Source organism: Drosophila sulfurigaster, chromosome 3, assembly GCF_023558435.1.
Source record: "Drosophila sulfurigaster albostrigata strain 15112-1811.04 chromosome 3, ASM2355843v2, whole genome shotgun sequence".
NCBI classification, from domain to species: domain Eukaryota; kingdom Metazoa; phylum Arthropoda; class Insecta; order Diptera; family Drosophilidae; genus Drosophila; species Drosophila sulfurigaster.
Genome location: NC_084883.1, coordinates 21,481,562 through 21,728,659, shown reverse-complemented (window position 1 = coordinate 21,728,659; position 247,098 = coordinate 21,481,562). Strand labels below are relative to the sequence as shown.

The 247,098-nt window shown below is 38.2% G+C and overlaps 29 protein-coding genes and 3 long non-coding RNA genes across 48 annotated transcripts; 13 read left to right on the top strand and 19 right to left on the bottom strand.

Moving 5' to 3' along the window:
* Positions 1–435: 435 nt before the first annotated feature.
* Positions 436–4,642, bottom strand: LOC133846043 (uncharacterized). Its single transcript, XM_062280751.1, has 4 exons — positions 3,595–4,642; positions 3,123–3,533; positions 1,012–1,773; positions 436–949 (listed from the first exon to the last, which is right to left on the bottom strand). Exons 1-4 carry the CDS (start codon positions 4,311–4,313, stop codon positions 532–534), a joined length of 2,310 nt encoding a protein of 769 aa, XP_062136735.1. The 5' UTR covers positions 4,314–4,642; the 3' UTR covers positions 436–531.
* Positions 4,643–5,370: 728 nt separating this feature from the next.
* On the bottom strand, positions 5,371–6,683 carry LOC133841694 (odorant receptor 59a-like). The gene is made up of 2 exons (XM_062274367.1): positions 5,872–6,683; positions 5,371–5,810 (listed from the first exon to the last, which is right to left on the bottom strand). Exons 1-2 carry the CDS (start codon positions 6,588–6,590, stop codon positions 5,396–5,398), a joined length of 1,134 nt encoding a protein of 377 aa, XP_062130351.1. The 5' UTR covers positions 6,591–6,683; the 3' UTR covers positions 5,371–5,395.
* A 14-nt stretch (positions 6,684–6,697) lies between these two features.
* Positions 6,698–23,251, bottom strand: LOC133841695 (uncharacterized). The gene is made up of 3 exons (XR_009894329.1): positions 22,794–23,251; positions 22,603–22,691; positions 6,698–6,828 (listed from the first exon to the last, which is right to left on the bottom strand). It is a non-coding gene; the product is annotated as an uncharacterized LOC133841695 (long non-coding RNA).
* On the top strand, positions 10,629–70,528 carry LOC133841693 (uncharacterized). The gene is given in 15 exon segments (XM_062274366.1): positions 10,629–11,226; positions 25,470–27,692; positions 40,999–41,306; positions 48,970–49,144; positions 58,873–59,005; positions 59,087–59,230; positions 59,411–59,569; positions 59,571–59,612; positions 61,629–61,697; positions 62,819–62,928; positions 63,035–63,249; positions 65,349–65,487; positions 65,565–65,670; positions 65,747–65,909; positions 68,390–70,528. Coding segments are annotated over 14 exon segments (4,737 nt in total). The 5' UTR covers positions 10,629–11,226; positions 25,470–25,962; the 3' UTR covers positions 69,634–70,528.
* On the bottom strand, positions 43,921–47,470 carry LOC133845573 (odorant receptor 59b). The gene is made up of 3 exons (XM_062280061.1): positions 46,704–47,470; positions 45,225–45,582; positions 43,921–45,163 (listed from the first exon to the last, which is right to left on the bottom strand). Exons 1-3 carry the CDS (start codon positions 47,465–47,467, stop codon positions 45,095–45,097), a joined length of 1,191 nt encoding a protein of 396 aa, XP_062136045.1. The 5' UTR covers positions 47,468–47,470; the 3' UTR covers positions 43,921–45,094.
* LOC133845012 (uncharacterized) lies at positions 52,167–52,603 on the bottom strand. The gene is made up of 2 exons (XM_062279323.1): positions 52,464–52,603; positions 52,167–52,407 (listed from the first exon to the last, which is right to left on the bottom strand). Exons 1-2 carry the CDS (start codon positions 52,579–52,581, stop codon positions 52,229–52,231), a joined length of 297 nt encoding a protein of 98 aa, XP_062135307.1. The 5' UTR covers positions 52,582–52,603; the 3' UTR covers positions 52,167–52,228.
* Positions 70,529–80,608: 10,080 nt separating the features above from the next.
* Positions 80,609–81,533, top strand: LOC133845092 (uncharacterized). Its single transcript, XM_062279445.1, has one exon. The coding sequence runs from the start codon at positions 80,807–80,809 to the stop codon at positions 81,386–81,388; it is 582 nt and encodes a 193-aa protein (XP_062135429.1). The 5' UTR covers positions 80,609–80,806; the 3' UTR covers positions 81,389–81,533.
* A 13,305-nt stretch (positions 81,534–94,838) lies between these two features.
* On the bottom strand, positions 94,839–95,765 carry LOC133844888 (uncharacterized). The gene is made up of 2 exons (XM_062279164.1): positions 95,086–95,765; positions 94,839–95,031 (listed from the first exon to the last, which is right to left on the bottom strand). The coding sequence occupies exons 1-2, from the start codon at positions 95,677–95,679 to the stop codon at positions 94,933–94,935; spliced, it is 693 nt and encodes a 230-aa protein (XP_062135148.1). The 5' UTR covers positions 95,680–95,765; the 3' UTR covers positions 94,839–94,932.
* Positions 95,766–106,972: 11,207 nt separating this feature from the next.
* On the bottom strand, positions 106,973–110,638 carry LOC133846064 (uncharacterized). 2 transcript variants are annotated; one of them, XM_062280786.1, is made up of 3 exons: positions 110,245–110,637; positions 108,546–108,673; positions 106,973–107,725 (listed from the first exon to the last, which is right to left on the bottom strand). In XM_062280786.1, exons 1-3 carry the CDS (start codon positions 110,285–110,287, stop codon positions 107,117–107,119), a joined length of 780 nt encoding a protein of 259 aa, XP_062136770.1. In that variant the 5' UTR covers positions 110,288–110,637; the 3' UTR covers positions 106,973–107,116. The 2 variants fall into 2 exon arrangements, with proteins under 2 accessions (XP_062136770.1, XP_062136772.1); XM_062280788.1 differs by lacking the exon at positions 108,546–108,673 and having other exon boundaries at positions 110,245–110,638.
* A 1,640-nt stretch (positions 110,639–112,278) lies between these two features.
* Positions 112,279–119,512, bottom strand: LOC133846061 (forkhead box protein K2). 2 transcript variants are annotated; one of them, XM_062280783.1, is made up of 9 exons: positions 119,313–119,512; positions 115,660–116,338; positions 115,049–115,593; positions 114,634–114,731; positions 114,349–114,566; positions 114,094–114,278; positions 113,927–114,022; positions 113,761–113,863; positions 112,279–113,697 (listed from the first exon to the last, which is right to left on the bottom strand). In XM_062280783.1, exons 2-9 carry the CDS (start codon positions 116,301–116,303, stop codon positions 113,400–113,402), a joined length of 2,187 nt encoding a protein of 728 aa, XP_062136767.1. In that variant the 5' UTR covers positions 116,304–116,338; positions 119,313–119,512; the 3' UTR covers positions 112,279–113,399. The 2 variants fall into 2 exon arrangements, with proteins under 2 accessions (XP_062136767.1, XP_062136766.1); XM_062280782.1 differs by having other exon boundaries at positions 114,349–114,569; positions 119,313–119,511.
* A 277-nt stretch (positions 119,513–119,789) lies between these two features.
* On the top strand, positions 119,790–121,006 carry LOC133846063 (large ribosomal subunit protein uL2m). Its single transcript, XM_062280785.1, has 2 exons — positions 119,790–120,366; positions 120,430–121,006. Exons 1-2 carry the CDS (start codon positions 119,883–119,885, stop codon positions 120,846–120,848), a joined length of 903 nt encoding a protein of 300 aa, XP_062136769.1. The 5' UTR covers positions 119,790–119,882; the 3' UTR covers positions 120,849–121,006.
* Positions 121,007–121,341: 335 nt separating this feature from the next.
* On the bottom strand, positions 121,342–122,719 carry LOC133846062 (ubiquitin fusion degradation protein 1 homolog). Its single transcript, XM_062280784.1, has 2 exons — positions 122,492–122,719; positions 121,342–122,249 (listed from the first exon to the last, which is right to left on the bottom strand). The coding sequence occupies exons 1-2, from the start codon at positions 122,619–122,621 to the stop codon at positions 121,420–121,422; spliced, it is 960 nt and encodes a 319-aa protein (XP_062136768.1). The 5' UTR covers positions 122,622–122,719; the 3' UTR covers positions 121,342–121,419.
* A 595-nt stretch (positions 122,720–123,314) lies between these two features.
* LOC133846122 (sodium-dependent phosphate transporter 2) lies at positions 123,315–133,923 on the top strand. Of its 2 annotated transcripts, none has more exons than XM_062280884.1 (7): positions 123,315–123,468; positions 129,710–129,762; positions 129,827–130,902; positions 131,449–131,874; positions 131,941–132,111; positions 132,176–133,058; positions 133,124–133,923. In XM_062280884.1, exons 3-7 carry the CDS (start codon positions 130,710–130,712, stop codon positions 133,464–133,466), a joined length of 2,016 nt encoding a protein of 671 aa, XP_062136868.1. In that variant the 5' UTR covers positions 123,315–123,468; positions 129,710–129,762; positions 129,827–130,709; the 3' UTR covers positions 133,467–133,923. The 2 variants fall into 2 exon arrangements, with proteins under 2 accessions (XP_062136868.1, XP_062136869.1); XM_062280885.1 differs by having other exon boundaries at positions 123,394–123,484.
* Positions 128,204–128,669, bottom strand: LOC133842898 (accessory gland-specific peptide 70A-like). Its single transcript, XM_062276193.1, has 3 exons — positions 128,528–128,669; positions 128,423–128,461; positions 128,204–128,360 (listed from the first exon to the last, which is right to left on the bottom strand). The coding sequence occupies exons 1-3, from the start codon at positions 128,607–128,609 to the stop codon at positions 128,305–128,307; spliced, it is 177 nt and encodes a 58-aa protein (XP_062132177.1). The 5' UTR covers positions 128,610–128,669; the 3' UTR covers positions 128,204–128,304.
* Positions 133,924–134,037: 114 nt separating the features above from the next.
* Positions 134,038–169,262, top strand: LOC133846120 (brain-specific angiogenesis inhibitor 1-associated protein 2). 3 transcript variants are annotated; one of them, XM_062280878.1, is made up of 12 exons: positions 134,038–134,472; positions 152,385–153,121; positions 161,922–161,997; positions 162,110–162,193; positions 162,271–162,332; positions 162,762–162,959; positions 163,022–163,087; positions 163,186–163,395; positions 164,110–164,344; positions 164,404–165,074; positions 165,133–165,287; positions 166,190–169,262. In XM_062280878.1, the coding sequence occupies exons 2-12, from the start codon at positions 153,077–153,079 to the stop codon at positions 167,685–167,687; spliced, it is 3,300 nt and encodes a 1,099-aa protein (XP_062136862.1). In that variant the 5' UTR covers positions 134,038–134,472; positions 152,385–153,076; the 3' UTR covers positions 167,688–169,262. The 3 variants fall into 3 exon arrangements, with proteins under 3 accessions (XP_062136862.1, XP_062136865.1, XP_062136863.1); XM_062280881.1 differs by having other exon boundaries at positions 134,039–134,472; positions 168,525–169,261; XM_062280879.1 differs by having other exon boundaries at positions 134,040–134,472; positions 168,740–169,261.
* Positions 150,373–151,868, bottom strand: LOC133844180 (uncharacterized). Its single transcript, XM_062278058.1, has 2 exons — positions 151,264–151,868; positions 150,373–151,205 (listed from the first exon to the last, which is right to left on the bottom strand). The coding sequence occupies exons 1-2, from the start codon at positions 151,796–151,798 to the stop codon at positions 151,036–151,038; spliced, it is 705 nt and encodes a 234-aa protein (XP_062134042.1). The 5' UTR covers positions 151,799–151,868; the 3' UTR covers positions 150,373–151,035.
* Positions 169,263–169,531: 269 nt separating the features above from the next.
* Positions 169,532–173,295, bottom strand: LOC133846443 (uncharacterized). 4 transcript variants are annotated; one of them, XM_062281428.1, is made up of 8 exons: positions 173,063–173,295; positions 172,796–172,983; positions 171,972–172,672; positions 171,690–171,854; positions 171,509–171,634; positions 170,476–171,452; positions 169,705–170,408; positions 169,532–169,649 (listed from the first exon to the last, which is right to left on the bottom strand). In XM_062281428.1, exons 6-8 carry the CDS (start codon positions 170,894–170,896, stop codon positions 169,617–169,619), a joined length of 1,158 nt encoding a protein of 385 aa, XP_062137412.1. In that variant the 5' UTR covers positions 170,897–171,452; positions 171,509–171,634; positions 171,690–171,854; positions 171,972–172,672; positions 172,796–172,983; positions 173,063–173,295; the 3' UTR covers positions 169,532–169,616. The 4 variants fall into 4 exon arrangements, with proteins under 4 accessions (XP_062137412.1, XP_062137414.1, XP_062137413.1 ...); XM_062281430.1 differs by having other exon boundaries at positions 173,063–173,272; XM_062281429.1 differs by lacking the exon at positions 171,972–172,672.
* A 71-nt stretch (positions 173,296–173,366) lies between these two features.
* Positions 173,367–175,158, top strand: LOC133846442 (putative Dol-P-Glc:Glc(2)Man(9)GlcNAc(2)-PP-Dol alpha-1,2-glucosyltransferase). Its single transcript, XM_062281427.1, has 3 exons — positions 173,367–173,606; positions 173,679–174,149; positions 174,209–175,158. The coding sequence occupies exons 1-3, from the start codon at positions 173,454–173,456 to the stop codon at positions 174,932–174,934; spliced, it is 1,350 nt and encodes a 449-aa protein (XP_062137411.1). The 5' UTR covers positions 173,367–173,453; the 3' UTR covers positions 174,935–175,158.
* LOC133846440 (protein wntless) lies at positions 174,977–179,029 on the bottom strand. Its single transcript, XM_062281424.1, has 2 exons — positions 177,525–179,029; positions 174,977–175,973 (listed from the first exon to the last, which is right to left on the bottom strand). The coding sequence occupies exons 1-2, from the start codon at positions 178,831–178,833 to the stop codon at positions 175,594–175,596; spliced, it is 1,689 nt and encodes a 562-aa protein (XP_062137408.1). The 5' UTR covers positions 178,834–179,029; the 3' UTR covers positions 174,977–175,593.
* Positions 175,981–176,682, bottom strand: LOC133846445 (V-type proton ATPase 16 kDa proteolipid subunit c-like). The gene has a single exon (XM_062281432.1). The coding sequence runs from the start codon at positions 176,518–176,520 to the stop codon at positions 176,035–176,037; it is 486 nt and encodes a 161-aa protein (XP_062137416.1). The 5' UTR covers positions 176,521–176,682; the 3' UTR covers positions 175,981–176,034.
* Positions 179,030–179,145: 116 nt separating the features above from the next.
* LOC133846441 (uncharacterized aarF domain-containing protein kinase 5) lies at positions 179,146–181,589 on the top strand. Of its 2 annotated transcripts, XM_062281425.1 has the most exons (5): positions 179,212–179,561; positions 179,625–180,482; positions 180,548–180,713; positions 180,777–181,125; positions 181,185–181,589. In XM_062281425.1, exons 1-5 carry the CDS (start codon positions 179,547–179,549, stop codon positions 181,477–181,479), a joined length of 1,683 nt encoding a protein of 560 aa, XP_062137409.1. In that variant the 5' UTR covers positions 179,212–179,546; the 3' UTR covers positions 181,480–181,589. The 2 variants fall into 2 exon arrangements, with proteins under 2 accessions (XP_062137410.1, XP_062137409.1); XM_062281426.1 differs by lacking the exon at positions 181,185–181,589 and having other exon boundaries at positions 179,146–179,561; positions 180,548–180,717; positions 180,777–181,014.
* Positions 181,590–182,774: 1,185 nt separating this feature from the next.
* LOC133844509 (inactive ubiquitin carboxyl-terminal hydrolase MINDY-4B) lies at positions 182,775–186,569 on the top strand. Its single transcript, XM_062278539.1, has 8 exons — positions 182,775–183,179; positions 183,248–183,462; positions 183,532–183,700; positions 184,206–184,271; positions 184,361–184,431; positions 184,579–184,732; positions 184,798–184,869; positions 185,190–186,569. Exons 1-8 carry the CDS (start codon positions 183,123–183,125, stop codon positions 185,709–185,711), a joined length of 1,326 nt encoding a protein of 441 aa, XP_062134523.1. The 5' UTR covers positions 182,775–183,122; the 3' UTR covers positions 185,712–186,569.
* A 352-nt stretch (positions 186,570–186,921) lies between these two features.
* Positions 186,922–210,681, bottom strand: LOC133844508 (galactosylgalactosylxylosylprotein 3-beta-glucuronosyltransferase P). 6 transcript variants are annotated; one of them, XM_062278537.1, is made up of 9 exons: positions 210,486–210,681; positions 209,577–209,813; positions 196,262–196,297; positions 195,669–196,202; positions 193,909–194,427; positions 190,381–190,567; positions 190,144–190,301; positions 188,974–189,264; positions 186,922–188,904 (listed from the first exon to the last, which is right to left on the bottom strand). In XM_062278537.1, the coding sequence occupies exons 4-9, from the start codon at positions 195,861–195,863 to the stop codon at positions 188,791–188,793; spliced, it is 1,464 nt and encodes a 487-aa protein (XP_062134521.1). In that variant the 5' UTR covers positions 195,864–196,202; positions 196,262–196,297; positions 209,577–209,813; positions 210,486–210,681; the 3' UTR covers positions 186,922–188,790. The 6 variants fall into 6 exon arrangements, with proteins under 6 accessions (XP_062134521.1, XP_062134520.1, XP_062134517.1 ...); XM_062278536.1 differs by having other exon boundaries at positions 195,669–196,212; positions 196,276–196,297; XM_062278533.1 differs by having other exon boundaries at positions 195,669–196,297; positions 210,444–210,681.
* Positions 205,220–205,996, bottom strand: LOC133844422 (uncharacterized). Its single transcript, XR_009894606.1, has 2 exons — positions 205,872–205,996; positions 205,220–205,811 (listed from the first exon to the last, which is right to left on the bottom strand). It is a non-coding gene; the product is annotated as an uncharacterized LOC133844422 (long non-coding RNA).
* A 509-nt stretch (positions 210,682–211,190) lies between the features above and the next one.
* On the bottom strand, positions 211,191–220,654 carry LOC133844507 (procollagen-lysine,2-oxoglutarate 5-dioxygenase). Its single transcript, XM_062278531.1, has 10 exons — positions 220,483–220,654; positions 219,304–219,389; positions 217,101–217,240; positions 216,506–217,037; positions 216,190–216,443; positions 216,025–216,126; positions 215,841–215,966; positions 212,743–212,869; positions 211,826–212,260; positions 211,191–211,761 (listed from the first exon to the last, which is right to left on the bottom strand). The coding sequence occupies exons 1-10, from the start codon at positions 220,652–220,654 to the stop codon at positions 211,477–211,479; spliced, it is 2,259 nt and encodes a 752-aa protein (XP_062134515.1). The 3' UTR covers positions 211,191–211,476.
* Positions 213,128–214,123, top strand: LOC133844511 (immunoglobulin domain-containing protein oig-4). Its single transcript, XM_062278541.1, has 6 exons — positions 213,128–213,285; positions 213,351–213,457; positions 213,518–213,599; positions 213,657–213,724; positions 213,782–213,857; positions 213,959–214,123. Exons 1-6 carry the CDS (start codon positions 213,192–213,194, stop codon positions 214,039–214,041), a joined length of 510 nt encoding a protein of 169 aa, XP_062134525.1. The 5' UTR covers positions 213,128–213,191; the 3' UTR covers positions 214,042–214,123.
* On the top strand, positions 214,794–215,786 carry LOC133844510 (immunoglobulin domain-containing protein oig-4). The gene is made up of 2 exons (XM_062278540.1): positions 214,794–215,393; positions 215,455–215,786. The coding sequence occupies exons 1-2, from the start codon at positions 215,064–215,066 to the stop codon at positions 215,761–215,763; spliced, it is 639 nt and encodes a 212-aa protein (XP_062134524.1). The 5' UTR covers positions 214,794–215,063; the 3' UTR covers positions 215,764–215,786.
* On the top strand, positions 219,847–220,579 carry LOC133844512 (uncharacterized). Of its 2 annotated transcripts, XR_009894610.1 has the most exons (3): positions 219,847–219,949; positions 220,031–220,365; positions 220,443–220,579. It is a non-coding gene; the product is annotated as an uncharacterized LOC133844512 (long non-coding RNA). The 2 variants fall into 2 exon arrangements; XR_009894609.1 differs by having other exon boundaries at positions 220,031–220,451.
* Positions 220,483–225,888, bottom strand: LOC133844505 (ubiquitin-protein ligase E3A). The gene is made up of 8 exons (XM_062278529.1): positions 225,149–225,888; positions 224,783–225,076; positions 223,786–224,729; positions 223,484–223,731; positions 222,872–223,423; positions 222,483–222,664; positions 221,926–222,418; positions 220,483–221,863 (listed from the first exon to the last, which is right to left on the bottom strand). The coding sequence occupies exons 1-8, from the start codon at positions 225,244–225,246 to the stop codon at positions 221,525–221,527; spliced, it is 3,150 nt and encodes a 1,049-aa protein (XP_062134513.1). The 5' UTR covers positions 225,247–225,888; the 3' UTR covers positions 220,483–221,524.
* A 516-nt stretch (positions 225,889–226,404) lies between these two features.
* Positions 226,405–232,930, top strand: LOC133844506 (protein FAM91A1). The gene is made up of 2 exons (XM_062278530.1): positions 226,405–228,505; positions 231,492–232,930. The coding sequence occupies exons 1-2, from the start codon at positions 226,651–226,653 to the stop codon at positions 232,499–232,501; spliced, it is 2,865 nt and encodes a 954-aa protein (XP_062134514.1). The 5' UTR covers positions 226,405–226,650; the 3' UTR covers positions 232,502–232,930.
* An 815-nt stretch (positions 232,931–233,745) lies between these two features.
* Positions 233,746–236,460, top strand: LOC133846124 (pickpocket protein 28). The gene is made up of 5 exons (XM_062280888.1): positions 233,746–234,269; positions 234,330–234,596; positions 234,653–234,863; positions 235,438–236,023; positions 236,099–236,460. The coding sequence occupies exons 1-5, from the start codon at positions 233,938–233,940 to the stop codon at positions 236,257–236,259; spliced, it is 1,557 nt and encodes a 518-aa protein (XP_062136872.1). The 5' UTR covers positions 233,746–233,937; the 3' UTR covers positions 236,260–236,460.
* A 1-nt stretch (position 236,461) lies between these two features.
* LOC133846123 (uncharacterized) lies at positions 236,462–246,821 on the bottom strand. 2 transcript variants are annotated; one of them, XM_062280886.1, is made up of 6 exons: positions 244,738–246,821; positions 242,969–243,220; positions 239,238–239,543; positions 238,851–238,917; positions 238,016–238,786; positions 236,462–237,088 (listed from the first exon to the last, which is right to left on the bottom strand). In XM_062280886.1, exons 2-6 carry the CDS (start codon positions 243,125–243,127, stop codon positions 236,742–236,744), a joined length of 1,650 nt encoding a protein of 549 aa, XP_062136870.1. In that variant the 5' UTR covers positions 243,128–243,220; positions 244,738–246,821; the 3' UTR covers positions 236,462–236,741. The 2 variants fall into 2 exon arrangements, with proteins under 2 accessions (XP_062136870.1, XP_062136871.1); XM_062280887.1 differs by having other exon boundaries at positions 245,080–246,821.
* Between the last annotated feature and the right edge of the window lie 277 nt (positions 246,822–247,098).

Genomic DNA, 247,098 nt, shown 5'->3' with positions numbered 1-247,098 from the left:
CGCCTTCAGCGTCTTCAACATCAGATTCCCAGCGCAAAATTTGCATTTCCGACTCAATTAGCCCAAAACTCCAGCACACGTGGCGTATACGTATTACCCTTAAGCATTGCGAGCGGCAGAAAAGCCACTTTCAAATCAATTATCATACCAAGCTCGTATTGTTCTGCTGCTGCTGCTGTTGTGTTGTGTTGTGGTGTTGGTTGTTGTGTTGCTCTTTGTTGCAGCATTTGAGCAATCTCCTCACGGACATACATACAATACTCCATTCGACGCACCGGAAGCTAATCGGTTGCCATTTTGTGTATGTGTTTAGCTGCAGGATGCTAATTGGCTTCCGCTGTGCCATTGTGCGCAGTCTAATAGCTGAAATTCGCTATATTCTCATATATCTAAGTGAGGTGCATTCAGTTCTCCATAAAGTATTTTTGCTTTTAAGTGAGTAAATATAATATACGTAATGTGAAAGGTTGAAATATTTTTAGAAACATTAATAGACATTATGAGATTAATGTACTTCCATAAAAATGTTCATTACGAGTTTCGCATTTGCAGTAGGATTGTGAACAGAGAGTAGGCAAATTTAAGAGTAGAGAAAAAGGTGTCTACATGGATGCGTAGCATTCCACCAGCCATGGCTGTGCTTCGCTTTAGGGAACGTTCCACAAACAGCATCAGATTCCTCTTGAAACTGCGACTCTGATCCATCCAGTTGCAACTAAAAGCCGCATAGGGAAGCTTGCCAAACCAAATCTCATTGTCGGTGCCGTAATAGCAGGTGGGAAAGATTTCCAAAGGCATTGCCATGGCGTAAATGACAAAATAAGCACGAGTCATGGGAGCAGTTATAAAGAACAACACTCCTGCAATGCTCACGCAAACGTTTACGGCACTCACAACGATTTGGATAAGCATTGGCAAGGACATGAAGGACTCCAAGGTGTGGAACAGTCTGCAACAACAACGATATCCATTAGAAGTGAGCAATTGTCATCGAATGCTGTGAATACCTACTCTAGCAAGTGTTTGTGATCCGTTATGCAGTTCTCCAACTCAATCTGAACCGCAACGTCCTCTGAATCATTCAATCCCAGTTGCTCAACGCGTATGTAGAGCATTTTGATGTGGGCTGAGATGAGACACAACATAACGACGGGATAACAATCGTTTACATAGTTTTGCATCAGTTGATACACTGAACCAAGCATCTGATAAAAATTAGCAATGTAAAAATTGCGATTGGAGTTTCGCCAATCGAATGGAAACCAAGCTGGATTCAAGAGTCCACGTCCTTCTTGCATTAGGAATCCCAACTCAGCGGAGGCGGCACTAAATATACAAATGCCAATGAACACATAGAGAATTACATTCAATTGGATTTTCAGACGATGATATATCTTCATTTCAGCTGGGTATTTAACATGCGAATCCAATTGCATAAGAAGCTTTTCCATTCTCGTCACTTTGTCAAAGTTATAGGTGTATATAATAAACTTCAAGGAGCAAGCAAGGCAAGTGGCAAAGAACGTGAGGTTTCTGATGTCATCCGTGAGATTGCCGTTACGAAATAGGGTTATACCCAAATGCAGAGGATTTCCAATGGTGATTAAAAGGTGCATTATGGTGTTGTAGACTATGTAGAGTTTTATCCATGTCACTTGACGATATGCTGGGCCAAGTATCCTCCAGACGGTCCAGTGACTCCGAAAGAAAATCAAACTGTCGATTGCCATGTCGTTGTCCTGCAGCTTTTGTTCTACTGTTAACTCAATTTGTGGTTGGCGTCAATTTATATATATCCGCCCCATGGTGTGCCTAATAATATTAGTGTTAAAAATTTAACACGTAATTGACTAAAGTGTTACATTGACACATTAATATTTAATATTTTTCATTATTAATACATATGGGTCGACCCAATGATTTTCTCACGCTAATAATAACCGACATCAACTATGGCTGTGGTTTAATTTAAATAACTAAGGAGTTACAACTATTTGTGAAGCCCTGGCTGTGAAATGTTTGATTAATAATTATTTATCGATTCGCCGATGAAAATGCATCAGTAGTGTTCACATCGAAATGTAGACGTGGTGCTCTCTGGCGTTGCCACATGGATCATATAATTAAAAGTTGCCATAATTTTTAGAATTTCTCGGCGTTGCTTGAAAATGTTGCCGCAGTAATTAATAATAACATCTGCTAATTTTCGACAATTCAATACAACTTTTATTGATGCGGAACATTTCACCTGCCGTCGGTGTGCTTCAATGAACACTCAACAAACAACATCAGCCCAATTGCAGCTGAGGGCTACACAATGAAGTTTCCGGATCCAAAGCTCAGGGCCTTCTGTGCTGTAGTAACAGGTGGGATATACTTACAAACATACCATATGTACACAGTGTGTACTACACACTATGTATGTATTTTTTGCTAAGAAGACAACTGTCGGAATGCCATTCACGATTGCAATCAGCAGGGAATAGGAAATGAGAAATTGCAAAGCTTGAAGAAGCCTACTGTTGTTTAAAAATACTCATTGTGCACTTTTCAAATGCTACAACTTTAACAATTGCTAATTTCCTATCAACTCTGAATCGCCCATTGCATTAAATCCAAAAGATTAGAGGCTTTTATATACAAACTTGAAAATTTTGCGAAGATTGGGCATAACATTATGAGCGTATAAAAATCAATTGCAAACTGATGTATCAGAATACAATCCATTTCGATAAATGGATAAACGTTTGCTATGTAAAAGGTAGATGTAAAATTTCGTCTATTAAATATAAAACAGACGAAGCACAGACGGAAATGAGCGAAATAACATTCAATGCTATCAAATATACATATTCTAAAAATTACAAAAAAAATTGAGACAATAAACACTGCTCTCCATAATTAACTCCCATAATTCCCCATGAGTCTGTGGATGTCTCTAACTTTGTTTAACTTTTCGTATTTTACCGAGATATTATTCAAAGATGCTTTCTTCAATGATATCTCTTACGTGTTCCTATAGTTCAAAAGTGAGTTCAAGGTGAGATTTCTATAATTTCGTAAGTTTGCTTTCATAGACATATCTTCAATAGTAATAATAACATTAATTGCGTACAATTTACTTTTGCATTTGAAGCAGGATGGTTAATAGAGAGTAAGCAAATTTAATAGTTGAGAAAAATGTATCCACATGGATGCGAAGCATTCCACCAGCCAGAGCAGTGTTCTTTTTGAGTGAACATTCTACAAAAATTCGTAATTTCTGCTTGAAACTACGACTCTGATTAATCCAATTACTGCTGAAAGCGGCATAAGGAAGTTCCTCAAACGATTGCTCAGTCTCCGTGCCGTAGTAGCAAGTAGGAAAGATCTGTATTGGAACACCCATTGCGTAAAATAAGAAATATGTCCGACCCATTGGTTCAGTGACAAAAAACCAAACAGCTGCGTTGGAAATACAAAGATTAATTCCCGTCACAGCAAACTGAATAAGGATGGACAGTGACATAAAGGATTCCAAGGTTTGAAATAGTCTGCAATTGTAAATTAATCCATTAAAATTATGCAATATGAGAATCATTTAACGTATATTACTTAAGCAAGCGTTTATGGTCCGTAATGCAATTCTCCAAATCGCTTTGAGCTTCAGCATCTGATGGGTCATTGAATCCCATATTTTCAAATCGTCTGTAGAGCATCTTGATATGACCCGAGATCAGGCATAACATCATAGCGGGATAACAATCGTTGGCAAAGTTCTGTATGAGATGATAGCTAATTCCCGTAACCTGATAAGCATTAGCGACGTAATAGTTGAGAGTAGAATTTTGCCAATCAAATGGAATCCAAGCGGGATACATGAGGCCTCGCTCTGTCTGAAACAGGAACGATAACTCCGCAAAAATTCCGACTATTAAATAGATACCAGCAAATCCATACAGGATATTTCGCAATTGTCTTCTCAACTTAATGTAAATGTCCGTTTCTTCCTCTCCGTTAATTCGCAAGTCTAATAGCTCGATTATTTGCTCCATTTGTCTAATTTTATAGAATTTGAGTACGTAAATTGCCGATTTTAGGGTTCCAGCGAAGCAAACGGCAAATGTCGTTAGGTTCTTTATATCATCCGTGAGATTTCCATTGCGAAACATTGACATGGCCAGATGGAATGGATATCCGATGTTGAATGCTAGATGCAAGGTGACAATGTTGATGATTACCATGGGTTTCCAATTCACATATTGGGCGTCTAGTCCTAGTGTCTTCCATACTATCCAGTGAATCTTAAAATAACTCAAACTGTTGATATCCATGTTATTTTGCTGATGCCTTCTTCACGAATGAAAGGAATTACGTTAATCCCACTACTTTTATAGAAACTCAATTATATTTAGCCTGCGCTATTAAGTAATTAAATTTAAATGGAAGTCCTGCTCAATTATTGATATCGACATTTCGAGGATATTTTCTCTTTCCAATCTGGGAACTTTGCGAATTTAAAACGGTATTCTTGCTGATGGAGACATTCAGTTGGAAATCGAACTGGTGCTGAACTTGTTCTGTCTAAAATTATCCTAATTGCTAAAGCAATTATATTTATTAAGTTTGATGGCAAAGTTGGACAAAACAACAAATCATACATTTCATACATACATTAAATTCACATTTTGCTGTATTCTTGACCGTTTCGGCGTAAATTTATATTTAATTATTAATACAGTGTTTTTGTGAAAATTTTCTATTTGCATTTATGATATTAAAAGAAATATACAATTTTCGTATGATATTACTTAAGATTTTTTTTATGTCTATGTGATATTAGATTGTCCACTGCATTTCATAAAAAATGAGACATTTACGGTAAGTGATTCAATTGCGACAACTACTACAAACAAAATCAACATGCACATAAAGGATATCGTATTCTTGAAGAGCTTAAAAAATCAATTATTATTGATGGTGAATATATACATATGTATTATTTTCAATATCTGCTTTTAGTTGATTGAATATCTCAACATTTTGCGTTTCGAATGTATTTGCAATAAGTGAAGCAGATTCGTCATTTTATTCAATTGTTGATGAATAATACAAAGCAAATAATTAAAGTTATTAAGATCTTGCTTTCAAACGTGTATTCCATGGCAAATTTGATACATTTTCTTCAATTCACTTGTCAATGCTCAATTGACTTTGCTTAACAATGTTGTATCCTCATATTTTGTTCAGTCAACAATTGTACACAAAATTGCTAAAAAAAAAATGATATCAATTAAAATTGAGTGCAGCAATTAATAATGTTTTTTTTAAACCCCGATTGCTAACATATTTAAATAGAAAATATTAAAACTTTCATTCAATATTCGGCTTTCAATTATTTCAACTTTATTGCAGTTTACTTTCCCATTCGAAGCAAAATTGTAAATAGAGAATAGGCGAATTTGAGAACTGAGAAAAAGGTGGCCACATGGATGCGAACCATGCCACCAGCCATGGCTGTGTTTTGTTTCAGCGAACACTCCACAAAGAGCATCAGCTTCTTCTTGAAGCTGCGACTTTGATTTACCCAATCGCAACTAAAGGCGGCATAGTGAATTTTTCCAAACCAGAGTTCAGTGTCCGTGCCGTAGTAGCAGGTGGGAAATATTTGTAGAGGCATCGCAATTCCATAAAAGAAGAAATAGGCACGATTCATTGGCTCAGTCACGAAGAAAATAAAGCCGGCAAAGCTGACGCAGATGCTTACGGCAGTCACAGCGATCTGAATGAGCATGGGCAAAGACATGAACGATTCCATTTTCCTAAAAAGTCTGAAAATATTTAAATCAAATATGAAACATGGAACATATATGGAAAGTATTTAAAACGCACTCTATCAATCGCTTATGATCCGTGATGCAATCCTCAAGTTCACGTTGATTCGCAGCATCGTCAGTTTCTTTTACGCCAATCTTTTCGAAACGTTTGTAAAGCATCTTGGTGTGAGATGAGATGATGCACAGCATCACAGCGGGAAAGCAATCACTGCAATAGTTCTGCATCAGTTGATAGCTTACGCCAACAATTTGATAAATGTTCGCAATGTAATAATTCCGAGTCGAGTTTTTCCAATCCAATGGAAACCAGGCAGGATACATAAGACCACGTTCTTCTTGATAAATGAAGGACATCTCAGCGAAAATGGCAATGGGTATATAAAACGTAATAAAGATGATTAGAATGTTTCTCAACTGTGCTCTTAATTGACTATAGATGTAAGTCTCGTCCTTTCCACTGACTCGAGCATCCAATAGCTTCAACAATTCCTGCATTTCGTATACTTTGTCGAAATTGAAAGTGATAATTGTTACTTTGATGGAGCAGGCGAGACAGGTGACAAAGGTCGTCAGATTCTTGAGGTCATCCGCAAGTGTGTCGTTTTTGAAAACCGACAAACCCAGATGCAGTGGATAGCCAATGCTGACGAGCAGGAATACCATCAAAGTGTTGATTAAGTAGAGTTTTTGCCATCGAGCCTCTTTATATGCCACTCCTAATATCGTCCAAATTGTCCAGTGACTTCTGAAGTAGCTCAGACTGTTGATAATCATGGTGTCGTCCTTTTACTTATAAGTTTTTTTTTCCGATTTGTCTGCCTTATATACAGTCATGGTGTCCACTAATTTATTCAAGAAAATGACATAATTATAATTATGGTTTGCGTGGTCGCATCAATTATCCGTCCAATTATTTAATAGGCACCTGCGTTGACCACTCAGAATTCAAATTTTTTCTTTATAAGTATAAGAGCATTATTGCTTCTATACTCCAAAAAGTTTTGTAGTTATTCTGCAAAATCAAAATTCGATTTTAATTGAGTTTGTTGAATATACATTTTTATATTGAAATACCCATTTTCCGTGTTATCAAACTGCATGTAGAATCGTTTGCTTTAAGCTTATTACGTGCGTGAGTGTGTTGACAAAGTGGATATCAAGTGGTAGAGATATGTACATTTTGTTAGAAATTTGCATCTAAAGTGCATGGGAGTTGAAATGCAAAAATAAAGCACATTTTACGGTTTTGCATTTTGGCGACGCGTGTCAAATGGCAGAAAAATTCTATTCATAATTGATATGATATGACATGGCAATATATAGTACGAGTATGTCATGAATGAGCGCTTAGGCTTTGTTGCGCATTTTGCATATTTATTTTAACTGTATGGCAAATTTACGACTCGATGCTCGAAACTCTCCCCTATATATGATAATAGTCGATATGTCCATGTCCAACGATGAACAAGTAAAAAAGATAAAGTCGAATGTTCTCGACTGTGAGATACCCGCTACCTATTTTAAATATATCCAAAACAATGCGGTATTCATTTAAAATATACCGAATTGATATAACATAAAATACTAAAAATATTTCGGGTATAGTACTAGATTTAAAATATACCATAGAGTACAAAATATACCAGCTCTTTCTCTTATAGTCTCTGAGATCGAGGTGCGCATATGGACAGTCTCGGCTGTCGACGCTGACCAAGAATATATATGATATACTTTATGGGGTCGGAGATGCCTCCTTCTGCTTGTTACATACATTTCCTGGAGGCACAAAGCGATAATACCCTTCTAACCTATGTGTAGCAGGTAAAAACATACAAAAAGTTGCGTTGCAGTTAATAACTCGATGGTGGAATTGCAAAACTAAAGTATTGACTGACTGACTGACTACTAAGCCCGGAAATGTGAGGATGGGTCATGCAATTAGCACATCAGATACACAGACTATGCATGTAAAGTCACACAGCATGTGTGTGCGGCAAAAACATGATGCTATTTTCGCGACACAGTCATAAATTGTTGCATGCATATCAGAAATTGCCAGCAAAAATAGTTTTCGACTTTGTATTTTTGCGATTTTTAAATAGTATGATGTTCGCTATTTCATTTTCCCTTTAATTATTTACACATTTGCTTCATTTTATGTGAAATTTTAAGAACACTGTTAGCTGCAAAAGCAACTTTGTTATGACAATGATGGAAATATAATTCCCAGTGCGAATGGTTTTATTTTTATTAAATTATAATTTAACAACATAAAGTTTACTTCTTATTTTATGACAATAATAGTTATTTTTTATATTAAAATATGATGAAGGTTTTATCAGCCGCAAAAGCGGATTTACTTATTATTGAGCTGTTAGATGTAAAAGCAACTTTGTTATGACAATGATGGAAATATAATTCCCAGTGCTAATGGTTTTATTTTTATTAAATTATAATTAATTAACAACATAAAGTTTACTTCTATGACAATAACAGTTATTTTTTATATTAAAATATGATTATGGTTTTATCCGACACAAAAGCGGATTTATTTATTATAGAGCTTCGTTTCGCTTTCATTGTATATGTTACCATCTTTTGATGTAGTCATATCGTTTAATAAAAAATATACATATTTTGAATAAATAAGCACAAATTTTCTCATTGCAAAAATTCAAAACCCAATAAAAATATATAAAACTTTATTTATTTTAAGTAAACAATATTACATTTCAATCTGAAATAAATAAGTTATGAACCCTTAAATACATTGCAAGGTCGAATAACCTATGTTAAATGAGAATTTTATAATCTAAGTTGAGTTGAAGAAAGGAAAGGAATAATAATATTTGAAAAGATGAGAACTTTTTTACCTGATAATAGATAAATTGAAAAAAATAAGAATTAATCTGGAACTCTTTAATACATTTTAACGTTATTCAGCTCTTGTTAATTAAGAATTTTATAATCTAAGCTGAATAAGATACAGTTCTATCAACAGTTATCAGAAGTTGTGTTCAAAGAAAGAATAGGAAATTGAAATTTATTTTGTAGAAACGTGGAATATTTAATACCCGTTAATAATAGATAAAACTTAAACAACTTGAAATAAATGTTATTACTTTTTAAAGTGAAATAAATATTAACTAAGCTGCAACTCTTAAAACAATGGCTTGCCTCCAGAACGTGCTTGGCCTGTGGAAGCATGCTGCAAGAAGATGCGAAAAGTGTGCAGTGCATGCTCAACTATGAAAATCGCAGCAGCAGATGCCACAGCGGCGTGTTTAACGGAACGAGGGCAGTGAGAGTGGGGGAGGGGCCGGACAGCTGTCAGCAAATGAGCTCGACAACAATGTAATTATCATAATTAAAAGGCTGCCCCTGTCCTTAGCTGGCCTTGTCTAACTTGCGCCAAAAAACAAACGGTCACAGCGGCCGCAAATTTGCTATTAAAAGTAACCCCCACACCGCAAACAACAACAACAACAACTGCAGCAACAACAACAAAAACAACAACAAGGAGAACTGTGAGAATGGGGGCAAATATGAGGGGTCGCTTCTGCTGGCATCTGAGGGTCTGCAGGTGAACTGCATAATTGAACTAGTTCGCTAATTGTACGACGTTGCTCATTAATTGCGACTGCAGTGAAGCTCATTTAGTTGTACTTTTTACCCTCTCCCCCCTCTCAACCATCTCTTTGGCTTCACCCTCAAGCATAGCTTTGTGCTACTTACTAAACTTGATGCAACTTGGGGCATTCACACTGATTAAATCATAGTTGCAATTATTCATTGCACTCACACAAAGCGAATGCATATTTTTCTTTTGTTGTTGTTTGTGTTGTTTGACTGGCTGCTGCTGCACTTGTGGTCCATTCTTATCAGCTCTTATCAGTCGAATCCACTATTCACCACATTGGTTCATCCTTATCAGCTGCGACTTCTGTCGCCGACAGCTCTGCGCATGCTCTGGAAAAGAGAGCAAACTCACATTCCGAAAAACATCGCATTCGAATGTTTATTTAAACTCTACTTAGGCGAATTTGTTTGAATTCAAGTTAATACGGTTTAACTTGTTAAGTGAGTAAATTATATGGAAATTGCGTTGGTTTTGTACCAAGAAATATGCTTTAAAAATGGCTGAAAATATTTTCTTTGCTGGCTTGAATTCTTAGATATTTCTCTAAAATTAAAATAAAAAACAAAATGTAAAATATTTCATGAGGGAAACTTTATTTACTTGATTTTAAATCTTCTGAAGACCAGGGCTTATTTTAAGATTAAATTAAATTTAATTTACTGTACGATATTTAGTTGACTTCTTTAAGAATATCGTAGCTTGCAATTCTCAGTATTTTGCAGTGAAAAGTGCTTCTTGGAACCTTTATATTATTTAAAGAATTGTAATTTGTATTTTAGTATAACGTTTTCTTTTGAGAATCAATACTTCGTTTAATACTTTGCTTTCAAATCTTTATTTAAATTGTAAATATATTTATACACTGTTTTAATAAGTTTTAAAAGCTACGCTTTTCTGAAAAATACGTCCTAAAAATTGCTAAAGTTCCTGAAATTCTTTCCTGCTTAGTAATAGCTACATAAATTTATCTAATTTGATTTAATTTTCGACGATTTTTCTGAAACTATAACTCAATAGAGCAGCCTATGGAAAACTGAAGTTAAACGCACGCAACAGTTTATTTTAAAGCCTTTTGTTTGTTATCAGTAGCCAATAACATCGCACTTCCAGTGTAATCAGAAACATCGCCAAATCCTTGCGAGAGTGAGAGCGAGAGAGAAAGAGAGAGAGAGTCTGTGGCGAACTTACTAACCTGCCTCAATAACCTGCCCATTGCACGGGCTTTCACTTTTCGACTGTTCAGCATTCGCAGTTGCTCCACAGACCCAAATCGTCGTGTCCGACCGAGTGTTCGAGTTCGTGTCGTCGCCTCGTTGCTGCTCTTCGCCTTTCGCTGTGGTGAATTCAATCGCCCGAGTTTTGCCGTAAACGAATCTCAGACTTAGACTACGGTTTATGATTTGCAGTACGTTTCGAAACGCGTCGCGTTGTGGTTGTGTGCCACTCGAAGGGGATCCGAGAATCCAGCGTTTAAATCTGAATCAGCCTGAGGCTCAGGCCCCCTTAAAATAGACCAGATCAAAAGGGGCGAGCCTTTAAACTGGAAATCAAATCAAATCAAATCGAAACGGCGTGCCAGTGAATTAATTGAAATTAAAAATTGTGGAGATAAAACAAAAGAGAAAGTGTAAATGGCGATGACAATGCCTAAAGATCGATCGTGATAATTGAAATAGATGAAATCAATTCAAGTGTAGTTTCTCATTAAATAAAAGTTGCAAAAATAAATTCGAGTGCTGGCAAAATAACCGAGCTTAAATAAAATCAGTGGTAAGTAAAGATGCTCGATGGCAAGTTAAATAAACCGTGAAGAACATTTAAATGCTGAATAAATAGTGTCTTCTCAGATGGATGGAAATGCATACAGCATAATCTGCACAAGTGTGAAGCACCTTTGTGCTGCCTCGTTAGCTCTTTGACCCGTTTTGTATAATGCTCTGATATATCGATTGATCCATTTGCATAAGCAAATAGTATGTTATGTCCATTGCAATTCATTTTTGGACGCATCAACGTATGAGTAATGCAATTATGATGTGGAACTTCTGCCATTCTGGCAATGCAATTAAATACGTTCTTTTGGCTTAAAGTGCGGACATGTGTTATGAATGGTTATTGCAACATACGAGTACAAGAGGAAAATAACTGGTAATAAAATAATATCCTCCTTCTGGCATCTGAGCTGAACCCAATTCATTGAGCCGTACATTTTTAAAGGAGCGTGCAAAAAGCGTTGTTGCTGTCCCCATCGGTTGGTTGCTGCTGCTGGTTCTGTTGGTTGCTGCTGCATGTTGCATGCTGCTGATGCCTTTTTGCCGCACGCCTAGCTGAATAGCGTTGTTCAGGTTTCGATTCAATTCAATTACACTGAAAGCTTGTTCGCTTGTGAAAAAAACATATTGAAATCCCAGACAATATGATTTAAAAGAACACAAGTAAAAATAATATATATATGGAGGAAGCAATAATCTTGCTCTGTGTCAAGCAGAAATTAATTTACCGTGAGTAGCAAGGCTTGGTGTTGATATCATTTATAAGTTATATTTCAAAATTAAGAGCAACACTTCTTTTGAACATTTTGCTGTATAAAATCCTTTGTACTTAAGAACCTTTCAGCAGCAAATAAGTTCTTTAATTAACTCAATTTTTGCGCAAGTGTTTTTATTTTTTTAATTATATATGCGAGTGCTTGTGCTTGCATATTTGTGTGCAAAAATAAAGTTAATTACTTGCCAAGTAATTGTTCGAGCTCGAGTTAAAAGGAGAACTTGATACAATGGCCACTCTTCCAGCTGCACTTTGAGTGTCGCAACCGAGCGTCGAGGCACAAAGTGAAACGAAAACGCAGAGTTAATTTTCAAGAGGCTGGCAAAGCCAAAGTCAGGGCCAAAAAAATAAAACCCAGACCGGATTCTCTCTCTTTCTGGGTACAGCTCGAGCGTGGCAAGTCAATTAATTAGGCAGGCCCGAGACAAGCGAAAAGCATCCTCCCAAACAAAACGCAGTCAGTCAAAAAGTCAGCACATTAAACCGAAAGCAAAGTTGGCATCACAGCAGGCGATAGATACAGAAAACATGGAACATGGAGCATAGCAAGAAAAAATATACCCCATACGCCACGTGGTCCCTAGGGCGAATCGAGAAGCTAACTGTGTTGTACCCACAATGGCACAATGGACGCTAGACGAAGTGTGAAATTGTATTTGGCTGCCGTTGAGTGCGTTGCCAACTTTTGCTCCGTCTTCGCATTCCGTTTCGTTGTTAGGTAAATTAATTAAACTCTTTTGTTTGCTCAAAATTACAATTAACGCCTAATTAATTCCGCAAATTCGCAAATTCTTTCGTCAGCCCGAAAGCAGTCGATTCCTCAACCAAAAAAGAAGGAATTTCTTGCGCTTTCTGGCTACCAGCCAAAAGAAAAATGAACGACCAAAAACAACAACGAGGAAGTCGGAAATGGTCATATTTAATGTCATTAAGCGGATTTGTCTAACTGTGCGTTTAATAAGTGTGTGCGTGTGTGACTCTGAATGGGAATAGGAATAGGGGATAGAAATAGAAACGAACATTCGCACAGAATAAATAATTATACGCTTCATTCGTCTTAATTGTTTCCGTTGTTGCTGTTGCTGCTACCACTGATTCTGATTATGGTTTTAATTGCGAGCGTTTTGTTGCACGCACATCGTGAATGCGAACTATGCGGCACCTTAACATGCCCCGGGCCTGTTTCGCCCCTCTCTTCCTTTGCATACAAATGAGTGGAGAGAGGAGGAAGAAACGCTTTAGCTTTAGCTTTATGCATGCAAATTCTGTCGAGCTGTGCAATTTCAGCAAGTGGCTGACCTCATCTTCACTCTGCGCTACACATTTGCATTTCCGCAGTTTTCTTTTTTTTCATTTTTTCCCAGTTTTAGCAACAAATTTCAGAGGTGGCCAACAGCAACATGAATTGGCAAGTCAACAAACAGCTTTCCGAGAAAAGTTACTAGAAAATGTCCGAGCTGCCATTTGGCAGTTGTTTTCGGCTCCTCGCAAAATTGTGTAAAGTTTTACCGTTGAGCTAAGCCAGAAGTCCGGCAATAAGTTATCGCTTTAATATGTTTAAAAACGTTCAACAATCTGACAAGCAGTCGAAAACTTTTTGAGCAAGCGCCTCAATGTAGGCAGCACTTCAGTTTTCAGTCTTTAGTCCTCAGACTTCAGACTCCTCTCGGTAATTTGATGAGTTACCTGACCCTCTGCCCCCTACTTTTTGTTTTGCACCTGCTGCTGCTGCTGCCGGTCGAAAATTGTTTTGTATTTGTATTTGTGTAGATTTTGCCTGTCAGGGTCAGTAGCAGAAGCAACAGCAGATTTGCATAATTATTTCATAACTACTTAATCGCACTAGGCAGAGGCATTACGTATACGCCACGTGGCGTTGCCACAATTTATTATTATTTTATGTAAGCGCTTTATGCGTCGCAACTGTTTGCATAGGCAAATGTAATTAAAAACTCAGGTAAATCAACTAGCCGAAGAACATGTTTAATTCAATTTAACTGGCCGCAAACATTTCGCAATTAACTTAATGCCCACTAATTACAGAAGAGAGAGAAAGAGACTTCTCCTGTGTGTTTCATTAGCGAATGAAAACTTCAGATTCGTTTTTTTCGGATGTTGTGTTTGTTGTTGTTGTTGCTACTACATATTATGCTACTATGCAATTTACTGAGCCAAATCGGATTATGTGAACCGCAACCACTCTGCCACTTTCGCTGCCAACTTGTGGAATTATAATTTTTTGACGAATTTTCTGTGCAGATTACTGAACAAACAGCACACTAATACCCCCGAAAGGATACACACGCACATATATTGTTAATGGAAAGTGAAAAGCCGGACAGAAGTTGTCGTTATTCATCAATTAATTAGCAACAATTCGACGAATCATTTGATCCATCGACATTACCTGAATTGGCCTCGTTAATGTTTATGGTACGCGACAGCCGCAGAGTTTCGTGTAATCAATCTAATTGACTGAGTACATCGATTCAAGAGCCAGCCCCTGGCCAGCAATTAAAAATCGTAAATTTCATTTAAAGAGCGCCGTGAAGTGAACTCGAAGGTTTGGTCAGCTGGCGGTTAGCTTGGCACGCCTTGATTGTTAAACGATTTAGTTATTTTGACGCCACCATCAACTCGGACTCGGTCTCGGTGTCGGTCTCCGCCTTTGTCCTCGTCACGCCACAACAAGCCCAATTAGCAGCATGCCTCAAAGTCCTTTTCACGTGTGTGTGTGTGTGTGTGTGTGTGTGTATGTGTGGTTGCTCTTTGGCTTTACACTAAATTAGTTATGATTGCTGCGTGTTAATCATTAATTAACTGGCTTGATTGTAGCCCCTAACAAAACATTTCTATTATTAAACGGCTCCAAATGCCATTGCGCCCAGTTGATGGACAGACCACGTTAAGTGGACGCCCATAAGCCCATCCATCAATTACAGCTACAAAACAGCTTCGTTTTGCTTTGCTTTGCTTTACTTTGGTTTGGTTTGGTTTGACTTCGCTTTCGCTTTGATGTGGCCAATTGTTAGGTAATTACATGTACATCAAATGGCAACCTTCATCAATCATCTGCAGAAGATTGAGCCCGTTAAATTTCAATTCGAAATTATACAAGTTATGTCTGCAGAAATTGCCATTCGTTTTTGATGTGTTCAAAATTAATAAATGTCGAAAGAAAAGAATGTGCCCAGAACTTTTATCATTCATAAATTTGTCGTAGTTTTATATACATTTTCTTTAAGAATAGTTAACCAAAATTGTGCTTTAATTTTATCGTTTCAAATAAGTGCTAATAATTTTTGGCAGTTAAATTGAAGTCAAAGAGAAATGTGGAAGCAAACATTGATTCATGGAATTTCCTGAGCTGTCGAACAAAACGAAGTTTGACCCTTAAATTATAGCTGAATTCTTTTATGTGGAATGTTTTTTTTTTTTTGGTTTTGTTTGGTCTCCTTTCGAATAATTCTGCAAAAGGCATCCATTGTCGTCTGTTGAATGATTTTTACGTATTTTTTTAGGTGAGCTTTTCCTTTTGCCTTTTTTCTTTGGTTGTTTTTTTGGAGCAGGTGATTTGGGTTGCGTTGAGTATGTTTATGGCTTGGACTTTTGTGGCAGCACTGTGATTGAACATCATGGCAAATAGCAACAGTTCCCACAGAGAGTCTTATGAAAACAAATGGCCTACAAACTGAGGGTAAGACAGAGGCCGGGTAGAGCAGAGGAATGGGCTTTATTGCCCTGGCGTCGAAGGACGTGGATAGTTTCTATGGTTGCGGCTGCAGTTTTGGTCTGAAAGTTGTTTGGCCAAGTGTCGTTACCAAGTTTGATGCACGGAACACTGTTGTCGCTTTGTTCACTGCTTCTGCTGCAAGAGTGAATTATGGCGACAGTTGTCAGTTGTGTTGGGTCGTGCTCTGTTGCTGAGTTGCTGTGTGTTGTGTTTGCTTTTTGAGGAGAGGCAGAACTTTTAAGCTGCCTCTGCCACTGCGAAGAAGAACAAAGTGCAGCATTGTCTGATGGCACGGTTGCTAAACTCTTGGCGGCTGCCAAGCATGTCATTTATCAACACACGGTGCGATGCCTTAAAGCCTTCGTCGCCATCGCTGTCAAGTGTCAAGGTTGAACTACAGACGGCAACAACTTAAACTTTCACTTATATATGAATGTAAATGCTTGGCCTGTGTGTGTGTATGTGTGTGTGAGTATTGTGTGCAGTGCACAAAGAACAACAATAAACGTGACGCGACTGTAGCACAACGGCCTCACTGACTGACAATTCATGCGTGTGCTTCTGCGGTGACAATGGAGCCCACAGGCCAAACACAGAGGCACCTCCTTTTCCCTTCCCTTCCCTTGGCCGGCCCAAAAATGATTATTCCGTCAATTCTTGCGTGCATGACGAGCTGCTGCCTTTTGTGCTGTGGCTGCTGCTGCCTTTTGTGCTGTGGCTGCTGCTGCCCCAGTGTTTATATTATTTAACGTTTGCCTTGCCATTCAGTGAGCTTCGTAATGCTGTCATACTCGTAGTCGATGACATCCACGGTCTGTTTATTTTATGTCCTTATTGTCAGCGGAGTTTAGCATGGCCAACGATCGCGACCAGGCGGCTGTGTGTGTGTTAATTTACGACACGGCCGGGCGATAAAAGTGAAACCTAATGGACGCCAACTTTATCATGTTGAAACCATCCTTTTTTGGCTGTTAATGTGCTCGGCTCGGGGATGAGTCACATACATCAATATAATTGTGCTGCACTTGACACAAATACAACACAAACACACTCTCACACTCTCCCTTCTATGTATGCCTGCCACATTTGCTATGCATTTATGAATATTCAATTTACACTGACTTACACACACTCACTTCCTCACACTCACTTGGCTGTTTCATGTTCAAGGTCTCACGCTGACGGCCTGCCAGTCTACCAGTCTGCCAGCCTGTGCCTGCGCCTGCCTGGAGCATTGATTGACATGGGCAGGAAATTAAAATCAGCCATTTTGCATGCGCATCCAATTTGCGTTGCATACTTTAAGGCACAGCAAAAGCGCTGCGACAACAAATTCATGGCGAAATGCTCAACATTTTCTATTAAATATCGAACACAAAGTTGCGCCAATTCACAGCGCTCAACAAAAGCCATTAACCAATTGGATACGATTATTTATACATGCTCTACAATGTGGTAGGCAGCTAACACACACACACACAAAGACACACGCAGTTGGGCAGTGAACACAATTTAGTTGTGTGGCATGTAAAAAACTGTCAGAGCAACCGAAAAACGTTGCCATAAATCACGCCGGGACACTGCGAGAGAGAGATCGAATATTTTGTGAGCGGAAGTGTTATTGATGAGCGTTTTACTTTTGTTATTTCCGCTGTCGTCTGCTTTAAAATTTTCATGCGGTTGTCGGAAAATGCTGGCGTCATCACACCACACTCACACTCTAGATATGTGTGTGTGTGTGTGTACTTAGAGTGTGTATGCATTGTGTAGTCCTTAGCATTGTTTGCCGATAATTTACTTAATAGTTTGAGTTCGGCTATGTTTGTGCTTACGCGCGCTATTTGATTTTATTTCCATCACACACACATACACATACAGAGCACGCATACACACACACACATACATAAACCCAGCGGGCATTTTTGCATGTACACATTGGCCTTCAAATAAAAAGGCAGCCCGCTTTTGAAGGATTTGGTGGCTGCTGCTGATTTTGACTGTCGAAATACGCAATACGCATATCTGCTTGGTCAATAAAGTGCGACGTCATGTTTTATATTAGCCAAGTGCCGCTGTTGTTGAGCCTCTCGAGCTCATCAGTTTCGCCAGCAGCAGCAGCGAACCAAGCGCGCGCCTGGTCTGCCATAAATTAAGCCGAAATTCCATTTCACTGGCTTTTGGGCATTTGATTTTATGCCATTTTGTAAACTTCGGCTGTTGGCTTTCGGCTGTCGGCAACGTTGCCGCCGACGCCGCCAATTTATAGCTACACACTTTCGACATTAAGTATGGGCTTTGTTTTTGGCGACTTGGAAACATTTTAGACAACAAACGCCGCCTGCAGCTCAATAAAAGCTCAACTTGTGGTGTGTTCACATGGCGTATGAGTTATGTTCAAATGCCCAAACAATCAACTGGCGAGACATTGCCAAAGAGTTTAGCTAATGTAAACTATTATTGAATAATTTAACATTTCATTATTTAATTCAATTGCAATTTCCTGCCAAGTTTAAAGCGTGATTCGTTGTTTGGTTTTGCCATTTATGCTCAATTTACAGCAGCCAGTGCAATGGACACAATTTGCAGGCCATAATGAGACATTAGGATGTTGCATGTGACAGCAACCGCAAAGCTCTCTTTGACAGCACCGCAACATTGAAGCGTGAATTTTTGCTCATTTTAGAATAATTATGTGCATAATAAATGAGTGGCGGTTGTGGTTCTTATGGTCTCTGCTCTGTTTATCGCGCACATTTTCAAACATTTTTAAATTAATATTTGTTACTGCGGCCAATGCGACACAAATTGGACATGTGCCACAGACAGAGCTTTTAGCAATACTACACAGAAAACAAAAGGTTTTAAAATTAAAATTTTGGTCTTAGTACTAAAGATTTTCGTTTAAAAAGTGCGCCAAGAAAATGAAACTTTTCATGCTAGAAAATACATCTTGATTTCAAGAACATTCAAAATAAGACCAAGGACCAAGTAAGATCAAAAAAATATTACAATATATTTTTTCTGTTTTTTTTTACTATTTTTTTTTATTATTTTACAATTTTATTATTAAATTAGCATATCATCCAGTTATATGTTATTCACTAATTATGAAATAAATACCATCGATGATACGTAACATTTAATCCACGGACCTTATCTTTTAGCTAAGCTATATAAAAACTTTATAGGAATTTCGATTATTTTTAAAAGTAAATCTAGTATCATTTTGAAAATATGGGGTTTTTAGAATAATGTGCTAGGATTTTGTTCTTGGTCTTATTTTAAGAACACAATTTTCAAGACAAATGGTCTTTATTTTCAGTGAAATTCAGAAATTACAATTGTGCTATCTGCAATCGGAAAACAAGCTTCGCAAATGTTTTGTCACATTTTCTAATGAGCTGTTTTGAGTTGGCCAAAGGGCGCATCTAAGCTGCCTTACTCAATAATCTTGTGGCTGGACCAGAGAGTGTAATAATAGCCAACAGCTGATTGTTTAGAGGCTGACTAATTGAATCTCTATGTGTCACACATGCTACATCGACACGTGGCTTTTAGCGGGGAAAACCCTGAAGGATTGCCACCGCACGTTGCCCAAGCAACGCCGGAGGAGCAAAGCAAAGTCTCTCTGCTCTGTGTTGCTCTGTTGGCTGTGCCACGTGCAGAGAGGGAGAGGGCGGCGGTAGACATTGTTGTTGCGCTCTGGTAATGCCAGTACTAAATATCACTCGAAATAAACAGCTTGCCGCTGGCTTAGGCTTATGTTTAGCTTTGGCTTTCGCTTTCGCTTTCGCTTTGAGTTCCAGTTTGAGTTCGAGAGTTTGAGTTTGAGTTTCCGAGTATAGGTTTAGGTGTAGGTTCTGATTTAGGCGACTGCTCCATTTTATTGCCATTGCGCGTTTAACATGTGGCACGTTCCACTTGCCACTGCCTCTGCTGCTGCTGCTGCTGCTGGAGTCTGTAACGCAGGATACGGTTTGTGTGTTTGTTTGTGTGTGTATGCTCACAATTTATGCGCTCACGTATAAATAGAATTGATTTTGCTTAAGCATCGCATATTTTACCTGCAGCCAGTGATTTAATGGCTGGCGACATAATCTGCCATTTGGCGCTCAGCTTCGTTGGCATCACGTACAACACACACCCACACACTCGTACACACATTTGCACACTCGCACATACACACACATGAACATCGTTTTGTTCTTATCGCTTTGCCCGTAAGCTCTGCCAAAAATCCAAATCCATTTTCACCAAATTCCATTATGCGAATGCGGTACACGGTAACAAGAGGAGAGCAAGCAAAACCTAGGCAGACATCGCATCACCATCACCAAGTGTGTGTGTATAGAGTACGGAGTAGTAGTATGCAATATGTTGTCCCCAAGAAAATTTTCTTTAGAAAACGGAAAGCAATTATGTAGAAATATTATCTCAGTCCCGGCACGCTCCTTAAGTGAATTGTGCGCGTTGAGTCGATTGTTTTTATTTCGTTCTCAAGTGTTCCCGCTAACATCTAGGCAAAAAAAAAAAAGGACCTCTCAAGTACTCTTGTACTCTCATGTCTATAACGAGCTCTTTATCAAAGCTATTTCCCCACATCTTATTCAAAAGAAAAGACCTGCTGATGATGATTGATGGTTGGAGTTGACTTGGAACACATTCCAGCCAACAGTCGAAATATTATTGAGGTACTATATTAAATATGCGTGCGATGTTGTTGCTCGAACTTCAGGCAAATGCCAAACTTAAGCAAATAAATAGGAAATATTCGACAAAGGGAAACTCCCAATTTAAGTATTATTAAATTAAATAATGCTTTTAAGTTGCCAGCGATAAAAACAGAAAGCGCAAACAAATAAATAACTTCAAAATTGACATTTCAATCAGATGTTCTCAGATTTAAAAGACAGTCAAGATTATGAATTGTTATGAAGTGAAATTTTTGGTTGAAATATTAAGAATTTATAATAAACTTTAAAACCAGCAAGCGAACTCAATTAGCAAAGAGCAACTTTAGAGCTTGAATGTTATGCTCTAATCAAAATGTTTCTTACCAAAGTTATAAGTGAATGTGCTTGGAATATAGTATAAAATATAGTATATTTTATAGTATGTATGTAGTATATGTGTTTATACTGTGGCAGTTTATTCAGTTTATGCACACGTGCTTCAAAAGCTTCCTCTTTCCATTTTGCATTTTTGTGTTGCAAATATTTTGCAGAGCGTGGAAAACACGCTCATAAGAAAATCAACTCGAATCGCATTCGCTCTCTCTCTCTCTCGCTTTCTCTCTCTGGCTCGTTCGTCATACTAAAAGACTCGAGAATTGCCCAAGTGGCACATAATCTGTGCAATTTGTGTGCGTTTTATGCGATTTTTGTTACTAGCATTAGTGGCCATAAAGCACACCCCGTGGCATATACAACACACAGTGTGTGGCATGTGTGGCAGCATGTGTTTGTCGCACTGTTTGTGCAACATTTATATGCAAATTGAGAGCAGCCTTAAAGCACAACATGCAGTCGACGTCGTCGTTGTTTCCTTTTTGTTGTACGCTCAGGTATTACACACCTACACAAATACGCACACATATAAACACATATGTATGTATGTATTAAAGTCGTATTTTAGTTGCAACATTTCTGACACCACACAAATCTCCATTAACTTTAATGCTGGCAAAGATGAATTGAAGAATTAATCATTTCTCTTGTTACAGCAAAATTAATAAATGTTGGCCAAACAAATTGGGCTTAAACAACATTAAATTCATTTCGCAAAGGTCTGCTTCATTCTCTCTCTCTCTGTCTGTCTGTTTGCTTCTTCGTCTATCTATATATCTCACGGATGTTCCTATTTGGCTGTATCTCTGTCTGCTGATTGGCAGTCAGCCATCAAGCATCAGCCATAAGGAAGGCGAAAGCAGCATCAGCAGCAGCAGCAAAAGCGAAAAAAATTATCCAATTTAAAAGTCAAATGTCATTTTTTGTTTGCCGCCATCGCCATCGCCATCACATTATGTGAGTTACCTAACAAAGGTGCTACTGATGCCGCTGATGCTACTCCACTCCACTGCCACTGCTGATGATGAGTTGACGAGGTCGAGAATGAGGATAAGTCTGAGGTATGCGTCAGCACATCTACGAGGGGCTGTCAAAAAAGTTCTCCTTGCAGCATTGACTGGCAAGAGACACAACTTTTCATACTCTCCTCGCATGTGCAGGTGACAAAAAAAGAGAAGAAGAAAAGCTGTGTGTAAAAGTGTGACTTTTCCCGACTGCTGACTGTCGACTGGCAAGAGACATTTCATTTCAATGGCAACGGCAGAAAAATTACGTGAATTTCATTTAACGTAGCAACTTTGTCACCAAAAACATCGTTCGGAAGGACGCGCGTTGCCTACCACGTAAATGCGTTGAGTTTGTTAATGTGTTTGCATAAATTTGAAGCAACAAGGAAAAGTGAAAACTTGTCTTGAACAACCAGAAAGACTATATGGAAGCTAAGAAGGTTGTCTCGCTGGGTAAAGTTTTGGTTTTGGCATGAAAAGCGCAAAGCAATCCGTTCCATGACAAACTTTTATGATTCAATTTGTTTTGCAGCTTATGCTTAAAGGGGTTCGCCCTTTTAAACCGTGCATAGACAGAGGCACTGAGGCATTAATCAGACCAAGCGATGTGAGGCACACGTCATACTCAGGCTTGTCATGTTTGTTGCACGGCAATGTCTAGTTTGTTGCAAGCTCTCAATTGTCGCACAGCTTGTGCTAAAAATGGACAGAAACGCAAAGGCAAAGGTTAAGTGCACGACTTGCCACCATTGGGCTTTTGGTTTTGTGTTTGCTGTTTGCTGTTTTTAGTTACCTTCGGATCAGCCACGTGTTGCCCTTGTCGCAGTTTTTCTTCCTTTCGCCTCGTCGTAATGCATTAGCGCTGTGTGTGTGGGATTTCCACTTAGCCAAGTCAAGTCGATGGATGAGAGAGAGAGAGAGGTTTGCCAATGGGGAATTGTTAGCATCTGTTGCGCTGTCAATTGATACCGTTCATATACTTACCCAGAATCTCCACCTGATACTAATAAGCCACACGAGAGTGCCAAACTGATTCCTGCTGTCTTTGATTGTTTTGCAACTTTTGCTCTTTTCTTTGGGGCTGACATATCCCTGGCTTTGGGCGAGTTGCCTCTGCTGGCGCTGGCTGCGTCATGAATATACGAGTACACACAAGTATATCGAATAAGTCGAATTTCAATTTATTGTTTGATTTGTTTGTCTTTCAGCCAGTCAGCCAGCCAGGCAGCCTGAGAACATTTTGCTCTTTGCCGTGACAGTTGGCTTTGCCTTGTCGAGTTGAATGTTTGTGCTTGAAAACAAGTAGAAATCAAATATTTATTACTTTCTTTGTCTGCCACGGGAATTCGGACAAGATGTTTATGCGCTGTCAGTTCGCGATATTCGCAAATGTTAAAGGCAAATTCATTCCACAGTTGTTTTTATGTCTTAGTTCACAACCTTTGTTTTGCCACTGTAAATTTATATTTATAAAATATTTTGAACTTTTCTTGAAATGTCATATAAATACTTAATGTATTGATTTTATTATTTATTAAATCTTTTAACATTTTTGACCTTTGTTTTTCTTCTCCAAATTTATATTTATAAAATACGTAATATTTGAAACTTTTCTTAAAATGTCATATTCATTTTATTTATACATTTGTAGATTGTTATTTATGTACTTATGTGGCCATTGTTTATCCTCTCTAAATTTATATTAATGAAATTTACGGCAAAATTAATTTTGCTTCATTAATTTATTTATATATTTGAATATATGTATGTTAAATTTTTTAAAATTCCTTATTGATATTTATATGACATTTGCTTTGTTGTTTGTTTTTCCTTTGCAAATTTATATTTATAAAATTCGAGACTTCTTTTAAAATGTAATTTTATATTATGTAAATATTTATTGTTTATTAAATTATTTCAAATTGAAAATAAAAGTTTCTTTAAACTTTTCTTTCGCTTATTCAAATGTTTATTTAGCGATTTCCGGTATTTCATTAGCAACGTTATCTAAGTGTCTATCAACTTGTAGTACTTCAAGTTTGCTTACGCCTCTATTTGCTGTTGCTCTTAAATTACTCGGACACTATGTTTTTTCTTTGGATTTGTTAGGGATTAGCGAGTTTATACTGTATAAACTGAGCACACTCTTCAGCACTAAAATTGGGTGTCAATTTCTCATGTTGCTGCAAAGTCCCTTCTCTATTTATTCTACACACTCTCACACACATGCACACCAATTTCCACATTCAAGTGTGTGTGTGTGGCATGTGTATTTCCGGCTGCTGTTGTTTGTGTCGTCTTGGCGCAATTTTTATGGTTCATAAAACCCGAAATTAGAAACTGCCGTCTTCCACTCACACAAACACACACACACACCCACACACGCACACAAAGACATACTTTTTATGCTGTGTTCATCCGACTAAAGCGTGAAAATCTGGCAAGTCCACTGTGAGCAAGCGAGATGTGGGAGGAGCAGCAGCATCAGCCACGAAGTGGATTTTCTTATTAGTATTACATTTAAATGGCATATAATTTGTTTGCGTCATAATATTTATGTGAGTGCTACCCCAAAGGAGCATACTGCACACACACACACTTACACACAGAGTTCCACTTTGTATTTTGTATTTTGTTGTGCTGTGTACATATTTATGTTCACTTGGCTGCCGCTTCAGGGTCCCGCTGATGATGTCTGACAACGTCCGTCGGCCAAATTCGCATTTGTAACCATGGCTTTTGTGGGTTGGCGACGCAACGCAACGCTGCGAAATCCCACCGCGAAGCAAAAATCACGATTTCGTCTTCTTAGAAATTGTATACAATTTGTAAGTGCCTCGCTGACTGCTTGCACTATGCAGCGCACACGCGGCGTATGCGCAATGTTGTATTCAAAGTCTGTCTGTATGTGTGCTTGGGCGTGCACCAAGGGAAAACAACAACAACAACAACAGCTAAATCAACAGCAAGAACAATTTGCTATTTGTCTTAAACGGCGTTGCTCTTGTTTTCGCTGTGTTTGCGTGCGGAAATTTTTAATTGCCGCTTTAACGGGGAGTGGCCAAAATGGCTTTCGTTATTGTTGTCGTCTTTGCTGCTGCTGCTGTTGCTGTTATTTTCGTACGTTTTGTTGTCCGCGTTTCCGTGTTGTTCTTTTGCCTTTGAAAATGCCACTTGTCCTGTGTGACTGCCCTTTGCACATAAAAAATACGTTTTCTTTACATTGCCATTTATTTTCACATACACACACACACACACACACACAGGGTAGAAAAACGATAGACATAGAGATTGAAAGAGCGAGCAAGAGTGTGTGAGAGAAAGGGAGCAGACATAGTCACAAAGGAGCACGGCACGGAGATGTCCTTGAGCCCGTCTCCTTTCAGAATGCCAGCATAAGAACAAGTTAAGACCGAAAATAAAAAGAAGCAAAGGAAGAAATTCGCATAAATCAAAGCAAATATTTTGCTTACGTTTTGAAATCCAAATAGAGCTCCTTAGGCACAAACCCAGCTCCGCTTCGCTCGCAGTACCTTAGGCTTAGTCCTTGGCCTGACTCACCCCTCATCATCATCATCATCATCATCGTCGCAACAAAAGCGCACATTCAAAGTGATTCAAAGGCTAATCATTGGATTCTTGTTCTCTTCTTCATTGCAGCATCAAATTGACATTGCAGCAGCAGCAGTAGCAGGAGCGCCAAAGACAGAGATTGATATTGTGGAAACAACACGAATTTGACTTGTGCAGCTGAAGAACGATTGAAAAGGGAAGGAAATGAGCTCAGCAGCCACGAAACTGGTGCCCCAGGCTCCAAGTGGGCCGCTGCCTAGTAATGGCGGGCGCCAAGTTTACGCTTTGCTCTTTGAAGCTTGAAAATTCAATAGCGGCAACAACAAGAATCCCGAGCATAACTGCAACAGGAAGCAGAACAACAGCTGGCCAACAGGAATATGCGCTGGCAAAGGTAACCAAAATTCGTAGAAGAAAAACGAACGTAAATTGAAACGAAACGCAGATCAGAAAAGAAAAGCGAAGAGAGCTGAAATTGATACCGTAATAGTCGCTCAACCGTGAACAGCCCAGCTCCATCAAAGCCATCGGCCAGCATCACAGCAGTCACAGTCGTCGATAGTCGTCGACTGGCAGGGAGATGCCGCTGACAATGCGGCGGGCTTGGACCCACAGACTGTTGCTGTTGCTTGTGTTGCTGCAGCTGCTGTTGTGGCCGGCACGTTGCGAACTGGCAACGGAATCGAGTGTTGCACCGCAGCCGGCGAGAGCTCGCATCAAAACGAAAGCGGAAAGCATGGCATCAAACGTTGGCGACAGCTTCAATATACGCCATGGTCGCTCTAGGGCCCACATGCTGCACAGCAGCAGCCCCAACAGCCCCAACAGCAACAGCACACGCTTGACGCTGGTCAATGATGCTGCAACTGGAACTGGGGCTTTTCCCTTGCCATTGCCAGTGCCCACACAGCAATCGGGCACAGGCGGAGCGACAAGTCCGCCAGTCACGCATAAAATTCGCAAATTGCACAAGAAGAAAATCAACGAGGTGATACGTAAAAGCGTCGACAAGAGCCTGGGCGTGGTCAGGCCGGTGAAGAATCATCGCAGTCTCGCCGAGGCCGAACATCTGCAGGGCCGGCCCACAGATGTCGACGATGCGGACGATGATGAGACCGCGGCGGCACTCGATGAAGTAATGCAATTGGCGGATGAGATTGATTTGGAGAACTCATTAGTGTCAGCCTACCAGAATGTGGTTGCCGATGTGCCAGCTCAGTCCATGCTGCTGGCCACCGAGGCAACGAGTCTCGGCATTGACATCGACACTGAACCCACACCAACCAGAATGCGTGGGCAGAAGCGGAGTGACAGCGACAGCGACAGCATCACAGCTCGACAATTTGTACGCGGTGTCAACGGTGATGATGCCAATTACGAGGATAGCGATGAGGATGATGAGTTGCTGCTGTCAACAACTTCTGCTTCGCAAATCGCAACATTTGCGCCTCGTCCGGCTGCGTGGCAGCTGCAGCAGCAAACTCGCAATGTGGCCAGAACACGTCTGTTGCCAGTTATGCAGAGCAACAGCAGTAGCACTACAACTGCCAGCAGCAAAAACATTGTGGATGCCTCATTGAGAACACCTGTTCTTAATGTTAATGCGCCAGTTCATAGCGGAGACAGTCCACTCGATTACCGCCTTGATAGAATAGACTCTCGCAGCGATGTCAGCAATATGGACGATGACGAAGATGACGATGATGTCGATGCAGATGGCGATGGCGATGAAGATTCGGATGCAGATGCAGATTCAGCTGCAGATTCGCAGGCGGATGAAGATGTAACCGAGACGGAAGCAAGCAATGCCGACAATAGCACAGACTTTGCCATTGGCCAGTGGCCAGCAGAGTTGGAGTCGGAGCCAGAGGCGAAGGCACGCTCGCAGGCCAGCACAAGCGAGGGTATCGAGATGAAGCAGATCAACTTTAACTACGAGTCCGAAGCGGAAGCGGAGAACGATGCCGTGCAGGACACATCCGAGGTGACCATGGACGATGGCTATCCGCCGGAGGTGCTAATCGATGACAACAGCAAGCAGCTGGTGATTGGCGATGTCGAGAGCGATGCCGATGGCGACGATAGCGTTGATTCCAATCAAATAACAGCCGATGTGATTAATGCGCGCGATAGCAAAATTGACTTGGTATCCAAGTTTTTGCAATATATTGAACAGCAGCATTTGATGGGCTCGAACTGTGTGGCCGGGACTTCGCTCAATCTGGGCGAGGGTGTTGTTGACCGCTATGCCCAGGATCGATTTCGTGTCGAGGCCGAGGTGGCCGTCAATCGGGCCAATATGTTGACCAGGTGAGTCAAAAGTCAAACTTCCTTCACACACAGACACACAGACATACTTATTATTCACATGACAAACTTTTCCAATCGAAACTTGGCTGCTGGTCGAGTGTGCAGCCAAACGGAATGGCCACTGGCCATTCAAATTGTTTGGCATATGTATTCGGGCAACGTTTGTAGCGTGGGAGTCAATAGCCGCCATGGTCACCGGTTTCATGATCCAAGCATCGATGTATTGAGCTTTAATCACAAGAGCAAATGTTGCATGAGCAATATTTTTTTTGTCGTTTGCTTCCATTTTAATTGAATCACCAATATCGTGGTAACTATTAGTACTTTTACTTTAATATTTGCATATTTTGTTTAAACCAATCAAATTTCAAATTTTAACAAGTAACAAAGCTACAGCCGAGTGTGTTCGACTGTGAGCTACCCATTTTGAATAAAAGCAAAACAATGTGGTACTATTCTTAAAATATACCAAATTAATATACCGAAAAAATATTAAAATATACCAAAGGCTATAGTTTGTATATTGTTATAGTACTATTTTAAATAAAAGCAAAACAGTGCGGTATTTTTTTAAATATACCAAATTAACGTACCACACAATTACAAAAATATACCAAAGTTTTATAGTTTTTGTATTTATATAATACTATTTAGAATAAAATATACCAAATTAATATATCTCACAAATACAAAAATATGCCAAAGGCCAATGTTGGTTTTTTGATATAGTACTATATCCAAAAATATATACCATAGAATGCAAATTGTACCAAATATGCAGATCAAAAATATATACAATTTATAGAGTCGGAGATGCCTTTTTCTGCATGTTACATTCTACTCACTCGATTGCGGGTATGCAAATCATTAAAGTGGCTGTACAAAAAACTATGTTTATCTAATGATTTTTTTATTGAATTACAGAAATATTTATAAAATTCCAAAAAAAATTAATTTATTGAATAATGTGCATACAAATTATGTAGAAAATTGTATTTATTAGCAAATACAAAACATTTTTTTTAAATAGTATTTAGTTTCAATTGCAGCTGCAAGTTTATATGCGAAATATTCATATTAAAAAAAATGTTTCATCCAATTAAAGATAGAATTTAAAAACGACGCATTTGAACAGTGGCAATTTTTGCTGCTGATTTTGCTGAATTTTGACAAACAGAATTTTATTATCCTTTTTGCTGCGTCATAGGAGCAACAAGTCCTGGGGGTGGAAGCTAGTTTGTACAACATTTGGCATTTTGCAGATTGGCAAAGCAAATACAAAGCAAAAAAAAAGAATAAGCGAGAAAAAAGTTAATTGCGTATGCGTGATATACAAACAGGAGAAGAAAAGTTAGTTTGCGGACAATTAAGCAGAAGCACAAAGATAAGTAATTAGTTGTTTATATATTTAAGTTAGTTAGTTAGTGCAGACACAGAATAATTCCTTGTTATTTGTTCGTGCTCAAGTTAGCTCGGCGCACAGAGTGGACTACAATTTTGATAAAAGTTCAATTACTTAACCGAACTGTGTAACAGAAACCGAGCACCGACAACTGAGAACTAAAAGCTGAAAGCTAAGCGAATGGCCATTGGCCATCTAACCAACGAAAAAAAAAAAACAGCAAAAAGTTGGTCAAAACGAAAGCAAACGCAAACGCACGTCATGGGCCAAGGGCTTTGATTTACTTTGACAACCGCAACAATGGCAATTCTTCTGGTTTTTCTAGGAATTTGCAGCTGTCGCAGTGTGTGCGTTTAGTTTTTGTTCATTTCGCCAACGATTTCAGGCGTATCCCTGGCTCTGGCTCTCTCTTTGACAATCTCAAGGACATGCCATTTTCATCCACTCTCCGTCCCCCTTAATGCTCCGCCTCTATCTCAACTGCTTGCTCTAGTCCAATATCAACCAGCAGGCAATGTTGAGGCGACATTTGTTCGTCTCTCTTTTGGGCATTCAGCCACAATAAACACGAAAGTTTCAGCTATCCGTGCATAGACACAGACTCAGACACAGACAGAGACATTTTCACCACCGATACAGACGCAGACAGGACGCATATGTGGGCTACTGTCCATTACTTTGGAGCACTGTTGCTGTAGCCACCTGCATATAGCTCTAATTGTAAGTGTGTGTGTGTGTGTGATCATATCGATGTGTGTGTTTGTTGGGCATTGAATTTATGTCTCTGTGAAAAAGTGCTTCAACTTTTTGCTTCCTTTTTGGTTCGGTTAGCTTCGATTCTGACAATATTAAAAAAAATAGAAGGAAATACTATATATGGAGAGATGAAGAAAAATGTGAGCTAAAGAAAAGTCATGCATTGACATGTTTTTTCTTCGATTTGCCTTGATTGTTGCTACATAATTTTCTAGTGGCGACAAGAGCTTTTTTCGCTCTAACGATGAGAATCAACGTTGTTGGAGTCCAATAGCATTGATTAGACGACGCTCAAATCATGGCCATTTGTTCGGCCAAAGTAAAAGTAATTTATTAAAAGCCGGTCGGATACAAACATCAGCAAATGCCGAAAGAAAAACGAAAAACATGACAAGTTTCGTTAAGGTAAACGATATTTAAATACCCTAAGAAATTATCGAAATAGAATTGACTTTAATATCTTAATGGATTGTCCTTAGTTACCACGTAAATTTAAAATTAATCGGAATGTTTTCATTTCAACAACAAGTAACATTTGGGGCGATGAAAACCTAATAGCTTCGTCGGTCAAAGTACAAAGAATGTGCTGCAAAGACAAGCTGACAAATTTAATGTACATTTGCTGCCTGTCAATAAAACACAAATAAACAATTAACCACGCCGACAACATGACAAATTAAGTGGATCGTGAACAGAGGAACGACAAAAGCGACAGAACAGAACAGAACTCTGAATCGATTGGCCTGGAGAGCAATAAAATGGCAAAGTGCTGTTGCTAACGTCAAATGTCAATAAATTAAATTGTGTGCTGGCTTTCGGAACAGGATCAACATTATTGCATTTAGTGTCATATGTTAGACGTTTGTTTTCATTACAACTGAATACCCAACGCCAGTATTTGTTGTTGATGTTGTGTGTGTGTGTGTAAAATGTTGCCCTCGGGAGTTGTTGCTGATACTATGTACTATATTAGAGCGCATTTCTATTGACGTATATTAATGCCCAAGGCTGTCATGCGGCAACTGTACTAGGATCAGGCAGCTGGGCAACTGATTTATTCACTCAGGGTGCGGGTCAATTTGAAATCCCTTGTTCATAATACGGAGCGTGGATATTCATCAGTTATTTTAATCAGTTCTCGATAGGTCGCCAACGCAATTTATTTCATGTGCAAACATAATCAAGGACTTCCGGCCTTGCTCTGCCCGGCTCGGCCCACGCGGCACTCGAAAGTTTTGTTCTTCGAAGGGCAAACTAGGGAAATCGCACCCCGCAAAAATGTTGCCGGAGATATGAGATATAGGAGTATACGTTAAAAGAGAGCCGACGGCTGCAAAGCATCCGGCGTAGACAACAGTCATTACGGAGCCAGACACCGTTTGGAGGAGGCGTTGCACAGTGGGCTAAAATACCGGGGTTTTTGCAAAGTAACTAAATTTGATTTAAATCGTGTTTATGTTTTCCGCTCACACACAAACTTTTCTCATTTCCTTTAATGCAGACAAATAAATAATTCTGATTACAAACTAAAATTTATTGCATATTAAGTTTTGTTATTTTTTTGTTTTAATATTTTGCTTTACGATAAATGCATATATCATTGTAAATTTAATCATTATTCCTTGATTTCCAATAGAAAGGTTTCCTTTTTATTATTTAGCAATTTCAATTCGAAAAGTAAATGTACAATTGATGTCTTTTCATTTCCTGTAATGAATAATAATAATTTGAAATAATAGTAAGCATTAAAAGCATTTAAAGTGTTATTCGATTTTTCTGTTTGGCATAAAGATAAACAGAAATGGAATTTAAATATCATTGTGCGATTTCCAATAATGAAGATTATTTTTGTATTTCGTGTATTTATTTAAATTCTACAAATTTCTTTTATAAACTTTAAACTCATTCATTTCCTTTAATTTGTAATTATAATTTGAATTGATAACTAGGACATACTGAATTTTAAGCAACAAATTATTTTAATTTCAAATATGTTTCTTAAAGATATAAGCAAATCTATTTGAAATTAAAGCATCATTATTTTATTTCTTATAGAGATGTTTTTTATTAGCGTTATTCATTTCCTTTAATTCTAACAATTAAATTTCAATTTATTGCATTAAAATGCCATCATTTTGTATTTATTTAAACAAAATACAGATTTGTATTTAAACAACTTTGTGTAATTTCAAATATAGATGTTCATTTTTGCTACAATTTTAATTTTACAATTGAGTGTCACCATTTAAGTTTCATATAGTTTCCAATAAACATGGTTTCCCTTTTTTGTTTGGCAAATACTCCAAATAAATGTCAAATTAAATTTTATTTATATCAAAAAAAGTATGTAAATAATATGATTACAAATTAGTGTTTACTGCATTAAATTGTCATTATATTTAAACAAGTTTTGTTTAATGTCGATTTTAATGTATCTAACATTGTGTAATTTCCAATAGACATGTTTTCCTCTTGTTTTTGTCTAATACAATTCCCCAAATAAATGTCAAATTTAATGTTATTTATGAGCTTAGGTCAATTGTAGTTGCAAATGCATAATGAAATAATATTTTATAGATATTAATTAAATAGAACACCAGCGTTTGCCCTTTGGGCACCACGGTGCCTTCGATGGTGTGAGTTTAGTTGAATACACGTACCGACAAACTAATTGAAGTTATTGTTTTGTGATACATTGTTATTGTTGTTGTTGCCCGCCATTGTTGTTGGGCGTTCAGTTTTTGTGTCTAAGCATTTCCGTTTATTTGTTACGCAAACAAAAACAAGAACAGTTAACAAAGCAAAACAAAACCCAGCAAACAACAGCAAAGGGAAGACGAAGTGCAGACAACAAAGTAGAAAGAAAGGTGGCAAAAAACACCGAGAAGAGGACAGAAGAGGGAAAGAGAGAGGGACGCTGGCAGGAAAAACAATATCAATTCAAGTCGAAATTACGAGCTTCAATTGTTTTCTTGCCTTGGCCACTTTTCTTCTAGTTTTCCGTGAGCGCCGCAAAAGTGTTCGCCGTCAGCCAACTTGGCCAACAAAAACCAGCTAAACACGTACACATACACACTTACACACACCTTGAAGCCCAAAAACAAAGCGTTGAAAACGCGCAGAAAAGAGTTGGGCAAACTTTTAAGTACTTAAATGTGTTGTCGTCGAGCTTGAGCTAAAGTGTTGCCTTTCCTCTCTTAAAAACCAAAAAAAAAATAAAAACAGCCCCAACAACAATCTTTCCATTCCATTCCTTTGGCTGTACGACTTAACTGAAATTGAGTTTCCGGTTGCTTGTTGTTTGCCACACCATTTTGCTCAGCTACTGTTGCTTTTGCTGTTCTTCTTGTGTTGCTCTTTTGTCGGAACGTCAAAGTTGAAGGTGCCTTTTATGTTTTTTTGGTGGCATCTATCAGAACATTTCCCTGTCTCTGCGTTCGGTTTCACTTAAAGTTCGCCACCAGAGCGAAAGGCAGAGATAGAGGATGATGCACACAAATCGCCTGTTGTACAATCGTTTTCAATTTGTCTTTGCAAGAGTTCTTGCCTCAAAAAGCTCATATATTGCACAGCGTTTCGCTTCTCGCGAATTTATTTGCCACACAAATCGAAATCTGCATAAGCGATGCGCATGCAACAACATCGCAAACAACAGCAACGATGTGCGATTGCCTGTGGCAATAAAACGCGACTTTGGCGCGAGTTGAAGAGCTGGCGACGCAGACATGATGACAACAACAAGGTCAAAACGGATGCCAACATCAGCTTTCGTTTCCCCTTCGACACCCCTTCGCTTGCGCCCCCCGCTTTTAGCGCAATTGTGCCCATGTCATTGTCAACATCCTTCAAAGTTTGCCAGAGCAAACAAATAAATATGCAAGTGCGGACAGGACAGAGACAAAGAGGGAGAGATTGACTCGAACAGCACACACACAGAATCACAGATAGAGACACACAGCTCGAGATATACAACTAGATATATACATAGCGCAGATACTCATCAGAGAGGGCACATGGCTAACATCCGCGTTTGCTTTGGCTTTTTGTGCCGCTTGATTTGGCTCAGCGCCCAGCTCAGTTCACAGCTCAGCGGGTGGTGCTAATAACGCCCCCCGTCTCCGTCTCCTCCTCCGCTCCCGTTCGTCTGTTGCCACACCAAACCAAGGGCATCCGCATCCGTTTCGTTCCGGCGGCTCCCTTGGCTGCTCAGCTTAACTGACTGCGTTGTTGCGGTGCTCTTTTTCACAGTGCCGCAACAGTAGCAATTGCAGCAGCAGTAGCAACAGCGGCAGCAACAGTGGCAGCAACAAAATGGAAATTGTTTTCATTTCGCACAAAACATTCCTAATGTGAATTTCAACTGGCTGCGTGGCTCGCCAATCCCCCGCCTCCGCCCCATCGCTACACATTGCTGTGCAACAATACTTACACAGTAGTACACAAGTGCAACTGAAGGGAACGTGCAACATGCAGCAGCGTGGCGCTGCGGTTACAGTGGCGACTGCAACCACTAAGCTCTAGCCACTCAACTGTGCCGCGGCCTTTTTCCACTCGGTTGGCTTTTGTAAGCGCATCTGACTTTGACTTTTCGGATACAATTGCAAGTGTAAATGTTATGGCTTTGTTGCATGCATCAACATCAAGCGTATAACCCAAACACTCAGCTCTTTCTTTCTTTCATTCTCTCTCTCTCCCTCTCTCTCTCTCTCTCTCTCTCTCTCTCTCTCTCTCTCTCTCTCTCTCTCTCTGTCTCGCTCTCTATTCAACTATTCCATCTTTTCTTTGCCTGCAAGCTGTCTCAATGGTGCAACACATGTTGCCATAACTTAACAGCTTAACAAACTTGTCGACCACTTGGCGTATGCGTAACATTTAAGCCAAGCTCTAGCTGTAGCGCATACGCCATGGTGGCCAGTCTATTTTTACGCCATAAAAACCCCTGCCAGCCTGTCATTCTGCAGTTAATCCGCCGTCGAGTGAGGGGCCAAAAACAAGTCGAAAAATCATAGACATGCGCCGCATTGTGGCAGCAAAGTTTGCCCCGTAACTTTCGCTAGCCCCGCAGGGAGAGAGCGTCGTTGCCACAGTCGGCTCATTATGACCGGGCTGCGTGTTTGCTGCTTTAGTCTGGTCTGCTCTCTACTGGTTTGGGAGGGGGGAAGAAAGAAAATCAAAAGAAACTTTTTGCCCAAAAAACGCCGGCCAAGTTTTTGCGTTGTTCCGCAGCAGCAATAATAATCATCAGGCGCGAGCAAAGAAGTTAGCAACTTGAAAGCAATTAACGGACTAAATCAAAAAAACATTTTTCAAAAAGCCAACACACAAAAGAAATACACAAAAGCAACACAAAATGGGCGTGTTCGAATGGGAGTGGGAGTGTGTGTTCGAGTATGTGTTTATGTGTGTGTGTGTGTGTGTTTATGGGCTGCATAAACATGTCAACACCAACTGCCGACTCCTGCTCCACAGCTTCTCGCTTCCGCCTCTGACTCATTTAGCCATTTGGCATGAGCCACAAGCGTGTGGTAACCACCGCCGTATCCTTTTGCTGCCTTGGGCCAATTGAACGGGGCAAACAATTTTTAATTAATTTAACTCCTCATACCCCTCGGCTAATTGGGCACATATTGCACAGCTAATAAGGGGTATCCATTGGGGAACGCATATTAAGGAAAAGGTCACGGTTCGCATGTTACGCTTAAAAGCGTTGAGAGCTGTAGGAGGCTTAAGCTGACTTTGTACTTGACGGAAGTAGACCAAGGTAATGCAATATTTGAGATATTCATATAAAATCGAGTTTGCTCGACTGCGACAATATACCAAAGACTATGTTATTTATAATACTACATTCTAAATATACCATACAGGTCAAAGCAACTAAGACCCATAGTAAATAGGCGTTTTTGCCCATACAAAAGAATATTTTAAATAACTTTTATGATTTTTATTTGATAGCAAATTTTCAGAAATTATAAAGACCATAGTTATTATTGTGGGCGTCGCATAAATTCGCAACACAGTTGATCTGCGTGCAAGTATAACAAATGCTGTCGTAAAAATTACATCACTATTTCTTACAATCTGCGAAATTTAGATGTTCAAACGGACTGACAAACAGAAAGATGGACTATATCGTCTCGTAATATATAAACTTTAAAGAGTCGGAAATGCCTCCTTCCTGTAATAATACACTTCTTCCCTATGATTAACGGTATAAAAAGTGGCTTTTTCATAAATCAATTATTTAAATTGTTTGTTTTTAATTTTCTTTGACCTTAAATGAAGTATGAAGCATTAAATTTATCCCTAATCGTGCTCTATCGCCATTTGTTGATCCATACAACCTTTTTATAATGAAGTGCAAATCTGCATTAAATGTCGATTTTAATGATGAAATGAATTAACTGAATTCATTAATCTCTTTGAATGCGTTTTATGGCTATTTGAAGTTTCCATTAGCCGCCTGGCACGATTTCCATATTCATCTCATCAAGCCGATCTCTAATTTAAAATGAGGAAAAAGCAATTAGCATTGAATCACATTTCAATCAGATACGGCATTTTATCGGCACATGGCTGGCATTTTGTGTTTGATCATTTAATTATGGCCTAATTAAAATTGACAAAGTCCTTGCTGCTTATGGGCCATTAAAAAGCTAGCGGAAAAATAAACATTTGCCTGGCCTGCGCCAAAAGAAAGCCCAAGCTGGCCACACTAACAAAAGCCAAGCAACTTTGGGGACAAAAGGCGCTGTGCTTCAACCAAAAAGGTCGACGACGATAGACATTCAGTTACGCTATCTTCTTTTCTCCCTGCCGGCAGGTGTAGAACCCCTTCGGTGATGATTTGCAGGGTGTTGAACATGCGTTGCAACGTTGTGCTTTGAATAATTAAAGTGGAACATTTTCGCATTCAATTAAGACGTCGACAGCAACACACAAAACACTCACACACCCACAGACACACAACAGTCACAAAGTAAGGTGCTTGAATAATGCCGAAGGACAAGTTGTGTGGCCTTGTGAAAGTTGAAGAAAGTTTGTGTATTATAATGCTGAAAATGGCCTGCAGTCCCCGTCGATTCGTCGATTTGATTTGATGTTGTTATTCTTGTTGTTGTTGTTTTTCCCTTTTTCGTTTGTAGACCTTTCTCTTAGGTGCCGCAATGAGAATTTAATTTGCCAATTTCGCTTTTAACTCGATTTTCGTGCATAATTAATTGATTCTGACGCACAAAATGCCAAAGTACATTTAGTTTTCTTTTTAATTTTTTGAATTCCTTTAATGATATTTGTTATTTGTTGTTCCCTAAAAATCAATCTTTACTGCGGCAGCTCAACTCGACGGCGTCGGCCTTGTCATCGACTTTAAGGCAAATTGGCATTTGTAAATTATACTCGCTAATACTCGGGGACCAGTTCAGCTCTCAGTTTCTCAGTTTCCGTCAGATCTTCTGTGTGTCAGCCTTCACAAGTCAAATAAAAAGCGGCTTAAAAGCCAGCTCACTGATGATGCTTTGGCTGTTTCTTTGCTCCACCTCACTTCTTTCGCTCTCGCCTGGCTCACTTTGTTATTTGTTTCTTGCCCCTACTTATCCCCGACTTTCACAAGTTTGTAATATGTATTTCACATGCTGATGTCGCTGCTGCTGTTACTACTGCAGGGGAAAGGCGGACACCATATGCAAAACAAATAAGCAGCCTGGCCCGCGGCTCACAGCGGCTTAGGCGCCGCTGTGACTGTCATGGAGATTCACACAACTCACACAGCCACAAACATACACACATAGGAGTGTGTGGCAAGTGGGACAATGGGGAAGAAAGTCTTGAGCCATGACAGACAAGCGTTGTTATTAGGTAGCATCTCTTCTCGGCCTTGGTCAACGATTTTTAATTAAATGTCAGCGGCTTCAAGTGTATACAACAAATAACAAAAGATGCGGCAACTTTATGTAATTATCACCACACACACACACGCAGGCACATACAAGCTCTTACACTTACACTCACGCACACCGTTATAAGAACACATAATCTGGTCATTAAAAATTCTCACTCCGCAACATTAATACTCTTAATGTGTATGCTAGTGTTTCCATATTTCTTTTCACTGAAGTGCAATGCCATACAGACGCTCGCTTGTGTATACACTTTCTTATGAAATAAATAAGCAATATATTATATATATTGCTTATATATATTATATTATTAAAACGTAAATTAAACAATATTTTGATTCTAGTGTGTTTAATAAGAAGTCGCTTCATTATTTTTTATTTATTTATTTTATTTTTATTTTTTTTTGTTTTAGAGTCCACAAAAATCTGTCGACATAAAAATAATTTAAATCTTAAATTCAAAATTAGAGAGAAAATATTAGATCAAGTTGTCGATTAGATAAGAAGTGAACTCGATAAATAAAACCCTTTAATCAAATAAAAACACAAACAAATTAAATGAAATATTAATTCAATTAGTAAATTTAGTTTCCTATACCACGTTAGATAATAAAATATATCTTCATATTGTATAAAAACTCTTTCAAGGAATAAAATTGAGAACATTTCTACCATGTTTATATAACATATATCCTCAAAATTTTGCATAATAGTTATGCCATGCTTATTTGTGGAAGCAAAGTTTAACTAATTTTGTAACATTTTAATTGAAATTTTTGTATTATTATTATTATTAAGTACTTGAACCAGTATAGCAATAAAGTTCCACAACAACATCACATTTTAGGTAAAACTTATTCAGGTCAAACCTCATACACATCTTTAATAAAAAGTAACAGCTATCCACATATTAAGTAAATACTCAAAGGCTGCCCCAATAAGTATGCTATGGTTTTTTTCTAGGGGGAAACTCTCAAGGTGCCTGTCGCTGTCGCCGTTGCAATTAGCAAGGGTATTTCATTTGTGGCATCCCCCAATGCCAGCTGTTCTTTTAGTTGTTGTTGTTTACTCTTTTTCACATAATACACACGCACAGTGGGGCAACAACAGAACGGTTGCACTCGACTCTACTTACAGAGTTACTTACTCATGAGTGCACCAACAACTTCAGCTCCTGCTGTTCACCTGTCCTCAGTCTTTGCCCCTCTCTCTCGCTCTCTCTGTCTGTCTGTTTGTTGTCTCCGTCTAACTACCTGAATGGTTGACGCACCTAGAGGAGCTTTCTGCTTGTTTTTACCCTTTTCAGCACTTAAGTGAGGAAAAGTGTCTTTAACACACTTTGCTGAGGCGTCACACAAGAGGATGCAACGGGGTGGAGCTCTGGTGAATGCTGTGCGTAAGTGCACAGTTGCAGTTCTACGAAATTGCCGCATTTTGAGAATTTGCAAACTAAGAGTTCAAGTGGTCTGGCTGGGGAACCGAATACAGTTTGCCAGAGAGTGAGAAAGAGAGAGCTATAAAGTGCAAGAAATAGTGTTCACTTAGCTGAGGATAGCTAATTAAACAGTCTACAGCCAAACCACACACAGACCGCAATGCTCAGCATTTTTGACTACTTATGTATGTACTTGTGTCCCATTTGCACTTGAGAGGACATCCATTATATACTTATCATATTAGTAATTGCCCAAGCGAATTGTCTGGCCGTAAATCACATGTGAGTGTGGAAGCTGTCGCAAGATTACTTGCAAAGTCAGCAACACCATCATCATCATTACCCAGCCTCAAGTTTCGATCTTTTTTTTTTCTCTATTTGGCTTTCTTAAGTCTGCAAGCGACTTTTGAGCCATGAGACGAGACTGGGGCCTGGCCAAGTCGACTGACAAAATGCCGCTGACATTTACAAATGAAGCTCGAGTAAATCAACTAATTAATGTGCCACGCCCCGAGCGAGCGAACTTGTCAAATGCACACTTAACTCCGCTCGCTGTGTGTGTGGCGTTGACTTTATCCGCTCTATTGGAAAATAAAGTCAACCAAGCAGCCGCCTAATGTGTGGACAAACAAATACAAAAAAAAAAAAAAAACGAAATACCAAGGACATCTCTCTTCATGTAAAACAATGTGTCCCATGAGTAAACCAATGCAGCACTGGCAAGCACTAGGTGAAAATGGATGAGCATTAATATCTCTGGAGATATGAATTTGGGGCACAGTGAGACAATGAATAATGAGGCTTGTCAGATATTCGGCATTCTTAATGGAATCTACATTTACAAATTGTTTCATAATGGATCACAAATTAAACCATTGAGTTTAATACCTCAATTCGTAAATTTAATATGGCAAAAATATTTTTTTTTTACCTTCTTTCACAAGTTCAAGATCAGAATGTGATATGAGCAAATGAAGTGCAGCACTCTCATTGCTTTTTGCATATTTATATGCACTTTCAGCAGCTATTTTCATTTATATACTGCGCCAACCTTGACCATCGCACAGAGACTTTCTCTGGAATCAAAAGTTATCCGTAGAAATAATAAATGAAGCAAACAGCAAACACATACAAAACTCATGCAGGGACATTCAATGGTTTTTGTTAATGCCCAAAGTAACTATTATGTTAAAGCGACATTTTAATTAATGCTGGCCAGAGGAGACATCAACCAAACAGAGAGAGAGAGAGAGAGAGAGAGAGAGACTAAAGGCAAAGGAAGAGGAGAAACGGACGCCACTCAAGGCAATATCTTGAACATAATTTTCTCATTTCCTCACACTTGTACAATATAGTACACATGTATATATATAGCACACCTACATACAACAGCCGGAGAGCTGAGACGGCACAATAGCCATAGCCGACAGGCAGCAAGAAGCACACTTGAGCACAGCTTGAAGCAGCATAATGCGCTGCGCCTATAAGTGCACTTGTGTTTGTGCCCCAGTCCCGAGTTGTTGCAATCGCTTGCTGTAATGGGGACAGCTGCAGGGGGTGGCCAAAGAAGGGGCGGGGCAGTTGCCAAGCGGTTATAAAAATATAAATGACAGCCCAACACAAAATGAGTGGAAGAACCCGGGCAAACAATAATAAGTCTCGTATGCCTTTCACTTGACACCAACCCAGCCCAAAGCCACTTTCGGCCTGTCTACTATATATGTGTTTCCGCATGGATTTTTAATGCAATTTCAGTTCGTAAATTCAGTTGCTTTCTCACATGCATTCATTCATTCTCTCTCTGTCTGCTTGCAGAATCTTCAAGACAACAGCGCATTCGGTGCAGGAGGATGTCAATTTGCTGCACGCTTCGGTATTATCCATGGTGGAGTTCGACGATGATATATTTGCCGCCGGGAATTGCTTCGATTGGAATGAACATCCATCGCAACCGGGTCTCTTTTGTCCATTCGCATATCGGTTGCCACCGCCCAATCTGGGGGCCATATTCGCCAAGGATCTGGCCATGGAGTATCATTACCTGGGCAACACATCCGAATGGTTCTTTCTGGCGCGCAAAAATGCCGAGAAAGTGATAGCACGGAACGAACAGTACCTGAAGTGTAAGTGCCAACCTGATTTATGCTCAACTTGTGAATTGGATGAGGTCTGTTCTCGACTTATATTTATGAGCCGATAACAATATGGGGGTTTGGGTTTGGGTATGAGTATGACATTGAATATTTATATTTGCTGCGTGCTTTAATCTCTGACTTCATTAGTCACTGTCCAGACAGCGGGGGAGAAGTTTTGTCACAAGGAACCGGCCATAAAAGCAGAAGCTTCTGCCTAATTGCGTCGCCATTTCATGGCAAATATTTTACGGCTGCTTTATCATTGCCCTGCTCTCCAAGTTGGGCAAATTTCTATCATAGCCCAACAATTAAGCAAATAAATAAGAGGCAAAATGCCGGCGCACACGGACTCTAAATACCTTTGCGAGACAACGACGCCACTTAAAATGTAAATGAACGGCTCGCAATCTTGGCAACGTCTTTCTAATTAGTCCTGATTCCAAACGTGCGCAATCACCTGCCGAGAGAGAAAGGAAGGAAGAAATGTTTAATTTATGCATATGTCACAGTTGCTGGGCAGCCGCTTTCAATTTCCGGTCTGCCGTCTGTATTCATATGCGTTCAAGTCAATTAAACACACACGGAGAAACGATTCACATTCGCAGCATATTTAATCGGTATATGCTTCAGGGCTTATTACTTGAATTAACAGGCAATGCTGAAACAATCGACGCATTAAATGCAACTGGCAACGAAATAACATTTAATTATGCATTTACTGACTACCGATTTTCTCACTCACATTCGCTGTCAGCCAATCCTTCAATTTGTTTGACAGCTGCCACAATGCACGATATGCATAATTTGCAGAATTAAAGGTTACGTATACGCCACGTGTGTGTGTGGGGTGTGGTGTGCCATCGTGTGTTTAGCACACGAGCATGCAAATGGACTTGTTTGTTCGACTGCTGGCCCAACTAATATACACTATCCATGCCTCGTCGTATATTCCACATTTGATGAACGCCATTACGTTCGGAGTGAAAGAGGAGCTTTGGCTTTTTTGTAGCCTCTGGTTGCACGGCAAATTGCATGTGATGCACAAACATACAAATTCCAAAATGACAAACGGAATCGAAAACAAACACGCAGACTCTAAGGTTCCGAGAACTTCCGTAACCGGACTCCCCACCGCTTCTAAACACACATAGTAGAACACAGTGTTCGAGTTCATGCATACTAATGCCGTTTTGTTCGTTTTTTTTGGCAGTGGGGCAAACGGCACCAAATTGCAGCCTGTTTCGGGAGGCAAACAAAGACCTCTCTTGCCGGCCAACTATTTGCCACAGATAAAAATTCATTTGTTCGTTGCTCGTTCGCCTCGTTTGTTTGTTAGAAGAGGGAGAAATTGGGAACGATTTTAGTGTGTATGTGGGATATTGAAATTGATGGAGATGAACCAAAAAAAACAAACTGACGAAATATTATTTTTGCAGCTCAAATAATGAACATAGCCGCTTGAACTTTTGCATGTGTGTGTGTCTGTATGTATGTAAGTGTGTGTGTGTGTCTGTGGGTGTGTGGGGGGCTGACCACCATTTGACAAGGAGTCATTTATCTGTGGAAAACAACGACCTCGACTTGCATAAAACTAAGTTGAAAGATGCCTCACGGAATAACCGCAACTATGAACTATGATTTACGGTCCTCGACGTGTGTGTGTGTGGCAAATATAGAGTTTTAGGCTAGCGATGATTGCGTGCTACATGACAGCACAACTCGTGTTTGAGCCACAAATGTCAGAAGGCTAATAAAACCTAAATGAATAACAACAGGAACACACATGGCAAGCGCGAGTTTCCTATCAATTTATCATGGAATGTTAGATAAATATTGCTTCATTTCATCAAAATTGCCTTTGCATTTATTACACAGTGATTTAATCGTGTTGCTCGTGACTAAGAAAGCCAATTCTTGCTTGGCCCATCTCTAGAACGAAGCGTGTTAGAATGCGCCTTAAGGTCGCCATCGCCATCGCTGCTGGGATATCTGCAATGGCGTCGCTGACTTTCAATTTATATGCATTTGCATAGTTGCATCCTTCGTCTTCCTTCGACTTCGTCCTTAGTGGCTGGTGAAACTTTCTACTACAGAAATTGCTGGAAACTTTATTAAATTTTCAGCATTTTGCTCACGTCAACTGTGAACACATTCATGTATAATTTTGTAACCGCAATTAATTGGCGAGCAATTCACGTGCAATTAATTTGATTATACATTTGCGGTGCACTCGATTCAATTACAAATGTTTTTTTAATACCAGCCAATGTCCATGACTTTTTGCCAAAAAAAAATAGAGGAAAAAAATAAAAATTTAACAGCATAATACATTTTTTCATGAGTTTCATTAAATTTGCCGAGTCTGCAATAAATTGAACAATTATAGCCACAATTTATTTAATGTTGTTACCAAAAATATGACTGCAAAATAATGAAACAAATCATTTGTATATAATTGCCAAAATACAAAAAGAAAAACCCGAAAATATGCATCAATTGGAATTGAATTTTAATTCCACTGAAATGGAAAAATATTAAGTATCGAAATACAAATCGCAGCACACAAATTAGCAATTAAAATACAATTAACACATTTTCGGTACGTTTCAATTAATTTTAGAGTATTCAATTTAAATGGCAAATATTGGTCATGCTGATTTAATGAGGAATGCATAAATTTAACTGGTTAAATTAAGCGAAATATTCTGAGCTACTTTATGATGTCTGTTATCACACATATAGATTTTAGCAAGTCAATTCAATTTATTTGCACAATCATTTTTATTAAAGAAAAGCTTGTTTGACAATAAATTCAAAAGCAATCTGAAATTAGCTGCACTATCGCTGTCAGCGCACAGAGCAATTGTTGTGAGCAAACCGAAGGACAATGGTAATAAATGTGTATGTGTGTGTGTGTGTGTGTGTGTGTGTGTGTGTGTGTGTGGGCGACTGTGTGTTTGCACATGTGCGAGTGTGGTAAGTAAACCGCAAAAATATGTCATAATATTTGTTTTTTAGTTCAAACACAGCGACTTGTCCATTGTTATCCTTGCCGCCGTCATTGTGGCTGCCTCAGTTGATGCCATTCAGCTTCAACATACTCGTACATATAGAACACTCTCCTATCGTGTGTTTGTGTATGATATTTTTTTTTGTGTCTACCCCGTCACGTGTTTAACATAAAATTTAAATAAAAATCACATACAATATGTAAACAGTAATATGTGTATGTACGTACTTCCTGCGTTTCCTTCGGATTCGTTACGGATCTGTTGTGCCTCATGGCGCATGCCTCATTCCGCGTCTTGTGTCGATGCTTCAGGCGTCTTTAGAGTCTGCTCTTTTTATGCGTTCTGATTATTTCTGCTTGGCTGTTGTTCTTCTTGCTATTGTAATTTCCGTCTGTTAACACAATTTGCGCAAATTCTCGAGAGAGGCAGAGGAGAATGTCGAATTCCGTCCGCTTGCGGCTTTTCATTTCCATTACCATTTTGGGGACTCGCAATTGCGAAGCACAACTAAATCAGCTAAATCTTATGAGATAAACTATAACATATACAAATTCTATGCAAATGCCAGCCACAAACAATGTCGAGAGTGCGCGTGTGTGGGGTTGATTTTTTACTGAGTCGCTGGCTCTATAAAACAAAGGCAATTGCAGACGGGCACTTGGCACGCGCCGAGCACATTTGGGCCACAATAAATAAAAATGGAATTTCACGTTAATATAAAAGCGGATAAGCCACTAAAATGGGACGCTACACAATTTTTGCATTTCACTGAAATTGTTCGGCCAGATTCATTTGCCGCACTATGGTGATGATGCTGAATGCAAACTTGGCCACCTGCGAAATTTGTGAGTGTGAGCTAAATGAAGTCAGAGTACTCAATAAGTCGCATACTTACACTGATGTTACTGTTCATTGAGATGGGAAATATGCCACCAGCAATGAATATAATCGGCTGCTGCACATGGTGCATAAAGTGAACCAGTGTCGATTTATAGCCCGGCTCCGCATCGGCCCAGTTCGATTGGAAAATTGTGTTGGCCAAGTCGTCGCAGTCGTCAATCAGCAAATTGCAAGTGTAGCAAAAGGGAAATGTCTGCATCAAGATCGTAATAACGAACATAAAGGAGGCGAGACCACGCCAAAAGTTTGAGAAGAAAAACACGTTAATTAACGTCAAGCCCAGCACGGAACCAATCAGCAGAAATTGCACAAATATAGTGCGTGATATTATGGGACGTATTAAGTTGCAGCATCTGGCAAAGAAAGAAAACAATTAAGAAACCTATAGTACCAAATTAATATTCGGGGAAAAATCTAAAATATACCGAAAGGTATATTTGGGATATCGATATACTATACTGTTTCATACAAAATAAACCATAGAATACAAAATATACCATATTGTCAATTAAACAGCACCTAAGGCTACTTTTGTAATATGAAACGATTTCTTCAATAACTTCTGAAATTTGTATATACATTTGCTAAAGTTAATATTGTACTCAGAAGTCATGAATCTAGCTTAAAACAAGTAAGAAAGCTACAGTCGAGTGTACTCGACTGTGAGATACCCGCTACCCAATTTGATTAAAAGCAATATATTTTGCGGTATTATTCTCAAAAAATACTGCAAATATACTTAAAAAAATACTACGAATATACCAAATGGTATGTTTGGAATATCGATATAGTACACCATTCAAAATATACCATAGACGGCACAATGTGCTAGATTGTCGACCAAAGCAACTCAGACCCCTAGTAAGTAGGCGTTTTTGCCCATACAAAAGTATTTCTTTAATAACTTCCACAATTTTTATCTGATCGCAACCAAATTTTCTGGAATCATAACTACTATAATAATTATTGTATATACCAAAATTCGCAGCTTTAGCTTTAAAATTACGCTTGTTATTCGATTTTTTTGATTTGCGGGGGCGGAAGTGGGCGTGGCAAAAATTTGAAATAAACTTGATCTGCGTGCAAACATAACAAATGCTGTCGAAAAAAAAAATTATAGCTCTATCTCTTATAGTCTCTGAGATCTAGGTGTTCATACGGACGGACGGACAGACGGACAGACACACAGACACACAGACACACAGACACACAGACGGACAGACGGACATGGCTATATCGTCTCGGCTGTTGACGCTGATCAAGAATATATATACTTTATAGGGTCGGAGATGCCTCCTTCTACCTGTTACATACATTTCCTGTCGGCACAAAGTTATAATACCCTTCTACCCTATGGGTAGCGGGTATAAAAATACGCTTGCTATTAGGTTTTTCGAAATATATATATAGTATATACTTTCTGGAGTCCGAGATAAATATTAACCCGAACAACAGCCAACAACTCAAACATTACCTCAATATCAGCTTGTGATCCATGATACAGTTGACAAGATCCTGATAGTTGTCCTTCTCCGATCTCGTGGGATCCATTCGCAGATTTCGCACATGATCTTTGAGCACATCGAAGTGCGCGCGAAAGATGATCATGAACATCAAGGGATACGTGTCCGACAGTTGATCCTGAAGCACCGCAAAGGACATAGTAATATACTCAAAGATCGACTGAATCCACAAGCTACCAAGACCATCATGCCAGTCCACAAACGGATTGTAGACAGACCAAGGCGGACGACCACTGAGTACATACGAGAGAAATGTTGAGCCCGCATAGCCGCAGTAGATGAAGCTGTAGATGAGAAAAGCGTAGTTGCAACGTGCCACCATCTCATGTATTTTCTGCCGATCGCTATCGTTGTGCAACCGTTCATCGAGTCTGTCCAGCAGATTCTCAGTTTTTCGCAGACGCCAGAGAAAAATGTATGTAATGGTTGACTTCACGGAGGCGCCATACACATTGATTGCAACTTGCAACGAGGTGAGAAACTCGCCCGGGGTAAAGTTCTTAAACTCCTTCACGTAGCTGATGATGAAGCCCACGGGCAAGTAAAATACGCCAAATGCGAATGGCACACATGTCCAGAAGAGGTAAACATAGCGCCAGACCCCTTGCTTTGGAGGAATCCAACCAATTAACGTCATCGCCCGATACATATAGATGTTGCCCTCGCGGGAACGCACTTGCTCCGTTAAAGGAGCCGGTTTGATCAGCTTGAACATCGAATCCATGGCGAATTGTTGACCCAACAATAGCTGCGTTTCGCTTTTATAGTCGCGATTTCAGTTTGCAACATGCACATGCAGCTGTTTGTATTCACGCGGCACGTTACAATTGTTATTAGGGTCAAAAAGTTTTTGGCAATGCAGGTGTTGCAGGTGTTGTGGCAGGAATTAATTTTTGAAGTGTAAGCGACCGTCGACAGACCATTCAAATATTCAACACGAATGTTTCAATTGTAAATATTAGTTGGAAAGTCACGAGGTTCTATCAATAACATGCAAAACGCCTCCAGCTGATTGCATTAATTAAACATTTAGGGTTTTACTAGCACAATAATCATTTGCTTAACTGCCTCGAGTATTTTAGTTTGCTCAGGCTTAAGGGGCTGCACCTTATAATATGACGGGCAGTAAATAAGCAAATCTGTACATTCATAAATATTGATTCATTTACACATTAATAAATCATTATCAACATTGAGGGAAAGAGCAGCTCATGTCCATTTAATTGCGAATATTCTATCAATAAACCATTTTCGGCAACTGAAACCGAAATCAAACTGTAATCTAACAAACGTCGGATGCATGGTTTTGAAGTTAAATTATTACTTAGTAATTACCTTAGGCAATGCATATCAATCTCAGATGTACATTTCTCCATGCTATTTACACACATTTTAAAATGCTATTAAATACATAGATAAAATTTCAGTCAGATACAGATTCGTATTCTTTAGATACTTTGGAGTTTTATTAAGTCTGCAGAATATATATTTGCCTTAAATGAATTGTTCTTGGATAATTTAAGTTAAGAATGGGCTTTAACTACAGTCTCTATGATTCCTTTTAAAATAAACTTGAAAGTTATTTAAGAAATACTTTTCTAATTTAGGCTTCGCCCACTTTTGCCCCCAACATTCGATAAAAATAGAATAGCGGGAGAAAATTTAAAGCCAGAGCCGCAATTTTTAGTACTTACAAGAATAACTTCAGTAATTATGATTCCTGGAATCCTATAAGTATATTAAGAAATACTTTTGTATATCATATTTAGGTATTTTTCGGTATATGCATTTAACAGAAATACCGCCTCTATTCCGTGTTTTATTCAAATATCTATGACAAACTTTTACAATAGCCAAGAACAAAACATCAGCTAAACTTGAGTTTTAATTTGGAATTGATAAAGTCCATTTAAATTTTCTTGCATTTTTTGCATGTTGCAGTTGTTGGTTTCATTATCAAACCGTAAGCAAGTTGTAGTCATTAGCGGAAGCTGCTATCACATCCATTTTGACTTTGGCCGTACCCAGAAGTGCACTTAAAAAGTCATTAGCTTATTCTAAGAACGAAAGACAATGAAACCTGAAGGTCGAAAGACCAAAAGTTGTCACTGATCGCCTTTTGAATTCATATTGATTTATCGACCAATTGCATTTGCAGCTGACACAATAGAAAGCAACCACATTCAAAGATATATTCTCTCTGTTTTCCCTTTGTAGCTTTCCATTTGTACTCAAACCGCACCGAGGAGCGCATCGAAGTCGACACGCTGGCAGTTAAGTACGAGGATGGCAGATGGTCGAAACCGTATTACGACTGCGGTGGCGGAAATATATGGATGCTAACGTATACGGTGCCTTTCTTTGGCTACGAGAATGGCAGCTATCACTTCAAGTAAGTCGAACGAAGCACCACACAAAGTCAAAAACAATTGCCATACAAAAGTCGCCAGGGAAATCACTAGGGAAAAGGCAATACGACAGTGGATGTGGGTGTTGGGGGCGTTGGGGGCGTTGCAAGAGAGCCCAACCCAAGGAGCAAACAGACAGCAAGCCGTTCTATAAATAATTTGCACAAAAAGCGCCCAGAGAAACTGCAATGGCCTGTAAAGTGCCAGCGTGCAGCTTTATTCTGTCGTTTCAATACCTCGCACACATTTCAAATGTACAACAAGGGGCATGCCACACTTGGCTCAAGGCAAGCACTTACATTTCTTGACCGATTGTACCAGAAATTTGAAATTTGTTGATGCGGAAATGAGTTTCATTTTAAACAATTTTTTACTTCCGTTTACTTTTCATCATACTTTGATACAGCTTGAACAAGTTAGTGAGCAAAAATTATTCTCTAAATATTGTTTCGTTTGCTGCTACTTTTTTTTGCTTGTTTTCTCTTTTTTCCATTTGTATAGCGCTTATCAATACTACCTATTCTTTCCATTAAAAATATTTATTTTATCCTAAAAGTAGGCAACATTTTATGAAACGAAAATAGTTTCCCTTTCCTTTCGGGACAGAATTTAATTTTAATTGATGATGATAACGTAAACAATTAAACAGTTGACTAAACTAAAGAGTATATCAAAAATCTACATGTGTTTAACATTAAATTGTGACTCGGATTTTATTTTATTGTAACAACAATGTTGCCTACGAGAATCTTTTCTCCCGAAAGGGTAAAGTTAAATAACAGTAGACACTATTAAAGCACTAACATTTTACAGTATTTCTCGAAATATAAAAAAAGTTCCTACAAAAAATAAAGAAGTTTCCTCCCACTGACAGATTTATAGAAACACTGGACTATAGACAAATTTAGTAAAACGAATTTTATAGAAGGAAAAAATATAGAATAAAAATTCAAAAGGCATTCATTCTTAACTATTTTTTCTACAGACTATTTGCTAGTCGTGCAATTTCGCTTCAAGCTTGATAACTTGTTGTACTTATTTTTTATTGTTTCTGCATTTTTTTCGTTGTTGTTGTGTTTATAGTTGCTTTTTGTGATGTTGTTGATGCCGTGGAGCGGCGTTCAACTGTCAGCGACAGTCGCATCCTTCGAATGACTAAAAATGAAATGTAAGCAACATTTTTTTGGGTGTGGCAATGCTTTGGCTTTTGTCTCACCATGACCACGCCACATGCCCCAACTAAGCAAGAACAGTATGCTGTAAACAGTGTCAGTAATTGAATAGCGTTGCTTTTCACAGTGAAATGAGTGCCACAAGGCTGCACGTGCAACATCACAGCATCAGCACAGCATCAGAAGCAACTTTTTCTTCTTTAAGTTAAAAGCTGTTAGCAAATTTTTCTCACGCACACCGACAAACGGAATACGTTAACATGGATACGGACCATTCTTATGAAACTTTATGACGCCTTTCCCCCTTCCCCACCAGAAAAAAAAAAACGAAAACCTCTTTCACTTCACTCGTCTCTCCCGCTGTTTTGGGGCCTTTTAGTGAAATTTTTAATTTTTCTCGTTCGCCTCATTTCTTTTATTTTGTCAGACATAGTTCGCCTTTTCGAAAACTTTTCCGATTGAATGTTGAGGCGAAAAGTTTGCCAAACTGTGCGAAAAACTCTGAATGGACTCGGGACTCGTGGACTTCTGCCTTCAAAACTGACTCAGCGCGTGCAACGCGAAATAAGTTACACAGTTTAATGAAAATTTCATTGATCTTTCCCCAAGAGACGGTTGACCAAATCAATAAATTTCTTAAAACACTTGGCTTCGGCTTCGCCTTTATTTTGTTGGGGCCACTTTTGGAGATTTGGGAAGCGTGCAGTTTTTGGCCATATTTAATTAATGTAGTCGACAGCACAAAAAGGGGGATGCGGCATTTCATTAAATTTGCTAAATCAACTGTGAGTGTTAAACAAAATTTATTAGAAATATTTGTGAACCCAAATCTAAGAAAGCAGATTTCAGCATTAACGAGGGCATAACACAAATGCAACAACAAGAACGATGGCAACAACTACAAGCAGTTAGTTACAACATCAAACTGAGTGCCTCAATGTTGCATAATGACAGCTGAAAGCCATTCCATGTTTACGACCAAACGTGGGCGGCGGCAATTGCCGAAGCCAAAGACACAGAAGGTTTGGGGCATGTGGCAGGCAAAAAGGAGGTACTTAGTCTCTCTCTCTCTCTCTCTCTCTCTCTCTCTCGAGCTCTTCAGTTCTCTGCCAGCACATTGCTCTGCGCAATTAGCCAGTCGACGTTGCTGCTGTCCGCATTTCCACTTCGTTTCATGCATAATTTGTAATTATTGCTTGGCATCCAAGCAACAAGCAGCATACAGACAGAAAACAGCAAAAATAGACAGACATCAACTGCAAAACTACTGCCAACAAGCTGTTTTTTAATCAGTGGCTTTTAATAAACTCATTACCGTTAGAACGAACAACTGAATTAGCCACAAAGTGATAAGAAGATATAAATAGTCAACACATTATTTGCGTGTCTTTGTGGATGTACTCTGTCTATAAATATAAGTTATTATAAAGACAATGTTTTGTTGAAGGCTATTTTCTAAAATTATATTTCTTTCATTAGTCAAAGTAAACGATTAAATCGCACTCATTAAATCAATTGATTGATTTTCTCATCTACTAAAAATACAGTTAATATGCGACATATAAGTTGAGCTATACCATTTTATGAAAGGTATAACCTAAAATTTAGCATTTTTTTTCAAATTTCTTACAATGCATGCTAATTTAATAAATATGTAAAGTTATTGCGAATTATCTATTTTGAATAAACTTATTTTATCTTATTTTCTTCAATCTAATTGATATAATTTTCAATCTTTTAAATTTGGTCTTCCAACGGAAATCAATATTACACAAAACATATAATTTATTGATATCTATAATTGAAAATTAAGAAAAACAAACAAAAAGTAAAAAAAATATATTATTATTAACGTGACGTAAATTTTTTCCACATTACGAATACATATTATATATATTATTTATTTAAGAAAAATAAATCCTTGGTCTCTGTCATATACTTCTCATATTTTGGTGTGGTGTGACCTTCCTTTTGTGGTTTCGGTTTGTAGCAGTAGCAAGGATACACCTTACGTTCGACTTCCATAATCCTCTTTCTCTTGTTCGTCGGTTCTGTGAAATGTTTACGTTGCTGCCCTGCAAAAAATCGGCATTTAAGTATTGATTAAAACTAAACGATTTGTTGTACGCACAGTGAGACTGAAAGAAATTGCTCTGCCACCAAGATATATCCTGTTGTCCCGGATCTTCTATTTCTTGCAAAGCGAATACAAATTCAAGGGCCAACAGAATCTTCAGCCATTGCAACATTGTGACTAAAATGAAATTGAAAGCAAAGCTCTTGCCCTGAACTTGGCTAATGGCTTGCGTAATTATAACATGTTCCGGGCACTTTACTTGTCAAGCATTGAAAATTTCATTAACTTCGCCACCTGCTGCCGCCCAGCGACTGTTAAAGTCGCAGTCTCAGTTCGAATTCTCTACAGGTGGGTGGCAGGCAGAGTATTTAATGAAAGCAATCAATTATAAAAAGCGGCAAACTTCCAAACACACACACGCACACATACGATAGATAGACGCCAATTGATGTTCAATGACTTTGCACGCTCGATAAATTTCGCACATTAGAAACTCAAATGCTCTTATGTGTATATACAAACATAGCATATAAAGAGCATATTTATGGCCCAGGGCGAAGCCGCTTTCCACTCGCCGCTTTTGTCTTGTTCAAAAACGGAAGCCTGGCAAACTGCCTGCAATTAGTTGCAACATTAATTTTCCGCCATCTAATGGACGGATGCAACAAAATTAATGTCGAAATGTTGCAGCTTCCCTAAGTTCACTTGCCCCATGAGGCGGGAGGCATCTAACTGCAGCAGCCACAGAGTCAGAGGCAGAGCCAAAAACAAAGCTCATTTATTACTGCAACTTGCTGTGGAAAATAAAATAAAAGCACGAATAAGTGAAGCAAGTAAAGAACCGACTAACAAGTGCACTATTTTACATATAATGAAAGGTAATATACCATACTGAATAAGTTTGTGAACTTGTTCACTCTATTCGATCGTTTGATTTTGTTCCCAACGCTCTTCATCGATCTATTTTATTCATTATGTATTATTCGTTGAATTTCGATAAGAAAGAATAACTAATCAAACCAAAGATCACAAGTGATTAATTGAACAGTAAACAACGCTGAAGGTGAACTAATTCGGTTAAATTATTAACTTATTAAAATTAGTTCGGTTCACTGAATAGAGTGAGAACTATTGCTTACTTAGATTATTTAGCTAGTTCACTTAAGAACTATTATAAATATAATAAATTTACATTATTTAAATTTATTAATTATTCAATTTTTAAGTGAAACGCAAAAATATTAATTGCGACATCAGTGCCAAAAACTGAACAATAGTGAAAGAGAAGAGATCAAGAAATAACAACTAGTCAAAAAAGGAACAAGTGAATAAGATCGAAACAAAGATAAAAAATGAACAAAGATGAAGGTCAACTTATTCAGTTAGTTCACATATCTTACAAAGTTAGTTCACTTAACTAAAAAGTTTATTTTTATTTTATAGAATGAGAAATATCTCAAATTTTTAAGAGTCGTTTTTCATTGTCCTTTTTAATCAGAATTCATTATTTTTTGCTACTCTTCGTGTCCACTTCCTACGGTGATCAACCTCACATTATCACTGACTAACTTTCTAAAAGGGAAACACTAAGTCGAAATTGCAGCCAAAAAGTTGGCCACTGCATAACAACGATGGACGAGAGGCGTTTGTTGGGTCGTGTTAATAATGTGCTGCTATCAGTATGCCATTAGTTGTGGAACAGACCGAAAAATTAATTTGTTTACGTCGTGGCAGCTAACTGGCGGGAAGCAGGCAAACTGCCTGGAACGACGGCCAAGTCCGACTCATCGAGGAAGTTGATGCGGCGAAACAAGGCAGCAGAGAAAAGTTGCTAATTGATTTAATTTATGTATTACGCTGCGTTATACCATGATGAATGCTGGCTGGACAAAAGGGACAATTCGGGGGGGACAAAACAGAGCGGCGGCTAACCGGCAGCAAACATTAACTTAATAATATTAAAAATTATTTGGCACTTTGGATGCCAGCACTGAAATGGGCATTAGCAGCTGCCGGAACAGAAAAAACAGTAACTGGAAGATGGCCAGAAACTCAGCCCACAAAATGGGCCAAAAAAGGCAAAACGCAAATATATATATATATATATATATATATAGAAAGCACAAATCACATTAACCGCCCGCTGTGTGCCCAGCGAAAGCGAGAGAAAGGACACGACGTCTGGCTGAGCCGCTTGGTCTGAGCCTTGGTCTGTACTGAATTGCCTCTGGGCTGCCTGCTGGGGCAATAATTTTATTTGATTTCATTTAAGTTTCGCTTAGCGTTCGCGCTGCGTGCAACAAATTTTCAATATTAGAGAGCCAAGCATAAGTGTGGGAATGTGAGAACGAGCATTCAAATAATCCTGCCGTTGTATTTATTTGACTTTCTGCTGCTTCGTAAGTTTTCCACATACATTTACAGCGCACTCACAGCTTGAGCAAAAGCGGAGCACAGCATAATGAGGCAAACGGAAACGGAAATATCAAATATGGCAATAAGCATTGCTTTGTGCCAGAATCAAGACATGGCCAAAAGGGAGAGGGGGAAAGTGGCTTGTTAGACTGTCGAGTTGCACATTGTGAATATACATGATTATGGATTACATGACAGTGGCAAGAGTCAGTCAGCGTTGCGTTGCATGCTCACAAGTTGCTTACAAGTCATCATCTCTCGTATTTACGCTCCGTTTACAAGCTGGATTTGTGTCAGTCCGGCATGCAACTCGAAACTGCTGCTTGACGTGCACACACACACACATACACAAGTACATATATGTATTTAGAAATACACACAAAACGTTTTGACCCAGGTTGGATCGTATCGGATTTCACCGTGATGATAGATGCTGCTGCCAATCATGCGGCAGAAAGTGCATGCAACATGACGATTGACATTCCATGTGGCTGCAACAATGTCAATGCCTTGTCGACAGCCAATTACATGCAACATTGCAGCATTGACATCGACATCGACGTTGACATCACCATCGACATCTACATCGACAACAGCAACGACAGCGAGAACAGCAACAATAGAACTCTGAATGAAATACCAAGTGCTGCATTTCAATCTATCGCCAATAGTTAAATGACAATACCCAAGGTCAGATGGCTTCCATTTCTCTTAATATAAAAATCACTTCTGCAGCAGAAACAATTATTTATAGTTTCTTTTCAATGGTCCAAGTCCAAGTGAAAAGTGTAAATGAAGAAAACAATTTGTATGTTTGTATTTTAATCAAACACGAGTAACAAAAGTTGCTTTTAATTGATTCTTGCAAAATGAATGCGAGAAACAAATTGATGCTTTAGAGTAAACAACATATCAGATTAAATAATGTATTTAAGTAATGGTCATACTCAAATATATTAGTAAATATTCATAAGAACATGTCAAGCTGAAGTACTTTAGGGTATAGAGATTTTCTAGAGCATAGCAAATGCAAATCCTTCAAATGTTAAATTACACATTTTTGCCAGACTTAAATGGCTCGCTGGAGGTATTAACATGAAACGAAGTTCATCTGCACAATTTGACATTATGTGACCTCAATTTTGACCACACACGCAGTGAAATTTTGGTATTACATTTGTGGCATGTTGGCGCAGTTTGCTGGCTTATGCTGACTCTATCTCTCCTTCTCTCTCGGTGTGTCAGCGAGGTGAAAATTGCAAGCATAAAGCTGATTACGTACATTAGCAGTAACCTTCATGTGATATTAGTAGTGAAATGCGAGTGCGAGTGCGAGTGCATTGGAAACGTGTTGTTTGCTGTCCATTGGCAAATAGAGGAGCGCATACATGGCGTATGTGTAATGCGACAACAAATCCAGCCAGGCATGTTATTTACAAACTGATTCCCCGCGTGCGTGCCTTTAGTATTTTTTTTTGTTGGCCAAAATACGCACTAACACTAGCTTAATGTGACAACAGGAACGACAACAACAGCTGCAGCAGTCACATACCACACTGCGTATACGTATTAGCCATTTTTAAATGACGGGCACGTGCTGTAATATCTGTATCAAAGCATGTGTGTATGTGTGTGCTGCGAAAATGCATTCCATCTATGCACGTAGGAGTATTCCGTTAGCTAGAGAGTTGCGCACGTGCCTTGACTGGGTTAAAGTATTTGTTGCACAGCTCAATGTTTGCCACTTTGTGTATCATCTAGCGTGTAGCACTTTCCGGCATTTTGGCTTGACAAATATTTACTTTAAAGTCAGTTCCAAACACTTGCAACCCCGTTTGGAAATGTGCAAATTATATTTCCCCTCGCAGTTTGCGTGTTTGCCTTGAAGTTTGTTTTGGATTTGAAGCAGCTGCTCGCTGGCAGGCAGCTTTAGCCATCATTTAATTAGATGGCGCAGAGTGTTGGGTTAGAGAAGCGAAAAGAAAACCAATTATGCTAATCAGCTGAAGGCCAAACACGACTCAAACGCTTGCAGCTCATTCCAGAGGCGAGAAAAGCTCAATAAAATCCGACGACCCCAACTCCAAGCTGTGGCCGCGAGTGCTGTGGCTTTTGCTTTTTTGGACAACGAAATTGAAAATCAACAGGCGCAGCAGCGAACGGGCATTGAAATGGAATTGGAAATGGAAATGGTGTCGACAAATCTCACGACGAGGACGACAAACGATTAATTGGCAGCTCATTTGTAGGCATTGGGCGACACTTAATCAAAGGCGCATCAAGTATACGCCACCAGGCACAACACATTGTGCCGCATCAGCAATGCGACGAAGGACTATTAAACGGTTCGAACAGACAGAAACACATGCAGTCAGTCAGTGCTAAAGGCGGCAAACTAATAAATCAATATGAGAGCCAGCACCGAAATTCATTGGGACAGAGATAAGCTTATTTCTCGATATCCGTTTACAAATTATCTTCAAAACTGTCAACAACAACAGCAACAGCAAGAAAAGGGCGCTGACAAAATGAAACCACAGCACAAATAAAAGGCAAGCAAATACGAAAAAGGATCCCAGGAAGAGAGCATACATACAGACACAAAGGCGTTGGGATCAACTGCAGGAGAATTAACATAATCATTATTATAATGTAATATGGCCATTGTGTAGTCCTGCTACGTCCTGCCCAGTCCCAGTCGATATCCCTTTTTTTTTCTTTGCAATCAATAAGTTGTCAGAAACAATCAAATAAATACAAACTGATATGTCAATATTAACTGACAGGCGGACGAAACTCGAGACCGGATAAGCACAGCACACACGCTGCGGACGTGTATGTGTGTGCTTGTATGTGTGTGTGTGTGCATTAAGGAAAAAAGGTCTGCCAATTGATGTCAGACAGTCTGGCAGTCGGAGATGCGTGAAGTTTTATAGCTGAGCCCAAAACACACACATACACATACACTGGATACAACTTTTGTTTTACGTTTTCAATTTCAATTTGATGAACAAATTGGCTGAAACTTTCTTAAGAAAACGTAGATTAAAAGTTAGCTAGATTATGCATAGAAAAAGGTCAAACAAACACACTAGATATAGAGATAAATAATAATATAAATAAATAACTTTCAATTATCTATAAAACAAATTTTTTCAAAATTTTCATTTTGCCAGAAAGCTAAATTCCTTTGAATTTTTAATATAATTATTTTTTGAAAAGGACCTTCTTTTCCCGCATTTAATAGCGAGAAATACAATTGTGCCTCACTGTGCTTGGGGCCTTGGATTATGCGTAAAATTTCTACATGTGTTCCGGCTGCCTGAGCGGGGTGAAAGCCGGGACTCGGCTGTAGCTGCTTAGGAATGCGTGTAATTGGGTGTTTGCCAGCTGCCCTTGCCAGTTCCATTTTCAGTTCCAGAGACCAGATCATATAGAATATCTGAGATGGCAGAGTGGGTCAATGAGGGGTCCGCTTGGCGGCTTTGTGTGTGCACCCTTTTCATGGTTTTATGTCTTTGTAAAACGACAAGGCGGCCGTCCATTCGTCCGGCAAGTCAACCAAACGACAACGGAAGGACAAGAAAATAATTTTCTACTAGCTAGTTTTTTTCTCTCTCTTTTTTTTGCATTCATTTCCATTTGTGAAAGCGGAACCATAACACGCTTGTTAGTTTCCGCATGGTCTTTATCCTTTATCCCTTCCATTTCCGACGCTGTCGTCGTCGTCGACTGCTGCGATTCACACAGTAATCAAAGGCGGAATTTATTGTATGTTATCGCTGGCTGTACACAAGCAGCAACAACAACAAGATGGACTCTGTTTTGTCTGGACTAACAAGCAGACACACTCAAACACACACACAGCTGACATACATATAGTATTGTAGATACATAAATATCAGCCGCTGGCACGTTTTATTGAATTGATTTTATAAATGGCGCCATTTGGCTTAAGTGCCGCCCAGTTGATTGTTAAACTGACAAATTAATAACATAAATTTTTAACGCCTTGCAACGCTCTCCTTCTGTATCTGCTCTCTTACAGAGGCACATCTGGCATCGATATTGACTTGCGGCGCGTGGACATCGACCAGTGCCCGCAGCGTCATACGCCTGGCACAAAGCGACCGCTGAACATCTTTGCCGGCACCGACAAGTGCAAGCAGCGCACCACCATGGTGGGTACTTAAAATATATACACACAGCAATCAGCAGTCAATTGCTTTCACTTTCACTTTCTCTCACCTTTCTTCTCGCAGTGTGAAGCCATTATGGGACTTGGCTTTCGTCGTGGCTCCTACAAATGCCTCTGCCGCAAGGGCTTTTACTTTCCGGATGTTGTATCGCAACACAAGTTCTTCAACGGCAGCCTGCTGGAGGAGGAGTACGAAAAGTTGATGCTGGTAGGTTTGCTCTTCTTTTCTCCTCGTTGTTTTTTTCGACAGTGGTATAAATTACCATTATCACGGCGAGAAACCGCTGTGTCAGGTGGTTTCAATAATTGCCAACGCTTAACCAAAAGCTCTCATTAAATATGTATGTTGATATTGTCTGTCCAACGCTGTGTGTCTATGTCTTCGCAGGGTAAGAACTCCACGTACAACAGCAACAGCGAGTACGAGTGCCTTCCCTGCGCCGAGGGCTGTGACTCCTGTGAGGATGCCTCGCCGTGCATTGCGGCCCTCAATTGGCCCATGCGCACCAGCATTCTGGCATTGGCCTGCATTGTCATTGGCCTGCTGCCCCCCAGCCGCCTGGTTCACATTCCGCTATCAACAAGTCAAGGTAAGTGACCACAGCACAGCACACAAAGCACACACTCTCTGACCAAATAAAATATACTTGACGCTGTGCCCTAGACTTTCTCACTTTCCATTCTTTGAAATGGCAACATAACTTTTATTTCCCCAAGCCAAAGGTCGGAGCCAGAGTGCTGACTGGCTAGCTAGCTAGCTGGCTGGTTGGCTGTCAAATGCCTTAGATCCTGCGCAAGGCCGACCTAAGCTGCTGTCATTGGGATGCTAAGCTGCTTAGCATTGTTAGTTTCAAGTTAATTTTGTACGTGCTGCGTACTGCCTCCATCTCCAGTGTCACAATCGCCGGAGTCAAAGTCCACAACGCCACCGGATATAGTCGCGTATAAACGGAAGTGCAAACATTCACACAGTTTTCCACGAACTTCCTGTTACTTTTACACATAGAGAAAAAAGCTTTAGATTCTCAAATCATTGTTCAAACTGGACATATATATAAAACAATAAACCATAGCCTTAATTAAAGACAAATTAATTAATTTAAAGATAAATTCTATTCATTTAAATTCTTAATTCAAGATAATTCTTTTTGCATAAAAGAAAACAAATCTGAGCCACAAAAAATTAAATGAAATGAAGAACATTCACGATTTTTCAATAATGCCTTATTCTTGGATGCAAAAATATTATTCCAGTAATTTTTCCCACTCAGAATTAAATTTACTTTTTTAATATCCTTATGTTAACATCGTATTTCTATATTTTAATTCGTAAAGCAATTTTCTTTTCAATAATATTCTAGTCAATTTTCTAAATCAGCATTGAATTTTCTATTTTAAAATTCTTGTTTTGGAATCGAATATAGTATTTAAAACATTACTTATTCAAAATTTATAAAATAAATTTAAAAGGGTTATATTTAAAATTTCTTTCCAAAAATATTTTAGGGAGTTTTACTAATCAGAATTTAATTTTCTATTTTGAGATTCTTGTTTTGGTACCGAATATCGTATTTTAGAATTAGTTAATGTTTCAAAAAATGTTCTTCAACATAATATTAAAGTAAATTTGAACATTTCTATTTGAATTTCCTATTTAATGATTATTGTTTTGTATCAAATATCGTTTTTCAAGATTAGTTTTTAATTCAATATAATTTAATAAATTAAAAAAAAAAGAAAAAAATGGAAAAAAATTAAGTAACATATTTCTTTCCAATATTACGAGTTTATTTGTAAATTTTTCCAAATCAGAATTTTATTTTCTATTCTAAGATTAAGTTGTTCGTGTTGGTTTGAAATATTGTATTTAAAGATGGAAATTCCAAATACAAATGTAAAATTCTAGAATTAAGTAATTTCTTCCGTCTTTTTTTCTTAAAGTGCATCGACATGAACTTAACTGCATTCTGTCCAATCCGAGTACTCTTACTCTGACTCTCTCACTTGTGCACTCATTAAGTTAGTCCATAGACCAAGTGTCTCTGGCGTATAGTTTTAAACCGTTTTGAACTTTTCCGTTGCCATGCGAGTGCATTCCTGAAATATGAATGCGCAACTCCTATGTTACGTTTTACTGTATACATATATAGTATATATATGTAAGCATTGTGAATTATTCCATTTCCCATGGGGGACTTGCCCCTGCCAACTGCTGCTTTATCCTCGAACGAATCAGCGCAGTCAACCAACTAAACTGTTTTCATTTCTAATGCGATTCTGTCGCATTTGTGTCTACATCTCTACAACCGAGAGTCGAGGTCGATGTCGACGTCGACAAGCATGTCGAGTCTCATTCTCATCTCTCAACTCGTCTTCGCGTTCCAAACTAATTAAATGGCACTAAAGAGTCGCCAAGTGTGACGCTCTTTCTCTCCCTGGACCTCTTCCACTTTGTTCTCTACTGTCTGCGCAATTGTGCAGATGAGACAATTTTAATTTGAATTTCAACTAAGCCACGCCACGTGCACAACACTTTTCCTAAAACATGAATCTAGTTTAGGCTGGAAATATATCCCATTCTCATATACATATTTTGACATTTGCAGGTTGTTCGTGCCGCCAGCCCAGCTTTGCTGCGGGTCATTGCACTTGGGGCGTTCTTCATCTACTGCACGGTAAGCTAATCATTCATCCTTTCGCTTCCTTAAGCTTTATGCAAAGCAGCGGGCTTTTCGCAACGGGATTACAGCTTAACAGGCTTTACCCAAAATGGGCGAAAATGCTCCAAATTGTTCTTTGATTTATTAAATTTCAATGCCATATCTATGGCAGGAAGCATATTGAGCCTCTACTTCCGGAGCCAAATAGTTTTCAACAATGCCTGACAATACCAATATTTTTATTTTCAAAAGTCACGTCTAGCCGTTCTTTTTTTTCGGGTGTGTGTGAACAGTCTGTCATTTAGAGGTAAGCATATTTATTTGGGACAAAATGGATTCGTTTTTAGCCTTGGATCAGACTTTGTGTCAATCATATAACACAATTTGCATAGCTAACGGAGCAGGCTGAGAGGAAACCACAAAATTCAGAGCCGACAAAATGAAAATAGATTCCTCCTGCCATAGACTATATGGCAAAAATGACCAAACTCAATTCAAATCGATTTCTACGCAATTTAATTTGATTGATTTATGGTTCGTGACGAAAAATAATGGCAAACTGGCCAAATAAAGAACTTTAAACGAAAGTTCATCGCACACACACTCTTTGGCAGACAATACAAGAGAAAAAGATATATTGTGGCACTTATCTGAAGCGTCAAGCTTGCCACTTGGCAACACACAATGATTGAGCTCAGCTGAGGACCAAAAAAGATACACTCAACTCAACTTGAGAGATGTGCTATGTGGGCCAAGTAGGGAGAAGTATTTTGTGGCAATAGCAATTTTTGGCCCACTTTATGATTTTTTAATATGTGTGCTCACAATGTGGCAGGGTGAATGAGCCAAAGCCGAAGCTATTGTTACTGCTGCTGTCTTGATTTATTAATATTTGAGACCTAGGCAAATACTCATACTTCGAGTACAATATAAAGAAAATACTACTTAAAACACACTGTTTAAAATATTCGCATAAACTTGGTCGAAACTGTGGGCGATTGTCGTGTCGCAATGTTTGTGTCTGTCAGCGAAAGATGCTCGACTAATTTGCAATTCTAAGTGACCGGACAACGTTTTCAACACAAAATTATTTGCATTTTTCTCTTGTCATTCTACTCACACACACACACTTGCAGAACATTGTGATGTATCCGAATCCAAATCTGTATACATGCACCGCTCGCATTTGGCTGCGCGAAATTGGATTCTCTCTGACCTACGGTGCACTCATGCTGAAGACCTGGCGGTAAGTTCCCGACTCATTCTCTCTCTGTCTCTCTTTTGATTAGATTTGGCCATCGCTATGCAATGTTTTTTACATACATATATACTTCTACATATATCATGTGCAGCATTTCGGTGATATTCAGAGTGCGCTCGGCAAAAGCTGTCAAAATCACAGATGCGGCTCTGCTCAAGCGTTTGGGCATCATCTGTGGAGCCATCGGTACTTGTTTGTTGGTGCGGACCTTGGTATCGCCACCGGATGTCGTTGTTGGACGCACCGCCGATGATCTCAAAGCGTTTCTATGCAAAACCGATTGGTGGGACTACACATTCACCTCGAGTAAGTAAAGAGCAAAGAGAGATGAAGAGAGAATGAAAGATGTGAAATAATTTGATAGGACACGCATACGCATACGCATATATAGAGCTCCACTTGATTGGTCTTGAAGCCACTCAAAAGCAAGCAACTCAAATGCATACTGCAAAGCGATGCAGTAAAAAAAATAACTGCAGTCCATATATATTCCTTGCCACGTTATGTATACGCAGCGTGTGTGTGTACGAACTGAAGACTGTACGAAAAAAAACACAAAAAAATATAGCGCAAAAATATTGGAATCCCAATGTCGCCACGGGCAACACGCAACAGGCCCGTGGACAGGACAAAAGGACAGCAGGCAACGGATGTCCTCTTGGCTTAAACTCAAATCCAGTCAGAAGGCCACAGGCGCACTTCATGCGACCATATATGCTGTGCAGCAGCTAAATGCCACTTTTTTTCGTGTGTGTGCGCAGCTCTCGGAGCACAGTGAATGGCATTCAGTGACTTTCTGAAGCTTATTTGCAAATTGCAAGCCATCCATGTATCGTACAACATTTTTGCGCTATTCACCAAATTGTTCCATTGATGCGCTTTGCTCGTCAGTTTCAGCGGCCATTTCCAAGTACTATTGTTCTATTATTAAAGTGATGGATGAAAATATTGCTTAATTGATTTTTAAATAAGAAGACCGATTCGCTTTATCGCTAAATTTATTGCAGTTGAAAAAATGCAAGTGTATTCCCGCTACACAGAAAAAAAAAAAACATGCTAAAATCAAAAATAAAGTATTGAAACAAAATTATAGAATTACAAATTTGGACAAAGAAGGTTTATACTTAAATAAAGTTCAAAACTTCACAAAAAGTCTTGATTGCTCAATTTTGAAATTCAAGATTATAATCTTGTTTCAAGCATGGAAAAATCTAAAAATTGAGCCAAGAAGACAAAATCTTCAATCAAGTCGAACTTTCTAAGGGAATTCCATATAGGAAACAAGACAAAAATTCTTGAATTCGAGATCTTTTCGAGCTTAAAAGAAGATTTTTAAAATGCTTGAAAAAAATTTTGTTCCTTAAGACTTTTAAGCCAGAAATCCTATTTTAATAATTTGTTTCAAAGACAAAATCATCTTAAATCAAAATTGGTAATCTACATCTTAAATAAAATATTCTTGAAGCAAGACTTAAATCTTAAAATAATATGTTATTAATCTTAAAATGCAAGTATAGCTAAAAAATCTTGATTTAAAATTTGTTTAACCCAAAATCTCATTTCAAGATTGTTTGTTGTTTAACATCGTTAAAATTTTAAATTAAGATTTCCAAACTACTTTTCAATCTCGACTTTTTCTCTGTGGGCTTATTAAATTAGTTAAGTTAAACACTGGCATTTTTTTGTTGTTGACAATTCGTATGCTGCACCCAATATTTGTACGTTGCAAGAACCTGTCAACGCATAGCCGCGAGGGGGGGAGAAACAGTTGAAAAAGAGTTGCTGTCACGAAACGTGACACAGACACAAAACAACACACAGATGTGAGAGCTGTGCATATGTATGCGTATTGTCAGCTGTTGACTTTATTAAAAAACTTTAACTGGGATATATATTTGCAGAAGCATTCTCTAAATAACTTCATTTGCGCTGCAGCGCAAATGCATTAATATGAATTTATAAAACTATTTTATTTTACTCACTCTTTTTTTTTTGCGCGCTGTGAAATATTCAACGTACTTTTCATTTGAACTGCAGCAGGTTTTTTTGTTTTGTTCATATGGAAATTTATACGTATTTGACTTGCACTCGTGCCGTGCTGTGTGTAGTGTATAATTTTTGAGCTCCCCTTAATTTTAATTGCATGCGCTGATGTAGTAATATTACCCGAAATAATACATAATACATAATTATAATGCTCGCAGGCATTGGCAATTCAATTGGGCCAAGCGCACACGTCAAGTGCTGAAGTTTTTAATTAAAATTCAAACCAAAAACCAAAGTTCAAAAACCAAACAAATGCACAAAGGATCCAACTTACCAGCCAAAAATGTTCTGCTCTTTCTCCATTCTCCTTTCTCGCCTTCTACAATTTATCTGCTCAACTGATTCAACCGCATGCACAGTGGAGGTATTGTTCTTGGCTTGGGGCGTGCGACTCTGCATCATGGTGAGAAAGGCGCCCTCCGAGTTCAACGAGAGCCGCTTCATATCAATGGCCATCTACAATGAGTTCCTGCTCACCTGTTTCCTCAACGTGTCCATGTAAGTGCCTAAGACTCGCTCTCTTTCTTTTTGAATGTGTTTCTGTACTCTGTTTATTTTTCTTCTATTGCTGCCAGGCTCTTTCTGCAGTCGCCAGCCAATCCAGATCTGCTCTACATCATATTCTTCTGCCACACACAGCTGACGGTGACGCTGCTCCTCGCCCTTATCTTTGGCAGCAAGGTGTGTACGATATATAAATGCTTTTAACTTCGCAGACTTTGTAAAATATCTAAGTTGTTGTCTTCGTTATTCGCAGGTTTATATTGTGCTGCGTAGTGGGAAGTCGCATCAAGAGAACATCGGCCTGGGGGCAAAGGCATCGGGAGCCAAATTCAATTTTCGCCCGCAGGTGCGCACCTTTGCCCATCCCAGTTCGGTGACAACATCGACGGCGCCTGCAGCTGGCACCACCTCGGCAGGTAACTAATTGCATCATTATATCCCTAATATCGACTGCATATCGTCGCCGCTTATGACAAACGAGCGAACAAACATTCGCATCATTTGAATCGCAGACAGGCAACAGTTGCTGCCAACAGAACGTTTGACAAATGATGCATGATGTACAACGCGCCTGTGGACAGAGAGACAATTTATGCAGGACAACGTAGCAAGCGTCCAAGGATGCTGATTAAGTCATCTGTTTTGGCTGCGGCATTTTGACTTTTATTTATGGCACTTTATTTGCCAAATTAAAAAATAAACTGCCAGCGACTCGAAGTGGTGGCGTCAGCTTATCGCTGACATCGTTGTCTAGCCCCTACATGCGAATTGTATATATACTCGACTCGACAGGACTCGACTCGACTCTACACTTGACTCTGGTCGTGGATATCTTGTGTCAACCCCAGCTTTGATTTATGTGTGTTCCCCCTTGACGTCCATGCTTGATGCGGTTAACCTATGAATGTTCGCCAAGCTAAGACTGAGTTGAAATCTAAGCGTGAGTGTGTGTGTGTGTGTGTGAGTGGGAGAATGTGCGTGTTTTCTATGTATGTGTATCTCGCTGGCAACATCAGTGAAGCAAAAACTTCCGAGAAGACCTCCAGCCACATGCACTCGAATTCGTAGTCGTAGATGTTTATTTGGTTATCTCAAAACGTAGGCAGCGAACCAACAAGAAATTTGTTGAGGATTTATTCCCAGAAGCAACTCCTTTTGATATGAACTACGCAAACCATAACTGCTTGGATGCCAGCACAGAGCAAATCACAGACTTTATGCGGACTTGTCGAAATTTTGATAGAAACAAAAGTTTTTCCTAATAACTTTTAGCAGTTGCTGCAAAACACGTGTCGCACGGTCCGACAGCATTTGACATAGGCAACATTTTTGCTTGCTTTCTGCTAAAAAAGAGATGGCTGCCATCCCAACGGAGGTGTGAGTTAATAGGAAGTACCCGGCGTATACGCGATATCGTTGGCGGCATTTTAATTTGACTTTATCACCGAAAGCTGCGACGCTTTATGTTTTAATGCTTTATGAGCGAACAAGCGAGCGACCTTTTTTCTCATTGGCGCGCTGTTTTTCTATGTATTTTTTTTTATTTAATTTTTTATTGCTCGTATTTCTATTTTGACGCTTTGTCTGCCGCTGACTGTCGACTGTCTGTGTGCGCAAGGGCAAGACGCCTTTGCGGTTGCCTAAATTGTGCGTTAAATTTTCAAATCTTTCTGTGGGGGTGTGTGTGTGTGAATGTGTGTGGTTGAGAGGGCAGCTCATTCATTGTGGTGCGCTGCGTGCGTTTTTTAAGCGGTCTTCCTTCAATTTGCATATTTAAATTAAACAATAACAACGCAGCAGCAGCAGCAAATACCCACTCTACCACACACTCACCACTCGAGACGAAGTTGTTAGATTACTCGTATATTCATGTGCATTTGTATGTGTGCGGTGAATTTTAAATATTCTTTTTATACCCTGCAAGCATTTGATAATGAGGTATAAGTAGTTTCGTATGCTACGCTGCGTATACTTCATATTTCATCAACATAAATTCGTGAACCTTTTTAGCACGCAAATTGTTTGCTCACTTGATTAAATTTATGTTTTTGTGTAAATTATATTTTATGTGTTTGCCAAGGGTATCGAAAATTTCATGGCATCCTTTTAATTGTTTCGCTTTTGCTCGTTGCAAATGTGTAGCATACTTACAGGGGCGCACATAATAAATTCAATTCTGTGGCGGGTGCTGCTACTGCTGCGCTCGCTTAATTTCACAGCCATAAATCTAAATCCAGCGCTGCCAAACAGCAGCAACAGCAACAAAAAGAACAACAGTAAAAAGTTGCTGGTTTTTTATTTGAAAGTCGCGTCAAGTGGCGCTGAGTGGACTCACTTAAATCACACTGACAGGCTTTCAGTTGAATTGAACAGCCATTTATCATCGTGCAGACCCCATTCTCTCCATATATATATGAATGTTATGTGGGTTGTCTGCCTTCTAGTTAACGAGAAAGGGAGTAAAATAAAAGCCACAACACCGCGTCCATTTTCATTTTCATTTTCATGTTGCTGCTGTTGGCCGCAACTACAGGAATACGCATTTAAATTGTCCTTGTTGGGTTTTGCGAACAGCGAACAACCAAGCAAACAGCATGGGAGTGAGCTGGGGGGCAAATTACTTATGCCAGCCAACTTTTGACATGAACACAACTTTTTTAGTGTAAAAGTTGCAAGGGGTTTGGTTGTGACTGAGACCGAGGACTGAGATTGGCAGGCAGCGCCATCAACTTTTCAACTCGAAAGTTGCTGTAAAAAGCGCCGCAAATACGACGCGACGCGATGCGACACGGCGTGTAAATGATGCTCATTGTATAGGTGTCACAGTCACAGCGCAATTGCAATTGATGTGGGCTGCAGCTCTCACAACTTCATCAAGCATACATTTCCTTTGCAGAGAATAAACTGTCCGACCAAGAAGCACTCGAAGAGATACGCCAGCTGAGCATGCAGCTGAAACGCATACAGGAGATGGCACCGCCCAAAGGTGTCGCTGTGATGACCATTTCGAGTCTGTTGGATGGCCTTAAGACACCCGGTGGCATGATGGTGGTGGCTGCCGCAGCGACACATGCAGCCAGCGCGGGGCATGCGGCAGGTGGTGCAGGTGCCACACGGCAAAGTGCGTTGCCATTGCTGGCACTTAACGCCGAGATGCAGAAATACAATCAACAGCTGCAGCAGAACAACAACGCGAACAATGCGAATGGTCGAGCTGCTTCAGTTACTGCTGCCTCACGTGGCAGCATTCCCACCATGGTGCTGGAGACGCCGCCCTCATCGGCAACGCCAACGCCCACCACTGCCTTCGAGGAGCGCGCCATCAACACAGAGCTGAGCGGCGATGATTTTCGCGAGCAGCTGCTGCGTCGCACCGCCGATGGTCACATCATCTGCAGTCGGTGCCTCGATGCGTCCAAGGAGCACTACTACTGCTGTCCGCCGCGCAGCACCTGCGAGCAGCTGGGCTCGCCTCAGCAGGAGGGCAGCTTGAGTTTTGCGAACATCAAGCTTGACTGCATGTGCTCGCAGTCAGAGGATCTGGACCAGACGCCGCAGCAGCAGCGTCAGCGACGCCCCACAGTACGCACGGCTGCCACAAATACGCCACCGGCGAGCTGTAAGCGTGGGGCACGTAATTTACTGGAGGCCGAGGTCAGCATTTCGTATCAAATTTGTGATAATTGTAGAAGTAAGTATAAGCTTAGCGACAGCAAGCCAACCGATGTGGCGACCACAGTTGGCCGTCGACGCAGCGGAAGTTGCACTCAGACCGCGACACAGTCGCTGCCCAGCCAGGCGAGAAGTAGCGAGCTGTTGCAAGAGCACACAGATGCCACCACTGCTGCAGCTAAAGTGGCACGCTCCACAGATGACTTAGCGCTCTATACGCAGAGCACAGCGAGGCAAGCCACGGATGAGGCGGCGGCGACAACTGTTGATGTTAGTGCTGTTACTGGTGCTGAGGCACCACAGGCTGTGTCGCTGGGCAATGTGTCCAACACATCGAATAATTCCACTAGCCAAACGGATAAGACAGCAAGTAGCAGCGGGGGCGGGGCGGGGCGTGCCAAGCGACCCGATAAGTTGGTGCTCGATCTGAACGATCGCTCGAAGTACACGAAGGAGGTTTCTGTATAGATCGATAAAGTTAAAAGTGTTAGAATGTTAGCGATAAAGATATATGTGTACTATATACATACATAGATAATGATACGGATTTGTTTAATGTTATGCGAAGTGACTCGTCAAAATAACAAAAGACTTTATCAACAAAATGTATTTGTGTTATTGTATTAAACAAAAACAGAAAAGATAAAACAAAAAGACAACAATAAGTTCAGCGAGGCGATTAAAACGCCTGATTACAGCGAAATCGAAAAGCCGTTTCGTCGATTTGTGATTTGCATTGCTAAATCGAAAGCCAAAAACAAGCGAAAATCATTTGCAACTATAATGAGCCCCATGTTGTGAATATTTTGCACTTGGCAAACACAAACATAAACAAAGCAGCGCACACACACACACACACGTAAACACAAACACACATACTCGCACACAAGTAAACAAAGCAAACGTTGCCATTTTGCTGTAATTCATGTGTTTTATTAACTAGAAAGAGATAGAGACAAAGAGGGAGAGAGCGATGATAGATAGATAGAGAAAGAGCTATAATTAACTAAAGCAACTAATTGAAACCGCCAGCAAACTTAAAGAGCTGCTTTCATGTAATTAATTAATTAACTCGTAAGTTTGCAGTCTTAAGTGCCGCTATTGAAAATGGTCTTAAGTCTAAGCATAAAATACTACATTTGTATAGGTAAATAATTAATAAAATTAAATGATAATACCTAAGTACTAATATTATTACTCTTAGCTCTAAAATTGTAAATTAAACATATCTCTGCCAAAATAAAAATTTCATAAAAACTTCAACTAAAACAAAAGCAAAAGCAAACAACAGAAATGCTCGCACTTCCAGAGCTTAGTTAAATATGTAGCTACTTATAAAAAAATGGCAAAAATTCAAAGAAAACTGTGGAAAGAACAAACAGAAAATACAATTATTTACAGCTAAATTACGAATTAGCTCTGTAGAGATGGCTGCGTGTTGAATAAATGAAATATGATTTAAAGAACTGTAATTAATTTTCATTCAATTTTATAAATAGTTTAATATTTTTATCACACAGCCATCTCTATAAATCCTTGTTCCACGCATTTAGTTGAGAACTAAATATATATTACCGATAATTATAAATAAAACATTTTGACATGCATTAAATGTACGAGAGATGGAAAATTGTTATTTAACGATATATATATTATGAATAAAGGTTTATTATGAATGTGTAAAGAGAGAACAACAAGGTGCACAGTGAACAATTGGCTGGCCAACAACTGCAGCTGACAAACAATCAAATGGGATTGACAACAAAATTACGTATACGCACAGTATGCACAGCGTGTGTGTACAGCTTCTAATATTGTTTTCAGTTGGCTCGCCGCCCGCTTTTCGGTAAGTATCAGGCCATCATCAGCAACAGTAGCGAGTGAAAGGAGCAAAACATACACTTGAAGACTCTTTCGTTTTATGGCCACGTTATGGTCTTCATCTTTATGGACATGCTGTGCGCCTCTATGTGTGTGTGCGTGTGTGTGTGTGAGTCTGTTGTGTGACCCTTTTGCCATTTATGGGCACATTTTATGAATGCCTTTTCCAACGAAGCAACCAGGCAACCAACCCACATGTACGCACAATGTCAACAGCTCTGAAGGAGACGTTAATTTAAATGTTTTTACAGCATTTTCCTGTCGATGTTTGCTGTGCCGCCTCATCTGATGTTTGTTGTTTGCCTTTCAAATTAAAATTCCCAGCCGGCTGACAGTTTTTGTTAAAGAGCTCTCATCTTCAGACACCCACACACACACACATCGTACGTATGACAGCGGGGCAAAGGTTGCCGAAGTGTTATCAAGTGTATAAAGGACTGCTGTCAGGAAGCGCGTGTATTGAATTTTAAGCATCTTACGCACGCAAGCTAACAAAAATGTTTCGTACGCTTAAATTAATTTAAAGCTGCCGGCGACCTTTCGATTGAAATTTAAGTTTTATACATACAGTACACTTCTGCAATGCCATTCATTCATTATTTATTTCGTATTTTCTCTCTGTGCTTGGCGCGTGACAATCTTAATGAAACTTTTACTTTCCATTCAATATCTAGACATGGCAAAAGACAGGCATTCAATGCAAAAGTTCATCTGCATACATTTGCTTGCATTGTTGTCATTGTGAGCGAAAAATTTCCCTTTAAGCAGATTTAATTAAAATTGTTCATGTGTGTTTGTATAATATCTCTCTCTCTCGACAATTATTTGCATTATTGCAATTATTGTCACTCGATTCTTTGCAATGAAATTATAGAATTTTAACTGCACTGTGAAGTTTATCTGTCGCAATCACGCAAATAAGTGTAGCGAAATGAAAGTCAAATAAGCATTTAATTGCAGTTAATCACTTGATTTCAAGGAAATGTTTTGTGAGCCAATTCTATGAGATGAATTTTGCAATGATTACAAACAAAAACTTGAGAACATTTTCTGTTAATCTTGATTAAGTCTTTTGATACATAAATGCCTTTAAACAGTTGGTGTAGTTCAAGTACAATAGGTTTTTGTTTTAAGCTACATTTTCCGCTTTCACGATAAACAACGTTTAACAGTGTTCGTTATGTTTTTGCTCATTCATAATTTTAACTGCAATGTGAAGACAAACAAAATGAAAGTGAAATATAAATGCATTTTGCAGTTTATCACATAATTTTGAGGAAATGCTTTATTAGTCAACTCTATGAGAAGAATTTTGCCATGCTCGCAAACACCTTGAGAACGCTTTCTGTTAATGTGGTTTAAGTCTTTTAATAGCTGAATGCATTTACATAGTTTGTGTAATACAATTACACCAGTGTCTTGTTTTCAGCTATATTTTCCTCTATCACGATAAACAATTTTTAACTATGTTTTGTAGTATTTTTGTTTGCACTGAGAAGTTTAACTGACAAACTCTTATCAATAAATAGCGTATTGAAAGTACTTTTAAATCACATAACATTATTAGAAAATTTTTGGTTAAGAATTTTGTTATATTTGCAACATATGTTAATCAGGCTTAAGCCTTTTACTCGATAAATTTATTTTCATATATTATTCTTCTCTTTAATGCCAATCAATTTTAACCAGTTTTCGTTATGTTTGTATGTTTCATTTTGTTTGCTCTGTCATGATTTTAACCGTAATGAAAAATCAAACGAAATTAATGCCAAATATGCATTAAATTTTGAGGAAATACCTTGTTGATCGAAAACAATTTATGTTAATCAGTTTAAAGTCTTTTGATAGGCAAATTCATTTAAACCGTTTGTGTAATACGACTACAAGCAACTTCTTGTTTTCAACTATTATTTTCCTCTTTAACGTCCAACGATTTTTATACATTTTTCGTTGTGTTTTTGTTTGCATTGTGAGAGCTTAAAAAGTTATAAAAACATGCGCGGAAAATAAAAAAAAAAAACATAAAAAATGCAGTATACAGCAATGTAATACCCTAACCATAGTTTAATGCAAGTGCTCTTATAGTTGGTAGCAATTACACTTATGAATAGAGTTAGACACATGAATAGAAAATAGCTTTTTCTGCTGCCAATTTAGCTGACATTGTAAACGAAAATATTTTTAAGCTGCTCTTTTGTTTAGCATACCCATTGGACGTTGTTGACTAAGTGGCATCCGGATGTGAGGTGAAAAAAGCGTTGGTTTCATATGTCAGCGAATTTTATATGGTTGACAACGGAAGTCAAACTTTTGAATCCTGTAAAACTATTAAAAGTGAACGCATATCAGAGCTTAAATCTATTGTTAGTCAGCACACACGAAATTTAATTGCAGTTGCTTTGCATTTACATTTTTTCACTTATTTTTTGTGGTCTTTGTGTTAAAGCAGACAATAAAGATTTAATTAAGCGCCTGTTGCAATCGCTGCAAGAGTCAGAAACTTAATTTCTGAGCTGCTCATAAATTTTGTTGCTGTTTGCTGAATTCGTTAACTTGGCAAAAAAGAATTTCCAGCACTGAAAACGAAGGCACTTAAGAAAGAGATATACGAATTGTTCTCTCTTACTCTCTGTGAGTGAATTTATAACCATGTCGATGCTGATGACCTTTGATGGCAAAGGGGAAGCGGCTGTTGGCTTAATGCGAGTGTCGACTGTCGAGTGTTGAGTGTTCCAAGGATTGGGCTGAATGACTTGGGCCGAATTTGAAACATTTTTCATCACTTAATTACGGCAATAAATGCCAGTGGCAATTTCTTTGCGCCACATCAAAATGGCATTAAATAAAAACATGTTAACGACTTGCAGGCCAAAAATTGCAAAAACCAAACCAAACACACAAAAAGAGGCAAAACAGCTTCCTTTCAAACCAGACCAACACAAATTTATGTGCTAAACAATAAAGGACCAAAAGCAGCACAAACGGCGCAGATACAAAGACACACGCACATATTAAGAACACAATTACATTGTAATGTGATAGAGGAACATGTCGACAGTCCAAAACAGCAATTGAAAGAACAGCGACAATGAGCAGAAACAACATTTTTGGATCACGTGCGTTGGGCGTAAAGCCAATTAAAACCAGCATGAAATCAACATTTGAGTGTGCTCGACTTGGAGATACTTGCCACATATTTATACAGAAAAGGAAAGTGAGCTTTAAAATGCGAAGATAAAATTTAAAATTGACATAAAAAAAAATAATATATATAATTTAAAGTGTCTTCAAAAATGTTCACTTTAGTGATCAATGCTATCTAAGATTTCTGTGCGGAGTGTCTTTCATTCATTCAAGCAGCTTAGTATACTAATGCACAGCTATATTGGCGACTATTTGTCCGTATGTATGCTCGTTCAAATGCCAAAAATAAGTACAATAAAATTAAATTGCTCAACACCTTATTAACAGCAGCTGTCTCTGGGAGAGAAACTCAAACCCAAACTCAAACGCAAGACCAAGCACAGGGATGAAAGGAAGGAACTCAACAGTTGAACTCACTTGTTTCGATACCTAGTCGAAGTCGTTGCCTCTTTTTTGTTGCCATTTCGCTTTTATTTCACCAAGAAAACAAAAAAGAAGACGAACAAAACAAGCCGCTCAGCTTCAAGGCGAAGCCTGCACACCCTTGGCTATGGCAACAAGAGTTGAGCGTGAATGACATGAATCGATCGATAAGCGATATCAAGCCTTGAGCATATTCACATATGACTCAATCAATGTTGCAAGTAAGGGTATAGAAAATGAAAAACAATCAGCAGCTGGGCGATAGGCTCTCTCCTCCAGCCACTTTCCATTTTGCACTTCCTTTGTGCTCGCACCTCTTCCTTCTTCCTTTTAAACAGCACTCAATAAAGACTCGAGTTACGAACACTTGTGCCCATGTGACTTAAAGTTGACTTTAACAATTTTCACTCTCCGAGAAAATGTACTTGTTAATTGCTTGAGGATTACAGCAGACGGAGGCAGAGACAGAGACAGGAAAGAGCTTTTGTAAATATTCTGTTCAGATAAAAACTAATCTGCAGTTCTGTTTACACTTTCCGTAACTCATATGCTTCTCCATCTCCATATGCATAACAGGCTGCCAGCTATATAGCCTGCTAGGGGACAGATGATAATAAGAAACTAACGAAGGATAGAGACAAAGTGAGTTTCACCCGCACTTCAAGAGGAAATTCCATGGCGCAAATAAAATATATACATCGTCCATGAACACTGCACATAACTTGTAGTCAGAACTCGTATACATTTGTGTGGAACTTTTTCTCACTCTAACTCTCTCTCTCGCTGTGTTTCATGAAATGTCCAGTAAGATATCAAATGAATGCAATATGAATACAGCATAAAAAGAAAGCAGAAAATGGACTCGCACAACTGCATTTGAGTGTGCACGTGAATTGCATTAGAAAGTTACCAGAATTTACATACAAATGTGTATAAAATAAATCTGCCTCGAGTGTAAACTTCGTAGTCCTACACACAGGTGGAACACACACATGCAACACACACACATACACTCTCGCACACCTTTCAAATACAGACATTGCTGAATGTTCGAAATGCGTTCCTTGTGTTCACATCCCTTTTTTTTCTTTGCTGCTTGCCACCCGAATAACTTTCAGATTGGCTACCTATGCCAGCCAACATTGCCAGCCAACATTGACTGCTGACTGCCTGACTGGCTGACGTGTCAGTAACAAGCAATTGTGCAAATGTGTCGGTTGCTATTTGGCTGCGATGCGGATACGCGATAAGCGCCAAATGCAAAAATTGAGTATAAGCTTGCCGAGTGTGCGATGCGGATAAAGATAAAGAGTGTAAATAGCTGCCCCTTCCCCTTCCTCTTGCCATGGCTTTCAAGACACAAAAAAGTGTGTGCAAAACAAAGCAAATCTCAAAAACAACAAGGCAAGCTGCATGCAAAAGAGTTGACTGTGCTTATACCCTGTAAATTTGAAAAGTCTCAAATAAATTTATTTAATTAAAAAAGTTTAAGACATTTCTATGCACAGACAAAAAACGTGCTAAATTAAAAAAAAAATTCTTAAATCATCATAATATGATGTCAACATTTAACCAAGAAGACAAATTCAGAAATCAATATAAACATTCTGCAATAATTCTAAATTGGCCATTCTTGAAATTCAGAAATAAATTCTTTGTAGAATGTATGAATTTAAAACTTGTACAAGAAAGGCAAAATCTCAAATTAAGATTAAAAATTCATTAATGTAGTTAAGTTCCAAATAAAAAAATTATTTTACTATATTTTTTGTTGATTTTTTTTTGATATGACGTTTAACCTGAATTGAGCCTTTCCTGTACAGCTTCAATTGCTTGATAAATATTAAATTTAAGAAAGAATTTTTAGATATATCTGCTTAATATTTTTTACTACGTAGCTTCACTCTTTTTCTTTTCCAAAAATACAATGCGTCACCTCAAGTTACTATGATAATTTACTGAGCTAAATTTAGAGAAAGGACACGATTTGCTCTACACAGTTTGAGCATTCTCCTTTTAAAAATCAATACAAAATTTCAAATGTGAGAAATTTCCAATCTTTAAATTTCTCAACCTAGAATTCTAGTTTTAAGTTCATAAACTAAAACTTGAGATTCATATTTTTAGAAACTTATTTTTACTCCTTTTATGCCTACAGGGTATTCAGAAAAAAAATAGTCGGCAACTGTGTTTTAGTGCCAAACACTCCAACTTCTGGTCGTGTGTGGCATTTGGGACGCCACGTCGTTGCCATGACTCTGATGGTTGAATTTTGGGCTGATTTCCCCGCCTCACTTAATAGAACATCTGCATGCTGAGCAGTGACTCGTCTTTTATGCTGGCATTTACTGTACTGCGGCGCCGGATTTAGACTGCCTCAATTGAGCGTGCAACTGTAACAAAATGCGAATAGCTTAAATGATGGAAAACAGAAAAAACACCTAGACAAGAAAGACGTGGAAAGTGAGAGGAAAAACTTTTGCTTTTAAGCCTTGTACATCAAATGCATTGCGCCTTCAGCTAAATCCATTTGTGAAACGTGAGAAGCGTGAGTGGCATTAGAGTTTTATACAAAGTGCATCACAGAGAGAGAGGATTGAATGTGGATTGAATTAAGCTGGCATCAAAAATATATATATGTTTATATTCTCATAGGAGTTGAGTTTCCAATTATATCATTGGATTAATGGCAATGCATAAAAATGTGTTTATCAAAGAGAGAAATTAAATGGAATTATCTAACTCATAACTAATAAAAACACACATTCCCATTAACTACAATTTATTTTCAATTAAAAATTATTTTTCAATCAAATGAATGAATTTTTGCAATTGATTGGATTACACTTATTGAGCACACACACAAAGTGAATTGCGATTTGTATTTGCCATAATCACCTCAAAGGCAATGTTTTAGATTTGCTGCGCATTTATTTTAATTCCTAATTACATGAATCTTGTTCGATTTCATGCGTCAAATTAATGATTATATGATATTTCACTAAGTGTGGGCTCTTGATATTGCCCTATAAGGCTAATGAGTATTTTTCAATTCAAATGATGCACACAAACACGTAAAATTTTGTATGCTTAGAAGAATTTGACAAACTTAAGGATATTCTAAAAAGTAAAGTACAGGCGAATTTAGTCTTTTGTACTCAAATGGATTAGCTTAGATATAAAATAAGTAGAAAGCTTCAGTCGAGTGTGCTCGACTATGAAATACCCGCTACCAATAAAAATACTATCAAGCAAAAATACTAAAATATACCGATACCGATAGCATATCGATGAAGTGCTACACTGAAAATATACCATAGAGATAAAAATATGCAAGACAGTCATAGTACAACATTTGTAGAGCAAACACATTTTTAGACTTAGAACAGGAAATGAAACTAAATTTGTTCTAAAATTGAAATGCAAGAAAAGATAATTACTTCATCTATCTACAAAGTTTGCATAAATCTTAAAATGTTTATGCTAAATTGAGCTTAATTATGGAAAATGTAGTAACAATTTCAACTATACAGCATTGTCGAAAAGTCTATATTTCCTCTGCACTTATTTATAATTAGAGTATGAATAAAATCCAGTCTTAAATGTGCAACAGAATGATCCACAAAACACACAGAAGACAGGCAGCAGGATTAAGCGATGTTTTGGGTGCACTTATGTATGAAGTTTTGAGATAGTATCTGGAAACATCATAAGTGTGTGTGTGTGCAATCTGTATCTGTATCTGTAAGCTTGTATCCAAGACCGTGTGTGAGTGTTTTTGGACAGAGGATATAACCAACAGCTAATTCCCTGCTTTATGGAGCATCGCATTCAACAATAAAACCTGAAATGTTTGTAATGAAAAGCGCAAAGCGGCAATAAAGCTCACACACATACACACACACATACATAACAGGCAATCATCTTTGAGCGTGTATGTGTATTGTTGTTGTTGTTGTTGTTCTGAGCTACTTTTACCTAATTGCTGCACTCAGTTTACGCTTAAGCACAATTGACGTCTATGGCCAGCTAGAGTGAAAGGCAGAGAGAAAGAGAAGGAAGGGAGACAGAGAGAGATAGAGAGCTATGCGGTGGGCCAATAATGCATTTGTGGCCGTTTCCAAGGCAAAGGCAATTTCATGTGGGTTTGCACTTAAATTAGATGTGCAAACAGTTTCACAAAGCACTCGAAATCAAGAGATACAAATACAAATCACAAGATTCGCATCCTCTCGCCTCTTGACTCTCGACTCTCCGTGTTTGCCGCAGAAGTAAAATATAATTGAAGCGTTAATTACCGCATTGAGAAACACATGAGAGAAACCTAAGCAAATTTCCCAAAGTTAGCAGCAATGATACATTGTGGCATGCATCAAGCATAATTGTGTCACCGCCGCTGTTGCTGTTGCTATTGCTGTTGCACGCTGTGCCGAATACTGTAATTGCTATTCTGTTACGCATCATAAATACGCCAAGAGAGAGAACGACTTTAATTAATTTCAACACACAAAAGGAATAACGCACGCATGTAGGTAATTTGTGGCTTATTGTCAACTGCAATGCATCTGCAGTTAATCAGTTGAAGATTCACACTTTGCCATTGACTGACTTCACAAATTTGACAACGCATAGAAGATTTAATTAAGCAGCCACTTTAAGCTCAAAACTTCTTGAACTTAATTGCAAGAAAAGTAACTTCACCGATGCCACTTAAATTCACCTTCATCTTATACTCACTTCTTTATCAAAAGATACCATTCAAGTCTTCAGACTTATTCGCATTTTCATTCCTCTGTCAGTTAAAGTGAGCAGCGTCTGCTTTTTGCCGAGTGCAAAAGGATTTTATAATAACATTTTTGTCTGGCAAAGGTCACGAGTAGCGAAAATTTCCATAAATCAGAATACCTAAAAGTGCTCACTTTGACTCAAAGTAAATTGATAATGCACGAAAAGAAATTCATCAATACGCTGCATGTGAAAGTGCTTTTCTAAAAGCTGAATTTTAAATTACATTATAATATAAATAATATAGCTTCATACACACCTCAAATACAGAAAATAATGCAATTATTCAATTAAATTATATATATCTTTTTTTTATTTTCAACAGACTTTTATGTATTAAAATGTTCTTATTAACTTTTCTTTTATTATTTATACCCGCTACCCGAGCAAACTCGACTGCAGTTTTCTTAGTTGTTTTTATTTTAAACGGACTTATATGTGACAGTCGCACTTATCGCTCAATACTTTTTATTTATTTTTTTTATTATTTAAATGTTTCATATTCAACCAGCAAAAACAATGTTTATCTTGTGAAAATTGTTTATACCAAATCGAATACATTAAAAAATTTGGCAACAATCTGATATGTGTAATAATCTGAATAGCATTTTAGATTACACAACTTTTATTTATTTCTTTCTTATTTTTTAGATGTCTAGTCAATGCTTTAAAAAAATCCTTTAATAATCTGAAATGCGTAACTGCATACTATAAGCATTTAAGCTCACAGATTTTAAATAAATTAACAATACAATAGAAAGCTAAAACCCGTGTAATAAAGTACATTTGACATTCAATTTAGTAAAAAAAATATAAATACTTTTATCGACATTATTATCTATTGTATTTAAAAATTTTCCATAAAAAAAAACATAGACTAGACAGTGAGCTAAAGTTAGCTGTAAATTTGTATGATAATTCGATAGAGTTTAGGCAAATTACTGTCAATTTAAAGGGAGACAAATGGACAACTTTAACGGGTTGTCGACTTGCAACTCGAGTTTCTCATCAATATGCTGATTAAGTGTGATGCCGTTTAGCATAGAAGTGACTGCACGAAGGAATCGACATTTTCAATTCCACTCAGAGAATTTGAAAGAAATGCGCTTGACAATGCTGAAGGCGATTTGCATTTGCCTAATCGAGTTTGCCGGATAGTTTCGATAACGTAGCAGTCGCTGCTCTGTACTCGTATTTGTGTGAAAGTGTGCGACGGAAAAAGCAAAAACCTAAAATCGAAAACCAAAAACTAAAAGCAAACAAATCGACAAAACACACGACAGACTTTCGTCTGTTTGCCAACTGTGAACTGCGTACTTTGATTGACATTTCAATTAAATTATAGCAAAAGTCGTTGCAAGACAAGCGAAGACAAACTGTCGATAGATTTGTAATTTTAGTTGACGGCATGTTTCGAGTGCAGAAACTTTTGCTCGCCGAATACGAGGAGATCTATGAGCCGGTAATGATCGAGAGTCCTTTCACGCTGGTCGATGCCAATGGCCAAGGACTGTGTCAGTATCAAATCGCGCTCACCGGCAGCAATCTGCTCTTTGGCAGCGATAATTTCGACAAGCATGAAGAGCAGGACGAAGAATATGATTTCAACAATCGTGGCCTCGATCCTGAAATCGAATGTTTCGACCTGATCAGCATGATGCCGCTGGAGTATGTTCGCTTTAACTTCTATCGCAAGCGAGATCGTTGCCAAATGATGCTGAGTGTGCAGCACTTGGAGTCGCAGTTCAGACTCGAGCATCCCATCATCTTTGAGTTCGGCGGTCACATTCACAAGCAATACTATTGGCACACCTGGCGGGAACGTGTTGCCATGCTGCGTTGCTATCAAAAGCGTTTCAGCCACATCACTGGCGCCTCGCCCTTCTCCAGCAGCGATGTCCAGCTGGAGCAGGAGCTGCATCATGCCCAGGTTCATGTGCCCTACAAGCCGCAATCCGTTTACAGTCTCTGCCATAGCTCGGCTGGCTAAGAAATCTGTAAATACTTGTAGTATAAGTATCTTGGCCGAAAGCCGCTTAACTTTGTCGGCTGCTCGCAATTTGATTAATGCAAAGTTGGCCAACTACTTTTCGGCCGCAAGTTCTTTATTTATTTATTAAAAGCATCTTAAAGCACCTTTTTGTGGGGCGTGGGGTATGGGGTGAGTGAGGGGTCAAGCAAGACGCGTGAAATTAAGACCGAAGCGCATTTGTTGTTCATTTATTTTGATTGTTTTTGTTTCACTGTTGTGCTTTGTTGTTGGATTGCTTTGTTGCAGCTGGCGGCCAAAAGTCTCTGGTTTGGCTGGCGGCTTTGTGGTTTTCCATTACAAATTTTTTTTTTTTTTTGCTTTTTGGTTTTTCTTGGCCAATGAAAAAGTTTTCAATTTGTCGACAAACTTAAGCCGCAGCCGCAACACTTGTCGAGTCTCCGAGTCCGAGGTTCCTATCTGTTTTCGTCTGTCTGTTCGTTGTGTCTTTTCAATCGGTCTGAGCGTGCAGCTGACACCGAAAATCAATTGCAATAAAATGCCCGGCAAATAAACACACACAAATGCCAACCAAACACAAACCGAGCGACCAACATTTGTTGCTTTTGTGGGCATAGTGAATTGTCAGGCCAAAGCAGAGAAAATGGGTGGGCATTGGCATCATGATTGGCTTCAGTTTGTTTAAAGGAATTTAATGGTCAAAGTTTTTGTCGGCCACAGTATTCGGTCGAGTATTCTGTGTACTCTGTAATTTATTTGATTTGCTTTCGCATCGCTGTGCTTCAATGATAAATTGCAATTTATTTAATAAAATGTATAAAATTCTCGCATTAATCATACGCCATGTGTTGCGTGCGTACAAGCACGCATTTTATAAAATTTTCATCATCCACATCCATCTGCTGCATAACCACTTCATTTTTTTCGGCCGAACATGGCTAATTAATGCGCTGCTTCGAAACGATTTGCCACAATCGGTCCATGGCAACAGCAATGCCAAAAGTTAATTAAAAACTCATCGACTGCCATTCACCACTTCACTTCTCTTCTCTTCGTTACGTTTCTTGCCGCCACACTCAATAAAATCAGTTCAATAATGGCCACATTTAAAGCGAGGCGACACGCACGGCAGCCTGACTGTTGTCCAATAGCAACAACAACAGTTGCTTCGCCGTCGTCATTCCTTTGAACTTAATACACCTGCTCTCGTTCTCTCACTCGCTTTGTGCCACATTGCTATTGACGGGCAGGTGAAAAAAAAACGAACCCCTTCTCCGGCCCCTGTTTAATTAGCCATGAAATGTTACCTTCTTTCCCTTTTTTCTGACGCTGACGCTGATGTATTTTTTGTCTTTAAAATTTTATGTTTGCGCTTTAAGTGAAATTTTCAGCATATTACACATTTTTTGACTGGTTATTTACTTATTTATGCCATGTCATGGCCGAAGTCAAGTTCAAAGCCAAAGCTAAAGCAGAAGCCACATCAAAGCCACAGCGTAATTGCTAACCAGAAATTTGAATTTGAAATTTAGGAAATCTGTCGGTTGTGCCATTGCGTTGTGGCTGGCCAAATAATTTCTATTTAAGCCCCCAAATAAATATACGCGTGCATAAATTTGCGAGAATATTCTACGATTTCGTGGTCAGAGAGCTGCTTTCTCTCTCTCCTTCGATACGAACGATAAATCGAAATTTCGAATTCTTTTTTTTAGCTTTTTCAATCTTAAATTTTAAGTGTAATTAAACTTTAAATTTGTATTGAACAGTATTTAGTTGAATATTTGACAACTCCATTAACAAAGCGCATTTCCATTCATGTGAAGTTGGCCAGAAACATGTTTGATTAGCGAAGCAAACGGTGAATTGGTGAAAGCATTTCTTGTCGATTGACATCCTGATGGCACATTAAACCTCATGCGCGATTTGAGGACGCACCAGGAGCGTTAAATTAAAGTACGAGTGTGTAAGCTGACAGTGATGAATGTGTTTTATATTTATTGAATGCCGACACGCTGCCGACGCGCTGCCTGCCATGAACTTTGTGTCTGTCTGCGTGAATCTATGTGTAAGTGTAAGTATGTGTGCCTATGTATTTGTCTGCATAAACGGCTGACATCCCCATGAACATGAGCAAATTTACACAATGCTTACGCACTTTACAGGGCAATCCCAATTTGATGTATCTCTGCACATTGTTTGCGATCCAATTAATTAAGTTATTTTGTGGCACCTAATTATCTAATAAAATCATTTATTCAACAAATGACATTTACTCAACAAACGTGTATTAAATGAATCGTTTTTCTACAAAAAAAAAAAAACAACAATAATTGAATACCGACTACAAATATCAAGTATACGTCGCATTGCTTGTGACACCCTGTCGAAATGTACATTCCAACACATCACATACAGGTTTACACTGGCTGGAAAGTTGCCCAATTGAAGGTCGACTACCCGGTGAAGCATATTGCCTTTTGATTTGCATTAAGTGTGTGAAGCCAGAGCCCAGCTGCCTAGTCTTTAAAGCAGCTCTATATTCTCATTTCCACTTAGTGTTTGGCTTTAGTTTGTATTTGCGTAAATCGTTTTCTGAATGTGTGTACTTAAAATGCTCGAAGCCATTCACCGACTGGTTTCAATTCGATCCAGCATTTGTGGTTGTGGTTTCATATGAATTGTACCTAGCGCAAATTGAAAACAATTTTCCAACGCTTTCACACACACACTCGACGCGTCTTGGGCTAATTTTATTTGATTTTTACTCGTTTGCCGGCCAAAACTTTTAAATGAAATGGAACGTGCACGGCATACTAAGGCCAACGACGTGGCCAAGGCGGCCTTTGACCGCAGCTCAAAGATATGGCCGAGAAACCACATTAAAAGTTGGCAAGCAAACAGAGTACCTAGTACCTAGGCTATGCCTTTTGCCAGAGATGCTTTTATGTGGCCATACAGCTTGCGAGTAAGTGCCAAAAGGCTACCTTTCTCTGGTAGTTTATGCGCGCTCGCTTGCTCGTTCGCTTGCTTGAATTCAACTTTTGCAATAACAAATAGACGCTTTTAAAGTGCCAACGGAACTTATAAAGCACGACAGCGACAACATTTTGTCGCCTGTTTTTTTTTTATTACCAGCTATGCCCTTTGCCCCGCTCGAGGTTAAAGTTTTGCGTGCCTGACGTGCCTCACATGCTCGCCTGCGCTTCTGCTCAGCCAGAGCCAGAGCCAGAGTTGAAAAATCGCAGGAGACGCGCTGAAAAGTATGCTACATAAAAATGAATCCAGCTGCTTGCCTACATTTTGCTTTTGTGTCAAGTGGAAAAGTGACTGCCAGCCACGAACTACGAGTAAGTAAAAGCCGTTAATGTTTATGATAGTGATGGTTTCACACACACACACACACACACACATACACATGCACACATATACACACATGCAGGTATATGTCAAATTTATTGCATACTTGGCAGAGCGTGTATCAGGCCCAGGCAACTGGGGCCAAGGCGTTCGCAATTCAGCCACAATGACTCGCCTCTACTCGTATTATAATGGAGACCCAGCCAAGTGAGTACGTGACTAAGCGTTGTGACGACGCCCGGGAATGGGACACACTGAGGTTAGCCAGCGTGTTGACAGCGTCATTAATCTTTAACTCAATAGACAATGCACACACACAAGTCGAAAGATGCAGCCGTAAACATAATTATGTACCCTCAGCTTCCCATTCCTATTAAATTTCAGGGTCACTGAACTTCAAGGCATAATTATGTCGAATATTTTGCAGGTGCAGGACGAAAATACGCAGCAGGATCAATGACATGTTGAAACCAAAGTTGAATAGTCCTTCACACTGAAATATTCCATGATGACTTGGCTTTAATTTTGTATTTTTTATTTATTGAAAAAGCAGCATAACCTCAATTTGTTCAAAGAACTTGCTGTTGACAGTTATTTAAAAATGTATAACTCTGTAAATTTTAAATTGAATTTACATTCAGGAAAAATTGCAATTCGCTTTTTTATTTAGTTGCTTAAATAATAAAATGTATACATGATTTCAATTAATATGAGTTGTTTGCCACTTTGCAGCGCTGTGCACTAAACCCTATTTTAAACGAATAAATTTAATATTTATTTATATAAATCCCAGGCTTTTCTTTATTTATTTGTTGTGCATTAAACTACAACTTTTTCACGGCTGACAAAATTCTGTATAAATTTTATATATGCTGGAATAAATATTCACAGAGCTACAAAAAATATTAACTAAATATTTGTTTTGTATTTTGATTTACAGCCGAGTTTCTTGCTCTCTGCATTAATTCTTTAATTTGTCAATAGAAGCCATTTGCTCATTTCTCAACGCCTTCGAGTCAATTAGAGCACACTGCTGGTCGTTTAATGGAGCCGAATTGGCCTAGAGGATTACAGTAAATCTTCTTTGTCTACACCCCGCCTGCCGCAGGAAAAGCTAAAAACATAAACAAGCAGAAGGCAATGGATGGCATTTAGATCCCATTAAAATGCAAAACTTTGCCTTTGTCTCAATAGTACCAGACGCAACTCAACTCACCCAGCGAGAGGTCAACAATGCGTGAGAATGCAACAGAGCGTTGCAAGCACCCAAAGAAGAAGCAGAAGCAGAAGCAGACTCCCCCGCCCAAAGTTTGGGCAAACGGTCTGCAAAACACACTCGAAGATACGACAGGCAAACAATTGTCCAAAGTGCTACGACTACATGTTAGTATTTTCCTTTTGCAAATTGCAATGGCCATTCGATTTGCAGTAGCAGCACCTCAATTTGAATAGCTATTAGAGAGAGACAGAGAGAGAATAAGTGTGTGTGTGTGTGTTCGTTGCAAGTTCATGTGGCCTATTAAATGCCTACCATTTTCGTATTCGATTTTCAGTGACGTTTATCAGCAGAGGGTCCGACTGCTTTGGGGCTCTGGCTTTTATGGACTTTAGCCAATCGTAAATTTTAATGGCTTACAACAAGTCGCTTTAAAGGCCAAAAATGGTGCCGTTAACACTCTGTGGATGGGGGGAGCCATTAATAAGTCCTTAGCTTGCGAACGCAGAAATCCATTAAGCCTTTTAGTCCTTGACATTGGCCAAGAGTAGGTCAGCCATCGCGATACTCGAATGTTTGCAAGTGGTGACGCTTTAAAGCAATAGGAAAATGCGTTCTGAATTGTATGACAAGATAATAAAAACAGAATTAGGGAGTGTCCTCCTTGTCCTTCTGAACTAAACGACATCTGTCTACAAATGCCAGTTGAGATTTACAAGTCGCCATTCGTCATAATTCTTTGCGGCAGCGAGAGCTGCAAGTTGACACGATTTGCCGTCACGTACAACACTTCTTGATAAATCTTGGCCAAGCTGCCCCAGCACTCAACACCATTCCCATTGCCATCACTATCGCCATCGCCCATTGTAATAGCCTCAGCCTTAGTCATGGCCATAGCTGAAACTCGTCACCACCTTTTGTCCTAACCGTGCGCTGACGAGCACGTGCATGCTGTTAACCTCAAAAAAGGAAAAAGAAAACGCGCTGCTAAAACATTTTTTAACGCGCTCGCGACTTGCCCCTTTTCGGCGCCTAGACGAAGGTTCCAGACAGCGGGACAGGTCAGCGCATTGCCGGCCACAAAACGAGACCGCAGAGAACGCCAGCAGACCACAACATCAAATCAAGTTGATGGCCAGGACAAACTCTAACAATGCTGACCAAAAGCCTCGACAATCCCAATCCTTTACTGGCGGCATACGTGCCACGTACGTGCGCTGTGTGACAAAGTAGCTTTACATATATACGCTCAAAAACAGGGTGACAGACACGTGGTAGAAATAATTTGAATTCAAAATGGGATAATAAACTAATATAAGTGTATCTTTAAATATCTTAAAATACTAATCTTAACATTTAATCAACATTTTTTATTTATTCAAATTGATTAATGTCGCACCCTGTTTTTGGCTGCGTGGAAGTGTGTCGAAAGGCGCTTTAGTTATACCCCCAAAACGGCTTAGCCTTCGAACTAATGACCAACAATGGGGAAATGTTCTTGTGGCCAGGGCATCGAGCATTGAGAATATAGCGCGAAGTTGTTTGAGGCGCCAAAGTCACGTACGCTGCGCTGCTGTCGAAACAGCCGCGAAACAATGTCCGGTGCGCCATATTGGACCCGCCTAAAAGTATGCAACACGCAATTTTGCATGCAAAATACATGTCTTTAAGCGTCGACAGGCGCTTTAATTTCATCATCATCATCATCAGCAGCAACAGCAGCAGTAGCAGTAGTAGAAAAAATAAGAGAAAGAGATATGGCACACAAAGCGCCAGTTTATCTCGAGCGCATTTATTTACTTGCTGCTCCGCTGCTTCTGATTCTGTTGCTTCTGTTGCTTCTGCTGCTGCTGCTTTCGCTGTAGGTTAAAATATTTGCGCTGGTTAAGAAGCAGCGCCCGCATGGCCACTTTTGGCCGTTAAGCAGCAAAACAGAGCAAAGCAAAAGCAACTGACATAGTTGTAGTTGCGGCTGCAAAAGGCGGGCCAAGATAAGCGGCAGCAGCAACAGCAGCACAAAACAGCAAACAAAGCTTGACCAGAGCAAAAAAAAAAAAATAAATGCTGGCACTCGGTCTCACTGCAAATAACCTAAAAGTATGCCACATGCTGTGTGTGTTACAACACATGACGTGTGTGCTGCAAACGGCTGCAATTTTCAATTGCAACTATATATATATGTATGTAACTGAACAATTGCAATTGCAATTGCAATATTTGCCACGCGCTCTCGAATTTCATTATAATTGCATGGCAATGCATCGACGCATTGACCTTGCAACAACATATCCAATTGCCAGTTTCAGTTTGATTTTTCTTTTTTTCGTTTTTTTGTTCTGGCAGTTTGCCCATTTTTTTTGTTCTTTTTGTGTTGCCCACTACTATATGAGAATGTTTTTCTTTCTTTTGTGGTGCTGAGCTGCCATGCTCATTAAAATGCCAACACTTTTGGCCATCGCATATTTCATTGTGCGAACCGTGTGAGCTGCAGATGGAATTAATTTATGTGCTGTTGGCATACCACAAATTGCACTTAAAATCCATTCATGGGCCAGTTGTGTAATGAAATCTTGTAGCGTTATATTTTATTTATCAATTACTGACTGGCGCCTCGGCGACGAAGACTGCGAGATTACCAATCGAATAGCCAACCAGTCAGGCAGCCAGTGAAAATGCTCAATTCCAGCCGCAAGCTGAGCATTGAAAGTTGAAGAAGTTCGAAGAGATAAGCAGCTTCTGAGTCCGGGGCACAAATCATAACTGGTCATAATGAGATTTGTCAACTGATACTCAAATGGCATCCATTGCTTGAGCTTTGCCCAGCATCAGCATTTATTTATAGACATTGCGCTTCGTTTCACTTACTTACTTACAGCGTGAATGCGAATGCCTGCCTGGTAACTGGTAACTACCAGCAACTGATAGCAATGACCATAAATCTCTGGCATTACGAGTATTGAGCAATAGCTGTTGCTTTATCAACAAAACGCATAACATAACATTTTGGGCCAAAACAGATAGAGACAACGACAACAACAACGCCAAACGCCGAAAGGGCCAAATGGCAGTCGCAAAATGAGGGGAGCTGCTTCAACTTGAATGTCCAGCTTGAAACTCTGCTTCGGGCAAACAAATCCAAAGTCGACACGGCAACATCAAACCCACACACACACACAGCTCAAAGCAAAAACCCTGTGGGTCAGTGAGAGCTTTTGATGCTGATGACCTTTCCCATTGCCATTCAACGAATACTGTTGTTGTTACTTTGACAACTTTAAAGATATCTTAAGCATTACGTATACGTAATGAAACAGCTTTAAAGCAACGCTTACGCATTGACTGACAATCTGGTAGTACTCTATGTGTATTTTGAATGTAGTATTATATTAATATACCAAATATAGACTTCGGTAAATTTTAGTATTTTTGTATATTTTGTATATTTTTAAAATTTTTAAAACACCGCACTCTTTTGCCTTTATTAATTATTCATTATTCTTATTAATTTTCCATTGTCATTCAAAGAATACTCTTTTTTTTGCTTTGACAACTCAAAAAAACATTTTAAATATTAAGTATACGCTTACGTAAGCGTAATGAAAACACTTTAAGGCAATCTTTACACTTTGACTTAAAATCTGATAATAAACTGTGTATATTTTGAATGTAGTACTATATTAATATACCAAATAATGAATTCGGTATATTTAAGTATTCTTGTGTTGAATTGCTTTGGTATATTTATAGAATAATGCTCTTATTCATTATTCTTATTAATTTTAAATTGCCATTCATCAAATACTCTTTTTGTTACTTTGACAACTTTAAAGACATCTTAAATATTACGTATACGTAATGAAACCGCTTTATAGCAACGTTTACGTTTTAACAGAGAATCTGATAGTAATGTTTATTTCGAAAGCAGTACTAGAAAAATATACCAAATATAGCCTTCGGTATATTTTAATATTATTTTGTTAAATTTATTTATTATATTTTAAGATTTATACCGCACGGTTTTGCCCTTATTCATTATTTTTATCCATTCCCTATTGCCATCCATAGAATACTGTTTTGTTACTTTGACAACTTTGAAGACATCTTAAATATTACGTATACGTATACGTTATGAGACCGTTTTTATGCAACGGTTACGCTTTGACTGAAAAAGTACTATATTTTTTTAATGTAATACTATATTAATATACCAAATAAAGTTTTTGGTATATTTTAGTATTTTGTGGTAAAATTAGTTGGAATATTTTAAGAATAATATTGTTTTTCTCTTATACATTTCCCTTTGCCAATCATCGGATACTCCTTTTGCTACTTTGACAACTTTAAAGACATCTTAAATATTACCTATACGTAAAGAAACCGCTTTAAAGCAACGGTTACAGTTGGCGGAAATTGTGGGGTTTGCCACTTCAATTTTGTAGACGAAAGAAACCAAAATTACAGACCGGCAAACTCAATTTATTGCAATGTGCTGTAGGAAATTGAACAACAGTAAGGCATTTGGGTATTGCAACTGTCTAAAATCGCATTTAGCACAACAACACCAACAACAACAACGAAGTGAAGCTTCCGTATGGGGCAGGCCTTGGAGCGACCGCAACTCGAGCAACACATTTTCTGTTGATTCCATTGCAGCAATGGCCCCCCAGATCGTTACCGTAATGCAATTGTAGAACAAATCAAGCCCACAAATTGTTGCATTTCCCCCACAGATGCAACGGCAAATGAAAAATTGTAGTCGATTGTTTTAGTTTAGCTTCTTCGAAGGAAAGAGACGATCCCTCAGCAAAATCTGTGGCAATTTCCGTACTAGCGAGAGAAGGAGACACAGATTGGAAATTGCTGGGCAAATATTGTATTAGGCATAATGATGTCACAATATGATGTCACATAATGAGATGACAACGCTCAAATGCTGAGCAAAATTATGTCAATCCGCATTCTCAGCTTAACTAGCAAACCAAAAGCAATTAAGTCTTTCTGTCTATACTTTAACACTCGAAAACTTTATTCCAATAATATGCAAATACATTTAATGAAAATGCAAGCACGTGCTTCGACTGTTAATATCACAAAAAACGAGAGAGAAAATAAATGTATTGTGAAATACTCGAGTCCAAGAAATGAATGAAAATGCCTTCGACTTCGAGTCAAACAAACACTGGCACATCGATGACCTCAGCTCTGTAGTTTAAATTGCAATTGAAGCATGACTAAATCGAATTGTTAGCAAAATGCAATTCCGAAACAAATCAAGTTCGCAAATTGTGCCAAATGTTCAACAAAAAAATGACAGTTTGTGGTAAATTTTTCCATAAAGCAAAGGTCATTAAATCAAGAGATGCAATCGATTTTTATTTGTGTAAATAGTCTTTATGTTTATTAATTGAATTGTCCTCAATTAAATTGTTTTCTCTTTTTTCAGTATGACTAATTAATTTATACTCAGCCAGGATAATATTTAGCACATAATCAATTATCCAATTGCATTTGTAATACACTCCTAAAGTCATTTGGTCAAATTAAATTGAAATCAATTAAATAAAACAAGTTTTTGTGTGTTGGTTTATTGTTTTTTTTTGTTTTGCACAAATAAATAAGTAAATAAGAGAAAAGAATAAAAACAAAATTGTAAATTCAATTCGCCCAACCACGAATTCATTTGTAACCATTTGGCGAACAGACAAAAATGCCGAGAATGTAAGCTGCAGATTAAATGGCAGCAAACAAGAGATGCGCTAATTAATTAATTAATTGCCAATGCATATTTTTAATCTGTTGCATGGAACACGCCACACTTCTATCTATGTTTTTGTGGTGTTGCTCGCACTTGCAACGCAAACGTGGCAAGCTAACAACGCTAACACGCTGACAGCATAACGAATCCAATGACACGTATTGTCCGGCGAAAGTAACGAGCGAACTCAAACGAAAGCGCCAAGCGAGAGTGAAAATGAAAATAAAAGTGAGTGCGAATGCGAATGCGACTGTGAAAGCGAAAGCCAAACTTAAATGTAAACGTAAGAAGCGGCAAAATTGTTTGCGCACATAAGTATGCTACGATTTATTTCGCTTCTGTTCGCTGACAGGCGAAACACTCACATTCTCACTCCTGGACACAATTCTGGCGCCGCACAGTGGGGTGTTTAACCCCTGAGCTAGAGCTTAATTAAATATGCTTTAATTGATACAATTTTACGCTGAAATTTATCAAAATTATCATTAAAGGTTTCACACGAACCGCACAAAGCATGTTTAAGGATTTAATTGCACTATTTTTAAGATTTGAGGTGTTACTAGATTACTACTTATTATGCACAGCGAGTTGCTTCTTATGATGTAAGCGGAAATAATTATAGTTATGTAATGTATAATGAAGTAAAATTTATATTATTAAATTAATCATTTTCGGTTGATTTGCTTTTTTCCGTTCATATTCTTTTTATCAGTAAAATGCTGTTTAACAGCAAATCAAATATTATTATTGTTTTCACAAGTTCAAATATTTCTCGTTTTTAATATAAAATTTAAGAAATAAAAAAATATTCATAATACTCATCATATGAATATTTTATTGAGTAAAGTTAGATAACATGGCAATCATAATAATTTTCAAAAGAATAATATTGTTGTTTTCTAAATTTTTGAATACTTCTCTATGCTAGCGAAGATTTTAATTAAGTAAAAGTAGAATAAACTCATTCTTTAGAATACCAATCATGACTCAAGAGAAAGTGAAACTGCTAACATTTATCTTATTTTTAAGGCATAAATAAGAAATATCATTGTGCAACATGATATTAAAACAGAGCAGGTTTGGAATGATTTTATTACTCTTTGAATTGATTATTTAATCATATTTGAATGCATAAAAAAAGTTTTCTTACTTATTCACTCAACTTATACAGTGATGTGTTATTTGGCCAACATAAATATAATTCCCAATCTTCAATTTTATAAAAGGAATTCCACAAAGTATATAAAGAAATATAAAATACGATACGCTTTAAACTTAATTAATCTGCAGTTTAGTGGTCGAATTGCCCACTGTGCGATGTCCGCAAAGCAAACAATAAAGCGAAAACTAGGAGAAGCCAACCACAAGAGCGCTAAGAACATGGCAACCAAGAACAACTTGTCAGTGTCGACAGCGTCCTGTGCTGTCAGCATGTCCTTTGCTCGATGCCGAGTAATTCATTAACATTTAACTTGATTGACACACGAACGCAAGGCAAAGAGACTGTGTATAACACACACACACAAACACACACTTCTCTTGAGCATGGGACTCCGCACGTGTGCGTCCCTCTCTCTTACTCTCCCTTTCTCTCTCTCTCTCTTTTTCTCTGTGTGTGTGTGTAATTTTGGCAACGCACGTACGCACGTTGGCAACCTGGCAGATGGGCGTACGATTTGTTTATACAGTTATAATGCATAATGGCATTGAATTTGTCTGGCTCACAATCACAAGCGCAGACAGCGAAAGAGATCGTTACTTTGTTAATTTAATAAGCGCGCTGGGCGACAACAGCAACAACAACAGTAACAACAACAACAACAGGTGCCACACGCCTCTGACACGCCCATGCATCAACACGGCCAACGCTGCCGCCGCCTAAAAATGAAGTCACGTCGCGCACATAAATCAATTGCCATGAGAAGGCCCCCAGCGACGTGAAAACTGCACGATTGCATGCGCATTATACAAGCCCAGGACAACGACAAGGATAACCGACAACATTATGTTGGCATTCGCCATAAGTGCAAACTCAGCAAGCAATGCCAACTGATATGGACAATAAATGCATTATTTGCGTTTATTGATTATTATAATGTGCAATGCAATTTCCAAGTTTAGAATAGTTGAATAGACTATTTTGAAAATAAATACAAATTTAATAACAAATTTTTCAAAAGAAGATTAATTTCCATCAAATCAAAAAAAACTATTCTGCCGACCGGTTCAGTTTATATTAAATGTGATTGTGTTAAAACAAAAGAAAAACCTTTGAAAAATATAAAACAAACTTTTTTGTGAAAATAATGTAAGCACAAAATTGTCTTATCCTAGTTTCCATAAATAACAATCTTTAAAATCAAATGAACACACACAAAAATATTGTACTAAAATACCTATAACATATTAAATGCTTTGTTTGGTTTATTCTTATGTAACTTCGGAAAAAACCATGGAGTACAACTATGCCAGACTGTTTATAATATTTTTCATATACTACAAAATCATTTCTTAAATAATTTTCACAATTTTATCTGATCTACGGTGTTGATGATTCTGCCTGTTACACACATTTTCTATTGGCACAAAAATATAATACCCTTCCACACTATATATATAGCGGGTTGAAAAACGACAGTATTGAGCTTACATTATTTATTTGATACCCGCTCTCCATAGGGTGTAAAGGCATTACATCTTTTTGCCTGTCATCTCAGCCGGTCTCTATGAACATCTAAATCTCAAAGACTATATCCTTTGGTATGTTGTATATTGTTATAACACCACATTAAAAATATACCATAGAGTAGTAAAAATATATAGAATATATATATATTAAATTAATTTACCACAAAGAATTAATTTGGTATATTTAGGGAATAATACCGTACTGTTTTGCTTTTTTTCTTTTTTTTCACACTCAACTGTAGCTTTCTTATTTGTTTTAACTCGATACAAATTGTTTGCTTATGTCACTTGGAGATAAGTAAAACGTTCTGAAAAAAAACACCGCTAATTATTACTGTCATATAAATCCAAGTCAAAAGTAAACGATAAGCTGTAAAGTTTACGAAAAGCTCAAATGAATGAATAAATCAATCCTACATGAAAACAATGCAACATTTACGACACGACAACAAACCAATTGACAATTTTAATAGACATTCTCATATATATTTTGTATACATTATTTGCATGTTAATCATCATGCTGTTGTCACCAGGACAACATGGACATGGTGCCTCGGAGCAACTCTGGCAAATCCCAGCCATTGCGTCGCAGCACACGCAGAGCACGAACCACATCGCGTTTCAGCTGTAAAATATGAAGTGTTAAGAGTTGGACATACTCAAGTACGTTAATGCTTACCAAATTGCTGCGGAGTTTGGCCTGGAATTGGGGCGAGGTGATAGTTTCCCTGAAGATGCCAAAGTTCGTGTTCCTCACGCTGGAGGTGTACGAATAATCGCTCACCTGCTGATGCGGCAGCGCGGCCAAGACATCGCCGATGAACGAGTGACCACGCACCGCTCTGCAATCGCATTTCTCGATCGTCGTCGTGTTCAGGGGCAGCACAATGCAATCAAAGATGTCGGCAATTTTATCGATGGCCGAAGTATTCACGCCCGCTGTGCGCAACTCATCGAGCAGCGTGGCATAGGCTTCGCTCTGCTGCAGCTGCTCGATGACCAAATTGAAACGTGACGTGTTATAGTAGCACAAAGCTTTGCGGAACTTGGAGTCGCATTGAAAGTGCGTCTGTATCAAATTCGCCAACGCTTCCGGATCGATGAGATCGCGTATTGATTGAAAATTCTCACACAGATCGCCATCGCGACTTGCATCATCATCATCACTATTCGGACACACAGTGGTGGTTACGGGCTCGTCCTGAGCTGCCAACTGGCAGGCTAATATTGCCAGAAATCCACAGTAAAGTGCCAAATGTTTTAGTTGTAACATACTTGGTTTACAGTTTGGCCTCGCGATTCGGTTATTTAACGTGTTCAATGCAAGCTTACCACTTCGAATGTTTTGTGTTTTGTGACTCGCGAAGAAAACGCTCTTTTATAGCCAAAGCATTTCCAGTTAGTACATGTATTTGCTCTTAACTGATTTAGCTGCGTCAGTGCGGCTTATCAGACGACATACCGCAAGCGACGAGACACAATTAGTCTAATTAGCCAGCAGCAACACAAAGACTGCAAAGTTGCTTATCTCTTCTGTGTTCTGTGTTCTGTGTTCGTTGTTCTGTGGAAACACAAGAAACCCGCCGAACATACGGCGCCCAAATAATGCCCCGCTATTGAGCAACAAGTACAAGTGGAGAACATGACTTGTTGCATGTCGAACAAGCAGTAAAAATTAGCAACATAATTGAATTTAAAGCGTTTAGCTTTCTTCTTTTTTTTTTTGCTCTTCTCATATAAGCATTTATTAATTGCTTACTACGAGTATTGCCCAAAAATGTTGCAAACGCACTTAAATTGGGGTTGGGGAATCGATAAAATGATTTAAGCTCTGGCCATTCACAAAATTCGAAATTGAACTCATGCACTCAACTGAATCCTCATTTCGGAAAGTTGAATAAAGTGCAAATCACTTTGGCACTGCAGTTTTAGCCTTGTGCTCCTTCTCTCCAGATATTTTCTGTCCATATAATGGTTGTATGGCATATCACTATGTGTGTGTGCGTTTGCTTGCTTTTGAACGTCATGCGAGTCAAATTGAGTCGAACCAAAGCAAAGTATGTATGTGCACTTAATTGCCATGGTAATTACGAGTAGCAGCAGAAAACTATACAACGACTTTCTATTGCCAAATGGCAACTATTGGTTTGCATAGCATGCTGTTACTTGGTCTTAAGCTCTCCTCTTTCCGCATTTAGTCGATACACTTTATATTAACTTGACTATTACACAGAGCAATCGAAAACGAAAATCATACGCACCGTTGACCAGTGAAGTACACACATACGTACATACATATAGTACACTCAGGTATTTACTAAGTTGAGCTTGGCTTTAAGTTGACAAGCAATGAATACGAATTCGGATGAAGCGGAAAAAAGTTGTTGACCATTCCATTCCGGGTCAACTTCCAACCCAAACGACATGTGTGTGTGTGTGTGTGTGTGTGTGCACAATTTCTATTTATTTTTCACACTTTTCCGCAAATCGTTTGCGGATGTGCTTAGACCAGTTCGTAACTGCCATTAAGCCCAATCAATTGCTGTAAGATATACCCACAAGTTTTAAACGGAGATATATTAAAATTGACATTTTCTCGATCACAGTTTAAACTTGTGGCTTAACAAACTTTTTGCACCAATTTACGACTAATGCTTCGCCAAGTTCATACCCTGCATACCCAAGGCAAGCACATTATTTTAGATTGAAATTAAAATATTAAATTGCAGCTTTTTGTGTTCTGAAAATATAATTAGTATTAAATTAAATATAAATTATTGTGGCTGTAGTTATGAAAACTAAATAATCCTACTCAAAGGCAGCTTTGCTCAATTATGTGGTTTGATATTCGTTGTAGTTTTTTGACCATGTAATTTGATTAAAGCAATTAAAAATGTTTCTGTGTAAACACGGGTAGAGTGGAAGCTCCTCTGAAATGGTTTGAATGTAAGTTTTCTCCGTTATTTATTTATACAGTAAACACTTCAAATTTTAACTTTACAGAGATTAAAATACTCAAATGAATTCTCTGATCGCGTTTGCTTAAAACATTTAAAGTAATACATAATATTGAATTCTTAAAACAAAAAAAAAACTGTTGAATTTTATGTAGTTTAAAACCGTTCAACACTGTTGGCACATTTTATTTGCAATGCGTATGAAAAGTGCACACACACGTGTTTGTGTTCCAACCTGAATGGGAGAATGGCTGGTCAAAGGTTAAGTTGAGCAGGTTACAAAACTGTCAGCATGCTGAAGTGCCGGGCAAAGTTAAATGGCAACAGGGCAACGCGATGGGAATGTGCAACATCATGATAAATCATTTGGGTATTTCTACCCGTTAGCCAGATGACCCCGATGCGCTCAAATTGCCTGCTGTCTAACTTTGTTTGCTCATGCTACGGTGTGTGAGTTTGCGTTTATTTGAGTGGAAGCGTATGCGCATGTTTCTCTCTAACTGTGTGTATGTGTGTGTGTGTGTGAGCTGCATGTGGATGCATATTTAAAGCTTTTCATTAACGCAGACAGGCCACAAATTATGCCGGCTGTGCGCAAAGTTAAAGTTGCAGCTACATGAGCGAGCACTTTATCGCACTAGACAATTTTCAAATGAAGGAGGCAAAAAGTGTTGCCTACTTTTGGGCTGCAATGGAAAATTGCGCAATGTGGTCGCTGTCATTTGCAATAGATTTTCGTGTAATTAGTTTTGGCTGCTAATAAAATGTCACTAGCCACACAAACCGCAAACAATTGAGTTGCTCGGATTGTGCGAGCGATTGTGTCCAGCTGTCTCTGTTCTTTCTCTCTTTGCGTGTGTGTGTGCGTGAGTAAATTGCATTTTTGCTTTGCTAGCTGGTTTGTTTGAGATTTTGCGCATCAACCACAAAACAGACGACAGCAAACACACACACACACCCTCATAGACGACAAGAGGCACTTAGAAATATATATGTGTGTGTGCGTGTGTCCCACAGACTCCATGCGCTATGCCATTTTCATTTCCCTGGATAATTTACTCAATTAGACGAGAACTTGAAGGCTTTGTGGCATTTGGGAGAATCGGTTTATTATTGCACTCAAACAAGCGTTGGGGGCTTGGGAATGGGATCGGGAACAGGCGAACTGGTGAACAGCAATAGGAGCGGTGTGAGGGGGAATGCGTTAGGGGACTTGGAATGGGTATTGGCGTGGATATACTCTCCTAGTTTAGTTTACCAACGACTCCTGTGCTAGCTAAGTATATGTATGTGTGTGTGGCACATAGAGCCAGCGAACAAACAAACGCACACGAGACGTCAACGTAGTGATAAAAGCTGCCCGCTCCTGCAATGCCAGCTGGCTGATGTCTCATGTCTGATGTCTACTGTCTACTGGCAGGGCTCAACAAAAGTTGAACACCAAACTAACGCCGATAAACAGGCTTAATTAGCGACAGAGCTCAAAGTCAACAGACTGAAGCATTAAGCCAAAATCCAAATACACACACACACACACACTCGCACACACACACGCATACAAATAAAATTAATGCCACTAGCGCCCTTGGTAGGAAGTTTTCTATGGGGTCTCGTTAGGCTTAACGTTGGCAGAGCCAGCAGCAGAAGCAGCAGCATCATTGACTTGCCTGCCTAATTATGTGCAAGCAACAATGATATTTATATTATCAGGCAGTCCATTTCAGCTATCAGTGCTGAGACAAAGATGAAGCCAAAGGTAATAATGCCATCGAAGGCTTTGTCGAAGGTATTTGCTGATTAAATAAAATCGACAATATAATAAACTCTGAAACTAATAATTCGATAAAAGGCTTGGTTTAAAGTCTAACCGAAAAAACGGCTAAAAGAACAACACTGATTGAAATTCTAGCTGATAACTTGTGCACACAATGCACTTGATTTAAGCTGGCTATGGGATTTATGTTGAAACTCAAGTTCAGGTAGAGCGTAGCGCAAAAGATAGATGCCAACTCATGGCTAACAAGCAACTTGAGCGATGTCAGCAGACAAATGATGTGACGCTGAAATCAGTGAAGCTTAACTAGAGTAGACTAAAGCTTAGAAGATATAGCGGCACTAGCTGCAGATATTTGTTACACTCCACAGCTGCATTCAATTGTGTCAATTCAGCATATGAAGTCAAGTTTAAGTGAAATCGTTGTTGGCACAACAACGAATCCCGTTTGTCAGTTAACAAAAGTCAATGGGAAACCATTTTTTGTGGATTGCCCTCTTTTGGGTGCGTCGACTACATGTGATTGTTTGATACCAGCTAAACAATTAAAAAGGCAAATGGTGTATAGAGGTAAACAAAGGAAACAATGCGTATCTGGTATATGACAAAGCAGCAACAAACAGAACAACATCCAAATGGTGCACACTCATGGCAGTCACATTTCTCAATTTTTATGACAGCTTGTTGGGTGCGAGTGCGTGTGAGTGACTGGATATGAGTGCTTGTGAGCGGGAGGATGCTGTTGTATTTGCGTATTTCTAAAAGGTTTGCATGACACACACAAAACACATTCATGAAGCATACTCGACTGTGAACTACCTTAAACATGCAAAAACCAAAGCATACTTTTAGGATGTCTACGAAATAAAATGAAGAAATTCGGTAGAAACAAGTAAAGCATACTTTTAGGTGTACCTTAAAATTGAAGATATTTCCTTGTAAGCTGCTGTAATTATTCTCAACCTTTTAATTAAAGTCAGTCACAGTGAATTGTGCACAAAGAAATTACAAGCACATGTGTCTAATAGCCTTAGATACACTAATTTCAAAATTCAATGGCTCTTAATAACAGTTATGATAACGTGACTTCATGCTCTGCTCAAAGGATATAGCGATAGGGTATCAATGTACTATGGGACAAATGGCCAAATATGCTGTAAACATTTGAACACATTTGAAGCCAAGCCAGATTTTGTAATTCAGATTTGCAATGTGATGTTTTCATTACATGTTTTTTAAGCTAGGGATAAATTAAATGTACATTTATTTCTTGGCACTTTCAAATGAAAATCGTGCACTTGAAGTTGACAAATAAAACAATTAATTTCTGTCAATTCTAGCCTTGTTTGCTTACACATATGTGAAAGACAAAATAATTTATTTTACTAAGCCGTGTGAATATAATAAAATTGTTATAAATACAAATAATTTACAAAATCTATTTCGTTTAATTATTCAATCACTTTGAAATCATGCATGGAAATGGAAGTTAATACCATAGTGCAATGTGGAGCCAACATTCAGCAGTATGAATAGGGTTACCGCCTCAGTCTAGACAAATTGAGCCCTTATACTCGAATATGGCACACACACACACACAAGCATACACACTTAATTTCGTGTGTGTGTGTGTATATTAGGAGCAATCGAAGCAACCCTGAGCTGTGAGCAGGCAACTCACGGATACTCGCACACATACACGTGCACAAACTGAGGGTATTCGAAGAAATGCCTATGGTTGCTATGTGTTTGCGCAGCTGTTTGCTTGAGGTTTATCACTTTAATGGCTGCCATATTTGCTGAGTTGAGCTTCCATTTCCATTTACTACAGCCACTCATACCTGTGATTCACCTGTCGGATGCCCTTCCAAATTGGCAACGTGAGTTGGCATCGTTGTCGGCATCGGCGTCGGCGAAAAAGTAATTTGCGAGCAAATTATGATAAATTGAAATTGTGTTGTTGCTGGCATTGCACATCAATTTGTGTAAACAAAACAGAACAGCAACAGAACGGAGCACAACGGAACAGCAAGAAAGGTAGCGATGAAATTCCATGAACTGGCAAAATTATAAACAACGGATCTAGGAAGTTGCATGTTCTGGGCGCCAACATGCCAGGAAGTGTTTTTCACTCTCTCTCCCTCTTACATAATTTATGTTATGCATTTAATTTAATATACTTTAAGATGTCTTGCTTAGCAATATATATTTGCATTTATTCAGTTAGGCAGCTCGCAATTCATTGGGCCAACAATAAAGAGCAAAACGATTGCCGATTTGGGGCAACCGATTAAACGAAATGCAAATCAAATTCACTTTTCCTATTTTCCAATGCCAAGTGCAAAACCTCTTAACGCAACGTGTTTTCCATAAATAACTTAACTGAATCCGAACTGCACAAAAAAAAAGGAAGTACAAATAAACGAGTAAAGTGACAGCGAAAGAGTGAGAGAGAGAGAGAGTGAGAGATGAAAGCTAAGCAAAGACATTGCAATGCAGCTCAATTAAAATGGCATTAAATTCCATTTGGATTGCTTTTTCAAGCTGCCAACACTCGTCGCCTATTCTACCCACCTGCCTCCCTTCTCCTCTCCTCTCTCCGCTGGAGCCGTTCCTTTTCAGCCTCTCGTTGACTGCCTTTTCTATGTGTATGTGTGTGCTGCAGATACACAACAGCTGTCTATGCATTTGGGATTTGAGCCTGAGACAGCTGCTCAAACGACTCAGTCGCATCGTCCTTCGTCCTTCGACTGTGGCCTACCAACCGCCTCCTCCTCCTCCTGCTGCTGCTGCTGCTGCATTCCCTACTGTGGTCTTTTCCATGTCGCTGCATAGCTTTCAACGGCTGCTACTTTTCTTGACAGTGGCCCAGAGCCAAGGAATTCAAGCAATTTGCAGCAAAGCCATTTTGTCTTATTGTTGATTTAATACCGTCTGTCTACACACACACACACACAAACACACAGGGCACTTGCTATTGCTGCAATTTCATCTGTATTCAATTTAAATGGTTTCTAATTCAATTTATTTGCTTAATATCCATTATGGCAATTTGTTTCATTTCGAGACATTAAAGGCTGCAAATAAATGCGAAATGAATTTCAATTATCAATGTGTTGCTCCGAAATTTTAATATGAACTTCAAATATCGTTGTTATTTCCAGCTCGTTATATAATTAGGATAAACTGGCTTATTGCTAGCAATCAAAAGAAGCACTATAGAAATAAAATAAATTTGAATATTTTTAGCGTACGACAAGGAGAAGGAGTTTAAGCAGAATTAAATGTCATGATGCAAACGATCTTGCCCAAACATATCAGTTAATGCTTACCAATAATAAGTAATTTAATTTTATATATTTGTTTTCTTTATATTCAGTTTTTACAAATGTTGTTTGCACAACGTTTCTTCTAGCATCGATCACACGCAAGTAGCGATTTATCGAGCTATCGATATCCCAATTTCATCCTTTCGATACATTCTTACTTTAAGTGCTGTATTATGCTTAATGATTACTTCATTTAAGTGTTGAGTAGTGCATAGCAATGACTTAGCTTTAGTGTTATTTAATAAATAAAGATTAATAAGTTACTCAACACTATCACATAATTTAATTTTACGGTTCATAGTAAGCCTGTTATTAAACGAGAGCTTCGCTTTAAACAAGACCATAAAATAAATGTTAGATGCACAACAAGTGTTGTCAGCATGCTGAGCATGCAACATCAACATGCATAGTAATATCAACGTAGTTTATATACTGGTCAAAACCATACAGAACACAGTTTAGTTTAGAGCTGGCTAAACTTCAAAATACTAGCAAATATGGTGGGAAGAGAGGGAGAGAGAGAGAGACAGAATTATGCTCACATTCGGACGCCATAAAGTATGCAACGGAATCGAGCGTGTTCCGCTGCATTCCACAAACCGTGCTACCTGTTAAATATTCAAAATCATATGCATGAATAACATAGCTCTCGGTCGATCCCAGCTAGAAGAGGGCGAAAGGTGGAAGGTGGAAGATGCAAGGTGGCAGCAGCGATGAGGCAGTTTGACACAGCAGCAGCAGCAGCACAAGGCACAGCACAATATTCACATAAACACACACATACACAGTCACACTTACTCATACGAACGCAACAATTTGTTCGTTTGCATATTTGATTTGTGTTTGTTTGTCTGTGTGTTTGTGTGAGTGTGCAATTTATGTGGCATTGAGAACTTTAGCGTATTTGACATGACCATACACACATACTTACTAAACGCTCACACAAACAGACTCGTAAATATGCCAAAGCGGACATGTAATTCAATTTATATGCATGACCCACACACACACACCAACACACACACGCATACGTATGTATTTAGTACTTTTGGCGAAAACTGTTGTTGCCCAACTAAAATACTTTAATCTAATGCCCAACAACAATTTACGCATTTTGGACGATGGCAAGAAGAAACAAAATAAAATGCAGATGCGCCGTGAAAAATGGCGACATTTTGTAAAATTCGAGATTTGTATGAATTTTTTTTTTGAGCAGTAATCCTGGTTAGTCGAAATGCTGCAATAAAATATGCGAAATATGTTTTTTGTATTTAAACGTTCGGCTTACCCTGTAACCTTGAATATGACAGCTGAATAGAGTCCGCATTTAAAGAGTATCCTGTAGCACACTATTTCTGGGAGTATTCATTTAATATTCAATTGTTAAATGCCATTTGAATCAAATGTCTTAATTCAAATTTTGTTGATTGCATTCCACATTTTTTTTAAACCATTTTCGAAAGAAACAAATAATTTATAAGTGCACAAATATGATAAGAATTAACAAATACTTTTTGACGTCGGAATTTGTCACTAGCTGTGATTGTTTCGCATTCTTGGCACCATTTTTGCGACACTTCTCATCTGCATGACACTTTACCATATGCGTTATGCAAATATGTGTGAAATATTGATATGCTGACACTTTCCTAATGCATAAATGCAACAAATGCAAGCCACAGTGTGTGACAACTGGAAAGTTAAGGAGTTTCTCTGCAAAAAAATCGATAAAACAACACGTTGCGTATACTTAACGTATGTTTTTTGAACGCATTTTAAAGTAAACTAAAATGAATTAAACAATTTAAGCAGATAACATGTGTTAATAATATTCAAAATAGAAAATAAAAATGAATTTATTGTCTGAATCGAATCTACTGAAAATTAGAATGGAAGTTGAAGTTGAAGAGAATCGATAATGCGCTACGTTGCGTATACTTAACATATTGAATTCCGCTTAAATTGAGAAATTTAAGCTGATAACACGTTATTAAAAAATTAAAGTATTTATTTGAATTCTATAGTTAAGTTTACTTTATTTTATTTTAATAAAAACAAAATTATAATTAATTATAATTATGATATGATTATGATTACAAGAAATAAGGACAATGGGCCGAAAAATTGATTTTTATTTTAAATATTAGATTTACAAAGAGGTTTTAATTTACATGCATCTATTCTATAAATCTGAAATCATTAAAAATAAAATGAATTTTAAAATAAATGATGTCTTCAAAATCCCATTTAAAATGTGTCTAACAACAGAGAAATATTAAATGAAAATATGTTCAAATTATGAATGTCAAAATCAGAGAGTTTATTAATTATTGTATGCATTAAATTACCAAGAATACAGCACAACATTAAACCCAAATTGAATCAATATAACAGAGCACTAAAGAACCTTTCAGTAAGTAGATTTATATCTGATCAGTTTTTCTATTTTTGATTTGAATTACATTAAAAACTAAGAGATTCTAAGTATAGCAAAAATATATAAAATGATTTAAAATAAACAAAATTTCAAATAAAATTATGTCGTAGAAATCCCATTTAAAATGTGTCGAGCAATAGAGAAATATTAAATGAAAATATGCTCAAATTATGAATGTCAAAAGCAGAGAGTTGCTTAATTTAGTATGCATTAAATACAAAGCATACAGCACATTATTAAACCCAAATTGAATCAATATGGTAGAACACTAAAGAACCTTTCAGTAACTAAATTTATTTCTGGCCAGTGATTGACTGGTTGATAAGTGAAATTTAGCTTGTCTCCCAAGACGTTGGCCATTATCTTGGGCTGGTTCGAAAGACAATCAAAGTGTCTGTCAGGCCACAAATTGCTAATGGATGTGTGTGTGCCTGTGTGTGTGTGTGTATGTGTATGTAAATAAAGTAAGCAATTTGCGTAGGCAGTGTGTGCGGTTAACCCGACTGCAAATGTTAAGAGTCACAATAGATTGAAGCGGAATCGCAGCAGACGCTTTGGCCTGGCTGCCTTACCTTGATTACATTGATGCATTTCTAGATCATTAAGCCAGCCGCCTAAACAACCATTATCAGCCAAGTCAATAAGTGTGCGTGTGTGTGTGTGTGTGTGTGTGTCAACTTGCCACAAGTCGAAAGACAGACTTTCCAAATGGCCAAAAGCGTACACAAGCCTGAGTTTAGATATATGGATGTATGTATGTATGCGATGTTGGAGTGTTTATTTGTGTATGTATGTGTGAGCATCACTTCCGGTTGAGTGCACTAACACACACACATAGACACACTGACACACAGATAGACACGCTTGTGGTGGCCTTTAGTGAGTGTCGTCAGAGTCAACTCATTGGAAGCTTAATGGCAAATCAATGTGCCACCAAATGTGTCCAATCGACGCAGCAGCTGCGCTGCCATGGCTTCAACAATTCCAGCGACGTCTTCGCCTCCGTCTCCGTCTCCGCCTCGACCACATCATCAAGAGCGAACGGCAACACAAACCATGAGGATGAGGTTCAGGTCCAGAGCGCTCCTCCTTGCAAATGTGTTGATGACACTTGAATGAGTTTTGCGTCCTTTGTCCGTGTTGTTCGGCGTCTTACGCTAAATTGCGCATATTATTTATACATAAGAAATCAACTGACCATAAGTTTTGTATATTAGCTAATCGCTGCCCCTCATCCCGCCGAAAACAAGTTTCCTCCATAAGGAACTCACTTGAAAGTGAAAGCAGGAGCCAGTTCTTTCTACACCCCCCTCCCGCCATCGTGAACGTTGTTACTTTATGAGCTTGATGATAAAGCATTTGTGGAATGCTACTCAAGTAGCTCGTAACCCTTGTGGCAGGGCAAGCGAACATTAAATTCCAATTACACGACAACTTGCTGTGTTAATGGCCAAGTTAATGCATTTGCATGGGCGTGGCATGCCAGAGGGTGGGCGTGGCAGAGCCAAGCATTATGCATACCTTTTATATGTATATTATGTTATGGCAGTAGTACTTTTAGTATTATGTATTATGTATATTTTGTATAAAGTGCGAGTTTTGTACATGATTTGTGACAACACCTCAAAGAGAGCATCTTCCATTTCATCATCTCCCTCTCTGACTCCCTCTCTCCATCGCTCTCTTTGTGTTTGTATGATGATTAATTAAGCGGTAAAGTCAAGTGAGCTTTAAGCGACGCTACTGCTTGTTAATGTTGTTTATAAATAATACACATACAATTAGGCATTTGCTGGTTGTTGTTACACTTAACAATTACACTTAAAACTAACTTAGAATTAAACAGTTGCAACCAAGCGGCGTTCTCCTTAATGCTGCCATAAAATTGGGTGGGATATCCTCATCAAGTTGATGACGCCGACTCTAGTTGCTCGCTGCTCTCGATACCCTATCAGTTTTTGCTTTGATATACATACATATATTTATATAAATGTGAATGGGAACGGGAAAGGGGAAGGGGAAGGGGAAGGGAAAGTAGGGAATTTGTATTTAATTGCTTAGCCGTGGGATTCGTATTCGAGTGCAGGCGCATAACTAAAGTAAACCTGTTTTTAATTAACATCACAATGCTGTAGAAAAGTTTCGTCAGTTTATCAATTAATCAGTTGCTTCAATTTGGTTTTTGGTTTGTGAATTCTGTACTCTGAATCATCTCAATAGCAGCACCAACGCGGATTCTCCACCTCGCCGAGGGCAATGTGCTCAATACTCCATGAAGGCGTCTCTAAACGGCCCTCGCCGGTTGTCTTCACATCCTGGCCATCAACCGGTATGCCAATGTGCACGTATGGCAACCGAAATGCAGCACTATCCGGATTGCGAGCGAGGGCAGCGGCCGTATAGCTGAAGGCAGTGTTGCCATTGGTGTAGGCCAGCGAATCGGTGGATTGAAAGGAGCGCAACGAATGCGTTTTACCCTCGTCGGCCAAACGCACCAGCCCCATCGCCGTGGATAAGAACACCTGCTCGAGGCCCTGATCCGTTTCGGTTGACGTCTCAAAGTAGGTGGCTCCAATTGAGCTGGCAAACACAAAGGCCTCGTCACGCGATACGGCGCGATGGGATTGCATGTCCATTTTGTTGCCCACCAGCGTGAGTATCATCGGATCCTGTACGTTGCGATGCAATTCCTGTATCCATGATTTGATTTCCGTAAATGTCTTGTATTGCGTCAGATCAAAGACCAAAATGGCAGCATTTGCATTGCGATAATACATGGGAGCAACGGCTCTGAAACGCTCTTGTCCAGCCGTATCCCAGATCTGCAATTGAAAGATGAATGCTTGAGAATGATTGTCCAATCAGCAGTATATAGTGGGTGAAGGTGAAGAAGAAGGAAAAGGGGGGAGAACTTTAATTGAGTCATTCTGCGTTTATTCAGCAATTTTCGTCTTTATGTTTGTGCGCTTTTGCCACAATAATAACAATCATATTGTGGCTTTGCTTCTATAGTACTACTTTATGCTCCACACAATCCGAATCTTCATAAAAAATTTGGGGCAACGACATGTCCACCAAGACAAAAGAGCTAAAAATCTCCGTACAACGCAAACTATTTGCCATTATTGCGTATGTGTGTGTGCGTGTGTGTGTGTGTGGCATATAAAAGCGTATTCGAAATCGCGTCGGGGAATATATATGGTCAGCCATTGCGAAAGGGGTGGCAACCCTAGCTTAAGGGGGAAAACAACTGTTAGCTTATCAATAAACTATAAAACAGAAAAAAACGATGAAAGAATGAAAACAGCGCGTTTCGGTCTAAAAAGAAAAACTAAAGGCAAATAAACACAAAGTGCAGTGGACGCAGAAATTGCAAATAAAAAAACAGAAAAAAAACCGAAATGAAATGACCAAAGGAATAACAAAATGAAAGCATCAAATCCGCTGCTTTTACTACACTACTCCCAAATACCAGATCCAATCCCAATTCCCGGTGGCAACAAAAAGCTCAGATTAGCTGCCGCTCAACCTCAATTGATAAAGCAAAATGGGATTACTTTGGCAACGGGGCGTGCTGAAAAATCCTTTTTACTTTCCGCCATAAATAATCGGGACCGAGCACTTGTTGTACGTTGTACTCACTTGTAATTTGATTTTGACATCGTCCAAGATGATGTTGCAGGTGAAGAAGGAGACGGCTATCGTTGGCTCCTCGGCGCGATGTAGAGCGTTCTTAATGTATCTGATAACCAAACGAGATTTGCCCACGCCTACAAAATATAAAAAGCAAAACAAATAGTATGAGAAATGCTGGCAATACGGTTTAAACTTGTGTTAACTCTACAACTGGTGTGTGTCTTCGATAAGCAGTAGTTGAAGTCCTAGCTTTGGTTTGTGTTTACCTAATAATGAAATTCTCACCATTTTAATTAATATGAAGTAGGTAAATTAGATTTCTTAGAAATTCCCATCTTTTTTCACAATCAATATATATAAATAGTAACCAAACAAAATCATTTAAGAAATGCTCGCAAACTTTGAATTTTTTTCAAAATCTACAGCTGGTTTGTGTCTTCGATAAGCATTAGTTTAAGTACTAGCTTTTTAAGAAATCCACACTGATTTGAAATTTGGGGGAATCGCTTTTCATTTCGCTTTTCAATTGGAATTAAATTAGTGTTTGTATGTTGAGTAAGATTTGCTCTTTATATGTTACTCCGTTAGTCAGAAAAATTTGCTTTATTCAACTCTTCACGGTGATATCTTTGTCTAGAGTCTAGTAAAGGGCTTTACTACTGAATATCTTATCTTAAGCGATTAATAAAAAAAATGCGCTGTTTGTTATCATATCTATCGCAAATAGTCGTATTTCAGCTACTTTTCAAATTCACCTACTTGACAAAGCATAAAAAGATGTGAATGTAGGTCGGCCACGTAGAGATAAGAAACTGATGAACGTGGTAATGCTGATGATTCTCAAATTAGGGAAAATTAATATAATCCGTACGCGTATTACGTATCGAATAAATAAGCAAAGCAGTAAACAATAAACAAAAGGTGTTATTGAGTATCGGTTAGAGGCGCAAAGAGTTGATAAGAAACTTGGAACTTCAAGTGGTTCCATATTTATGAATAAAATAACAACATTTTCTTTGTTATTTTGCCACTGTGGAAATACTCTATAAGTTGTTACGATACCAACAGCTGACTCATCTTATAGGGAAAGAACAAAAAAAAAAGAACAGATTAAGCAGAAAGTGCGCTTATTGTGGAAAATGTCGTTGAACGCACAAATGCAACGATATACCATTGATATATGTATAAACAATAAATATATATACATAGGTATGTATATATTAGGTATGTATGTGCATTACAATATAACGCTTGCTGACCTTGCAAATAATTATCGCGTTGTGTAAATAAAAAAAACAAATGCCAAAAATTGAATTTGCCAAAACAAAAAGGAAAAAACAACAAACAAATATAAAGTGCGAAGCGAACGATAAAGCGTCTGGAGCGTAATGAAGATTTTTTAAGCTGCTGATTCAAGCTCGATATTTCTTGGGTTTGCTGTGAATCCCCCTCTCATAAGCAAGGGTGAGGAAGCCACGCCCCCTGCAGGGATTTCAAGGCTGGTTCTTATCGATTCGCGCGCCATTAATGTGAGCTGCGTTCTGTGTGTTGTTATCTCAATGCAATTGCTGAAATTGTTTGCAATTTGCTCTGTCAATCCGGATCACAGCAAAAAGCTATCAAATTAACAACTGCCTTGAGTTCAAGTTCAAAGTCATTCATAAAATTCGAAATTCATCTGGTTTGAATTGCATTTATCGCTTACCTCGCGAGCCAAGCACAACCACTTTGCCCTCAATTCCTCGCATCTTATTTATTGGCTAATGTCAATCAGTTGTATGGCATGGCAGAGTATTTATTATTATGACGTTGCTATGTGTTGTGATGATGCGATGGCTGTTGATTTTGACGTTATATTATTGTTGTTGTTTCCTTTTGTTGAAAGTCAGTCAGAAGTGCTGCATTGATTTGCAGTTGGTCCACCAAGAAATTGTACAATAAAGAGCGACACTGGACTTCTACGCGTATCGCTTTGTTAGTCTCCCAATGAAATGCAATTTACACTTGAAGCAAACGTTGTTTACCAGCAACAGCACACACTTGTAACAAATAAGATAAATTATTTTTGTTTGTCTTGAGTAATTCGATGAATGCAATGTATCGATATCAAAACAGCTGTTCGTGTTGTGGATTTTGTGGAACAAATGCTGATGTGTGTGTGTGTCGACCAGGGCTGGACGAATATTATAATATATATTATTTATGTTGGACTTTGAAAATATAATAAACAAAATATATAAGAACACTAATAAATGCGATTTTTAAATATTAATTTGACAAAGAAGAAGTAGTATGAAGCCAAGCATATATGAAAAAAGTGAATTGGTTCGATAGCAAATTGGTCAATGAGTGTAATATCGATACTACTAACTTCGATACTTTCGCTTCGTGAACGAATTACGCCTTAATAAATAAATATTTATAATAATAAGTAAAAGAAAAATATAAAAAAAAAATTAGACATTACTTAAATACTAAAAATAAGTAAAATGATTATCTGATGTTTAATATCAGCATATCAATTGCAAAACTGAGGAAGTTTTTGAATCCAAAATATGGCGAAAACCTTTCTATTTTGCCATTTTATTAAAAATTGATTAGTATTTTTAGAAATGATTAAAAAATTTTAAACGATTTATAGAGTATACATCGTTTTCCTCAAACTTTCAAACATTTCGGCTTATCTGAAATAAAAAAACAATAACTATATCGCAATGCTTATCAATACATGCATTTATTTCTATCGCTAAACTCCAAAGTTTAGACATTGTGTGAAGCCCACTGATGGTTCAGTAACATTCTTCTGCTTAAATATTCTGAGAAATCAACTTCTGAAAACCATGTGCACAACGTGAGTATGTAAACTAATCCCAATTGCCGTTAATATTGATACGGTGGTTTTGTTTTTTTTGTTAGATCGAGCGATTTGTTAAATAAAATGCTGGAAGACACCCAGTTTGCTGACTGCGTAATAATTGTGGGTTCCGAAGAATTCAAATGCCACAAGGTGATCCTATCATGTAACTCGGAGTTCTTTAAACGTATGTTTTTGAGCGATTTCAAAGAGTCATCTGGAAGGATTGAACTGCAGGATGTGACACCAAAAATATTTACTATTTTTCGTAATTTCATATATACACATGATTCGAAAATTCTTCATAAATTGAATTTTAAAGATGTGGTACATTTGTTTAAGTGCGCTCATATGTATCAGGCACAATGCGTACTAAAAGAATGTGAAAACACACTAATTCGCCATATCGTAAACGAGAATTATTACTTGGCAGTTTTTGAATTGGCCCATAAGTATGCAAATCCCTACCTTATCAGCGCAACTCTTAAAATTGCATCCAAATATTCGAGGAGGGCAGGTATTGAGTTTCCCAAGCAAGTCCTTAAATTTGATTTAGAAATTTTTAAACAATGGATTTCCACGTTTACAACTGAAGCCACATTAACTTCCCGTTATCGATGGATTTATGAATATATGAGCTATCAAATAAAAAAAATACCAAAAGATGAGAGGAATGTAGAAGAGATTAACAAAAATTTTGATGATGTCCTTAAAGTTGCCGGCTTTAAAATATGTCCTATGGGAGAAATTGATGAGATGTTGAAATATGGAGGCCGTGAGCCCGATAAGGAATCTATAATTATGTTTAATCTAATTGAAATGAAAAAAGAAATTGTTAATCTATAATGCTGTACTACAACATTCAATCGAAATAAAACAACAATGTGACATTTGCTTTTTTGTTTTAATACACAATTTGTCCAAACACTTAAATGGGATTTTCTTCAATATTAAGAAATAAAGTGCAATTGTTTTTCGATTTGTTTTTTTTTCTGCTTTTGTTTTTTGCATTATTATAATGATTTTGTATCCGTAAATTTGTAGTTATATTTATGTTTGTTTAGTTTTTAATATTTTGTATATACTTTATATATGTATATATATATGCATGTCTATATATTTATACATATAGATATATGTATATATATATATTTGTAATTATATTTAAATCGATATAGGTAAAGGTATGTAGATAGGTAATAATATTCATTCGCCTGTTTGTTGTGTTGTTTGCTTGGTTTTACCCCTAATTTTCTCTCATTTCTCGCGCATTCGGTCACATAGCTATAACATCTTAAACATCATTACAATAATCAATCGTATTTATATATATATATTCTCATATACATATATGGTATATATATATCATCTTTTTTTGTGTTGGTTTGCATTACTTCGAATTGTATCTTATGATTTAGTTTATGTACTTAGAGAGTAGCGTCATCGAGCATATTGAATTCGTCAGAGCTAAGGGTTCTATCGTAAATGTGAAGGGATTTGGATACGGGATGAAGTGGGAGTGGTAAGGGAAGTGGAACCGTTGCACGGTCAACACATAAGCACAATCTCACAATTTTCATGTTTTGTTATATATATTTATATATTCATTCCATATCAGTATTGTTGTCCAACTTTCTTTCGTTCGTTTTTTATATTTGCTTAGAGGATGAGGAGTAGGAGAAGGTTTTCTCGATTGGGATTGGCAAATTCAATATACTAGATGGAGATACTTAATTTTGTGTCTAGCTTTCTAGAAATGTCCTTCAAGTGGGCTTTGTTTTGCATATTTTGCATTTCGCTTGGTTTTAAACGTTCTCTGAGTTCTCGTCGTCACCAACGACGACACAGCTGCTCCCGCTCCTGCTCCTAATCTTGCTCATACTTGTACTCCTGATCCTACTCGTACTACTATTGCTGCTGTTGCTGCTGCTGCTGTTACAACTGGTCCAGTTGTGTGTTTATTATTATTTGCCTTTGTTGAGTTTCTGCTTCTGAATGCGGACGCATCAGAGCACTTCGGACACATATTTGGGTCGTTTAGCAACTGTGGCATCAGTGGTACCGCATTCCTCCTCCCCGGCCTCCATGTGACCACTGTAATCTGTTGGTAGCTCTTCGTAGATAATCTCTGAATGCTGCTGCTGCTGTTGATGTAGCGTCGGCGGAGCCGGATGCGATACGGCCATTACATGATTCCTTTTGAGCGCAATCAAAGCACCCACACCTCCACCTCCTCCATCTATGTGCGCCTGCTGCACAGTAACACCAGCACCTTGATTGCTCACATAGTAAGGACTGCCGCTGCTGCAATAAATTGAAATATTAACAATTGACATACTATTGATAATCGTAATGGTTTTTACTCACTTGTATTGATTGGAATTATTGGGCAGCGTCTGTGGTGGCTGTTGCTGTTGTTGTTGCTGCTGTTGTTGTTGCTGGTGTGCATTTTGAGAGTTGTAAATGATTTCTGCAAAAATACATGTATTACTCCAAATATTAATTAATTATAGCATCGCATGCAATTGCTTACCAGCATCGGCGGCACGTTGCTCTAGCGACATGCCAGGTGAGCCAGGTGCTGATTGGAGCACAATATCCTGGAGTGGTGAGCTCTCGCGTGAGTTATCTGTAGGATGATAGAAAGTGTCATTGATGTTCCATTATGATAGTCTTGTCTCAGCTACGATATCGACTTACCCATATGACTGGGCGACACTGGAGCCGAGCGCGGCATTCCGTAGGGCGGACGGAAGCCCTGGCTGCTGCGCTGGCGACGCTTCTTGTAGCTGTGATCGATCAGCTTGGCACCGCTATCCGGATCGATGCGCCAGAATGATCCCTTACCGGGCTCATCCTGCGAACGTGCCACCTTGATGAAATACCTGTAGATTGGCAAACAATAAAGTAAGCGAATCAGAGATAAACAAAAAACAAGCAAATCAATTAACGAACCTATTCAAACTGAGATTATGACGTATGGAATTCTGCCAGCCCTTGTTTGTCTCCTTGCGGTAGTACGGATAGTGCTTGACAATGAATGAATAAATGCCCGAGAGTGTCAGCTGCTTGTCCGGCGCGGCCGAAATGGCCTGAACAATTAGCTGGGCGTAACTATACGGCGGCTTCTCATTGTGGTTATAGCTGGCTGTCGATGGTGTCTGGAATAGATCCTGCTGCAAAATGATCACATTCACAAATTAGTGACAAACATAGACATTATGAAGTATGCAAGCATACCGTATTATTATTGCTGTAGTTGTTGTAGCTATTCGTCTGATTCTGATGGAAACCCTGACGTGGACTAGCCGGACAACTGTTGGCAGCGCTTATTGTACCTGCAAATGAAAGAAATCCATTAATCAATTAATCCAAAAGTCATATAGATTCCTAAAACCGCTCTTAATACAACTTGCTTAGAAGCCTCCTAATTTAAACGTTTTCACATTTGAATTTGCGATATTCTATTTCCCTTACTTGGTGCGATTTGGATTAAAATAAGCCCTTAGATGATGACTATCTAAGGCATGATCATGGTTAATAAAATTAAGAACATTGAATGTATTAACACTTGTAAAGAATTCTAGATTGAAGTATTAGACAACAACTTCTTGCCCAATTGGTATTTAATATTTGGGTAAGAAAATACACTTGCCAGTTGGTGACAAATAGGGGCTCTTCTGCTCCTTTTTGGGTATTGAAATCTTGAGCGGTGAATAAATGGCAGCTCCATCGCCGCCAGCAGGCAACAAATGAGACGCTGCTGTTGCTGGCGCTCCTGGTAGACGCTGTTGTTGCTGCTGCTGCGATTGTTGTTGTTGTTGCTGCTGCTGTTGTTGCTGCTGCTGATGCAACGATGTGTGGTGAAGCGGGTGGTGAGGTGCATGTGGGAGTTGATGATGCGATGGCAGCGGTTGCTGTTGTTGTTGCTGCTGTTGCAAGTGATGCGCTGATTGCTGCTGCTGTGGCTGCTGGCTGTGGTGATGCGTTGCCTGCATCGAATGCAGATCATCCCTTGGCGGTGGCGTTATAATGACATGAGCAGCAGCTCCACCCGACGCACCCGGCACTGCAGCTGGACTGCTTAATACCGATGCCGGCGCCAATGATGCTGCATCGGGCGCCAAGTCCGTCGTCGGTGATGTCACAAAGCTCTCGAATTCGATGCGTATCTCAGTACTCGGGAATCGAAAGAAGCAGCTGCAACAATTGAGATAATGTTATTCAGTGAATCAATTACAGAAAAAACGGGTATGTTATTGTTACCGTTGGGGCAATCGCAGTGGATCGACGTGGCGTCGCTGCAGAAAATCTTCAACGAATATGCCATTCTTACTGAGGCACTGCACAAAGAAGGCGCGACGCTCGGGATCGTAGAGCACCTGGAAATGTTTCCGCGAGACCAAATTGTTCTCGGCGACATTGAAGTGCACCATAGATGTGGACGAGTTGCGACCAATGACGGTCACCTCGTCCGTTATGTGCAGCAGGTCCTCGTTAAAGCGCAGCACACCAACTGCATTCGCTGGCGGCGTACTCGAGCTCGACGAGCTGGCGGCAACTACATGGGCAGGTGGGTGGTTTGCTGAGTTGTTATTATTATTTTGATTGTTTGCCAATTCGGCGCTGCTATTGCTATTGTTGTTATTATTATTGTTGTTGTTGTTGTTGCTACTGCTGCTATTGTTGTTGTTTAGGGCTGCGGCGGCGCCATGATGCAGCTGCAGCATGTCCTTGGCTATGGCAACAGTTGCCGCGTCTGCGGCAGCGGAGGTGGGTGTGTTTAGAACGGTGTGAACCGTTACAATGTGATTGTTGTTGCTGTTGTTGTTACTGCTGTTGCTGATGTTGTTGTTACTGATGTTGGTGGTGGTTGCTAGTGTTGTGGTTGTTGTTGTAGTGGCGGCCATTGAAAGGTATCCACTTGCACACTGCTTCTTGTAAACTGCAAAGGTAAAATATGTTCAAATAAATATGATTTTTTTATTTATATCTTATACATTTTCTTTTTCTATATTTTTTTATTTCTTATCATAAAATATTTAGTGAATGGTATCTTCTAATTTCAATTTTACTTATTTTTTGGCTTTCAATTATTTTATTTTATTTTTTCCCAATTGGATTGTTTGTTCCCAATTTAATTCTAAATGCTGTTCATTTTAATAAATAAACACTTGTGTGAACACACATACACACACAGGGGCATCATTTGTTTTTGTTTATTTTGTTTTCTTTATTGCTCTTTCGTTTTCTCTAGCTTTACTTGTCTTTATTTTTCTTTATTTTTTGTGTGTGTATGCGGCGCGCTAAAATTTATCGCAAATAGAATTAACAAAGCGCGTGTTGCTCACCAAACCAAATGAAATACAAAAAAATTAAGTTAATTAATTTATTTGTGCAGCTTTTCACGCGTGTTTTGGACTTTTTATGCTCAAGGTTTTTCGTCAGCCAACAGCCAAAAAAGAAACACTCACACACTAAATATACAAAGCACACACTCTACTGGCAGTTTGTCTCCGTCTCCCACTTTGCGGAGAGCGCAACATACACAGCCGTATATGTATGTATGTGTACAAAAACACATGTACTTACATTTCGTTTCGTTTTTCAGTTTTTGCTTTGCTTATGTTTTGCTACCATACACGCACAAACACATGCACACCCTGCATGCATATCAACTCGTACGCGCACTCGGCAACAAGCAAAAACAAAAACAGCCGACACAACAACAATAAAAACAATAATAACACTACTACTACGCTGCGGCGGCACTACGTGAGTAAACGAACGCATACACACATACAACAAGCGTTTACTCATACAAACATACGCTTGGCAAAACACAATGCGTTGAGAGTCGTTGTGCGCGCGTGCGCTCTCTCGCAATGCGGCATCAGTTTTGCCCGGGCAGAGAGAGAGCGCGAGAGTCCCCAACACGGGTTCTCGATTGGAGCAGCTGCCGGCCTAAAGCCATCTTAAAATTTATATGTTTCTTTTTCGTATGCTTATTGTGCAACGTGCGAGCAGCGCATTCATTACATCTTCATTCTTCTTCTTCTCTTACTTCTGGAAGTTCGCTATTTTTACTGTGCTTTTGCTGCGCCGCCAGTGTTGCCAAATGTGCAAAAACATGATTTAAGCAAGTGATTTGCTGCTTTACACCTATCACAAAAGATTGTTTACAATTTTTGTTTTGTTTTTTTATGGTGTTTTAGCTTGTTTGTTACTATTGTAGTGTAATAAGAAACGAACAATAACCGATTGTTTTTAATCTATTCTGGAAATTATGCATTTTTTTGTTTATTTTTTTTTATCAATTTTGCCAAAAATATAATAATATACCCTGAAAATTTTTTTTTTTTATTGTAAATAATTTAATTTCAATCATATTTGAATTTTTGTTTTGGAAAAAATTTGAATTACATTTTCCAATTGTCATGGAACGCCGCAACTCTATTTGAAAGCAAACATATTTTTGCCAATAAGCTTAAGGCAACACTGGCAACTGGCACATAGTAGCGTGCTCAGTTGGATTTTTATATTTGCTTTCGGCTCGCACAAGCAAGACAATCAGACTGTGTCAGATGTACGCGCGTACATCTTCTGTACATACAAAAATATGTACATACGATAGATATGGCATAGAGTGGGAGAGAGGGAAAGAGAGGGTAAGCCCCCACATGGCTCCCCATTCAAAATCGATCGAGCGAGCTTGCATGCGCCAACATGCAAAATGAAACCAAAATAAAATCAACGAAAACAACGTAAATAAAATGCTATAAAAATAAATACAACAAAAAGCCTACACTCACACCATCAAAGCAAGACAACGTATCACGCACACACACACTCGCACTCACACTCGTGTGTTGTTAGGTCACTGCTACGCTGCTGCTTCGCATCAGCAAAACAGAAACACAATAAATAAATAAAAACACCAAAATACACACACACAGACAGAGAAGCGCGCGCGCGCATGTATATACATATAAAAACAAGACACTCACACTTGCATACACATATTTAGATATACACATATATTGAAAATGCGTAAAAATGCCGCTCGTTGATTTTTCAGCTAGCAACGGAACTGAAAGAGAAAAAACAAAAAGCAAAAACAAACGACGTCGGCGCAACTCCACCTGCTTGCATGTACATACATTTACACATACATATACACATCCATACGTGTGTATGTATTTCTTGTTTGTCTCTTGCTTATTATTGTGCAGACAAAAAGGACAGACGGAAAGCGTAAACACACAAAAAGCACACTTTTCACAACGTACATCAATATACATGTGTATGTATGTACAATACATGTATCTATGCATGTATGTACGTTGTGTCGCTCGTTGGTTAGCGATTGCGTAAACTTGCCGCCCGCTTTTTTTCCACCTAACACCAAAATATGTACACATAGTTAAGAGTACACACTAACGCACATACACATAAATCAGTACATATATATATACATCAATCACTAGGAACCATCCATGTTCCAAAATAACAAAATATTTATATTTTGCTTTGCATAGCTCCAAGCTTTTTTTACTGCTCTACCATTTTATTATTTAGAAATTACATACATACAATTTGTTTTTGTTATTACATTTGGTGTTGTGCTCGATTATCAAACTGAACTGTTTTTGTTATTCGCTTTTTATTATTATTTCGCTTTGGTTAGGTTTTTTCTTTTTGTTTTTGCTTTTGCGTTTTCTATTTTTTGCACAGAAAATTTAGCACACAACACGTTTTTTCGTGCAGTTCGTCGTTCGCCACTGCGCGAATGTCTGTGTGCGTGTGTTTGTGTCCATACGTGTATGTGTGTATCAACATCATGTTTGCGTATGTATATTATTTTTCTTTCTATCGGCTCGTTCGCCTGCCCAACTTGTTTATTATTATTTTTTCCGTACCTTTTTGTTACTGCTGCTGTTGGTTTAACTACGATTCTTATGTGAACTCCTAAGGCAAATTACTGTACACCGTCAATTTAAGCTTTCTTTAAACGTTATTTGTGCACTTTTCACAATTTTAATGCGGTTTTTTCAATTCTTTTTTGCTTGCAGCGCGCTCCGCAGCAGCTGCCCATGTGGGACCAGGGTGACCGAAAGTGAAATTTCAAAAATGCGCTATTTAAACACGAAACATATACCAAAGTGTTGATATTCAGAATTATAAGTTGGTTACACTTAATGAGATATATTAGCATTTTCAAGAAACGATTCATTTATATATTTTTTGTATAAAAGAAACTAAAATAACCATGTTAACGGACTGAAATGAATGTCTTTTAAGAATAATTACAACTGCACGAAAAATTTTGTTTTAAATACCAAGAAGTACATACCAACCAATCCATTCGTAACATGGTCACACTATCGAGCACAGCTGATGTTAACAGTCTGTTAATCGAGGCGTTTTGTAACAAGTTCGCATGAGCTTGGCGACTTCAATTTAATTTTAAATTAGTTTTCTCTGTGAAAATGCAAAGTTTAACTCGCTTGTTAGCCAACTGCACGCTGACGCTGCACCCACAACAGCAACGCGTCGTTGCCGCAGCGTTGCAACAACAACAACTGCGTACAAAGACAAAATACGTAGAGAAACCGAAACCGGGAGCCGGACAACAATTCCGGCGTATTGTGCATTTTCCAGAAGAGTATACTGTGCAACCGCTAAAAATCACACATCTCGCTGGCCGAGATCCCATCACCGGTCGCATGGTGGCCAAAGGCATTGGCGGTGGTATTAAGCAGCAATATCGTTGGATCAAATGGGTACGTGATGGTCCCAGCGAAGAAGGAGCGACGCAAGAGGAGCGCGTTGTGGAGCTGCTGCGCGACGGCTGTCGCACCGCCAAAGTCGCGCTCGTCGCCGTGGGCGATGAGCTCAAGTACATATTGGCCACTGAGAACATGCGTGAGGGCGACATACTGAAGACATCACGCTTCATTCCCCGCATACCAGGTGAGAGCGATGCAATTCAGCCATTTGTTCGAAAGTGATGTAACAATTGTGGAATTTTTGCAGTGCGTCCCAATGAAGGCGACGCTTATCCGCTGGGCGCCTTGCCGGCGGGCACACGAATTCACTGCCTCGAGAAGAATCCCGGCCAGCCTTGCCATCTGATCCATGCAGCGGGCACCTTTGGCACCATATTGCGAAAATTCGACGACAAGGTTGTGGTGCAATTGCCCTCCAAGCGGGAGTTTGCCTTTGATCGCACCTGCATGGCAACCGTGGGTCGATTGTCTAACATTGAGCACAACAAGGAGCACGTGGGCAGCGCGCAACGCATGCGTGAGATGGGCAATCGACCACGCTCGGGTCTGTGGAAGCGCAAGGAGGGCAAACACGGTCGTAAGGTGCGTCGTTTGCCTCCCATGACAACGATAGCGCCGCCAGCCGCGCCCAAGGAGCAGGAGATTCGTCTGACACTCAATTTGTAATTATGAGAGGCAAATTTATACCCGGTAGTCAGCTGGGTGGTTGGGTATTTTCATTTAAAGTTAAATGGAAATGTATGACCGCTTATTTAAGTTATAAATCTTGTTTTGCTTTAGCCCATTTCTTTCACTAAACATTGAAATTGTTGAAAACAAGCAAAGTTGTTTTTTATATCCGGTAGCTAAGGGGAAGATGGCATTACACCTGAGAAATGTGTGAAAATTGAAATATTAGCTATTGAACCAATTCCAGATTATTTCTAAAGAAGTTCGGTTATTGACATTATACTTGAGAAATATTCCATAAGGCCGTCTCCCCGGTTACAAAAGCTTAGATGTCTTTTATCAGATCTAGGTCCCCGAAATTTTGAATCATTTGTTTTAGAAGAGTTTAGCTTCTAGTATTCTAAGAATTGTGCCATTTGAATTATAATCTTGTAACGTAGCGAGTATCTCGGACTTGAGCACTCTCGTCTGCACAATGCTTTAGTCATCATTTTGTGTTCGATTTTGACGGTCTGCTTTATTACTATGTGAGCCATGTGCAAGCATTAAAGAACTAGAGATTTACGATCTATTTGCGCGACTTCTTCATGGAGAAGCCAGTGCCATGGAAGCTATCTGCTTCGCCAGCAGCAGCCGCCTCTCCAGCACTTTCGCCATCATCCTGTCCACGATCACTGATTGGTCGAATGCTGCGATCGAATCGCAACAGACCAAATTGGAATTCATAGTCGGGCACGCCGCGTGGTAAGATCTTCTTCAGCACCGGCGTTTCCAGTTGACTATCCTTCTTCTTTTTCCCATCGAGTCGCACCCCAGAGCCCTGGAACGTTTCGACCACCTCCTCGAGCACAGTTCCACCATCGGCGGGTTCGTTGCTGTTACTGCCGCCAGCTGTTTGGCTGCCCGACTGATTGTTGCCCGCCTGTGGGGCCGTGTGCTCCTTGTAGCCAACGGGTGCCTCGAACTCCACGTTCATGTCGCACTCAATGATGCTGACCGCGTTGCCAGGTCGCGTTTCCAGCACACACAGTTCGTAGACCTTTTTGTTGTACTTGATCGCAATGACATCGCCCTTGGTCAGGCAGGCAAAATTGCGCAGCGCATTCTCCAGTACCGCCTTGGGATTGGTGATGTCCAGAAAGTCGGTGGAGTGCGGCTGGAACTTGGAGAAAGTCGCAACCTGCAGCGAGACGCTCTCGATGTTCAGTATGTCGCCCTCCTCCAGCAGCAGATTGTGCATCATCCAGTAGGGCAAATAGCACTTGCCTTCGTCCGCCACAAACTCGAGGACGCCGGCATGCGAAGTCCTCGATTTCTTGCGATTTGTCAGCTTGAATAGCATCGGATACTCGACATTGAGACGCGTCAGCGTGTCCAGCGCTGAGGGTGGCATTATGACTGCCAGGAAGAAAGGCAAATTTGTGTTTCATTATAGTGAAAGCTATATGAAGGGAACGCCTTTCTTGGGCAGACACTGTTTCTATGATCTTAACCAGGCTCCATTGAGTTTGACAGTATTCAGACAACAATCTTATAGGACAAACCACAAATGCACTTGACAATTGTAACGGTATCTCGCAGTCGAGCACACTGCACTCTTCTGTTGTTCCTGCTATTGTTGTTGAATTTGCTTTACTCACTTTTTCCGCCTTTTTCCACATCGGATCGTTCGTTGCCTGGCAGCATCGACACTGAGAAGCATTTGTAAGTGGCCTGGAAGTTGCGACCAGCGTCGGGGAACATCATGTTGAAGCCACTAAAGTGGAACATTGCAACTATAGCGACAACGACTAAATTTTAATTTAAAGTATTTCCGTTCGTTTTTTGTTCTGTCACGATTTGTTTTTGTTGTGAAAACAAAGTGAAATAGAATTAGAGATGACACTATCAATGCATCGATGTTTTTGGTATATTTTTAAATTAGCCAATATTGTCTACATTTTGTTTTTCATTGTATTTAAGTTTTAGTTGTTTAACAGCTGTTTCACGTCAGGTGCCCTTTTTACGCCGAAATATATCAAAGGGCGGCTGAAACCCATTTACCCCCTGATTACTTTAGTAGCTGTATGGTATGTAAAGAGGCGGTTGATTTAGAATTTAAAAATTGAAACTTTTCGCAAAATGGTTTAAAATATAATGTAATTTAACAGTGGCGATATCTTGGCCATTGCTGTTGTGATCGCTGGAGTTTTCGCCAGCCGATAACTGTGAAATTAAATATCCACTGCGTTTGCATTGGTATGAGAAAATACCGTTACTCCTTTTTTAAAATTTTAATTTGTTTTAATTATTTGTAAATAGTTTTAAGCTTTAAGTGATCAGTTTTATTTAATTTAGAGACTTCTTTTGTCAATCTTAGGAGCTATATTAATCCAAATGTTGTCTTTTTCAAGTGTATTCTCAAAAAAAACCCGTGCCCATAAAAAGTTGGTAAACATATACGCGCGCCTCTTATGCCTGGTATATGTGCAAGTAATGTAGTATATTGACAATACAAATATTCGGTCACGCTGATTGTATTTCCCAGCAAGCCGGTGGTCGTAGTGTGCGCGCGCGTTCGTTACGCTTTAATTTTTCCACAAATAAATTGTGATTTGAGAAAAGTGCTGCTATTCAAGTGAGTACTCGAAACGGTAAACAACTATTTATTTCCAATAAAACAATTAGAATTATTTCCTAAACACCCAAACAATCAGACAGTAGCAGCAGTGTATAACGTGCTTGTGTGTGGGTGTGTAGGTGGGTGTATGTGAGTGCGTTCATAGAAGTCTGTGTATCCTTGCGTAGTCCTGCTGGCGCCGCGTGTTTTTTGCCAGCCCGCGTGTAAGTGTCTGTGTGTGCGTGTGTTGGAGTCTGCGTGTGCGTGTATGTGTGTGCTATATACACTTTTGCCAATATTTTCCAAGGCATCGAATTGTTTTAAACCTCTTTAAAACATTTTGTTTGTCTAGAAAAATCAATAATTTATAGTCAAGTTCAAAGCAGCATGTCTGCTTAAGCTTTTTCGATTGCACATTTCCAATTATATGGTGAAATCGAACCAAAATAGCCGTTGGTACAGTTGATGAATAAGTATTGTCCTTTCAGTGCGAAAAAAATGTACAAAAGGGCTTACAGTTTTGCATCTACTGCTGTGCATGTGCAGCTGTTTTGAAGTCCGTTGCTGTTTGTTGTTGTTGTGGCTTCATTGTTGCGTCGCAGCTGCTGCTGTGCAAAAACAACACCAACAACAGGAGTACAGACTCCGTCCTGCTCTAGTTCTTTCTAGCTCTTTCTAGTTCGCACACATTTGTGTTTGGTCATCCCCAAGAGACCTTGCTCCCTCCCCGCCCTGCAACAACCACTCGGTCAGCATGATTCACAAGCGTCGTGAAGTCTCGCGAGATTTTTCATCAAATCTTCTAATTGGAATTTTACACTTTTACAATTGCAAATCGATCAGCAGCGGCAATAGTCACAGCAACTTTAGCGGCATTTTGTGGATACTATAAAAAGCACGCGAAAAAGCTTCACGAAAACAAAATAAAATAAATGAAATACATATGTATTTAAAATAGCTGAGGCGTAAGCCAAACACCATCAAACTGTATGCGGGATGCTGATGCGCAATGTCTCCCAAACTGTGTCGGCTACTCTCTGGAGCATTAGAGACATACACTGACACATACATAGGCGTAAACACGTGCAGGCAAATGTACATACGTACATATGTATTTATAATTTAAATTTATTTCCTTACTCTTACGTCAAATACATAGGTGTGTATTATTTTCTCTATTGGAAACAAGCAATAATTTCTGCACGTACTTATGATATCATGACAGTGAGAGGAAGAATAAACAATGTGATAGCCAATAAGGGGGGCGAGGTGGGGAGAGAGAAGCAGCAGAAGGTCACGAATGCTTTCCATTGCAGTTAAAACTGTGTGCGCAAAGTACAGTCTTCATAACTCGGTTCGCCCCCCTCTTCACAACGTCTTGCCCTTTCTTTTTTGGTTTTGTTTTGCACCTAACGGATAATGTCTTGGATCTATCTGGATATTGCTGGCTCTTCTATAGAAATACTTTGCTCTCATTTCGCATTTCTTTTCGTGCTTCTTCTTTAGGTCTTGCTTCGCTTTAGCTGTTGTCAGGTCGCTACTCATGCCTCTCTTCCCCCCCCTCCACTATCCCTTTATGTTTAATCTTCCTTCGCATGCAGATTAGCTACATACACATGAACACATACGTACATATGTTTGTATGTATGTACGTTTATGCTGCCAAAAGCCAATTTGAAGTTTTGACTTCGGATGATGTATTCGGAATTTTTAATTCTACAAAAGTACAGCCAGCTCACAATGAATATTTTACCTTTTTTAGTACGAAAAAAATGTGATTTAAAAAGTTTTTTTTTTAACAATAAATATATATAATAAGTAAATCACAAATTAGTTGGCTTCATTTAGACTTTTTTTTTAAATAATATTTAAATACAAGCCCAGCATTCTATTCGAAAAAGCTTTTAGTTTTTTTGTCAAATGTAGGGTATCTTAAAGCCTTCTAAATTATTTATGTGACGTCATACACGTGCTTACCTGGTTAGGTTGTGGATGCCATGGGAAATTTCGCACCTGGAACAGTTTCAAATGCACTGCAATGCTTCTGAAACCTAAGAACGTTGCGTGTTGTCGCGTTTATTTTTAGTTCGACGAATTCAAAAATGCCATAAATTGCACTATGATTATTTCGAACTTAGACTGTACACGGGACTGAGGTGAGGAATACACAATTTATGGAAAATTTTTGCTGGCATATGTGAATGCAGCGTAACCTTGACAGCAACTGCCATTGTTCCATATCCCAGTTACTTGTATTATCCTGGGACGCGCCTTTACCTCGCTGACCCCTATTGTCCTTTGGGTCTGCTTTGATAGTCCTCTATTGTCCTTCCATTGTGCCAAAATGAGCCATTGTTTGGTATTTTTTCCCTTAAGAGATATCAAATTTAAGTAGTCTTAAATGTTGTATATATTATCAATTATTTGTTGAATATTTTTAATAGTTTTACGATGTGTGGAGAAACATAAGAATAGACAGATCACAAAGTGCAACTAATATTAATTTAATTTTTGTATTTTGTATTTTATTATAATATTGGAAATAAAAATTATTAAACTCTTCTAACAATACATGTTGCTAAAAAGCGTGCCAATCGTATTTATTTTCATTGTGAATTTTTCAACCCCTAACGAATATTTCATTAACTATGGATATGCATTTAGTTATACTAAAATTGTATTTAAGCTAAAATTATCAATTAGTTGCCTCGACTTAACTTAACATAATTTATAATATCGGATCATTAATTAAATTTGAATTTATTCAAAAAGAAATTTATTACAATCAAAACGAAATATGATATATTAGTACAAAAATATTAAAGAAAAGGAGTTATAGTCTCAAAATATGAATTTTGCAATTCAGTAAAGCTTAAATAATCTTTAAACTAATTTGTTATTACCTTAGAAAATTCTTCTAAATCGTGTTTAAATTAGTAAACATTTGAAGAGAAGTTTTAATGGGTTTTCTTGAGTCTAAACACTTGACTTCCAGTTTATTATGATCAATAAAATATGCCGTTAGACAGGCGAAATTCCATTTTCAATTTGATGTATGGGCCAATAAATATCTGTCTTGAGGGATAATAATTTATTCACTTTGAACTTTTACACGATGCTCACTGGTAAATTTCCACTTAATTGATTCGCGCTCTGTTTGTTGTTGTTGTTGCACTTTATGTTGCACGTGTTTGTTAATTACTTTGTTGTTGGCACTCGTAGATGAAAGCATTTCCAATTCCCATCCCATGTTATTGATTTCGATTTGAATGGAAGCGAAGCAACGCTTCATTGCTCACAGTTTGAGCAGCCATCACAGTTGTGCAGCCACTGGGCGTGTCTATCTAACCTGTTGTGATTAAAAAGGTTTTACAGGCCCACCCACTTGACCTTGAACTTGCTACTTGCCACTTGCCACTTGCAACCAACCACCAAAGAGTCGCAACAGAAACCACCCCGAAAAATGCAAAAACTGAAGAATAAACTAAATATGTTGGACAGGACGACAGGATATGGGGGATTTTGTGGTGGGTTCTTGAACCGGTTTTTTTTTTATTCCCCCCAACTTCGAGACTGAGATTTGTCCTTGCTTGTTTTGCGGCAAATTAAATCAATAAACGCGAATTAAATGCAATTGCCAGTTGCCAATGTCAAGGTTGCCGCTGACGGTAGCAGTAACACGCCTCCTTCTCCCCACCCACCCCTCTTTACGATTTACTGACTATCCCGCCCAGGGCAGGCCTGCAAGAAACTATTTTTAATTGCATAGCTACACAAATATGCCACGTTACCATATGTCATAACTGTGAAAGAAGGCTATTGTAAGCATTTGTATATATTTGTATGGTTTACCTATCCGCCTGTCTGTCTGTCCGTCCGCTAGTATGAGCGCAAAAATCTCGGACACCATATGACCTAGATCAACCAGTTTTAGTCGGAATAATATAAATTTTTCGCAGAATTAAGTTTCAATCAGATATATTGATTGAAACTATATAATAATTCTTAACTACATATATATGCGCACATTTCCAATTGACTTTGTCCCACTGTCTTTAGCTTGGGTTGACTAACACGATTGCACAAAATACTCAAGCTATATTTATGTTTTGCTGGAATTCCGTTATTTACTTACGCCATTCTTTCATTTTCTACAGCGCGTTTAATTTTATACTCTGAATGTATGCTTTAGGTTAACTACACTTACGCATAGAATTTGTAATTAATCTAGATGAGAAATTGTAGAGCTAAATCATTAACGTAAAAGACTGACCTGAGTTTAATTATGAATTGATTCTAAATATCCAATATACATATATTTAAGAATTAGAATTTAGAATTTTCGAATTTACTAGAAAACATTGATCATGTGCTTTATTTGTATCTTAAGCAATTAATATAACTTTACTGATGAGCGAGGTTTGGGATGCCATGTGAAATGGCGCAGCCAAAACAGTTTTGCATGCATTGCAATGGTTGTTAAACCTGCAAGCGTTACGTGCTGACGCGACTACAAAAAATGGAATAAATTGCGCTACGATTACTTTGCACTGCGATTGATGAAGGGGAAAGAGCAGACGACACGATTTATGGAAAAATTTGCGAACATATGAAATAGTGTAACCTTGACAGGCGACTGTTATTGTCGCACGTCCTAGTTTCTGTTATAATCCAGGAGGGATGCTCCTTCGACCACCCTTGGCTCATTCCCTATTCTTTTTAACTTTGGAATGTATTGAATATAACTATTAAATTATTTGACTAAAGGAATTTCATTTCAACATGTACAACAAGATTTTATTTTTATTTACGTGGCGATATTATTTGTTATTAACATGTCAAAGATGATTTGCACTAACACACCTTGCCACCCCAGAAGGGGCCACTGTTGAGCTTACACCAAGTTCCGCCTAGAAAAAGGGTTGGAATTATTGGGAAACTAAAGGAAATATGGTGTAGTTCGTATACTTACCGCGATTCGGGAATGGGGTTGTTGATGGTCTTGGTCGTGCTAAATTCAGAATTCAATTATTGATGAACTAATCTAATGGAATATGATGCAGTTTTATCGACTTACGTTTGGTTGTTGTTCGCTGTTGTCCATTTACGAAACTCAAAACTCCCAAAAGAGTCAACACAAGTGCCCAATAAATCTTCATATTTACAGCAATAATATAGAAATCGAATGCGAATTGAAAACTTTTCTGCCTTTTATACCCGGCGAATGATCGATACTATTAATTACCGTTGCATTCAAATTCGATAAAGTGATTTGTTTTGCAATCTTCGAAGAGAATGACATTAGCTACATTACCATGTACAATTGTTGGATCCAATCCAAATTTTCTATGACATTCAATTCAGCTTGAGTTCAAATAATACTTGTAATAATAAAAGTAAAAGTTAAAAGTTTATTAAATGTACATATTTAAAATTCAGATACGTTGCAAGTAAACACATTTGAATTCACTGGTTAAGGTACGAGTCTTAAATGTAAATAATTATTTTTTATTTTAAATTTAGTTATTAATAAAGTAATTTTAAAATACCGATTTTTCCTGGAAATACCTAAATATATTCTTAGTTATTTACATTTTTATATTATCATTCAAAGATTCTCATATATTTGCTGAAAATAATTAAATTCTTTCAATTTTTTTTTAATTTTCCTACAATGAAGACTGACATTTTAGCTTTAACTTAAAAAAATGAAAACAACTCAGTGTATAGTTTTGTGCTTAAATGTTTTAATAAATAGAGAAATAGCAAACCCCAGCGATCTAGCAATTTAACCATCTATCGATCCCTGTAGCGGGCGAAGGGAAAAGTAAAGTTAACAATGACAAATGAAAAGCGAGCAATTACGAGCATGTTTTCAATTGCCATTTTTTTGCTTTGGAAGTGCCACGACGAAATTAGCTATTCAAATAAACTTGGATCACGTGCTCAGTGGGTTACGACCTAAAAATATACAAAAGAAATTTGCAGCAATTTAAACAATATGTGATGCAATTTTCCATTTCATTTTTCAATTGAAAAGCGCATTGAGAAAAATGTCGAAACTGGTTTGATGCAGATTCTCAACGATTCTAATTCTAATCAATTTTATTTTTATATAGAAAATTGAACTGAGTTTGAAAAATAATTTGTTAACTTTAAAATAACCTTCACTATTCATACCTCGATTGACTTTGAGATGAAATATTTTCTAAATGCAAATTATAATGAAATTAAAGATTATTTTTTTTTAACCTTACAGACATGGTGAATATCTCTCTGACGTGGAAACAATTATGCTGTCCTAAACGTCAGGTAAATAGTAATGTGAACTTAACAAATCTGAAGACTAAGACTATTTTTCGTCCAATCTTTGCAGTTTACCAACTCGACTAAAATCAGCTCCTATTCAACATAACAAGAAACTTCTTTTCAACACTAAACTCCACTTAAACAACTACAACAACAACATCCAGTCGGCGGCGAACTACAATAAGAACAACAACAAAAACAACACACTTGGTTAGCCAACGAGGGGTTAAGCTTTAGTTGGAGTAAACGTGCGTCCAATCAGAAGTTTTTTCTTTAACCGAATACGGTGCGAAAGTTACGAGAGGGAGAGACATAGAGAGAGAGAAAGAGAGAGCGAGAGAAGCTTTTTATTCTATTTATTATCAGTATCCAGTGTCCAGTGTTGCCACACTAAGTTTTGTGTTAGTTTTAGTTAATTTATTTGCATACTTTTAGGCAGGCAGCTGAGACTTCGTTCTCAGCACAAAGAACAGAGAGGCTAAAGACCCTAATCCTTTAAAAATCGTCTGTCCGAGTGGGTGTGTGTCCTGCCACAACGCAAGTGTACTTCAATTTTCATAATGAAAATAACAACAATGAAGTCTAAGCGCAAATATGGCTGTTTAGAGAATATTTGAAAAGAATTTTTCAATTATTAACATTTAAGCTTATTTTTCGTATATATCATTTATTATTGTAGTGTATTGTATTTTATAATTTATCCCAAAAACACGTTTGTTTCTTGCACAAAACACAAACCCCCAGTATTTATTTCCCCCTAAAAAAAAAAAAAACAAAAAACAAACCAAGTTCAGTTCAGACGGTTTAACGTAGCAAAGTGTGAGAGAGTAGTACGGGTGTTTTTGTCTTTTGCTTTTTCGATATAAGAGTACTTAGAGTTCTTAACTACAACAAACAACAACAACAACAAGAGCTGCAATTTACATTAACAATAAGCACCAAGAACAAACATGGAGAGCTTCTCGCCAGATTTGCTTTGGATGGTCGTTATCGGCTTTCTCATTGCATTCGTTTTGGCCTTTGGCATCGGCGCCAACGATGTGGCCAACTCCTTCGGCACTAGCGTGGGATCCGGCGTTCTAACCATACGACAAGCCTGCGTTTTGGCCACCATCTGTGAGATTTCGGGAGCCGTTTTAATAGGTAAGTTGGAGAAGAACTGTAAATTTGTATATATTTCGTTTTCAAAAGCGAGCTTTTAAGTGACGCAATTTCATATATTGGGATTCAAGTTTTTGAAGTTTTCAATACATATCACTATTTGTTGGATTAAAATAATCAAAAGCCATGTATTGAAAGCTCATAGACAACTTCAAAGCTTTAGATAAAGCTCATTATTCGAGTAGACAAATCAAAAGCCCCTTCTAAATGCTTTATAATAATTGACTGCAAGCTCCTTTTTACTGTAACCAATTGCGAAGCTTTAGCTTTGATTGATTATTGGATTAATCAAATCAAAAAGTCGCTCCTTAAATGCTTTAACTGTAAGCTTCTTTTTACTCTAACCAATTGTGAAGCTTTAGCAAAAGCTCACAATTTATTGGATTAATCAAATCGAAAAGTCGCTCCTTAAATGCTTTAACTGCAAGCTCCTTTTTACTATAACCAATTATGAAGCTTTAGCAAAAGCTCACAATTTATTGGATTAATCAAATCGAAAAGTCACTTATTAAATGCTTTGTTCAATAGGCTACAAGGTGTCGGACACGATGCGCAAGGGAATCCTTGAGGTGGGTCTCTACGAAGGCTCCGAGGAGGTGCTGATGCTGGGCTGTGTAGCGGCGCTAGCGAGCAGCGCCGTTTGGCTGCTGGTGGCCACGTTCCTCAAGTTGCCCATATCGGGTACGCACAGTATTGTTGGCTCCACCATTGGATTCTCTCTGGTTGCACGTGGCGTGCAGGGTCTCAAGTGGTCAACGCTGGGCACCATCGTGGGCTCGTGGTTCATATCGCCGGTGATGAGCGGCATTGTGAGCATTCTGCTCTTTCTGGCCATACGTCGTTTCATTCTGCGTGCCAAGGAACCACTCAAGGCTGGCTTTCGATCACTGCCTATTTTCTATGGCGTCACGTTCTTCATCAATGTGATTAGTGTGGTTCTGGATGGACCCAAATGTAAGTTGAAGCGGCTTCTTTTCTATTGTTTCTAGCTAATCGTGCTGCATTTGTTGTCTCATTAAGTGCTCTATATGGACAACATACCCACTTGGATAGCATTAACGGCCAGCGTGGGCTTGTCCCTGGTGGTGGCGCTGCTGACGCAGCTGGTCGTGGTGCCTTTGCAACGCCGTTCCATTGCCAAACAGCTCAGGGCACAGAATCCAGTCAAGTTCAATTTCGAGGACTCTGTGGGTAAGTGTCGACAAAATAGTCCTTGTCTCAATCTAGTTAATAATCGAATCGATTTGAATTGCAGAATCATCGCCTTCTGGCAGCCCCAAGAAGCAACGCCGTCCACTTTCGCTGGTCAGCGAGGGAAAACCATTGCCAGCCATTGCCGAAATCACCGAACTCGTTTCGCTCAGCGACAATTCGCCAAAGACCTTTAAGTTGGCGCCATTTGGACTTGCGGCCAAGAATAATAATGCTCCTGCCGAAGACTATAAAATCAATCCCGAGCTCATACGCAAGGCTGAGGATCTGCTGGGCAAGGCTAGCTTGGATAACACCGATCTGACCGTCACCAGTTTGAACTACATCGATGAGCAGCACCAGCTGCAGCAACAGCAAAACGGTCGCAAGCTACAGGAATGTTTCAAGCGCATCCAGTCACCCAAGGAGGAGCACAAGCAGACGCAGTCGCAGGTGGCAAGCGGAGCAGCGGCAACGCCAACGGGAGCAACTGCAGCAGCTGGTAATAATAATCTGCAGGTGGTGGAAAGTGGCGGCAGTTTGGATCTCATGATCAGCTCCACATTGTCGCCCAATTCGAGCAAGGTGCCGCTGATTGAGAGCAAGGAAGCGCTTCACGAGCAGGAGGAGGAGTTCAAGCGGGAGGCTGGACGGCGTGCCAGCAGTGGCGAGGAAACCCAAGAGGTCTCCATGCTCTTCTCATTCCTGCAGATTCTTACAGCGACTTTTGGCAGTTTTGCGCACGGCGGCAACGATGTGAGCAACGCAATTGGACCGTTAATTGCACTCTATATGATCTATCGTGAGGGTTCGGTCATGCAGCGGGCGGAGAGTCCCATTTATATTTTGATCTACGGTGGCGTTGGCATCTCCGTGGGTCTGTGGCTGTGGGGACGACGCGTCATTGAGACCATTGGCAACGATCTAACCAAGATCACCTCATCAACGTAAGTGATTTCACTGGATTATTATTAGTATAAGCAATTAACTAACTCGGGTATCTCTTTTTTAGTGGCTTTACTATTGAAATAGGCGCTGCCATCACCGTACTGCTGGCCAGCAAAATTGGTTTGCCCATTTCGACGACACACTGTAAGGTCGGGTCGGTGGTCTTTGTGGGACACGTGAGTGCCGCGGGACGCAAGAAGCAACAGGATCATCAACAGCAGGGAGAACAACAGCAGCAGGCAGCTGAAGCAACTGGACAACCCATGGAGGATGGCAGTGTGGATTGGCATCTGTTCCGGAATATCGCATATGCCTGGATAGTCACTGTGCCTGTGACCGCATTGCTCAGCGCTGGAATGATGTATGTGCTCTGTGCCGTGGCTGTGGATGATATGGGTCAGGTCTAAAGGCTCCACTCCATTCAATTATTAAATGTAAAAGCGCCATACTAAAGACAAACAACACAACGCTAATTAAGATGCAGCAAAACCTAAGCAAAAAAAAAGAAATTGAGAAAAAACAAAACAAATTTAAACTTAACAAAATTACTCAAATAACTAAGCAAAAAGTTGAAGAGCAGATAAAGCATTTTACTTAACGTCTAGAACGTCATAACTGATATTATTGGTATTACGGCATAAATATTGTTTATTATATACATACATATATATATATATATATTGATATTGTAAACAAACCACACAAAACTCACCACAAAAATTCCCTTTGTTTTACCTTAGAAAGGAACGAGCCTAAAGTTTATAAACCTAATCTGATTGATGTCCAGTGCAATTGTTTATCGCATTCAAATTAACACACGCATTTTTTCGTTGAAATTTCATTAAAGAGAGTTTTTACATTCAATTCAAATTACAAAGCAATAGAGCTAAACTTATGAATAAAATACAAAACTACTACAGAAAAGCACAAAATACAATAACACTGACACTACTCTAAAGGGGGAACAAGCTCAGCTAAGCTTTTGATTTTACTAGCACCGCAGAGCTTTTGAGCGCGGCATGCAAATTATGCTCTGCGAGCTTTGACGCTCACGTCAGCGCAGGGGGAGCTTTTGAGCGTGGCGCGTCGTGTCGCGCGTGTGTGCGAGCACAGCCGAGTCAGTTGAGTTTTGTACTTCGATGCGTTCGGTTGGCAATCGCTTGGGCAAGCTGCTCTGTAATTGGTTCGGTATTGAACTCGTAACGCCTGCGCGTGTTTTGAACGGTTAACAATCAAATTGTGTGACAGATTTAACAAATACAGCGCAATTGTTAAATATACAATAATTCGGTTGGTGTAAAAGTGTCAAGTGTGCCCCCACAACTATTACAAAACCTTAACTCGCAATTGGATTTACGCAAATTGGAGCAAAGGAAAAGAAAAGCAAATAAATGCAAAACAAAAAACTGAAAGGTAAGCTTGTGTGCACAAAAGTTGGCAACGCAAAATATAAGTTAGTTGGCAACTCTTTAAATGCATTCAATTTACGAGCTGCAGCCAAGTCTTTGACACATTTCCCTTTCCTAACTAATTGTCTTAATTCTACGTTGTGGCACCTGCTGTTCGTTCTCTCTCTCTCTCTCTCTCTCTCTCTTACTCTCATTGTCTGCTTCCTGCCTGCACTTCCTTTTCCATTGACATTCCTAACGCCCATTGCGATTGGTTTCGCAGATTGTCAGGGTTCCAGAGTTCAATTTGTTTCGTTCGATTTGATTTTAGGTTTTCCGTTTTCCGTTTTCATTTCACATTTCTCCATCGGCAGGTTCTTCTATCTATCGATGTGCAAGTACATACGTATCTGTCTACATGCTGTATTACTTAATTTCTTAGCTTAATCCGATTTGCGTGCATTGAACTTTTTATTTTGTTTTTTCCCCTCTCTTTTTTTTGTATCATCTGAAAGGTGTGTTTTTGCCGCTCAACTTCTTGAGGTAACCAAACATGAGTATTATTATTATTGTTGTTGTTGTTGTTGTTCTCCTTCTTCTTATTCTTCATCTCACTGTTGTTGTTACTGATTGTTTTTTTTTTTATTTTTGTGTTGTACTTCATTGTTGTCTTGTTCTCGTTTTCGAAACGTTTATTTAATGAGTTCTTTCCCAGTTTCATGTTTGTTTTTTATTTTAATTTTTTTATTTATAATTTTTGTATTTTTGTTAAATGCGTTTCGGCAATTGTTGTGAATTTATCATGAATGAAGTGCAATTATTTACCTTTTAAATTTTACGATTTATTTGTGTTCCTTTTGCAAATGCTCGAACAATTTGCCATGCATTTTTGAGGTTCCATCGATTATAACATCGCTTACTTAATGTTCCGTAATAAGATCTGGTTTTAACATTAAATCAATTACACTTCCTTTTTGTTAACACAAAAAAAGGTTTCTGAAAATCTTCTAGAGAGTTTCTTTAAAGTCTTTCTTTCGTATTCTTAGGAAAAATGTATTATTGTCAAAGAAATTATTATTTGTTATAAAATTCTTCAAGAAATACCAAAAGTTTTTCAATTTTTCAAAGTTAAATGAATCCAGAAGATTGTATTTCTTGAAAAACAAACATTTATATGCTTATGAATGCAATTGTTTATTAAATTCTGAAATATAAGCTAATTTTTGAAGATCAATTCGAGTTTAAATTTGAAGATGTTTTCATGTTTTTATCATCTTTGCAATGCTCGTGTCACTTTTCCCACTTGCATTTGGAGAATTCCTAATTTTGGAAAGATTAAACATAATAAAATTTCAGAAATTTGTTGAAGCTATTAAAAGGCAATAGAAAGCTCGAATACTTTTTGGCAAAGTCAGGATTTATCAGTGGGTTCTTCATTTAAAGACTTTTCCCCAGCTTGGTGAAAACGAGGCTAATTAATGTGGCTGTTAAGCGCGCTTAGCGTGTGTTCTCAGTTGACCCATTTTGGGTTATTGAACAGGTGTCTTGAGATTTAGCATACATAGAGCCCAGCAAAATATTGCTATACGTCTTCTCTGATTGTTGGCCCGGCTAGCTGTAGTTCATTATTATGTGGCGAGTCTAGCGGTGATTTTGCCATTTACCAACAAAGAATACAAAGATGAAAACGACAAAAGTTTAAAGCCAATTCTTCTGGCAGAACAAAAGCCAGGTAAAGCCATTAGTTTGGCCATAGCAAATGGCCAAAAAGTCATTAAAGACGAAAATCTATTGAAATCTGGCATACAAGCAAAAAACACGCCTTCAAAATATTTCAACGGACAGCAAATGTTTTTTTTTTTTTTTTTTCTTACCAGGTGGAATACCAATTGCAAACTCTGCAAGACTGGTTCTTTTAGAGAGCTACTGTGGCCTGTTAATTATGCGCTTATCAGTTCATTACTAGCTTCTAAGTCTGGACTGCAGACCGTGAGGCAGCTGGCAATTACACTCACCTCGATTGCACCTCGGATGCGCCTCGATTAATCAGAATCCGAATCAGAATATCGCATCGTATCCATTAGATACAATTTCAAATTGAAGCTGAGCAACATGTTATTATTGCTCTGCTTTTGTGCAACTTCTTGCATACACACACACATGCATATGTGTGTTCATAATGATAACTCTGATGGCCAATACATTATCCTCCTCAGCACTCCCAACTTTATCCACTTTCTCCACCTTGAGCTCCTTGTACATTTGTTGGCTCCGACTTTCTTGCCGCAATTTGCTGTGTTCCGCGATAGCAACAAAGACACTCCCACAAGCAATGCATTTTTTAATCATTTTTTGTTAGCTTTTGCATATTTGCGAACTGGAATTGCAAAATCATGTAGCCACAGAATATTTTGGAAAGTGTTTTGAGTAACCACAGCCAAGTTATAAAAGTATTCAAAATGTATAAAAAACTTAAAAATTACAAAATACAATCAATTTTAATTTAAAGTGTTTTACGAGAGGCATAGCAAAGCTTCAGTAAATTGATTTTGAGAATGTATTCTGTCTTAATTTTCTTTACACCATTATTTCAATGCATTTCTACAATCTATAAATCCATTATTTTCTAAAAAATTTAAAATCTTTGATTTTTGTTTTAAAGTTTTATTTTGTATTTTAGTTGATTATTTACAAAAATGGGTTTAATTTGATTTTTTTTGTTTTAATAATAAAAAAATATTGTCTTATAAGTAAATTATGAAATATTTGTGTAACGTAATATGACGAATAATTTCTTTTACTACTCCAAAAATATTATTTGCTGTGCCAATCCATTGAGTAATAAATCCTATCTTATTTTTTTTCACTTTACAGTATTTGTAGTATTTATGTTAATAGTAAAATTCCAATTACAATATTCCGAAAACTCGACTGCATCGTAATGCGTTTGTGATTGAAGTTGGTTTTTGTTAATTTTACGCTTAAACTTTCTAATGCGTTCGATGGGCTTCCTGCATCATTGAAAATGCCATGAAATTTCCTTAAAGCAGCTATCAAGTTTGCACTCCGCTTCGTCCTTCCTCCAGCTTTCCGCGTGCTTCGCTTATTTTTGCATCGTTGTCGACGTCATTGTCACTAAAATTGAAGTCGTTGGCATGAAGTCGCCGTTGCCATGGCTCGACTGCATTTCCCACTCAAGACAACATTTCATAAAGTTTATTAAACTTTAACCAAATTGTTAAAGCGACAAACCCCCCTCCACACAAAATGTGTTCCCCCCCCTTCGGCTCTGACTGCCCATTCACTTTTCGTGTTGGTCGCTGTAGGCGCTGCAAACAAGTTCATCAGCATTTTGGCTAGGTACGCATACAGCCTCAACTTGGCCAAAACAAACTGCCACTTGACGGGTTCGTGGTTGCTGCTGCTGCTGCTGCTGCTGATGGTGATGGCAATGGAAGTGTAATTGGAAATGGTCAGAGCCGGCAGTTGGAGCACGTTGCGTTTTCTTGAGTATTTTCCTCGAATGCTATTCAAATACACTCACTGTCACTCACAAGCCACGCTTTTCCTTCGATTAGAGCAAGCTGCTAAAATGTCTGCAAGCTGAATACTAATAGTATATTATTAACTGACACGATCCGTTGACATAAACTCTGTTATTCCAAAGATACTAATTTTAAAATACAAAAAAAAATTGCGACTAAAATTATATACATATTTGTGAACATCAAAAATCGATTACATTTATTTCGAAATTAGTTTTATTAGTTTTTAATTCAACATTTGCTTTCCAAATCTTTATTTTTATTATGAAAAATACAAAAATTATTAATGAAGTTCTTCTAATTTTTAATTGAACAATACAGAATGATAATTGAAAGTCTTTATTAATTAAAAGATTGTAGTTTTTCCCTTTAATAATTTTCTTAAGCTTCATCTGCACTCAAAACAATTTCAAGGTAACATAACAGCACGTTGCCATTCACTTGCTAAGCATAAATGCATAAACAAATGGAAACAACATATTGCAGCAAAATTGTTTTGCAGCCAATACACCTTTGACTTAATTAGGAAAATGCACAAGTGCATAAGTTACCTTAACCGACACCGCACATTAACCACATTTTTTCCATTACTCCGTCAACTGAATGATATGTCACCTACCTAGAGCAAGGCTCCCTCCCGTCCCCTACCCCTCCACCTTCACCGCCACTTCAGCGTAGTTGCCTTAACTGAGTAACGGTAACCAGTCTTCAGTCAGCTCCATTTGCATTGAAAGTTGTTCGAGACCGTTCAACCTGCTCAGCACATTCTACGCGATTGAAAACGAAAATCAAATATGACTCAAAAGTGGTTTCCTCCACTTCATTTGTATGCCACGCACATCACGAATTAACTAATTCCCGATTTGGTATTATATACGATCAACGTATTCCCATTCTAACTAATCGAACGCATTTGAGATTCCACTAATTAATTAGTGCAGAAGTTAATTTATTGGCAATGACTGCTATCAGATAAACATCAGCTTAATCCTGATTTCCATCTGTCCGTTTGCAAAAATTGCGAGTACTGAATTTTACAGCTACAGCTGTTAAATTTGGTGGGAATATTGTGAATATGTTAAACGCTTATGAAAATAGTATCGCGACAGTTATTTCTACATAAACTAAACAAAAAAAGTACAGTTTGTAAAGTTAATTTAATGGCAATGACTGTTATCACATAAACATCAACCAAATCCTGCTTTCTGTCTGTCCATTTGCAAAAATAGCGAGTGCTCAATGAATTTTACAGCTAGAGCAGTGAAATTTGGTGGGAATATTTCTGTGTGATAAACGCATATGAAAATAATTTTGCGTCTGTTATTCTTACATAAACTCAACAGAAAAAAGTTGATTTTATAAAAATAGCTAGTTCTCTATATATTTTAAAGCCAGAGCTATGGAATTTGTTTGGAAAATTTCGGTGTGATAAACACATATTAAAATAGTTTTTAAAATAGTGTCACACCCATTACGCTAAACAAAATAAGTTTCCTAAAGCTGAACGACAATTTTCGCTTTACTTTTTAGCATTTATTTAAACATTTACAAGTCGCAAATAAACTGTGGCATGCAAATGCTCTTGTTTTCATTGTTGGCTTGCAACATTTTTCTTAATGCGATTTGTATTGAATTTGGCACAAATTGTGCTCTGTTGTGGGTTGGGTTTTTGTTTCTTTCTGTTTTTGTTTTTGTAATCTGGGGTCTCACCTGTACGGTCAGCGCTCGCTTTGCTCGCCCCAAATAAATCATTTGCAGAAATCAGTTAACTTTTGCAGCGCAGCGCAGCAAAGCCTTTTAGGTGTGAACTCTCGTTTACAATATTTCTCTTTAGTCTCATGCTATTTTGTTTTTCGTTTCAGTTTTTAATTTATTTTTGGGTCATTTGGTTCAGTTGGCAAAATGTGAATAAAACTCAAGGCGAAACTCAGATAGAAACTCAAATGTGGGTCGACATGCGTTAGCCAAGTGCGTGATAAGTCAAACTGGGCACAAAATATGAATTGAAAATCTAAATAATATTGAGTCAAGCCTTTTTAAGAAAACTATAATTCAATACAAACAGAGAAAACGTATTCAACTGCTTATTAAGGTTTGATTTACTTAAATAATGTCCTAGGAAAACTAAAACATTTCCCAATCATATAAATCGCATGCCACGCGGCGTATGCGCAATTTTTGGCATTTTTTAATGAAACGTTACCGAGTGTCGACTGTCGACTGTCTCGAGTACTGAGCGTATCCAAAGATTTTGATTGATTTTCTATGGAAATAATATAATTAAAGCGACTGAACAATAAGCAACAACAACAACTGAAGTAACAACAGCAAGTGCTACACGCCTAAAAATGATTGGTAAATTTGTATGGCTGCTGGGAAAGATTGGCACATTCTATGGAGCCAAAAACTTTCGATTTCAAAACAGAAATTCAATTGAAATCAGAGCAGTAGCAGCAGCTGTTAGATCGATCTAAGGCATATTGTAAATAGCTGGACAATTTCTTAAGGCAATCAGAAAACTTGTTTTCTACCGCAGACAACATTTTTGTGGCGCATTAACAATTGCTTGAATTACATATATTTCTTTTTTTTATTTATTTTTACAAAGTGAAAGAATATCACAAAAAAAAAGTTGAGCGTGAAAATTGTAACAATAAAGTTTTGTGACTATTCAGTAGACGATCTTTTAAAAACTCTCTTTACTATTAACAATCTGTTTATAATTTTCTGAACTAGACTTAAATTAATTAGCTGAAGTCGTAAGGCAATTCATATTTTCTCTAGTTGTTTTCCTGCTTTACAGGATATCTGCAAATTACACCTCAGCTTAGGATTCGCTTTGCAAATCATTGATTTGGTTTAATGGGGATTTAGTTTATTAACTGGTTAATAACCTGCAATATCGTTTACACGAGAGACGTTAATGCCGATTATGGCCCATTTGCATTGCATTCGTTGCAATTGGCTGAACGTCAGCCGCAGTTTGGGTCGTTGCCTCTGTTTATGATCGCAGTGCAAGGGGAAACTTGACGTTAATACCCATATGCATAAATAGTATTCACAATCTATTGCCCGCCTTTTGTGCCGACATAAAAGCAAAGAAAAAAATGCTTTTGGTCAGCATTCACTTTAAATAATAATAATAAAAAAAAGTAAAAGTTTTGAGGCTCGCAACGTTTTGCTAATCAGGTTTATGTGTGTGCAAAAAAAAAAACAAAAAAGACGACTAAAGAGTAATGCCATTGTTTTTAGAATTTTGTAGACCCCTTAAGATGCCAAAAGATTTGACATTTTAAAGATTTCAACGTCTGGGAAAACTTTCACAAGCCACCGAAACTTACTCTGGAGAGTGTAATGGGATTTTAGATTTAGAGGGAGATTCGAGGGGAAAATGCGAGTGTGAGTTTTGAATATTGATCTAACGCTTAAAGAGCTGGGATACAGATAATAATCATAAATTGAAAAAGCATTTAAATATTGAGTATACTCTGCATTTAATAAAGTTTAATGTCATTAATTTTTAAGGCCATTTTCTTGTGTAATATTTATACAAAATATTCATTGATACTTTAAATTCAACTAATAATTTTGTCTCTTCTCTTTTTTTTTAACCCGCAGGTATGTGGGCAAAATTACTAATTGTTGTTGAGGCTTGAGGCAAAGCAGCAAGCGAATGGAGTCAGTAAGCAAATCAAATCAAAAGTGAGCTCATCATTAGGCACAGCTCATCAAGGTGCTCGTACTTTAAGTGTTTTTGTTTTTTCTATTTATACTCATGATATGAGGGTTTTTTATTTTTGTGTGTTTTGCCAAATGTCCAATATCGAAAAAATTGTGGCATTAATCAAATGAGATGTGCAGAAAGTTGGGACTGAGAGCAAAAAACCATTAGTGGGCGAGTCATGGCAATAAATTGAAATTCGAGTGGAAACCTGAGTTTTGCCCATTGCCAGGCTTGATTTATGGTCGTTGTGGAAAATTGGGCATCGCGCTTTCAAGTTCAATGCAATGGGAAATTTTCAATTAGCTGGCGAAAAAAAACAAAATAGTAAACAGAAGAAGAAAAAAATTAGAAATTGCCTTGGTCACTTGAAAGTGAGTCGCCGCTGTTGTTGTTGTTGTTGATGTCGTTGACGTTGCCGAGTCAAGAGTTGAGCAGAGGAAGCGGCAGATGCGATAGACGACAAGATAAACATGTAAAGATAAAGATATATAGATACGAGAGAGCAAAAGAGGCTGAGGCTGAGACTGAAGTCAAGTGAGGCTTGTCAACCTCAACCTACGCTTGCGCTTGCGCTTGACCGTTAATGGCTTTTTTGCGTTTCATTGAAGAAATCGGCGATTGTGCTTAGATATTTCGGACAATTTGGCAGCTTGTTGAAAGTGAAATGTGTGAAAATGGCTAATTAAATGCACGGATAACTTGAGCACAACTCAACAAAAAACAAAGAAAAAAACACAGAAACAGAAAGAAAGATAAAAGAAGTAAAGTTTTCTCTCGTTCACTTGCTAATTATGAAATTTGGCTTAGCGCGTTCGTTGCCTAAGTCTTTTGTTTCGCCTCTTTAAGTTCTGCCCGTAAGCTGCCCACATGAAGCCACATTTCCGCTGGCTTATTGAGCGATGCCCAACGTGGCGTATGATTGCTCTCCCTCTCTCTCTCTGTTTTATAAATTGCTAATGCTCACAACAAAATGCGCAGCACGTAGATGTAATTACGCGTCGAGTTTGTTGCCTAAGTCTTTTGTTTTAGCGCTTGTTTATCTGCTGAAATTAATGACTTTACTTTAATTGTTCGCTTAACTCGGCATATAATTGTGTTAACCATTCCATAACATAAAGATCCAATTTTCTACCATCTATTTATTTGCGATGCCGAAATCTTATCGAAATTTCTATAGAAATTCTTTTGAACCCGTTTAACTGGGGAACAGAGGAAGATGCGTAGAAATTTCGGAGAATTGATTAATTAACAACAACAATAAAGAAATTATTAACATATGAACTCTCTACAGGGAATTTCGCATATTACAAATGCTAAACAAGCGGCAGATACCTAAAACGGGTTTTTGACTCACAAATGTTTTTCAAATCTCACTCGATTGAAATTGCTTAGACAGAGTTTTGTGCAAAACTGGTTCCTAATTCGAATTGTGCTAAATTTTTCATAGCAAGCATTACACAAGCCAACGATTTGTTCCAATCAAACCACAAATAACAATCTTAGTCTAGTTTTTTGGTTTTTAACCAATAGTTCTTAAAGTTCGTTAACTATATGTAATTGGGTCTCCGACTGCATGAATAAATTTCAACCTGTTTGCATTAGTTCATTGACTTGTTTTGGTTTCTTATCTAAGGCTGCTAACTGCAAACTGGGCAAACATAAAAGAATAAATAAATAAATTAGAGACTGGCAATTATTAATAACATTATCACATCAAAGTTGACATATTGCTAAAGTTTCTACCCGAATCAAATTCTTCGACAGCTTAGCGACAGTCAATTGATTATCTGTCATAATTTATTGTTTTACAGAAAAGCTTTTCTGTATTATCAGAAATCAATGTATAATTTATTTAAATTCTTCAATAACAAACAAAATCAAGATTTCAATTCATTAGAAATGAAATGAGTCATTAGCATTAGTATTGCGCAATTATTGTACATAAATTCACTTATTTTGATAACTAATTAGATGCTTTGTGTAGATTTTATTATTAGAGAATCTGTTTTTTATATAGGCAAAACGATCTCGTTAACAAGCAACTGAAAGTGGGCGTCAATGCCAGACAGAATTCGTTTATATAGTCTTTCCTAATAACACTTCTCAACTATACTAAATAAAAGTCAAACATTGCGCAATTTGATGGCTAATTTGCTAGATATACTCTACAATATATACACAAGATATTAACTAGAAGGATAAAGTTTTGCAACCTGCTATGAAATTAATTGAAAGCCAGGCAATTTAAAATTGTACAAACAGTAATCTAATAATGAGTTGGCTTGTTTTTGATTATATCAATTGTAGTAGATTTTTTATTATTCTAATGAGTACATTAAGAAGTATTTTTGATTATCATATAGTGTATTGTTCGTTTTTACATTTACTACTACATTTAATCTTTTATAGCTGGGAGACAGTATAACTTCTAGACGAACACTTAAGGAATTTTTCTTTTTATACTTTTTCCTTTTTAGGTTACTTTAGTTAATTTGATAATAAAGGTTCTTAATTACAAAAATTATTCTTTTTTTTTTAAAGATACGTACATCAAATTAAATTCTTCTTGCTTAGAACGTACTAACTAATAGCGTACAGAGTTCTTATAAGTACAACAAATTTTGTATGTCTACATTGTTGTTGTCTTGTTTTATTGTTAAAGCAGCTTTAGTTGTTGTTTTAGTTGTTGTTTCAGTTGTTGCTAGTGCTTTGTTCTCCTTTGAACTGCAGCAGCAACTGTCGAGTGCAGCGTTTGATCTTTGTTATTTGGCTCGTTGTGCCATTTGCCTCGTTGTTGTTGTTGTGTTTCGACTTCTTCTTCTTCTTCTTCTTCTTCTTCTTCTTGCGGTTGCAATGCTGAAAATAAAAGTGAACGTTGTCGTTGTTGTTGTTGTTGTTGCTGTTATTGCGGTTTTGTTGCCACATTCGCTGCTATTGCTGTTGTGGCGAGTACACGTATCTGGCAGATATTCAATCTTCATCTTCATCTTCAAAGCATTCGTCAAACGTGTTTTATTATATTGAGAGACTTGAGCTATTTTTCTCGATCGCCTCGATTTCAGATTGCTTGCTTCTCTCTCTCTCTCTCGCTCTCTCTCCCACTCTGTCTCTCTCTCTCTTTAGATTTAGTATTTATTGCGAGTACCCTTAAAGCATTTGTTTGTACTTGTTTTGTTATTCACCGGCAACTTGGCCCGGGATTGGGGATTGCGAATGGGGCTTGGAATCGCGCCAGTCACGACATCTCAACAGACACCGACAACAACAACAACAACAACGACATCGACGACGACAGCTCAAGGTCGCATTCCTTTGCCACTGACGCAGTCATTCAATAATTCTTTTCTTATTTGGATTGTTCTCCGCTTGGATTTATGTGATATACATTTATTCCAATTTACAATTGCTTTGAACATTTGTCCAATTTTTGTTTTTTCTTTTTTTTTTAAAACTTTGCTACTGTTTGCCATATTTAAGTGCGGTTCAAGTGAACAAAATTCCGCATTCGTTAAAAACAAAAAAAAATCCATTTAATATTAAATTGAAGTTGTAATTTGGGTTTTTCCATGTGTAGGTGTTAGTATGCGATTATGTATTAGTATTAGTGAGTTCTTGCCTGCTGCTTAACTGAGAGCTTTCAAAGTTATGCATATGTGTGCACTGTACGTGTGTAAAGTGAACTTTTAGCAAGTATATGAAAAGGTTAACTACTAAGAACGCTAATGTTGGGTGTGTTTGACTTTGAGTTGAGCAAATTCTACAACATATTTGTACGAATATTGTTCTGAAGTTTAAAGATTTGCCATTTAGATTTAGCTACATTACATTATCAGTTATCACTGAGCTGTAATACCTATTTACCCTTTGTATGCCGGGTATAAATATTCATGAAATTTTCTAGAACTAAATTCTTAGCGCCGCTCGCATGTTGTTAATTGCTTTGGCATCAAATGTTGCTGCTTAGCCATGGGAAGTGTAACGTTTTCCTAAGCAATTTATATGCGACAGCTAATTTAAGCCATGTTATTTGTTGTTTGCCAAGTTAACGCTGATTTAGCCTTAGCCTGAGGACACAATAGAGTACGGTAGAGGGAGGAGGGGTAAGGTAAAGAGGAGATACTAAGGCAGCGGCACACCCACCCAGATGTTGTTGTTTTTTGTGAGGCGGCTTTGTGTCGCCATTAAATTGCATAGGAGTCGGGACGGCACTTTGAGATGCCATCTACACCTAATTTATGACGGCTTCACTCTACTCAAAAACAGCAACAGAAACAGCCAACCAACAATATTAAGAAGACAGCATCGAGAGATTCCAGAAATGCGGCAACTACGTGCGCAACGCGGCCAAATGAAGTCACGATCGAGTCCGGGTCCAAGTTGCCCATGGAGAGAAGGCGGTGCTGCTTAGGTGTGGCGAATAGCGAGACAACAACAACAACAACTGCAACAGCAGCGGCAGCTCCAGCTACAACTAGTGGGTTAATAGAACGACGCCTCTTGGGGGCAATAACAAACAAAAATGCCACTGCCAGATACCCTTTATTGCAGCGGCAGCAACTTGTTTATTTTAATTGCTGTCGCTTGAGTATTAAAGCTTATTTAATTGTAAAGACTTAACTTAACAATGAGAATTGTAGTTTATAGATATTTATTTTTACGAGTCGAGTGTGCTTGACTTTGGGATACTGGCTACACATTGTGAATAAAAGCAAAACAGTGTGGTATTCATTTTAAAATATACTATATAAATACTACAATATATACCATAAGCTATATTTGGTATATGGGTAATGTACTAAATTCAAAATATCTTAAATTGTATACGAAAGGTTATATTTGGTATATTGATATACATACAATAGTACTATATTTAAAATATACCACGAATATTTACCAAAGCTTATATTTGGTATATTGGTATAGTACTATATTCAAAATATACCGACTAGCGGGTATACAAACTCATATTTTCATTAAAGGATTGAACAGTCAAGCAACTCGTAATGAATTTCATTCTGAAATATTCAGAATATTTAGCAGACATCAAATTGTTCGCATACCATAAATATTTTGCAGCTTATCTGATCGTTTGCTTGTCTGTTGTTTATGCATTATGCATAAAATATGCCAATTGAAATCAATTGGTTGAGTTAACACTGCCTTGAAATAGTTGCGCACATAGCAAAAACCAAAAACGAACAAAAAACGAGAAAATGAATGAGAAAAAGATAAGAAAACGCAAATGATGGCAAGAGATGTAAATTTCATTAGAGCCTTAGACTCTAGTTTTTGGCCCCCCGCTTGATATGAGAGCTCAGTTCGACAGCCCAAAAGAAAAAAACTTTAACTTTTACTTTCACTGTCAATAAGTGGCAAGAGCAGAGGTGGGAAGGGAGGGAGGAGTCGAGGAGAGGAGAGGGCAATGGCTCAATAGGGGCCGCAAACTCGTTGGATCTCAATTTGCATGGTTCGTAGTATGGTATTGTTGTTATTGTTTTGTTATGTCTTCGACTCATTTGCAAATGTATCTGACGGCAATTTAGGCCCTCGAATGCATGTCTATGCATTGTCTGCCAAACAAACGTTGAATCTTCACTCTTGAGTCTTTAGTTTAATTTCATTTTCACAACAACAACAACACAAGCTCAGCGCGCTGTTGGTCTCCGTCACACGTGTTCACATGTGCTGCAATTTGATCGTCACGCCGAGATCTGTTCGTTGCTTTTGGTGTTATAGCGAAATGTTAATGATGAGCATTTGATAATAACAGCAGCAGCCGCAGCTCTTTTTCGTTGCATCTTCTGTCTATGCTGTGCTTTTTTTTTGTTATTGTTGTTATCCGACAGCCGCTCTTCAACTTGTCTGTTCATTTGTTGTTTGGAAAATTGTTGTTGACTTCATCGATTTGGCGAAAGTTGCAGATGCTGCAAAAGGGAAGTGATCGACAAAAGATTTGTTTACCTAAAATGCCGACAAACTTTGACTGAATTTTAAATTAATTTAATAAGCACAAAAGGTCTGTTTGCACACATTGCTAAAGGCTTCGACTGAATTTTAAATTAATATGATAAACCCACAAGATTTCTCACACTACTTACCATAAATTAAAACATAATTATTCAAGTTGATAAGCGCATTGACATTTGATAATCAACGGCATCAAAACTGAAAACTTTTAGATATGTTATAGAGCTATTTATTATATTTTAAACTCGAAATTCAAAGTTTTTAATTGTATATCTGTGACACTTGCTTCAATGCTGCAATTATTGGCATAAAAATACAGACATATATTGTTTACGTCTTGATTATCAATGCTTCAAGTGCTTGCATTAAATTTTAAAAATTCAAATTTTTGATGTGTTATACAAGTATATAGCTATATAGCTTTTTATTACAATTAAAACTAGAAACCTTAAATGTTTAATTTATGTAGAGATATACGAGTATGTTATTGATCTCTGTGACACTTGATTATTACTGCTTCAAGTGTTTACATTACAGTTTGAAACTTTAAATTTGTTATGCGCATTTATGAGACATGCTCAAAGATATTTTATATGGCTATTTATTCGATTTAAGATTTAAAACTTAGAATTTGTTAAGTGCATTTACTCAACTTGAGTTATGTTACGTAGCTAATATTGTTTCCCTAGTTGACGGGGGGCAAGTTCTCCAGCTGCCGTTGACTATCTATTGAGTTGGCTAGTTTGTGTCAAGTTAGCCTTGTTCTTAATAGTCAAACACTGCTTTTTTGCATAGTCCAACTCGTAATTAAACGCTGAGCGCAGCAGGTGGTGACGATGGCGAGAGGCGGGGAGCAGGAGGCACATAAATTGCAGCAAGTGCAAGTACAACGACAACGGGTAAAACATCGAGTTTGAGCTGTTTGAGTCTGTGCATCTGCAAGATACGTGAAGCGCAACAACTTCTCAGCGTATCGGCTGACAGTGTTGACCGCAGCAAGGTGCAACCTTGTGACTGTGTTTGGAATGCAGTATGCCTCGTTGTCAGTTCGTTGCCTAAGTCTTTTGTTTTTAGTGTCTAGCCAACACATTGGAAATTCTAACTGAAGCGCAGTGGGGCGTGGCATATAACAACACTTCCAACACAGCACACAAAAGACGCATACACATAACAATAAGCACAACTTTCTTTCCTATTTCCTATTTCATCACTCTCACTTGTGCTTATCTCGAGCTTGTTTATCTTGCATCTTTAAATATTGAAACACTATGACAACTCGCGGCGATTTCATAAGATTTCCGAATACCAAATTCCGTCTCATCCACCGTGCTCGTGCTTTTATTATTATCATTTCTTATTGTTGTTGATTTTCGTTTTTCACTCCACTATTTTCATTTTCATTTTCTTTTCGTCTGGTTGTAAGTGAGACATGTGCCTACGTAATCGCTGGCACGTCCCAATCTGATCTGAATGTAGCTTAGGCCGAAGTGTTGACGTGTAGATTTGATGAAAGTCTTTCACAGTTTTATGCGCTCTAGGTTGAAATTTCATTTTTATTGCCTTCACACTAACGGCAGGCTACTTTAAAGACTCAATAAGAAAATATACATTTTGTATTATTCTAAATATAATTTAATTCAGAAATATAATAAACATTTTATATGCTTCCAAATGTGATTCACCAATATAATATTCTCTGTAATCTTCTTTAATTTTGCATTTTTCTTCTGTTATGGATTATATTTTAATGTCATCTAGTTATCCGGTTTCTTTTCATAGAACAAATTGAAATTCCGCCATGTCTAACCCATGGTGTGCAGTGTATTGTGTGGCTATCAATTTGTTATTCAAAGTAAATTTTCAATTTCAGCGCGCATAGATATTTCCATAAATAAACTACATAAATCAGAGCTATCGGTCGAAGTCGAAACTGAAACCAAACCAAAGCGAACACAACTCAACTCCAAGTCAACTCATTAGTAATCAAAAGCTGTGCATGCGCTGTGTCACGATCATTGAATTCTTTTTGCCAGACAGAGAAAGACAGAGAGAGAGAGAGAGAAAGAGAGCTCTGAAATTGTTGCACAAGCGTCGCGCTGGCGTCCCATGTGGGCTGTAAATGTAAGGTAGCATAAGTTAATGTAAGAGAGAAGGCAAGCAGAAGGCAAGCTAAGGTGCCTTGCCACTGGGAATGTTTGTCGCCAACGCAGTCGTCGCCACCGCTGCAGTCGACGATGTGGCAGCCACAACTTGACTCGACTTGGCTTGTTTATTTTACCTTAATGGCTATTTGCCTCCGTTGTTTAGTGGCCATTTAAATATTTTACCCATTTCATTTTGGACATTTTCAAATACCCTGAAAATGGAGCGAGCCAACTGCTTGATGTCGGTCACTTTTCTAGTTGAAATTGTCAAAATGTAGGACAGTGAAATACATTAAATATTTTGCCACATTTTGTAGTTTATATAGAGAAAATTTTGCTTATATAAAGAAATTTACAAGTATGCATGTATTTATATAGAGCAATAGCAGCTTATCTATTAGTAACTAAAAACAAACCCAATTTTTTTTTTGTAAAAATACAAATTTCACACTTAAGTTAAGCTGTCGAAAGTTCAAATAATAAAATGTTAGGCTTAATATAAACAGCGCAAATCTCTTAAATTTTATGCATATCAATTTACAACATTTTTTCCGCATGTCCTTGCAAAACTTTCAACAATTTTTAGTCGCCGAACAATGCATAAGAGCATTCAAACGTCGATGCTCAACAACATGTTATTGATTTCTTGTTTTCGAGCCGGCAAAAGCTGTGTGTTTTGCCTTTTAATGACCATAGAAAATATCTGAAAAATTTCTACTGCTTTGCATTTGCATTTTTGGAATATTTGAATCGTGTTTTTTGTTTCCTTTTTTGCGTGTCAATTAAATTGGCAGTAAAACATAATATTTGAAATAGTTTTGTGTTTTTAATATATTTGTTTAAACAAGTCGAAGCAACGAGAATTCCCAGTGTAATAATATGTGTTTTAACTACAAGGCTCGTAATAATAGATTAGAGATTTGGTTGTTTATTTTACAGCAAGGTTGTAATTTTCAAGTCACGACTGAGAAACACAATTAACATTTATGTAACAAAAGTGATTATGACAAATTGTTAAACTCGTCAAATATAAGGCGCTATTGAAGAAATCTAAACTTGACTGCTATTAAGATCATTTTCCATGGGAGTTTTCCTGACCTTAAGCATGGCTCCATTATGATTGATTATAAGCCATTTATTGCAAATCGGTTACAATTTAGAAAGCCCTTGAAAATGTGTGATTTAATTGCGATTAAGTAGCTTAAAAACTATTTAGCATTTGTTGATTTCTTCACTTTGATTTTAGCGCCACCGATTGTTGATTTTTTCCGTCCATTTAACTTGGTTTTATTCGATGACAACGCTAACGGCTTTGGCTTCAGCACTTTGGCCTCGACACGTATATACAAATCGTAATTGAAGTCGCCACACGATTTTCCTGCAATCAATTAACAATAATTAAAAGAATGTTGTCGACCTTTTATTTTGTGGTATACCCCAACACATTTCCTCGCCGCAGGATTCGCAAGTCACGAGTCGCGTTTCGACGATGCCCGACTTGTTTTTGATCTTTTTAATGCAATTGTTCAATGCAAAATCCCTTCGATCCTTGGCCTCGGTTTTAAGCTCCAGTTTGCCCATCTCGACCATGCGACTAAAGTATTCCTCTTCCTGTTTAGACTTGGGTCGCAGTGTGGTCAGCATCTTCCAGTCAATGGGCACAGCGCACAGCTCCATTAGGACCACATCCTTCATCTCGCCGGGCACAGGATCTGCATAAGTGTAGAGCAACTCCCGTTCGCCATTGCTCTTCAGCAGCTTGCGCATTTCTTTCTTGGGCATTTTAAAGGCGTAGTCCTTTTCTCGAATTTTTATTTCCTCAGCTCGCACTTTGATGGGTCGCATCTTATAGTCGGGCACCTTTTCCATCAGTCGCTTAAACTCCTCCGTCGACTGGATGTTACTGCGACTCAGATCCAAGACGGGCACTACAGTCTTCTTTTTGCCCAATAAATCATCCAATTTACTCATTTTACTAGTTTTCTATTTGTGAATTCCTTGCGATATTGATCAAACAAGTGAAGCACGTAAAGAAGTTCTTTTGGTTTCCATGGTAAAATTTCATAGCTTAGTATATACTTTCTGGTATTTTTTAATTATTGTTAGTTTGATTTATTACTTTATTAGTATTATTTTAGTATTTTATTATTATTGACTTTGGGTTATTATGTTATAAGTTGCCTTTTGGTTTCCATGGTAAAATTTCATAGTTTAGTATATATTAAGTGTAGTATAAAGTTCAAAATTTGTAGTATTATTTAGATTATTATTATTTCTTATTTTTGGTTTTTAGTATTTTATCAGTTTTATTTATTATTTTCTAATCATTCTTAAACGAATAATGATGATTTTGAACAAAACTGGTATTTTAGTTTATATTTCACGGAAAAAAATAAAATACTAAGTGAAATACTAACTAAAATTCTAATAATCAGATACTTTTCTTTATCAGATTTGAAAAGGAGCACCAACAATTTTGTATTTTAAGAAAGCATTGCGTTTTATATGTTATTTATGCAGCACTCTCTAACATTTCTTTAATCTCTTCTCTTTACAGTGCCTGCAATAATAACTCAATCAGCCCCACGTATCGTAAACTGAAAATCGTGTAATTCGGTAGAAGCCGCCAAAAATAAAAAGACGTTGTACATAAGATCGGTCAAAAAAACAGAGGGGAAATAAAAAAAAGCGCCATCGAGAAGCCAAAGAGCCGACAAACAGTTGGCTTGTTTAGCGTGTTTTTTTTTTTTTGTATTTCGGTTGGCATTTAATTTCGTTGGGTTACGTGGTTTCGAAGATTTCGTGTGGCCGCCGAAAAGAAAGTCACGACATTATCCATAGCGGGTTCGAAACGAGAAACAAGATTTCCAAGATTCTGCGCCGAAAGTCAAAGTTACAAGTTTACATTTTGGCCCGGTTCAACGTCTTTTAACTTGTTGTGTTTGCGCGCACCTATGTATGAGTGTGTGTGTGTGTGGCGCGTTTTGTCTACATGTGTGTGTCTGTGTGCTTGTGCCACTTTAGAAAGTGAAAATCGAGTGCACCTCCAATTCGAATCCCATTCGGCCTCTGGGCGCTGCAGCTGAAAGTGAATCTACTTGTGGATTTCAATTGTATACGACGCCATCTCATCCAGTAGCTGTGGACAGCAGCTACCTGCAGTAGCATTTGCCTTCCCCCCGTTCTACCTGTTGATCAATAAAGCCGATCCGATCGGACGATCAGACAAACAAAAAAAAGTCTACAACAATGGAGGCCGAAGAAATTACAAAACTCGTTGATGGCGTTTATAGGGTAAGTTTTGTTCATACTTTTGCTCTCTTCATTTCTCCCCGTCAATCTGAATGTTTTGTATTTCTGTGCGCTAGTTTTAAGTAGTTTAAGGGGTAATAAAGAAATGTAAATAAGTTTTTTTATTGCACTGAGTCGAGGGAAAAAACCAATTAGTTTCGACTGACAACAAATGAAAGAAATTTACATTTTCAGTTGACTTTTTTGTGCAGTAAATTGCATGTTGAAGCTATTAAATTAGTTTTTTCTTTTCATTATAAATAACAATATCGAAAAAAGCAAATTAAGATATCAAATTTCTTTATTATTTATCGCTCAATTTACTATATTACTACATTAATATAAAATATTTTAAAAGTTATTACTTACACCTTTTAGAGTTCTTTCACAATATTTTACTTGGCTGACTAAACAGCGCCCTAATCAACAATTAATAATTTAGGGTCTAAATTGTAGACTCTTGATTTGTTAGCGATTAAATGGCAATCACACTATTTAATTGATAAGTCTCCGACCTAAGAATACAGCCCATATAGCGGTCAAGGTTGTAGCTCAACCAATTACATTTATCTTAATCTAAATTTAGTCTAAGCAAAAAAAAAAAGAGTAAATAAGTAATTTAGTTAGAGGATTACACAATATGCCCGCTAACTTCAAATCTTTGAGTTGTGTAACGAACCACAACTCACACGAGTTAAGCCACTCGAAACATGGCAGCGAATCGCTTGAAGGCCATTTCTATTAAGCCAAGTCTTTCCACTAATTTCATATTTTCTGAACACTCGCAGCGCTCGTAATGATCCTAACTAGACGAAAACAATTTACGACAATAAATGTGACGTTGAGCTTTCATATTTTAAACTACATGAGCTGCAAGTTTTTTTAAAGCTCTTAGTTTAAGTTTCTAGAGAGCTTCCCTATGTTAAAAAGGTGTATAATGTAGCTTCGGTTTTGAGACCGGAACAATTCTGTTCACTTTAGGAAAAATGAGAAAACACAATAAGAATATTTTACACCCAATTTCATTTTTATAATTAAGAAATTGTATTTTTAAAGAAAAATAAATAGGAATAATTAATATTAGATTCTATGCAATATTAGAAAGCAATCAATGCCTTTAAAAGAAAATTGAAAGTAAAATTTAAATTGTATTTCTTAGTAATATAAATTAATTAAAGAATTGAAATGCCTTATGAACATTTTATGTAAACGACTTTAGGCTTTTATTCTTTAATCGTAATCACTGACCAATTTATTCTTGTCGCTGTTTGCTCAGCGCAAGCGATGACCATAAATAGGTTAGGTGTCAAATCGTTATAGATTAAATGGATGTGTTTATGTATTTTGGATTGGATCACATTTCCCGTTTCGATGGCGGCATTTGGAAGAGATTATTTGAAAGGGGAATTTCGGTGGCTGAGAAAACCAAATTTGGTCACGACGCGCTGAGACTTTAAAATATATTGCTTGTTGGTTTTTTATTGTCTTAAGCATTTTCTATAGATTTCGTGTAGTTTTTGTTTTAATGGTCATATAATATGAGAAACCGCACAAACAAGTTCAATTGCGTTGCTGCCACACAGTGTGGCACAGCCATTGCAGGTTGCAACAACGGAGCCCGCAAAACAAAAAACAAAACAACGAAAAAGTCTTGAGAGTTTGGCAAGTCTCTGGGCTGTGGCATCTGCCACAGGAGCGAGGGTGGGTTGGGGAGGGGAGTGTTGCAGTCCGGGCGTTGCACATTTCGCGCATCTATTTCATTATGCAACTTTTAGTTTTCACAACTTGCAGCCAGCTGCTGTTGTTGTTGTTTTTGTTTTTGTTGTTTAGTGTTAGTTTTTTTTCTTTGCGGTTTTTCAGCTTTGAAAATTGCGGAAATTTTTGTGTGTAGTTGTTGCTGATGCATTTTGGGCTGCTTCCACAGCATTTCATGTTGCACATGGTTGCATTTTCTTGACTCAAACAACATTTGCATTTCGCTTTCGTGTTTCTTCCTTTTTTGTGTCACAGCAACAGCAACAGCAACAGCAACAGAAAAAGCAGAAAAAGAAAAGATTATTTAATTATTGTGACAAATTCGTGAAAAGACTCAGGAAACGAACGTGTTTCGGAGTCGGAGTCTGCAACATATTCACACTAGCCTCTGACTGTGATGACGATGATGACGACGATAATATGTTAGTGGTTATGATGATGATGACCATTATATGAATAGTTGTGCATTAATCAAATCACTTCCTCATTTACGTATGTATTTTCTTTATGATTATATTTAATGCCGAATGATTTATTTACTTATCTCAATCTTATGTCAGAGCCCCCTCTCTATCGGCTGTCAGCTTTAACTGGTTTATAGATCTATTATGATGTTTATTCCACGTTGTTATACTTTAAATTAATTAATTGACTTGTGGATTCTTGAATTGCTTTTCTAGTTTTTACCAGCATGTTTTGATATTTTTTGCGTCTTCTCTTTTTGGCTTTTGGCCTTTCTAAAATGGTTTTGCGACTGCTTTAACAGTAAACATGGGATATAAGATCGCGGCAAACTGGCAATAACAGTTAAGTCTACTGTTGTGAATGCTTTTTAGATTGTCAAAGTGCGATACATTAGCAATTTCATTATTTGCTAATAAACGTAAACAGCTTCATTTAAAAGTTGGTTTTGTCTGATACAACGATGGAATGTGATTGATAAATGTTGAGAGTAGAGTTATGAAATGAATGCATATTCAATCATATGAATGCTGTTTTAGAAAGGAAGCAGAAATTCTTAAGAAACTGTTGAGCCAAAGATTGGAAGAATTATTATGCTAAAATAATGTGCGAATTAAGCTAGAAAACTAAATTTGAAAGTTAAAAATAGCACATGAAACATGAGTAAAGCATATCTCCGCAGTTTGACTTTGATTCATCTTTGGTTGAATAATGATTTATCATTTTACGGACTGTAGATTTCTTAGAAGATGTCTTATGTTATTAATCTTAATAGATTCGAATAATATTTAGGGCAGTTGTCAGCAATTTGCCCAGGATTCTCAGAGCATGGTCACACTTTGGCATTTAACAGCACATTCCACCGGCAATTCGCATGCTGTCCAGATGGTCACATTGTATTTATGTATGCTATTTATGCTGTGCTTGTCTGCAAGGTGGGCACTGCAAGCGAATGGGAATGGAATGGAATCTGGGGGCTGCCGGTGAAGCCACTCAAGAGCAAGAGCTGTGTAAGTGGGACGCAAAGAAAAAGCAAAGAGAAGCAATTGAAATAAATGAGAATTGCAGCCACTTGATGTGGAGACGGAGACGGAGACTGAGACTGAGACTGCGGCTAATGCCCAGAGTGCGGGAGCTGGGAATGGAACTGCACAACTGTGTGACGGATTTTGAGCCAAAGGCGATGGCATTTCTAAGGCTGCTGCATTAGAGAGGGAGACAGAGAAAGAGAGAGAGGAGGAACGATGGGCTAGAGAGAATCATGTCATATGGGCATAGGCTCAATGGAAGTGGGTCAACGTCCGAGCGGAGGTGTGGCGGGGGAGAAGACCACATTAAAGAAGCCCTACAATGTGCGCAAACTTTTCAACTGGAGAAGTCACGCAATTTTCAAACATTTTTCATGCATGCTGCACAGTCATTGGTGGGGGAGGAATGGAGAGGAGGCGTGGCGGGGTCTGGTTGCGCCTTGACGCCTCTGTCTAAGTTTTGTCAACATTTATGTTGTTATTGTTATTGTTATTGTTGTTTTACCTGTTGCGTGTTTGTTTTCTTTTTTTCATTTTGTTTTTTTTTGCAAGTTTCATTTTCTAATTGGCATAATTGCGGTTGAGTTTGCTGTTGTTGTTAGATTGCATTCTCGCATGCCTCGAGTTAGGTGTGGCTCTCGTCGAGTAATGGCCAGGCCCACACACACACACACAAACACACACACACACGCACACATATACATGCAGACGCCACCTGCTACCCGCTGCAAGCGTGGAGGAGAAAAACAGTTAACAAAAATTTTGTTGGCCCACATGGCGACCTTTTTTTTTGGTGTTTGTGTGTGTTATTTTTCCTCTTAGTTTTCGTTTTAGTTTTTAATTAAAAAAATTGCATATGCTGAGCTCACTTGGCGATTTATGTTAAGCGGCGATTAGTGGCGACTGCCTCAATTTATTTTGGCTTAAACGTTACGTTGAGCCGCCTCACAACAAAAGTAAAAAAAAATAAAAGAGATTGCACAGCTGTGATAAATGTTGCGTCAGACAGACAACAACAAAAAACTGGGGTAGGTTAGGGTTTGTTTTCTTGTGTGTAAATGGGGAAATGTGCTACAAATTAGATTAACTAATTAACCAAGTAGCCAACTAGAGTAGTTGTATTAAATATAATCACTTGTCAGCAGCAACAGTGAAAGGTTTGAGAGAGAACAGTCGTGTTTGTAGAAGTGAATTAAGCTTGCTAATACGTCGAAGCAAATGAAGTAAAATGTTCTTGAATTTTGTTGAAATAATGATGAAATAATGGTATGATAATAGAGTGCATAAGATCTCTAATTCTTACAAATAAATGTGTTGCAAAGTACACAGAAAGAAAAATACGTGCTAAAATCAAGAATAAAATCTTAAGCTAAGAGCAATATCAACGGAAATTAGTTTCTAATTTTAAAGGAAGGATGGGAATTCCAACATTTTAAGAAACAAGAACAAAAATTAAAATCGGAAAAATCTTAAATCATGATATGCAATCTTCTTTTTAATCTAGAATAAAACGTTCTTGAAGCACAATTTTAATCTTCGAAAAAATTGTAATCTATGATTTGTAATCTACTTTTCAATCTAGAGTTCTTTCTTTCTGTGTAGTTGATTAACTTATTGGAAAAATAATATTTAGAATCAAATATAGTGTAAAGCTGCTGAATAAATAGAAACATACTGTTATTTATTGTAACATACAGTAGTAAATATTTTCATTTGACAAGGTTGTAATATAATTCAACTGCCTTGAACTAAGCCCACCTCCAAGGTGATATTTTGAAGCCAACCCACTGGGCTAACCGATCACAGCCAATTACCATAAACCACAAATAGTGTTCACTACAAAATAGTGCTTGTAACATTGATAGCCTAATGAATTCCGTGTGCCCGACTTGAAGGTGGGCATAAAATGTATCTCAGAGATACAAATAAACTGCTGCTCAGAGGTTAACCGTATGTCAGGGTTGGTGCACTTGTCATGCACTCGCACTTACACTCACTCTAGCACTCACACTCACTCTAGCACTCGCACACATTGAAACTAATTAAACAATCACAGTCGAATGTAAATTAAGCGTTTTAATGGCAACTCGTAGTCTCGTATATCTCGGGCCCAACCTAGCGATAAGACCGCTCTTAAAAAAGCAAACACTCAGCTGAACTCAACGAATCGCTCGATGGGGCATCGCATAGCACAACTTGTGACCTTGACAAAGTGTGTTTGTTTTTATTTTTGTATTTATTTTTCGTCTTTCCATTGAGTGAATTGTGAGTGCATTCATTCCCACGCTTCGATGCCGCATTTGCAGCCAATAAAATTGTTAGGCAAATAAAAATTAAAGCAAGAACAAACAAGTTTTGCCGAATAGTCAACACGCTTTTGAATATACTAAGCTTAAGTAACTGATATATGATATAGTCAAACGACTTTCTTAATTGTTTCTAGTATTTTTGAAAAAAATTATAAAAAAGGTTAAATATAATGTAGAAAAACTAGCTCAGAAGCTTCGAGTTATAGCTAAAGTTAAATTATATTTCTTTTAGAATCGCTTCAGCGCAAGTTGAAAGTTGAAGTCTAGAAATAATTTACAAAGATTTTTAAATACAAGTTTTATTTGTAAAATATACAGATACAACTTATTTTGCGAATTTCTTTTAATGAAACGACTTTTGTACATTCACTTTGAAGATTTATAAAAAATATAAGATGTTTTTGCAAACAATTTTGCTTTAAGGAAAAAATAAATAATTTAATTTAGACTTCAATCAAATTAGTTATTATATAGTCTTTTAGTTACTTTAGCAAATTATGTTATATTAATTCTTTTTAAAAATTTTGAAGGTTTGTGTTAGCACACAATAAATTCTTTTTGTGACAAAGTTGCACATGTTTATGTATTATTTTTATATTTTTTTTCTCCTAAAAGTTTACTACACCACAAAAATAATTATATATATCGCACAAAATATATTGCAAAACAAAATCGTCTTAAAGTTTGTCAACACAAGTCAAGAATTATCCATTGTACTTAAAAGTTGTGGTGCACAGCAACTGAAATTGTTATTTTTTTTGACATAAATCTTTGTTTGTTATTGCTGCTAAATTTTTGACAGTTTGTTGCTAATTGTTGTTTGTTTTGGGGCCCAAATGAGCGAGTACCCATGCTGATTGTATTCAAAGTTATGAGTGCTGCGCTTTTGTGTGTCAAGTGCGGAAATGACTTAAAGCCAAAACTATTTGTTCAATAATCAAGCGCATTGTAATTAATTATGCTCAAACAGGTCCAAGAAAAGTGCTTGGCCTAGGAATGGACCAAGACAAGACAATGAAATGCTTTGTGAGTCATTTACACCATTCAAATGCGTTGTCGGCATTGTCTCTTTATGAACCACAAGACCACGCCCAGGATCCACTAAAAATGTGTGTGTGTTTGTCCATTTAGTTTATGTATTTATTGTTGTTGTTTTGGGTAACATGTCTAAGAGCACTTAGCCCAGGTTGATGTCATAGCCATCGTCATCGCCTTCTCACATATCGCATTGTATTCAAATGCATTTCGTGAATCTCATGAATAACAATGTTTTGTCCTATGAGTATGAGTTGTTAAGTACTCGTACTCAATCCATTAACATTTAACTGCTTAACAGCTTATTAATTGAATTTTCATCTTATTTAACATTTTTTAAGGTCTCTGTCAATTGATCTCATGATTCATGCAAAGATTAATCGCTTAGGAAGCGGCTAGCAAAAAGCTTTTAGTTATTGAGTAATGAATTAATAAATACTTTGAGTGTGTTGTCAGTATACAAACTATTATTTAATTCATTATAATAATACCTCAATAGTTGAATAGTATTTTTCTTCATCTTCACCATTTTATTTACTACTTAGCCTTTCATTAATTGCTAGATAAATTCCTTTAATAAACATATATGGTAATTATAGTATGTTTTAATACTGCTTCCTGTATGTGAATTTTTTGCACATTATTTAGACGGATGAACATTTATATATTAACATTTTATTGTGGTTTTTATTCGTTGAAAGCATTTAAATAATGAATAAAGAAACTATAAATACTGCAAGAGTAAACTTAGTAGTGAAAATATAATATTCTCTAATTTAAATAAAATAAAATAAAATCATTCATTGAATAAGACATTCTCGTTTTTATAATGTTCTTACTTAAATTTACATAAGTTCTTAAGTTATTTCCCCAAAACTAACTCTGTGGATTCTTTTGACTAATGATTAGCTGTCCAATTAAAATTGTATTATTATATTCAATTATTCAATTCTGATGAGAAGATTTTAAAATTTCAGCTTAATTCAAAATTATTAGACGTAAATTAAATGGACTTCCGAGGCTATCAATTCCAGTGCTTCGTTAATTCTAATTGGCTGTTTCAATCCATTGTAATTAATGCGAAATACAATAGTTGAGATAATTTAGGTTTAGGTTTTGGTAGAACCGGCAGCCGAAATCAATTTCAATTTCTCTGCCAACATATCTCAGGGATTTCGGAACATTTTGCATTTTGCTGATATTGAGCCCCACCCCCTCTTTGGCAAGAGTGTTTTTCGATCTCATTGCCATCGATTCCCTGGTAACTTGGAAGCCAATAGATATTGCAGCTTGCTTTTCAAAAAAGATGTTAATTGAGTGATGATTAGAGCGTATACTCCGGGCTAGTTCTGCAGCATTGCCAATTTCAATAGATAATATTGAGTTATGCATTTTTAATGTATATGGCAAATAATGGATGAATTATTTTTGATAAATGATCTTGATCATTCATATTTAATTTTTATTTAAAATTCTAAACTTGCCAGTTTAACTGATAATTTAAATAACATTAAATTTGTTATTTTTATCTATATAAGTTTGTACAAATCAAAGTTTTATTATTATTGATTGTTGATATTACGATTGAATATCAACTGGCTTTCTATGCTTGATTAGTAAACTGCTAAGTTATTTCACAAGTAATATTTCTATGAGTTGATGGTAATCTGTCGACTTATGGGGATTATCAAACACACTTGCACTCTCTCTTTCTTTATGAGATTATCAGTCGGGGGCTCGTTAGGTGACCGTCTGCAGTAATCTGCATAGGAGCAGGTCCAACTATTCCATTCACCAACTGCTGCTGAGGCCCCGAGGAAATGTACAGATGCAGTTAGCATTACGATCTGTTGTAAGCCAACTCTCTGTAGATCTCTAATGGCCGTCTTACGCGGAACTAATGATGTTGTCGTTGATGTCGATGTCGATGCTGATGTTGATGTCGACCACAACAATATGCGTGGCTTTAGCTTTGACTTATACAATAAAACTTTTACAACCTGCAGCAGAAATCGTGGAAAAGGCATTACGACAGACGGACAGCATTATAATGAAATTGAGAAAAGCAAAAAGTTAAAAAACAAATTAATATTGTCGAGCTAAATGCTCTGACGATCCAGTCAACTCATAAATAATGACTAATTGTCATATAAGAAAGAGTAATTATATAAATTATTGTAATAATAATGCAATTCTTGTATTATTCAATTGCAGAACATACTCGATAGATTCAATCCAGGTGCGAGACAGCTAATTGCGGCGGGCAAAAGTTACCTAAAAGCATTGCATGGTAAGCATCATATACTCATATACTCACTCGTATGCTATATATGTAGTATTTTACTATACTATGCTTAACTGCGCATACAGTTAACTAATTTGTAATGCATTTCATGCAACAGGTGCCGCAACTGCCTCGCGTCTATTCAATGAAGCATTGGCCAAGATTGCGATGAACGCGCAACAAAGCGGAACGGGCGATATTGGTAAGACACCCGCAAAGGGGCGAAAGAGAGTGAAATAGAGTTCACGAGATCAAACATTGGATTCTATATCTTTGCAGGTTCAGCTTTAATGAGCGTTGTGAATGTGAACAAGGAGATTCAGGATCAACAGATGAATATTGTGAGTAAAAGTCAGAGGATAGAAATTTAAAATTACAACTATTCAACATTTTTTTAAAATTATTTCTAAAAAGTAAAAACAAGTTTCAATTTCATTACTTAAAAAATTAAAGGGTTTTTTTAGTATATATATTTATAAACCAACAGATCTGAACTTAATTTTGAAATTGAAGATAGAAAGAATTTAAATGCCCATTATTTTGTAATTAATACGATAAATGATAACTTTGTTCTGTTGTTGTTTTAACAATACAAATGGAATGTAAACTACACAACTGAATTTAAAAATTGTTATTTGTAAATTAAAAAAAAAAACATTGTAATCATTTTATTTTTAATAAAATATTTATATACAACGAAAGATTGACAATAAATTTGCGATTTTATTTTCTAATATTTTTTTTTGTTGTGCTTTTTCTTCTATAAACAGCTGAAAGCCTTCTATGTGGATCTGTTGGTGCCATTGGAGACAAACTTGGAGAAGGACACAAAAGTGGTGCAGCATGAGCAGAAAAAGTTTATGCAGCAGCACAAAGTGCGCATGGAGAGCTACCAGAAGGCCGTCTCCACAATGAAGAAGCAGCGCAAGAAAAAGGCCACGCCCGAAAATACCGAAAAGGAGCTGAGAGTAAGAGTTCTCGCACTCAATTAAGATGTCGAAATATAAATCATATTGTATGATCATTGCAGAGTTTGCAAGTGCTGGAGGATCAGAAGAAAAAGCTCGATGTGTTCTGTGATCAAAGCTATAAGAACGTAAGTTCGTTGCCTAAGTCTTTCGTTTGAAGTTCTCAGAATTCAGAATAAGAGATTAAAATTCAACAAATTTCCGGTATTTCCCGCGTTCTGCACAGGCCATGACACAGGAGCGACGTCGTTACGGTTTCGTGCTGGAGCGCCAATGTTCGATAGCCAAGCACTGGATGGCCTACCATACCACCGGCAAAACAGTAATTGATAATAATTTCGAAAATTGGCAAGAAATTGCCGCTTCTCGTGAGATTATACCGCCGGCCGCATACGAAAGCGGCTACAGCAGCAGCAACAGCAACACACGTCGTCTGGTGAGTTATGCTTGCTCCTCCTACTCCTCCTCCCCGAAAAATGAATCCAACTCTAACAACTCTCTTAACTACACTCGAAGATCAGACAAGAACAAGAATAAAAAACAACCTTTAAAAGTTCCTGAAACTCGACTAAAATCGATTTTGAATGAGAGCTGCAAAAGCAAGACCAATAATTGTGGGAAACGCGAAAAAATCGGCACCCTATAGGGAATATGAACTTGTATCCAAGTTATGGATGTTATTTATACCCGCGACTCATGGGGAAGCAGAGTTGGTTAAGAATCTGAAGTATTCAATCTAGTAGTAGTAGTTGTAGGTGTATTGAGAGATATACCAAATATAGCTTTTGGTATATTTTAGTAATTTTTAGTATATTAATTAATATATTTTAGTGAGTGAGAAGTATATGTATATATAAATATATTTTTAATCAGTTACTACAGTCTGACTGTGCATATGAACACCAAAATCTATGATAATATAATATATAAAAGATGAAGATTCCTGCAAATTTTGTTGCGATTACAGAATATCATATAAGTTTGTTATTTGAGAAGCTGTTTTTCTTTTATTAAAAATGGGTAGTGGCTACCTCACAGTCGAGCACACTTGACTGAAGTTTACTTGTTATCATTTGAAGTCTAAAAAGCATTTACTAAGCTTTTCTATCTCTAATTCTTGCTAATTTCTAAAACTTTCTCAACTTTCTAGGAGCGCATCAAGGACGCTGATGATGAGCAGCTGCAGCAAAGTGGACATGGTCATGGCGCCCAGTTGAAGAAATCGCGCAGCATTGACGCGCCCTACGGCGACATGCGCACACTCCACGAACGCGAGAGTCTGGTGGGCACAGCTGGCTCCGGATCGACGCACTATGCACAGAACTCGCTGCCACGTGCCAAGTCTGACTTTAACTTGGCGCTGGTTGGTGCGACACCACTAACAAGTGAGATTAACTTTAACACAGTCCAGGAAATAATCATTAAGTACATATTTTTCTGCCAGGCAATAAACACAAGATCATTGAGGAGCAGCTGCCACATAGCGAACTGGAGCGCGGAGATCAGCGGCCGCTGGCCAAGGCACTTTATGCCTATATGCCATCGGGAGAGAATCAGTTATCGTTCGAAGAGGGCGATCGCATAGCGCTGGTGGGTGCCAAGGCCAAGGGCTGGCAGTTCGGTGAGAACTTGCGTACACAGCACTTTGGCTGGTTCCCAGTCGCTTACACCAATGCCGAGAGTGTGGAGCTGGCGCCATCTGGCGGTCGTCGTTATGAGAACATGCACATGAGCTATGAGCGCAATGGCAACGGAACTGGAGCTGGCGGCTTGCGCAGCTATCACGAACAGCAGCAGCAACAGTACGAGGCACAACTGGAGTTGATGGACAGCGATGCCACCTATCGACGTCGTCGCAATCACAGTGCTGAGGAATCGTCGCCAACTCGCATGTTCGGCGACACCATCAAGCAGCAGAAGAAATATCGCTCCGGCTCGGCAGCCAATCCACGTCCAGGTCCGCCACCCACGCTGCCCGCACCCGTGCCCAATGGCCAGGGCCAGAACCAAAGCCAGAGTGCCCGCATGCTGAACAGCTCGCAGAGCTTTTGTGCCACCAACGGTGTGCCCGCTGCCGTCGAGCGGCGCAAGCAGAAGCTGCTCAATGGCGCACAGGTGAGATAAGATTAACTCTCTTTCTACTCACTGACTGACTCGACTTGTCATCTTGCAGAGCTCCATGACCACACAGTCGTCCGGCAAGTCGGCGGCGGCGGCCAAGACATCGCTGCACAGCAGCAACGATAGCGGATTCGCCAACGAGCCACCTCCACAACCGGAGGTCGATTACTCCGACGAGGAGCCAGCCACACAACGTGTGCCCATACGGTATGTAAGCCAGAAATGCATTCCAATTGCTGTCGTTGTTGTTGTAGTAGCTTTTGTAGATCAACAAATGTTTCGTTTATCATATTACTTCGCCTAAGTTGTTGTAGAAATTAAATAAACTAATTAGTCTGAAGAGCTTAGAACGCTAACTAACTTTACCATTAAATCCACAGATTTTTATTATGTAGTACCATGTTAGTTTTCTTAAAGAAATACTATAGTTGCCCTTACTTTCTGCCGGTTTATATTTACTATGTGTTTAGCGCAATATTCATTCATACTTAAAGTTGCCCTTAAATATTTGAACTTTGAAAGAACTTCGGCCTTTTAAAGGTTAAATCCATGATGCCATTGATGAAGAACTTCTATTATATTATAAATATATATTATATAATAAATTAATATCAACTACAATGCAATTACGCCAGCTAATGCTTTTTTTATTGCTCGACTGATTAATATCCTTTGAAATTTTAAAGAATACTCTGATTTTCACTAACTATGTACAACAACAACAGCAGCAAATTGAAAGCTATAGCTAAGACAATTTTAGCAATTTGCACCTCGTTCTCGCATCGCTTTTAATTGTCACTAATTCGCGACTGTCATAAGCCAAATACATCATAATCCAATTGAAATCATAATCGCCCTGCTTGAACCTATTTTGAATTGATCAATTGTTTGATTTATTTGCATTATGCGTTTCTTTTTATTGTTCTTATGATTTCATGTTTACCATCATTATATATATATGTATATTTGCCTATATATATACGCTCTTTGTTGCCCTCCATCATCGTTGCATACTTTGTGCTAACCACCGCTCACCGCACCACAAAACCAACCACCCCAAAACACCAACCAAACAATCCACCCACCAATATATCAAATAAAACCTTAAGACGTCGTGCTGATACGAACACACATACTGTGCCACGCGATGTGGCATCCTGGACGCTGAGTCGCAATTTCCGCAACAGCGTCGACAGCCAGATCGACGACAAAAGTCTGCATCGCCTGAGCCGTCAGAGCGGCGGAATGGGCGGCAAAATGCGCTACGATTTGATTGCCTCCGATGATGAGATACTGCAGGCCTCCAGTGCGGGATTGAAGCGCACGAAATCGTTTTGGAAATTTGGCGGCGGACGCAGCGAGGATATTCTAGCGGGCATGTCGTTGTGGCAGCATCGCGACCTGGTCGCGGCACCCAATCTCGAGGAGATGCGTGACGAGCCACGCTCAGATGAGGATCGCGATCGTCACAGCAACGGCAATGGGAATGGGAATGGAAATGGTACTTTGACTAAATCAAACAATTCCAGTTCGTCGCAGGAGAAACAGGGACGCGGACGCAAGGACAGCATTACAAGCACCGAGATCTATGGCGATGATGATGAGAATATCTATGGCATTAGTCCAGCAATGCCACCACAGCAGCAGCAGCACCAGCAACAGCAACAGCAGCAACAACAGAGGAGCAGCGGTTATACGCCCAAGTCGCGCATGAAGATCATGAAGACCATTGAGATTGACATTGAGGAGCCGTCGGAGAGCGAGCGTCTGAGCACGCTGCGTCGCAGTCAGCACCAGCAACAGCAGTCGGAGTATGTGCATCGCAAGCTGGACAAGCAGGGCTCGGGCTCAGCATCGATGGCATCATCGACGCCACATCACAAATCGCAAACGCTTAGCAGATCGAAGCCATCGCAGCAACAGCAGCAACAACAACAGTTTCCACACTCCACAGACGAAGGCGAGAGCGATGAACACGGCACATTGAAGCTGAGCGATGTGAACAACTTCTTTGATGACATGCAGCACGATGGCAACGGCAATCCGGGTAATCCGAATGGTGGCAATCATGGTCTGGTGATGAAGACGCTCAAGCGCAAGGATATACTCAAGCAGTATTACACCAGCGAGGATGAGTCCGAGGCGGAACTGAAGTCAACCAGCTCGGATCCCTACGATTGCATTGTGATCAATGATCATCTGGTGCGTAAGGATGACAAACAGAGACGCCAGCATCATCAACAGCAACAGCAGCAGCAAATGGAATTCCATACATTTCGCTCGTCCACATCGACGACGGCAACGAATACGCTGAAAAAGTCAAATGCCAAGGAGCAGGAGAATACGCTGACTCGCAATTCGACGGGTAATTCTGGAGCACCCACAGCCACCATCCTGCCACGGACGCGACTCCTTAAGTCGTCAACGAGCAACAATAACAACGGCAACAGCAGCAATCACAACAACATCAGCAACAGCAGCGCCACGCTGGAGCGCAATCTGAAGGCGCATGTGGGCAACAAAAGCTATGGTCCCTGGTATGATTTCTGGGATCAGGAGCAGCATGGCATGACGGGGCAGAAGAATGCCAGTGCCAAGCTGAAGTGAGCCAAAGGCTTGGCGACAGAGCATAGGGAACAGCGACAGGGAAGTGGGTTGTGAGCAATGTGGTTTCGCCGTTTTCTTACCGGAGAAGAAAATGCGCCGAGCGTGGCGGCGATTAAGCAGAGAGAAAAACAGAGAAAGAGAGAGGGTGGGAGAGGGAAAACAGGTGGAGAGTGTGTAGCATACAGAGCTATTTCAACAATTTACACATTTACAGTATATATCGGTGTAATGCAGCAAATATTTTTAGACAGAGATTTTTATATTCAGACTTGCAAATAAAATAAAAATAATTCAGAGTCAGAAAGGGATATTTCACCACAGCATAGCTGATATGGAAAAAGTCGCACTATTTAAAATTTTTATTACTTTTCAGAAATATCATGAATACTTAGCAATATCATAGAACCGATATGCATTGTAAATATATTTTAAATCAAAGTTTGTTAAGTCGAAATTACTTAGTGTTTAGTCTGCTAAAGTGTGCCAAATTTGGAATAGATACATTTTTCAAAAACCATTGATTCTTTTCTATAGTTTTTTGCATTACTCGTATTTAAAGTTATTTTTATCATAGGAAACTGTAATCTTTTGTTCACTTATTGAAAATATGCCGAGTAGCTTCCATTTTTGGTGCCTTGCCCAACGCACAGTTCTAGTTTAAGCACAAAACATACCATATAAAACTTATATACATATCTATTCTTTATGTTATGTTGTTTTTTTTTTGCTTTAGTCCTAAGACACTCACGAACAGACAACTGCACACACACACACTCACATATATGCGTATATACGAGAAATGGGAATATTACGTATACGTTTTGTACTTATTTGCAGCAAGCGCGGTATTTATCGCATTTATTCCATAGGCTATTGAAAAACGTAATTCCCTCGTAGGACTCCCAAAACAACAAAAAAAAAACACAAAAATCGTATGTAAATTGCTGAACAATATCCCCCATTGTAAGCGCTCTTTTTCAGTAGTACCCTCCAGGTTATACTATGTAAACTGCTATCGACTTCAACTCGACAAGTCCAACATTATATTGCAGCGCCTCACAATTTGCCACAATCAAGTTGCGACACACAAAGACCAACGATCGCTCAGCTCCCATGATCTATCGGAGTGTCAACAAGTAGCAACGACAGCGCAAGGTGGACTTTCTCTTATGATCGATCCATCCAAAAACAAAAGCGGACACATTTCCCAAAAAAAAAAACAAAAATAAATAAAAGAAAATAAGAAAAACGAATAAATAATAATCAATGATAACAATATCTACATTTTATATAAATCTTAACTATAATTTTACTTATCTTAGCGTTTAGCATTAGAGCTAGAGCTAAAGTTGCTGCTCGTTTATGCCTGATTAAATGGAACTGGCAATGGATTCACAATATTCGAAGGACTTCTAGTCTTGCTTGACCAGTTCCAATTGGATTCTTGGTAGTCATTAAGTTGTATTGTTTGTTAAAAATTATAATATATATATATATTAATACTCTATGTATGTTAATGATCGAAAAATGTAAATTCAATTATTATGATGAATAAAGCGAGAATTAAAGAAAAGTAAAACTCTTTACTCAACAAATTGGATTTATTTTAATGTTTTTTTTCGTTTAATAAATTAAATGAATACGTTTCTTGTGTCTACTTATGTATCCAGCTGGTTATTAGTTCAGATATTCTTTAGAAATTTTATTTATTGCGGATATCACTCTAAACTTGATAAAGCTTTCCCAGATGCTGACATTTTACATTTACAAAATGTTCTGTTCGCAAAGAAACGAGTGAATATTAAATAGCTATTTCTAGAAATTCTAAAACAACTTGAAAGAGATTTTAAAAAAATGTTAACACACTTTATTCAACGAACTTATAATTTAAATATTCACAGTATTGGCGAAATGTCAAACGTTTTGTGTTTACCAGAAAACTCTCAAGTACTCTCTCGTGACCTGCAAAGAGATGTGTTAGTGTATACACAAATATTTTGGAATGTAGATTATTTACTGCATCGAGTTGTACTGGGTTTTTCCCGAACATTAGTCTCAGTGGGCTTTGATACTTTGAACTTCGTAGCTTTTGCAGCACTTTCAATGCCTTTGGAATAATGCTGCGGCTTAAATTGGGCGAATCAATTTGTATGACAAGTAGCGTTGGACAATTTTCAATAATTGCCAAGACTAGATTGTCAATATTTTCGGTATGAGCTACTCTAATAAAAAGATATGTTATCACTTTAAGATGCTTCAACAATTCAAGGCAGCGAAGCTCGCTAAAATGGCAGTCCAATCTTTGTAACCCCTCGATGCGTATAATTTCTGCAGTCTCATCGTATCCCAGGCCAGGCACATGAATCGTCAGTGATGATAGTTGGTGTAATAGCTTTGAGGACAGAGCAGTAACTAAAGGCATTAAGTCCGGGCAATCATCACCATAATGCCCAAAGATCTGTAGCACACGTAGATTTGGCAACTCAGCGAGTGGAGAATATTCTTCAGCCTTTTGTGTCATCCGAAAACTAAGTTCCTTAATGCGCTTTGAGTGCTGGGCGAGATCGGCAAGTGTTTCTTTAATGGGGGCGTTGTTTAATACCAAAAGTCGTATTTTGGTATGGGAATAGATAGGTTCAATCATTGGATTTCTACTCATTTTGGATTCATTCAGGAAATCTTCATAATCATCAAACTGATACAAAATATCCACAACTTCATCTGGAAGCAAAAATATAATTTAGTTAGTCTATTTATACATGTAATAGTCTTAAATCATTTAATTAACTGTCTTGATAGGTTGCAATGCACTTTATGTTCGGCAGGGTTTCAAGAGTGCGAATTATAGTCTCGAGTACTTCATAAGGCTCGTCGTCTTTTAACCACAGTATAAGACGCTCCAGAGTATACATTCTCTTCAGCATATTCAGAAATTTTTCCATGCATATTTTATTCCATTCGAATTTTCTATTCAGATTCACAATTAAATTCTTCACATGATCTGCTGTATGGTGCAGTAAAATCAACTCTTGTTTGAAGCCCTTAGCTGATTTACTTCCCAGTTCCATTCGCTTGTAAATCCAACATTTGTAATCCTCCCAAATGCGATGGAATCGTTGACAAACTTTGGCAAAGTTCATATGATCTTCTATGGGCAAATGATGTAATAAACAACTAAGGGAATCATCATCCAAATCTAGTAAATTCATGCTGAGTTTTTCATTTGTTAATATTTATAATTTATAATTATATTTATCCACAACCAATAAACGACAATTCACGCCAAGGAAACATAAACAAAAAACAGCTGATTGTGAGCTGTCATGCGTTTTATATAAATACCGAAAAGAAATAAACGCTTTTTCATTTTGGTATTTTCGTTAGCTGAACTTATGTATGTTGCAATTTTTAATTTGTTCTGATATATGACCATTCGAACGTATTTAAAGCAGATACCATTAAGGAAGACTCAAATTATATACATTTATAGATAACAGGCTGCCTATTTTACTTGTTGCTAATTTTATCAACTAATTAGTTTTTATATTTTTTATAAATTGAGTGTAATACTGCCGTTACTTCAAATTTGATTTCCGGCAATGCTTCCGGAGGTATGTCTTTGATTATGCTATCCCAGAATGCGTACATTTCAGGATGTTGCAGGGACGATTGCTGATTTGGACGCTGTGTGAACAAAGTATTTTGATGCTCTATAAGATTTGCCACCATCGTTGCCAGTCTGTCTGTTGTTTCCCGATGTCGCTTCTACAAAAGACCTACTCATAAATATATGCAATATTTTTAATGTTTGATTAACTTACGTAGGTATTAATATGCGATTTTTGTTCTTCTTCATCGGAGGTTAAAACTGGTAAATGAGATGAGGAATGTGCATTGTCTAGACTGGCTGTATGTCGATCCTCCATTTTCTGGGTACTCTCTGTTCTCTGTAATTTTAATGAATATTTAACAAATTGAAGAGAATTTAAATTGTGCCTTTACTTTTAAAGTTTCGCTGTATTTTTCTTCCTCTACATCAATAGCAAGCTCTGGCACTTGAAATGACGATTGGGTTCCAGTATCACCTGACCAGGATTCATCTTGTGACTCAAAATTGCTATTATTGAAGTATTCATCATCCGCAACGTCTGGTTTAGTAGCACTTTCCTGAAATTGGGAAGTTTATTCATATACATTAGCAATGATCTGTTATGGTACCGGCTTCGCTTAGTTGCATCTAGTATGTATATGATAGTAACAATGGGATTCAATTAATTTATTTACCCAGTTAGGAGGAACTGCTAGAGGGTCACAAATTGATAAATTTGCTGTAAGTGAGGAATCATTTGAGCTATGACTTTTTCTGCATTTAATGTTGTGACGCTTTCGCCAGCGCCAAAGCCAGTTGACACTGGGTTCGTAGTCATCGTTGAACTTAACACAGAATTCTTTTGCCTTTGCTAAAAGTGTACGCTGATCAAGGTTGTTTGAATCCTGTTCTTTGAACCATTTATAAAGCTCTTCCTCTACCAAGTCATGGACACCTTTTCGTTGCCGTTTTCGCTTTAATTCAGATACTTCTGAATATTTTTGAATTTCAGTTTGTCTCTTCATAATCCGGTAAATTGTTGATTTGTCACAGCCATATTTTGCACACAGAATATTTTTATTGACTTTGTTATTTACAGCTGTAATAATTTGCAGCTTTTCTTGAATTGTTAAACCATTGACGTGCTGAGCTCTACTCATCTTTCACTATTTTAAGAAAAGATCAAAAGCTTCGCAGCAGCAGATAAACAAATTACACGATTGCTGCAACTAACTATTGAGGCAGCTAAGAAAATTTTCTTAATAGCCATTAAAAACATCGATACCTTCGTACATCGATATTAAAAAAAGAACGATAACATCAAATGTAGCAGAATGGTGTTGCATCACTATCTCTATCGATTATTAATTTGATGCATATGCTTGTCTCTTTCGCACTAATGTTGAGATTCAGTACAATGAAATTAATGATGATAATGTTAAAATTAATGTAGTCATAATGCAAATGACTAATTTTTTTGGGGTTTATATAGGGCGTGCAAAAACTAGCAAATACTTACACTTCTGATTCTCTTGCTTGGCGCAATTTGTGGCGATAATGTCTTCGCTAGAAAATCCATTTTGGACTTATTTTTCCAATCAACTTCAAATGTTTCAGGTGCAAATTCACATTGTTTAGCTTTCATGACTTTTTGACTTTCAAACGTATAATAAGATTTGAGATTGTTCCATTTTCGAGATATGTCACCTGTTGATGGAACCAAATAAACAAAATACAGTAACAAATGCAAACACTAATGATGCATTATTTAATTGCATGTCCAAACCTTGACTTAGCTGTACGGTTGGATGGAATTTGGCGTTGATTTCCTTCGTTAGCTTCATCCAAAAATCACTTTTCATACTTTTCAATTTATATAGCGGACTTGCGTGATTCCACATAAACTCGGCAGCCTGAACATTTTCAATAATGTAATCAGTAATTTGATTTGTAAACACTGCTTTGGCCATTGTTTTTTGCTTGTTTACTACTTTCCCGGCTGACCTACATAAGGTGTGACCACACTTTTCAATTGCTTCGCTTATGAAGAAAAAAATACTAAGCCTTGATATATCGATAGCTTTCGATAAGATGTGCCGGTGTCGGTATCCGAAAATAAACAAACAACGTAGCTAGCTGAAGCGACGACATCGATCCATGGCAGAGTAGGAAATAACATGATAGGATCGTGGAAACTGGTGCTACCCGTTGGGTTTGTCTTGTATTCGCTGCCCTTATTTCTGCGTGTCAACAGCACCTCGGACTACATCATCGATGAGGAGTTTCACATACCACAGGGCCTCGCCTTTTGCCGCAAGCAATTCGATGTGGTAAGGCGTAGCCAGACTACGGTGGCCATAGTAACCTTTACTTTAAATGTGCTAAAAGGATGAATATTGCAGTGGGATTCGAAAATCACCACCTTCCCGGGCTTGTATCTGCTCGCTCTGGTGCTGCAGCCCTTCAATGCCTGCACCGTGACTGGATTGCGCCTCCTTAGCTTAGCAGGGGCTGGCATTAACATATTGTTGTTGTACAAAATAAGACGACGCACGCTGGCTGGCACTGGTGGCAATGCATATGCGGCTCACGAAGCCATAACCCTATCGGTGCTACCACCGTTATATTTCTTCAGTCATTTGTACTACACGGACACGTTGGCGTTGACCATGGTGCTGTTGTTCTACAATTACTGGCAACAGGAGGCACATCTGCCGGCGGCTGTCTGCGGTGCAGCCAGTGTGCTTATGCGTCAGACAAACATCGTGTGGGTGTGTATGTGCTGTGGCATCACCATACTCGACACGGTCGTCCAACAGTCCGCCAAGACTCGGCCGGAGGGCGAAAAGAATATACGTCTTTTTGACACAGCGGTAATAAGTTGAATGTTTTTTCCCAATCTTCATATATCTTATACTCATTTCTCTTGCAGCTTTGGCTCCAGCTGCTGAGCAGTCCGCAGCTGATTTGCAATTGCATATTGCACATTCTGGCCAAGTGCTGTTTCTATGCCTCAATCATACTGCCATTTATTGGCTTCATCTTCATCAATGGCTCCATTGTAGTAGGCGACAAAAGCGCTCACGAAGCATCGCTGCACCTGCCGCAGCTCTTATATTTCGCTCTCTTCGCTGCCGGCTTTGGCATCTCCAATACGCTGCGCCAATTGCGTCCGGCCTTGGCATTGCTGCAACGCCATCGACTACGCACAGTCCTAGCCGTAATGCTCATCGCGACAGTGATTCACCTGAATACTGTGGTGCATCCCTATTTATTGGCCGACAACCGCCACTATACCTTCTATGTGTGGAGTCGTCTGTACGGCAGATATTGGTGGTTCCGCTATGCCATGACGCCGCTGTATGTGCTCGCATTAGCGCTACTCTGCTGTGGATTGCGGCATATGCCGGACAGCTTTAAGATAATGTTTCCGGTGGCTCTGCTGCTGGTGCTGTGCTTCCAGCGGCTACTCGAGCTGCGTTACTTCCTGGTGCCGTATGTGCTCTTCCGACTGAATACGCGACCAACGCGCAAAGGATTCGCCGAGTGGCTGGAACTGGGCGTGCATCTGCTGTTGAATGTGGTCACGTTCTATGTGTACTTCACAAAAGAGTTTTATTGGCAAAATTATCGCACACCGCAACGCATCATTTGGTAATCACATTCCCATCTCCATCTCCATAAAAGACACAGCATTAAGTCGATTGAATATTGCTTTTGTTTATTCATTGCATTGCTACTGGAGTGATAAATTGCTCTACGATTTGTCAGTTATAAAAGTAAAGATTGGTTGTACACTAAATATATATATTTATGTAATTATATCTTATGGTATTCAAATGTTGCACCCGATAAAATGTTCGTTCATATAGAGATTCTTAATAGCTAGATTAAAAGATTTCACACATACATATATGTATGTATATATAGTATAATACTGTCTGGGAGAATAAGTACACGCGTTCACTACAAAATATCAGTTAAAAAACATGGATATGACAAAAAGAATATAAAAGAAATACATATTGTACGTGAATGATGAAGATAAATGGCTAAGAATCAAGTCTATTCATTAAGTGTATGTAAAATGCAAAAACTAGGCAAGAAATGTTACTCTGTTAATTGGTAATACTAATGCAAAAGTACGTCCTAACACTTTGAGCTTTGAGTTGAAGTGCAGAGCGTGCTCTTTCTCCCTCCTTTCTCTCTCCTGGACCGCCAAGTGCTAATCTTAGAATTAGTTTGGCACACACACAACATAAATGATTCAAGACGGGCCGTGTCATCTCCTGTGTTCGCATTGTTTGCTTGACCCTTTTAATCAAAGGCCACCTTGCGTGCAAAGGAGGTGAGTGATGATATCTCGCTGGGATTGGAGTCGGATGGCAGATGATTGAATTCGATCTCTTCACTGGCAGCGGATGCAACAATATTCTCATTCGACTGCGTTGTCTCGTCCCGCTGGTGCATCGTGGGCCATTGTTTGTGACTGGGTGCATACAAGATGAGCAGGGCAAAGATATAGATGTTCCACATGCCATAGACGCCGGTGAGAAAAGCGGACGTTAGCTGAATTTCGATTTCTTCGTTCCATTGCCAGTGCCCTTCGGCCATTTGGCCCATGATGAAGCCGGCGACGGTCAAACCAGCGCACAGCAAAGTGGCCAGCATAAGGAATTTGAAGCGATAGATGAGACCTAAAAATAAATGAATACGCACAAGTTTATTAAGTGTCCAATCTTTTGAAATTACAAGTTCCTAATCCTTGGTAAACAAATAGATGGCCACAATCAGGCCATAAAGACCCAGCACTTCGGCAAAGATCAATATCAAAACGATGCCCACAAAGAGCTTTGGTTGCAATGCCGAACCACGTACTCCAGCGTCACCCACAACGCCAATGGCAAAGCCTGAAGCCATGCCAGAGAGACCCACAGCAATGCCAGCGCCCAGATTAAGAAAAGCACGGAAACTGGTGTACAATTCGGACATTGTGCCAGCCAGGAGAACAGCGACAACCAATCCATAGATGGCAATAATGCCAGCCATGACAACGGGTATGATGGACTTCATAATTAGTTCTGGATGCTTGACGGCCATCGTTGCAATACCCACACCCGACTTGGCTGTTCCATAAGCAGCTCCCATGGTGGTGAACACAATGGCCGAGGTGACGCCCATGACACAAAAGAAACATGCATGCGTCGACTCATCAATAGTGCCTTCACCTTCGGCTGAAGACATTTTGCAATATGGTTTCCTTTGCTATAGAGTTGGACGCACAATTGAAGTATAGCTCAACACCTAAATCAGTTGCCTATTCAGTTATAAACCGATTGGAATTTTAAAATACATATTTTTACTATTATAAAGTTGGTTTTTATGTTTTCGATGAATTCTTTCAACAAAATTAAAATAAACTTTAAGAATATCCCCAAAGGCCATTTCTATTGCCTACTTTACTGGGCTCTTACCGTTTAAACTTTTTATAGAAACTTTAATCTGTGGTTAAAAACAGTGGGAAACTTGAAAACCCTCCTAATTCCTGTCATACTTTTGGAGTTCACTCACTCAGCACAGTCTTACACAAATCCAAGAAAATAGATGTATGAATAGCATATCTACTAGACGTCTGCATGAGTGGCAAAAAAAAATCACATTCAAATGCACAATGGTCAAAATGAATTGAGTGAATTTGAAAGCAAAGCCAAACTGAAGTGAATGAGTTGACTCGCTTACGTACGACTCAGTCGCACAAAGAATAGAGAAAGAGAAACGAATTGAATGAAGTGAGAACTCAGAAAACTGAGACGCTGAATTCGGACGATTCAAGTTGCAACTGTAAATAAAATTAAACTGTAAATATAAATTAAAACAACAACATTAAACTAAAAAGACAATAAAAATAACGCGGACTACAAATACATACAGATTCGTCCGCTTCTTTTATTAATAAGGTGTCCATGAATGCGTCTTTGAACTGCAGGCCTCAGAAAAAAGAATGGACCGAATTTGCACGCAACAACTCGAATTACTCGAATATACTACGCAGTGTCAAATTTGTCATTTACCTTTTCGCTTCATTCGTTCTCTTTCATTTCGTTCAACGTCCCAAGCTATGAAGCAAAACGCGAACTTATACTGATACAATGTCGATTCATTTCTTGCATTCCACTCATTCCATTCGAATGTATTCAATGAGACGTATGTTGTGAGTGGTCTCATGCAGATGTCTAATATCTACTCACCCTCGTAGTGCAGACGACGCGCCTGCGACATGGATGGCAATGAAGTACGTTTATCGCCAATGTCCTTGAACACTTTCCACACCATGAAGCAGAGGAAGAGAAAGTAGACGGCAGCCGAAACACCAGCGAGCACAATGAAACTCATGGCAACCTTGGCACCCAGCGGCGTTGTCCAAATGGAGTAGAAGGGATTGCGCAGTTGGACGCCCCGTTCACAAATGTCAAACACAAACAGCGAAATGCAACCGACAACAACGGCCGACAGATGCTTCCAGTAGCGTGAGCGTATGGTGGACTTGTTGGGCGAATCCTGGATGAGCATATGCTCGCCGGCAAACACAAGCCAGAAGGAGAGAAGCATGGCATAGAATATGCCTTGTCGCACATCGCTGAGTAGCAGCATATATGGCATTTCCACGCCCAGCGTCAGATACTCGAGTGGCAGATTGAGGAAGCTCAAGGCACCGCCTAAATACAGCAGCATGTATTCCAAAAGGGCAGGAGAACGTTGCAGGATGTGAACGCGACGCCAGAACCAGATCATAATACCCACGACGAAGGGGAAGAGCAGTGTCTTGAGCAGCAGCCAGACTTGTGTGAAGCCACCATTCTGATAGATGGCTGTCAAGGTGAGATCATGCATGTGTCCCACTTGCATGTTAATTTGCTTGGGCGAGTCCATGGGGAAGCGCAGGTTCAGCAAATAGAAGCTGTGATGCAGTGCGCCCAGCTCAAACAGTGGTATGATGTCGCAATTGTAGAGGGTCTCCTTGGCGTGCACATTCGATGGATGACAGTCGAGATAGCGATGTTCAACGCTGTTCGCATACAGCTGCCAATCCTTGTCGCCATCGTCGTTATTGCGATACGCAAGTCGCGCCTCAATAGTCAACTGCAGATCCTTGGGCGGTGCACTTAGCTCCGAAGACGAAACATATGCAATGTCCACCTGCAGCACTCCAATGAGATTCTGCTGCCACCGGCTATAATCCAGTACACGATTATTGCGTGGCAGCGGCATTTGAAAAACATACACCAATTGATTGGCCATCTTCAGTGGATCATCTTCAATCTCGTCTAGCTGCACTGGATTACAGGCACCGGCGCCACGTGAATACACAAAAAAGCTGGTGTCGTTTTGGCGACTGGGATCATCACGACACTTGGTGCCAAGCACAGTTTGATGGCCAGCGGGAACGGGAGCATAGAGACCACCCAGCAGGAAGCAGGCCACTTGACAAAGCAACAGACTGCTCACCAATATGGACAGCTTGCGGCCGCTCAAATTCTCCAGAATCGTACCCGACATTTTCTTTTTGATTTTTTTGGCTAAGGTGCGGCACAATCACAGTTACTGCGTTATTTCGAGTTACGAGGCAGCAGGCGTGTCCTCTACTTTTGATATCTCACGTTAATGTAAACAATTTGTATTTGCGCTATAAAAAGAACTCGAAATGTTAGGTGCCGACTTCTTCGTCGACTGTCGGCGAAACAAACAAAGCGGCGGCGTTCGTATACAGAATGTTAGAGTTGTCGACTAATTTGCAGACAGCCTGCGAAACAGCTGTTGCTGTTATTGACCTATTAACGGTAATTTACAAAATCTGTAATATTGCAGGATATGCTTATATTCATAATATTTCTATGATGACGCATATTTGTGCAACAAAAAGCAAAAAATAATTAAAAATTAGACAATTGCTGGCAACTCTTAAGGTATCGATGCTTTCTGTAGTAAACCACTTATCTATCGATAACATGGCTGCAGTTGCCAGAATGTTACAATAGCGACAACAAATTCGAAATGTGATTAAATTATACCTGTTGCTTACTGCAAAATAGCTCTCACACATAATTTAAATTTAGTAATTTGGGCATTTGGACATTTAGATATTGCACAAAATTAGGTATACCTGCTAATGGGCAGATGGGTAAATGCATATCGCGCTGCAGCTGCTACAGCGGTAAAGCTAAACAGCTGTTTGTAATTGTTTTGATAAGAAAGTACACAAGTCCATAAGTATGCAGCGGACATCTGTAAGTCAGAAACCCCATTTATTTACCAACAGTTCTAAAAAACTCGTTCTTTACGTCTTACAGCAGCTTTGGCAATTACCTGGCATTGCTTACCGGTCAACATTTCGAACTAGACAGTTTCATAGCCGACGTTTCGTTGCCCATCAGAGCAATCAAAGTCGTAGCTGGAAGACTTTGCCCTTTGTACGTCTGGGATTTGCACTGGTTGGTGCAGGAGCACTTGGCTATGATGGCTATGTTAATGATTTCACCTACTCGGGATCGTCGGTGCGCTTTGTGCGTTCAGTGAAGACAGCGGTGTTAATTGCCATCGATTATTTGGGACTCGATGAAAATGATGCCGAGTACAAGACAAAGATTAAGGTATTACATCAGAAGAGTGCTGATCGTCTGCTGGAAACTTGTCTGCTTAACGGTGGCCTCTACATAAAAGTGGGGCAAGGCTTTGCGGCCATCAATCACATATTGCCCATTGAATATACCAGTACGCTGGCTAAACTACAGGATCAATGTTTGCCCACGTCAAAAGAGGACATTCAAAAGGTGTTCCGCACAGATTTTGGCCAATTGCCTGAGGAGTTATACCAAGAGTTTGATTACAAGCCCATTGCGGCCGCGAGTTTAGCTCAGGTGTTCAAAGCGAGATTACACAGCGGCGAACAGGTGGCCGTCAAAGTGCAGTACAGCGATTTGCAGAAGCGTTTCATTAGTGATGTGGCGACCATTATCTTTCTCCAGGACATTATCGAGTTGGTCTTTAAGAACTACAATTTCGGCTGGATCATGAACGATCTGCGCAAGAACCTAGTACAAGAACTCAACTTTGTGCAGGAAGGACATAATGCTGAACGATGCGCGAACGATTTAAAGAAGCTTAGCTATGTAGCAGTGCCCAAAATCTATTGGCCACAAACAAAAACTGTAAGTGCTTTATATGTTTATCACAAATGTATTTATTTTAACTTACTGAATAACTTGTGTTGTAGCGCGTGCTGACCATGGAGTGGATGGATGGCTATAAAATCGGCGATGTGGATGCAATTAAGCAACAAAACCTAAGCCTCATTGATGTTGACTCGAAGCTATATAATGTGTTTGCCGAGCAAATCTTTCACACGGGTTTCGTGCACGCTGATCCGCATCCCGGCAACAGTGGGTAATCATAATAATTTGTGACGATCGGCTCAAGAAAGCAGCATAACATTTAATTTGCAGTTTTTGTGCGAAAAAATGCACACAATGGACGCGCGGAGATTGTCTTATTAGATCATGGGCTCTACGAGGAGTTGCCGGAGAATGTGCGCGGCCCGCTTTGTGAGTTTTGGGAGGCAACTGTGTTACGAGACGAGGCCAAGATGAAGGTGGCCGCCAACAAGATTGACGTAGTCGAGTATATCAAGTTTGCCGAAGTGCTTTTCCAGCAGCCCATACAAATGCGCAGCGGTCCAATTCGTAGCAAGCTCTCTCAGGAGGAGCTTGATCACATACGCAAGGTGGCCAGGGAGAACTTCGATGTTATTATGAGTACGCTCAAGGAAATGCCACGCAGCATGCTATTCGTCATGTGAGTTCTCCATTGAACAACTTATTTATTTCCTATAATAAACATGTTTTGTTTTTTAGCCGCAATTTGAATACGGTGCGATCCATTGGGGACAAGCATGGGAACGTGGTGAATCGTCCACAGGTCATGGCACGCTATGCCCAGCGCTGTCTTTACCAGCGCAATCAGAGATCGCCGGTGCAGTATATGCGCTGGATGTTTCGTCGCATTTACTTCGAGTACTGTCTGTGGTCAGCATCAATGCGGCTGCGGGTTATGAACTATTATTTTAATTTCTTATATCTGGTGGGACGCGCTCCGGAATCTGCAAAAACGCTAATGTATGATTTGATGGAACAGGACAAACAGCACTAGCTAATTGAGCATTTTTCTATAAGCATTTGTCGTTAATGTGTGCAATACTTTTTAAAATTGTGATTCTTGTCATTTCAAAGAAGCTAAATAGATTAAAACTTGCAACTTTTTACGCTTACAGCTTGTCATTTGGATGGACATAGACAACCCGTTTAGCTATCTAAAGGTCACATAAGCTACTTTAATTAAATTGCAGCTCTGCTATCCAAGGTTGGCTCACTCAAAACAGTTATTGCTAACCAACATTCACTGCCACTTAGGAGTCCCAAACACAACGAATCAATAGAGTTTTCAGATTAGCGAAAACTTTTGGAATTTTATGCAACTACTGCATCATATACCCTGTAAAAAATCAACACAAATCATCTTAAGTCCCGATTTGTTTATGAGTGAAGTGTATTTATTTAGGCACGTTTATACGAAGACTTTAAGTTGATAACTCAACGCATAGAGGGTATCTAATTAACCAGCTATATATGTTTGTGAATATCGAGCATTGTCGACTTGTGAGGAACACACATATTTCTGCCCCGAAATAGGCACAAATGGGCGTCAACAACTACATATTTCCGGTTGTGTGGGGCGCCATGGCAGGCATCAACATGCCAAAAATCTTTGCGCCCAATATACTTTGCATATACATATATAGTATATATGCACGATATGAGCAAGTTGTGAATGAGGCGCCTCCCGAACACCTTTATAACACTTTCACATAAAGTGCACCATCGAGTATATGGAGTATATCGTGTGGTGCACACAGAACTAAATTCAATTCAATTTCATTTAAAGTTACTTTCGCTGACTGACAGACAAGCGAGTCAAGTCCTCTAAGCCTAGGTCGAGCTGTACTGTGGCCAAATCGAATATTATTTTTAGAAAATGTGAATAGTAATAGGTACAAATTTATTTGAAAGCGATTTTCTGAATAGAGCTATATGTTAAGTTTCAGAAGTCCTTATCGAATAGATATACATATTAGATTTAAGACTTGGCTATTGATGTCTGCAGTTAAAAAACTGATATTTATATTTTAGCTTAGCTTATCTGAATAATTGATCGAATTTGAAAATACCTTTCTTCAGCTATAAATATCGTCGCCATGTAAAAACTATTTTGCCAATGAGACTTACAAATATTGTGTTAATCTCAATACTCCTTCAAATGTGAATAAATATATACAGAATAAGCTTTCTAGAATTTGCAAATTCTTTATAATAAAATATACCATTCTTACTGTTCGAGTATCACAAACTTTTTGGGTTTAAAAAAAATTTCAAATTTAAGAAATTCAATTTGAGAGTACAAATTTTTTTCGAAAATAATATTTGCATTGTTTATTCATAGTTTTGTGCCATTGTTTATTGGCACTGTTGTTGTTGCTTTTATTGTTTGGAGCCAGAACTAAATATGAAATTAAAAATCAACGCTAAAGTGTGAAACGCCTGAAATGTCGGCTGTCTGAATGTCTCGCTGTCTGGCGGCAGTCAGGCAAAGGACTCGTCGAAGGCTTAGAAGTAGCTCTGCAGGCAGCTGGAGTAAGCATTTGCAGACAAGTCGCGGAACGTAGCAAAGGTCTCGAGCGGAAATTGCAAATTATCCGAGCGGAAAAAGTCTCCGAATATCACCGATACCAATTAGCCATGAATAAGGAGTTCATTTTGCAGGGCGGCACGCCCATTACCAGCGAACTGGCAACGGTAAACGATCCTCCAAAATCGGGAATAACATTCGTACTGGAATCCTTGCTGTTGTTGCTTTTTTATAGGAGCTGCGCAAGCTCGTCTTTGGCACAGCGGCGATTCCAATGCGTGCCGAGTGGCTGCAGACAGCCTTCGTCTTCGGTGCTCCACCCAAGGAGGAGTTGGCCTATGGACTTCGATGTCCGAGGAATGCCACACGCGGTCTGCTCTCCGTGGTGCAGGGCTTCATCGTTAAGTATTTGCTCTTCTCCCGCAAGAGTACTCGCAACAATTGCACTGAGTGCGTGGAACGCTTAAGGGGAATCCCCAGGAAAATTTAAGATGTCATTGAGTGTGTGCTTTCTTTCAGTCCTCTGCTGGCCACTGCTGATATGCAGAGGGATGCACTCTTCCACGCCTTAATCGAAATACTGCGCACCATCTCGGACAAGGGCAAGGTCACCATGGTGCTGCCCTCCGAGGATGAGGTGTTTGTGGATCACAGTGCCAGCTACTTTCATGACACGGTCACCGAAAAGGTAAGCCCAGCGATTGCATAACTCGTTACTTATTGATTTTGCTTATTACTATTTGTAGCAAAAAATTCGATTTCTATAATATATTCTATATATTATATTTCATTTCAAATCTAATTTCTACAAGTTAAACAAATTTTTAATTAATTTTTTAAAATTTGCCGCATTGTTTAACATATTTTCTACGCTTCAACAATAAGTATTTATCTATGCCACTTACTTTTTATAGTCTTATCATTAAATTTATTTTTCTGTTTTTAAAATATTGAAATTAGTTGAAAATTCCGGAGACTCTCTTCTTTTAATCTTCTCTTTATCTGCTCCAAAAAGAATTTGTAATTGAAAAATTCCTCACATCAGTTGAAATTTATTAAACCTAATAAACTTTTTGAAATATTAGAAGCTACAACTATTTCTAATCTGTATTTCAAATTCAATACTAGTGTCGTGTAACAAATTTTTTCCTTTGTTTCTGTTTAATAAATCAATTAACTTTTCTTGTCTCTAGCTCTATACCTTCACTCTCTCCCCCAACGACGAGCTGGAGCACTTTATGAAGCGCAATTTCAAATACGTAAGAATTGAAGTTACAGAATTGTACTCACTTCTGTAGCTCTATGAATGTTCTTTATATACAAAATGTATCTAATTCACTTCCAAAAGTTTACAGAAGAGGAGACCCCGGGCACTTTGCTGTTTCTCTATAGCGCCGTCCTCACACGTTCGATGGGAAAGTAAGATTTCAGCTGTAGAGCGCGATTTAAAATTCGGCAAACACGTTAGATAGTCTAGATATAGCTAAAAAGTCTTTCAACTATTGAAGTATATGGGCTAATTGATTTCATAATCTTTCATAAACTTTTTTTTACAACTCGATGCAGAGTGCGCACGGATTTAGACTCGACGAAGGGTTCACCTTTGACGATGAGCAACCACGAAGAGGGATCCCTGATGATTGTCACGCTGCTGTTGACCGGACGCGCCACGCCCTATATACACAACGGCGTGATTAATGTGGGCGATGAAAATAGCTATGTGATTAATTTCAGCCACTTATAAGTTGATCTTTGATCTTAATTTGTCACTCTTTTCCATTGCAGGCTGTGCCGCAGTACGGCGTACTAAAGCGTTGTATGATCGGTTTGCTGCTCTGGGATATTGAGTCCGCTAGTGTGAGTAATATTATTGATTTTTAATTCCATTCCCTTTCATCCATCAAACCGTGAAGTAAATCGGAGTGTAAAGATAGTAAAACACATTTTGAACTTAAACTTTCTGATTGTTCTTCTCCTTGAACACTTGAAACTTAGAGAGAAAAAACACTAAATTAGAAAATGTACATTTGAGGATCTATCAAAGTTTAAGATTAACTTTGATTGAATTCTCAAAATGGAATATCGATAATGAGAATGTTTTAAAGGTTAACTTATAATGAATTAGTAGACAGCTGATAAATTTATTCTTTTCTTAATGTTTTTTACCCTATTTCTAGGCTGCTGTCAATCAATCGCGGCAACCGGGCTCACGGCTGAAGACGCCCAACTATCCCATTTGGATAACTAGCTGCACGGGTCATTATGGAGTGATCTTTAATCGAAACCCGGATCTGTTGCGCAACTATCATGCCGAGTCGCGCTTTGATGTGAACTACTACAGCTGTTCGGGCCATCAGATACTGATGACCATCGATAATCGGACGTACAATGAGCAGGCATTGGTCATGTTGGAGCGGCAGCCAATTACACCGGAGAGCACCTCGTTGTCGGGCAAGCCGGGCAAGGATGAGCCTGTCTCGCCGGTTGGTGGTGCTGCTGCCGGCGTTGTTGGTGTCGCTGGCACTAGCGGCGGTGGTGGTGCTAGTGGTGCTAGCGCTGGCAACGATGTGGTCGCCAAGGAGGAGTCAACGCTCAACACGCCATTGCAGCGTTTGATTCATACCAAGTGGGAAGAGGCAACTATAAGCTTTCACGTGCAGCCATCGATGTTGAGTTATCTTTTTAGTACCACACAGTAGTACGAGAGACCAGCTCCTCCCCCATCATAAACGAAAATGCAAAACTCTACTTTCCCCCCTCTAAAGAAGTTAGCTAACTTTCCTCCCCCGGCCTCTAGTGTAGTTCCCACTAAACAATTTCCTTCTCCCCTTTTCTCACAATTTGCATTGTCAGCATGTCAGCTTGTTATGTTGTCTCTTAATCTATGATATAAATCGACTTTCTTGGCGAATGACCAATACCCTACACCATTTGCAGCCAAGTAAGTTATCTACTCCTACAGTTCCATAGTTGTCCTAGCACCATTTGTTAGTCTAACAATCCTTTTTATAATACAATTCCCGTAAGTTCCCCTTACCAAAAATAATTACTATTTTCATTTGTTATGTAGTTTTTTATTATTCACTTACTAGTTGTGATAGAGCTCTAATGAACTATACATAGAAGTATAACTCCCCTTAATGGATGATAGATTCCTTAACTAGTTTTAATTACTATAGTCTAGTGCCATTAATTGTATGCTTTATAGTTAAAAAACTAAACAAAAAACAAAACCCAGCACACTTTTTCTAATTATTCACTTAGTTGACTTCTAATAATGGCTGTCTCTGAGCTCTGTTCTGAAGAAATGTCAAATAATTTTCAAATGGTATTTTAAAAAGATACACGAATTTGTAAATTCCAAAACAGCGATGGTAAATACACGTAAAATATTGCGGAAATTATGTTACCGAGGCCTCTCTCAATCCATCAAGAGCGACTACAGGAACTCAACCAGTTGAGGTTGCCGCCTGGAGCCACTAGACGATCAAATTACAATACTAAACTACATATCCACGGCACTTACAATTACATTCGCATAAAATACAAAAATTGTTAAGATGTATTTAGAAATAAATGTTCAAGATAATTATGAAAAAACACGATCAATTCTTTAATATCGGGACGGTGTATTGATATTTTCTAGAAAAAGGATTTTAATAATTTCACCAGAAATTACTATCGTTCAATTTAGTTAAAACTCCACCCAATGAATAACAAATGCAAATTATTTAAAAAAATATTTATTAATAAATTTGTATGATATTTATTAAAGTTATTTGTGTTTTTTTTTTTTTGGTTGGTTGGTTTTTGTTGTGGTTTCATTGCACAAAAATGATTGAAGTTCCTTGTTTTAGCCAGTTTTTAAAGAGAGATTTCTTTTATTTAGTTTACGTTGAATTCTTTATCTTTTTGTGATATTTCTTTGAATAAGAGAATAGTTTAGTCGTTACTGTAGATTGGTTTTGTAATTGTTTCTTGATATTGAAATATTTTAAATTGCGAATATCATTGTAATATTAGACTTTATAGAATTTATAAGAATATTTGATATTATTCACGAAAGATGTACCCTTGAGATTGGTTAGTATATTATTATTATTTGTAATATTTAAAGATTTAGTAAATGCCTAACTAACATTATTAATACCCATACATAAATACATATTTGATATTGAATTATGTATAAATTGTAGAAATATTCATTAATACCAGTTTGGTTTATTCGCATATCTGCTTTATATTGTATTGTATTATTTACATTAAATTTGTTTCCGAAAGAACTTCGATTGGATTGAAACAAATATAGATAGTCTGGAATTACGATTCGTTTCTTTTTTCCACTTTGTATAATTGAATTCCATCAGTAAGACCATTATCTCAAATATGTTGTTGGCTTTTCGGTAATTTCTCAAACTGTTTTTCTTTATTTTTATGTTTTTTTGTTGTAGTTTTTGTTTTTTTATTTTTGTTATTTTTCCCCCTTTCAATTGCCATTACCCATTACCATCGCTATCAGTTGGCACGCGATTCGAGTCCCACGAGGGCCCAGCCCAGCCCATGTGACTAAATCATTGGCCTCTGCTTTATCTGTCCCGCTGTCTGTCCACCCTTCAGTCTGTCTGTCTGACAGTCAGTCTGTTTGTCCGTCTGTAGGTCCGCTGAGGGTCTGAAGTAACGCCTTGATAGACAAGTGTGCCAACATGCATTATTGAAATGGTTGCGGCCCACATTTTAGCTGCTGTTTGTTTGCATTTCGAATGGCTTCTTCGGAGCACTCGCAGTATAAATAAATACTTATAGTTGCTCAACTTTAGACACGCCCACCCAATACTCGAATGTTTGTCTGCCTCGGCCTTGAACTATTGACATCTTTACAATTGCAATACAACTGAGAAACTTCACAACTCAAATTGAGAACTATTATCGAACAAAAAAATAATATATGATTAACATTGAAGTTATTTAAAATGTGCAAATAAGATTGATTTGAAAATGAAACCAACTTAGATTTTAGGAACAGAAACCATAGTTGTGTATTGTTTTGAGTGATTTATGCGTGAATTCGACAGCACATAACTGAATTATCATTTCAACTTAGATGCTAAATTAAATTAGAATTACAATTACAATTAGGCATTAGGCTGTTGTCTTTCATAAAGTAATGCACTTAAATACTTGTTGTCTTCGTCAAAAATTAACCGTCTTAAATTAAGTCTTGGCTTAGTTTAAATTTATTGCAAATATGTACAAAATATATGTATGTATATATATGTAGGTGTGAATATATGCATATTCAGGACAATATCATATTTGTAATGTACAATACTTAAAGGTATACACTGTGCGACTGTCAATGATCATGATATGATGACTGATGCTAATGCTAATTAATGATAATCATAATGATAATGATGATGATGCCGGCCTGGGGTCAAACAGTGCTCATCTTGTGATTCGTGATTAGTAATTACAAATATATAGTAGATTAATACTCGAATGTCGTATAAACGTGTGCGCTTAGAGCCTAACTAATTGCAACTAACTGTAACGGTGATTACGTTGTGCAACACTAATGATAGTCGGTACATTGAAACGACTTCAACTCCGAATTGTACCTGTACAACTTGGTTAAAGTCACGGACACTTTGTGAGCTCACTCGCCTGCCATACACCATCGCATTTTGTAATGGCAATCGTTACCATTCATCGTTAATACCTATCTAATACTAACTATAGAGTTTGGACCAAAACCAGCAGCCCTCTTCATTGTACGCCTTATGGCCGCACCAGCAGCTTCTCAATAAACGCCAAATTCGTGTGTCCATATCGCGTCATATTCAGCGGCAATGCGGGAGAATTCTTTTTCGTCTGCGTGTGCCAAGTGAGTATCTAATGAAGAGATAAAAATTAAATTTTAGTGGCATACTTTCGTGGGTTAAACGTGGGATAAGTTCTCACCTCTCTGCACTCATCGGCAAGCAGCTCAATTTCGGCATTGTCCAAAGGAGCCAGGCTGCGCAAAAAGCCATCCTCTTCATAGCCCGGTTTAAAGGGCATCTTGGCTTGCGGTCGCTCGTGCAGAAACTTGACGCTCACAGCGAAGCCTGCCATATCGACGGGATACTTGCGACCACCGATCCAGCCATCGTAGTAGCCCTCCAGCTTGCCCTCACGTATGATGGGACTGCTGACGCCAGTCTTGGTGACCAGACCCACTGGCCACATGGACACCTTTTTGGTATAGCGCATCTGTCAAGTGAGAATAAAAGTATATTATTATGATAAGATAGGGTTAACAAATGAGATTCAAAAGACAGCGGAAAAAGTGTACTTTAAGAATTTAATATTCTTGGGATTTTGTGTTAAGAAATCTTGTTTGCTGCATGAAATATTGTTTGAAAAATGTCAACTTCAATTAAAGTGGTTAAATCTCACTTAACGGGCTTCAAATGGACTGTAATATTTATAGTAATAGTGTAAAGCAAGTAAGCTGATAACTGTCTTTCAAAATATAAATTGGCCGCAAAGTAAAATGATTTTAAGAGAAATTTAATAAACATAAAGCAAATTATTAGTACAATACAAAGTTGAGTTCTAGAAAATTCAAATTCATATAAAACAACTAAGAAAATATGTCAAATATGCTTGAATGTGAAATACCCGCTACCCATTTCGAATAAAACCAATATAATGTGGTATTCATTTTAAAATATACCTAATTAATATACCACAAAAATACTAAAAACACAACAAAGTCTATTTTAGGTATATTTATATAGGACTACATACAAAATATACCAGATTGTCAGCCAAAACAACTCATATCCGTAGTATAAAAGCGATGTTGGCCATACAAAAGAATTTCTTTAACAACATCTACAATTTTTATCTGATCGCAACCAAATTTTCATGGAATCTTAAAAACTCTATTTATTATTGTATGTTATGCTTGTTATTCGATTTTTATCGATTTACTGGGGCGGAATTGGGCGTTGCAAAATTTTGAAACAAGCTTAAGAGCTGGTATTCTTCCTTCCTTAATAATTCTTTCGTCTTAAGCCTTTGCAAATGAAAACAACGTGATTTTTTCTCTACGTGCACAAGTACCACTGCTGTGACGTTACTCACCTGCTCGAATATGTTAATGTCATAGGTGTTATCGTCGTCGGCAAAGTAGAGTACACCCTCGGTGGCATTGGCTCGCAGATAATCGAGTCCTCGATTCCGATTCGAGACACCACGGGGCTTGGCACGCTTCGTCAGTTTGTACTGCTCGGGCATGGGCGCTGCAGAGGCGAGGGAATGTAGCGAGGTATGAGAGAGGTACTCCATAAAGCAAAGGGGGTTAAGAGTGACGATACTCACCCACTAGGTACTCGTAGGGCACGCCAATGCGATCCAGGGTGTGCGCCACCAATGGGTTCGTCCTGTTGGCATCCTCAATCACCAGCCAGAGCAGGTTGACAACATGCTTCAGCGTGTAGCCGAGTCGTGTCAGCTCTGCCAGTTGCTCGGGTCGTCGATAAGTGGGCGTGATGATGTACAATGGTGGCTGAATGGCGGACGGGGTCAAGAGGATGCAGAGACGGATAGGATGTTATATTAACTAGACGTCCATACTGTATTATTATCTATGCTATAGGTGTGTGTGGGTGTGTGGGTGTGGATGTGCGAATGTGTCTGTGTGAGTGTGTGTGTTTACATGCGTAACGCGCGGCGTGTGCTTCGTTTTATGAGCAATTATGCAAATTAATCCACTAGTTGACTAGTTGACCGGGTTTAGCTGCGTGTCTCCGTTCAGTTGGGTTACTCGGGCTACACTTTAAGCAGGCCACTCAACTAGTACACACACACACACACACACATACTTGGCGTGCATTTGCTGTTACTGCAAATTGTTCATTGTTGACACACATAAATACATTCAAATTTATTTTATTCTTCTTTGCTTTGCTTTTTTATTTGCCAAACAAACAAAGACATTCAAATAAATAATGTGCACTGAGCCACAACGAAACTCTAATCACAACAAGCTAACAACGACTAGAAGTTATCTCACAAAAAGAGTTCTTATTAAACTAATAAAAGTTAAATCAAAATAAAATGTTTTAACATACACATAAAAATAATAAATAAATACTATAATTTAAAGATATATTTTCATCGACTTTCAATATTGCCTATTGCTTCAATTTGCAGGGTATCTTAACGCTGTACTGACATGCAAATTAATAAACGCTAAAAAACTGGCACATCGCTCGCAACTGACCAAATTCATGTCCTGCAAACATCACATTTACCCAATTTATAACCCCTTTAATTTACAATGTTTATAACGCTTTTATAGGTCGCCTTTTACAACCTGCTATTATCTTGAAAAATAATAATATGCACGCTAAATTTATAAACTAAGTACTTTGCCATTATATGATGGTTAAAGTTAAATATAATAATTTGTTGTTGCTATCTATTGGAGATTTTTGCCTTTTATTTACCAAATACAAAAAATACCACAATTTGAAAATTATACCAAATCGAAGTAGCTCCTCCTTATTTATGTGAATTGTGATTATAATTTAAAGTATTTCTCACTTTCGTTATTTTTTTTTTTTGCTTTTTTTCTACCTTTTTCTTTAATTTCTTCCTAATATTAATAATATTTAAGTATATTTATTGCAACATAGTGTTATTATATCAATCTTATCTCGTATAGTAGGAAATATACTATATATAATACAGAGAAGCAAATCCATTTGGCACTACTTCTCAATTCTATATCTAAATTGCTATAAATATAATGCACCCTCCATGGAAACAGCCTTTGACATTGACTGCAGTGCATCCACATTTACTTAATAGTCTGTGCAACTAACTAAGCTAGCTCAGAGAATATTTACAATACGACGCGACGAGTCGAGAATCTTTTTCAATTGGCTTGCACTTAGCGAATCTGGATCATCCAATGTGAGATCTAGTACTACTCGTAATATTGTCCGAATAACTGTGTCTACTGCACAACGAACCCCGCCCCGCCCCTAAATGCAACTGGGACACAACCTCCCAATTTGGTGCTATTCAATGGCGTTTAGTTTGTTGTGTGCGGTTTCGGTTTATAGGTTTCAATGCGCAATGAGCAATTTTCAAATTAGGCTCATGCAAATTGCAAATAGAAAATCTTTTTGTTTGCATATGATTTATAATTGGAGATGGAGAAGCCACAAAAGGGGCCGAGGGGCGGACACACATTGTGGTCCCCAGTTGGGAGTAGTTAAAGGGCATGTCATTTGATATACGAGCTATATGCACTGCAACTGATTAACCCAGAAAAGTCAAATATCGCAACTAATTTGTTTGGCGTTTGCATCTGCGAAACTTGGTCAAACAAATAAAGCAATTCGATTGCATTGGTAACGCCTCGTTGGCCAACCAAATGTGTATTCACGTTTGTCACGTCAGTTATATGGCCATAATTGCATGGCAGGCATAACAAATTACTAGATGGATTTCTATAGATAATACCAAGTACTTTGGCATTCTTTTGCCCTAATAATCGACGTTTTTTTCCCCCCATACAAAGCCATATCATCAATCATACGACGGGGTTATTACAGGTGTCCCGATAGTGCCTGATAATCGCATCACAGACGGACCCGTGTAAGTGCCATAAAAATAGCTACTCACACTTCTCAGTATCTATTCTGAGTCATTGTGTAGTTTGAGTTAATCTAATTGCGCACTTTTCAATTCTATACTAAGAATTAAAGAAATGTGTAATGCAACTTTTCCAAATTGTTGTAACTGAAATAATTACTAATTAATTACTTTAAAATTGCAATATAAGAATTTCATAAACACAGTTTCAAAATTAAAATTTTGAATATAGTAATAATACTTCATATACATTTAACATTCAATATTGAGATACAGTTTAGGAAATTCCCGTAATATCTTTAACCTTTAAATATTTAAATTGTAGAATTCTCAAACTTGTAGCTTCTTCTTCATCCTAGAAGTTTTCATAACTTTACAGATTATCTTACTTGAACTTGAAATTGCAACATATGATACAAATTCCAGTATCTAATTGATAGTTAAAATTCAAATATATAAAGCTTAATTTTCTTTTTGAAAGAAGAGCTTTTTTAATGTAAGGTATTAAATATACTTTTTGAATATTTAGAATTGTCAAACTATGACGTCTATTTCCTAGTATTTTCTGTACCTTAATAGCTTTCGCTACTGTCTTGAATTTCAGTACTCTTATGACTTTTTTCTTCCTCCTTTCCTTGCTTCGTGACTTCTTTCATAAGATTTGTAGAAACTTGAAATTCATCTTCATTATTTACAGTTGTAGTATGTATCTCAAAAAGTAGCGCGTAACTGAGGTTGCTACAACCTCAAACACCTCCACCACACCCCCCTCAATGGTATTACAACGCACTTGTGACTTGCAGTGAAGCAAACTGGAAACTTAAAAAACCAATTAGGAGAATTCGAAAATGGGAGAAAGAACGTAAACAAAGAAATAAAGTGAAATGGCGCGAGGAGGAGAATTACAGGAAATTGCAACAGAAAACATTTTCATAAAAACTCTCAATATACATAAATATACAACAATAATATAACTAGACATAGATACTCATTAATATAACTGGAGAAAAATAATACTTATTTGTGCAAATTATGTGGAACAAGGCAAAGCAATATGCAGATAACATAATATACATACATATAGAACTATTTGAACAAGCAGACAGTGCAGCAAAAGCGAAATGCGACTTTAAGTGAATTACGTAATTAATTAAGTTCGTTAATTAGTTAGTTAGTTAGGTATTTATACGTGTGTGTGTAAGTGTGTGCATTTAGTTGTAGATTAGTTAAAAGAATATTTACGGGTTCGGAAACAGCAATAAATGTTGAGCGAGTTTTATGAGCGACGCCCCCGTCGGCTGTTCCCATTGCATTTTGGGCGTGGCCGCTTGTCACTAATCGTTTTTGAGTAGTTCTTGTTGTAGTTGTAGTTGTTCTTGTTGTTGATGTTGTTGTTGTTGCTGCTGTCGTTGTTGTTGATGTCAGAGCAGGCGCTGTTCTTGTTGTAGTTGTAGTTCTTGTGATAATGGACTTGGCATCTGATGATGATGATGATGATGACGATGACAATGTCAAAGGCAATGAAACCGTCGATAAGAAGGACATGGCAGATGCAGCCATCGAGGCAGACGTGGAGGCGGCAATGTCTGTTGCATTTGGCGCATGTAATTGGATTGGCCCCTGCCTCTGCCTCTGTCTCTGTATCTGCCCCTCCCCTTGTCCATGCCCCATTGCGGTTGTGTTGACGCTGGCCGCGGGTGACCACAAATATGAGGCGATAAATGATGAAGACAAGGGTGATGATGATGATTTATCGGTATGCTATATCATTTAATCATGTTTATCATGTATTGTTGAGGTTATTGTTGTTGTTGTTGTCGTGGATGCAATGGGCCCCACCAGTTAGAAAGGAATAGAGCAAGAACAAGAACAAAAGACAAATTACAATATGAGACTTGATGCAAAATGTTTAATTACACAGATACACATACTATCTAAATACTATTTGAGAGTTAATACTTAATTTCCTTACACATGAAACACTTTTCATAGACTATATATCCTCAAAACATTTATTAATCAAAGATTAAGATGAGAAAGAAGCGGCTAAACATGTTATATTGAATATGGAATCGCTTTTAGTTAGAGACGAAGACGATTTGACATTAGAAGAATTATGTGGAAATTTGCGTAGAATTTGTAAAATTTTCTTATACAATGACAACAGAATCTTTCTGTGTAAAATAAGATATTTTGCTCCAACGAATTTGAAGCAGTTTAATACGGTTTTTTGACAACATTTCTATGAGAAAACCTATAATTGTGTTAAATTTGATTAAGCTCTGATTGAAAGTTCAAGTTTGTACTAAATACGAAACGAGAAATTAATTAATTTAAGAGCAAAAATGGTATTGCAATATTTTTACAAAATTTAAAATTTAGCTCTATTGCGATATTGCATATTTAATTGAAGGAAAATCACTTTGCAATGCTTAGAAAAGTTAAGAAGGAATCGCAGAACAATACAAAATGATTTTATTTTTTTTTTAAATTAAGTTTACCGCTGTGATACTTTAGAGAAGTTGCAATGAAAAACTATTTGTATGAGAAATTACTGATACATTAAATATTTTCTATATTCCCTTAAAATACAAGTTTCACCTGATATTATTATCGTAATAAATAAATAACTTGACTATGAAGTGTCAACGAACCTTAAAGTATTTTATCTATGCTATTGCTTGTCGTGGTATAAAAAATGCAAATATTATATGGTATCATATAGTAATATGACAAAAGTATGAATGAGTCGAGTGAGTGTTTTGCAACTTGAACTTGATGAGGGGGCTGTCAAGGTCAAGCAAGTAACTAGAGGTAATCAATTTGTGCAAGCTAACATACGCGATCGTCTTATCAATAGAAGGTGCTATCTATCTATGCAGACATACAACTAACTAACCGTGCTAACAGAGCAACTATCTAGAAGTAGAGTTCATTATCTATCGTATCTATCGTAAGTATGAGCGAGTGGAAGGGAAGTACTTAACAGTTGTTGCACTCACCTTAATGACCTCGTTGGTGGCGAGTGGCTGTCGGGACATGTGATATTGATAGAGCACCATGTAGACACAGGTTGTGGCTACGAATATGGTCAGGTACATTTTAATGGATTTGCCCAGTGCCATTTTGTTGTTGCTGTTGTTGTTGCTGACACCGCTTCCATTCAGTTTCACTTCTTTGGCCTGTGGCAGCAACATTTATACTTATTGCTGTTGTTATTGCTGTTGCTGTTTTGTTGTTGCTTTTATGTATTTTTTGGTTTTGGTTTTTGTTTTTTACGCGTTGGTCTTGTAACTCTTCTTTGGTATTTTGATTTCATCCGTTTGGTTTTGATTGCAAGTTTTTCAGTTTCAGTTTCAGTTTCAGTTTTAGTTTATTTATTATTATCTTTTATAGTTTCATTTGCATTGCATGCATTATTTTCATTTCATTTAATTTTTAATGACTTTCGTTGCTCTTTTGTGTTTGTCTTTACAACTCGCTCATCTGATTGTTACACGCTGTGGGCGGCTTTTCTGGGCGGGACTACGTGCCGGCTACGCAATGCTATGATAATATTGAATTTTCAAAATACTTCCACAAACATTTTACTTACAAGTCTTCACATACTTGTCTTCAAAGACATCAAAACCTGCAAGTAAAGAAGAATATTCAAAAATACATTTAATTTTGGTGAAAAAGGCAAATAATGGGCGTAATTTGATTGATTGCTGCCAAAAAATGAAATTGAATTAAAAAGAGCTTCATCATTGAATAGCAAGCAGCTGATAGAAAAAGAATAAACTTTGCAGACGCCCACATATTAAATTAAATGTACACAAATATTTGTTTATCTACACGTTTTTTAGTCATTTAAGTCAATTGCTGATTGCATTCAAATGAATTTGTAATTTGAATTGGGTCTTAAGAAATCATTTTATCAAACGTCGCTGTCTTTGATAATTATGTCATCATTGCAAAAACGTAGTTGATAACGATAACAGATTGCATATTACATATGATAAGATAAAGTCATTTTGCTTAATTGAAGTTGTGGTAACGATCGCATTTAAAACTCTTTTATCATTAGCGCATTTTTCGAGCATTAAAGTTAATTTTAATTGCTTGCACTTAAGGCTGTAAAGCTTCTAAACGCTTTGATTGCATTTTCCCTTGGCCATTTGTGTAAGGCTCTTGTTAACTTGGCCATTAGAAATTATAGCGTTAAACAAGGAGCTGACGGCGTTAGCGGAAAGAATACCCACAACAAGCGGAAGAAGTGCCTTGTTTTTAGTTTGAATACCCTTTAAATAGTACAACAAAGTAGGGAGTAGCTATAATATCAGAAATTGTTGCTACTTTAACGAACATTGTGTGCATTTCTAATTAACAAGTACACATTTCGCATAAAAGCAAAACAGTGAGGTATTATTCTTAAAATATACTAAATAAAATAAACCTCAGTCTATATTTGGTATATTGGTAGAGTACTACATTCAAAATATACTACAAAGTAAAAAATATACCAATTTGACAGATTTAATAGATAGGTTTTCATACAGAAGGACAGACAGAACAGCTAATCAAAAATATATGTTCTTTATAGGGTGGAGGCACAAAGTTATAATAATAATAGTATAATAATAAAAATTTAACTAACGTCATAAATCAAATAAATATGTTAAAATATAGTTGTAATAAATGGAATTTCAATTTCTTTGCAGCAAAGTTATTTCCTCAATCTTATTCATAATTTATTTTCAAGATCCGCTATATTGTTATTTATAGTATGTAAATTTTAGTGTATTTTAGAGAGCGTCTAACTCTTTGCTTCGTTAATATTGTTGCTGTTGCCTTTTCGCATACTCTTGTGAGTTTTTGCAGATGGGCGTGGCTGTTGCTTGTTCGCGTGTTTAAGCATTTTAAAAAGCATTTCGCCCAGTTGCTGATATTAAAGTTCAATGGCCAATTTAAAATTGTTTCTTGCGCTTTTGTTTTTGTTTTTGCTTCTTGCTTTTTTGCATGTTGCTGACGAAGTTTGGGCGCCGCTTTTGCTACGCAATTTGCATATGGACTTGCTTTCTTCTCCTATCTAAAACTGTATCTAAGTGAACCGTCAAAGGGTACTTGGAGGTTTGCGTTGTAATTGAAGGCGAAGCGAGGCTAACGACTCTCAGTTTTGGTAGTTGAAAATTGCAAATTTTAAATAGTTTGGTAAATTCTTTTGTAAATCACGGAGATTGAAACAGTTGAAATTGAAATTCTGTCGCCGTTTTGCAGATAATATTGTTGCAACTAAATTGAATTTATTTGCGTCGCACGCAATTATTATATTTTCAAAATAAATTAAATTTTCAATATCAAATATGGTCAATCTAGCTATAACCCCGAGCTGCAAATTTCAATTAATGCCGTTCCTTCTATTGCGTTTTATTGAAAACGGAAAATGGTTCAAATGAAAATTCATTTAACAAAATGTCGCAACAATAAAGACAAGAGTTCTAAGCAAAAGTCTTTGTGAAAAACAATTTAGTGCCAGAACTTAACCCATTTACATGACAATTCCAGCCGCCCTCTGCACTCTGCACAACGATACGAGGCACAAAAATCTCTGCAAAAAGAATACAAATGAAACACACACACATATACAGACAGGCAGTCGCATAAACAACAATACACAGATGTGTGGGTGTGTCAGATATGTGCGAGTGTATAAGAAAATACCACCAAGTGGGCGCCAACTGCAGCGAAATTGTTGAAGCTAGACGGGGGAAGGGGGTTGGGGGAGTGGGAGAGTTTAAACAATTTTTGGCGAAAAAGAAAAGCGGAAATAGCTGAGAAATAAGTGGATACTACGAAATGCTGCACTTGAGCACCCCCGGATGGGGCTTTCAAGTGGCGACCTGGCAATGTCCTTGAGCAGAATGTTATATACTACTAAGATTGCAATTTCCATAAAGAAGAGTCTTGAGTCCTTGCCAAAATGTTGGGAATCCAAGCTCAAATTGTTAAGAAATGCTTCCTGGCTTTTTCAAACTAAACGCTTCTATCATTATTTACTGTCAAATCCATTTTATCATATAGATATATCAAAAAGAATTTAAGTTCAAAGCACATGGAATATGCAAAATAAAGTAGAATCATTTCATTTTAAACTAAGCGAAGATAGCTTAAGCTTTAAGGTTTAATTTTAAACCTAATTTATGAAAATATGAAGTTGTAATATTAACTTTACTTGTAATTTTAAATATGATCAAATACTTTCAAAAAAATTGAAAATTAAATTGAACTTTAATAAGTTTGCTTTCTTCATTTATTGTATATTGTAGTGAAGATTCTCTTTGCTATATAAATACGAAAAAATATAAAATTATATTAAAAAGACACATATTTTGTTGTAAGTTAGATGTAGACTATACTACATGCAAACAAATAAGAAAGCAAGCAGTGCGGTATTAAAGTATACTATATTGGTGTACCACAAAAATACTAAAAATATAAAAAAATCTATATTTGGTATATACTCCATTCAAAATGTACCATAATATTCAATATTCTCAGCCAAAGTAACTAATACCCGTAGTAACTTTTTTAATTTTTACTTTTTTTATCTCAATCAAATTTTCAGGACTCATAAAAACTATAGTAATTAGTATGCCCCAAGAATCTTCGTTCCAGCTTGCCAATGAATTCCCCATATGATAATAATACGAGTTAGGCATTGAGTTCGTCTTACCAAATCGCAAAACTCTGCTAATTGGGCAACCATTTGTTTGAGCACAATTATTTTTAGCACCGATCACACGGATCTTACTTACTTTTTCAATTTATTAAATTCAATATATAATTTCTCACTTTTTGTATTTCGCTATTTTCGTAATGTTGTTGTCGCGATGATACGAAAATTTCTTATGAAAATATATCATGCAAACATTGTACATCCACTGAGTCAAATATAATGTTTCAGATTCTTAAATAGTAGTTTCTGTATGAAATATATTTGAGCGGATACTTCACTTGAATAGATAAAAGTTGATCGATGATGAAGATGTCAAGATACATATGTTTCACAGTATTTATCAAACTTTGACAAATTACAGGCAAGTACTTCATAAGGAATGACATCGTGAAATAGATAGATTATTCTGTTTTCCTGCTTCTCAGCAAATAACTAAAAGTTATTTTCTTCGTTAAAGTTCTCATAAGTTGGTTTATAATACTTCCTTATCGTATGGCATCTTTACCATCAGCAACTTGACTTTAAAGCGTTTCTCAAATATGAGTTTGCCCTTGCTTTTATTACGGCTCCGACAACATACTATTCGCACTCACTGTTGTACAGTACCAAGTTGTAGAGAGAAAGAGAGAGAAGCGAATGTGGCTCTTAAAACTGTCTGCGGCTCATTCATTTTGCTGTAAGGACAACTTGAATAGTCCTTTCGAGTGCCTTCGCAGTTCTATTTCAATTCACTTTACTCATAATCCCGACGCCATGGCGTCCACATAAAATGCCCCTCTCTTTCTCTCTCGCTCCGAGAGTTAGTTTCGCATGTGGGCGGAATCAACAATTGCGTAATATACTATACTGTATATGAAGAGAAGGATAAGCGGAGCGGAGGAGTGGCAGGGGCACGATGCACGTGCTCCCACAGTAAGGAGTCAACTGCAAGAGCAAAAGTGAAACTAAGTCATATATGAAGACGCCAACTCTTTGCTTGATTTGTGGCCCATAACCTTAGCCTCAGCCTCAGTCTTAGCTCCAATCCCAAAGCTCTAAACTGAGGCTCTCGTAGTCCACAACTTCTTACATTTGTCAAAAAGAGAGAAATAGGAACGGAAAAATAAGTAAAAGAGAAAAGTGTAAACGAAATTCATAGCCACGTTTCCAAAGTCGCTGGCAAAAATCATATTTCAAATTTAATGGATTAGCAGCGAGAAATTCCATCTTGTAAATGTCTTCATGTGACCATGTGAGTTATAGTGTATCAAAAAAACATATCATATATCATCCATTACAAGAAACTCCGGAACGTGCTAGTTGCACTCGTATTTTATGTAACGAAATGTAATCAAAATGTCAGTCGAAACAAAGCAAAAAAAAAAAAAAGGAAGTTAAAATAGAGTTTGCTCGACTCTGGGACTCAGAAAAGTTAAAAGCAAACTTAGATAATTCATTAATTATTTAAGGCTAGAATATTTCTCAATTCTAAATTAATCAGAATTCTTTTGAAACATTAAATTTTAATAATAATAAACGTAAGGACAAAGTTTCCCAATGCGTCACACGAATTAGCCTATGATAGATATGTAAATTCGAAGTCAATAATATACGAACTGTGATAAGATATAAAGACAATTCAGTAATTTTTGCCTGACGTATTAACCAACATAGTATAGAAACATATCTAAGCTATCAATAAGAAACCAAAAATATAAAATAGATCGCTTATGGCATTGAATTTGTCATATCTCGACAGCTATTCGATAGAAACTATTTCTATAGCTAAATGTTTAAATGTCCAAAATCAAAGTAAGCCAAAGTCTATAAAAGTGATGAGCACAAATTAGTGAGGCAGGGCACAATGGCTTATCGTTGTTGGGCCACCGAGGCCCATTAGCCGAATGTCAGTTGGCCACAGTGGGACTAATTAATATTGTGACGACATCGAAATGAAGTAGATTGAAATCTAACGAAATGCTGAAATTTAGCATATATTTCCCAGCGTGCTCGTTTGGGTGTGAAAGGATTGTGTCGAGAACAAAGGACACCTAAGAAAGCCATCATCAATCGCAGGCACGCATGGGCTCGGGATATTCAAATGTGGCAAATGGATGGGGCAACTGTTGCGCCACCATTCGATGAAGAATGCAACAGTTGATTAAGGTTGGGTTCTAGGAAAGGATTATTAATAAGTTTTAATGCATTGCCATTAGCATAAAGTGTTAGGAATTAGTTAATATGCTGCCTGACCTCGCCTCTTTCAATCTATAGATTACAAAAATATATAATTTGCAATAAATTACCACAACGTCAAGCTTAATATTTACATTCCCAATGTAATGGAAATGTTTATCATTCAGTCCAACATTGAGTCATTTGTAAATAGATGAAATTCACCTGTTCGTCAGTTAGTCAGTTTTACCAGGCGCCTTATCTATTTGATTTGATGACTACCAATTAAGTGCGCCAACTTTTATTGAGCTGGTCGTAAATTCTGTTGCATGCCCATAAAAACGATGTTTAGTCTATCTATCGACTAATGAAGCTATGCCTACCGCTTTTTACGATGATAGAACACGTAAGTCGCCCTTTTATGATAAGACAATAATCTATTTATCCGAATCGTCCAGATGTGATATTCTGTATATGTTTAGCATTTATTTGGAGTTGGACTTCAAATTTACAATAAATCAACAAGTGAATTGGCTATCTCTGGTTTTATCTATAAGGTACTTTATTTATAAATTTAATCAAATAAGTCATGCCTCTTCTTCAAGAAAGTATCAACAAGTAAAGGCGGTTCTTCTGATAAAGACCTTAGAGACTTTATGAACAGCTAGCAACTCTTCAAATAAATGCCAGTGATTAAAATGCACTTAGTGATTCATTATTTGCATTTAAATACAATGTAAATGCATGATAGGTAATGAATGAGGTGGATGTATTCGGATATGGACATGACATCATCCTTGGCTAACGCCAGATGGCAAGAGCAGCTTATCTATTGCATTAGAAAGATCGCGGAACCTGAAGATATTAACTCCGAATATACATGCATTAAAATAAATTGAAGATATGCTGAGCACAGCTGGAAAACATAAAGCGTAAGCGATAACAAGTATGTAGTTATACTTTCAGTGTTACTTAGATACATTTTAAATACACAACATAAAAAGATATGTTAATGCAAAACATGTCAATTTCAACAAACAAACTTAAAAAAAAATAATCCTATTGTAATATCATTTTTAATTATTAAAGGTGTATTTTTTGTAAGAGGCAGAGGCAAGTTATTTCTTATTTCCATAATACTTTTGTAAGCAAACTTTTAACAAGCTTAGCGTCTCAGTTTCTGAAGCCTCATCCGGTTAATTGCCTGAGTAATAATGTGTTATGTAAGTTGCAGCTAAAGATTCTAGGAACGTACAAAGCCGGAAATGTGAAACACGAATTTAAGCTTTAAATATAATTTCATGTGTTTGGAAGTATCAAAATTATTTTATACATAATTTTTTGCAAAATAGAAATTGTGTTTCACTTCGTTTAATGAAATTATTATTATTAGAATATAAAATTTGAATGTTTTTCTATATTATTTATAATTTGCTATGTTGCTAAGCAAATTCTTTCAATTCTATAAAGTCTCTTATATTAAAAATTTGTCATGACCTCAACATACATGCAGTTGTATGAGGTACACTTCACTTTCTAAGCTTCTTGATAAGTTAAGATTTATTTTCTTTCATTTAAGTGTCACTAAATTTGTCATAGAAATAAATATATGTATACTCATATAATATTTTGTATACAAATATGTTTTATATACTATTCCAATCGAGAACGTTTCATATCTACTACAGTGGCGAATACGCACAAAAGGCGACCGCCTTAAGCTGACTTCGTTCTTAGTGATAAAACCTTACACACATATATAAATATAGCACACATATACAAACACATAGTGTTTCACTATGCAGATAGAGAACAGCGTATATACATATATAGTATGTAGTTTGGAAAGTACGTCGGGTATTGTTCTCTCTCTGATAACCATAAATTTATCGTGTGGTCTGCCAGGGTTTCGCTTTCCACTCATTTGTTGTATAGTATTGTCAAAGAGTCGCTGCTGCTGTTGCTTCTGTTGTCGAGCGCCGCAGTTTTGTTCATGTTATGCATGAACAGCATAAATAGTGGGTTATAGACATTGTATTCTCATATTTACATATGTACGCCCATATCGACGAAGAATATTTTGTTTAGCATGTGGCGGAAGTGACGATTCGCCCATGGATATTCGGTCCCATTTCCCATATCAGTCACAACTTGTATTATGTGTCAAGTGAAATTTCAGATCTCACGAGGTTTTTAATACAGAATTCATAATGATGAAGATTTACCAGATCGATAGATTAAATAATTAATATATGTTTATTAATGTATTTTTAATCGATCCTCAATATTTCATTGCGTTCAAGCTAAGATTATTAAACAGTTCACCTAACAAATAAAGAATTTATTTCGCAAAATTGTAAAATACCACAATAAAATAAAAGGCAATGCATTTGAAAACCTGTATTCCGGTTATTTCCCAATCAAACACAATCAACTTAACTATGTTTTAGGTTACTGCATTTTTTTCAAGGGCCTTTCCAACATTTATCTTGTACGTTGCCAAGTAACATTTGTAGCAAGTTTTTGGCAATTCGAATTATTGCAAAGAAAATTCCATTTCTTTTTTTGTATTTTCCCTTGGCACTCTAAGTCCCTAGGTGGGCAGAAAGTGAAAAATGTTCAAAATTGGCAATTAAATTACCAAAAGCAAAGCCAAAACAGAAACAGAAGAAGAAATGGAAAAGGTAGAGTGGAAAGAGAGAGAGAGAGAACAGAGACAACAATGTGAGAAATTGCAGTGCTGGCAAAAATTCTCAGTCAAAATGAGTTCAAGTCGAATAAAGACCAAAACTAGAGGCGGAAACAAAGAGCAAGACCGAGGAGAAGGCAGCAGAAGCCCACTTGACAGGCGGCCAAGAGGCGAAAGAGAGAGACAGTTGAGACTCTGCATTCGAGCTGGGCACTCCAAAGCTTCAATGCGCCATTGGGGCACTTCCACTTGGGGCCGGTCAAGTGATTCAGCGCCAGGCGAACGAAGCTAGCAAAACAAAGGAGCGGAAAATGCAATAACTTGCAACATGCCACAACAGCACATGAGGTAACAGTTGCAGTTGCAGTGCATTTAATCCCGCTACTCGACACAAAAGTACCCTCTGTAAAGTGCTTCATGCTTATATGAAACCTAAAGCATAAACGAAAGTTCCTGCACACGATTCTTAACTTGATAGTCTTCTAAACTCTGCTTTTCAAGTTCAAGAATTGAAATTTTAGTCACAAGATCACAAACACTTCATTACTAGATCTTGTATTTGAATATCAAATTTAGTATATTCCGAATATCAATTCTAAATTTCAATTTGAACTTCGACATTTAGGAGAAGGTAACATAGAAATACTTTGTACAACAAAACTAACTCAATAGACTAATTTAATTAAAGAATCTTGTATTACTTTCAAATATAAAAACACAAATAAAATATGAACTACATAAGCCAACAAAAATAATAACAAGGAAGTTGTATTTCGGTATTATAAAGAAGATAATGAGAACAAGATAATTTTGTTGTTGAAACGTGCTCGATATCAATAATATGCAACAAAAATGAAACAACTACCTTTAAAAAACAGAAAGCTAACTCCTATTTATATTGTTCATACAAATAGAGATGAACTCTGTTTTATTTCTTCTCGCTAAAGCTAAAGTCACATTTGCTTTCGGACATAGAAAGATTTTTGGGTAGCTTGTCTGGAAGACAAACTCTTGTCAACAAATTCAATTAAGGTTTATTTTGTGAAAATATTGCTGTTGTCGTGTCCTGTCTCGTCCTGCAGTCCTTACACGCACGCAGTTGGCATTTTTCATTTGCACAGGCGCTGGAAATAGGTTGCGAAATGGCATTTTAAAAATTTAATTGGCAACGCAGAACGCAGACGAGGAGTAAGTTTGAACAAGTGTATAAGGAAGACGAGACATGGACGAAGACGAGTTGCGTCGTCTAGCTGGGGGTATCTTTGTCCATTAAGGATGCGGATAGCGGAAGTGGAGGGGGAGGAGGGCAAAATGCAAGTCAGCTCCGAGGGTTTCTGTGTCATGTTTGTCAAATTGAGTGAAGTCCTTTTCCTGCTCGTTGCTCCTCTTGTTGATGTTCATGTCCTGTCCCAATCCATTCCATTCACTTCAGCTCACGCAGCTGCCAGTCACTTGCCACAGCCAGTCAGGAATCGTAATGGAATGGTATGCGATGCCCCAAAGAGAGAGTCCATCAACTGACTTGCGTGCCCAACTAACCCTGCTAGCTACATCATTCCATTTGAGTCGCCCAGCCGGAAAATTCTTGTGATGAAATATATACATTATCCAGACCTCAACGAATGCCGACTACGCACACAATACCTTTTAATCGAAACAAAACTAGAATTCATGAAAATGCTAGGTATCCATTTGAGGGAATTTTACAACTTGACTGTTTGGATCCCAGTAAAATGAAACAAAATTTAAATATAAATGTTATTTCAGTATAAATTACCTTAAAAATATATTTAATTTGAAAATAAATGAGTGAAATTATGAATTAATTTTTATACTATATAAAAAAAAAATTTGTAACTAAAAAAAACGTTTATGTTAGCTATAATCGATTTTAAAAATATTTTGGTAACTATACAATAAAGAATTCAAGAAACTCATCAAAGTTCCTTTCATTTCCAACTGAGGAAATTATTTATTCTTTATTATTTCCTCATTATTTTCAAGTGAAAAGCTAAGGAGGTTATTTGAAGTGAATTTCTAAAAAAGGACTTAAATTTGTTTTTCTTTCCTTCCTTTCTTCACAAAAACAAGTGTTGTAGTTTTTCTTTTTCAAGATTTGTTGTACTAATTTTCGTAATGTTTTCTTTTCTTTTCATTGAACATCACTTGAGCTCAGCTAGACAGACTTTTTTCAACTGACAAAGTGAAGCAAACTCAAGTTGCCTGAGGACGCTTTTGTCTGTTTTGTTGCAGTTTCTCTCATGGACAGTTTCAGCTGGCAGCTGACAGAATTCTGACTGTGGCTGTAGTCTTCAGCTTCAGTCTAAAGGTTTTTCGACCATGTTTGCAATGTGAACACAGTGTGAAAAGCATTTCAAATGGCTTACAGATGCCGCTCTGACATATTTTGTCAACTTTTGTGGCCAAAACCAGGCAAACAACTTGCCACCAAAGTGATTTCTGTCATTTCAACAAAATGTGTCTGATGTTTAGAGTTCTTGTCTATATAAATACAAAAAAAAATCCAATACTTCTTAAACTTTTTTGAAAAGAGATTGAAATGGGGAAATATTTAATGATTTTTTAATATTAGCTTTAAGATGCACGTTTTGAAAAACAATATATTTTCATTGATACATTTTTTTAATAAAATAAATTGTAAAGTTACCTAAATATCCTTATTAAATCGTACTATGTCCAATTCTCATTTATTCCTACAACGTTTACGAATGCCGCATAAAAAGGAATCACAAAATCTGCCGCTTAAAGCTGTGCTAAAAAAGCACAAACGTAATTGCGGGGAAACATGTAACAAGCATGAAACAACTACAGAATAAACTCTTTTCAAATTTCCCGAACAAAACCAAAACCAAAACAAAAACAAAAAAACACAGAAATTTAAATGAAACAAGTAAGAAAGTTACAGTCGAGTGTGCTCGACTGTGAGATACCCGCTACCCATTTTTAATAAGGGCAAAATATTGCGGTATTATTTTCAAAATATACCGAAAATACTAAAAAAATACTAAAAATATACCAAATTGTATTTTTGGTATATCGATACAGCACACCATTCAAAATATACCATAGACGGCACAATGTACCAGATTGTCAGCCAAAGCAACTCAGACCCCTAGTAAGTAGGCGTTTTTGCCCATACAAAAGTATTTCTTTAATAACATCCACAATTTTTATCTGATCGCAACCAAATTTTCAGGGATCATAACTACTATAGTAATTATAGTATATACCAAAATTCACAACTCTAGCTTCAAAATTACGCTTGTTATTCCGATTTTTTGATTTGCGGGGCGGAAGTGGGCGTGGCAAAAATTTGAAACAAACTTGATCTGCGTGCAAACATAACAAATGCTGTCGAAAAAAAATTATAGCTCTATCTCTTATAGTCTCTGAGATCTAGGTGTTCATACGGACAGACGGACAGACACACAGACGGACAGACACACAGACGGACAGACGGACAGACGGACAGACGGACATGGCTATATCGTCTCGGCTGTTGACGCTGATCAAGAATATATATACTTTATAGGGTCGGAGATGCCTCCTTCTACCTGTTACATACATTTCCTGCCGGCACAAAGTTATAATACCCTTCTACCCTATGGGTAGCGGGTATAAAAACAGAAAACTAGAAACAAGAGTTGTGCGCAATCTTAATTGTCATAATCACAGCGACGGGAGGTCTTAAACATATGTACTTATGTGTGTGAGTGTGTGAATTTTAGTTACCATTCCCTTCCGTGGCGCCCTTTGCGGCGTGAAAAATTAAAACGTGACACAAATTACTCGACTCCTCGGGGCCCACACACACATACACTCACACTCGCACACATCTACAGATACACACTCATTTACAGTCTCGTATACAAGTTCCATTAACAGTTGCCGAGACTTGCGAGGGGCCAGGGCCGTTTCTGCCGCACTGCGTCTGTCCCGAGGGGTTAAGGGCGACGAAACGCCTCCCGCATGTTGTCTACTCTCATGCAATTCCCCAATTGATGTATGTGTGTGCGTGCGTGCGTATGTGTGTGTGTGTGCGTTCGTCTATGCGAAGCCGAGGCGCGGAAGGAAACGACGAAGAACCTTTTGTTCATAATTTTTGTGCTCGCAGATTTCGCACGCACGCACATGTGTCAAGGGGCAGCTCAGTGCCTCCCACGCATTTGCATACTCCCTGTGTGTCTGTTCTATGTGGGTCTATGGCAACCCTCTACTACTACCTTAGCTCCAATCTTCTACATATGCTCCCTATATGCTGATTTGATTGGAAGGACTCTCAGTATGCAGATTACACATTTTACAAGCCAAATTCACAATCTGTCTGAATTCAGTCGCAAATAACTACAATAATAATTAAAAGCTCTAAATATTATGATTCTGTATAGAATATTATATCTAAGGAGGTATAATAGTAGTTTCTGTATTCTGTTTTATTATCTTATAATATTCATGATGTATTATATTTTGAATATTATTACCATTTAATAATCAGATAATAATAATGAATATAATATTCATGCTGTATTATATTTTGAATATTATTACCATTTAATAATCAGATGCTTATTATTTAGTTGATAGATTTGTATGTTATATTTCAACACATATGTATGTAATCCATAATTTGTTTGGCATATTATGCCATAGACAATAGACATTTCTGTATTCTGAGTTAATTGCAAGAGTTCCATGTTCTATTTAATGAAATTCTGCATACTAAAGTAATTATAATAAAGCTCTATTCGAATTAGATTTTGTTGAAAAATATACGACATTGCTTCATTATATTTTTTTTAAACGTGTGTCCAATAATCAATGGTCTTACTAATTAAATAATTTTAAACTTTATCGCAAAGCTTTATAAATAATGCTTAAGAGAACTTTGAATGAACTAAATAAATAATGATTAATTGCTGCCCAATAAATAAAATAAACAAATTGTTGTTTTGTTATCACCAAAATTAGAAAGTTCACTAAGGAGACTTCAGACTGTAATGGAAGTAAATGGAATAATCTCCTTTGAGATATTGCATCTTGCACAAGCATATGCTAGAGACAGTTCTATAAGTAGCACGAAAGTTTTTCAAATCCTTTGAACAATTTTACGCTCGCACTCCCCACTTCCCTGTTCACCACTTCATGTTGCTTTAGCACTTCATTTTTCACGACCCGCCGCTCCAATTAGCAGCTGCTTAGCTAATTTCAAGGCGTTTGCCTGAGAACGGTGCTAATAGAATGCTCCAAAACGAACACCAACAAACATTCACACATACTTATAAGCATGCATGTACCTACACACGTACATACATATGTATTAGTACTCACCTAGAGCAGTGGATGGCTCCCAGTTTGTTTTGGGCGGAAGAGAAACGAACGAACGGCGACAATTTGGATGCCCTCCTCCGTCGTCTGTGCCATGCTCATTAGGGCGAAACTTTCGATTTTATTTCGGTTGATCATTCGCCGGCTTTGCGGCAGCTGCTGTTGTTGTTTTTGTGTTCTTCTTCATCTAATAATTACACTCTCTGCTTCACTTTTATTTTATTTTATTTATAACACGTTCTGTATTTTTTTGCACAAGAAAAGAGAAATGGAAATAGAAATCAAATAAACGGCAGCTCTGCTTGTTCTTGCTTATGGTTGCTGTTTGCTGTTGTCGTTGTTGTTATTGTTATTGTTGTTGCCAGAGCAACTCCAGGGCAAACAGGAGCAGCCAGCAGCAGCAACAAAAACAGCAGGTGCGAGCAAAAAAGCACACCCCTTCTCACGGCTCCTCAACCTACTGTTAACCGCCACTGCCAACATACATACAAATACAGCCGAAAAGTGTAAATAGAATAGTAAAACAACACACACAAAAAATGTAGGGAAATGAAACAGGAAAAAGTGGCAGCAGTAGCAACAATAACAACAACAACAGTACACACGGCACGCGGAAAAAGGAAGAAGGAAAATCGAATGAGCCGTACGGCTGGGAAACAGCGAGAGCAAGAGCGAGAGAGAGCGAGAGCGACAAAAGCTTGATGTCTGCTTGCTGTGGCAATAACAAAACTTTTGCCTTGCCCTTTTGCTGTTTTGTTTGTTTCACTTTTCACAGGATGCGGCATTTTAAACACTTTGCCCACAGTTTACAAGTCTACTCGATTACACACGTATACTATATACATATTTAAATATATTAATTACACCCACGCGCACTTTAAAACGAATGCTAGTTGCTGCTCTTTTTCTTACGCGACTATTTTTAAAGGCACCAGCAACACTTTCCAGCAGCACTCCCAAAACGCAAATTACGTTGTCGTTGTCCAGGCGCGCCAAGTGCCAGGCTAGTACTAAATGTAAAGATTTCAAGCGACTGCGAAGGCAGCTGCGGTAACGGCAACGAGATAGCAGCAACACCCGCGCGTACTGTTATTCCAATTGTGACTGAACGGCAAAGCAAACGAAACGAAACGAAATGAGACGCAACGGAAACGAGAAACCGCTGCTGTGCGGCCAGCATTTGATATCCATTTACAGTGCGCGCCAGCTGTAAGTCTACAGCTATGTTAATGGTGCGCTACCAATTGAAGTAATGTTGGCATAGTGTCTGTATGATAATTATTACGTCTCAAAATAGACTTTTACTTGTGTGGTGAAGTTAAGAGTTGAATGCAATTCTGTAGCAGTCAGTTGCAGTTTCGCTGACTGCTGCAAGCGCCTGGGAAATACAATATCAGCTTGGGTGTCATAGCAATCAGCTACTGTTTGTGCATATGTGAGTGCTTTTCATGGCAGCTGCGACTGTTAGAAACTTATTCTGTTAATAACAGTCGCCAGCTCTGAGAATTGCTGTTAGCATTATGCCGTTCGCTGTTAGTAAAGTGTAGCGATGCACTGCACAGTGGTGCAAACACCTAATGAAAATAGCTTTAATTTTATAAATCAAACCAAATACACTACATTGCTTAGTTTTTATTTATCGAATTGAACACTTTTCAAAAAACTTACTTAATAAACTTAATGAGTAAATAGTTTCATGTCAGACCCTGGAGTTTCGAGGCAAATTATGGATGTGTATTTTGATCCGAAACTTTGTCAACTAAGGCAATAGACCACAATCCAAAATGTAAACTAGATTCGAGTTGCAATTTGCTGAAAATACTCCAACATTTAGGATATACTAAGGATAAAATCTTTGGAGTGACCATTATGGCAGTATTTGCATTTTCGGATACAATCACGTCTATGGATCGATAAACGATATCATAATGTAGCGTGTGCCCTTGGTCACAAGAAGACCCTCATGGAAATGGGTCAAACGACCTGGATGCATCAGCATCCAGCCCTTCTTCGTCTCCGTCACGGAGCAGTTGTAGCGCAAAAAGCGGCAACCGCCGCCCTCGTAATCTTCGCCAACATTATTCATGGCAATGTTAATGGTGTACGTGGAGGAATCGTGATGAGGACGCAGCGAGGGCTGCTCATCGGGTCGATAGCGCACCATGAAGTTCATCAGCGAACGCACCGGCTATGAATGGTAAGTAAAAACAAATTAATTAAGCAATTAAATGCTTATTAAGGGATGCACTTACGTTGTGATAATAGCCCGTAAAGACGCGCTCCTGCAGTGGACGCACAAATATATTCAGGAACTTCAGATAGAGCGTGTCAAGTCCGACCTGACGCATATGAATGTCCCGAGTGGGAACCGCCTCGTAGCCACCCTCCAAGCGCTTGTCGCTGTTGCTGCCATCGGACCACTTGCCATGTCCCTCCATGATGGCAACCAGATCATCGCAGAATGCCTCAGTGACCACATGGAACCAGTAGACATCCGGACATGGCTGTGGCACGGGAATGCTCTCGTTCAAAAAGTTGGCATAATCTGGATGAATGTACTTCTTGGTCCAATCGTAGCGATTGCTCAACAACGTATGGAAATCGGGACGAACAACGCTGCTGTTGAAGTTGTCCACATTGACCAGATGGCCAAGATTGCGCTGATTGCTAATGAACATGAAGATGCCCTGCAGAGAGTGAGTGAAAGGAAATTCATTATTAACTATCAAAGAAATGAAACCTACTAAATTATTATGTGAAAATCTAATAGTAATACCGAAATATTTCTAAAAATGTATTTCATTTACAATTAAAATTGGAAAAAAATAGAATTTACATTGAAACTAAAAACATATTTTAATGTGCAAATAAACTTAAGAAAAAAATTTGAATTTAAACTTAATAAAAACAACTTTTTTATAACAGGTGATTAATGACGGAATCTTTTGAAAGAATTTAGAAGTATTAAGATTCTATATTGTAGAATTTTATAAATAAAAAAACGTTTTATTAATGTGAATCCAATAAAGTCAAAATAATAAAATAAATAAATAAAGGTAAGATCTTGATCCAAATACAATAAGAGTAAAGAAATTGGTGTATTTATTTGTTAAATACAAAGCAAGTAAATAAAATGAAACGAATTTAATAAATTATTTTGTTTACTCACAGCATTTCGGAGGGATTCACACAAGGCCATATCGGGATCGAATTCTTTGTGCTCGAATTTGATGGCTTCGAAAGCGCTGTGCTTGATCAGATAGATGCTCGTGACATGTGGCACGTTGAAAATGCCGCTGAAATGTGAGAGAAAGAGACAGAGAGACTGTGAGATAGAGGATCAAAATAAAAGATAGATGATTTATGATATTCGCATTGGGTGAGTGACGCAGATTTGCAACAATGTTGTGGAAATGGAAAGTAGTCAGAGCGAAAGAGATGTCGAGCCAGGCAAACAAAGAGTAAAAGAGAAGGACAGACAGACAGACGGATAGAGAGAGGGCCACTCGGTTCGCAATTTAATTCAATCAGAATCAACAAACAAGCAGCAACGTTGTACGGGGGCCAAGCCAAAGCGCATTCAACACTCAGATACGAGGATCGACGGATCGCACAAAAATGCTCTATCCCTGGTTTATCCAGTGCAAAATCAAAACATTTGCTCTGCTCTATCTGCTGCTCTTGAGCGATCTCAGTCAAGTGCAATCGCAACGTAAGTAGATGATCTACAACAACAAATATTCAAAAATATTTCATCAAACACTTCTTCTTCTTTAGGAAGCACCGGAGGTCGCAATGTGCTCCGTCGTAATTACACGGGCAAGAAACCTGTTGTCATTCAGCACCGATCACAGGATGCAGTCAGCTACTACGATCACGAGAATGTAAGTTAAGAGTACGCTTAGCTAGATCGGTATTCTAATATTACAACTGATATTCTTTAGGGCGCCAAGATCATCAAGTCTTCGCACTTTGAGCTGGACTATACGCTGGGCCGCAAGATCACGTTCTTCTGCATGGCACAGGGTGAGAATTGTTGTACAACTTTAATAGAATAGTTATTTCAAATATCTCTGCTTATAGGCAATCCACGTCCCACTATAACTTGGTTTAAAGACGGCGCGGAATTGTATCAACATCGATTCTTTCAGGTGAGAGAGTTTAAATAATATTCTTTAAAAATACATCTAACAAATCTTTCTTTTTAGGTTCACGAATCTCATCCAGAACCTGATATTATCAAATCTAAAATGGAAATAGATCCAACAACACAAATGGATGCTGGTAAGTGTAAATAAGGAATATCTAGGTTATTCTACAAATTATAAATTAAAACCATTGTTTAAAGATAGATCCTAACTCTTTACTTTTTATGTATCTTTCAGGTTACTACGAATGCCAAGCCGATAATATATATGCGATTGATCGACGAGGTTTCCGAACTGACTATGCCATGGTTAACTTTTAAGCAACTTTCCTGAACTCTTCTATACTCGATTTTATATATACTTATTATACGATATACATACATGGATATGACTTTTTAAACTTCAAGTTCGTTTCTTTTATTGCGCTCTTGCTTTCGCATTTGAATTGCATTATTTGTTTGTATTACTTTTATTCTCGACCTTTCCTCGATTATCTAGCTTCTCACTCTATCGCTATTTACTTTTGTCCCTTTCTATCTGTGTGCGTTTACCGACAAATTGTCTCAATTAACTGATTGAAACAATTTTTTTGCATTTATTTTATTAAAATGTGTGCAAGCAAAAGTAAATCAACTGTGCCAGTTCCATATGCAAAACAGTTCAGTTATGTATTGTCGCTAATCCGCAGCTATATCTATGGCACAGTGGTTCGAAATATAGACAACTAACTAAAGGTTTTCTGTATTCTAAGGAAATAACTGAAGAAATTCTATAATTTGCACTAAGAACTCTAGAAATTTGTTTCTGCTAATAAAACAAAATTAGTAGACTTCATTTTTGTCTTATCTAATTTCGTAAATACAAAATTTCGAAATTATAGCTGAATTATATAAAAAAAAACAAATTTAAAATCTGTACTACATTTTAGCAGACTTCTAAATATAAAACAAAAAAATGGTAAGTATTGATAACAAATTTCTGTTAATACTACATAGAAGATCCACAGATATTTCTCTATTCATTTTTACAAAGACCAAATATATTAGACCACTGTGCCCAATGCCAAATATGGGGAATATAGAATGTGTCGCACTTATCCAAAACTACCGAAAGAGGTGGCCTTTGACCAACAGTTACAGATACATACGCAGATACAGATACAGATAGAGATAGAGATTCAGCGAGTGTTGTGGACAAATCAAATCAAATGAAATTGAGTGAAATGTGGCAAAACATGCGAAGCTCGACAGCATCGAAAGCGATCTGGAGAATGGCAACCAACTGTGCGAGGCACAGTGCGGATTAAATGGAAATGGAAGAGACGCCAATTGTGGCAAATTAGATGAGCCGCAGTCAGAGCGAGTTTGATGTTGATGATGCTGTTGCTGCTAATGATGCTGCCTCTGCTGCTGATTCAGTCGCACCGCAGACGAGATTCGCACAGCAACGCAACGATTCTGCTTATTTTCCTGGGGGATTTCTCAAAATGCAATTGAGGTGTCTGCTTATCTGCCTGGGTCTGAGCCTGGGCCTGCTTATGCTGACAACGCCGGTCTGCGAGGCGCGTCGTGGTCGCGGTCGAGGACGCACCAAGTCCCGTGTTCAAATCGGTTTACCCATCACGGGCAAATATCGTGATCCCGAATCGGATCAATACTACAACAACAATAACGTGAGTACGCAATAGAATCGTTTCTCAAATCAAACTAATTTTCTGTGCTTGCTTTGTGTAGGGTGCCAAAATCTTGCAGGCTTCGCACTTTGATCTCGAGTACGTGCTGGGCCACAAGATTGCTTTTCTGTGTGTGGCCAAGGGCAATCCTCGACCGCACATCACCTGGTACAAGGACGGTGCCGAGATCTATCAGCATCTGTATATGCATGTGCATGAATGGCGCATTGGGGATGATCGCGTTAAATCGAAGATCGAAATCGATCCGGCCACACAAATGGATGCCGGACTTTACGAGTGCACGGCGGACAACATGTATTCCATAGACAGACGCAGTTTCAAAACAGATTTCTCCATTGCCTTCGATTAACGTATCCCCAATACACACATATTATTTTGTAAGCAATAAAGTTGAGCTTTAGAATGTAGTTTGTTTTGTTCGCTTACACCAAATCCCGCTTCACAATGTCCACGTAGTCATGGGAACGTGCATAATATCCACCATCGGAGAGTGCGCCCCAGAAGTTGCTCCACAGTTCGTAGTATTTGTTGAACAGCGGCGCCACAAATTGTCTGTAAAAAGGGAGTTACAATTAATCTTCAAGTTTAAATCCAAACTGAATGCAGTTACTTGTTCAGCTTAAGCAGCTCGCGGAGCACAGCTTTGTCATCAATATGCGCCTCGCCATCCACAACGAATAGGTAATCACTGTGATGCTGTTGCGCCTTGTCGCTACAAAGAAGAAACAACAGCAATTAGTATTGAAACCCAATGAGACTCTCAGTGTTAACTCACAGGGCCAATTGGCGACCAGAGCGTTCGTCTAGTAAATCCGTGGACAGCACAAACTTGGCGCTGGCATATTTCTTGCCATGTTTTGAGACGTATGCCTCGATGAGTTCGTCGTGCAGCGGCACACTCGTGTACATGTATAAATGCAGATGATCTTTGGGATAGTCAATCTTCTCGATGCCCTCCAGAAACAGATCAAAGAAAGGCACAGCTTGAGGCACAATAACAGCCAGCGTCACCACAGGCAGTTGCTTCTCCTGAAAAGTATTAAACAATGATTATAAAAACCATTTATTAGGTTACCAAACTCTCTACTTACATCCAGCTCCAAGATATATTCCTGGCAAACGGTGCAGATGCCACTGAAAGTCTTGGCCAAATAATTGCCATAGGCATTCAAGTCGACCTTGCTCAGTCCATTGCCATGAATGATGGCGGGCGTGGTCATGAAATCAATGTTCTGCAGGGTGCCCTGATTGGAGTCCAGATCCACCTTCAGCTTCACATCATTCTTGGCACCATGCAGACTCTGGAAGAGACGCGATTGCGTGTCCAGTTTCATGCCCAGTTTGGCACGCTTCGTCTCGTCAAGAAACACTTTCGTAAAGTACAATTGATCATCGCCGGTGTCCTCGATGGGCTCCTCGAGCAGTGCATAGACTTGAGGTGCATAGCCAATGAAGGCACCAGAGTTTAGGTAACGCGATGCCTTGCCTTCCACCTCGGGATACTTGTTGGCCAGACTCTTGTCGGGCCAGCAGAACTTTTCTGCTGAGAACAACAGCTTGGCACCCGTCTCCTTGAACTTCTCCAAAATCTCCTCCAGGCGTGCGGTTATAATAACATCGTAGCTGGCCAGGGAAACCAATTGAAGTGAGTAACAATATATGATTATTATAATCTTGTTTGCTTACCTGTCGGTGAACATAATCAGTGTGTCCTGTGCATCCTTCAGGGGCTCAATGGCTTTGCGCAGCAGATTGATCTTGACACCGCCGCCGGCTGTTTTCATGTCACCTCCAGTCCACTCCTCGCCCATGCCCAGCGTGGTGACCTGGGATTAAAAAGGATTTTTAATACATAGTTTATTTTAACTAATATATTCATTATTCGATGAACCCGGTAAAGGGAACCCAGAGTCAAAAGGTTTCTTGCCACATACTCTAATCATGATTAATTATAATAACCCCTCAATTTATAGTATAGATTACACATATAATAAATGTTAATAGAATAATTAAAAACTGTTATCCCAAGTAAACTTACTGAAAAATATAGAATCTTAAGATGTTATATTATGGTTTTCACTATAAATAAACATAAATTGTTATAAATATATCCTAAATAAACAACATTGCAGTCTATAGCTTCTTAAGAAACAAACAAGTTTGTTTAAGGAAAATTTCAGTTTCTTTAAATCGTTTCAATCGAAACTACTTGATATAGAAATCCGCTCAGTTGTCATTATACATTCATATATGTACATCATTTCATAAAATATAGTTTTAATATGGTACGTATTTAAATGAAAACCTGAAATTCTGAAAACATATGTCTAAATACTTTCAAATTCAACCTGAAAATAATATAACATGCTATATCTATTTGTCACTAATTTGTCAACTAAATTAGATTCAATGTTAGCGTATAGCAGCGCAGTATGTTAATAAAATTTAGTAATACATATATGTAAAAGAAACGCAACTCTTTAAATGTCGCAAGTTCACACATTTCTCGAAATTCAAAAGAAATGTGAAATTCAAGTAAGGCTTCCAGTACAAAAGCCGGGTTAACCGGCTTATCAGCAAATATTTTGTGTACTCCAAACCAAAATAATGTCGTATATATGTAAATATGTATGTGCTTATGTGCATTGTGAAAGATCAGTTGACATAAGGAAACCGGGCACAGTATTTGAAGTGATAAGCACTGAAATCATCTTGTACTCGTATGTGGTACATAAATGGAAAGTTCTAAGCTATCAATAGACTAGTCGGCAACTGAATTGTGCTAATTACCCCCAGTTTCCAGTTCCCCCTCCCGATCGGTCTCTTTCTCCCACATTTGGTGTATGACTACGTGATTAAAAAGACTGAATACTACAAAGTAAACATCGAGAAACGGACTGTCCACATGTGTTGTGCACTCTATGGTGCCCCATAATGCCTCATTCTCAGTCCCAGTCTCAGCCAATCTGTGTGAGGCACATCAGAGATGGAGCGTCATCTGGAAGCGAAACGCCGGATGCTTGGACACACACAGACACTCACACCCGCAAGCAACCCATACAAAGTAATAAAAGTGTGCCGCAAAGCGAGATATGTACATATGTCGCTTTATACATAGTCTTAGTCTTACATAGATTGGAAGCACAGACGACACTTTTAATCAAATTTCAAATTCATTTCAATAAAAACAATATAAGCTCATTGAAATGAATGCGTTGGCATTTTGTTCGAAACCTAACAGTAAATCGATCGTAATGAAGATCATAATATGATATTTGATGCAGAAGAACCTGTATTAAACTGTGCTCCAAATGCAAATATTAAAGCAATATTTGGCCGATAAATTTGTAATGTTTAATATATTAAGTTTTTGAATAGAATCCAACTGTAAAACACTCATAATATACAAATCAGCATAATATTTAAGACAAAAGCCATTCATTAAATTTTACGATCGCCTGCAACAAAATTTCAAAGTTAAGACCGCTAAAACACAATTTTTATGCATAAAAAAAACATTAGAAGATGATAATGTTATTCTATAGTCCAAAAGAATGCATGACATGTATGTATGTAAGTTTTATTGCAATATTGTCTTTTTAGCTTGTTTAAATGATTCCACAAAGTAGAACTCATAACACTTAATTTTAATGTGTGATGCTAAACAAAATTTGTACACAAAAATCTGATCTAAATACACACCACAAAGTTAACATCTCTGGAGCACGATTTGCATAACAAATTTTTGGCAACCACAAAAAAAAGAGACAATAGAAAAGTTCTATAGAAATCTACAATCAACCGTTAGCGGTTTTTGTGGACACCTTTTTCCCAAATATTGTTAATTTAATTATAAGATTTATTGTATGCATTTATTTAAAGAACTCACCTCAATATCGTAGACGTGTGAGGAACGTATGTAACGGCGATATCCATCAGTTGGTTCACTGGCCACGGTGAAGACTTTGATCTTATCTGTTCGATCAGAAGAGAAGGAAAGAGTGATGGATGTTTATAAAATACCACAATTACAAAATTATTAGGCGAGGTAATACCCTTTAAATAGAGGACTAAACTAAACTAAATCATTTTTTCGGGTGGTAACTTAAAATACAAAAAAAAAAAACTAAATGCAACTTTTTGGTGATCTTAAATAATCTTAAAGTATGTATATTGATCAATCTTTTGTTGAAATTTGTGTCACACAGAAATAAATGAATATACAGATGTAATTACAAAATATAACAAGTGAATTCATTTACTTGAAGAATCAAATTTTCTTTGAATAAGAAAACTATAATTTCTTTACTCCATTAATCCAATTAAAGAAAGATGTCATTATTATTATATCTCATGTTCTTGATGTATAATATAATTACACAGCTGCTAATTAACCTTTTTTAAGTACAGTATTTTGACAATAAAGATAATCAGTTTGACTAATCAAAACTATATTAATAAATTGGAACCTTTCTTAATTAGAACCATAATTAGTCAAGGCTTTGACTTTAAGCATGATTGAAAAATCAAGATTAGTAAGCAGAGCACGTATAACAATTAAACACATACATATATTTATTATAGATATTGCTCCCTTTATCCTTTGGTCCAATCAGAATGCAGGAGCATACAATACATATTGCTAACCTAATTTGTGTGTCAGGGACACAGGAGTTGAGCTGGGAAATTCAAGTGAGCAGATAAAAAATCTCTATTGCACTTAGTTCATGTGAAAAGCTAATGCACCAAGTGCAATTAAGGAAATTCCGAGAATCACAATTAAACAGAAACAGAGCAGCATCTATTGCACTTTGAATGTAAACGACCGCTAGGCAGGGCAAAGGAACAAGAAGAAGCAGGGGCCAATGGAATGTAAACAAAAACCGCAATCAAACAGATACAATACACGCACACACATGCGACTGCATGAGCGTGGGTGGAGTGTATATGTGTATGAGTATAACCAGGCTCGCAACGTAAAATGCATGCAATTTAATATTTTTAGTGCTTTCGCCTGTCTAATTCCAGTGATGAACTCATTGTGCGCAAAAAAAATCTAGGAACAAACCATTCAAATTGGATGTTGATGCATCTACAACGGGGGCAGCCACTACACCATCAGCGTCCGCCTCACTTTTCGTGTGAGCTCCTTGCAAGAATAACAAGAGCGACGCCAAAAACAATAACAACATCGCTGGTGAGCGCCAAAACAAAGCGCTTTGTTTATGTTGCTGCTGCATGGTTTTCTCGCTCTTTTTCGCACTGGCACTTCACAAATGAAAACAGTTCTATGTTAAGATAATTGTTGCATATTCCGGCAAACAGAACTTTTGTTTAAAACGACACGAATTTGCAGTTTCTCCGCTGCGCAGCCGAACACAACAACGAAGAAAACATGAATGAATATGGAAGCAGAGTGCCAAGCGTATTAGAGCTGGAATGGATTCGATTTTATTGTTATCGATGACCGATAACGCAGTTTTTTTATTTTTGTACGAAATAACAGAAATGGTCACTCTGTATTTAAAGACGGTAGTGTTGTTAAACATCCAGTGTCATTGGCATCAAACGATAGAAATGATTGTTATTGGCGCACAACTTAAAATTTATTCAGCAAAATTTTATGTGTGCTACAAAATACATATGTAATTAAATGAGTGTTTTTCTTCTTTTTTTTGGGTATGCATATGCGTATTAGTGTGTATGATATATACAATTAACTGAGCGGCGTAATAAACAGCATATATACAGTTAAACATATATATATGGTATATAAGTAGATTGGTTAGCAGATTTCGAAATTGAGTTTTTGTTTAGCTTGTAATTGCGCCGCATTGAGCATGTACACATAAATATATATGTCTATATATATATATTGTCTGATTTGAACAAATTGTATCAAAAATAAATGACAAAAATCAAAAACAAACTAAAAACTCATCAACTTATTAACTTATCAAATCAAATCTATCCATCATCAGTAAGTTATCGGAGGTGGTATCAGTTGCGATGCTGGAGGTATGTGTATCAACACAACTTTGACAGTCCTTTTGTGTATGTGTGTGTGTGTGGTGTGTGTATATTATTGTGTGGGTGTGTGTGAGAGACAACTACAGCATGCCAAAGCCTTTGGAGTAGTTGATCGCCTTAAGCAGTCGCTCCTCCAGCTTCTTTTTGCTGCTGTATTCTGGCAACAACAACACGTTGAAGCAAGTGTGTGACGTTGGCAATCGATCGCTGTCGGGGCCATGACGTGTGATCAGCAATCGCAGGCACTTCAAGCCACCCACAGGAACACGAGCCGATCCTGTGGTGAACTCGAGCAACTTCCGCTTCGACTCGTGCGGCATGGCGTGCACAATGCTCCAGAAGTCCTGCACAATTTGCGTTTCCTCCGTGTAGCCGCCCTCGTACTCCGTCGAGTGCTCCAACTCAACAAAGTCAAATTCCTGCAAAGCGCAAATACAATTTAAAATGGGAAATTAAAGCGCAATTCAATTGTAAAACATACGCGACTGCCGCAGACGAGCTTCTCGATCTCCTCGGGACGAAAGAGTAGCTTTAGTGGCGACTCATCGGTGACCATTTCGAAGCCCTTGCAAAACGCCTTAAACTGTTGTTGGATATTCACATTGAGCAAGAAATCGGCATACAAATTCACAAAGTGCCGCTTATTGTGCTGCCCAACCAACACTTCGCTGCCATGTGGCACGAGCTCATGCTCCACCATTTCGCCAAACACATTGCTATAGCTAATCTTGAACGTCTGCTCAAACACCTCCTCCATATCCATGCCCTGATAATCCAGCATATCCTGCAAGCTCTTAAACAACGTTGGACTCCAATCGCTTAGATCGTAGTAGGTCCCTCGGTAGCCCATGAGCTTGCGGTAGACAACCATGGGAAAGTTCACGGCCAAGATGACATTGTTGTAGATGGCCAGACCAATAATAATGCCAATCAGCGTGAATTGTGCGCCATTCTCAAAGGGCGTTGCATTGAACCTGCCAGAGAGAAAGCACAAATTAACATGGAATGTGAAAATAATATAATTTCGAGTCTACGCACCACATGTTGTTGGTTTCCTCCTGCTGCACAAACATGCCAAAGGCTGGATTGAATATTTCCTCAACAATCAGCTGAAAGAACTCTTTGGATACGCCGCCCTCATCGATGCCCTGCTCCCCGACAAACTCAACGACCAGCTGCTTCTTCAGATCCTTCGGATTACTCATGGCCACAAGCTCCAGCTGCAAATATAAAATGATTAGTTATAGGTTGTATAATGCAAGTCTCCAGAGGTATGAAAATAAAGCTGTTTTTTAACAATAAAAATATCGGACAAATAATCTAGCATTTTAACCACAAGCTTAAATTCTTATATTAAATTGAATTCGTTTAGGAGCTTAAAATTTCTTTAGTAATGTTATGTAGTAACGATTGCTTCTTTAACTCACCCCAATGAGTGCATCGTTGATGAGTTGATCGCGTCGCACGGTGAGCTTAAGATCGGGTCTTGCACCCTCCTGACCATCCTGGCCAAAGTTGTTGAGTATTGAGTAGAGCGAGGAGTAACGTTCGCTGTACATCCGCATTCTACAGTCATAGTACAATGCATCCACTTTGGTCGCCGGTGTCAAGATGAAGGCGTAAAGCATAAAGCAAAAATAGTTCGTGTGACTGGAACCGAGCTCACTTTCCATAGCCAGAGTCTTGTACGAGAGATAATCCTGATGCATTTGTATGTGCTCGCTGAGCGCTTCGTTGTAAAACTCCTGCAGCGGCACGAGAGGATCGCGACAATCGATAACAGACACTTGCAGGCATTTCTCGAGCGGATCCTCGGCAAATTTGGGCATATGCGGCTGTTGCATGGAGCTGTAGACAAAGAGATCTTCGCTCTCCTCGGGCACAGCAGCAGCGCTTTCTTCCTCCTCTTGTTCCTGCAACGGCAGACGACACGAGGGACGCTCCAGCACGCTGGCCAAGATGTTGGCATAGTAAACAATCTACAAGTGGAATTTAAATGGATTAGAATGGGTTTGAAAAGGGATTAAGGTCACTCCAACCTTTAGCACTTTGGTTACGCTAATGATGTGTTCGTTCTCGCGCACCGACTCCTCGTCGAGTAGCACCTGCAGCGTGATCTGCTGCTGGCAGGAGGACAATAGCACCTGCAGCTGATCCGGGCAGTATTCGCCCCAGATCTGTGCCAGACGCGCCTGGGCACGCACTGGCATCGCTGCAGCGGCATGGCACAGCTTGGGCAACACACGATCCACGTACTCCATGTCCGTCACGCTGTTGTTGGCGGTAGCTAAAAAAAGAGATGGGATTAGAGATGCAAAACAGTGGCTTTAAAGCTACTCACTGTTGGTGACCATGTCGAAGCAGATGACGAGGCAGTGCAGCACTTGTTCCCACAAGTCCTGGCGATAGAAGCGCAGATAGCGTATGTAGTCCGCCAGTTGGATGACGCTGCTCGTCAACTTCTCGGCAATCGTTTGGCATGGCGAACTAAACAGCAGCCGCTTCACGTGCCGCAATCCCTGAAAGTCCACCTTGGTGCCTTTGTGTAGGAACTCCTCGAAATCCTCGGCATTTCGCGATGTACCCATCGGTTCATCTTCATCGTCGTCGTCATCGTCGACGTTTTCGTTGCGCTCATCACCATTTGTATCGCCTTCGGTGTCGCCTGAACGCTGCTCATTGACATCAGCAGCTTCGGTTGTCTGCTGTCGTGTCCGTTCCTCTTCCTCATCCTCCTCCCGTTGTGTGCTATCTTCATCCTTGTCATGCTCACCCTCCAGTTGCCGCAACTGCTCCTTGTTGAGTGCATTCGCCTCCGGTTTCGGTGGCAAATGCTTCAGCTCCTGGCCGGGTGTGCATATAAAACTCTTGCTCAAACGCTCCACGCTGGCAAACACATCGCCAATGGCCTGATAGAGACGCACATAGTTCTCCGCAGCCCGACACTGCTCGTAGAGCGCCTCCAGCGATGCAGCGTCCAGGAACTCCACCGGCGGCAACGTTGGTGTGCAGGCATCGGCATCCTCAGCCGTTACATCTGCAGCTGCTGTTGCCTCGATGGCCTCTATGGTTGGTGTGGGGCCTATGGCGGATGTTGCGTCAATTATTACCGGAGGCAGATCGATTCGATGTGCTGGTCGCTTGCTCTGCTCCTGGACTTGCGATTGCGACTGTGTGCTCGTCGTGGTTGTGGTGCTGGCGGAGGTAATGGTGCTGGTGGTGCTGCTACTATTGCTGCTGCTGCTGCTATCATTGGGCGACAGCATGTCCACATCCTGCTGCGGACTGCAAGCAAAGCAAAGCTATGTATAAATACAATACTCAATCTTTTAACTCACCTGCTGGTTGTGGGCGCTGTTGGCAGCGTGGGCGTGGCATTCTCACACAATTGTGCATCCTGTGAGAAGAGCTGCAATGCTCGGGCAGCCACCTCGTTAGGCGTCATGGGCGCCACCTTCCCGCTGGACGCACAATTGGCATTGGTGCACTGCGCATTGCCGCAGCCCGATTGCAGCTGATGGAAATAGCGTTGGATGAGACTTCGCACCGCCGAGCGTTTCATCTCTGGCGTGGCTCGTCCTCCGCCGGCTGCTGTGGCCGCCGCTGCTGCTGCTGCTGACGAAGTGGATGCGCTGTCAAAGCAAAAGGCATATTTATTGACATCAAATCAAATTAACATAATTCAATTGCAAGACAACTCTCACCTTGAGACGCCTGGCGACGGCATCGGCAATGTTGTTGTTGTTGTTGCTGTCGTAGTTGTTTGCCGCGCCTCGTGTTCCTCGCCGCCGCCGCCACTCATTTGAGCGTCCCCCTCGCGCCCCGTTGTGGCGACTTCGTTCTACCAATAGTAATAATAATGCTAATGCTAATAATAATGAGAACTCAACTCAATTGCCGTTGCGTGTGTTTTTTCCTTTGAAGGGGGGCTGCGGGTTTAAGAGGCGGTTGGCGACACTTGTCGCTTCTCTTTTTGCCTGCGCGTTGTTTCTTTGTGTGCTAATTTGCAGAGCCAAATATGCACAAAAAGGGTGTAAAAAAATCGATGTCGATGTCCCTTTTTTTCTTATGCTCTTCTTTTTGCTTTGCGCTTAGTGCAACCCCACAATGTTCACTTGATATCACTGACAATTCACAATAACAACAAAAGAATCTGTTGTTTGATGACGGTGCATATTAAATATATTATTTAAGTTTCTTTTATTTTGCAAAATCGTGTTTAGAAAACGCAGCCAAGGCAGAACACAGACAACGCACAGAGCCTTTTTAATATTGAAAATCATCAACAGAGCCAAGTGTGACCGCAGTTTTGGTTGTTAAATATACCATTTGCAGAGCTTGTAGATTGCTTCCACTTTGTTGGCAATTAGATTGGCGCATTTTTTGAAAAGCCTTTTAACAACGTTTCAAGAACATATTTTATATTCTGTATTTATTATTTATTTATTATTGGAATTTCGACTGGTTATTGTTTTTATGATATTTAGATTCACGTTAAGAGCATAACACTTACAACTCTTCAAACATAATGCTTTTCACGATAATTGTACATAAAAATAAGTTGAGTTAACTGCAAAGCTAAGAAAATTGTAAAATATGATTTTACTTTACTGTATGCCACTTATTTCAACAAATAGATTCAATACATGCTGTAACTGCACTTGCTATTGCGGTTGCAATGTAGCAAGTGCAAATATACCAATATTTATACTGTTGGCAGGTGTTGTTAATGTTGCCCTATGATAGAGAAATAAGTGCAATATAGAAAAATATAGCTAAGTATTCTGCTAATATAATTTCATATTTAATATATAGCGAATGCATTTCTTTAATTTTAAATGTATTAAAGCATATGACGAATAAGATTTGTGGCATGTCAATTGCCATAGTATCCAACTATTTCTCTCAGTGTGCACATATTATCGAAGCAGTGTTGGCAAACGCGCGTACTCGACTGTTTTTATCAGCTGTGTCTCATTTTTTCAGCCTGCTTGACTGTGTGATTGACTGACTGCTGCTAGCCAAAATAGAAACGAAGATCGCGCAGCAAAAATAAAAACACCACATCAGAAGAGTGAAAAAAGTGTTTTACGCTGCAGCCGACGAACAACAATGCGATGGCCAATAAGCACTAAATGCGAACAACAACAACAACAACAGCAGCAACAGAACTTGAACTGAAGAGGTAAACAAACAACAACTGGCGATGACGTCGACTGCGACTCCGATGGCAACTCCAACTGCGACAGCCGAAAGTGGCAATTGCCAACTGCAGCTGCAGCTGTGCGTGCGTGGAAATGTGCCCTGGCCCGAGTTGCCGGTGCACTTACGTTCCGTGTTGCACGACAATCAGCGCGATTACGAAAAATATGTCTTCAACTACAGCCTGAAGAATCAGCTGCGTTTTCGTGGCAATCTCGCCTCAAAGGTATTCCGGCAGGAGCAACGCTACTACGAGCTGTTGATACAGAAGAACATCAACGGACTCGGCGTGTTTCCCTATCATCTGGCGGATATTGTGACCAAAGGGTTGCGTGTGACGCCCTTTAATTATTATCTGGACGTGCTCAGCCAGCTGCTGCGTAGTGACAAAAGCTACGACACCTTGCCGAACTTTACGGCAGCGGATTGCCTACGTGTCCTGGGCATTGGACGCAATGAGTATTTGGCACTGATTAGCGAGCTAAAGACGCATACACCAAGATCGTTGTTGTTCAGTGCCAAACCAAATCCTTTGGACTTTCTGCCGCGGTTGCCAGTGCGTGTGCATATGGAGCCCTGGTGGCGTCTGGACATTGGCTATGTGCTGGAGACGGACATACGTATGGTGACGCCCGCCGAGCGCAGTTTGCTCGATGATCTCATCGATTTTGGAGCTCAGCCGGCGGGCAAATGTGATTATCATGTGCTGCAGAGTTTGTATCGCAAGGGATTGATCTATTTGGATGTGCCGATCAGTGGAGAGGATCGCATTAGCATTCCACCGCTGCGCAACTTTGTGATGAATCGTGTGAGCGGCGATTACTTCGAGAATCTGCTATACAAGATCTTTGTGAGCGCCGACGAACACATGACCATGGCGGAGTTGGCCCAAATGCTGCAACTGGAGCTGGACAGCGTTAAGCAGGCGGTGAGTTTCATTTGCCGCTTGGGTTTCGCGCAACGCAAGCAGACGGAGTACGAGGCGGGGCAACATCATGCCAGTTGGGCGGATTGCAATGTGCAACAGTTGCCGCAGACACCGCAAATCACGCCGCTCAACTACAATCTGCACGCGAGCTTCGATGGCGAAGCGAGTCCCAAGACACCCAAGCAGGACAAGGATAAGGAGCGAGACAAGGACAACAGCAGCTCGATTGGTTATCTCTCCTCCGATGGCAACACGAGCGACTTTAGCTTTGCCAACATGAGCACGCCCAAGGCGAATGCCACAGGTAACCACAACCACAACAACAACAACAATAGTCACAACAACAGCGATGAACAGGAGCTGAGCTCCGAGCTGGAGGATGTCAGCGAACGCACCACAACCACCAAGGCAGCAGCATTAGCAACTGCCGCAGCGGCGGCGGCTGCTCAACCCAAGAGCGGCAAGCGTGTGGGATTCCTCTTCGACTCCACGTTGACCGCCTTTCTGATGATGGGCAATCTGTCGCCGGGTCTGAAGAATCATGCAGTGACCATGTTCGAGGTGGGCAAATTGTGCGAGGAGAGTCTCGACAGCTTTCTGGCTGAATTGGAGCAAGTCTCCCTACTGGATGCTGAGGGCGAAGGCGATGTCTCACGTTACTTTGCCCATGCGGTCATCTTGCGTTCCACCATCTGCTCGCTGCGTCCGCTGTTGCCGGGTGGCTTGGATCTGTTGCGTCTGGAGTGCTTGGAGGGACTCGATTGGCAGACACGCGATCGTGTGCTGGAGAAGAAGTACAAGTTCATTGTGTCCGCGACGCCGTTGACAGCGACGCTCAGTCACATGTTTAGTATTCCGTTCTTTGGGCAATTCATGCGCAGCTCCGATGCCACGCCCATGTGGAGCAAGTTGTTCTACAACCACATCACAGGTGAGTCTGCCATAACAGTAGAGATTAAGATATAGTGTTTGTGTCTAAACTTGGGAATATATTTAAACTTCTGTCCGTCTGGATATCAAAGATTTTCAATGCTGACGCTCTTAAATTTTGCAACAACACTTCTGTAGTTATTACGTAGCTCAAAATTATTTTTGGATTAGTCCACGCTCTCCCACTTTGCCATAAATCGAAAAAATACAAATTGTTTATCAGAATTTTATTGCGATAAGCGATATAAATTTTTTATCTACATTAAACTGAATTTGCATAATGTATGTACGACATATTTGCAGATAAGCCGAAACCGGTTAAGTACAATTTGAGAGCATTAAAAAATATTAAAACAATATAAAAATATGACAAATGTGAAAACAATGTATTTCACAATGAGGCAATTTAGAAAACTGATACGCGAACTGATTTAATATGTTTTTTTAAATCAATAAATAATGATTTTTTCTTCCAAATATCATTTAAAAACTTGCCAATATGTTTTGTCCAATATTTTGTTGATCTTAAAATCTTTTTGTCAAATTTGTTGTTTATCTTCTACAGTTTTTGAATTAGACTAATAATATAATATTCTGTGGTTGTATTCAAAGATGCATTGATTTATTATTAGTCAGATAATAAACTAAAACTAAATTGTCTACAAAAATAGTATAAATGCGGTTATCTTATCATTTTTAACACGGTAATATCAGCGGCTATACTAACAATGTAAATTAGCTTAGTTCAATTTAATTAGATAACATAAACATGGGGCTTGTATGCGTAATATGCAGTTAATTAATGAAGCAGTTAAAAAAAAAACAACATTTAAGAATGATAAGGTCGAGTGTGCTCGACTGTGAGATACCTGCTACCCATTTTTAATGAAAGCAAAATAGTGCGGTAATAACTTTAAAGTATGCCAAATTAATTTACCTCAAAATACATTTGGTGAGTTGGTATAGAACTACGTGCAAAATATACCAGATTGTCAGCCAAAGCAACAAGATGGACATCGCTACATCGTCACGTCTATTGACCCTGATCAAGAATATATATACTTTATAGCGTCAAACATGTCTCCTTCTGACAGATACCCCTCTAAACAATGGGTAGTGGGTGTTATTATTAATTCAAGTGCTTGGAAATAATGCCTCGGCCCATGAAATTTTGTACAGTATTATCTCACCATCTAAAATACTTCGTTGGTACTTCTATTCCACCCAATCAAAAACAAAATAATTTGAAATAAATTCAATTGAATAATATTTTCGAGTTTTGTGTTTCAAACGGAGAACATCAAATAATTGTGAAATTTATTTAATTTTTTTTTTTTTTAAATTTTAAAAATTAAAGAAAAACCGAAAAAAGAATTTAAGCATAAAAATGCAGAAAGTAGTTTTAGTATCGGAAGACTTTGAAGAAATCGTGATGGATGAGCCAATTGCCAAATGCTCAAAGCTCAAATGCTCAAGAAGTACATAGAGCAGAACATCAATGTGGATCCAGCAGATCAACGTCCAATATCCGTGCCATTTGTGCATTCAAGCACATTGCTTTTGGTGAAGGAGTGGGCAGAGAAGCACATGAATGATGAGCACTTTGAATACAATGACAATTATGAACCCTGCGAGTGGGATCACGGATTCATTGATAGGCTCCCAGGCTGGCCAACTTGGTTGTGGCTGCTCACTTTTTGCAGATCAATGCCTTGTCGCGACTCGTATGCCTAAAGCTCAATAGGTTATTAAGGATGATACTTCGTTCCGGGGGGAGAGGTGCGACTCTGAAGAAGATGAAGGATTTAATTTTACCAGTCCTGTGGCCGAGGGAATCTCATTTGCGAGAGAATTCTGTAATATGTTAGAAATACTCACAAAATAAAGCACTGTGCTGTTTGGAGAACTGAATAAGACTGACTATTTCGTCAGTGGCAATTTATTACAAAAGGCCTGAACATGTGTGTGTATGTCAGAATCTAAGTATGAGTGTATTATCGTCAGAGTTGCATAGAGTAGGCTTGGAGTTGCATAGAGTAGGCTTGGAGTTTCCGGATCGGCATTATTCCATGTGGCCGGAGAGATGGGCATGTTAACTCCTCCCCCCCCAGTCCGAAGAGAAAGGCCATACAGTCAACCATAGGCGGGAATGGCCGGAACGGAGAAGGATGGCTCGGTGACGTGTTGTTGGTATATGCCACGAACTCCGACGATATTTTGAATTTTACAATTGTTGCGTTGTGTTCTTAATGTATTGTTTTTCGGTGTTATGGTTTCTAGGATGTTTACTCAGACTTCTAGAAAAGTTTAGTTCAAGCTGTCCGTACTCGTACGCTTTCTCGATCGTCTCTGGCCTTTGGTTTCTAATGGCTGATCTAAGTGGGTCCTTTAATCCAACTTGGAATGTATTTAGGCAGAAACTGTCATATTGGTCACGTTTGGACGCGAGGCAGTGTCCACTAGGGTCTGCTTCTCTGGCCAGTGACATTAATTCACTACTTATTCTCGTGGCTGTGAAATATAATCTTCCCATACTGAGTCCATCCGGAAGATTATGTAGCTCTCTAGCAAGCATTTCTTCTGTCTTTTTGCTGGAGTATAGTCGCTTGAGGTTTGATTTGATGTCATCCCAACTGAGGAGTACATCGCAGACACTCAGTCATCGATATCATTTATTTAATCGATCTATGGAATGAACTCACTTTTAATCATTTTCTACATTATTGCCTAATCATTTTCTAAAATTGCCTAACGAATATCACGTCAGTCGAGCACACTCTATTGTGCTCCATATTATCCTGTTTAATCACTCGCATTTTGACTTCCAGGCAATATTTACCTCTCATCGATACCCTTATTATTTTATTCGCATATTGAAATCACATTAAATCACTTTCGACACATTTTAATAAGTATCTTGTCAGTCGAGCACACTCTGTTGTAATTCATATTCTCCTGTCTAATCACTTTCCCTCTTTGACTTCCAGGCTATGGTCCGCCCAGTTTGCTTCTCTGCCGCGGCACAGTATTAAAGTCGCTGCCACGCCTCTTTCTGGGCTACGGCAAGCTGCTGGTGAACATACTGCACTCGGACTCGTATGTGCTCAACTCGGAGAACTTTCGCAATCTGAACGAGCAGCTGAAGAATGGCTGTGTGCTGCTCCAGGGCTACGGCATACGCAGCGTTGGCCAGCTGCACTACGAATCGTTTCCATTCCAGCCAACAGATGCCCGCCAGGCGAAATGGGCATCGCATCGGGCGGTGCAGAAGTTGGCCACACATCTCGATCTGCGCCAGCAATGCGGCTACATCACATTCCTCAACACGGGTGTGCCCGATCTGGGCTGTGAGGAGTACGAGCTGCAGGTGCGTCTGAAGTTGCCGCAACGCAAACGCGGCTCGTTGCCAACCCCAGCGGGGGGCGGTGCAACTAAATCGCAACATGTGCCAAATACGGATCAATTGACCAGCTATCAGCTAAAAAGTCCAGACGAGAATCATTTCGCGGCCACGCCCGAGCACGGACCGGCCAATGATTACACCTCTGCCGACTGCAGTCAGCTGCTGGCCAGCGAGTTGGCCAATTGCGCTAGTCCGCGTGGCGAACTCGTCTCGCAGAACTCGGTGGAGTTGCCGCTAAACGAGGGAGCTGGCGACGAGGATGAGGAGATTGAAACCGATGCCTGCACCGAGGATTGGACGCTGCTCGAGGTGAACTTTGGTGTGCCGCTCTTCGATGTGGACACAAACACCCGCATCTGTGAGCAGCTGGTGCAGCAACTGAGTCGCGATGACAACCTGGAACAGTTGCCAGCGAGTGCGCAACAGATGCAGTCGTTGTTCCTGGAGTTTGTGCGTCAGTGTCTCTACTTTGAGGATGATCCAGCGACGCCGGCCCAGCTCCACGAACCATTGCAGTCGACGCGTCCATTGCCATATCCACGCATCAATCTGGCCTTTGAGAACGGTCGCGTTGGCTATTGGAATGGTCGTTGAATCAGCGCGATAAGAATACTTAATAGCCCCTAATTGACCCAGTACTATTTTTCGTTTTGCTTTCATTTCTTTTGTCTGTGTGTATAAAAGCAAAGATAACCAATTTTATGTACATGTAGTTCTAGAACTTTATCAGACCAGCGAGCCATTAGACTATCTATCTTGTCTTGTATTCCGCATTCCGTTTTTTTATTAGTTATGTAAGTTTATTTTTGGCTGAGTGGCAATACGCGATCTAGAGGCAAAGACACACACACACACACACCACACTCCAAACAACACACAGATACAGAAGACAGACAGACGGACGGACAGACAGACAGATGGACGGTTACACAGATACTGCTCGTAAACATACCATTTATATATGCATACATATAACTATGTAGCTCTAAAATAAATGCAATTTTAACAACTTGTAAACAAGTATTCGCGGCTTATTCTTTTCTTGATTGGTTGGGAATTAAAGGATGTATGTATGGCCTTTAAGATTGAATATACTTTAATCACTATAATCATCAGTATTATTATTTTATTGAAATAACGAATACAATTCTTTATTGCAATGAGATGAGTTAGAAAAGGTAAGGCTTAAGGCTTGAGGATTGTTTTAATTGAATTTTAAAAAATTAGTATCATATCAGTTATTCTATAACAAATAAATAACTAACTAGACTTATACAGTACACTTACTTAAATTAAATTAACTTTTGCTCTACACAATTTCCAAGTTAAGCATTCACGGCTCTGCTTACCAAGTACATACATATTATATATGAAATATTTAGATCCAATATAGTCTATTAAAGTATTTCAAAGAAATTCGTCTTCTGTTCAACTTTAGTTTCGAATTAGTCAAATCTATGTATAATGTATATTCCTTAACATTAATGGAAAAATATAAAATAACATTATCATTCATTCAAAGCAAACTTTCTACAAAATTAGATAAGGCTCTTTCGATTTCATGGAGTATATGAGGCACTCTCATTTATTTTTCGTTTTTTCATCTCAATTTTAAGCAATCTTTTGAAATTTTGAAATATATAAAGATATAAGTATTGCATTATGTTTGTTTCTTTTGAATTTACAAAAACCCATTCAGCATAAATGACAACAATTAAAAACAACTTTTCTAAAGGACTTCTTATTTATAATACATATTATATTTAATTTCAATTGAAAGCTTCTTATGCAAAAGGATCGAGTTTCAGCACCTTAACTAACCTAACTAACTTCTTTCTGACGTTTCTCATAGTTGATTATAGATATATGTTCTTAGTCAATTTTATTCACTAATGATGCAGTCTAAATGTAATTAATGCGAGTGCTCAAGAATCGATCTAAACAATTAGACAATGCATATCTCAATTAACTAATGCCTAATAGCTCAGCTCTTGCCAAGCATTAGACATTCAGCACTCAAGAGTTAAGGAATGGCATCACGCAAGAAACTACTCGAAGAGTATTGGAAGCGCTTTGAGGTGAAGACGAAGGAGTTCCTGAGCAGCACATCGTTGCAGGGCATGAAATACATTTGGAACAACAGCCTTCCAACTTGGGTGCAGTTCTATTTTGGTAAAATCTTTCTGGTCTCCGTATATGTGGCCATCAATCTGGCCGTGAATGTGTTTAATCGTTGGCAGAGCACGCCTGTTATCATTGGCTACAGCTCAAAGATGACATCCATACAGGATATTCCCTTTCCGGCCATAACGGTCTGCGATATGAACAAGGCCAAGTACTCCAAGGTGATCAATTTTACAGTGTGAGTAAAGCTAAAATGAAATGAATTGAAAGTTGTATTAATATTTAGGATACTTTCTAGAGGTTCCTTGGAGTATGCCATGCTGCAGAAGGCTTGCTTTCAGGACATGAATTTTACGCAATATAAGGCGATAAAACCTCGTTCCAAAAATGATACTTTTCCCAATTTCATTATCGCCGTGAGTCACAAGTGTGAGGATATGATTGTGTCCTGCATGTTTGAGCAAAAGAATGTTCCTTGTACCGACATCTTTCGGGAGTTCTTTGTCGACGAAGGTCTCTGCTGTGTCTTTAACTTTTTGCATCCCTATTATCTGTACAAATATAGGTAAGATTTCTACAGAATGTTGAGTGTGTAAAAGTATTTAATAATGTGTTTCCAAGTGCACCTTATATACGGGATTATACTTCGTCGAAGGGACTGTCGGACATCGCAGTTGATTGGAATCCCATCAATGGTTATCCCAAGAATCTCCCTGCTGGCTATTATCCTCGACGTGGAGTGGGCACAGGAGTGGATAATGGTCTGCAGATTATACTAAATGGACATACAGATGATTATTATTGTTCTTCCACAAATGGACAGGGATTTAAGGTGGGCTTATCGATCATTATTAATAGTCTAAATATTATTATTAGTATTCTAGTGTTTCATTTCACATTGGAATGATATTATATTCAAAAATCAAAGTTAACCATTTGGTTTCATTATTTACAACCATGGAATAAATAGACCTAGTTCGAGATAAATTAGGCTTCAAAAATTTCTATTGAGCAAACTATGATTTGGAATGTTTTTGTGGTTTTCCTATATGAATTATTTTTCATTAATTATAGAAGGAATTCTGGGTTAATTCTTAGAAAAATCTTTCACAATCACAGTCGCAGTGAGTGGAGACCATAACCCAATATATTATATGCGTCATCCATTCTTATATGTAAATAAAAAAGAGTTGTTTAGTAATGTTACGCACAACCTACTTCAACGTTGACATAGCTGCGGGTCAAATTAGCCAGCATAAATCTATTTTCACTTGATTTTTTTTATATACAAATCATAATCAATACATTTTTTGAATATTTACAATCAAATAATACAATTTTCTAAGGATTAAGAAGAAAAAAACATAATATATCCCTGATCTTTTATTTATCTTCCCCATCCTTAGGTGCTGCTTTATAACTCCATTGATCAGCCCAGATTGAAGGAATCGGGTCTCCCCGTGATGCTGGGTCACGAGACCAACTTCCGTTTGATGCCCAGCAGTTTTGAGGCTATGCCCAATTTACGCAGCATCGATCGCAAGAAGCGTCAGTGCATCTTCACCGACGAGCAGGAGCTGCTCTTTTATAGATACTACACACGCCGTAATTGCGAGGCGGAATGTGATGCTCAGTATTTCTATAGACGCTGCGATTGTATTCCATATCATCTGCCTTTGGTTTATCGCAATGCCAGCGTTTGTCATGTGCGGCACTTTGATTGCTTGATTCAAGCAGAGCTGCAAATTGTGGACGAACAGAGTGCTGCCTGCAAGGAACTTTGTTTGGCCAGTTGTCATGATGTTTCCTACTTCCCCGATCCCTTCTCCATACCTTTCCATCAGAAGGGCATTCGGGTCACTAATGAGTATCTGAAGCACTTCTCCACGGAGTATATTCGCAAAAATTTGGCCGTGGTCAACTTCTATCACAACGACAACTTGTTTCGCAGCAATATGAAGTCCTCTTATACAGGAATCACTGAGTATATGTGTAAGTGAATTGCATTCAAATTGCATTCAAATTGCATTTACAGAAATTGTACTATTATATATTTATTTATTACAGCTTTAACTGGTGGCATTATGAGTTTAATGGTCGGTTTCAGCGTTGTTTTCATTTCGGAATTGTTCTACTTTCTCTTTCTACGCTATTTATTGGAGTATATTCATTTGTGGGTCAAGAATCGTCGTAATCGTGTACATGTTTTGCGTACGAATCCTAATTAAAATTTCAAATGTATATTCGAATTGCATTGGCGCCAAGCAGAAGTGGGACCAGCTTTTTTTGCAGCCTTATAAGTCATTTATCCTAAAACCGATCGCTTGGTAGTTATAAAAGTGTAACCAGCTTATTAGCAAATACATATCAACAGCTTATCAATGGAAATATACGCTTTTTATCATAATTATTGAATATAAATATTAAAACATTTCAGCTAATTATAATTTACTCATTTTAGCTCAAATTTGTGGTATATATGATATATTTAACATTTAACTTGCAATTTACAAGCTTTAAGGCGATTTATCGAAAATCGATTTCAACACTTGTCGATTACCAAGTGTGACCTGCTGCCCCAAATTCCACAAACAATCGCAAAATGCACCGATTGCACTTTGCAAATTGCAACCCTGCCCATAAACCCGCAGTTATTTATCGCAAACGGTTAAGTGTTGATATGGCTTTTTATTACATTAACAAACTAAAATTAAGGATATGCTCGCAAATCGTGTTCCACATTGATAGCAGGCAAACTCTCCGCAATCTGCTTGGTGCTTGGACTGATCCTGTGCCTATGCGAAGCGAGCTGAGCACGGGACAACACGCTGCAATCACAAGTGGTGCAATGATAATGTGTGTGGCGCAAAGCATAAGAGCATGATGGCGTGGCGCAGGATTCGTTGCTGGCGATCTTACGAAAGCCCGCCGAACGCACATACTCCAGCCGCATGTGCAGCCGACGATGGGCGACCACCTTATTGGAATCGGTACAGACGTAATCGCATTTGCGGCAATGGAAATGCGATGATTTCTTTGGAGCAGCCAGCATGTCATCTGCAATGGAAATCAAGCGGAATTAGGCGGAAAGATAACAAGTAAGAAAGAGAAATTACTCGACTGTAAGATACCCATATACAAATTATTTCGTATTTTTCAAATTTCCAATATTTTGCTATCAGCATCTTCAGAAGATCTAAACATGTTGAGAACAGAACTTTAACTTTAACTTTAATACAGCTTCCCTTTGATGACTCATTGTAATATTTAAATTGCTTACTTAATGACTTGGATAGTAATAGTAATGAAAATTTGAAAAATCTTTTATATTTTTTATCGTTGCTATAGAAAAATTCATATTCTATTTCGATTATCCATTTAACGTTGGTTGCGATTTAAAATATATACATATGTATATCTCATTTCATGATTACATGATTTTATCTCCTTTCATGTAGGGATAAAGTTGAGTTCGAATTATGTATAGCCAAACTATATACAGCAAAAAAACTGTCGGAATTGGATTGTTTAAAGAATTCTAAGAATTCAGCATTAAACTATCTATCTAAACCCAACTTTTAACTTTTGTTCAATTCCTCACAACCATTTAAATGTTTCATTATTTTTTATTCATCTCAGCAGTTCTATATAGAATTTATGTATGAAACCATAAATACATATCGGCTGCGTTTAAAATTGACTTAAATTTCCTTTCAAACTAAAGTTTTCTTATGAACCATATTCTATTTTAATTATATCCGACACCATAGAAACCTTCTGCAGCCTACTGAACAATAAATCAGATGAATTTAGGTTTGATTGAAATTTTCATTCAAATTAAGGTTTACCTATGAATCATATGCTTTTTTAAGTTTATGTTGTCTGAGATACCTTCTGCTGCGTGTTACTCACATTTCCTAAGCGTTAAGTTATCATTTGCGTATACTTAATGTAGAGCTGACATTTTATAGAACAACCACTTACCTGGGCGGGAGTTGAGAGGCGTCATTGAGGACGTAGTCGTCGTGTGGGAGGCGTAACAACAATCGCTGACACCACAGCGCATGTTGGCGCGAAACTGTTGAAAGTCATCGCCCATCAAGGTGTCCATGCGTTCATGACGCGCCGTGTGTTGCACGAAGCGGGTTTTGTCGCAGAAGCTGTAGTGACAGTCACGTCGATTGCAATGGAAGTGCGACTGATGATTCCGATAGCCACAACGCTCAAAGTTGCAATCTTCGTTGAAGCGAAACTTCAGATATCCCGTGGGAATATCTTGTTCCCTCGCTCGCTTATTGCGTCCAGTCATTTGGGTTGCAACTGCAATGGGAGTCGCAGTGATAGCTTCCACACCTGGTGATGGCTCCTCGACTGGGGTAGAAGCTGTTACCGCTGCGGCGGCAGCTGCCACAGCGCCTGCTGCAGCCGCATTGAGCAACATCATCTTCTGCTGTACCGCATTCTCCAGTAGCAAACGCATGTCCAGAGGCGCCGGTTGACTTGCGGCCACCAAGAAACTGGGCAATAGCCATTGACGTTGATACAGATCGAGCAGCAGCTTCAATCCTTGCGTCTCCTGCTCACCGTGTACTGAACTGGATTCCTTGGCTTGGCTGCCACGCATGCTCAAATCTTCTGGTTGCTCCAGGTTGCCATTATCCCGATTCGTTGGTGGACTATAACGACTCCTTGTGCTCTCTAGAGTTTCCATTGTGCTGGCATTCTCTGGATAGAAAGTGCCCGCTGCACGCACAACTTTGGGGTGAAAAGGATGCGGTTGTTATTAGGATTAACAATTAATAGACGAAGCTTTACTTACCTGAAATTTTCTCCAAGCATTTGCTGCTGCTTAAAGGACTCTCTAGATCAGGTGTAGTGAACATAGACTTAAGGAGAATGTGGAGAGAAGAAATACGAAATTAGTAAGAATCAGTTTAAGTCTACTACTATACAGTTTACTCTGATACAAAATTGTCAAAAAGGTTGAGAAAGGCTTTAACAGTCGATTATTTAAATGATCAATAACTGAATTCCTGATCTTCTTTTTCTTTTTGGAGCTAAGCAATTCTTTACTTTAAAGATAAAAAGCAGTTCAGTTCAGATATTAACTACAAGATCTTTGACCAAAAGATATTCTTGCATATGTTTTTGGACTAAACTCCACAAATTATGTATTTAGTTCCATAAGTGTTATAGTATAACTTACTTGAGCGGGTGATCGTCTCTCATTTGATTCCATTTTTGTGGAGTGTTTCGACTTCTCATTGTTTGGTAAGTCTCTTTGCGATTCCACGGTCCAAACACGACCTCTTTTCCTGGTCCGACTAGGTGTGAGATCTGTTGCGATCAGTGGGTGGGTGTGTGTGACCGTTTGATTGGCGACTGCTCCCAGTCTGAGTGTGGTGAGAGGATGCTCGGCATTATCCGTGGACGTTGACAAACCGGAAACATTAGTCTGATCATTTTTCTCCAGCTTAAAGCTGGTAAATATGGCTTGGGGTGAGTGTTGAGCCTGCAAGATCAAATTGTAAAGAATGTGTGAGTTATTGATTTAACACTTTTGATACCGATTTGAATATTATTGTTAAATGTTCTGAAACTTTCAGAATTAATTATGAATTTTGATACCGATTTGAATATTATTGTTCGGAAACTTGCAGAATTAATTTTAAAAAAATGAGAAAGTTATCTAAGAAAAAGTTTTAAAGAAAAGAGTTAAATGCTTACTGGAAATTGTTGACAATATGTGATAATATATTTAATTTAATTAGCTACACATGTAAGGGAGTGCTACTGTACATGGTATTTCCTCTCAATATTTGGCCTTTCGGTGGGATTATATGGAACCAATTTGCCCCTGTTGCTCCCCCCTTGAAAGTTGTGAGCGCCGTTTCAATGAATTTCTTTAGCATTATTGTACTTGACATTGTTGTTATTGTCGTCATCATTGTTGTTGCTTGTCATAGTTTTCGGAATAATATGACAAACAGTCGTAACCAGTTTATTATTTCCGAAATTACTGTTAATGTTTATTGTTGGCCCAAAATGTCACTATTTAAATTTTGTTCACGCATCAAAATCAATAATCATAATAATAATAAAAAAAAAGCAAAAACAAAAAGGAGAATAAGCTAAATAAAAACCAAATACAACAAAAAAGAGAAACCACAAAAATACGTCGGAAACGGCATTTGGAATGCCAACTTATGGATACCCTAACCAAATGCGGGCACCACAAACACTTTAAAAGCTGTGAAACAACGCAAATCGCAATTGCATTTAAATGAAGAATTCCATAAAAATGTATAAGCAAATTGGATTTCAATAATTTTGTTTGTATAGTATTCAAAGCATCTAAAATTAGGCCTATGGAGGGTATAAATAAGTCGAAGTGTTGACATGGCCTGAGTCTATAAAAATAATTACTCCAAAAGATTGAAAAGACAATGAAACGTGTTTGGATTTACCTGATAAGTTGCACACACGCACACACAGTTATTCATATAAGTACACACACCTTATATGATTAAAGACAATATATAGAAGTTATTGTAGTTGTGTCGTTCCTTTTAATCGTCATATTCGATTCGATGATCGAGGGCGGTCACAGAGGGTCGCCACGAAAATCTGTCAATACATTTCAGCTATGAAGGTGGACGATGTTCTACATTTTACATTATTTTGTTATTATATGATTGTGCAGGATTTGTATTTTAAAATTTAGTTCTATTATCTTTAAACTTAAAGCAAGGTCATTGATTATACCAGCGATATGAGAGTCTAGCGAGTATGATAAGTGAATTATAAGTTACACTAAGGCAAAATTATTTATTACAAATTATATTCCTGCCCTCTGAACATAAATGAGTTACTCCTTTCATAAATTCGGCATAGTTCGTTGCAGAATTTTAATTTAGCACACTTTTTCTTTTTTATATGAAAATAATTTAGATCACAGAAACATTAATTGGAACCTTTAGAGCTTTGACTTCCATATCTTGACCCAATTTCTTATAACCTTATGCCTTATAGTAACTATAAAATGTTCTCTGGTTTTATTTTCAATAAAAATATATAATATATTGAATATTTAATATACTAAATATATTAGATGTTTTAGAATTAAAGACTCAATTACTTATAATATCTAACGCTGGATCTCCTAGAGCTTTGACTTACACATCTTGACTCAATTTCTTATAAGCATATGCCTTATAGTAAATTTAAAATGTTCTTTTATTTTATTTTTAATATAAGTCCCTTAGCTTGTAAAATCAAAAAAATAAATATTTGATCTTCATTATGTTCAATATTTTCACTTGTTTTTGCTATTCCCTTTACATGCACACTCTCGCAAGCTATTTCTCTCGCTCACTGAATATTCGATCTTCATTATGTTCAATATTTTCACTTGTTTTTGCATTCTTTGCTATTCCCTTTACATGCATACTCTCGCAAGCTATTTCTCTCGCTCTCTCACGCTTATGCTCTTTAATTAGTCAAAAGCACGACGCGCCCTGTGGCTTAGTAAGGCCATTGCATACTAAGTCACACACACACACATTCTAACACTCACACGCACTTGCAAATGCAAACGCTCTCTTTGCAATTAGGAATTTTGCGCCTATTTGCGTGCTGAGGGACTTTCTGAGCTGGGTGTTTGAATTGTGTGTGCCAGAGAGTACGAAGGGGGAGGGAGAGGTGCAAAGGCGGTACTGACGCGTCGATGGGGCCTAATGTGGCATTTTATGTGGCGTGTGTTGAATTGAGTTTTCGGATTTGGTTTTTGCCATATTCGTCATATTAATATTGACAACGAGTGTTTCCGCATTTTATTTCACTTGCGCGCCATCGAATGGCGATGGCGATAACTTCGGCCCCCGCCCCCCTTCTCATGCACATACACTCTCTTAGGCTAAGTCACCTCACCCACAACCTCATTCCCACCCTTCTCTCTCTCTCTCTTTCTCTCCATCATTGTGCGTTTTGTGCTTTTAACTGTCATTTTCATAATTTCTACATTTTTGAGCGCAGTTTATCGTCAGTGTGCGTGCATATGTGTAACTGTCAATGTATGTGTGTCTGTGTATGTGCATGTTTATGATTACCCAGCCCACGCGTCAACTGAATTCGTTGGCTGCTGAGGGGGGAGCGACAGGTGTTGGCCAAGTACACACAATTGAATGTGTGTGTGTGCGTATGCGTGTGTGAATCGAATAATTTGAATAAATATTTTGTCCATTGCCATTTGCGGTATTCTGTGTTGTCTCCTCTCTCTCTCGCTCTCTCTCTCTTTTTCTTTTCCTCTGTTTTTGGAAATAAACTAAAGTCGGGCGTAGCTTAAGACTCTTGTGCAGTGGGAAGCGAGGGGGAACTGAACTGTAGACCTACAAACTGTTGGGAAAAGATATTTTTAACTCATTCATTAACTGAAGTATCGACACTGTTAAGGTAATCTGATAAGAATGCTCGACTTGTAAAGACCCTGACTTTTAAATAAAGGATGAATTAGTTTAGAATTAGAATTGAAAATATAAAGACTATATTGATAACCAATAAAATGGTCGTCTTATTAAAAAGCAGATAATATTTAACATCTATTATGTATTACACGCTATATTTTAAGTCTTTGGTTAATTTTAAGATATACTGAATAAAAAATAATATGTTAAAAAAAAAAAATGTTTTACAACTGTAAATTTTATTTAAATCTTGAATTGAATCTATAATTTCTCTTCGAAAATAATGAAGAGCTTGCCATGAGCTTAGAATGAGTGTTACTAATAAAATATAAAGGAGTTATACTTATAAAACTTTTTTAAAATATGGAAACAAACGTAAAACATTATTTTAAGGTTTTTTTTTTTTTTAAAAAAGATTATTTTTTCAGTAAATATCGTTTCAGGAAATTATTTAAATCTCTTCATGCTTACTTACACTTTTGTAGACTTCTACGAAGCGATTCTTAGGCGGTCTTCCACGCTTCCGATTGAAGAATCCATCGATGGATGTGATCTGTGTGGGCTGAGCGGAAGATTCTCCCGCCTCGCTGCTGGCACTGATATCCACATCCGCTGCCTCTTGACTCTGATCCATTTCCTCGACAAAATTCTCTCTCTCTCTCTCTCTCTCTCTTCGATTCCCTGTAGACTGTCTTCAGTTACAGGGCACGTGCTGTCGGAGTTTCAACTAAATTGGAGGTAAGAAGCAGAATAGGAAAAATGCCGAATTTTAATTGCAAATTGATACCTTGGGAATGCAATTGTCAATTGAAATGGAAAATTGACTTTTACTTTTGTTTTTCTTCGTTTTTTCTTGACCAAAAACCCCAATACAAATGATTCACCAAGAGCTCCCGAGGGCAATGTTTAGCGCCTCACAGGCGCCAGTCAGCACAAAAAAATAAGAAACTTTGAAAAACAAAAAAGGTTAACAGTCGCATTTCTGGGTAAGCGATTGATTCGATTACGGCGCCAGGCAAATTGCATAAACCCGATATTCTGTCCAATTGATTCCGACATATGTTCAATCAAAATTTCAACAACCTAATAATAACTGACTACACAAATTTACAAAGTTATACCGCAGTTTATGTGGTATAAAATTATATCTCAGGAAACTAATGACATGGTTATTAGATTTCAGTGAACAGAACAGAGGAACAACCTATTTTAATGTATATTAACGGTTCTTGAAGTTCTCTACTATTTCTGTACTATTTAACAATAATAATAAAATGAATTTTTTAAAAATTTCGTTCAATTTGCGTTGGAGAGAACAGAGTTCACATAGTTAGTACAACGATACGATAGATAAAACATTTCAAGTGAATCGAAGAATAATAAAGAATGTAGTTCAACTTGAGGAAAACTGAATGCCAGCTTAAATGCACTCAATTCTAAACTCACAGTTAAAAGAACTCCAAAAGGGAAGAAGGAAAAAAGAATATGAGTGAGAAGAATCAGAATAAAAGGTAAAAGACGAAGAACAGATATCGCTGCACTGCATCTACCAATTGAATGAGTGGCCACCAAAAGTGCATTTCGTTTCTTTTCTGCTGGCGGAGAATTCTTGAGAATTGTTTTGCATATGATTCAAATAAAACTGAAGATTGCATAAATGTTATGAATAGAATTGTTAACTATGAAATAACTGGTGGAACTTTAAAGTGTATAGAGTGGAGCTGGAAAGAATGGAGCAAAAGAATTGTAGGAAGAAATCCATGTTATATTTCTAAATTGAATTGAATTAAGAAGCAGAAGATGCTCAATACCAATAAATGTTAAGTGTAGATAGATTTGTAATCATTGCAATTAAAAAAAAAACATATTTTGTAGAGTTTTCAATAGTCCGTTTAGTAGCTTTAAAATATTCTCCATTCATAAATGTATAAAATGTATTAATATATTTATATTTCATATTAAAGCTTTAGTTTTTTTAAAATTCTTTTACTAAATTTTACAGCACCGTGAACTAAGAAAACTGATCTAGATGATTAATCTGACATATCTTTCCTTCTCTTCTTTAATTCCCCAACTCTTCATTGTTATTGCGTGCGTGAGAGGAAGCAGCCAAGGAGTTAATCGAGTGGGCGGCATTGTCAATTATAATCGGGTTGACTAATTGGACCAACATACATACGCTTGGTTTAGTTTCGTCCTCGGGCAGACAAGAACCGATTGCCAGACAATGATTAGCTAATTTACCTGCCGAGGCGCACCCAGAGTTGCCAACTTCTCGTAGTTGTGTGAGCTGAAGATATCGAAGATCTGCATGCGAGTATTTTTAGTCATTTATTGTTATTCATATGAATTACTTTAACTGTCACACACACACACACACACACACACACATACTCATTAGGCTTGGCACAGGGGGAAATTCCTTTGCGAAATGCCGCAAGGAGTTGGTAACAAAAGAGCAGATATCTATACCGATAACGATGACAATTTGAAGGGCAAGCAGTTTGCCTTATCTGATATGCACATCACATACACTCACACAGGGTGGGAGAAAGAGAGCGCGTTATGCAGCCTGATTTTACGTACCAATCATAGAACTAGCATTATCTGCAAGCGCAGTGTTAGAAAACGCACTGCACAAAAACCGAACGCGAACGACAAAAGTCCAAACAGCGACAGCGCACAGCAATAACACGTCCGTTCGCGTCAAGCTACGTTGAACGAATAACACAGCTTGGGCTGCCGTTGCCTACGTCAAGCCGAACTTTAAGCCGAGCGCAGCTTTGCTGACTGCCCATTGGCTTAAAGTCAGCTACGCTAGGATCGCTAAGCGAAAGAGTGAGAACGCGCATACAAGCTGAGTTGCCATTGGCTGACGCTGTGTGGCGCTTTTGTTGGTGTGTGCGCACGCTGAAAGCTTTTGCCAAGACACAAACCCCACCGCTGCAAGCTTCTGCCAGCAATCGAAAGAAAAAACGCCAAGTTCACATTTAAAAAATTTATTTTTTTTTGTTTTGTTTACTCAACTTTTACACAGAGAAAAATGAAATTGCAGTTTGTTGCATTTGTTTTGTTTTTTTTCGTTTTTGTTTTGAATTTGTTTTTAATATATATATTTCATATTTTGATTAATTAAAATTTGTTAAATTGCTAGAATTTGTTAAGCGCTACTAAAGTTTAAATTTGTTGTTTGTTTTTACATACACACATATATATGTATAATTATGTATATATATATCATATTTCTTGTTTGCCTTTGCTTTGTATTTGTTGTTGTTGTGTTTTTTGTTTTATAGTTTATGGAAATTGTTAAACTTTTACTTAGTGTAGCTACGTGATTTACAACATAGAGTATTCCCATATCTTCTATCTGAGCCCAATTCCAAGTTCCAGTTTCACATCAACTTCTCAGCCATAGCATATTTTTCTGGGCACAAACAAAATGGCTGCAAAACTGCAACTTGGAACGAGATTTTTGTTTGTTTATTAATCTTACGACATTTTAGAATGTTTGTTCTTTGTGTTTTTGTTTAAAGAGTTCAATTTTGTGTTAAGATACGAGTGTTTGATCGCTAATAACAACAAAAACATTAATTTCTTTGCTGTTTCCCAAAAAACAAAAACAATTCTCTTTGTTCTACACAATTGAAATTATAGATTTCATAAAAATCACGTGGTGGGATAATCGCTTAAATAATTGTTATAATATTTTCTTCTTGTTTTTTTGTTTTAGCAATATCAAAAATGGTTGTGAGTGTGGAATGCGAGAGTGTGTGTGTGTGAGGGGGTGAGGGTAAGAGGCGGAGGAGTGGGGCAAAGGAAGGATTGAGGGGATAAAGTTGTGCTCGGCTTTAAATATTTTCGATAGTACATACAATTATTAATATTATTATTATCATTATTGTTTCGGTTTTGCTTTTAATAGAATTTTCTAGTATTTCTTCTTTGTTTGTTTGTTTTGTTGTATTTTGCTTAGGCGTTCTTCTAATTGATTGATTAATTTTTAAAGTGTTTCGCTTTAATTGGTTCCCGTTCAACTCACACACACGCACATACACACGCACACACTCAGCCATACACACATACGCTCTAGGTATTATCATCGTACGAGGATTATGTAAAAATTCTACAATTTAACCATACACATACACATGCACATTATATATCATAAATAACTAGTTTATCGATAGATTTTCTTTTACTTTCTTTATATATCATTTATCATTATTGTTTACAAATACTTTGAGGAGCACTGGACGTGTCTAAGATTCATTTTACACCCATCCATTGAAAAAACAACAAAAAATCGCGTCATCATCATTGTCGCTGGACATTTCTCATAAATTCCTACAAAAAATCAAAATCAAAAAGAAGCTGGTAATTTTTTCGAGTGTAACAACAACATAAGTGGCAAGTTTGTTCAACATTTAAAGCGTTGCAATTTCTACGATCTTGAAAATTGTTTAATAAATTTGTTTTTTTTTTGTTTATTGGTATTTTTAGGCGTGGCGTACAAGAAAAAACGAATTGTTTGTTTGGCAAATTATATTTAAAGTTCTACAAATTAAAAAGTGTTACATATTTAAGATTTACGAAATGAAAAAA

Bases quoted from the DNA above. Each gene is read 5' to 3' on its own strand.
- LOC133846043 (XM_062280751.1), bottom strand. From the start codon at position 4,313: ATGGATATCAACAGTTTGAGTTATTTTAAGATTCACTGGATAGTATGG. The intron at 1,774-3,122 runs GTAAATTGTACG...TTGACGCCAACC, and splicing joins ATCCTGCTTCAAATGCAAAA to ACAAATTGAGTTAACAGTAG. The intron at 950-1,011 runs GTAGGTATTCAC...TTGTTGTTGCAG, and splicing joins GATCACAAACACTTGCTAGA to ACTGTTCCACACCTTGGAGT.
- LOC133841694 (XM_062274367.1), bottom strand. From the start codon at position 6,590: ATGATTATCAACAGTCTGAGCTACTTCAGAAGTCACTGGACAATTTGG. The intron at 5,811-5,871 runs GTGCGTTTTAAA...AAATATTTTCAG, and splicing joins GATCATAAGCGATTGATAGA to ACTTTTTAGGAAAATGGAAT.
- LOC133845573 (XM_062280061.1), bottom strand. From the start codon at position 47,467: ATGTTCAAGCTGATCAAACCGGCTCCTTTAACGGAGCAAGTGCGTTCC. The intron at 45,583-46,703 runs GTAATGTTTGAG...TTTCTTTGCCAG, and splicing joins GATCACAAGCTGATATTGAG to ATGCTGCAACTTAATACGTC. The intron at 45,164-45,224 runs GTAAGTATGCGA...CAAATTTCGCAG, and splicing joins CAATGAACAGTAACATCAGT to GTGGCCAAGTTTGCATTCAG.
- LOC133845012 (XM_062279323.1), bottom strand. From the start codon at position 52,581: ATGTTGCAATGGCTGAAGATTCTGTTGGCCCTTGAATTTGTATTCGCT. The intron at 52,408-52,463 runs GTGCGTACAACA...GATTTTTTGCAG, and splicing joins CAATTTCTTTCAGTCTCACT to GGCAGCAACGTAAACATTTC.
- LOC133845092 (XM_062279445.1), top strand. From the start codon at position 80,807: ATGTTTCGAGTGCAGAAACTTTTGCTCGCCGAATACGAGGAGATCTAT.
- LOC133844888 (XM_062279164.1), bottom strand. From the start codon at position 95,679: ATGTTACAACTAAAACATTTGGCACTTTACTGTGGATTTCTGGCAATA. The intron at 95,032-95,085 runs GTAAGCATTAAC...CATATTTTACAG, and splicing joins CCAAACTCCGCAGCAATTTG to CTGAAACGCGATGTGGTTCG.
- LOC133846064 (XM_062280786.1), bottom strand. From the start codon at position 110,287: ATGCGAGGAATTGAGGGCAAAGTGGTTGTGCTTGGCTCGCGAG. The intron at 108,674-110,244 runs GTAAGCGATAAA...TATATTTTGTAG, and splicing joins GGTTGTGCTTGGCTCGCGAG to GCGTGGGCAAATCTCGTTTG. The intron at 107,726-108,545 runs GTGAGTACAACG...TTTCAATTGCAG, and splicing joins ATGTCAAAATCAAATTACAA to ATCTGGGATACGGCTGGACA.
- LOC133846061 (XM_062280782.1), bottom strand. From the start codon at position 116,303: ATGGCCGCCACTACAACAACAACCACAACACTAGCAACCACCACCAAC. The intron at 114,570-114,633 runs GTATGCTTGCAT...ATCATTTTGCAG, and splicing joins ACTACAGCAATAATAATACG to CAGGATCTATTCCAGACACC. The intron at 114,023-114,093 runs GTAAGTCGATAT...ATCATCCTACAG, and splicing joins AGTGTCGCCCAGTCATATGG to ATAACTCACGCGAGAGCTCA.
- LOC133846063 (XM_062280785.1), top strand. From the start codon at position 119,883: ATGCAAAGTTTAACTCGCTTGTTAGCCAACTGCACGCTGACGCTGCAC. The intron at 120,367-120,429 runs GTGAGAGCGATG...GAATTTTTGCAG, and splicing joins CTTCATTCCCCGCATACCAG to TGCGTCCCAATGAAGGCGAC.
- LOC133846062 (XM_062280784.1), bottom strand. From the start codon at position 122,621: ATGTTCCACTTTAGTGGCTTCAACATGATGTTCCCCGACGCTGGTCGC. The intron at 122,250-122,491 runs GTGAGTAAAGCA...TCTTCCTGGCAG, and splicing joins TGTGGAAAAAGGCGGAAAAA to TCATAATGCCACCCTCAGCG.
- LOC133842898 (XM_062276193.1), bottom strand. From the start codon at position 128,609: ATGAAGATTTATTGGGCACTTGTGTTGACTCTTTTGGGAGTTTTGAGT. The intron at 128,462-128,527 runs GTAAGTCGATAA...TTCTGAATTTAG, and splicing joins ACAGCGAACAACAACCAAAC to CACGACCAAGACCATCAACA. The intron at 128,361-128,422 runs GTAAGTATACGA...CCCTTTTTCTAG, and splicing joins AACCCCATTCCCGAATCGCG to GCGGAACTTGGTGTAAGCTC.
- LOC133846122 (XM_062280884.1), top strand. From the start codon at position 130,710: ATGGAGAGCTTCTCGCCAGATTTGCTTTGGATGGTCGTTATCGGCTTT. The intron at 132,112-132,175 runs GTAAGTGTCGAC...TTTGAATTGCAG, and splicing joins CAATTTCGAGGACTCTGTGG to AATCATCGCCTTCTGGCAGC. The intron at 133,059-133,123 runs GTAAGTGATTTC...TCTCTTTTTTAG, and splicing joins ACCAAGATCACCTCATCAAC to TGGCTTTACTATTGAAATAG.
- LOC133844180 (XM_062278058.1), bottom strand. From the start codon at position 151,798: ATGAGTAAATTGGATGATTTATTGGGCAAAAAGAAGACTGTAGTGCCC. The intron at 151,206-151,263 runs GTATACCACAAA...AATTGATTGCAG, and splicing joins CGGCGAGGAAATGTGTTGGG to GAAAATCGTGTGGCGACTTC.
- LOC133846120 (XM_062280878.1), top strand. From the start codon at position 153,077: ATGGAGGCCGAAGAAATTACAAAACTCGTTGATGGCGTTTATAGG. The intron at 161,998-162,109 runs GTAAGCATCATA...TTCATGCAACAG, and splicing joins TTACCTAAAAGCATTGCATG to GTGCCGCAACTGCCTCGCGT. The intron at 165,075-165,132 runs GTGAGATAAGAT...GTCATCTTGCAG, and splicing joins AGCTGCTCAATGGCGCACAG to AGCTCCATGACCACACAGTC.
- LOC133846443 (XM_062281428.1), bottom strand. From the start codon at position 170,896: ATGAATTTACTAGATTTGGATGATGATTCCCTTAGTTGTTTATTACAT. The intron at 170,409-170,475 runs GTTAATTAAATG...TTTTGCTTCCAG, and splicing joins CATTGCAACCTATCAAGACA to ATGAAGTTGTGGATATTTTG. The intron at 169,650-169,704 runs GTAAATAATCTA...ATCTCTTTGCAG, and splicing joins ACCCAGTACAACTCGATGCA to GTCACGAGAGAGTACTTGAG.
- LOC133846442 (XM_062281427.1), top strand. From the start codon at position 173,454: ATGATAGGATCGTGGAAACTGGTGCTACCCGTTGGGTTTGTCTTGTAT. The intron at 173,607-173,678 runs GTAAGGCGTAGC...TGAATATTGCAG, and splicing joins GCCGCAAGCAATTCGATGTG to TGGGATTCGAAAATCACCAC. The intron at 174,150-174,208 runs GTAATAAGTTGA...TTTCTCTTGCAG, and splicing joins TACGTCTTTTTGACACAGCG to CTTTGGCTCCAGCTGCTGAG.
- LOC133846445 (XM_062281432.1), bottom strand. From the start codon at position 176,520: ATGTCTTCAGCCGAAGGTGAAGGCACTATTGATGAGTCGACGCATGCA.
- LOC133846440 (XM_062281424.1), bottom strand. From the start codon at position 178,833: ATGTCGGGTACGATTCTGGAGAATTTGAGCGGCCGCAAGCTGTCCATA. The intron at 175,974-177,524 runs GTGAGTAGATAT...ATTTATTTTTAG, and splicing joins GCGTCGTCTGCACTACGAGG to GTCTCATCTATCGCTTCAAA.
- LOC133846441 (XM_062281425.1), top strand. The intron at 180,483-180,547 runs GTAAGTGCTTTA...CTTGTGTTGTAG, and splicing joins ATTGGCCACAAACAAAAACT to CGCGTGCTGACCATGGAGTG. The intron at 180,714-180,776 runs GTGGGTAATCAT...TTTAATTTGCAG, and splicing joins TGATCCGCATCCCGGCAACA to TTTTTGTGCGAAAAAATGCA.
- LOC133844509 (XM_062278539.1), top strand. From the start codon at position 183,123: ATGAATAAGGAGTTCATTTTGCAGGGCGGCACGCCCATTACCAGCGAA. The intron at 183,701-184,205 runs GTAAGCCCAGCG...TCTTGTCTCTAG, and splicing joins ATGACACGGTCACCGAAAAG to CTCTATACCTTCACTCTCTC. The intron at 184,870-185,189 runs GTGAGTAATATT...CCCTATTTCTAG, and splicing joins GGGATATTGAGTCCGCTAGT to GCTGCTGTCAATCAATCGCG.
- LOC133844508 (XM_062278533.1), bottom strand. From the start codon at position 195,863: ATGTTGCTGCCACAGGCCAAAGAAGTGAAACTGAATGGAAGCGGTGTC. The intron at 190,302-190,380 runs GTGAGTATCGTC...TCGCCTCTGCAG, and splicing joins GCCCTACGAGTACCTAGTGG to CGCCCATGCCCGAGCAGTAC. The intron at 188,905-188,973 runs GTGAGAACTTAT...TCTCTTCATTAG, and splicing joins TTGCCGATGAGTGCAGAGAG to ATACTCACTTGGCACACGCA.
- LOC133844511 (XM_062278541.1), top strand. From the start codon at position 213,192: ATGCTCTATCCCTGGTTTATCCAGTGCAAAATCAAAACATTTGCTCTG. The intron at 213,458-213,517 runs GTAAGTTAAGAG...GATATTCTTTAG, and splicing joins GCTACTACGATCACGAGAAT to GGCGCCAAGATCATCAAGTC. The intron at 213,600-213,656 runs GTGAGAATTGTT...CTCTGCTTATAG, and splicing joins GTTCTTCTGCATGGCACAGG to GCAATCCACGTCCCACTATA.
- LOC133844510 (XM_062278540.1), top strand. From the start codon at position 215,064: ATGAGCCGCAGTCAGAGCGAGTTTGATGTTGATGATGCTGTTGCTGCT. The intron at 215,394-215,454 runs GTGAGTACGCAA...TGCTTTGTGTAG, and splicing joins AATACTACAACAACAATAAC to GGTGCCAAAATCTTGCAGGC.
- LOC133844507 (XM_062278531.1), bottom strand. From the start codon at position 220,654: ATGCAGCAGCAACATAAACAAAGCGCTTTGTTTTGGCGCTCACCAGCG. The intron at 212,261-212,742 runs GTGAGTAAACAA...CACTCTCTGCAG, and splicing joins GTGAATCCCTCCGAAATGCT to GGCATCTTCATGTTCATTAG. The intron at 211,762-211,825 runs GTAAGTGCATCC...TACCATTCATAG, and splicing joins TTACGGGCTATTATCACAAC to CCGGTGCGTTCGCTGATGAA.
- LOC133844505 (XM_062278529.1), bottom strand. From the start codon at position 225,246: ATGAGTGGCGGCGGCGGCGAGGAACACGAGGCGCGGCAAACAACTACG. The intron at 225,077-225,148 runs GTGAGAGTTGTC...TTGCTTTGACAG, and splicing joins CCGTCGCCAGGCGTCTCAAG to CGCATCCACTTCGTCAGCAG. The intron at 222,419-222,482 runs GTGCGTAGACTC...TCTCTCTGGCAG, and splicing joins GAGGAAACCAACAACATGTG to GTTCAATGCAACGCCCTTTG.
- LOC133844506 (XM_062278530.1), top strand. From the start codon at position 226,651: ATGACGTCGACTGCGACTCCGATGGCAACTCCAACTGCGACAGCCGAA. The intron at 228,506-231,491 runs GTGAGTCTGCCA...TTTGACTTCCAG, and splicing joins GTTCTACAACCACATCACAG to GCTATGGTCCGCCCAGTTTG.
- LOC133846124 (XM_062280888.1), top strand. From the start codon at position 233,938: ATGGCATCACGCAAGAAACTACTCGAAGAGTATTGGAAGCGCTTTGAG. The intron at 234,270-234,329 runs GTGAGTAAAGCT...GATACTTTCTAG, and splicing joins AAGGTGATCAATTTTACAGT to AGGTTCCTTGGAGTATGCCA. The intron at 236,024-236,098 runs GTAAGTGAATTG...TATTTATTACAG, and splicing joins AGGAATCACTGAGTATATGT to CTTTAACTGGTGGCATTATG.
- LOC133846123 (XM_062280886.1), bottom strand. From the start codon at position 243,127: ATGGATCAGAGTCAAGAGGCAGCGGATGTGGATATCAGTGCCAGCAGC. The intron at 238,787-238,850 runs GTAAGTAAAGCT...TTCACCCCAAAG, and splicing joins ATGCTTGGAGAAAATTTCAG to TTGTGCGTGCAGCGGGCACT. The intron at 237,089-238,015 runs GTAAGTGGTTGT...TTTCCATTGCAG, and splicing joins GCCTCTCAACTCCCGCCCAG to ATGACATGCTGGCTGCTCCA.